This window comes from Mastacembelus armatus, chromosome 6 (genome assembly GCF_900324485.2).
Source record: "Mastacembelus armatus chromosome 6, fMasArm1.2, whole genome shotgun sequence".
NCBI classification, from domain to species: Eukaryota; Metazoa; Chordata; class Actinopteri; order Synbranchiformes; family Mastacembelidae; genus Mastacembelus; species Mastacembelus armatus.
In genome coordinates, this window is record NC_046638.1 from 1763565 (window position 1) to 2032662 (window position 269098).

The following is a 269098-nucleotide window of genomic DNA, read 5'->3' on the forward strand; positions in this document are numbered from 1 at the left end:
GGCACACAATTAGAAATGTGCTCTGAGCAACAACAGCCGGGCTGTGATCTGCTTCTGTTGACTGTCAGAGCAGATACATTATGGATGCTGCCTCAAAGTCTTGGTCAAAAGGCCCTTTGATGGTGGCAACTGGGAGGGCGGGCCTTCGGATCCTTTCCTCCAATCACAGTTCTCCTCGTAGTTTTCTTTAACCCTTCACCCTGATGGCTGTCAGACGGGTTAACCACAAGTTAATGTTCTCGCCACATCAGGAGGTTTAATAGATGTTTACTCCAAGCGTGATGTGGATCCATCCAGTGGTGAGTGGACTGACGAAGACTATAGAGCCACTGATGAAGCCGGGTTATAACGTGTGTGGTGATTTTCCACAAAAAGAAAAAGCATCTGCTTTTTGTTGGTGTCAGTGCTGATGCATTTCAGTTTGTACGACACTGACTTTAAAGTCACAAATCACCTAAAAACTGCAGAAAACATGGCTCATATTTTTTGTCCTAGTTGGTGATTCTTTTTTTTTCTTGTTTGCTCGTATCAACTTGTTTGTTTCTGCAGAGACGCTGTGGAAATAACAGATTCTCAGCTGGAGCATAAACCTTGAAACTGTCACATACCAGGACCTTCAGAACCAGGACGTAGTTTCTCTTCTCGTCCTTCCTTGATGTGCGACACTTCAGGCTGCAGAGTTTCAGTTTGTTATGTGCAGGAACAGACTGGATGTGAAAAGTTTGCAGCTGAAGTCTGGAGGGAGTCTTTAGAGTGAATCAGATCACCGAGGCCCTGACAGTCGGCCTCCATTAAGACTCTTCACCTGAGGGCACGATGAGCTGGTTCGCAGCAGAACAGTGTCACACTGCAGAGGACGGTTAGTGTCAGGGTGGATGGCACAAAGAACTTGTGATATTTCTCTCTTTTTTTTTTTTTAGTCTGTTAGGAGCAGAAAGGATAAGAACACGTTTCCAACAGAGAAGATATCAGCCCAGACTTCGTCTGAAGCTGCTGAAACCTCCACACAAAGAGATGTGTTTTAATCTGACACACCAGAGAACACGTTGAATTGACTGGTCTGGTGTAAATGACCCTGAAAATCCAGCAAAGACCACGTTCCGGTCTCTACATGCAGTGGCATTTGTGCTAAAAAGGCCAAACAAGCAGGGAAGCGGCTCAGAGTTTGGGTGGGATCCTGGGACTGTAGCTGTCAGCTCTCTGCTGTAATGATGCTCATGATGCTCGTAACCTTTTATATTTGGAATGTTTTATGCATGTTTTAGTGTTTAGACATCCCAGCAGCAGAAAGTGATCTGAATCCACGCAGTCCTGAAGGAGCGGTTTGGTTACTGTGGAAGCCTGGCTCCTTTCCACCAATCGGGGGCGGCGATCCCAGCCCTCCCAGGACGTCTGTCTCATCCCAGAAAACAGTCCTGGGAGCAGTTGGGAGAAGGTCAGTGAGCAGCTTGTTCAGCAGCGGAGCCTCAGTGTACCCGTCGCCCCATTGTTTCTGAATGAATGGGGCTGTCTAATTACTGGAGCAGCGACTGGGGCCGCCAGCCTCGTTTACAAAAGACTCAAACACGCAACTTTAGTGCCAGAGAGCAAATCAACGCCAATCGGGTGATTAGAGAAGAATGTGGTCTCCTCTGGGTGATTCTGTGGTGAACACAATAAGACAAGGACATTTATGTTATAAACATATTATTCAAAGTTCATTTCTAATTAAAAAAATTATATTTTCTTAACTGAAGCTAAAGATGTTTTAAGATAAGGTCCATAGGTCTGAAGTACAGGAGGATTAGAGTAAGACAGATATTAGAGGCTGAACATTTAATGTGGGAAATGTCACGTTAAAACATTAAATCTTTCATTGAATTAATAATCCCAACAAAATAAAAACGTGACGCCATCATCATCATATCAGGCTACACAATAAAACCTTAACACTGCATTAAACTACATTCAAGTCAACACGACAAGTGCTAACATGCTCCGTGGCATGTTTCCTAAACCGTGACGTCAGACGTTGGACGCATGTTAAGATGCTTATTGTGCGACTCTCGTGCAAAGATCCTAAATGTTAAACACAGACTGCTGCTCATCAATTTCAGCCAGCTCGTCTGGAAACACATTTTAAACCGATCTTTACTAAAACAAGCAAATACTGAAGCCACCAGGCCCAGGGGGTTTTCAGGTTCAGTGTGTGGGTGTCAAGACAGATTTGACTTGATGCAGTGAAAGTTCACAAGCCCACACTGGCTCCTCATACCATTAACGACGAGTATGAGCGCAGCTAAAACGGCTCCAGCACAAACATGTGTTCACTTGTACAGAAACCACTTGAGGAGCAGCAGCAGTTGTTGTTCACTTTCTCACCTGTGAACACAGACGCACTCTGACCCTGTTGGTGCATTTAAGACCGTATACCGGTTCAGACCAGAACCCCTCGGTGACAGTGCCTGTCTGAATAAACGGGCCTTGACGCGCTGTGTGTGGTACTGTTCACCGAGAGGCAGACTGCTGCTGTCGTCATGACAACGGGAGGCGAGGACAATGCCGTGCTGTGTCCTCCCCAGCTGGGCAGCGGTGATGATGATGATGATGATGATGATGATGACGAAACGGTGGCGAGAGACAAAACAGCTGAGAGACGTGCCGACCGTGACTCAGCAAATAATCTGGTATGGCAGTTGGTTCTGATGTTCTTTTGAGATCGAAGCAAATAAAACTCAGGTGTTCCCTGTGTCGACTTGTTCAGTCGACGGTTGGACCGACTGTAAGTCTGAGTGCGTGAGGACACGTCGGGTCTGGACTGGACAGACAGCAGCAGCTGTGTCGTCCTGATGGATGATGATAATCAGCTTCTCTCAGCTACTTACTGCAACTTCCCGTTAGGACTGTAGTCACACTGATGAAAGGCCTCGGGTAGTTTTGTGCTGCATATTTGAAAGTAGTTCATTGACTAGTGAAATCAGATGTAACAAACAGAGCACAGCTCCATTTAAATGATTAGCACTAATACTGGACTTAGTAACAGATGATGGGCAGCTATTGTTACCAGTTTGTTAAGATTTCTCCAACATTAAATTATAGACCCAGACGAACTGACTGTGATGAAACGTGCTGCACGAATCTGTCGACTGTGTGCACATGTGTTTTTAAAAACAACAAAACGGATTTCAAACATCTTTTTTAATTCAAGCTCACATGGCTAAAAAAAAAAAAAAAAAAAAAAAAAAAAAAAAACAGCAACTCCGGAGCCGAGCGAGCGGCAAAATACTCAACACACAACCGGAAACTGATTCACAAGAGCGTCAGCAAACACAACACAGCATCAACAGCCACTTTCAATGCATTTCTGAAAATCCCAACTAAATCACTGACACAAAGAAGGAAAACAACCAAGACCGTCCAAAACAACAAATCTACAGATGCTGCTAGAAGCTGTGGCTGAGGATCAGTTCGCAACCCAGGGAACAAATTAAGGTGAAACTGTCGTGTGGCCTCGGATTTTCCTTAACACTGAAACAATGTTTGACTGGTATAACTGAGTTGCTAACATGTTTTAGGGCACAGCCGGTCGGCTGAACATGCACGAATATGCTGTTTGTCTGCAATAAAGCTTCTTAAGAAGGGATAAAATAAAATAAGATAAGAAGTGAATATGTATTTGGGCTTAAATGGAACAACTGCTGAGAAGTGAAACAGTAAAAACAAGTAATCTCCATTTTCTGAGAAACTCAAAGTGCAGATTCTGTAAAAAAATACTTGAGTTAATTACAAAAAAGCTAATCAAGTAGATGATTTTAACTAATGTGGTGAGTGAGAGTAGGATACAGCAAAACCTCAGGCAAGTATAGTGTGTGCTCAGTCTTTGTTTACAAGACAGGAACCTAAAGGAAAACTAGAGAGAAAACTGACCAAACATCACAACACTTTTCTGTTTCTTACAGGATCATGAGTCTGACGGTAAAACACAAGAAAACAACTATAAAAGGGGAAAAAACGCTGCATGTTCATTAGGACTAACGTAACAACTGATGAATCATTTCTCTGGTTGTGATTCTAACTGAAATTATAATGAGCTTTCGTGGTTTCGGTGGGTTTCTGTGGAGCATCTACACACACAGCCCCCAGAAAACAGAAAAGTGTGCAGTGTAAAAATATGCATTTGCAAAGTGCTTGCAGTGCAGACAAGGGGTCGGCCATGCTGCCAGCTTTTCTTGCAAAAGAAAAAAAAGAAAAGCCCAAAGAGCCTAAAAGGACGTTTTTCCCTCCTTCTTTCTAATATACATGTTTCATTGATGTTTTACGCAGAACAGAGAACAGTGAGTTTTATTTTTTTTTTAGGTTCCTCATGGGCCGAACCAGAGAACATGTGAATAATGTGGCCATAATGTTTTTGAGTCATGGACCAGGTGAATAACTTTCACTGAGGTGACTGGTTCCTCTAACGCCCCCATAGATCGCTCACATATAAATTCTGTAAACAGTGAATGGACAGACAGTGACAGATTTATTGTGTCCATCAATAAAAACAAATGTGATCAATAATTTGGGTCAGTTCCCCTCGAGTTAAAACGGAACAGTAGCCTGAGATGTCAACGCGTCCATCAGCTCCTGATCGGCAGAATGACCCCGAACGGGCTTAACCTCGATGACATTTGACCTCAGCAGCGTGTCCCCACGGCAGTGTAGGAGGTGGAGGTGGGCGTCTCCCTGTGGATGGTGCTGAACGGGGACAGCTCCAGCTCGGTGGTGCACTCGTTGTCGACGTCGCTGGTGGCGGCGGTGGCGGGCGATCGGGGTGGGCCGCACTCGTCGCAGCAGCAGCAGCAGCAGTCCAGGAAGGCTCTGGTGAACGGCCTGCACAGGCAGAACAGCAGCACCGGTGTCACGGCAGACTTGCAGAAGAGCAGCAGCTGACTGACCAGCTGCAGGATGTCCAGGGTTCTCCTGGGAACACCTGCCGCCATGTACACGGTGACGATGTTGCAGATGTTCTCCGGGATGATGCAGAAGCCGTAGAGGATGGCCAGTGCCACCACAGCGCAGTTCATCTGGCTCTCCAGCTGAATTTGCTTCTTGCTGCCGCGAACACAGGCCCGTTCCGCGTGGCGGATCTTGCGAGCCGTGGCCAGCGAGCTGCAGATGGTGAACAGGGTGGGCAGGCAGAAGTAGCAGCCGAAGTACCACCAGAGCCGTGCGCTGTCGTAAGTGAGTCCTAGGATGTACAGTGTGTCCGGGAGCTGGGTGGAGATGCGCACCACGCAGCGCTCACACGGCGTCACATCGGGCGGGTCGCCGTCCTCCGTGACCAGCTGTCGGATCAGCAGCTCAGGAAGCGCCAGCAGCAAAGCGCCCACCCAGATGACGGCGAGTTTGGCTGTGGTGGACGCCCAGTTCTCAATCATCTCATAGTACATCTGCACATTAGTGGCGGCACGGAAACGATCGATGCACAGAGCGCACAGCGTGAAGGTCGTGACCCCGAGAGACGCCACCTGCAGAGAAACGAGAAAAGTCAGGTTATATTTCTCAAAGTCGATTCTGATACTGAGTAATTCGACTTTTCATTTAAACTGAACAGTTTCTAACTCGTGTTTGGACTTTTGCTCTAAACCCATAAAAAAAACAGCAGAAATAAACTCTGGGTCTGATTTTGGAGACTGTGAACTCACTGAACTGTGGATGTTCAATATCTACCTGCTGCTTGGACAGATATGTCCTGGTTGCTATGACTAAGTCGATATAATTGAGTCACTAGACAATAAACGGGGACAACGTTGACAAATCCAGTTGATTCTGGAGATTGAATTTCATGAGAAGGAACTGAAATGAATGTGTCATAACTTTGCTTTAACCCAAATCCTGACCCCAACATGACCTCTGGGAGTCAGAACCAACCAGACAGTTTCCAGGTGGACACACACACACACACACACACACACACACACACACACACACACACTCCTCATCCGTCTACAGTGTGTCATTATGTCACAAACCACATCTGTTTTGCCTCAGCAGCTGTAAACACTTCACACTGTATGAAGAACAGGCCCAGTGTCACTTGTTTTCTGCAGCTCTGTCCTCTCCTGAAAACCTTAGATTGTCTGCACTGAAATGAACAACTGGTCTCACTACGTCTCCACTTCGGTGACATTAAACCGCTGCAGGGGGAAAAGGGGGCAACACCACAATGCACCCTGGTGAAAAGAGCTCAGAGGATGGAAAAGACCGTAAAGACACAATGGACAGAGGAGAACTTGGTTTGTCTCCTCAGTGTTTTGTCTCCGTTTGTGCCACATGCTCCATAATTACAGCTTGGATGTTTACAAGGTGACAGCTGATGGTTCAGCTCTTTTCTATATGTGGACTCAGTCACAAACACTTACTGGAGCTGAGGAAAACCCCAGAACAAAAGTAGAATTTAAAAGAGACCAAAATCTGTACAAACTGTGAAATTAAACCGAAAGTCTTAACAATTTTAATCTAATCTCAGTCTTTGTCCTATTTAAACTGATGAAAACTGATCAGAGGGGGGTCTTCGCTGTTAATCTCAGTCTGAGAAACTCCTCACTAATCCTGATCTTCACTCCGATTGGACAGCGGCTTGTCACATGTTCAGCAGGTGTGGTCCTGTTTTCCTGCAGATTAAAGAGTCTTCAATTGGAAGACATGGACCTGATTTAAACCCCAGTCACAGTGTAATTAGAGTCATTTGTCAGGACTCATTTAAAACCGTTCAACCTGCCTTGTCTTGTGCAGAACTTACCCCTGAAACTCCTGAGGGTGCTAATGCTAATGCTAATGCTGCTCATCATTTCAGAGAGCATGTGTTTCTTAAACAAGTGGGGCAGACAACAAATATTGTTGCTGTGGGCTGAAGGTTAAGAAGGTTGGACACAAACAAGCAAATTCATTTACTGTGACTGACTGATTGACTGACTGTGACTGACTGACTGAGACTGACTGACTGAGACTGACTGACACTGACTGACTGACTGATTGTGACTGACTGTGCCCACAAAAATCGCTGTTATTTCAGTCGTGTGTTTTTGATGTGTCATATTTTGGTTTGTGGCTTTGAGTGTTTCTGTTTTATGTCTGTCTGCAAACCAAGTTTCTCATTAGGGCCAATAAACTGTCTGAACTAAACTGACCAGGTGGGGTCAAAGTTCACCGTGGCTCATCATACCTGCACACCACATACACAGTAATGAGGAGGAGCTGGTTTTTCACAATCATGTAAACACGTCATTAGTCGTTTTTACCTGCAGCTCCAGATAATGTCTTTATTTGTTTATGCAAAATCTGTGCACAGGGGAAGAAAGTTTTAGTGTTAATGTGTCGTCTGAAGTCCTTTATCAGCAGCACCCCCCCTCCCCTCCTCACCTCCAGGTACGGGATGATCCTGCAGGAGAACTCCCCCAGCAGCCAGTTCCTGGTGAGCTCGTGAAAAACCACCAGGGGCAGGCAGAAGAAGATGACGATGAAATCCCACAGCGCGAGGTTTGCCAGCAGCGAGTTGGAGATGCTCCTCATGTAGTAGTTGTGACACACGATGCACATGACGGACACGTTCCCGATGATGCCCACGCTGAAGATGACGGCGGCGGTGATCATGACCGCGTACGCTCCGTACGACTCTGCGGTGACCGGGTAGAACGGGTTCCTCATCTGCCTGCGTCTGGGCCGCGTGTTCACCGGGATGAACGGCGTGGTGTCGGGATAGTCCGGCAGAGAGTACTCCTCCTCAAAGTCGGTGGTGTTGAGTCCGAAGGGGGATCCGTCCTCTTGCTCCTGAGCCAGAGCCGCAGGCGAAGCCTCCCACACGGCTCCGTTCTGCAGAGGCTCGCTCCGCCTAGTCCTGCCAGGTTTTCGGCTCCGTCTTTGCCGCCGGTTGTGTTCAGTCCTTCTGGGGATGCAGATGCGTCCATGCTCGGTTTGTTTGCTCACCTCTCCCACATTGCACGCACCTTTACGCAGCTGCACGAGCCCCCTTCTATCCGTGCGTAAAGCTCCCACTTCTGGTATAGGTTGGATGCGCTGCGCTGCATAGTGCGCGTCGCTTTTACGCGCAGCGCGCCGGGACACTTGTGCGCTGAGTATGTGAGAGGATGACCCGTTAACAGTATCCAGCCGTGAGGCGTGCGCCTTCACACCGCGCGTCCCCTCACTGTCCTCCTGGCTGACTGTGCGCCATATCCGGCTCTGCGCATTCCTGTCAGCGGCGGTGGACTCATAATGAGGACTGAAAGTGGTCTTTGTTTTCTGCCACTGGAGTTGACTCGCGACGGCCTCGCTCCACAGCCACAAACACAGTAACCTCGAGAACGGGAGCAGCATCGTATGGTTCTGTCTAACCCCTGAGATAGAACGCTGTGATCCAAGATGATAGAACCATACCTGGTTTCTGATAATCAATAGAAAAGGTCCCAGTTTCAACTTTAAACAGAAAAAAAAAAAAAAAAAAAATGTCGTCACTTCATCGTTTGTCCGCGCGAACAGCTTTCATAAAGTCTTTGGTCGTATAAACAGGTGGACCTGTCGGGTTCGAGTGCGTCCCGGAGCGGCTCCAGTTTGGAGGCATCACCAGAGAAGCCACACGACAGAGCGGAAAAAGGTTCTCTAACTGGACTGGAAAGAGTTAACTAACCGTTCAGATCCTTAAGGTGGAGGTAAGGGCGGGGGGACAGGATCCGAGTCCAAGCAGGTCCACCTCCGTGCCGGAATGTTTCTGCACACACAGCCGCTCCGGAGCGCTCGGAGTCCGGGGTGGGAAGAGATGCGACCGGAAGAGACGTCGAGCTTCGTCTGAGAGGAGCAGCGGGAGGAGGAAGGGGGGCAGGCATCTGTCAAACCCACTCTGATCCCATAATCAACTGCGCAAATGACGCACTGAGCCTCTGGGATTATTCACCGAATCGCGTTCGAGTTGCAGTTTTTTGTTATTGTAAAAAAAAAAAAAGGTTTTCAAGAAGTTTGGATCAGCGTCGTTTCCGTTTATTTATTACTAGAGAAAATAAAAGACAGGAACTTTCTTTGAGTGTATCAGAGTTTTAATCAACGTTTTGATGCAATAAACTACTTATCACAGTCTGATCTCAGCCTGAGGTGAACTATTATTCAGTAAAACTGTAGTAAAACTGTAGTGATTTTATTCGTGTAGTTTACCTGTTAAAATTCATGAATTACTTTTTTCATCAAATGGTAAAAATTTCCAGTTGCTGGTCAAAAAAGATCAGAAATATTATGTAATACACGTTTTCTGTCATGTTCTGAATCTAAATCTGGTTTTTTACAGATTGTGCGCCATCTAGTGCAAAGTCTGCAAATCAGTCCCTGCTCTGCTGCTTAATTTATCTGATCTGCATCATTTACACCAACCAAGAGTTAATTAGTTAAATAAATAAAATAGTTGTTATAATTGTTGCAATAGTTATATTATATAAATAGAAATGTGTGTGTGTGTGTGTCTGTGTCTTACTGTAGTTTCCGGACACCTGTAGCTCTGCTCCCTCATGGCTGGTGGCCCTTCAGTACCTGGACTAGATCAGCATTTACCGCTCATGATGTGAGCCCACCTTTGGGACCACAGGGGCTGCACTTCTGCAGGGTCCAGCATCAGTTCTCTGGGGGCAGAAGGAAGCAGGTAAAAGATGAAGAGACAAACAAAAAGGTTGTTTTGCTTTGAGCACACACTGAAAATATAAAGATATACAAACAAATAAGTACAGTGAGAATATACAAACAACAAAAGGATAAATATACTGTTTTGTGTACTTACTACTTGTGTCCCCCTTTGCTATTTTGTCATCATATCAGTAAAGGATCAAGTCTTCATAGTCGGTGCTTCTGTCAGTTGACCAGCAGGTGGCAGATCAACACCACAGATCATTACTGAAAGGTTTGTCAGTTTTCTACTCATGAGCTAAATGCTAAAGCTGACATGCTAACAGAGCCGAGTTGTTAATGTGGCTTAAAATGGTTCTGGTCCATCAAGCAACATGTCTTAGATTCTGTTCAGGGTCACAGATGAGAGAGGGTCTTGTACGGGTTCTAGTTTCCAGCTGAAAATATATCAATGATCTCGTTCAAATGTTGTCTTTTATTTAGAAAAACTCAAAATGACAGGAAGGAAACACAAACACATCAATCAGCAGATTTACACATATGTACAGTTTTGTTTTCTTTAACAATAAATAGAAATAAAAAGCACAAAACATTAAAAATGACCTAAAAAAAAAAACAGGCACAGTTTCTTCCTTAACATTCCTGATGACCTTTGACCTGCAGGCGGTTCAGGCAGGCTCGGGGTCAGGTCGCGTGGAGGAGGGTGTGGTGATGGTCGTATGGCAGATCTGGTAGCAGGTCTGGATCTGTCCCTGATCGTCCTCGGCTTGGTATGTCGTCAGACACAAGTCGAGCCACGGACGCCCACCTGAACACACGAGAGTCACACACAGACACTGTGCTGGTTCTATTTCACCTCCACATTAATCAGAAGTCTTCACAGACGACAGTAAAACTAAACGTAGTCTTACACTCGGTGTAACTGAGCGCTGTGTGCATCCCGGACGTCCTCAGAAAACATGATTTGATTCTGTTGATATTTTAAATTGTTTACATCCATGTGTAGGAACATGCCTTGACCTTTCTGCCACCGACTGTCGACCAGCAGGACCGTGTGAAACCTGTGGGTGGATGTGAACTGCACCACCCAGTGTCGTGAATACGAGCACAATGGGGACCTGCTCTTCAGTTCTGCTGGGACCGGAAACTCTACAGGGCTCCTTTACATGCTCAGGATTTTAAGTGTTGGCAGAAACTTTGGACGGTTACAAAAGAAACCCTCCTCTTCTAAGTTCAGCAAACACCAACTGAGAAAATTATTGTGTGTGTGTGTGTGTGTGTGTTAAAGACAGACATACCTGTGCTGCCCTCTGCTGGACAGAGAGACTCCACCGTGTGACAGATGCTGCTCTGAGCCTCCTGGTCGGCTGCCACGTCCTCCGCCGACACGTTGAAGAATAACTCCTGATGGAAGACACAAAACAGAGTTGAACAACTGTCTCTCCTTACATCACCTATTTCTCCCTTTATGCTGACTCTATGTTTTTTCACGGCAGGCCTCTTACCATAATTGATGATTCATTTATTTATTTAAGCTGCAGTTTTTCCATCGATTTCTTCACTGAACGTGAAGGTGCTCAGTGCTGACAGTAGGAAGGAGGTGACAGCACCTCGAAAATATAAACTATCCCATCCAGTTGACTAAACTAATATCAACTGGTAACAGGTGGGAATAAGGTGGATGTTTTTAAACACATATAAAACTCTGTGTAATCGCATCACAATTTCATAATTGATTACCCTGCTGATTGTTTTCTCTATGAATTCATTGTTTTGTCTTATAATGTCCTGGAGTTCAAACTGATTTTTCCATAAACCCACAGTTTTGTCAAATTCAAGAGACCAAAAGTCTAAAAAAAAAAACAAACGAATCTTCCATTAAATTAAACAAATATCAGCAAATCCTTCAAATTCAGAAGCTCAAAGTAAAGATAGTTAGGTCTGATCATTTCAGAAGCTTTGTGTCAGCACTGCAGTAACAAATGTGGTGTTCTTTAAATTTACTGGGAAAAACTTTGAAAAACATAAAAAGACAAACTGCCTGTGTAGCAAAAATCCCAACACACCGACTCCAAATGTTTCTGGTTTGGGGAAAAGTTCAGCCAGACAGAAACAATAACCACAGATTTCCCTTAGTGCTCGTGATCTAATATCATCTGATCCACAGTGAGCGGGATTTTAAACGTGACGTGAAACTCACAGCGTCTCTCCACAGGAAGACGTCCAGCGTGTCGGTGGCGTCCTGCAGCTTCAGCTTCATCAGCAGCACAAACTGCAGCAGCTGGACGCCGAGAGCTGCAGATCAAAATGTGAGGTTTACTTCACAGGAACTGTTTGGGATCTGGGACTTATCTTTTTGTTCAGGATGTGGATAAACAAACATTCACAGTGACATCCATGAACGTCATCTCTCCTACACACGGCCCCCACATCAGCAAACCAACATGCTGGACCTCATCTGATCCAGACTCATTTATTCTGCAAACTATGTGCTTCCAGTGACCATTAGGCTCCTTTTCATGTTGTTTTAAAGAATTCATCTCGCTGCTTTGAGCTCGACTTCATTCACTATCCTGCACAGTGTCTGATCCTTCACTGAGACACAGATGGTCCCTGTGCCAAGTCAGAAGCGTTTACCATCTGTTTTTCAGAATAAGGCTGAGTAAACACTGGAACCTTTTATAACCTTGTTGCTGTTAACTCTTCACTGGAAATCACACATCCAGTCACTTTTGTTGCAGTGCTCACAGGTCAACCGTTGTATTTTCAGCGTAGTCAACCCAACGAGTTTGTTTTTAATGATACATGAGGTCAAATCCCCTCCACTTCAACTTAATAACACAATGGATGTACTCAGCTTGGCTGTACACAGTAAAAACTGTTTCCTCTGACAGTCCAGAGATGCAAACCAAACTCCTGCTCACCTTCTGCAATGACCTTCTCATCGATCACCTGGACTCCCTCAGCAGACACCTCGGTCAGTGCGGCCTCAGAGCACTGCTTGCACCTAGAAAACACAGAGGAACGCGTCAGATGGTGAGACTGATACAAAATGTGCAGGTACGCTTTAATGGCTCATTAAAATCTCTGCAGCCACCATCTCTGCTTCATTACTGCGCCTTTATTTTGAAATATAACCTACTCATCCTGACAACTCTGCACCATAGTTCAGCCAGAAAACATCCTGATGTTCTTAACTACAGCAATCGCTCCATGAGGACTATATATATTGGTGGTCTGGAGGGTTTCATTGTCCCACATCTTCTCTTTGTGGTTAGACTGTTTTTATTAACTACCGTCTCAGGAGTGAACCTTCAGACTCAGCACAAACAACAGATCGTTTAAGTGCTGAGAAAAATGGAAACTTGAAACTCAGAGATTTCATGACTGAGCAGAAGAATCGATGATCTTCTGCTGATGAAAACATTGATAATGATGAAGCTCTAACTGCATGATGGGATATGTGAGTGGGGCGGGCTCGTCTCTGACCCGTAGTATCTCTTCCTGCCCCTGAACAGAAAAGGTGCTGACAGGTCGAGCAGAGCCAGGTGACCTCCTGACGGCCGCACAGGAACGATGTTCTGGTAGCCGTCCGCCAACCGACACGTTTCCTCCAGAGTGGCACCTACAACAAAACAAAACTGTTGTCGCCGTTATCTTTTCTTAAATAATGAAAGATTCTTGCTCGATCATTTCCTGTTTTTAAAAGTTTGTCCAGGCTGTTACCCATTAGGAAGATCAGCTCCTTGGATTTTCCCTCAGACATAAGCTGGGTAGACAGGTGAACATGCAGAGTTCGGTCCGGGGTTCCAAGGGAGTCTCTGGGAACACTGACCTGCCCAGACAGTGCCCACTGTGGGGGGGTGCAGGGTCCAGAGTACCTGGACGCCTCAGAGAACAGTTCCGCCACCAGCTCATCGTCTGGGACATCCTGCCTGAGGAGAGTCAAAAATCAAACATCAGACTTCTTGTTTCTAACAGTTCACACAGACACCGACAGGCAAATATTTACAGCTATAGTTTTTAAAAGTAGGAGCAGAGTTCAAATAAATGCAGCTTTAATAGCTTCATGTTAAATTTAAAATAAATGTCAAACTCATATTCATCTTTTCTGCAACATCAGTTTCATCTCTGACGAACCTGACAGGAAATAAGAGAAAGTAAAACTGCACAGACTTAACGATTCATTTCTTGTAGATCTTAAATTCCTGAAACATCATTCAAACTCAAATCACTTTCAAAGTGTCACATTTTCTAAATCCTATGCACCTTCAGCCGAGTCAAACTCAACCGCAGAAACTAAATATCTACATCTGTAAACTTGGAAAGAAAAAGAATCTTGAACAACAAAACGAGAAAACTCAGAAAACCCCTGGTGTCATCTCGTTTGGCTGAGCGGAGCTGCAGCAGCAGATCAGTAAATTCAAACAGACGCATGTGCCTACATAGTTTCACACTTGCTGCAGTAGAGTTTCAGAGCCTGGTGGAGTCTGAGGGGCTCGTAGGATCTCAGCTGGACTCTGACGTGGTGATCTCGACCTGGCTCGGACCGCTTCAGTTCGGACAGTGTCACCGGCTGAATGTTGTGACTGCAGCTTCTCTCTGAACACAGACAACACACATTTGAATCACGCATCCTGCAACCAGCATTTACACAACCAAAACAACTGGTTATCTTTAAAGTCTTTATGGCGTCTCATGCGCTTGTGGTTTAACTGTCAAACTGCAGGTTTAGTTTCCTTGCATGTCGACCTGGACAGACGGAGAGAAAACATTCACATATCCAACAAATGCTGGAATCAGCTGAGGGAGAACTCCACAACATTTACAGTAAATGGCTAAGACACAAATACTATAGGATGAAAACAAATCACTACCTCTGATCCTGGTTTCTGACTGAATGAATAAATAAATAAATGTTCTGTCTGTGAGAGGTGCTGGTGGGTTTAAAGACATATTTCCCAAAGAGAAAACAAGTGACGCTTGATCACACTGGACCTGCTGAGCAGCTGCAGTGTGTTGGGTTTCATACCTGTGCTGCACGTCACTGTGTCACCATCTGAAACACAAGAGGAACCATCAAGGATTGAAGCAGAGTGCAGGAACAGACAAATCATTAAGCAATAAGTAGCAGAGAAACAAACTCCAGCTGCCAGACGAGGAAAAAAACGCCTCATGAGAAGGTTTAAACGAGCTGCGGTCCTCAGCTCACGAGTCCTGGTTCTCTTGTTGATTTAACATACAAGCTTAAATAAATCAACAACTTAATTAAAAAAAGATTTTCATGCTCGTTCCGCAGATGCTCTGATTATTTCGTCCATGCAGCCACCAGGCCTGCAGGTCTGAACTCAGAGCTGTTTTCATGCTGAAGAGTTCTTTTAAAGCTGCAGCTGTTGGTCTGGAAGTGTGGAAACATTCAGGTCACAGTCAAACTTCGAACTTTTTTTTTTACCTCCAGTGAAGCGTGGGCTTTTAGAAGGCCCTGCTAATGGAGGCAGCCCCCTGCAGCTTCACTCCCTCCATCCTTCCATCCATCCATCCATCATTCACTCATCCATCTGTTTGTTACTGAGAAGACTGGTCTGTCTGAGCAGTCAGGAAGTTCATATCTTTGCTGCTGGCAACATGTTTTATTTCACCAAACCCTGCACTCTCATTCTTTCTTTGCAGAAAATATTTCAAATATCCTCCTCAGTCCTGCGTAAGTAAACGCTAGATATGAGATTTACTAGCACAAGTACATTGAAGAGTACTGGCTATTACAAGAGTACTGGTAGTACATCTGGTGTACTACAAAGCACTGTTTCTGGCTAAATGCTAATGTCAGTGTAAAAAGCTAAGTCAAAGACAGTGCTACTGTACAGTCACATGCTGATGCTAAAGCAAACAGCTAACATGAAGACCAGGTCTGGACATAAAGCTCGAGACCAACTATCACATTTCAGCTTCATCTAGTACGAATCAATCGACAGTAACAAACTAAGAGTCTGCGAACATGTTATCAGTGTTTGGGGCCGTCTGGGTTTGGTTTCATCCAGCGACTCCAAGGTGAGATTTATGCTTTAACTGAAGTGAGAACTGTTTCCTGTTTTTTCACGATTCAAGACATCTGGTGAGACCACGAGCCAAACATCAGCTAACAAAAACAAAGCTACAACAAAGTACAGCTGGGGCTGATGGGAACTGGTCTCATGTGAACGTCATGGAAAATCATCTCATTGTTGTTATAATAGATATTTTCCGACTGGATTAATCAGCTGATTAGAACAACACAAAGTCCGTCCTCATACCCAGAGACTCCGGTGGAGTGCACCAGACGTCCAACATCTCCGAGTCGTTCAGCTCGGGGACTTTGTCCTCGTCCTCTTCGAAGGCCTCAATGACTCTACAGACACAAGAGGACGAAGGAAATGAGACGTATGATCTAACAAACAGTGAATTACTGCAGTAAACTACATTCCCTCTCGTTACATTAAAAAAGGAACGGACCAGCTAAGACCTTAAACCTGGATAAAATCATGGAATACTCTGCAGCACAGTATTAAATTCCCAACCTCTGTTTCTCTACACAATGTTCTTCAAACCTTCAAACTTATAATCTTTGGTGAATGGAATAAAAATAAACGTTTGAAACAGAAAAAACATTTTGTTAAACTTTAATTAAAATAATCTTTGCTTAACCTCCTATGACCTGGCGTCCACATACTGTGATAACATCATATTTTTTGTTATCTGCACTGCAAAACTTCATTTTGTGTCTTTCACAAAGGTTAAGTGTGATCCAACTGTTCCCACAGACAAAAAGGACACTCCTATTTTGGAGTAGTAGTTTTGGAGCATTACAAAAAAACAAAAACAAAAGCAATAACAAAACATAAGCACATTATTTATTGGGTACATCTAACCCCAAATAGCTAGAAGAAATCTAAAATGCAAGCCAAACCAAAGCTCGGGTCTTAGGAGGTTAAAAAATCCTTCCTGTGTCCTGCCCTCAACGCTGTAGAAATCACACACACTGCACTAATATGGTTTTGGTCTTCTCTGGTCCTATTGTGCAGCAGAACCAGACCCAGAGGTCAGTGCACAGTGCAATAACTTTATTTTTAGATTTATATATATATATTTTTTGGATCCCTTGTTTCCTGCCAGACCTCTTCAGCTCCTGCACATCGGGGCTGTTTTCTGGAAGAAGCCGGATCCCCCTGCCGTATGCCGTCCCCCCGTGCAGGTGAAAAGCCAGGTGATCCACCTCCTCTGATTGGCTGCTGGTGAGCCCGGGCACCTTACTGGATCCTGGGATCGCTCGCAGGTTGTAGATCCTCAGGAAGGCCCCAAGCTGGTGGGAAACACAAACAGGAAAATGTCAGATTAAAAAAACAAAAAAAACAACCCTAGTAGCACAAACCTCTCAAACCAAGACCCAGCTTGACTCTAAATTCTTCCAAGTGTTGCTAAGACATAAACAATATTAGAGTGGAACCCAGTGACTCAAAAGCAAAATCTCTCTGTTATAACTTTGTAATCTCCAAACCCCACCTGAGGTAAGACCCTACGATTATTAATGTTTTCTCAGACTCAAAGCTCTTTCAGAGACACAGAAGACATCGAACTTCTCACAGTGTGAAGAGGAAGACGTAACAAACAGATTAGAAAGAATTCCTGGCTAACAATTTAGAAAATAGCTGCCGAGCTCCACGTCCAGGAGACCACCATGACCATCCTGTCCAGTCCTGTTCGTGTCCCCTGATGGATGGACGTCCAACATTCACACTGCTCCATTTGGTCTCCACCGCCTCCTGAGGGAAACCTCTGGCTCTTTAGCTGCTCAATGCTCAGCTCTGTTCACCAGCCCGTCTCAGACTCTTTGCTGCTGAGCAGGTCGTGCACAGCAAATGTGCCAGACAGACAAAACACTGAAGCAAAAAGCTCAGCAGGACGAACGAGGCGAGGACAGTTCTCTGTGGGTTCTCTGGGTTATCATCAAAACCTTCAATAATATTCATGGCTTTGAGGGCAGAGGACAGACTTTGTGTTGTTCTAATCAGCTGATTGATCCAGTCGGAAAATATCCATTATAACAACAACGAGATGATTTTCCATGACGTTCACGAGACCAGTTCCCATCAGCCCCAGCTGTACTTTGTTGTACCTTGTTGTATGGAAATTGCCTAAATAAATAAATAAACCTAATCCAATTATAACTCCATATGGTTTATGGTTTATGGTCACGCTTCATCTCACTGTTCACCTGGTGCAGGGGTTCCTGTTTCCCTGCTCAGTGTAGACTCCGGTCGTTGCAGTCAGCAGAGGGCAATGTTGCACCAGGCTCACAGTCCGTGTGGTGACTGATTCCAAGGACCTGTTTTAGAGGGTTTGTCATTTCTTTTCTATCCCACAGCTCTCTGTCACGAGGAGCCTGCAGCCGACAGAAATCTGTCCTCGCTCTCATCATCAACAGACGCCTCACTGATCAAGTGTCAGACGGATTCACTCTCCAGACGCCTTTTTACTGACTCCACATGACAGCGTGTAGTCGATTTGAGCCCCAGACATGCATTTATATGACCTTTAATTATAGCTGCAGAGCAGAAGGATAATTTAAATAGAGAATACACTCTATGCTGTGGCTTCTTTAAATAAGATTTTGCCCATTAACTGAGTGAAGCTCAAAATGTTCAAAGACTGAAACTATGAAAGTCACTTTTTTATTTTTTATTTTTTTACTTTCCCCCCGTGTCCTGATCTGAGAAGAGAATATTTAATGAGCTCAAGAAAAAGTCCAAAAAATGAAAAAGAGATTTTCTGATTATTTTTGACAAAGCACTAAAATAAAAGAAAATGTGTCAACTTTGATTATTAGAAGGATCCTGAACATCATCGGCAAAAATGAACTGCGTTATTTCATTGTTTACCTGCCTGTGTATTATTTTAATGGCTGGTGGCTGCTGGTTAACTCACAGGGGCTGAAATACATTGAGTGCAGGTGATGTTTTCATCTACACAGACTATCAACACCAGTCATTTCTGTAACCTGTGAATATGACTGATCCCTAGAGGAGCCGTCTTCAGACGCGTTCAGAAACGACGCAAATCACATTTTCAGCTTGTGCTGTTTAGCATCATACAGCTCATACAGTATCTAGGCAGGCTAAGTTCACACCTGGTCTCCTGCAAAGAGTCCGTGTTGGTGTATTTTGAATTTACAGGTAAAATCTTCAGAGCAGTGAAGAGATACAAGTTTTATTATTTTTTTTTACAATAGTGACTAATGAAGAGCGTGCAGCTGATGCCACATCACCCCACGGTGAAACCACTGAATCTGCAGCTCTGCTACTTTTAGCATTTTGGTTTGCTCACTGCTGTGTTTTCAGAAAAAAAGGCTCTAAAAACCCAATAAGCTCTAAACCCACAGTACACTATCCTGATCAGCACCAAACAGCAGGCAGGTGGAGAGTCACGTGGAGACAGGAGCTAAATAACAGAATATTCCTCTGACTGTTCATCTGAATGCTGGATGTGTGTTCGTCAGGTGACTCCAAGTGAATAATAACGTGGGTCTCTAGATGCCGGACGTGTGAATAAGCACGTGTTGTGTTCGTAACTTCTTTGCACTGATGTCGAGTCTGTTATTTCAGGTTAACTGCAGGTTGATTGTCTCAATCTTGAATGAATTGTGGTTTTGGTGAAGTTAGATTTAATTCCCACAGAATGAGAAGCAGCGCTCTCCACCTCCTTTTTCCTCGGGTGTATGCTTTCATTTCAGAAAGTACATGGAGAAACAGGCCATTTGAATAGGAATCATTATTAAGATCACAGAAGTCCCTCAGAAGCAGGAAGCAAACAATAAGAGTATTTTTATTTGCAGAATCCCAGACTCTGCCTGGGTTTCATTTCATCCCCAGAGACCTGGATGTTTAGAAGAATGAGACAGAAGAAAACAACCATAAGTACTCTGGAGTCTGCCTGTGTTTTCTTAGAGCTACACGCGGGTTTAGCAGAATTTACCACAGTTTGTGTTTGGAAACAGCCAGACACAGAACTGAGAGAGTGACTAATGCTGGGAGACTGTGAGAAAGCAGCAGTCGGCTCTGAGCCGGTCTGGGCAAACCTCCCGGTTGTATTCACACATTAAATCCTCAGTAGCGGCCCTGAGAGGCCAGGTGTGATTATAACAGCAGCACAAAGTTTAAACCAGAACATGACTCATCTGACCACAGGACCAAGGTCAGTGCACCCTAAAGTACAGTACCTTACTGCAGATGTTTCTTTTTCCATCCTGGTTCACATCAGTCTGGATTAAACCCCTCTGTTTGTTTTTTTTGTAAGAGACAAAATAGACTCCCAGGAGTCCCTGTGGAGACGATATGAGGGTCCCAGGTGTCACCTGCATCAAGGTCATGACCCTGGTGCATTGGTCTCCAAGCAAAAGTGCAGTTTATATGACAAGTGGTTGATCCTCTTCAGATGACTTCCCTTCTCCATTCACAAGATGGTTGTACCGGAAAATTCTTTTACTCTGATTCTAGACGGTAACTTAGTCTCAGAGGTCCACAGGGACCAGAACAGACTTCCATGAGTCCATATAGAGAAGCAGGTCCATAATGAAACAGTTTCCCCAGTGTGGAAAAACTTGCCACGATTGAAGCAATCAACCGACTAGAGATTGGCAGCATAATGGGAAAGACATTTTCCTACTCAGCCAAAAAAAAAAAAAAAAACTACCAAACCTGCAGGTGAAAAACTGACAGAGAGAAAGATCAGAAAAAAAAAAAAAAACAGAAGTAAAAAGACAAATTGTCACTTTTGGATTCTACTTTGGTTTGACTCGGGCTGGGGGCTGAACCTCAGAACATGAAATGTCTGGATACATTTAATGGATAAATCTTGTTTGCTTATGCTTCGACAGAAATTCACTGATCTAAAACTACATTTTCTAATTTTTTATTTATACAAAGTTGATCTATGTTTGTTTATGTTTAGACAGTAATTACTATTTTCATTGGGGTAAGAACGTTTGCTTCGTGGGTCTTTGCAGTTTCAGTCTCATGTAAGAATTATATTATATAATAGACAATTTTGTATTATTTTTACTCTCATTTTCACTCAGATGTAAGAGTGTTCTTGAATGCATCAACCAGCATCAGTGAAAAGTGCTCCTATTGCTTAAAGTAGGCTACTGAGCAGAGGTTTTATTCGGCATCAATAACATCGATCAGGTATCAAACTGGAACCAGTTGTAATTGACTGGACCCAGAGAGCTGGAAACCTTAAAGATGTAACATAAAGGCCTTAGGAGTATTTCATCACAACATAGCAAACGCACAAAGTACAGGACAGTGTGATGTCTGCATTGCTTATTTTCTCTACTTTGTGTGTGTGTGGTTGAAAGAGTTTAAAGTCTTCATTAGACACCAGGATTATCAGAGTGTTTCCTTTTTAAAGGAAATAAAAGCTCAGGAGAAAAGAGGAAATCGCCCCATGGTGCCGTCATTACTGCAACAGTTGGCATAGCAACCAGGAGCAGGAGGATCGGCGGCGTCGTTACAGGTTTGTGATCGGCTTTTCCTGCTCTTCGACCAGTCAGATCATTCGGCCGAGACAACACTTGGTATAATAGGCACGTTATCACCATCAGGATGTGCACAGGGGGCGTTCGGGGGCCGTAGGACACACTGGCCCACGGCTCAAAGAGCGATGGCCTGTCTTCACGCAGCTTCCCCTGCAAACAAACCATTTTCTTTTTAAAGAGGCTGAGGGAACAGAGTGGAGCAGCCTGTGGCGGCTTCTGTAAGTACTTGATCTGTATGAAAACTAAACACTCCACTGTCCGCCCACCGCCCGACAGCCAAGATGCCGCTGCCGCTGTCTCATGGTATTAGTGCTGCTTGGCTGCTCAGTAAAAAAAAAAGATCCCTTAAAATTCAAAAGATTGCTCTGGGCTTCCACAGCTTCTCGTCGAGACGAGGCTCAATAAAACAGCCAAAAAAAAACTTGTGCGTTCATTTCACTCAGGCTCCTTCATGGAGCAGCAGGCTTCAAAAGCCAGACAGACACAGCCCGACCCGACAGCTGCTTATGCTGCAACTCGACGAGGAACATGCGACCGACTGAATTACACCATTTCAGATTAAATACCTCAACAGCACCTTAAGTAAAACAATCAGACTATTTTCATCCACTGATCTGACAATTTTTCAGCCAATAAATAAGATTACAGGCTGCCAGGAAACCGATTAGAAGAAGTGTCAACAAATCCCTTCACATCTCAATTTACATCACATAAACAAACAGGCTCCCAAAACCTGATGTTTTTCCTCATTCCACCAAACAACTTTTTAATCAAACTGAACATGACTGCTCCAAGCAGCCACTACCACTTCGGGTCGATTTAAAAAGGTTGTTAGTTTGAGCTAAATAATCCCAAACACAGACGACTAGATGAACAATGAAGAAAACTGAAGACAAAAACATTAAAGACTTCAGATAAATTTCCAGATTACTTTACTACTCCCCAGAAGATGAACCCTTTAAATTTATGAGATTTACTACACTCACCAGAGACTGTAAAGGCAGCAGCAGCGTGAAGCAGGGGATTTAATAAAGCTTCTCTTTAAGAACATCTATATGTTTCCTTTGTTGATGCATTTGGCTCTCAAGGCTCTATTAAAGCCTGAGCTGCAAAATTGATTTTTGACGTTGCAACATTAAAAAGCTGAAGTTTCAAGTCAACAAACTGTACACATGAATAAACACATGCTGCTTTGACACTGTTTTCATATGAATGTACACAAATGTTTTTCAGTTTTAAATCATCTAACCATCCTGCATTACTTGCACGACGTATACTAAGTATAATGATCAGTGTTATTCTGATCCTGAGGTTTTTTTGCACTAACAATACTTGCACATCACCTGTACCGTTCGGTGCTATTGTTGCTATTATGTAAAGTTTCTTATCTGCTTATCAAACACAGTTTTTTCTTATTATTAGTTGAAATGTGCAGAAAAAACAACAAACAAACAAAAAAACAAACTCGTCGCTTAGATCGTGTTTAAAAGTCCATGCTGGAATAAACCGGTAAACACTGGTTTCTGCTGCTGGGCACCTTACTGCTGGAATAAACTGCAAAGCATCTCAGAGACATTAAAGTAAAGACAGTAAATTGTGATGAATGGCCTTATTTCTTTTTCTGGTAAATGTGTATTTTGTTCTCTCTTTAAAAAAAACATTTTGATCTCATTTAGACTTTGATTAAATAAAGCCCAGCTAACTAATTAGGAAGAAAATCCCTTCGACACCAAGACAAATCTGTTTGAGCAGAAGGATCCGCTCTGACGTCTGTTTGTTTATCGGTACTCAACAGGACTGAACTACTAAATAAACCACTCGTTTATTAACTTTATTCTCCGGGAGACTCTTCAAATAGGTTCAAGCTCTCTGCTCAGGAATAATCAAAGAACACAAAGGTTGAGGTGGTGCCCGAGGCCACCAGGGAAGTCCAGACCACCACAACGTTAAAACCCCCAGCGGGAGAAGTTATTACTCAAACTGGGAGCAGTTTTACTCGACACGAATGTGAAATTTGTTTTTCTGATCAAAAGGCTTGATAAAGAGCCAGAAGACTATCAGACAAACTGACGATGAACATGATGGAAAATAAAAGCTTTTTAATCTCTGCTGCTTGGATTGGACATCACACCCCCTCACACAGGGAAAAATCTGTCCACAGTTGTAGTATATAAATAAATCATCTGTACAGGAGATGAAGCTCAGATGAGAGCTGTGTAATGAAGCGTCAGTGTGAATGTGGATCTGAACCCGGGGTTGTTTAAACGATGCCCTGCTGCCTTCTCAAGCGCCGGGAGAAGCAGCATTTCTGCTGCGGTCCGTGGGTTTTGGGGGGAAGTTTGAGGCCGCAGGCCGACATGAAGTCTCATTTTCCACAGAGCTGTGCTCACTAAACAGGAAACAGCGTGGGAGTAAAAAGAGCGCTGCATTATCTCGTGACCCCCCCAAAAACATTTAATGACATGGAAATGTACACCCGGCCAACCGTGAGTGCTAAAAATGAGATAATGAGCGGAAGCTGTCGGAGCCGAACACGATGACAGTGTGAATAACAATCAATGGCTCAAACTCTCCGCACAATATTTCAGGATGCGGCAATTAAAGAAAACAAAAGCAGGAGCAATGAAACATAATGGCTGAACTCAAAACATCCCTCGTCAGGACACGCAGACCAAGGTTTCAGTCAATACACTGTGACACTGGTAACAGGGAAATGATATCTAATCACCAAATTAAAACCTTGTTAATAAGTTTAACTTTTGGGAGGATTAATCATTAGACATGAACGTTTTTAACATTAACTGCTGATATGATATTTATGCTACATGTTATTGACTGGGTGCCTTTATCTGTTTATTGTATATAGTGAAGTTTCTGTGTAAAAGTAAATGTAAGAGCTGCTGGACAATCTCCATCTTTATCTTAATGCCATTTAATCTCAATATTTTAAAACAAAGCAACAGTCTGCAGGATCTACTGTACACACACAGACCAGCACCAGCTCAAAAGTGAGCAAACGCACATATACAAGTACATTAATAATTTATACATCAGTGAAAAAATATGGCCTTAGAAACTATAGCCTGTAGACAAATTGTTCTTTGCTATAATGACTTTCTTGTCTACGTCACATCCATTGTGATGCCAATTACAGCCGTCTTCACAGTGTGCGGCCTCATGACTCTGTCTGAAGCCCCTGCAGAAATTGATTACACCCCTCAGGACTCATGCGGTGCCTGGGTATGTTACAAGTCTGTGGAAATGTGGACATTTAAATTCAGCCAACATGCAGTTAATCATTAATTATTACTTATGTAGGTGAAACTAGAACCGTAAGACAGCAGATGTTGCTGGACCGACGAGGGCTCAGAAGATTTCACAGCAAGTTCTAAGATGAGAGCGATGTGGTCGGTGCTAAGAAGATGTGAGGAAGGAGAGGCTGTTTCCACATCACATCTGTTCCTGTGATGTCGGAGGAGAACATGAGTCTATTTCGGGTTTTCGGGTCAAACTGTTCTTCGCTATGTCTCCTAAAGAAATAGTCAAGTTCAGCAGAAGTTCACAGATATTCTTGAAACCTCCACATTAACTCTGACAACTGCAGTGAGAATCTGAAACAACAGAAATGACAAGACAAAACGGGGGAGGACTGCGCCTAAAGGCCGGTGCAGGTACAGCGGGAAGAGAAAATGAGGCGAACGGAGAAGTAACCTGGTAAACACCTGGAGATTCTGCTGAGACAGGAAGGAGGACAGCAGGAGGCAGAGCATGGAAGATAAATGGATCAATAAAGAAGGGCAGAGTCAGGAGGAAAATAAGAGATGAACGAAAGGATATGAAGAGACAGGAGGAGTTAGAGAGACGCACTGTGGTGCGAATAATGAGCGAGGCAGGAAACGGGCGAGAGGAAACACCACGACTTCATCAGAGTTCAGCTTAAAAGCCGAAAAACAGACTCAGATCTTTTCACAGCTTTAAAGTGCTGACGGGGACGATACAGTATCTGTGAAATATGTGTTTATTAGCGTGTCGAGTGTAAAGAGTGGCTGAGTCAGGCTGGCGAACACGGAGCAAACCCCTCCAGCTCCTTGAGGTTTCAGACTGTATCTATTGTCTCTGTTAGCGTGCTGATGTTGGCGTACAACTCAAAGCACCACTATAAAATACAATACTGTGCAAAAGTTTTAGGTGGTAAAAATACACAGGGGAAGCTTTTAATATAAATGACATAAGTAGTTTTTTATTTATCAATGAACTTCATACAAAACCTAAATCTAACCAGTATCTGCAGAAACCCCCTTCTCTCTGTAGATTCAAGCTGTCCCAGTGTTTCTGTCTCTTCATGTGATCCCAGACTGACACAGTACCAAGATCTGGGCTTTTCTGGGTCAGACCATCTACTGCAGGACTTCTTGCCTCTGAAAACAGTTCTCTATTGGGTTCTTCACGGGCCTGTTGTCCTGCATAAAGAACCCGGGATCACTCAGACACCTGATGGTGTGATAAGAAGTGTCTAAAACATCTGCACAGTACTGCACATTCATAATATTTAAAATAAGCCTGTTTCTATCAGATCATATAAAATGTATGTTTCCAGTGATCCAAGGGAACAAAAGTAAATCAGCAGCCATTTTTCCTGCAGACCAAGGTTTTACTATACAAGCAGCAACATGTTTATCAGACTGAAATGTGCAAAAGAGTCACATAAAAGCCACGACAGACTCAAACTGTGTACATGGAGACTAAGAGCACTCAGTGCACTCTAACCTACATGCTCCTCATCTCCTCCTACAAGTTTATGAGTGTTTCTGTTGACGAGGGTTGTGTAGGAGTGACAGACTTTACAGCTGAACACAACATTTTGCTGCTTCCTCTTTTTTTTTTTTTTTTTTTTTTTAAATAAGTGCCATTCAAATGAATCTTTTATTATATGTGTGTGTGTGTTTCTGAAGGGATCATTGATGGAGGCAGCAACACACACACACACACACACACACACACACACACACTAACTGCAGCACACCTCCTCGCTCTCTTGTTCTCAGCTCCTCTCTTCATTATAATGGGCTCCGGTCTCTCCTAATGGCCTTCTTCTCACAGAAACGCCTCAGTCGATTTCGCACAATATCACCGATGATTCACCTGAGGAGACTGGTAATTGGGGGAAATATTCCTGTTCAAACACTTCTTTAGAAAAGCTCTGGTGTGTGTGTGTGTGTGAGAGGTGAATTGACAGATGGGTGTTAAGAGACACCTGTCAAAAAAATCCAATCAAAGGGGCATTTTACCCATGATCCACCATTCTGAGCTTTACTTTGAGGCTTTAAGTGTTTTAAATGGACTGTTAGATGAGGGTTTATGTGGCCGTGCAGACCCTGCTGTCAGCCTAATGTGTTCATGCGGCTCCGCTAACAGACCTAAAGTGAAAAGATGCGCTGATCCCACGCCCACTGACATTGGATGTGTGTATTACAGCCATGGGTTTGTTCTACGCACATGCACTGTGCGATAAACATACACAAAGAAATTCTGGCACCGCTGGAAACATGACACGAACAAGCTGATTTGTATTATCTGGACTCCCGCAGACAGACGGACGCAAAAGGCTTAATACAAGAACAGAAGACACGAGTCAGATTAAACCCCTTTCGTACGTCCATCATGTGTCTAACGACAGATCATCATAAAGGCTTTTTAGCAAACCAGTTTGCATGTTGGCTAAAAGATGTTGGTGGATCTGGACTTATTTAGGAAAGTACCCTCACTACACTGCTCACTTTAATGCACAACACTGGATTCATGCATCTGCTGTGTTTTCAGTCAGACACCTGAAAAGGCAGAAAATGTGTTTATACATGAAATTCCCGCTAAACGTGACTATTCTATTAAGGAGCAATAACAGAATCTAAAATTAATTTAATTACACCTCAGCTGAGAGTTTTCACACACCTGACAGTCTCTCCTCCTTATTTTCACTTCTGTCATATGGTGCCTGTGCCAGAGTCACGTCTCACAAATACTCAGACAATCGTAATCACAGAACAAGAAATGGAGCCTGTTTGTTTATACTCTGGTCTAAAACCTGATTCTCTCTCCAAACAGCTTGACCCTAAACAGAATATTCCCATAGCCCAACTGTAGAGTGCAGACTCCAAAAACCTGATCGTTACTGGGACACCCAAACAAACTACTCTAGAAATCCTTCTCTAAACTGGTGGTGTCCCCCTGGAAATCACTGTCAGTCCATGTATCAGTCCCGACATTAATCAGGACACTCCAGTGCTGAGAGGATGGGGGCGGTTTGAGTCGGTGTGTTTTGGGTCAGGTGAAAATTCTTTTATTAATTCGATGAAAATGTTCTTGTATATTTGTGAAATCAGTTATTTCCTCGTTCCTGTCATTAATTGTGTGATGACCCTTAATGTTACGGACTTCGGTCTGTGCTGACGTTCACTAGACAACATGCAGACGAGGTCGGTGAAGTCGTGCTGCTGCCTCGCCCTCCGTCTTGCCTGTAATGTCATTTAGCAGAAACTAATGAAATGAAAATGCAATTTTCTCCATTGCTCGGTGTTTCGTTTGCAGCCTGTCAACACAGAGGGTCGGCCTGGTTTCTGGTGGATTCTGACTTGGTGTAGAAATATTCTTTTCCCAAGGATCCGTGTCCAGAGATGTAAATGTTTAACACACTACCGTACAACAAACCCTCTTCCAGCTCTGAGTATTTTGCTTCATCTACAACATTTCGCTGAATTAAATTTAAACCAGTGACCCCCCCACCCCCTCGGATGATCTCCCTTCATTACTTTGAATGTTATTTCATGTCAAATCATGTGTTGACAAAGTGTGTTTAGCCGTTCACACTCCACAACAGTACGACAGACCCCGCTCGGCCTCACGCACTCGACGCTTAAATGACTCCCCGACAACAACAACTGACGGATGATAACTTCATACTGCGATAATTAGGTAAATGAATGAGAAGAAATTAACTTTACTTTGGCAAATGACTGCTAAATGAAGCAAATATTAATGAAGAGTAATCAGAGTAATTTCAGTCATATTCTATCACCATTAAAAGTGTAAACTCACGAGTTTTGCACAGGAAGAAAAAGCTCCTGTCTCTTCTAAACAACTTCAAAACATTGAACTTAGGACCCCGCTCTCACATACAAAGAAAGTAAATAGATACTACAGTAAATACTCCAAGAGATTCCTTTTCTTTCTGTTGGCTGAGCTAAAATTGGACAGAAATACAAACGTCTTGCTCACCAGGTTCAGTTAAGAGGTGGTGAGTTCAAAATGAGGCTTTTCTATTCACATTTGGCTGCAAAGATTTGTTGCTTTTCTCTTTCACGTAATTTTGATCGAAGATCTTTGGGGAAGGTATCAGCTATTGATCTGACAGAGTAAATAAATCTGAAGACATCACCACAGAATCAGGCCCCATGTGAAGGCTGTTTCTGATATGATATAGTCATAAAATAGAAAAAGAGACAACAGAACAAAAATAATTCCTAGTAGTAGCCCAGAAATACATATATATGTCCTGGCCTAGAGAAAACGGTGAAAAAGGACATCTTATTCCCAAAAGCTCCTGCTGCTGTGGCCTCAGGATCACAAAGTTATGTCGCAGAGAACATCTGGTAGTTCTGCATCGAACCCGACGATCTGACAAACTGAAACATCTGAAAACATTAACTGAGAGCTGAGCACCAAACCTCCAGCGCTCAAACATCTGAGGTCTCAAAGCTTTCAAGATCTGAGGCTGTTCTAAACCTTCAGTAGTTAAAAATCAAGGTTAAAATAAAAGGCAAGTTCTTGTACAAGCAAACGCAGAAGAGAAACCTCTGAGTAAAAGTGCCACAGACGTGCTGTGATCACAGGAGTTGTGTGGCCCTCGAGACGACACTGCCATAAAGGAATTAGCAGAAAAAGTAAAGAAAGGAGAGAAAGTCGCTGGATCTCAGAGGTCAATGTCAACACATTTATCTTGCTGAGTGTGAAGGTGGCTGCGTGGGATTAGCTCTTCAGCAGGAGGCCAAGTGGTTTCCATAGCTATGATTCAGTCATAACTGTAGTTAGAACAGTTATTTGTGATTATTACGGGGTTGGACACACAAAGAGGACAAACAAGCTCCTGGTGTCCCACCATCTTTTTCCGTAGAGGTCCACACACTGTTTACCAATCTAAAATACAGGAGGGACACACCAAGCAGAATAGAGAGACGAGTGAGAAGGTATTTATGGCTGCGATGACAAGAACTCTTTAGACATAACACACTATAATTTTTAAAAAGTGTTTTTCATACTGGAGGGAATATTTATAAACATGGTTATTTACTGAATTCATGAATGTTAGAGAGTCATTCTGTCTTTTCTGAAGTACAAAGAAGGAAATGACATTGGAAAGCAACGAAAAGACAAAAGGATCAGGATTTTAAACTGGGATCGTCTTAAAAAAAAAAAAAAGTACACATTTGCTGTTAAGAATAACTCCAGCCTTCATGTCACCTGGTGGAGCAAATGTTGATTGTTTTTCACTTAATATTTTTAATTGGACATTAATTGGACACAAGACCTCTCTCTGCTATGGATTAAACAAGCAAACTCTGGTGCAGGTTGTTTCAGTGTGTGAAAGCTAATGGACCAGCTGTAAAACTGTAGTTTTAGCATCAACGCACAAGCTCAACTAATATCTGTAATTATATCTGTTAACTGCAAACTCTTCAGGAAGCAACAGTGCGTATATAAATATATACATCTTTATATAGAACAGTGTGCTGGTACCCTACTCTGTGCATAAAACGTAGTGAATCAACGATCCTACGGCACCAGTGTGAATTTAAACCAAACCAAAACTAAAAACAAAGACTGTATTAATTCCCATTGGTCTGGACCAAACTACAGGTGTGAAAGCGCCGAGCCTCCAGGAGGAGTTTCGGTCTGTGGCTAATTATGTGCCCTAAGCAGAAGCTCCTCAGGTTTTTCAGGCACGTATGTGACACATTCTGCTCCAGACACATGCAGCACACACCAGTATAGAATCACAGTTAGTCACTTCAGCAAGTGCTCGCAAGGTGCAAACATTTCTTCCACAGAAATGTTGGAACTGGATCAAGTCACACCACAAAAATATCTACAGCGTTGCACTGAATCACATGTCTAATGATTTTATAATGTCGTTGGAGTCACTGTGGGAAACGTGTTTCTAATTTTCTCTCATTGCCATATAAGTACATGAGGGTGGCAGAACATTAGAAACACTTAGACCTGTATTCATAATTTAAAATCAGGGTGAGAGTAAAAACTGAGCATGATAGTAAATGGATCATTAAAGTAAATTTAACGGCTGTACAGGTGTTCCTAATAAAATGGACAACTAAATTTAATATGTAAAATTAGTATTGTAGTGTTGTTTAAATCTGTCAATTATTCTTATGAAGCCAGAAAAAGATCCTTCATATTTCCCAGAAGTAAAATTTAACATCTTCAAATCTCATTTAGGTCAAAACCCAAAGATAAATCTGATCTGAATCATTGGAACATAATCAATAACGTGCAGTTAATGGCCTAAAATACATAAAAGTAATAATATTGGTAAGTAGAGGGGGAAAAAAACTGGACTTTCTGCCAATAAAACAGAAAGGGTCCCATGAATGATCAGCAATCACTCCTTTAAATCTGTGTGGACTTTAAATACATCTGCTCTAAAGCTCAAGAAATGTTATTTTAACCTGGGTCACTGTGACCTAAAGCCAGCGGGGCCTCATGTGCTCAGCAGAGGCAAAAAAACAAAAAACTGGTTTAACAGCAGAGCAGCTACACTGTGTGTGTGTGTGTTGGAAACAGCAGCTCCTGTGTGTAGTTTGTCCTGTAATTCAATGTGACTGCAACTGACACGATGTAATGTATGTCTGAGACCTGAATCAAGATGGATGAGCTTCCCTGTTACAGACACACACACACACACACACACACACACACACACACACACACACACACACACACACACACACACACACACACACACACACACACACACACACACACACACACACACACACACACACCAGACAGAGAGAAATCATTCTTGGGTGGATTTGTCTGGTGTTACATTAAATCTAGGAGAATCAGAATGAACCTGAATCACGGCAGACACAGCGACTCCTCTGTCGGACCATCACACAATGCTGGACGGCTGTCTCCGACCTAATGTGGTCCGGAGTTCGCCGAACCTGAACCTAAAGGTACAGCCCACGATTCCAATTCATTACAAATTCAGCCAAATTTAGCAAAACTTTTCTTCTGTTCCTCCTGCCGTCTCTCCAGTGTGGCAAGTGCAGCCAATCAGCACTGCTCTTGTTTGTGCACAAAAGAAGTCGGGGTAGAAAGACTAGACATCAATGCACAGAAATAGCTGGAAATAAATACGTCAGCTAAACAAAAGGAGGAAAAAAAAGAACCAAAAAGGCACAGATGAGAATAAACTTTAGCTGAGATGCTCAAACATCAGTAAAGTGTGCTCATCTGTACAAGACAGTGTGTAGGGTATGATGCTTATTCAAATTTCAAGCTAATATTTTGGTGACACTGTGCAAGAATCTTATAAACACACCCAGGGGCAGCTATAAAGCCCTCACACACGGCTTTTCTGGGTAATTTTGTCTCACTTGGAGCAGAAAAATGACTCGACTCCAATCAGACCCAACTACAGCACAAATTTAACAGCTCCCACAGCTGCACATTGTTGAGCTCGCTTACTTCATAATGATATGCAATTTTCAGCTGCTAGCTGGAGAATAAAAAAATGACATGGGACTCAGACTGCCTTCTTGATAGCGGATAGATGACGACTGATGCCAAGTGTTCAAAAGTAAAGGAACAGTGCACCAGATTAAAAAGGTGAGAGCTGTGACTCACCCAGATCACAGGACTTAGTGATGCCTTTCGCTTTGTTTACATTGTCACTTTATAAATGGCCTCAGTGAAGCCACCGTGTTCCCAGACATTAACTTAGTACAGTGCCGGTATTATTGATAGAAATGATTGAGAGTCATGACAGGTACTGAGTGACAGCAACACTAAATGTAAACTAAAACCATGAGATTTAAAAACAGCTGTGATGAGTGTCAGAGAAACAAAGACGAAAGACGAGAGAAAGATGGAGTCGGGCAAACCAAGGTCTCCGAGCGCAGCCTTATTAAAAACTCACAGTAATTATTGTGTGGAGCGCGATCCGAGGTCAGCCAGAGCTGCGGAGAACAAACTAGTTTTGTTTTGTAGAACAAGAGAGTGAAATGAATGTTTAATATAAAGAAGGAGAAGAACGGCTCTTCACCGAACAGTGAGGGGGCACAAGGTCGAGGAAACCTGCATGGAGGCTTCTCTGTCACAATACAGAACTGAGGTTTGACTTAAGGACTTAATTAGGATTTAAGGATTTAATTAAAAATGGTTTGTTTTCTATCCTTTATATGTGCAATCATGTCTGTTCACTAGTAACATTTGCTGTAATTTCAATAGGCCGGAGGTGCAGGGTTTCAGTACTGATACCAAAAAGATATTTTTTCATACGTTTCTTTGAGAAATACGAAAGGGGAAATAAAATACTATTTAATTAAAAAGACACGAGAATCCAAAGAGATGTTAAATATTATCTTAAAGCACACATAGGAAACTAAATCAAATACTCAACAGTGCCAAACTGCAAAAACTATGATATAAATCAGAAACTATCTGAACACAGAATGAGACCAACAACATCATCGATATGAGAAACAACCTCATGAACGTTTATCCTCAGGGGACACTGGTACCACCATGTCCCCACAGAGTCAGCAGCAGAAATGTGAGACCACAAATGAGCAGATGATGGCAACTTTAGCTTCCAGACACTGTATTTGGGTAAATCGATCTCAGTATTTTGTTTTGTGAGTGAGCGCTGACCTTCAGCTGCCTGGCGAACTCCACGTGGTTGTCATAGACGAGGACGTTGGCAATGAGGTTCTCTTTCGCACTGGACAAGGAAGATGGTCCCTCTGTGACGTTTGGCTCAACTATGACCTTCAGCAGACTGCGAGGACACCTGGTCCCATCCCACACCTGAAACAGAAAACATGACAGACAGTAAGAGTCAGAGTTTTGTCAGGGAAATATGGCAGTCCATTCATCATCTGGCTATTCAACTCAACTGTGCAGCGTCACAAAGCCTGAACGGCTGAATAACATCATCAGTGACAGCAAAAAGGGTTTAGCAACATTTCACAACCATAAGAATCCTCCAGAGTCGCGTCTCCGTGTTTCATATATACAGTCCAGGCTCCGTGCTTCAGTACACTCAATCTGAAATAAATAATCCGTACTACAATAAATGAGAGTCTCTGCTTTAATTTGAGTAGGGTCGGGTCAGTATTGAAATAACTGTGTGGGGAGAAATTGCACATTTAACACACAGTGTCCAGACTACAGTGGTTCAGTTGAACATCCGTCTGATAAAGGTTTGTCAGGCAGCTGTGTGTCCTTTTAAACGTGTGGCTCAGACGTCAGTTTAGACTTTAGACGTGGGTTGACTGTCGATTATCAAAGTAAAGAAGCAACTGTGCCAGTGAAGAAGTTAACGAGTTACGGGAAAGAAACAGGAGTCTATCCACAGTTGGGAACATTAAAACAAAAAAAGCAGGTCGACGCAGGCACAGTTAAAAACAAGTACGGAGAAACCAGAGGAACAGCTCATAACCTAAATCACACCACTTCCACTGTCACACATGGTGGTGGTTCTGTGACGGCCCCCACAGGAACCAGCACCCTGACACTGATGGATGATTTCACTGCAAGATGGGAGCAACAGGATGAATGCAGAGCGATATAGTGTGCTCAGAATCAGACATAAAAATCAGACATCATTTTAGCATTCAGCAGAACAACAACCCTAAACATAAGAGCTTTCAGTCCATAACTGTCTGAATCTGATGATCAGTGAAAGAAACACACATCACCAATGTGTTGACATGGAGGTTGAAAATTAGAGAGACCAGAAACTCAAAACTAATAAATCCAAAATATGTAAGCTGACAGATCCCACCAGAAGACAGGAAAAAGAAAAATAAGTTTTTTTATTTATGTAGTGTAGGCAATTGATAAAAACACATGGAAGAAACACTGTTTACTGCCGCACATAAAAATGATTTTCATAATTGATTAATGTGCCGTTTATTTTCTTGGTGAATTATTTAGTCCAAAACCCACAACATTTGGTTTATAACATTAAACAGAAAGAAATAAATCGACAATTAGTCTCACTGAAGAAGCTGAAACCAAAACACCGGTTTCTGTTTGACATAGATGATTCACTGATTTACTCTTAACTATCTGAACGGTCGCTCATCATTTTCTGTCAGTTGACTAATGCATTCATTGTTTAAGCTCCAGCACTGTTCAGTCAGTGAAAACAGGTTGCAGCGTTTGATCCACAGCTTCTGCAGAAGTCTGTCCTGCCTAATCCGTCACAGTCACATTATTTAAGGAACATTTGGCTGTTGCACGGTGATGCAGTTGTGAGCAACGTTCAACAAACCCGTAGCTGAACATGATCTCAGGTGACAACAAAAATCTGTTCATCAAAAAACGTCCGCTCCTGCATGTGTTGAGTAACAACAACTCAGAGCTGCTTTAGAAATGGAACCGGCAGCAGACCGGCATTCGCTGCCAAACCCTGTTGAAATTTATCTCCTCTATCAGCCTCGCTGGCAGGAGACCAGCCGTCACTTACAGCCTCATTTCTGCTCTGAAAACTGAGACGGCAGGTGAAACCGCTCAGGAGGACTCAGATAAAATATATGAGACCCCCTCCTACTCAGGCCAAGACAATGTGAAGTGGATTTACGACAAGACAGATGTAGACTGAACAGCTCAATAACACCAGAAGGAAAAAAACAAAAAAACTTCAAGCTTCAGTTTCAAAATCAAAGCAGGTTAAAGAGTTAAGTTTAAAACATGGTGCAGCTTCCTGGCAAGACAACAAGTCGCATCAACATTGACAACAACAAAAAAAAAAAAACAGTGACTGTGGGTAATAAACCAAGACAGTAAGAACAACAACAGTAAACAGCCTCCAGTGAAGCTTCCTGGTCACTGCAGTGTGAACACAGGGATTTTCAGATCTGTTGTTTATCAGCAGGAAACACCAGAAAGGAAACCTACTGTTGTTATCGTCAGCCTGTGACTGCAACAACTATCAAAGTGATGGTCCTGTGTTAATTGCTGGTAATTTTTTCCCTCCTCACAGTGTTTCCCATAACACCTCACTCATCTTTGGTGCTGGGGCTTAAACGAGGTGACGTTGAGGTGTAGCAGTTATTATTTAGTCTATTTTCAATGTGAAAATTTCATTTTCTCACTCCACTCTCTGACCCGTTAGCCTCTAAAGCCCATGTCAGCAGAAAATAAACCCATTAGTCACTGCTGCGTTTTGCATTTGTACCTGTGAGAGCAGCTTTCCTTCAGATTTCTTACCCTCAGCAAGGTGCAGGTAGAGTCGACGGGAGCTTTGGCAAGCAGCTGGCAGGTCAGGTTGAAGTAGGTTTTGGGCTGCACAGCAGACAGAGGTGTTGTGGGAACCAGAGGGAGGAGACCCTGGTTCGCTGCCCACAATCGAAGTTCCTCCACGGCCCGTTGGTCGTCCTGGTCGAAGTGGTAGGTGCGGCTGGAAGTCCGCGGCTCCATGGCTCCGCCTACTGCCCCGTCAAATGCCATCACAGAGAAACCAAAGGTGTTGACCAGCATGATGGTATCTTTGAAGAACTGTGCCTGTGTAGGGAGACAGGACGTCATTTATTCCTTCCATATCCTCTGTTCAAAAACAACACAGTTTTAATTCAACACCATGAGAAGGGATTAGTGAAAGAGACAGTAATCCAGGCTGGACCTTGAATCTGTGCATGCGGACGATGTCTCCAATTTGAAAGATCTTGGGATGACTGTCCACTTTGTCACAGAAGATGGTGCAGCTGATCTTCTGGTTGGACTGATCCGTGATCTTCAGGCTGGAGCAGAAATCTGTGGAAAGAAAACATCTAGTGTTCAGGACGTAAAACTAATCCAAGCACTAACAAAAAGGATAAAGAACAGCTCTGTCACTAAGCACGCATACACATACTGCTAAAAAAAAAACCACTGTCAGGACGCTGTCACACTTTAAAGTCTTGCTTCTTTCTAACCCTGATGTGCAAAATAAAATTTAAAGCACGCTTAAAAACAACACAGCATTTTTGTTTAGATCACTGGAATTTGTGGACCTGAAATGCATTTTATGAATTATCTGCACGGCTAACTTATCAGCCAAAATGGTCTCATCCTACAGTAGATATAGCAGTGTAAACATAAACGTTGTTCAGTAAGCAACAATAAATAGCAGCAGAGAAAATATATGTTTGAGTGTCTGCATTGCAAAGAGCATTTACATGTAAGTAATCTAATTTAAATGATGCTTATTGATGTCATTGAAGTAAATAAACTCGACGTCTGTGTTGTTCCCACATAAATACCAATACAATCATTTTTAATTAGCCAAAGTGATACTGCCTTTGGAAAATTATGAGTTTTCAAATCCATCATTTGTGCACACGTGTGTGTGTGTGTGACAGTGTGAGTGTGAATCTTGGCGTGTGTGTTTCTCCAGTGTCTGATCAGATGGATTTTTCTAATATTCCTTGTTTACTTCTAAAAGACGCCTGAAGGATCCACAAAGATGATGACAAAGTCTGGACAGTTTCCAGCTGAGACGCTGCTTTCTCTTTATTATCCCTCAGAAACACTTCATCATCCTGCGGCTGCAGGTCAGGTGTTTGCTGCCTTATCATTTCCATCGCTCTTTTTTTCTGACACTGTCGTTCGAGCGCTAGCCTCTAACCGCTGCTCCTCAGATCTAACCCGCTCCCTGTCTCCTTCACGATATTACCATCTGTGGTGTGTTAACAGGGAGACGGAGTAAATGACTAAACAGGAGGTTCGGTGGTTTAGATTAGCACAGCTTCCAGTGTGTGTGGATGATGAGTACTTTAAACCTCTTAAAGCCCAACGAACAGCCTGTGCAGGCGCAGACAACATTATTATACCATCAACTGCCATCCAGCTCCTCTTTACACCTTTCTGAGTGCGTTATAAGAGTAATCGGAGACATTTCCATCTAAACAAAAACTCTGCTGCAGTGTGCATCTGCTCTCGCTCAGCATGGAACCAGCTTTTATCGCTTCATGAAAAGATTCCCCTCTTCTTTTGTTTGTCAGTTCGTTCCTGTCTCAGTGGAGGTGAAGGGGTTTATGTTTCCAGGCTCGGTTTACCAATAAGTACCCATCCTTCTTACGTTTTTTTAAAAAGTCTCCAAAAAAAAAAAAAAAAAAAAAAGATGTCAAACAGCTGCTGAGCATCTGTGGTGCTGAAAAGGCCCAAACTTTTCTTTCTGCTTCACTCCAGTAGCTGCTCTTACTCGTTCTCCTCAAAAGTAAATAGTGGGCAAATACTAAATAATACAAATACTAAATACATTTGAACAAACTACAAAAAAAGTGTAATTACTCTAATCAAATTTAGATTTTATTTTAATAACACTATAATAAACTTTTGTCACAATGATTTGATGTTAATTAAATTCAGTAATAATCTCAAGTCATTTTCTAATTTAATTTTAAGTGAAAATTTGATAAAGCTTATGACTATAGTGTATACTTACTATAATACTACAACTAATTATAATAATTACAATAATTTCCCATTAAACATGAATTTGATCTAAACAGCCGCTCTGGAAAATCTGTAACAACTGTCCATGTGATTAAACAGGGGAGTCAACTTAGTTTGTCTTAATTTACTTAACTTGTCTGCTCAAGTTGAGTTGGTTTTAAATTTTCTGAAACCTACTGTACGTTTTAGTAATTTTGTGCAGAAAAAATTGAAGCAGCTTGATCAATGACAATCAGCAGAAGTTAGCATGCTAACACGCTAAGACAGGCACATTACACCTCTCAAATATCCACATTTAAGCAGTGTCATTGTCAGCATGACAGGAAGAATAGTGTCACAGAGCTGCTACCAAGGCTGTAGACTCTTCCTCCACTTTAAAGACACATCACGTCACATTGTTTTGTCCATCACTTGGACCGGGATTCAGACCGACCTGTTCCCCGGCTCCTGAACGGCTGTTTGAAGAAGACCACCACCCCGTACACGTTGACCACAGATCCAACCTTCAGGTCGTTCAGTCGGACATAAGTATATTTTGTAGTTTTGGTGCTTCTGGAAACCTGAGGAGAAACAAACAAGAGGCCCAAATAGCCTGGATTAGGACACGTTATCACACTAATGTTAGCGTGCAATACATTTATTCTGCAGACCCTCAAATGTGTGATAAGACATTGTGGACTCCAGTGACACACGTCTCACAGATATTTTCAGACCCTGGACCAGCTTCTATACAGCTGTAAAAACCTGTGAGCTGAAGAAATTTGACACGTTTGATGATACCGAGGACCAGGCGAAGTATAAGGAGGCGTTTTATTGGCTACTCCACTAAGGAATTTATAGTAACTAATGCATTTTCTGCTATATTCACTCACGCGTGACTGCAAAGTCATTCCCCCTGCAGAATACAACCTCATTTATCAGTATTTACAAGCACATTATAACAGTTCAGGATTTGGTTACAAGACTAGCCCTGTATGATGAACTGTAGCAGTCAAAGGACCAGTGTTCTTCACAATCCTGGAAAAACTAGTCATGAAATCTGCAGCATAAAGGTTAGAGATGGCCACCAGTGTCGTTGGTGGTAGCTGACGTCAGACACGCAATCGTAGCTTTATACATGTGTGTAACCTGTGCTAACATGCTAATGGACCAGCAGCCTCCAGCTCTCATCACCTCTGCAGATACACACTGGGACGAAGGCAAACTGAGGACAGAGCACGTTGTAAACAATGAATCACTAATAATGCTTTCTGCAAGTGACAGATTTTTCAGTCTTGGCATTTAACTAAAGTGTAATTTCTTTTAAATGTTAAAAGCTTAAGAAACAACTGGTTAAAGCCACTGAGTGTGCAAATGTTTCTGAACTTCCTCCCCCTCATCTAATGTTTCCTCAGTCGGCTGTGATTTGCACACAGTAATCAAGATCTGACAAAATAAGCACATGCTAATCAAAGAGAAAACCTGAGAGAAGAGGCCTATTGAACATTTCTTCTGCAGAACACATCAAACTCCAAGCTACAACCAGTCAAACCTTTATATATTGATCAGAGACTTTGGAAAATCATTAGTCTCATTTATTAAGAATAATAAATGTCTGTATCTGTTTATTTATGTTTTGGAAATGTTTAGCTCCTCTTTTATTGTTGTACCTCTAACAGTGGGACCAGATGATTTCTGCAGCGTCTTCTGCCTGTTCATTCTCCTGCTTTAGATATTTTAGCAGCTTTACATTCACTGGGGAGCAGAAATGTGATATTTATTTTTTAAAAGCCGTCTGCCCCTTTTCATCAGTCAGAATATGGGGCTGTTGAAAAAGTGGACTGTTTGGATCCAACTCAGAAAGTGGAAGCTAGTTAGCGCAGCTTGCTAATAAACAGGTAAAGCTCAGGAAATACCAGCAAAGACTGAAATTAGTTCATTAATCAGCTTGAAGTTCAATCCGTTCTGCCTCTACTTGCACTGTACAAGGGGCAGGTTCAAAGTGATGGATTATTCATGAAAGCAAGCAGTTACTAAAAGCTGTCACTTCAGACACTGCCTGCTCTTCCCCGTGTCGTCACCAGTATCACAGCTGAGGTGACTCTGGGACAGCCGGCCGCTGACATGAAGCATCCTGACAGATACAAGACCTGCACAACACACCAGCAGCCTCCTCAGCTAACCAGGCCTTGGACTCTGACCTCAGTGGAGAGCACGGTGCTCCTCTTCATGGCTGGCAGGGATGTGGGGTCGGGAGGAGGCGGCGGTGGGCGGGACACCTGAAGGACAAAGACAGACATAAGACGGTACGGTTCTGTGGAGACACACTGCAGACAGCACTGCTGCTGAAGGGAAAGAGAAAACCAAATGACACTCCACATGCTCAGACTGAATTACAGGATTTCAGAATTTGACCCCCATAGAGTCCTGGTCTCAACACCAGGCCCACCTGCTAAAAGTCAGTCAATGCATTAGCTGATTAGACCCAGAGTTGACGCACATTTTTGTCAGCCGACTCAGTGTCATTGTAAAATGAACAATGCAGGAGCAATAGCTGTTCATGATGAAGGGCAGGGCGACTTCTGAGCTTCACCAGGACACACGCTTTTCATCTGATGTTTTCACATCACAGGTAATGAAGAAAGACATTAAAGGTCAGCGTTACAGGTTAAATAGATTAGATGCGTCTCCACACACAGACTGGACATAAAGTTTCCAAAATTACACAAGTGAAATGTGGATATGAGTGAATAATATTAAATGAGAGTGTCAGCTGAAAATGTGTATTATTAATGTGAAATCCATCAGCAGGGAAACACAGACACATCTCCAGGTGGTGGCGTTTTTACTTCTGTCTGACAGTGACGCAGTGTGACACAGCCGAAGATGAGTCATGCCCAATTTAGAGCTCGCACAGAAGATTTCATGCCTGAAAACACTATCACAGCCTGCAGAATGACTCCACACACAGACACAGATAATGAAGCTGCGATGCATCAGTTCAGACAGAGAAGATGAGCAGTAAGTGTCCCAGACCCTCAGAGAATCAGCAAAACTACCTGATAAACCCCAAGTCAGTGTTACAGCCTGCACATCTATTATCAAGATTACATTGCCAACCTGATGGGAATCATACTGTAGTAAAGCACTTACTCCTCACAATTGCACATCGATAGTACTATACATAAGTTAATGTGCAGTACTTTGGGGCAGGTTGGGTCACTTCCCAGCTATGGCACTGACTTTGAGACCCCAAACAAACTGCACCAGAATCCATTTGAAAGCAGACCCTCCCCCTTTCAATTAGCCCTGGTCACACCAACTCGAATGAACCCCGCTAAACAGGCAGAGTTAGTTTTAACAAGGAGTAATGAAAGTCCTTACATAAACGCAGGCGTCTCCTGACAGCAGCAGGTTACAGCGGTGCAGCTTGTCCTTACGAAATGTGGGAGATTTGCCCACAGTGAAGCCAGAGGCCACCACCACATCCTGCACAGAGATAAACAACAACAAGCAGAGAAATCAGGGATTAAAACTGAGAGCAGGGAGAGAAACATCCATCCTTTTACCCAGAGGGAGGACAGACTGAAGCGGCACATGTTGCATCCATGAAGACTTTAAGTGAGACATCACAACAAGCTGTCATGATGATAAGCTGGTGTGAAAAGTAGAGATTGTCTTTTGTTCGGTGTGTCAGCTGCCCCCGAGACGACTTTAAAGCCTTCGCTCAGAGCCGACAAAGGGGCAGCAGATAGTCTGAATAATCACGTTACAGAGACATACGGCCCGACAAGACCTCTGTGATCTACAGCTGAGCGTGGCGGCTCAGGCTGTGATGACTCCCTGCCTTCATTGAGCTTTACAGGGCTTTGGGTTCCATCAAGACGTTGCTGTGGGGAAACCAAAAACACTGTGAGATGCTACTGACGAGGATTATCCCTGATTTGTTTCCCGTCCCAGACGCAGCTGCTGTTCTGTAAACAGCATCACAGGTACTGCTGTGTACAGATGTGACAGTATCACAGTGGACTGGGAGCAGACTGAAAGTAAACTGTCAGACCAAGCCGGAGCGACGGCAATTCAGAGACACTTTGTCAAGTTAAACAGAGCTGCAGGACACAAACTGTCAACAAAGGAGCCCTGACACATGAAAGATCCAGTTAACTGAGCTTAGGATCTTTAAAACCATAATAGCTGTTTTTGTTTTAAGGAAATTATAAAAAGTACATACGTATTGACAAATAACATCACCTGCTTATTTACGTGGTAGTTACAGCAAAGACATGATTTATGTGTTCACTTCCTGAGTCTAAGTCCAGTGTTGTCTCTGCCTGTGTCTGGTCTCCACCGCCTCCTGAGGGAAACCTCTTTAGCTGCTAAATGTTCCACTATGGTCGCCAGCTCGTCTCCAACTGTCTCCGCTGTTTGCTGCTGAGCCAGCAGGGGTTAGTGCAGTTTAGAGTGTTTTCACTGACAAAAGAACTAACATGCGTCCACAAACAATGACATGAGAGCAGGAAGACTGACTGCAACTATTAAAAACACAGCCAAAGCTCTATAAAGCTGATTGGAGCCATAGGATCAATGGATAATTCTCTGTGCGCTCGTAACTACGCACCATTTTCACATTGTCATCTGATACGACGTTACTGTCAAATAAAATATGAGTCACAGCTGCTGTAAATGAAATTTTTAAGATCACAGATCATCTGCAGCTATGAAAAACATGGGGAGCTGAACTTCTTAGCCACTTTCAATACCTGCTTACACACAGACCAGAGTATTTTCATACTCAAGAGCAATTTTGTCTGTAGTCTGTAGCTCTCATGTTTGTTGTTGGCAGACAAATGTCAGATAAGTAGACTCCGCTGTTGAATAATTTACTAAAAATGATCCCAAGCTAGTGTTTACCCATTTTTTTGTATGATAACTGCTCCCTTTAACTCACTGCCAGAAAGCTCTGCAGGGAGATCAGGGAAAACTTCCATTTTTTCTGCATTCTGTTTCATGCTGTGTTTAGGTTTAAAGGGAGTTTGGCTTGGGGTATTTATTTTTTTTGGTTAGTTATTTAGTATTGCACTGATAGGTTTGCTGTTTTGGCGAGGGCCGCCCCTGCAGTTAAACCTGAGCTTTATATCTGACAATAAACTGACTTCTCATATTATTTATTTAATTTTTTTGCTGCTCTCCTGTGTCCCAGTGGATGAACGCGTAATAGTGAGGCTGACAGAGGCAAAAATACAACTACTCCACTGGATTACATGCATGTGTTGTTTCTTGTGAATCCCTTGTGTGCAGACAGTTTGAGTCCAGGAAAGAAACAGCAGACTCTATCACTACTTCATGTACGTATAATGGCTATTGCAGGAAAATACTTGTATAAAAAGCAGTGAAAATAGGATGTGATTTCATTGAAAGCACTGTGTAACTTACAAAAGATAATGAAAAATTCTGGGTCTCACTGTTGCAGTTTCCTCCATTGTTAGCCATTTCTACATGTCTGCAAAAAGTGGTTTCAATAATCTGCATTTGCTTTTCAGGAGCACAGGATATTCAATTCCATCACAGTCATAACCCTGCTCAGTGCACGTCTGCATACACACCATATGTACATTTATTTATCCTATCCTATTGATGAATTTCACACTCAACAAACTCATTACCTTATTCAAATCACACATTTTATCGTCTATAATAATTTCCACAGACATCCCTTCCAAATAATAAGTTTAGTTTTTAATAAAAATAACATAATGCAATCTCCTCAGCGTCATATGAATAAAAAGGCTTTAAACCTGCTCTTATTCAACACTCATACTCAAATTACACAGCTCCTGTGTGAAAAATTGACTTTTTCTATTCACATTTATTTATTAACTAATTAAAAAAAAAATCTTAAACACGATAAAAAAAAAAAACAAAAAACAAAATCATATTTTCCAAGCAGAGTGATGAGTTTGGTGCAAAATACCCACAGCCAAGGTGCAGGTGCAATACACATTGTACACAGTGCAAGTTCAACAATAACAGTAAAAGGGCAGATGATTAAACAAAGAAAAACAAAATAGAAAAAAAAAAAAAAAAAAAAAACATTCACCGTTATATTTAAGGTGGAGTGTTTCTGAAGGAAACCAATCTGAGTCAAATTAGAGGACATCACCACAAAAAGATGTTTGTTTGGTGCTTTTTTTTTTCTGTCCAAACTGAGAACTTGCCAATCCTAGGAAATGCAGTTGTCACAATAATTGTTATATACACTGATTGTGATAATGATTTGATCCCATCATTTCTCTCTTGTCGGAATAAATCTATTCTTTCTGCTCATGTGTGACCCACGTGGGGGGGAACATAAACACAGACGCACCAAAACCAAACTGGTCTTGCTCAAACTAGAGTTTGAAAAAGTGGAGCCACTTCGCACATGTCAGAAATTCTGAAGCTGTAAACACACACGTGATCAAATCAGCTCCATGTGAACAGTTAAGGTGGAACCTCTGATCAGAATGACTTCAGTCAGACTGATGAAATATTGTTCATGTAACTGCAACTTATGATTTTCAGTCTTGGAAAATGTACAAAAACATGTTCTGTCCTTAAATTTCTCTTCAGTTTATCTAAAGAAGTGAAAAGATGAAGAAACATGCCACAGTTTCTAAAAACAAACAAACAGCAGGACACAGAAGATACACCGTGAAACCTGAATTAGAACATTTATTTCTGGGGTGTTGGTTTAGTGTCAGTTCAGCCTCAACACTGCACTGTGGGTGGAATTACCTGTCCTTGGATGTGTTGCCTGGTACATTCAGCATAATGAACATTTCCCCTGCACCAATTCTATCAGTACAGCCACACTGTCATGTCTTATTTATCACGCTGCACAAAACATTTTTGCTATTTTAACAGTTCTGTTTGCAACAGCCACTGATGAAATCCAGCGCTCAAATTAAAGCCTCCCGGGAACTGGAGGGATTACACTAACACATTTCATTCACAAATTACTTTCAGTCGCATCCATTTTGGTGGTTTTGTACTGAAGTTAAATTGTTGTCATTCCACATTCATACTTGCTTCAAATGTTTTAAGAATACAATGTAAGGTAGGGATGACGCACTGAGCGGCAGGAAGGCTTGTTCTGTTTCTGTGACCATAGTTTAACAGCAGAAAAACACCTGACATCACTATTATTGTAGAATTACTGCTAATATAAATGTATAATGTACATTACACTGAGTTTATCAAGACAACGGGTTAACATGTAGCTTTAGTTTGTAATACGAGAACAGAAATAGAATCAGGTCAGAAAAAAGGAAAGCTGCTTCCTAAAATCGAATCGACTCTGGTCTCTCTGCAAAGCATTATGGGACATGCAAATAAAGCTGGGAGTAATCTCAGAAAGTGATGATTGTGTGAACAAGCACAGCAGCAGCTTTTACTACCACGTAGGTGACGCAGATGAGAAAGAAAAGAACAAGGAAAATAACTCAAACTGTAAATTAATCCCACACACATGCACACAAATATCATCATTCGTTTTCAGTTTGTCAACAGCATCCGTGCATACGCACTAAATATATATTGATATGATTCTTGTATCAGGTCTGAATGTCTCCCAAAGATGCAGTTTACAAACAAATTACCATCTGCACTAGTTCTTTCACTACAGTATCAGTGCTGCTTTTAATGCAGTGGATATTCATATTATAGTGTAAAAATGTAACTATCACATTTTTTTATGTAAATATCACATAAACACATAATAAAAAAAACAGTATTGGCTGTGAGATCATATATGTGTTGGCCTAAAAGTCTAAACTCTGCCCTGATGGTACTTTAAAATTATATTTTGACTGAGGGAACCTACCCCTTGATTGACAGCTGAGCTGAAGTCAGTGGCCAGTGGACCCAACAGAACGATGTTGATGGATGTGTCCTCAGACGAGGCGTTCGGTGGGGAGTCGTGTTCTGGAAAACAAAAGCAAATCTTGTTTTTTAAACTTGAATGGGTCAACATGAAGATTCAACATTCAAATCAGTGATGATGAATTTGTTGTTCATGTTATTTTTGGCAAAAATGCAAACTCTCTAGTTTTTTTTTCCTCAGCCATTAGAAACTACAGATTTTGTTTATCTTGTTAATTAATCAAATAAGTTTGGGTCTTTGTTGGGCTATTTCATCACCCCGGGCATTGGGGAACTGTGATGGGTATTTTTCATGTTCCTCTAATATTTTACAGACTGTCTTATTTAGGTTCAAGTTTCCGACACAGTCCTGAAGCAGCTCCAGTTGTATCTCCACGACAGAACTGTTGCTTCTCTCTTGGCAACTACTGTCGTGTACAAACATGATGACTGGAGTTCCTCAAAACCTAATCCTGGGACATCTATTATTTAAATTTTATAAGCTTCCATTATACCAGATTTTATAAAATAATAAAATCACCAATCGTAGGTGTGCAGGCATTATCCAAAAGAACTGTTGATAATTAATGTCCATCAGAAAAGAAAACTTGTACTGTAAAATATGTGACTTGTCACATTTTTGTCAAGTCCATACACTTTCTGTGTGGTAATGGTGGAAATAAAAAGTGACAGAAAGCCCTCATATTATCAATTGTTGTTACAATTTAAAAAAAATAAATATGTACACATCAAAGTTGCAATGACTGACAGCAAAAACACTGTTTGGATCCGCTAATGATGGAAAATTGTGTGTTGTGTTCTGACAGAGACAAAACACACGACTTGAGGTTTTCTTAAATGCCTGGACAAAAGTAGAAACAGCAGCATCAGTCAAGTTAATGTGATCATTGCTTAAATCTGTCTGCACAGAATCTTTAACAACTACAGACGGAACAACAAAAAGAAACACTGGTAAATAAGTCACAAACTAAACACAAAATCCCAGAATGCACCAGCGGATCAAATACTGTGCTAAAACTGAAACAGTCTAAAACACAACAACACAAGAAAGGAGGACCTGCTCATCCTGCAGCCAAGGACACAGGCCGGGTGTCAGAAATTTAAAATGAATAAAAGGAAGGATGTCACCGCCACAATAAGAGCTTGTGCTCTCTGTGGCTCTCTAATCAGGCTGCTGAGAGATAGAAAAGCTGCAGATTGGACAACGTTATGACACACTGGCTTCCGTCTGCTTCTGCAGTCCTTCCCAGCTTTTTAGCCTCTTTAGCCTGCTAGGTTTGTTTTTAATTTCACACTTATAACCTGGTTCAGTCTGAGCGGTTTCAGCAGAAGCATGGAGCTTTTAATCAGCAAACACGCTTTGATAAAGCCACTGAGCACAGTTTGTTTTACACACGACTTATCGACAGCAAAACACTTTCAAAGTGCTGACCTTTGACAGAGCAGAGAGCCAGAGTATTTAAAACAGTAGAGACTTTCATATTAGATATCACACTTTACGAGTTTTATATGACACTATCTGGACTGGTTAACGCAAATAAAAACAGGTTTGTTTTTTTTTTTTTTATTAGAATTAGGTGATTTCCCACTGTGACTGACTGTCCCTGACTCCCTGCAGTAATACACGTGTCTAACAGCACCGAACCCAGTTTCACATCAGCTGTCAGTCTGGACCACGCTCAGGTCCAGACTGACAGCTGATAAACACAGGGAGCCGAAACACATGTTCGGTGATGTTACCTTGGATGACAGCTTTCAGGATGTAGTTGCCAGGCTGTAACGACACCAGCGGGCCTTTATGAATCACTCTCCCCTGCAAAAATAAAAGCCCATCAATTATGTCAATATGTGCAAAGCAAACTATTTACAACCTATCACCAGGACGGCATTATTATAAACATTAATATACTACATGAATCATCTTGCTGGCATATCTATTCAGTATGTGGGTACATTTTTCTCTATGCAAATTCGAATTCTTTTACAAATAAATTCCTAGTTGACTCTCGCAGAAACATCCATAACTAAAATAACTTTAAGTCCCTGATTTTTGTGTCGGTGACAGTGTAAGCAGCGCTCTGACAGTGTGGCATTTATCTTGAAAGATTCCCTTTGCTCGTCTGTATTAAATTTCCGTGCCACGCTGAAAACATGGCACACAGGTGGGACGTTAATTTAACTGAAGCAAAGTGAGTTGTTGGTATTTTTAGTAGAAAATGAATCTCAGGTGCTGGGAGAACTTCACATTTAGGGTTCATAAATACAGAAAGCAGTCTTAGTGTGGGGAGCAGCAGGGAGCGGATCCGTAAATTTATAGATAAGAATTTCACGCTCCAAACCTAAAGCAAACCCTACTCAGCGGCTTAAAGGCCTATTTTCTGTTAAAACCTCTGACAGCAGCATTTTGAATGAGCTGTAACTGATTTACAGACTTTTTGAGAAGATCTGTATAGGAATAGGGCTATTCAGTAGATGAGCATACTTAGAATAAAAGCTTCTCTGTAGCCCTGGGAGGGAATAAAAGCATAGCCTTGGAAATTCTGTTTAATTGTAAAGAGGATGTTCTTTAAACGTGGCTGGAAATTTCAATCAGAGCCGACGGTAACATCCACACTTCATTTCGGATCCGAAGAGTACAGTGCAGTAACAGAAAAAAGAAAAGACCGCTCTAAACACACCTCGACTGTTTTGTTGGAGTACTCATTGTTCATTTTGATGAGGGAGATGGGAATCCTGGACAGGTGTGCTGGTCCCAGCGTGCTTGGCCCTGCCCTCTTCGTCAGCACAACGACCGGCATGGCGACTTGGGGACATAGGAGATATTATTATTCATCACGTAACAAGTTCAGAACCAAAAATCAAGGAGACAGAAGAGTACTATCCAATTATTCTCTGTGGATGTGTTGATACTGTGTGTGTGTGTGTGTGTCACATGTTGTTATATTGTGTTATTATGGCTAGCATAGTTTTTCTTGGTTTTTTTCAACTTGGACTACAGGTTTGCCCAGGTGTGACGCATTCCCAGGCTCCAACATCCAAGGTAAATGAAACACAGCAGAAGACACAGGACACACAACTGCTGGCAGACGCTGATCTAACCCAGGATCTCTGGTTTACAGTTTAGTGTAACTTTACTCAGGCTCATTACCAGGATAAAACCTCTGACAGGAGACACCAGATCCATGTCGACAGCACAGCGGGAGGGTTAAAGTCTTTAAGGCTTTTCAGAGTGAAACCCAGGACCGTGTTGGCCATGTTCCCAGCAGGTAGCACGTTGCTTCCTGTCAGAGCTCATTAGTTTGATTGCAGGCAGACTTGACTGGTGAGTCCCTCTGTGGTACCTTGCTGACCGAGAACGGCGGCGCAGGAAAAGCCTGCAAGGCAGACGAGCTGCTCATTCGACCGCACAGTCACCCGCTCAGCCAGGCAGAAACCCCAGTCAGAAAAAAACTAGAATCAAATGAACCTTCTGGTTCAGACCCGAGGGAAGGAGCCAGGGGCCTCAATTAGAGCAGGATGAGTGATTCATTCAGCTCAGACTCACTCAGTCAGCCTGTCTGCTCCCCTAAACACCACAAACCTCTGAGGCTGCAGGTTTACAGACTCACCTATACCCAAAGTCCACCAGCCAGGACACTGGAGTCTCAGCTCAGAGAGGTTTCAACTGCTGAAACACCAAAATGAGTTACTTTGGTGTCCGTGATTTATGCAGATAAAAGCATAACAATGGTTATGCTGAAAGCACTTTGCAATAAAAGGGGACCCCAAGGGTCAGACCTTAAGTCTGATTTTGTCCACGTTTACTCAACAACAGTGATAGTCATGTCACGATAACCATCACCCAAATATATAGAAGGCCAAAATCCAAACTGCTGCTTCTAGCAGTAACGTTAGCTCAGAGCCCAATAGAAACCTGTTTGACTTTTCTTTTATTGGATAAAAGCTCAAATAGAAGCAGGGAGACAGTCGGTTCTGTCAGATTTTCTGACAAAAGAAATAAAGTTAGAAAAGTAGGAAAACTGGGTTTCAACAAACTAATGTAAATGTTTAACTCTGGGAGTAAAACCCCAGGATGAAGAATCAATTCTTCTAAAACAGAGCTGCCTTGGCTTCATGCACAATGCAAGGGGGAAAGTGGGAAGAGCTATAAAAACTTTATGTACCAGTAATGACATGGCAAAGCTTTGAATGGTAAGATGGTAAATAAGTGATTGTTTCTAACAACCTTTGGACTTACATTGGATTCAGTTCTAAACCGAATATCACCCTGTGGAGTTTCCATCAAGTGGTACTCACTATAACATACTGTGTAGATCATTGTTTGGACCTGCAGAACCTCATCTGTGCAGGCAGCGAGCTGAACGTTTTTTTTTTTTTTGTTAGTTCACTAAAGGGATGGAGCAGACTAGGCTGATACTCAGAGCCCCCCACTCCACAGAGCAGCAGCTTATCAGAGACCACCAGTCGGCTGTAAGCGGTTGGCTGATCCCTGCAGTGGGACAGCAGCTGATCCCTGCCACATGTCGGCCGGACCACCCCTGTTCCTCCAAGTGTCACTGAAATCCAGCAGTCAGCTGCTCTGGGACCCTCATTAACTCACAGGGTAAGTCGAGTGCATCCCAGACCCATTGTTCGTGAGGAACCGAAAGGCTGAGAGGGACACAGCAGAAGATCTCCAAACAGCAGCCCAGTACAGCAGTCAGGACCGCACACCAGACACCACTGAGGAGGTGAGGACAAGCGATGGCTGCACAGACTGAAATGCTACTGAGCTGTTTGTGTCAGCGTGACCTGCTGAAGCATCACTGAGCTAAACACAGCACCGCAGCCAGAGCAGTCACACCTAACACTGCATTCATTTGTCAGTTTTATTTAAGAATACTGCCACACACTGCAGAAAGACCCAGCCCATTAAACGATCAGTCAAATAGAGGAAAATTAACCAACACTTCCTTAAAAGCTGCAAGACAATTGAGACTTCAACCAACTATAGCCCACACTTTTAAAACAATCTATGAAATGTTCAGGCTATTAAATCATTGCAAAGTGAAAGTCTTTAGGTTTGGACTGAACAAGACACCTTTAACATCTTTTCACAGCCGTCTAATGTTTTAGAAACCAAACAGTGAATTAAATGAGAATCAGCAGGTGAATCAGGAATGAAAGTAACTGTTACACTCCTTCAGTATTCATTAAAACATTTATATTGCACAACATATTGCATGTGCTGTTTTCTTCTCTACCAGCCTAAAATATCTTAGCTGTGTGATGTACTGGCCAGGTTTCCATCCAACTGTATCACGAAAAAAGTGATTTGGGTTCCCGTCCAATTTTAACCATGTGGATAAACACAACGGAAACACGGCATTTATGTGTGTTTGACATATTAAGTCAGTTATGTGTCATCAGTCAGCAGATTCACAGGGTAACCAGAGTTAATGTACTGTACCCTGACTCCCACCATCCACCGAGAGACACGCCGAGCTCTAAGCTCACGTTTAATTGAGGTTTCACAATCTCCAATTTTCCAAAGTACACATTAATTATGCACACACACAGCTCAGTGGTGGCTGCAACCTAAAGGTTCATTTTCTACAACATAAAACCTCCAGCTGCCACAGGCACATGCTCCAGCAGTTTCTCCCATTGAAAAATAAAAAAAAGAAGTCACACAGCTCAGCAGGTGATTTCAGGGTTTTTTTTTGTTTTTTTTTTTATCAGGTCAGGAGCAGCTTGCGAGTGCAGAGCGGAGGCAACGTGTCGAGGGAGGGCAGGTCTGTGGCACTCAAAGAAGCCCATTTATTAAAAACCATTTAAAAAAAAAGAGGTGCAGGCTCTCTGTGGACGAGAACAGAAAGAACAGACAGACCCGGATGCAATTTAAATACTCTCACATCTGCACTACACCTGCTAAAGAAAAAAAATAAATAAATACAAGGATATTTTATTTTATTTATTATTTATTTATTTTTATATTTATTTTTTAAAAAGCCAAAGGTTTGCTGCTTCAGAGTGAAATGTGGAAGCTGAAAGATGCTGCACTAGGCGACAAACCTGCAGCTCTTAAGCCTTTCAGCTCCTAGTTTTTAAAGGAACATTTGTGTTTTTCTGTTTCAGCACATCCAGGAGCTACAGAGCCAGATCATCAGGAGTAGATGGAAAACAAACCCGGAGCTTAAAACAGACTCAATACTGGACACAGATTCATCCTGTGGGCAAAAACAATAAAAAAGAAAGAAGAAAAAAAATCTTCTGAAGGTTGAAATTTGATGTGTTATATATGCACATCACAGTGACGGAAAGTTTTGCATGAGCAGATATTAGCTTATTACACATATTCTGAAATGCGCTCACACCCAGGTGGCAGTTTGTTTTGTACACCTGGCTGAGTGATGCAGTCTAATGCACAGTTTCAGCTGCTCAGAGAGGTGCAAATCAACTGCATGATCATCACGGCAAATGGTATTTAGGATGCAGTGAATTGTATTAAATGACAGGTGTCCCTTATTTTGTTTACCTCAGTTATGTCACAGAGGCTAAATAAACACAATTCAACAGCAGCACAAACTACAGCCTCCAAGCCAAGGTGAAGATTATCCCCCTGATGGAGAAGGATTTACTGGAGAAGACTGGCTTAGCATGACTTAACTGACCACAGACTTTATGTTGGTGGATCAGTAACTGAGAACTGAACCTCAAGTCTTGAATGGAGACTAGAATAAACTAATTTTTCCTTTTCATGTTGTTTTATCTGATTATTTCAGGAAAGCTAAAGGAGGCACAGCGACACACTGTCTGTGCAGTGGAGATACGTTTTCATCCAGGCATCCTCACAAATCATCTGTCTTATCTCGTGACCCCCAGGTGCAAAACACAGATCTAAGAGGTTTATTTCCACACAGACTGGAGGCGTTTCCGCCACAGTGGGAATCAAACAAAACCTCCCAGACACCAGAAAGAAACCTTTCACCAGCAGCAGCTGATAAGAAGCAGCTGATACAGATTCAACAATACAAACATCTCTGCTGCACAGGGAGGAACAGGACTGCAGTTAGTGTTTCATTACACCTACAGAATAAACAACACGCTGATGACTTGAGCTATTTTGACGTTTGGGTCAGTGGGTCACCAGAATCATTACAGCACAACATCAGGAGAATAATTATTTATGAAAGACCAAAACGATGGTCGAATATGAATTTGAAGCTACTGGACAGTCTAAGGCTCCTTTCTACAGACACCACTGTGCAGCAGACTTCAACACACGGGTAAATCAAGATGAGACGGTCACGGTGTATAGTCAGGTGATCAATTGACGGTGCCACAAATATTACAGACTACATGCTGGACCCAGACCATGCCTGAAAATGAAGGCTGGAAAACATGGCGGTGGCACCTCAGCTCATCTTCATTCCTTTCTGAAACAAGCACATGGTCGTTTTTCAACTCGAAAAATAAGTAAAACAAAGTGAAATAAGAAGTTAAAAAGTTGAGCTTCACTATTCTCTTCAAAAATTAACAAGTTAGTATAACTTAACAAGCTAACAAATGTTTTCATTACAAACTAATCCTCCAGTTACTTTCCTGATTAACTGATAAATCAGTTTCTACACAAAATGCCAAGAAATGGTACAAACATCCACCTCAGGTTTTCTCAGCATCAGATGTAGTTTTGACCAAAACAAAGATATTCAGAAGAGACAGTGATATAAACAAGGAGCTGACTGACTGTTTGTTGCAGGCTGTTACTGTCTGCTGTCGACGTAGGCCTGTCTACTGATGGTCAAACTCATCTTTCAGCTGCTCAGAATTTATCTGCTCTAAATAATTGCTGCAAAGCAAAAGTACGATATACCATGTGTAAAAAAAATCTGTTTGAATGTGGGAAAATTGAAGTCAACTGATGTGTCTGTTTCTTCAGGGCTTTTTTGCAGAATGTGAGGTGTACTTTTACTGGCAATCATTTCTGGCACAATGAACAAAAAATATAACACTTCAACAGGCTTAATTGGTACTTTCATCCTCGTTCTGCGGCACCCTTCAGCGGCAGAAAAACATCTGCAGAGTTTAAACCTTAAAAATGCAAGTCACCGTGAGATAACTCTGACACAACAGCTTCATACGTGTTGAGGTTACACCGATTTTGTCCCGTTTTTATAGGTTTTTTCATGACAGTTAAAAATATGAGTTAACTAAAAGACTTAGGACGAGATGCTCACTGCAGGCCCAACAGTGACTGGCTTTATTGTTTTAATCAAGATGGTTCGAAGTTTTAATGAGCTCCTATAGAAATCTCACCTCGCTGACAAAAAACTAAATCTCCCAATTTTGACAGAGCCACTCGGGACCAAAGCTATCAGGTAAGATGACAGAATCTGCAGGTATGTAATTACTGCATCACAGCAGATGACAGCTTAATAATATCATTTAAATAATCAGAGGTATTTGTAGGTGTAAAAAAAACCAAACAAAGATGTAAGGTAACAAGAAAATTGTGTTTTGTTAGAGAAATGACAGCCCATTATAGTAAGAAAGTAGATAAAGGCTGAAAACAAATTTCAGGAATGAATTTAACACACATCATAATTAATTACCTCTTGTAAATTCTCCAAAAAGGCAGCAAGGGCAGTCACTTGGAAAGGGTAAAAATCATTGAGGAGTGGTGCATTTACTTGCAGTCGCTTGATAAATTCATAATAATGCACTTTTCCATAGCAGAGGTTTCACAATAAAAGCCTGCCAAGAAAAGGCTGTGTCCTTTAGGCCTTTATTGTGAAACCTGCAGAAATGGCGTTTGTCCATATCTCGTGCAGGTATAAATGTGATTTACAGCTACAGAGAGTATCAAATCACTTTCCTTGCAGATGTCTGAAGATGTTTAGACGATATAGATGCCAGTAATTCAAAGAAGAGCATGGAAACAACTAAGCCATATGCTGCTGTTTTATTCAGGCAACTCTGCCAAATGTCCACAAACTGTAAATCAGTGCGTTAGCACTTAAGTGTCTTTGAGCCTTTTAGCAACAATCAGCATCAATTAAAATTACAGCAGACCAGAAAACATAATCTTTTACTAAACATGTATTTTAAAGAGGTGTCTGTCTCTAAAACAAGCCCAGTTCTTGCTGTTGAAGCAAATAAAGCCATTGTGTTGGGTGGGCTGCTTCAAGCGCTGATGGTCGCCTAAATCGTTTTTATATTACACACATATTTTGTTGCTTTACAAATGATCAGTAACTCAATGTCTCTGATCTCCTCGCTGTAGAAGCTGTCATGTTTTGTTTTCTAAGACTTCTGTGTCAAAACTCAAAAATCACACAGCAGTAGATGTGAACTAATCTATCCTGTCAAATTACAGCCAATCAGGAGGGAGAGAGGCGGAGGGGAAAACAAACATGTCAGACAGAGTGACGGCCGTGTCGAGGCGCTGCCTTGCGGGGTGTTTCCCCCTTCTCTGACAAACAGCCACTGTTTGTCAAAATCACAAACTGTCCTCGCTGTGCATTCAGCCAGCACCAGAGCATCTGCCGAGAACAAACCTTACTTGCTCCACATTTACATAATTTTTTTGTCTCTTTCGCTTTTTGTGGGGATGAGAAAGAACTAGAGAGGCCAGGAGTAACAAAAAAAGAAAAAGAAAACCAGCTCTGAGAGCAGATCTGCACAGGGTTGCCCCCAATCTAAGTGAGCTGTGCCGTGTTATCGCATGAAGAATCAACAGCACTTCATCTACCACATCACGACGACTTCCTGTTGTGTCCGCCTCATTCTGCCTTATACCAAAATCAGCAGATCTTCATGTATCGCTACACAGCCATCAACATGTTTCGCTATTTCAGGATCTTTGACTGCTTTCTGTGTAAAACTGACAGAACATATTGTGCAGGTATGGCAGTCTCATTCTGTTCTTAGCCTCTTCAGCAGACAGTCACTCAGAGTCTGGATTCTCTTCTTTTACTCCAAGCAACAATTTTTCAGGTGAAAAGCATGGCAGGTGATCTCTAATGCAGTAGCCACTGAGGCAAAGAGAAGAAACACCAGGGTGCCACAGCCAGATGAAAGTCCAGTGTCCTCACCCCCTCATACAGCTGTCCAGCAGGAGGTCGCTGGGGTCACGCACTGTGATCCATCCCACAGCGAGCGGCCGCCGCTTCAAAAGCGCGAGGGAGCGCTGGTCTTTTAACTCTCCCAGGCAGGTGGAGACAGGATGAGTGAGCTCCTCGGGGCTCATAAATATTCATCTGCAGCTCCACGCAGGAGACGCGGTGAAGAGGAGAATGCTGGAGCCGAACGATCGCTCGACTGAGACAAAGGTTGATTAGTAACATAAGGCGACTCTTCACTACAGCATCTCACTGCCCTTTAGTACAGAGCTTCCTAAGGAAAGAGGTTTGCAACGGTGCTGAGCTGTAGCCGTACTTTAACTTTTTCCAGTCTTTGTGATGTGTTGCAGTGAATGTGAACGTAGCTTCGCACATTAATATCAGTATAGTTCATAAAATTGTAAGTTTCACCTATTTCTTTTCCTGCCTCTTTTCATTAAGCCTCATTTCAGATTCATCGGTTTATCCATCCAAACAAGTCTCAGTCACGCGACATCTGGTTAAAGTAGGAACACTGAGTTCATTAGAGACCAGTACAGTATAGAAATGCTCGTGTTCAATTTATGGCTCAGGAAACACTAAAATCCCTGTCCATGCATAAAACTAGACATATCTTAGCAATAAGGCAACTGCACTATCTACAGTAACTTACAGGCTGAGTACAACAGCTTGCATTAATAGGCTGTTACGTTATATTTTATTTACCTCAGTGATTATGTCAGCTCCATTCTCGCAGTAATGCTGCAGATATTATTATTTATTCAACAAAACCAAAAAGCTTCCTGTAATAAGCCACTTAACAAGGCAGAAAAAGTATATTGTGATTCTCCAGAGGACATAATATTTGGACTCTAGCTGAAAATGAAATTGCAGCCACAGCTTTGAAGCTGCTGGACTCATCCTGGACTCAGCTGTTTTGCTTCACTACTGTCAGTCTGTGTGCACAAAAGCACTTAGGTTAACAAGGCTACAATAAAAGCACAATGTCAGAGCAGATCATTTAAATAATTAATGGAGTTACTGTTGATGTGCATATGCATAAATTTCACGGAGTGCCGCTCCCAACGTGCCCCTTCCTTAGGATTGATCCTGTTGCTGTTTGATGGTCACATAGATTTCTTAAAGTCGAAGAAAAGGAGTTATTTTCTTCATTTGTTTGGGCAGGGTCAGAAAATGTACGAAAGCGGATGTTGCAACCAGAAATGTGAGAGTTGCAACAGCTGAGGTCCAGCAGGTTATTGTTTGGATGTCAGGAGTTAGAGCTCAGCTCCAGAGGGCTCTGGAAGAGTCTTACAGGGGCTGATACACAGGCAGTTTATCAAAAATGAAAGCCGGAACCAGTAAATCAAATGAATGTAAGCAAAACTCTGGAGTCTGTTATCAAAGACTGAGGAATTCTGTATTTTTAGGTATCCTACACTTCCCATAATGCTGCATGTGAAGGGTTTTTGTTAGACCCTCCCTCCTGATGAAAATCCATGTGAAAGTTCTGCAACTTAAGTTTTTCATGCAGGTTTTCTGGTTTAAACTAAAACAGTTTTCCAACTTGGCGTCATTCCTTCGTTGGATTAACCAGACAGCACCACAATAAAACATCAGCAGTAAAACAACAGCAAACCTGTTTCCTGACACAGTTACAGACTATATGCAGAAAAGAAGTGAAAAATAAATAAATAAATAGGCCCATCATCGCTAAAACTGCTGCATCTAACAGTGATGATGCTCTGAGCTCCCAATTCCTGCATTACCTGCAGTAATAACAAACAGGTCAGGGGTCAGAGGTCACAGGTCCTAACACTAAACACTGAATCACTGTATACAGCATATCCCTCTAAAAACTACAGGTGCGTTTGCAAAACGTCTCACCGGTAACTTTGCTTCAGAAACCTGTCGGCTAACGTTACTGCTGGAGCTAACGCTAGCTGTTAGCAGGCTAGCCCGCTAGCCAACATTAGCAAACACCACCGAGTAGCTTGACGAGCCTCTTTTTTAACTACCTAAATAATCAGAAACACTTATATCTACACGTCAAACTCGCTGTACACAATGTTCAAGTGTGTTAAGGCAGAAAGAAAACTGTATGAATGTATAGCGTGAGAGATTATTCTGTTCATTCCTATAATACAGCGTTAAGCCAAATTCCATTCCAAAAATCTTCAATTTAAAATTTTATCAATTTTCTGAAACCGTACACAAAAGACAGAAGAAAACATACAACTTTTTATCAACATGCAGACTTTCTTGGCGAATTCGGCAGCCAACAAACACATAATGCCCCACATAATTTAAATAATATTTCAACTTTCCCTGCGTTGCAAGCGGCAGAAATTAGCATGATTTTTGCAGCTAGCTAAAGTGTCAGAACCAACAAATACATATTTAAATTCGCGAAATTATTTAGATGAGAATCCCGTGTTGCACCAGGATTAAGCCGAACTTTAGCGTGGATTGTACAGATTTGTATAATGTCTAAACCCATGTCCTGTGTAGCCCATGGTTGTGCAAAAACCTAATACAAACCAAAACATTACGGTTTTTAGGTTGAAGTTAGCCAGAAGTGTCAGTGTTACTTCCACAAACAAATAAACAGTATAAATACAGTGTAAAGACCAAGTGTAACATGTCTACACTTATCAGTCACAAAACACAAAACATTTGACGCAATAAATGAAAATAAACTCACGACTGCAGCTTCGACTGCCTTCCCTCGCTTGGTTTCGAACTATGCGCATGCGTGTTAGGAAGCCCGTCAGAGCAGAGCGACTGGCTGCATTAAAATGAATGGGGATAATAAAATAATACATAAAACAATATCAAACTAAAAATGGAAATCTTAAAATTAGAAATGACAATTTTTAAATAGAAACTTGATATTGTAACAAATCCCCAAATGATAATACAATGAAAACATTTCTTATCTCATGACTACACTGAAGGCGGCCTCACCACGGGCCCACTCAGCTTTGTGTGACAGCAGTTTGTGTTGTGGCTGTCAGTGAGGAGCTGGAGTTGCAGAGAGGAGGTGCGATGCTGGCGTTAGGCTGGTCAATCTGCCAGCCTTCAGACTCCAACAGCGGCCATTGGAAGTGACAGCAGACGACTGAGGCCTTCACACTCTGTGACTCTGTCCCCCTGGTGTGTTTGGAGTCATTTCTGCAGTGTTTCCTCCTGTCAGAAGTCAAAATAATCTTAAAAGATGAAGCACAGATGCCGCTGGCATCAGAAACTTGTGCTGGGAGGGTCTTTGTTCTTTTTAGCACCACTGAGTGTCTGTGTCATTTTGCTGTCTTCATATGACAGTGATCACCTGGATATTTTCAGTGACATCAAGAGAATAAATACAGTATTTGTTTGCCACATTGCTGATAAAAATCATAATAGGCTTTTCTCAGCCATGACCCTAGCATCCAAAGTCAGTATTAGTGGAATATAAATATTACAAATACTGTTATTTTTAAATGAACTGACACTAAAGGTCCTGTGTGTTAAAACAAACATATCCTCTCTGGGAAATTACAGTTTCTACATTAACTGAGTACAACCGTTTTCGTCATTGAACAACCGTCACCATTATTTTGTGTTTCATGCTCACAGTAAAGTCACACTGTGAATATGGTTGGATTTATGAAGCAAACCTAAAAGCTGTCTGTACTAATCACCTTACACGCCAGAACAAAATAATTGTGGCTCTCCAGAGGAACAACATTTGGACTGATGCTTAAAATAGAGTAAAAGTGTGATGAAAGATTTGATGGTGCTGGACTCATCCTGATCCCAGCGTGTTTTCACTGCAGATTACCTGTTTGCTATGCAGGTTAATCAGTCTACCGCACATACAGAAGATTTAAATAATTCATAAAGTTACAGGTGCTGTAATTTGGATGCAGCTCCTTTCTCAATTGTATTGATCCTGCTGCTGTTTGTAGACCACAGGGATTTAATAGAGTCAAAGAAAAGGAGTCACAGAGTTATATTAGTTTGGTGCAAGCTTGTATCCCAGCATACATTTCACATCAACCAGCAGCGATGGTGCCTTGTTGTAATAATCAATACTACAGTCATTATTTTGCCACTAGATTTGATTTTAATTAACTGTTGCAACATGTGGTTGTTTACCAAAACACCACCTAGTTGAACATTAGCACTTCTAGTCTGGTGAGACCAGACATGCAGCATCACAGTTTTAAGTAAAACATATCATTTCTATTTCCAAAACTGGGAACATCTTTTCTCAAGGTAATGCTGAAAAATCAGTCCATGGATTTTTTAGTTATAGGGTAGACTGATGTGACTGGTTAGCATCAGGATGTCCCAGTAAATCCCTAAAAGCTTCCAGGAAATCAAAGATGTCTCAGCGAAGGTTTAAAGCCCTGCTAACAGATTTACAAAGACCCAATAGCACCATATTATTCCTTTAGAACGCTTCATTTCCAGATTCCCTTCCAAAAAAAAAAGCTTCCAAAGTTAAAAAACAAAATAAATCCTACAACACCCAGGATGCATTGCACCCAAAGTTTGACTTTATCATGTTCTATACTCAGAAATGCCTTCCGTCTTTGCCCTAGCCTGTGGCGCATGTTGCTTGTGATCATAGAAAAATGACACTGCACAGGAGGAAAAGCCAGGAGTTCACCAAACTCACTAGAAATCATCCTCTGATGAGAGAACGAACAGTCAGAGTGAACTTCGTGTCAAACTGTCAAGTGGTTATTGAAATGTGTTTCTGCAGCTCAGTCTGGATTAATCAGCATCATTATGGTCTGGGCAGAAACAACAACTTCCCTCCTGTCAAACAGCCGCTCTGCTCTGAGCTATCACCTGTGTCACATCCATGCTACATTATAGATGGAAAACTCAGAAGCCTTTACAACCAGATTACTGACTGTTTCATTAAATTGAAAAATGCCAAACACTCACAGAGCCAGTGATAGAGAGCATAATTCTGCTGCTGTATTAGCAGGAGGCTCATTACTCAGCACTAATGAGTTTCTCCTGCAGAGACACATCACAGCAGCAGGCCTGAGGTTCTGTTCCTGCTTTATGTTTCTAATCAACTTTCCTCTTCTGTGAAGAATATCCCCAATAAACTACATACATGAAGCTGTCTTCCAGATGGAAAACAACAACTTCCTTATTGTCCTATTTGGCCCCGGTGCAGCCAAGGAGTGGGGGGTCATTAGCTGGTCTTGATGGATACTGCTGACGCTGACATCAGGAATCTGACCCCAGCTGTCCACCGGATGAGGTTTTCTTGCATCTTCACCAGGGTTTTAAGTGTAAGCTACTGATAGGAGCTTCCTGTGCCGCTCCTGGGCTAAGTGTCGGCCATAACTTTGGGTTTAGCCCCTGTCACCACACTCTGTTGTTTTCCAACAAAACTCAGGAACTGGGCCTGGTTCTCAAGGAGCTGTTGCATTTATTTTAAGTGTAGATCCTAATGTCCTGGGTGCAGCCACAGCATCTCTTTAAACTCTGTGCTATGATGCACGTCTCTGGTCAAAAAGCACCAGGGAGACAGTCTTTACTATCACATCTAAACAATTCTGCTTTAATTAACTGTAATCTAATCTCTCTTAATCTAATCTCTCATAATCAGAAAGATGAGAAGGCAGAGGATTTTTGTCAACAATCATAAATAATCTTATGAAAATAACCAGGAGGTCAGAGTCGGGCTGAGAGGGTGTGGGAGTCAGCCGGCAGCAACAGACAGATAACACAAAAACATGACCATAAATCCTGACGCCAACCTCCCAGAAGCCTCGGGGCCCAGTCAGAGGAGGAGGAAGAGGAAGATGGCGGGGAGGTGATTTACTCGTCCTGTCCGACCCCTCGGATGAGTGCCATCATCTCTGTGAGGTTCGGGTCGCACCCCGAGGAGGACCGGTGTTATATGGCGTCGCTGCAGACAGAGCACCGAGGGCACAGCCCCCTGTGATCCATACTAAAACAAAACCTGAGCCGTTTGCTCTGTGGCCACAGCTGTTCATTAAACTGACATCAGCCCAGCATAAAAACAACACAGTCCACATTCATGCCAACAAGTTCTCGCTGAAGGACTGGACTTAGCCCAAACATACCCCTTGATAACTCCAAAATCCATACAGAGGTACAGTCTGATCAAATGATCCTGATGATGTGAGTTAGGATTATTCCACATTAGGAGACTAATTGAGACTCAGCAGGTGATAATCAGAAATATTTCTGCCCCTTTTGGAGCAGTAAAACCACTATCCAAAGAAAAAAAAAGTGTAATGTTTTAATTTTAAACCCTGAAGCCCGAGGCAATTTTTGGAGTTTCCGCCTCAAAAACCATAACCAGAATTCAATCAGTAACAGCTCTCCAACTGAGGAGTTACATTTGGGAGAATGTTGAAATCCAATAAGCCTCTCTGTCTCCAGCACCAAGCCAGTGAGGTCTAAAAAACTAAAAACTAAAACAAAAAAAGAAAAATCAAATTCTAACTTCCACCTAATCAAAAGTCTAAATTAGAGAGTGTAAAACAATTATCGCAACAAGGTGAAGAGAGACACGTGTGAAAGAGGTGTCAGGAGTGTTACTGAAAATACGTGCACGTGCACCAGGACCTCACGGAGCACGGGAACCATCAGCCGGGCCTCACCGAAACCTTCAAATTAAACGACACCTCTCAGCATCCATCAGGTCGCAGTTAAATGACAGGTACAGCCTGGTGCCTGGACTGGAAATGGTTAATCAGTTTTATTATCAGCCTTGTGTTGCACCCTCAACCACTTGTCAGGTTCCCATATGAACTTTCTATTTCTACTGGCTATTAACAAGTAATTTACTTAAGTAGTTTTTAATGTACTGTGGTCAGAGACAAAACCCACAGTTAATCTGACGCTTCAGTATCGTCTGAATGAATCCAGCCATGTGGGTATTTTCCTAAATGAGTTACAGTCTTTTTAGTAGAGATTGTGTTTTTTTCCTTTAACTGTGTTTCTTTGTCGAGTTGCAGCGGAGGGGATATTCACAGAAAGGTAAAAGTTAAAAGACTCTCTTTGGAAGACATCCACTTGATTTGTCGGCTGTCCGCACCTCTAACGAACTTCTTATTTATTATTTTTTGCTCAGAACAACAACCGTGGGTTTGGTTCTCCATCACCTACAGTGGAAGTGCTGATATTTTTTTTGTGGCCTGGTTCTGATGAAAAGTTGTGTCAGAGTCTAGTTCTCAGTCACGACTGACATCCATCAGTGGAACGAGCCTCAAGTGGAGGTAATTGATCACAGCATTAATACATAAGTTAACAGTGAAATTGCAAATAACATTTTTACGGAGTTAATTGCCACGGGCTGAGAGAAAGAGACTGCAGCGGTGGATCATTTCCTTGATCAATGATAATGTGAAGCAGCACGTCGGGAGTCGGATAACAGCACAACAATGAGGAATGAAGGTGTAGATAATTACAGACACGAGGAGCCGGAGAAGCTCTCATATCTAATCAGGCCGACAGGAACACCAACACAGGGTGCTGAAAAGTTTGGGGAATTAACACACACACACGGAAATCCAAAGCACTAAAACCACATCCATCAATAACCTGCCCAATTAATTATGTGATGTGCAGAAAATGAATTCATATTTCAAAATACGACTTTCCTGCTCTGTCAAATAGGTTAATTTAGACATTTAACATAAATAAATTATGTAACATGATACATAAGTCACTCACTTGGCTTTGGTGAATGTGGTAAAATCCAAATATTTCATGAGGAACATAATGAAGCCTTTGGCTGCAGCTCGTCACAGTCAACACTGTGTAGAAACTACATTTATACGCAACTAACACGCAACAGCAAATATGATTTGCAGGATAAACAATTGTGCTGAGGTTATCAATCCATCATCTAGACCCCCTTAGTCCTAACCAGGGTCCCAGGGATCTGCTGGAGCCTATCCCAGCTCTCTCTGGGTGAAAGGCAGGGGTCCACCCTGGACAGGTCACCAGTCCATCACAGGGCCACATAGAGACAAACAACCTCACACACTCACACTCACTCCTATGGGCAATTTAGAGTCACCAATCAACCTGACATACATGTTTTTGGACTGTGGGAGGAAACCAGAGTACCTGGAGAAAACCCACACAAGCACAGGGAGAACATGCGGACTCCACACAGAAAGGTCCCTGATGGGTTTCAAACCAGGAACCTTCTTGCTGTGAGGCCACAATGCTAACTACTAATCCACCGTGCTGCCCTGAGAGACACATTCATTTCCAAATATCATCAGTCCAGTGACCCCTGAAACATCTCACTGACCAAAAAAAAAAGCAATTTAACCTTATGATGGCACCAAAGTGGCTGCCAACCCAAAATCTGTGCGGCCGAGATATCCTGACATTTAGTTAATGTCATGGGTCAAGTTCCCAAAACACTGCACCCTGTGTGAATAAATGACATTTGGGAGAATTTTGAAATGCAGTAAATCACCAGGACATAGCGAGAGTTAATAAAACTCAAAAACGGAATCACCCTAATCCTGAAGAGTCAGTCACCTCTGTAGCTACTGAACCTGTAAAAACTCTGGAGTAAATTTGATTAGCACTGAGTCGCAGTGTAAAGCAGACCAGAGCCACACGCTGCAATCCAGTTTAACCAGAACGTAAACTGAGTAATCTTTGGAAAGACAGGTGTGCCACGTTCTGCACTTTCCTCAAAATGACGGCAGCAGATACAGCCTGGTGCTGGTGTTCAGTCTTAATCCATATTATATTATCTCAGGTTGAGAAACCCTAAGTTTACTGCTGTGTTAAAGCAAAAAAAACAAGCTCAGACTGTGGTGGAAAGGTAAACGTTAGACAGCTTGTGTAAGTAAGGATGGGAACTTTGACTGTTCATGTGTAATAGCATTTTAAAATCGGGTCCTGACCCTAATTATCTTCGTTACCAAACAGTGGATCAGCAAGTTAGGACGTTTCTGCCATTTGGCCCCAGGGATCTAACCAGGATTCAGATGCTCAGAGTCTGGACACCAGTTTCTTTTCAGAGTTGGGCAGTTTTAATGTGAAAAAATCTCCATATTACAGTTTTAATTAGTGTAATAACAGTTTGCTGATAATGTCTGAGGAGCCGCAGCAGCTGAGGCTACTGTTGCTGCCTGCTTCTCATAATGACACAAACAGACGGGGCTTGTTTGGGCAGCTCCATCATCAGCACCAATATAGAAGCTGCAATATTAGTTCAGTCGTTTAATTAAAGTGTGTGTGTGCGACAGCGACGCTCCTCTCTGTCTGATTAGACTCCGATGTGACGCGTTATTTGTCTGAAAGCTTTTGTTAGTTTGATGTGAAAGATGAAAGCTGCTCACCTCATACAGGATCTCAGTTATCATGCTGCAGCAGCGGAGCTGTGCTAAGAGAGACAAATGGCTCATTACTGCAGTTGTTCTGGTGTTAACGTTTGATTAAAGACACTTTACAGGCTGCTCTGCAGGACAGTGGCTTCAATTTACGAAGTGGTTTGACTGAATGAACCAGTTAGACTGAAATAATCCCAGTTGCTGGTTTTTCAACCACAACTTTAAGTAACTAAGGAACAAAAACACTCAAATCAGTTGTTTGGCATTTTATAATCAGGTAACAGGTCTATCCCCTCAGAGAACAAAACCCCTCTGCAGATGGAAACTATAGTGACACATTTTGTATATGTCTTTAAAAAAAAAAAAAAAGAGTGCCCCCCAGATATTTAACAGCCCAGCCGTGTCTCAGAGCACTGTCCACTGATCCAGTGAGCTGCTTTTCTGCAGCGTTGACTCTGGGAACTAAAACTTTTTCTGGAGCCAAACAACAGGCAAATCTTCAGAAGCCTAAAAGCCCCAGGGGTGCTCCTTAATTTGAAAACCATCATCCAACAGGTCTTTCCCATTAAACAGCAAAATAACTGTCACACTTAGAAAAAAAATTTGCTATTTGGCAAATATTTGAACAAAACAAACCAATGACATGACCAACAGTAGTTTCTTGGTTGTTGCTTCTCTTATTCTTCTCATCCGTTTGGGTTTTGGGTCGTCAGTCGGACAAAACAAACGATTTTAAGATGTCAGAGTTTTGTTATTGGCATTTTTCAGTGTCTTCTTAAACAAATCATTATAAAACACAGATTTCTGACCTGCTACAATATGGGTTAAGGTTTAGTTGAGATTAGACATAAAAATAACAGAAATGAAATGTGCCATTCTGCAGGATGACGACTTTTAATTTTGCTACTTCAAGTAGATTTGGATTCTGATACTTTTGTACTTTTACTGCAGTAATATTTTCCGCACTGTGGGATTTCTACTGGTACTGCAGTAAAGGATTTCAGTACTTCTTACTCTGCTGCCTGTGATGACACGTGGCAGGATTTGTCCAAGTCCAGACTTTAATCTCTCCAAATAATTTACTTTCCAAGAACGTTGACTCTTCAGCTTTCATTGATTTTTGCATTTATACCTCAGTTGATGGTCTCTAACTCCGCTGTGGGTTCACAAACTTAAATATTCTGCCCATAACTTTTAAAAGACAACTCAAGAGTTTCAGCCTGCACAGTAGCAGCGTTAAGTTCGGGGTAAAGAAAGTGAAATTGCAGTCTGTTGGCTGTTTTACCTCCTTGCAGCATTAAATCACATTCAAGTTTTTATCAGTTGCTGTAAAAAAAAGGGGGGAAAGATTTTCTCAAGCCTGGAGAGAGTTGTGAAAAAAGCCCAAAGTCAGCAGCAGAGAAAACTCTTCTCTAACCTGCAGAGACGGTTTATCAGCCTCACACAGACGCTCATGTCTGATCCGATTCCTTCACAGGCTTGATTAGCCTTTTACATCTGCCCTTCGGTCTACTGTAAACCCATTGTTTGCCTTTACAGCGACCCAGACTCATTGGCATTAATCTTTCAGGTTGCCTAAAAACTTTAAATGGGAGCGAGCCACGCCAGTCCTTAATTCCAACATGCTACATAATTGATGCTGTTGGAATATGATGCACTGCAGAGAGTCAGTGGCTTCTCCACAGGAGGAGATTTACATTCGCTTACCCACTGATCTACATTTCCCATCAGGCCCACAGAGCACCTGCCAAATTCTTTTACACAGAAAGGCGATCGTGCTAATTCACTGTTCGAGTGCTGCAGTCTGACTGATGAAGTGCTTTTCAACACCAATCAGCTCACACAACACGAGCTGTTGACTTTGTGCCCAGAACCTCTTGGTTAGTGTAGGAACTACAGACAACACTTACCGGACGAAATACACTGGAAATGTGCTGCTTTAACCAGAAACACATTTTTTCAAGGCAAATTTGAAAAATTATAACATGAAGGAACCAAAACCCCCAAAGCTTCTCTCTCCTACAACTTTTACACTTGAAATTAAAAAGTGAAAACAGCATTTGACATCCTGTTTCTCTATTTCTGTCAAAGCTGTGTCGCCTTTCCTTCTCCTTTACGGTACAGTTCATACAGCAGCTTATTGCTACTCATGGTTTTAATAGGAGCTGACCGCTAGAAGCTTCTTCACTCTAAGATAAATCTGAATCCATGAAAGTCAAATCACCTGCAGCTTTAAAGCCAAACACTGATGATAATACAGGGTTTTCAACGGACAGGCCTGGGTCGGGAATTCTGGATTCCCCTCCGTTCACCCTGTTTATTCCTGCTAACATTTTACTTCTACTGCAAATGGCTGCTACGTTCCTCACTACTTTACATGTGAAATGACAACATGCTACTACTCATTTCAATATATGTCTGATTATGTGCAGCAGCTGCTTCTACCACTATGTAGATTATGCTGGATGTTTACAAAGAGGGCTCAGGATATCTAATGCAATCATCCAGAAATGTCCTGGGATAAATAATGTCTGGAAGGCTTATGTTCAGTTTGTTTGTGACCTATGGATTAACTCCATGCTGCACAAATTTGACCCCGTCAGGGCACTTTCACTGACCCCGACTCTTTTGTTTCATTCCATCATTGCTGCATTTCCTTTTAAAGGTTTGCAGAAAATGAAACTGCTCCTTCTGAACAGCATCTCAAGCTGTTCGGTAAAAGCATCTGGACATCTCTACATGACATTATTAAAAAACTACATCGTCTATTTAAGCATCTGCTTCCTTTGTATGTTTTGTTTTGGAGGAAAGAGTGATTTGGGGTTTCTGCTTTGCTACCTGCAGGCTCGTGCTTTTTTTTGTCTGGAAATCCATCTGAGGATGCGAACGTGAAATGCTTCGGGGAGTATCAACAGGCTCTGAACTGAGACACAAACTCTTAAAGTGCTTCCATCACTCCAGGAAAAAACAGGATTTCACAGCTTTCTGCAGTGAATCCTGCCATCTGAGACTGAAAATGGCTTTCTGCTGTGAAAATACCTGTAACAGAAACAATAAAAAGGGATGATGATGATGATAGTGCACCTGCTTTAATGCTGATGACAATCCTGATTAAAAACCATATACAGACAACAGGGCTCTCAGATAAAAATGAATTCGCACCATGTTCCAGTATAGATGTTAATAATCTATCATCTTAACTCCAATCTGACTCATTTCTGGCTGCAGTTCCTCATCAGCACATCCAAAAAAAAGATAAAATCTGCTTTATGTTTTTAGGTTTAAGGGAAATTTACTTTATGATCAGTTGAACTAACCGTGTCTCCTGGAAATGACGTTTATTTAGCACCAAACTGTTTGCCCAGTTATGTGGTGATGACATGTAACGGCTGGAAGGATTATGTTCAGTTGTCTTCCATAAATGAAGCTCTGTGCTTATTACCGGCAGCAGACTGAGACACCAGAGTTTAGTTTGGGAAAACATCGTGTTCTGGGTTAAAAGTTACTTAACATATTGTGTCTAAAGTCACTATGGACTTTGTCCTTATAAATGAGACCAGGATCTGCTGTGAACATCAAAATATAACCATAAAAACAGACACTGTACAGGAAGATCAGAAACGTTTCCCTGATAAACACATTGAAAACTTAAATACGCTAATTTAGAACAGTTCCTCATTATATTAACAGAAAATCTCTGTAAACGAATGTTCGTTTACAGAGATTTAAAAGCCGATCACAGCGTGAAGCTGATCCTCACTACAGGTTGACATTCACAGACAGCAGTTCTCATGATGCTGTCAGGTCTGCACTCAGACCCGCCTGGACTGTTAATTCCCTGATGCTCCTCATCAGCATTCAGATGGAGCTGGGCTCATTGATAGGGCTTTGACTGACTGGTTTTTTTAGGCTGTTATAATATTGAAGTATTATTACACTGAGGCCTCCAGCAGTTGGTAATTATTCCAGAAGCTTCAGCAACACACCCTCACTTAACCTCAGAGCGGCTCAGGGCCGGGGTAAGATCACGGGTGTGGATCAGGTTCATGCGCTCAGTCGTCGGCCTTTTCTGACTCGCGGTGACAGAAACTGCAACAAGTCCTTCAACCCAAACCACAATAAATGTCGCTTATGTCTTAGAATACAACCCAAAGCACTGGACCAGAGGCCAGACCACCTGAATGCTGGGTCAAGGTTTGTCGTCTTTTCCCTGCTGTTTAGTGTTTTATTCAACCAAAACACCAGTTTGCAACAGGGAGGTTGGTTGTGTCTTTAACATTTAACTAGTTACACAGTTTTTACTGTCTTTTTACATCATATTGCTCTTGTCCTTCCCAAATAAAGCATTTAAAACCTGCACATCATTATTCCTGCACACGGTGCACAGCCCACATACATGGCCTGATGCCTTTAAATGCAGGCAGCGTGTTCAGATATTGACTTTTTGCCTCTGAGATGAATTGAAGGACAAAACTGAAGGACTCCAGAATTTCCATTTTTAACAGGCACAGACAAATGCGGAGTTTAACACTCACGCACACATGCACGGCGTAAACACTCACACTCTAAGCCACCCACAGACAATTACAGTATAATTACAGAGCTCATTATTTGTCTCTGCAGGAGGCTCGGGTGATTTCTCCGTTAAATCAACATTTTCAAATTAGCAGCTGGAGCAGGAGAAAGGAAAAACCTGCAGACTATTCATCCACAGTTCAGTCAGTCAGCAGCACCAGAAGCAGGACAAATCCAGGTGGAGGGTCAGGGACCACACCTGTACGGAGGACTGTATGGAGTATGTAAATGCGGTATATTTTTGGTGTTGACCTCTAGTAGCACTATGCTTTTATGGGTATTTTGATTTTTTGTTTATTTGTTCGCAAGAAAACCCCACAGGGCTCCGTCAACTGACCTGGTCCCGTGATAATTACCACAAGCAGTAGCGGGAGCTGTCACTTAAATGTGAGCTTGTTTGGGGGCTGCTGGTTTAAATGACCTTTTTCTAGTTCAAACATTGGTGCACACCCTCGAAATACTTTCATCCCCCTCATTAAAGACAAACACACACGCGGAGCTTTTATTCCGCATCGTCCCAGCTGATTCACACGTCTGATTAGAGGCTCAGTGACCTTAAGGAGCTGCAGGACTTTCACTGTCCTCTCATGTCTTTTTTGAAACAGAACTATTTCCCTCACGTCAGTCGCAGGCAGTGTAATTATTTTGACACTCCAAATTGAATTTCCGACTTTTGTCTGGCTCCAGCTTTTTCCTCCATCAGAGGACTTATTGAAGTGTCACTCTGAGTGGCGACACTTCCCATTTATTTTTCCATTATTCCTGCTGATAAACATTTTCATGTCTCGGTTTTGTTGCGGTGACATTAAAGTGACACTTGAAAGTCACAGAAAGACAAGGAAACGCTGCACCGACCATTTCACACATCAACAGCTTCTTCAAATGTGACTCAGATTCAGCTAATTTCAGCAGAGATGATGCAAAAACGTTAACAGGCTCCAGAAATATAATAATATTCAGGGTCCAGCTGGCAGTACATTAGTTTTCCTCTTCCTGCCATCCTGAGGAGGGAATTTTCAAAATAAATGTTCCATTAAGGAGATATTAAGGCGTTAAAAGAAGGTTTGGGACGTGTTTCTTAGACAAGACATAATAATTCATCTTTATGATGCTGAAAACTGCCTGTGGTTAGAGCCTTGGGTGCTGATCAGGTTGGCTGATTATTTGGGTGGTTGAGGTTGTTTAACTGATTAGTTGGATTTTTTGCTTTATTGGTTGTTTAGTTAGCGAGTCGGCTGCTGGACCAGTCGGTCGGTGGGTTGTTTTGCTTGTTGGTTGCTGCCTCACAGCTGGTGAGGAGGTGGTGCAGAACTAACAGCACCATGTGGCCGAAATTAGGTGGAACATGTGATAATTAAATCAGGAAGTATGAAAGCTAATGAAAAGCCTAACTGCACCGTGTCACGTTTCAATAAAGAAACAGGAAACTGAGGACAGGGCTCCAAAAACAAGACTTTGAGTGAACAATCACAGATTTCAATAAGATACTTGTGTTTTAGAGACAACCCTTTGGGATCAAGTCATAAAGTAAAACATGAACTTATCAACTTACTTTGCCTCTGGGTGGTGATACACCTGGTTCTTCTCTCTGTCTCTGTCCCCTCCCTCTGACAATCACATACAAACACATTGTAATCAACTAGAAAATCCTCTTTAATGAAATAAGTGAAGCAAACAAACACAGTCGGCCTATTTATGAGTTAAATAAATACCAGGAGATGAGGAGAAATTCCATTTACTAACATATGAACACACTGCTTATGTAATGTTAGTACGTCACTACACAACACCTCAAAATATCATAGTCAGCTTCAATAAATGTGGGCAAACAGGGGGTTTAAGGCAAAAGTAACTACACGCTCCTGACCATCTGTCCACATACTCACCTGGTTCATCTTCCTCTGTCTCCATCCTCCTCTCTTTGTGTTGTCATCCAAAAAGCAAAGGTAACAGCCAAACAGAGAATTCATCATTGCTGCTCAATGCACGAGGCTGTCTTACTGTCTCACCTGAACCTGTCTGTCTTCTGGTAAAAAATAAACCTATGTCCAAATTCCAAAAGAATTTGCAAATGGGTCTCGGGTTGTTTTTACAATATTTTATCGTATTGATGAAAACTCACCATCAGTTGCAAAAGCAACACTGTGCTCATCAGATAACCTGCAGTATGTCTACACTGGGGGCTGATCAGGTAAGTGAAGACAGGTGTGGTGGGTGTGGCAGTCAGGGTGGGAGGTGGGAGCTCAGGGCAGAGCTACTGGGAAAGTCAGAATCAGGACACATCAGAGCTGCAGTTTAGGTCACATTGTTCAGGACCTGTTTATTTAGCACTTTCCTTTTATTTAATTAAAACCACAGCCTCAAAAGAAAACTAGTTTCACTGTATATTTGTATTCTCATTTGGTTAACAGAAACCACTGGGGACAGATGTTAATCTAAACCACCTACATAACATCTGGAAGAATGTGAGTTTCCCTCAGTGGCACCACACATGCAAATATGTTCCTAAATGTGCAGCCGGGTGATCTTCATTCCTGACGGCAGCCGGAGGCTTTACTACAGCTCTGAACCTGAACTTCCGAAGTGTAAACCATCGACAATTTGCTGTGTGGTTCCCTCCAGTCAATGCTCGGTGCAGTGATATTTGGTTGTGCTGCAGTCAGTGATGGTTGTCAGGGTTAATAAAGCAGATTAGATAAATGCTGTGAGCTCGGAGAGGAGGATTTGTTCTGACTTACTACTGCTTCTGACACAATTGCATTTGATTTTTATGCACGCAGACAAGACGATGGGGTTCAGCTGCTCCATCTCAGCGTAAAGCGACGTCTGAAGACAACACGTCGAATGACAGCGGGAGACGACTGATGAGTAACAGCTGAGCTGAAGGCCCCATGCAGCTCGGCCTCATCTGCACTGACAGATTCAGGACAGCAACATCGCAATCTGCATCAGCAAGAGACGGGACAGAACAATAACAACAACTGCACGTGTTGTCGTGGGACGGCAGGGTCCAGGTTGTGAATAAGCACATTGCATAATCTGAATTTGCCAAGTAAAATAAATGTAGAGGCGCTCCTGCTGCTGACACAGTGCAGGCTACAGGCACCAAAAACTCTGCTAATAGTCATTCACGAACAGAGCAACCCAACTTTTCTTTATCAGCCTGAGGATTCATGTCGTAATAGAGCTGAAACAGTTCATTCATTCATTAACAGAAACTCAATCTGCAGCAAATCTCAGAGACGTGTCCTGGTTTCTAGATTTCCATGTATATTCCATGTGATTCTAATATTTGGTATTTGACATTATGAATGGATGGGTATTTTCAGAAAGCATCTTAACACATTCTTCTTTACATTTGCATTTTCTTAACTTGTAAGATTTGCATGTGGCTGTTTTACACATTGGCCACATATTTGTGCTTTTCTGCAACATTTTGTTCTTGGTTGTTTGCTGATTTATTTTCAGAAATCTCTCTCTCTTTCTGCTCGCTGCTCTGTATTTGCATTTAAAGACATTTCGCTCTACTGACATTTAGGAAAGAAGACTTGGGTATATTAGGCTCGAGTATATTTAGCAGTCCTGACATGGGCCTGTGTACAGAACAATCCACTGAACGACTGCATTTTTGGTGTGAACAGGTTGATCCTCCACTGGATTTCTGCACAGTCACAAAAGCATTTCTTTGCTGAATCTGTATAGGTGTTGCTCATCACACTTATCTGTCTGCAGCATGTGTTTTTTCCGGCACCCACCTCATTCTGAATGCATTACACCGAAAACATTCATCCCCTGTCAAACAGTACACCTGTACGCCCAGATACACTTCACCGATTCTTTTCTATCCCCCTCTGTCCTATTTACATTCCCTGCACTGCTCGTCTGCTGAGGAGGGAGAACAAGCGGCCGCATGGCCTGCAGCCCAGAATTATTTTAGCGTTTCTGTCGGCAAAAATAAAAAGAAAGTAAAAAAACGCAAGATCACTTTGGAGGAATGTTAAGCTGTAAAACAAGAGCCACACATCAGTGTCATCACTGTGGAGCTCTTGCAGTCAACCTGAGGACTGTTTCCCATGTGCAACATCAGCAGTCCCAACCCAACGCCTCATTTTAGGTTAAACATGAGCCTGTACGAACCAGATTTCCATCCAAATTTGGTCATTTTTATGGCATTTCCAGAATATGGGCAAAAATAATCCTAAACTTAATATATGTGGATCGACCACTTCAAATATTAGATAAACTGTTGTCAGGTGCCATCACACTGCTGCAGAAGAAGACAGAAGAAGGTGATGAGGTGGTGTGAGGGGGATTTCAGCAGAAACACTGGACACTGGACATTTGTTTGTTTCACATATTCATTTTGTTAATGTAACAGTGTCCTCTGTCACATGCACTTTGTTAAAACATCATTTTAACACCATGTCTTAAATCTAATTACATGACATGAATGCAGCATAAATCTCATGGATGCTTCTGATGTAAAACTGTGTTTTGCACATCAAATCTGTCCTCAGCAAAGTTTTTTTTTAACGTTCCACAATGAGTTTGACCTCGGAGGAACAAATTATCTTCAGTTCTATCTGCAGCGTCTCCAGAAGACTTGCAGGAAGCCTCGGCTCAAAGCTCACTGAGTCTAAATCAATAACAACGCTAATGTGGAATAGAAATGAAAAGTGAGTGCCCTTGTAGTGTTATGAGAAAGGTTATCTTAATCAGAGACAGTCGAGGTGGTTGTCGAGAGGCTGAGGGTGCCAGTGAGTTCAGGATAAACGTGACAAACAACACTGAGTTTCAAAGTTTAACCTCTGTCATCTTTATCGCCCCCGTTTCTTCATCCTTGTCTTTCTCTACAGGAGAAATGTTGATGCTAATCTCTCAACTGTGTCATGTTTTTGTGGTCTGACATCTCAAACTTTCAGTTTACGTGTTGATGTCACTTTTTTATTCTACATTGTACTTTTTTTTTTTTTCATTTTGGCTTAACTTCCATACTCAAACATCAGGTTTGTTGTTTAAAGTCAAGCTTGTCAGCCGCAAACTCTCGTTTACTGTGTCATGTCTGGTACCAGCCGCTTCGGCTGAAATCACCAGCTCATCCTTTCAGCTCAGACTCTGCAGCTTCAGCTACAGAGAGTTTCTGATAATGACATCTGCAGACAGATGGTGGGATGGCAAGGAAGAGGAAAAGACCGAACCCACAGGTATTAGCACTGATGTCGCCATTGGCTTCTGCTTCCCACAATCCTCAGGGTGTATTTGTGCATAAACATGCGGTGTCGGAGCGACGCCTTAATGAAGAAAAATAAAGCGTTTTCTCTGCAGTCAGTTATCTAAATAATGTGGTGTGTGTCATAGCTGTGTGTGTGTGTGTGTGTGTGTGTGTGTGTGTGTGTGTGTGACAGTACAGCTTGTGGATCATTAGTTTCACCACGTCCAGAATGGGTCATCTGTGCCTGCAGGGGCCCCATGGGGCCACCGCTAAATATATCCTCCACCCAGGAGGGAGATGATGAGAGTGTGTGTGTGTGTTTCATATATTTTTAATTACAATTATGTGACGTGTTGGTTTTACAATAAATCACCTGCTGTGCATCATAAAGAATAAAATTACATCTCATCATGTGGAAAAAGCTTCTTTAATTGTTAGTAAACAAGACTCAGAGTCTGCAGCCATGTTAGCGGCTTTAGGGAGGCACAACGATCACCATGTTACTTTAGCATGTTAGCATGTTAGCTTTCTAATGTTTTCCAACACAAAGTACAGCTGAGGCTGATGGGAATGTAAATTAGTTTGTGGGTAATAAGTGATGAAGCAAAGGACTGGACAAATTAGATATTAGACTTGGTAATGGTGCTGGATGTCAGTGGATCAGAGGTGTGATTACAGCTGACCCTGAGGGGAACATTATTTTTTTGATTCGCACACATCAGCCTCAGTGTGTGTTTACATGCAGTCTGGTGTCCTGGGTATGATCTGGTTCTTATCCAGGTTCATCCACTGTCTGTCAGTCAGTGAACCTTTAATAGCAGGACATACACGCCTGTATTGGAGCAGTTTGTGTTACTGAAACTGAAGCTGACAACAGGAACATAGTCAGCACTGACATTATCATTATTGTTTTTATATTATTGCCAGTTTGTCTAAACACAGATAGAGGTAAATATCATTCTCATCTTGTTTATTTTGGTGAACAGCAACAGTAAACTATAAAAACAACAATCTAATTCAAAACAATAATTAGCCATCCATCCATCCATCCATCCATCATCTGTACCCCCTTAGTCCTAACCAGGGTCCCAGGGACCTGCTGGAGCCTATCCCAGCTCTCTTTGGGTGAAAGGCAGGGGTCCACCCTGGACAGGTCCCCAGTCCATCACAGGGCCACATAGAGACCAACAACCTCACACACTCACACTCACTCCTATGGGCAATTTAGAGTCACCAATCAACCTGACATACATGTTTTTGGACTGTGGGAGGAAACCAGAGGACCTGGTTCATTTTGAGATGAACTGAGATGAGTGAAATCATGACTTAATCAGGGATTAGCCTGTTACGAGTGGCAGTGTTGGTGTTTTAGCACAGACTGAAATATGTTTGACAAAACTTTATTAATTTATTGTTGTCTTTGCTTTTTAATTTAAGCCTTTCAGTTTCAATATATGGATTATAATCCGATCAATAGGAAAATCTAAATATTGGCCCTGGAAACATTGGAATAAATAGATTCTTTCTGCTCATGTCTGCCTCACGGAGAACGAACTGTCACCATGATCTCAGGTTTGATCTGGACTGCATGTTTCCCTGGACTGGAACTGTTATGACGAGCAGCACTGCACAGATACACTTGACTTAATGCTAATCCATTAAACCGCTGCATTGTCTGCAGGCTAATGTATATGCATGAGTTTCCATTTGAGAAAAAAATCAGTTTGTTAATGTGTTTATAAATAGTCGTCACAGATGCCAGTGAGATGCAAACACCAGATTCCACATGCTAATCATCCATCTGATTTACATGTTAATATCACACAGTGAATGATCTGTGACCGGCTTTATCTGAATATGAATATGTTCCATCTGCAAAAATAAAACAGCCACATTTGAGCGTGTGAGTGCACACATTCTCCAACATGTGTGGAAGCATTATGCTCAGAAAATGTCAGGCATAATGCGTTTTCTAAATTAAAAAAGAAAAGAAAATGTGGAGTGTGACAGCAGTGGAGTTTAGCGAGCTGATGGTGAGCCATAAACAGACAAGCTGCCATTTCAGCCATGACTGAAGTTTTCTCTGTATAACTGCGAGAGGATTTGTAGTTTCTGGACAGTTTAAAGAGCAGAACAGGATTTCTCTCCCTGCTTTACATATCCTGCAGTTTCATCACAGATGGCGTTTCTGGGTTCAGGTAAAAAAATGTATATTCTTCCCCGCGGTTGGCTCAGATAATAAATCAGGAGTATGAAAAGCAAAGCTCAGCACTTTCATTTCTCTGGGATTCACTTTCCCAGCTCTAAATCTTCTCAATTAAACAGTGAAAACTCAGAGACAGATAAACAACCACAGCTTTGGGCAATTTAGTGTCACCAATCAACCTGACCTGCATGGGTTTGGACTCAGCGAGGAGAAACCTGATGCAGACACTGAGACAACATGCAGACTCCCTACAGAAAGACCCTTGTTGCTGTGAGGCAACAGAGCTGCATAATTTCATTGTAGAAAAAAAATCACATGGGCGTAAGAAGCACAATAAACAGCTTCTCTCCCAGACGTTTTTGCAGAAACCTGGTCGTTGCGTCGTGTGTCTGAAAGACAATCCAAGATGGTTCACTTTTCTTTCTGTCCATCAGAGCAATTGAAGGCTTTGTTCAGAGTGTAATGACTGAAAATGGCAGCAATTGTGGAGCTCACATTTTTAGGATGACACTGAAGAAGATCTGGCAGAAGACAAAGGAATCAGGACCAGAATATATTGGGCAGCTGATGAGGGATGTGGAAACAGGTGTGCTGTGCAAAAAGAAAGTGAGGGGAGATCCTGAGACTGGAAGAGTTCATGGGAAAGTTCGGGAAACAACAAGGCCTAGACAGGCTGGGAATACTGACAGAACTGAATAATTTTATTGGCTGGGACATTTAAATGTGTGAAAAACAGCTGAGGTTCAGGGACATGTTCATTTGTAGAGCCATATAATGCATTAAAGCATGGAAAATGATAAACAGCAAAACTCAGGTGGGTGACTCAGTTGTCTCCACTGAGATTGCTTATGCTGAGCTTTGCTTTCCCTTCTATGTTATGCTGCATGTGGTATATTCTGAGTGTGATGCCTGGTAAAGATCCATTAACTAGTATAAACTCAGCCCTGACAGTGTGCAGAAATTCCTCTTATGCCCCAGTCAGTTCAAATTCAAAATGTGCACAAACACCCGTCTCTCTTGTTCTGCATCCACCTGCAGCCAATTAAAACCCAAGAAAGACTGATAGAAGATGTAACAACAACCCCACCACCACCACCACCACCACCACACATAGACACACACAGACACAGACACATACCCAAGAGGATAAAAATAAACTTTCTTCATGCGTCAGAATCAGTCAGAGCTGGGGAGTTGTGAAATCAGCTGACGACCTGATGGGAAGGTGCCTGTGAACGTGGGACAGAAAGGCGGCACGTTACATTATTAACATAAAAGCAGATGAGACTAGATTTATGTGTATTTATACTGAGGATCCCTTGGGATTCCTGTTTTCAGCTGTTTGAAATGGATTTAAAGGAATATTGCACTTTTTTTCCAATCCCATGATTCCATATTCTGATCATGGTTCCCCAGAGAAGCCACATTGAATTATTACTGTAATTATTATACTCATGAATAAAACAGTCATAGAAAAATGAGAACATTAGCAGCTGTAGCAGCAAAAAAAAAATCCTGCTATAAGACGGGATTCTCGATGGGCTGAGTCTTAAGATCCACTTCACCATGGTCCCTGGGGCTGGAATGTGTTCTCAGAGGCCCCTCTTCACATCTATTGTCTTCTCAGGTTACGTTACCTAAAAAACAACCAGTAGAGCTGATTGACAGAGAATTAACAGCAGCAATTGAAATGTTCTTATTTAAATGACTAAATTCACTAGGACAGAACCGGATTCTCGAATTCTCTGCTTCATAATAAAGCCAAAATGCCAAAGCACGGTACTGAACGTCCACCACAGAGGTATTTAAATCAGCAAAGTCAGGGCAGAAACGAAACTAAAGAAGAATTTGACTGAACAAAGCAGTTTCTCTCTGTGCGTCTCTGCCTCCAGTCAGTGTTAATTACATTAAATATAAGTGTTTAACATTTCTGGCATTTCAGTAAAACACAGATAAAAACTTTTTTTTTGGTGACTGAAGCCTGAATTGATCTGCAGTGCTTCATGCCCTCCTGGTCTCTGGAGCAACATGCATCATTACATTAAAACAATGATTTACTCAGAGCGAAATTGGCCCCGGGGCCATCTACTGCAGCTGGATCAAAGTGCTTGGTAATGAGAAAAACCTACGGTGTTTCTGTCAGAAAGCCAATTAAGCTGATGGTGCAGGATTACCCGGCGGGGTCAGACTGGTTTACTGGAGATAAGCTGCAGAGAGGGAGAAGCTGAACCTGCTGGAATCCCTGTTATCAGAAGAGAGGAGACTCTGACTGCACTGGGGTTTGTTATAGGCAGGTTCTGAGGATGCACGTGCTGCAGGACATGTGCTCTGATATCATGAAAGCTTATATTATACGAAGATTTTCAGTGTTGACAAATAAATCAACTTGCTGGAAACCAGTGTTGTGCTGTGTGACACAGAGGATGGAGGCCCCATGTAGCTCTGAAGTCATGCAGAGAATTTAATGTGTTACCAGCTGTAACCCAAAAGCTGCAGGTTGTGAGAAATGACCTGCACGGATGGGGGGACAGGTCCGCTCCTCTTCCAAAATCCCTTTTTGTCTCCAGATGTCATCAGTTTGATTTCCTCACTAAAGTCCAGACGAGAGAACAGAGGAGTTGATCAAACCGGAGATTTGACCCACAGCAGATTCACCACAGTGAGTGAGACTTGACTCCTGCCTCAGCCTGAACTCGGTGTCCTCACTGGGAGCTGAGGTCCTGCTTTAATGCACAATACATTCATCAAAACACATAATCCAACCGAAACCCTCAAACATCGAGAGACAAGGTGTAACAGTTAGTGCAAATGTTTGCAGTCGGGTTTTTTTTTTGTCTTGTTTCCTCGTCTTTACAACTGTAGCTGAATGGTCTGTTTTCTTATTTACATTTTGGACACCTTGGTGAGCCGAATTTCATTTTCCTTTTGTTGATTGTTTTGGCAGTGTCCACCCTGGAGCTGATTACTTCCTGGCAGTGGCTTCATACAGTAAATACAAGCATGTGCCAAAGCGCTCGGCTGATTCCTCCTCTGTGGGAACACATTCAGACCGGTCTGCCACTTTTCTGTTTCAGATGGATCCCCCTCACACTGAGCGCGACACTGCACACAACCTGTGCTGCTGATTATTGCTAATTAGTGCAACAAAAAAAAAGTCACACTTTTAGTGTTACACATCTGTTGTTAGCTTCCAACAATGTAAAAAATCCAACTTTTGAGAAAATATTTGATGTTTATGAATGAAATCTTAGACTTTAATATCATTTTTTGAGAAAATTGAATTCAATGTTTTATTTTTTTAAACCTGCACATGTCCAGGCTACAGCTCTAAAGCTGAAATCACATTATGTCTCATTAAATTTGTCCATAACCAAAATGCAAAAAGGAAAATCACAGTTTCACGAGGAGCTTCTTTATGTTTGCTAGTTTTTTGGCTGGAACAAGTAACTTTCTTGACTCTGCAAAGCGTCTGGCAACTGCTTCCAGCCAAGAAACACACAAAAATACAAACTTGCAAAAGTCTCAGTAGAAAACAGTTGTTTTTTTTGTTTTTTCTACTGAATATGTTGTGATATGCAGGACAAAAAAAAACCTTTTAAACCATTTCAACCTCCATGAAACCTTTTTGTGCTCGAGTAAAACAGGTCCCTGAACATGCACAGGTCCCAGAAGATCTTTGACTTATGTAACGACAGAAACAAAGTCCTGCTTTAAAAAGTGACTTAAGCAAAAGTACAAAAGTATCAGCATCAATTTGTACTTAAATTAAGGTACCAAAATTAAAAGTACTCATTATGTAGTATTTCAGAATAATAGATTTTTAAGATCATAATCATTGATGCAGTAACTGTGTACTGTGGCTTTAATTTGAAGTATTTTACTGTTTATATTTATTCGTCACTATAGTTTGTATTCTGAGAAGCCTCATTTATTCTAACAGTAATATACGACACGTGTCTGAGAAATACAGCCTACAAGGATATTATCATTATTTAACAATATTTCTTGATTTGTAATTTTCCTTTTCCAGGTTTTATCAGAAGAAATTACAAAATTGTCAGAACGGTAGATAAAGATAAAATCGAACTGCAGCACCACCAGAGTTTGTTTTTTTTTGTTAAACTGTTAAACCGCTGAGCCTCAGGTACAAAAACACCGGAATCAAAAGCTGTAGAGACGATTCAGACGCGCTGCTTCATCTTCAGTATTTTCTTCAGCGAGGAGATGAAGGTTCTTGGCCGTGAACGCGAGAGACGAGCGCAGAGTCGGGGGAAATAAAAGCAGGATGCCCAGAGGCTTCGTCGCTCAGACTCTACCTGTCCTCCTCCTCTTCTTCTTCTCTGCTGCGAGATGCAGAAATATTCATTACATGCATGAAGAGCTGTCTCTGGCAGCTTGTATCGATCGGTCTCTCCTGTTCCACAGCACTTATTGATCCCTTCAGCTGTTTTTTTTAAAGTCTGTAATGACGCGCACGCTGTGCTGAGTTTCCTGCCAGAGCTGAGTTAAAGGTCAAATCCAGTAAGGATGGAGTTTCAGCTCCTTTCCTGCCCTGCAGCTTGTACATGCTTCCATGTGTTGTGTATATGTTGGAGGTTAAACTTCAGTGGGTTAGGCTGAAACAGACCCATCATGGCACCGAGTTGTGAAACATTCCTTTATTATAAATAGATCATTTGTATAAAAACAGGCATGCTTCAAGTCAACCATGGCATTTACACATTTCACAACCAAGAGCTACAGTTCATTTAGCCAAAAACAGTGACGGACTCATGTCAAAATGCAGGTCGACGAACGGACGACATGAGACAGGAATCAGAAATTTTCACAACCACAAGTTTTTTTGTTTTTTTTTCCTTTTTAAACGAACAATTAGAATAACAACAAATATCATTGGTCCCCATACTTTCTTTTTTGAATTTCCTTTTGGATTGTTGTTTTATTTTATCTCCTTGTCTTTCAGGATATGATGCTCCTGCCTCTCGGATGGTTTTTAGTTCAGGTTTTTGGCAGCGATCAGGCCCCGATCCCTGCTGTCTGTAAACAGAAAAACACCACAGATGTGTTGGTTCAATCTTTCAGTCTTCTGATCCTTCAGATTGTTCACAGCACCTCAGCTCCGTCTCCTCTGAGTGTGACAGAAACCTGCACGATAATTGCACATCCAGGACGTTGCAGCTTCACATGGCGTGGTTGGTGTAGCTGACGTATGTGGTTTTTGTCGAGGGCACTGAGGAGAGAAAAGAAAACAGGCTTATGAAGTGACAACTTGTTTTACCTTCAGTGCCCTGCAGGTAAACCTGAGCTCAGGTGACTGAACATCACAACAATCAACAGACCGTTTAGCGCCACCCTCAGGACAATGTGTGTTTTATTTTTACCTTCGTTGGTCTCAGGGAGGTGGACGGCAAACGGGCAGACAGGGGACCTGCAACAAGTGTTGGCAACTGGACTTGAACCAGCGACCTGGTACATGATGCACCGAGCCGACACCACTCAGCTACCAGAGCAAACTCCTTATCATCGTTCTAACATCATAAAGGGAAGACGACGGACAGAAAAACCAAACTCTCCTTATACAAATTTCTTACAAACCGGTTGATGCTTGATGTTCAGCCGTTTGGCTCTTGGACCTTGGATTTTTAATGGATGTCGGGCAATTTCAGAGAATTTGACCGACTGGCTGCAGTTTGATCCACAGCTGTCAAAACATCTGTCAGAAATAATGAGTGTTCTCATTTCCAGGGCGTCATACGTCAACGCTCTGAGTCCGATATGTCAGCAGGTATTTCTGCATATCAGTGAAACAGAAACAACAGGTGCTTGTCAAATAGTTCAGCCGATGTTCAGCCTGTGACTTTCCCACATTGTTTTGTCCACGTTGTCTTTGTGCACGTAGCCCAGACTTTGTTTTTCAGATTATGGACTCTTGCTCCCTCGATGTGTGTGTGGTGCTTCCTGCTCCGTGGTGCATCTTAGGGATCGTTGCTCCACCTGACCTCACCTGTGGCGGCTCTGGCCCCTCAGCTCTACATCCCACAGCCTGGACCTTGTGTCTGGGTCTTGTCCATCTTGCTTTGTCATGACACAAGCAGCAATCTGTTACTGTGCAGCAGACACGTTTACGAGTGAGTAGATTTTGTGATTTATCTTCAGTAATAACATAAATGTATCTTTGGTACTGGAGCCAAACTCTAGTGGAGCCAACAACATAAGTTTGTCTGAGGTTGAGGGGACGTACAGTAAAAGGATTTTCCTCAGCAGACCATCAATATTTAAACATAAAGGCAAAACGTCCAGCAGCGATGAGGAGTCTCACACCCAACAGGATCATCGAGGAGGTCTGGCCTGGTGTGAGGCAGAGAAAGTCGCAGCTGAGAGCTGCTGTTTGTTAGATAAACACATCAGTCAGCACTTCTCTGATGAGGAAACAATCCGACGTCTTCCACTTTTCTGCTGACGGGCAGAAGCAGCTTTGAAGTGCAACTCTGAGCGGTAAACACTTTGGCTCCATCAGATCTGGTCCCAGGTGACGCTGAAACAAGTCAACTTCCATTCAGATAATCTTCATTACTGCAGAAAGTCTTCCCCTCCAAACTCACTGGCTCCCTCTGCTCCGACAATAATCAGGATGTATTTACTAAAAACTCACTTCTTCTTCTTCACTTTCTGCCTGAACGTAAATGTGTCTGCTGCAATTTAAAGACGTCCCACATCCAGATAAATGTCCTCCTGTTTTCTCAGGCTCCAGAACGGACAGAGGCAATGATGCAGAAAATGAGTAAACAACAATACGACCTGTTCTAATTATTTCAGCTGCCTCAGGCCCCTGCAGGGAGCTGAAGGTTGGTCAGCACTAGTCTCTTATTTATTATTTCACAAATGAAATGCAGCCTGTCCCTGGGTTTATGCTCATGTTTCTAAGATCAAGTCAAACATCAAGTCATATCATATCTCGGGCTGGACAACGCAAGCGACTCACCGCTGGCCTCCACGCCCTCGCACAGCTCAGTCTTCACCTCCCCGTTGGGCCGCTCGGCCGCCAGCTGCGACAGCTTACTGGTCATGGTGGCGGCGGTGACGATGGCCTTGAAGCTGCGTTTGCGTTTGGGGACGTTCTGCTCGGGATGGAAGATGATGATGTAGACCTTCGGCATGTAGAGCATGCCCAGAGACACGGAGGCGCTGAGGCTGAGGGAGACAGTCAGCGTGGCCGTCTGGATGTACATCTGAGAGAAATCGGAAAGACACAACCATCAGACAACCATACATCACCACAATGTCTTTAACGTCTCAGATCCTCACAGTAATTCTTCTTCTGTCTCCCAATATCAGTTTTGGTGCTTTTCACGTTCTCATTTTGCTTTTGGTTACACACATTTAACACAGAGATGCAACAAAACAAAGATGCTTTGTTTTCTTAATTGCTTTATTGCTGAAACACTGTGCGATATCTAGGCCAAAGGCAGATTTGATGTGCGGTGGATACACGCTTGAGATTTCATTTACCATGACATCTGCCCCAGTCACTGGCCATAACCGTCTCACGGTGTCACAACCGGAACAAGTTACCATGTGAAACTGGCATTCGGCCCACTGGCACAGGTCGGTCTGCTTTTAATTTCATAAATGAATTACTCGTTCTCCACCGTCCAAAGGTTGTTCCTTCATGTTCGTAATTCAAGCTGTGTGTTCACTTCTTCTTGCCCTCAAAATAACTGAATCACTCATTCATGTCCTGAAATGTCTGAATGTTAATCAACAAATTAGAGCGCCTGGCAGGTGCCCCTGAAGGAAAAACCACTAAAGGGGCACTGGAATTACCAAGTTATGGTGTTGAATTAGTGATTTGTGCTCTGCAGTTAGTGAGCTGTGTGCACAAATGAACAGAAAACAACCTCCATTTATCCACACTGGAAACGGTTCAAGTTTTGAACCAGATCTCAGTCCAAGACGTGTAAAACCACATCCACTATGGAAATCTGTCAGATTATATATTCTAAACATTATTGATATATACATAACATCGTCCATACACAAAATCTGTTGTTAATCCAGTCATTTCTGTTTATTTTACACTTGGCTAAACTCTGCTATAATTCACAAAGAGCAATGTGCAGCTGCTAGTCTGCTGCCCACACTGTGGCTGCTACAGGAACCTGATGGCAACTCAGGAGCACACATTAATTATTCATGTGCACAAACAAACAAAATCCCTGACACTTGCTGGTCCCTGTGCCAAAAGAATCAATTTGTTCCCATTAAATATTCTCGAAACAACCTAATTACTTGTTTGTTGACTCTCACCGACGATGACAAATGTAGTTTCAGGCCCTCAGGTGTCTTCTCACAAAGATAGACGTCTCCTCACCACAGTCATGTGCCCAGTGTTTTTCACGTCACCACAGGCAGGTAAACCTGATGATGACTAATTATTTCCATAATCTTTTATTAAATCAACAGATGGTTGACTCAGCTCGTTTGGCTTCCTGGAATCGATCTGAAGACTTGCGTTTGTGGCTGATCATTTTGTCTGTTCAGGCATTAAAGCAGCCATCTGTCTCACGTTTTCCTCTGTCGGTGGATCAGTTTTACAGGTTTCATGGTTTTCTCCGTCACTGTGGAGCTACTGCTAATTAAAGGCAACACTTGTTGCAGATTTTCACATCAAACGTTTACTGAGAAAGACAGATTTTTGCCACTGGGCTGCCGTAACAATTAATGTGAAAGATCTGGGCAGAAAGTCTTGAGACAGAAATGTAAAAAAAAAAATGTGCACAATAAATCAAATAAACTGTCATGAATCCCAGACTCTTAGAGACTCTTTAGAAAGAGCTGAGCTCCTACAGTGGCCACTTCACCTTGTCGACTGCGAGTCGTATAAATCAGGTGCCATCAGTCGTGGCCTCACTGCTGGAGCTTTACCATGTGAGCAGCTGGACGATCATTAACTCCAGATAATCTCCGTCTTTAAACACGATCGGCAACAAAACAGAAAAACACGCGGGACTCACTCCTCGTCTCACTTTGACAGATGACCCTGAACGCGTCATTAGGCTCGGTGCTGCGTTTACGACCCAGTATGAGGTTATTGATCCTCTGTGTTGTTATCTTTGTCTGCAGCGTGAACTGTGAGTCGTTACGAACAGACAGAGCCATTTAAAGTCCTGATCCACAGCAGCATAACCACAAGCATCATCAGCACCATCACACCGTGACGCTGATTAACAGCAAACATGTTCAGGAGGAAACACGAGGTCACCTGGAGGGTGTTTGTTATCAGAAAGATCGTGGATTTAGATGAAATCATACGGAGTCTGCAGTGACTTGTAGACGTTATATAACCACGAGCACAATCTTTCCATAAGCTCCACCACCTCCTCCATCTGACATGCACCAGGCAGCGATTTCAACAAAAAACAAAAACACTACAATAAAAGTCAGTTCTAAAAGAGTTTTGAGCCGAATCACCCTAAAAAAATGTAACTCAGCAAAGCAGATGACTCTGCAGGCTGATTTTTATAGCCGTGAACTGAACCTGCATTTGTCACCTGGTGTCACCTGGGCAGCAGGAACCAGCGACAACAACAGATCTTTCCAAACACCTGTACCCTCCACTACAGCTGCCAACAGACAGACAACCAGAGGAAGTGTTTAGCAGTAAGGTTAGTAAAGTAATAACACTTGAAAAGTCCCAGATAATCAAACACTGAAGCTTATCTGAACAGAGTTTCCAATAATGAGTCCAATTCCCCACATAGAGCAGGCAGAGCTAATAATAAAAACGTTGATACACTTGTCTGAGTCACCTTCGTTCTTATGACGCCCTCAGAGCGATGAGCTTAATGAGCAGCTGTGAGTGACTGAACTCAGCACTGATTCAAAGCATCGGCAGCTATGACTTCATCTTTCGTTCGCAGTTATCGTTCTTCTATAATGATGTCAAAAGTAAAGAGATGGTGCACTTTGTAGTGGAAATGCCAAAACATTGTCACAGATGAGAAACGACAACATGGACAGTAAGACCTGCAGCATGTAGCAGCTTACATTTACAAATAGTCCAGATGTTTCCAGAAGAATCCAACATAGGACATGGTGCATGTTCTACAGTAGATAGAAAACACACTTACAGCCAATGTCTGCTCAAACTGTTTGCACTTTGGTGGTTTTAATGAGAGCACGCTGCACGCCATCTGGTCTTTACTTTGGATCTGTATTTTCTGAAGTGTGAGTATTAGCAGGGTGAAATTGCTTCTTCTGTTTCATGGTGAAGTGACATGTTTATACATGAGAACAAAGTCAGGAACTAAAGAAACGCAGCACGTCAGTTATCAGAAAATATATTTACACTGTCTGCATTCACAAGTAAATTTCATCCTGTGCTCGGTGAACAGCAGCTCATCATCTGGAACAGAAACCAGGCACAGCCCTGCAACCTCTCGAGGTTGACCTGCAGCAGCATCCTGAGACAGGTGGAACAGGAACAAATCCTATCACACAGCACCACAACCACCAGGGGAGAACCCTTGACAACTTATTCTACAGGTTTCATCATCTACAGCAAGAGGGTTTAGAAGATTTAAGAACGTCCTCCTGACGGGAACTTCGTGGTTCTATCACCCGACTTCCTCCTTCGCTCGTCATCACTAAAGGTCACCTGACACCTGTTAAAGTGGAGAGTCATTTTTACAGGACAGTCTCCATCCAGTGCATATTTTGGATGAAAGGCAGCTGTGACTTGGGGCATTAAAGTGCTGTTTGTTTTCTCTGTGTTGATGCTGAGAAAACTGGTTTTGGACTGAAAACCAACCACCTGCTGCAGCAGGAACAAACGTTCGACCTGTGTTTCTGGTTTCCACCCTGCAGCATCTGTCACGAAACACCTGCGCACACGCTCCCATCACATTACGCCACCTACCGCCACCTCTGATCAGCGGCCACCCATGTCACCATGGCAACTGCCTCCGACTGTCACACTGACAGCGGGAAACCCGTGGCAGGGCGCCGCTTGGTCTCCGGGACCGACAGGAAGGAAGAAAACATGGCAACAGATGGCGAGTTTCCTCCCAAGAGCTCAAACCAACAGCACAGCGGTGATTCCAGCGATGCATCGAGGAACCATTATGAAAATGTATGACAGACAGTGAAGCATGAAGTCATTTGTGGGCCTGAGAGGAAAAAACAAGCTCTGAAGTGATTTATGTGGCGTCTCCGACACAAGCTGCTAATGCAGAACCACCGAACGCTGCAGCGCGAAGGTCAGCGTGTAGTTGTGTCACCCTGACTCCCACAGCAGGGAACACGCTGGTCCAGTTTCAGACGATGTGATGGATGAAACATCATGTGTTCACCTTCCATCGTGCAGATCAGGGCGAAAAGAGACAAAGTCTGTGTGTTCTTCAATTACAGGAAATTCACTTTGACTAAACTTTTTTACTTTCACTAATGAGACCTCACAGGTCTGCACGCACTGACTGGGAGCTGGAAAATAAAGTCAACCTGTGCACACCGTAAACAGAAAGTTTACTAATATTTCCTCATTAACATGACGGAAATATTCAAGACACTTTGGAACTAACACACATGAGCCGAGGCCTTTTGACTTCACAGCTCAGTTCGCTCAACTCATTAAATTCAGTTTATACTGAGACTAAACCGCCATATTACAGACTTCCCAGCATGCATTGTTTGGAGTTTAAGTCATGATGGAAACTCACTGTGTGTATTTATTCCAAAGCCACTGGGAGCAGCTGAACATGTTTTTGTACTGACTCTGGTACCAAGAGGCTCCAACAGGAGCAGGTCACACAACTGGTGTTTAAAAACTACAAAATAAAAGTTCAACGAATTAACAGATGTAATCACATAAATGAGACAAAAGCCTGTTTATTAACCTGACATGGATAAATGAACATAAACTAAGACAGATTACATTTGGTCGTATTAAAAGAATGAGTTGCACTTTGTTTGTGCAGCAGAAACTGGGTCAGAAACCAAATGGAAAACAAGCAGATATGATATTTTTAATAAAGCTGTGACTAACACATCCTGAGGATATAAATATCTCTGCTGTCATTTGTGAACATACACTGTTAGTAACTGAGAATGTGGATCTTATATTCTGCCCTGAAGGTCAGTGCACATTGTTTGATCCCTCCAACTTTAAAATATCCTGAAGGGGGAGGTTCAAGGTGCAGATGAGGGTGGGGGAGATTGATGCAGGTCTGAGTCCTGAGGTTTTGCACCTCTGAGTTTCTGTGGCCTGGGTGAGTCCTCCTGCCTAATCCAAGCAGAATTGGTTTAAGGCTTAAGACACTGCAAGTCTGATCTGACACATCTGACCCTGAGTAAAGCAGGGTAGCAAATATTTGATATGAATGTCAGAGGCTGCAGGACAGAAAAGACCAGGTGGATGAACCAGGCTGGATCATAAAAGATGAGAACACCCAGTTGTTTTCTGACCAAGACAGTCTTTGCCAAAGGGACAGTTGCAATAAATAAAGTCTTGCAGCTTTAATATAAAAAATGTAACAACACAGCTGATTTATCTTTCAGCCCAACAACATAGTTGAGGGCGCAGCAGGTTTTGGGTAGTGCCCCGTACAGTCAACACCCCTTCCTGCTGCCTCCTGAGATTCTGACCATGAAAGTCACAAACAGACTTGGTGAGTAGGAAAAACCTCAGTAGTCCACGAGGAGAACACGACCACAGCTGATTCAAGTGTTGCTGCATCATTGACACAGGGTGAGAAAGTCCAAGTCACAACCTTTTCCTAAAGCAAACCGGGTCATGTTTGCACATAAAGCAGAAACCTTGTGTGTTTGTAACCATGAAAACAAAGAAGCCTGATCTCAGCCCCCACATGCACAAATAACACAGAAACACCATGTGATATTACAGCAAACACCAGTTTCATTCATCATGACACCTGCCCAGATCCCCAGCTGCACGCCGCACACTGTTTGCTCTACATATTGCACAATATCTCCAAAGTGTGGTATTTGTACATGTTGGAGTGACGGAGCAGGGACGTCCTGAGCCATAACTGCGTTCAGAAGAAGCAATAACAAGCCACTGAATGTTCGAGGAAATATCAGCACCAGCAACACAAACGCTTGTTTGTCCACATGGAGCATAATGTTGTTGGTACAGATGACACGCAAAGACAGACTTAAATGGGCCACTCTACCTCTGGACTCATAAACACTGGACCTGTTTATTTATCACTGTTTTTACAGAGAGATCATGTTCCTATAATTTTCTTAGCTCCTTACGTACATACTGAAGTATTCACACCCGACTCCTCTGTGTCTCTGCAGCAAACAGGTGATACCTTCTCTCCACGTGGCCTGAAGCGACCTTTTCCCTCGCACAAAAGAGAAAAGGCTTCTTAAACGACAGCTATGGATGGAGGGCAATAACACTGTGCTTGGTATTGACTTTCTCTCCACCAGTCTGAGGCTCATGGAGAAGATAAGCAGCAGAGCAAAGCTAATCGCTGCTTAGACTTTTTTTTTTTTTTATTTAAAGAGAAGCAAATTAAACTGGCGCCAATGAAAAGGCATCGACAGCAGGTCTTTATGTTGTTCGTTTGTCACCTGAAAACAAACAAAAAACCCCCTCTGTGGTTCAGGGGGCGACAAAGCTGGAGCTGGTATAAAAATTATTAGAGAATTATGGGAGATTAGAGAAATTAGGCTTTCACTATAAAATGATTTGTATGTCCAGTAAAGTCTATTTTCTGCTGTACAAAACACCAAGTCCTTAATTATGTGTTTGTTCTTACTTTTAGTTTAGTTTTTTTTTGGTCTTTGGAAATTCATGGACGGAGAACAGAACTAATTTAAACCTTAAAGATTATTACTAAGTCAGGCTAATAGGTTTTAAATGTAATTCTATATTTAAGTTTTCATTTGATTTTAAACTTTTTAGTTGATTTTAGCTGTTTAAAGTTGATGAAATCAAATCCCAATATCTTCTGTGTATTTTCCAAAACCGTCATTATGCCACAGTAACTGTCTCTCTGTATAGCAGCAGCAGATTATGTCTATTGGAGGCCAAATATGAGGCTTTCAGAGGAAACCCACGTATGTATTTATATATATATATATTACATATACGTACTATGTATGTATGTGAGCTGCAGAGGCAGGTCCAGGATCAGCGTAGCTTAGCGCAAACACGGGATGCAGAGGGACCCTGCTAGTCCAGATCCACCAAAATCCTCCTTCCAATCCACGGCTGTTTTATCTCTGTGCTCTCTACACCTGATGTTGTGCGGCTTTTAAAGCGGCACCTGCAGATATGAACATACTCGACACTGAGCAGTGGAGGCTATTTCTGTGTGATTTTCTTCCTCCCAGATAAATCCTGGCAGCGTGAAGTGGTTTAGACGAGGATAATGATACTAACAATATCATATTAATGTGATAAAGCCGCCTATCAGCTGAGGTCAGAGCAGCTGGACTCCAGGGACGAGCCGCTGTGGCTGAATGCTGCATGTTAATCTTCTCTGGCTAAATATCAAAGCTTGCTTCATTACGTATGGAGGCAGCGTGACTCGCTCCCACAGGCCCCGACGCCTCTCTATCTACCTGCCTGTGAATGTGAACGCCTCCTCAGGCAGCCGGTGCTGCATTCAGGGTCCCGCTCCTCTGATGTGCTTATTAGTCACTCTCCGGCTCCTCTCGGTCTCTGTTGGCCTCGGCTGCTGCTGCTACTGTAAATGTCAGCAAGTGACAGTAACCACAGCATGGCCTGAAAGGTCCACATTTTGGATCAAATCTAATTATCCTTGGGTGTATTTCGGACTGGGTCTGGCTCTCCTCGGGTCCCAGATTATGTCTGACACACCAGTACCAGAGTCCAGCTCTGCCTCGGACAGTTTTCCAACGAAGAGTTTAGGCTGAGGTGGAGGAACTGTCAAAGTTTTCTCCACTGATTCTCACCAGCACCTTCACCAGCTTCTTCTCAGACATGTTCTGCAACAGAAGCAGCTATAAACCGTCTTTAGCGTGAAAATGGTCAGTAAACGCTGCAGGACCAAAGTCTGACGATGAGCAAACGCACAGTCAATCAAAGTGTGTTTGAACGCATCATAGATGGATTGATTTTTAGAGTTAATTTCAGACCAGACACTGAATTTCCCCCCACAGACATTCAGCTTCATACAGTTTGTGGCAAGACTCCCACAAGAGTGTGCAGAGTTCATTTTCTTAAATGTGACGACAGAAACCATAATAATCTATAACCATAATAAGCCATAATCAGGAAGGACAGTGCCACGAGCTGCCTCCTCCCCAGCATCGCCAACATGAGAACTATTTGCAGCTGCAGTAACAGCAGGGCCGAACTCTATCATCAGGATAAGTGCACTGACTGTGCACATTAAAGTGTGTGTACAGATGTTGGGGGAGTAGGACTGCACATGTGAAAAAGCTGTCTAAAGCCTTTTGTTTCTCCTGAGGGGCTGCATGAGGTTTGATCACCTTGAGTCTGAACACTACCAGAATCAAACTGGAAGAATCTGCACTTACTCTGCTACAGAGCAGAGACTCCCACGACAGTTTAACTGCAACTAGCAGGACACGCCTGAGTCTCTCTGACTTGCATTGTGGGTAATACAGGCATCACAAAGAGACAATATGACTGTGATTCTATAATGTTTATTGTTATGCATTAACGTACATGGTGAACGTCCATCTTCATCTGCACAGTCACTGCAAACCCCCAGTATTTGTATTTAGCAGGTATAGGTGTGGTTCTCTGGTCCACTGTGTAGTAAATGAGACATACAAAGGTTAACAACTGGGTCTATGGCAATCAATAACCTCTTTAATACCAATAACAACTCAATCAGCGAAGGGTCAGAATAAGGCAGCAGCAAGGACACGGCCTGGGGGTGAAATCATTAAATCTGCATTTATTTCGCCTTGATGTGATAAAAGGGAAGAAGTGCTGGACTCGACACGAGTCTCCAGTTACCCTTTGACCCTCAGGTCACATCTAAATTGGTTTTTCTTTAAATTGACGTCGTTTAGTAAACTCTCCTCAGAGTCTAGAAAGCAGCAATGCAAAGAAGCAGAAGAGTCTGAGCAGAGTCCACGCTGACAAAATGACTTTCAGCTTCGCCTGCTGTGTGTCAGAGAAACGACGCTGATGAAACTCCTGGAAATTATTTCTCTGCAAAGTAGAAATATAAAAACTTTTCTGTTGATAAATAAAAAAAAGAAATGTGGGGGTGTTTGGCAGAAAAGGAGAGTTCTGGCTACTGGGAGGACAATAAAAATATTACTGAATGAAGTAAAACCTTCAGGATTATAGGAGGGTTTGCATGAATGTGACATTTTGGTTATTTTGACAAAATAACAATAAAAAAAAGGAGTAAGACCCCATTTCACTTTAACTCTGCATCTGGATTCATTGGATCCCTTCATTTTTTCCTTCACGCTGCAGCTGTTAATCGTAGATGAAAAACCCGAGTGGTTTCAGGACATACTGGAGCCGTAAACGTCCCTGAGGGGGTTGATTTTTTACTATATTACTATATTTAATGACGACTCTTTTATGACACTTTATTATCTCAAATTTAACTTTATTCGACTTAAGCTGCTCTGTGTCATGTCTCCATCATCATCTCTCACTTTTCAATCTCAGTTTTTAGTATTTCATTGATCATATAAATGTGGACAGCTGTCATTTCAGGAGCAAACATCTGGATTTATAGCTGGTTGGCTGCTTCACAATCAGAACGCCTGCCTTTGCCTGTTCCTCTGGACGTCAGCGACACGGTGTTTACAGGTGAAATTAATCCCAACATATATCTGCTCCCCTCCACCTGATGGTGCCCAGGTCTAGCTTGTCCATGTAAAGGGCCCTGAGCTTCAGACTGGAGGTTACAGCAAATGAAAAGGCCAAAACTGGCAGGTATTCACCTGCGCTGAACTCGCACTAAATGAATCGTCCGTCCTCTCACCTTCTGTGTGTTTACAGCCCTGACTGCAGTCTCCGTCCACACTGGTGACATTTAGCTCCTACATGACTTCAGATTTCTTGTAAAGAAAATGAGCAAAACCCACCGACTGTTTGTGGTGTTATGTTTTCTGTTTCATCCATACACATATTCTTCTCCTTTAAAAACAGGATACACACATGTTGCTGGGATTTCTGGTTGGTGTCTGGACAGGTGGAGGAGATGTGACGAGACATTTTAAAAACGTCCCTGTTTCGGTTGCTTTCTGTTTGGCCTTACTTTACGTCCAGGCGTTTATTGGTTTTACCTGATCTGCTTTTATTGAATGTCGCCCATCACATACTTCTCAGTGAACAGGAAGAGAAGACACAGTAGTGTAAAGTGAATAATGAAGAATAAGGCCTGGGGTGTTGGTTGCGTTTCAGTCACAGATAATATCGTGGCTGCTCTACGGCTTTAAAACAAACAGTCTGTCTGCTGTGTGATATAAAACACATTAATCATTGTCCGTATGATGGGACAACATACCTGTCGCTTTCTTTCTGTTTCTGCCTGTTGTTTCTCAGGTTTGTTGCAGAAACAGCGGCTGTGTCTCTGAAGGGACTGTGATATAATCTTCATCTGAGCGTTCGGCCTGAATCTGCTGTGTCAGTCATTTCTCTGGGTAAAAATAAGTCGAGGTAAAACTGAAACCGCTGTCTGGCTTTTGTAGTTCTTACAGATCGCAGTATCAGAGGAGACCTGAAAATGTTTGAACTTAAAATATATTCCTGTGATTCCCAAAGACTCTGCTTCATAAACTTACAGGGACAACTGGAAGAAGAAAGTGAGATTAGATATAACCGGAATAACTGGACTTCGTGGTGAGAGGTCTGTCAGAGACCGAGCTGAAAAACACACAGACCAAAAAAAAAAACCCGACAGCTGTTAGCCAGTGTTGAGCCAATATGCCACAAACAGAAAAAAGCCCTTCATGTACAGCTCTAAGGAGCTCCACTGTGGAGGAGTCCCTAGAACTGGGTCCCTAGACCTCTTTGGTCCAAAAGCGCCCAGTCCGTTTATCTGTTCCTGGTTAGCTTAAAGCTAACGGTTACCTCAACCTGAATGTTTTCTGATGTTTCCAACGTCAAGAATGAGCTGACGTGACTAAATACGAGAAGTCACCTACATAGAAAGACTGAACATTTCTAACAGACTCCCTGTGGTCTGTACGAAGTGTCACAGCGATCCATCTGATGTTTGGTGAGACTTCACCAAAATACAGAAACGTCAACATCATGTTGGTGCCACAGGAAAAACCTCATCAGTATCTGTGCAAACCCTTCAAGATGATTCTTCCAGCAGCTGTTGAGATATTTCAGTCTGCAGACCAACCCTACAGACACACAGACCTAATGACACATATCTAAAATATCACAAACACAGAACCTTCTTTCAAACCCTGATCCACAATTATGATAGATCTAAGGGCAATGCGTTACTGTTAATAATTCAACTAAAAATCACTGGAGTGTTCCTAATTTAGGTTTCTTCTGTGAAACAGCTCAGATGCAACATCTCCAGTATCTGAACAGTAGCAGCAGAAACAGACTGATCGACTATTTTTAGCAGAAATCTCCACCTGTCCTCCAGTTCTCCCCACAGACATGATAATGAGCAAAACCCTCCATCTGGCAGCTCGCTCACAGCAAACTCAACCCAAAAACTGTTATCTGAATGTGCTAAATTTAATTCTGCTCTAATTAGTTTTGTGTCGAGAGGCTGCAGAACAGACTGGGCTGAGCCTGTGATCAGAAAATAATCAATCATCAATCAGTCTGCCAACACAGAGGGTTTCCAGACTCTTGAAACAAATAATCTCAACGTCAGTCTTTAACATGTAGAAAGATTAAAATTTACACTTTTAAGTTTTTATTTATTGATCATTAGCAGCTAGCTGTTAGCAGCTCCTATTATTGATCATTACTGATAGTCCTTTTTAACAAATGGTAGTATTTCCAATTAGTTAACTGCCTCACTGTGTTACTGATTAGATATCAGGAGCTGCTGTCATAATAAAATCAAGGACCCATTGTTTTGTCACTGTTTTCACTGGAAACTTAAAGATCAACCAACTAGACGGATTAGAAAGCAAAGACTGACCATCACTGTGAACTTCACCATCACCGACCACAGGACTTTACCACGGTCCCTTCAGAGTGTGTGTATGTGAACATATATAACCATGCTGCTGTGTGTGTGTGTGTGTTTCCATTTACAAACTCTGCTGGACGGCTGACTTAACATTAATCATTCGGCTGCATTATTTATCAGAGAGGCAGACTTACCCGCTCTGCCGACTGTGCTGTGCCGAAGAAGATGGGGATGAAGGCGAGCCAGATGATGCAGGTGGTGTACATAGTAAATCCAATGGGTTTGGCCTCGTTGAATGTTTCTGGCACGCCACGTGTCTTGATGGCGTAAACAGTGCACGTGACCATCAGGAGGATGCTGTATCCCAGCGAGCAGATGAGCGACAGGTCAGAGATGTCACACTTGAGGACGCCTCGAGCGTTCTGGGGATCCTGAGTGCGCTGCTCTCCGTAGTCCACGAAGGTGTGTGGTGGGTCGGCGGAAAACCACACAAGGACGCCCAGAAGCTGAACTGAGATGAGCGAGAAGGTGATGACCAATTGGGAGGCAGGTGAGATGAACCGTGGCGCTGTCACTGCCTTCTTGCCCTGCTCAAAGATGCGGTGGATGCGATTGGTCTTTGTGAGGAGCGCGGCATAGCTGAAGCACATGCCGAGGCCCAGGAAGATGCGGCGGAAGGAGCAGACGACAACATCAGGCGCAGCAATCATGGGGAAGGTGATAATGTAACACAGGAAGATGCCTGTCAGCAGCACATAGCTCATCTCCCGCCCTGACGCACGCACAATGGGAGTGTCGTTGTAGCGGACAAAGGTGACGATGACAAAGGTGGTGGCGATGATGCCCAGGACAGAGATGAAGACGGGCACCAGCGCCCAGGGTGAGTGCCACTCCAGCTTGATGATGGGGATGAACTGGCAGCCGGTGCGGTTCTGGTTGGGTCGTTTCTCGTAGGGGCAGAGATCACAGGTGAACTCGCTGGCCTGGAAGTGGTATCCCTCACATCGCTCGCAGTGCCAGCAGCACGGGACACCCTTCACCACCTTCTTTCTCTCGCCAGTCCGGCAAGGCATGCTGCACACTGAGAGCGGCAGGGCGGAGTCCCTGGTGGTCCACTGCAAGGTCTCCATCTGAGGGGAGGGTGGAGGAACGAGGCTGGTCAGCATTCACAAAATTTACCTTCAAACTGAGCAACTGAGCAAGCAGCATCATCATATGATGAGAGGTTAAGTTTAAATGAAGGTGCAAGGTGTAACGTTCTTCAGGTAACTGCACTTCAACAAATGATTTTGTCTTTGAGGGATAAAAACATGCATCATGTCAACAGGTGAAACTTATTCGCTTGTTCCTACACCCACTAAACATTGAGTTGAGATAGCTTTGTCTAATTCCTGTTTTCAAGATAAAGAATGTCAATTTGTCAGCTTCATATAGATCTTAAGGTCAGGCAGGTTCGTGGTCCTTACGTTTATATGCAGCTGATTGGTCCAGTGTCCGATGACCTTATATTCTGCTGTCGACCTGTTGTTGATCTGATACTGGAAGATGTCGTAGCGTCCGGGAGCATCGCCGTTCTCGTTAAAGCTGACCGGAGTCCCTGCACTTCCTGTACAAACACAAAGCAGAAAAACAAATCTGGGATCAGATCTCTGTTGGAGATACGTCCTTCATCTTCGAACCCTCACTAATTTATTTTTTTGTCTCTTGTTTATGTCACTTAAATTGCACAAAAACCAGTTTGCATGTCAAAGGGCGACGCACGAGTGCTGAGACGAAGCAGCCTATTTGACTAGTGTCTTAAAGTCTGACCCGTCCACCCACTACACTAACGTCACCTGATTCTGGTTTCTTCCTCTGGTTTTTCAGTGGAGGTGATGATGTGATTCTCAGCTTTGACTCATCACACTCTCACTTTGTAAACCAGAACAACTATACAACTGCCTTGCTGACATGTTGATGAAATCCCTCCTGCAGAGTTCAAGTCACCTGCAGTCTGGCACTGCTCACAGTCAGCCAGCAGCTTCACAGGAAAACACCTGTGAAGCTGAAACTGAATTTGTCCCAGACTCTGATGTAAATCCTGTTCTACCATACTTCTAGTGTATCATATCTAAGAAACTAAAACATTTTATTCCCTGGAGTGAATGATGACGATTTAATGTACAAATTCATGATCAAAAACCTCTAAATCCTTTGAGGGTTGTCATTTGTTTTTGGATTTGATTTGTTGTGACAGATTTTCATTCACAAATCATTTTCAACACTTGAAAAAGGTAAAGTAGTATTAAGTATAAGAAAAAATTCATCTGCTTCATTATTCAGATCAGAAGATTTACAATCCAAAATGCTGGAGTTTCAGGTTCAGTGTTGCTGTGTATCGTCTTGTTATTGTACAGAAATGCTGTATTCTCGCCAGGGGGCAAATTTAACACTGAGGACGGCGGTCTTGAACTTGAAACAGATTAATGTGGACCTGCTGAAGCCGAGAGGAAAAGCAGCAGATTGAAGCTAAAAAGCACAACAACGAAAAATACATCCATAATGAAGTGAGTGGGCACCGGTTTGATGCTGTGCTGCCCTGATTTCCTTCTTCACCATGAATAACAGCATCACAAATCAACATGGAGCTGATTCACTGCAGCTCGCCTCAGGACGTAAAACCCCCTCCCTTCCACCACCACCCCCCCATCTCATCGTCTTCATCCCCCACTTAAATTCACTTCAGAGGATCTCTTGATACAGAATTAACGTCCTTGATGCACATTATTTCCAAACAAGGCAATCGTCATAACTCTGTGGTGACACTTGCTGCAGCACTGTCATTAAACACAACACAATAACACACAAACAATCTGCTTTCAGATTACAGCAGACGTTACCAGGCATCAGCCTAAGAAAAAAAGACAAATAACAAAATTAACCCAAATTCAGTCAGTAACAGCTCCACAACTGTGAAGCCAAAATGAAAAACCTTGGGCTTTTTTGAGAAGAAACAAAGCCGAAGCCAAAAACCCTCAGCAAAAATTCGGATGTTTACTTCCACATAATGAATCAGAGCATGAAAAAAAGATTCTACATGAAGTGGAGGAAACATTTATTTCTAGCAAATGTCCTTAAATCAGCAGTAAATCTGAAAGATGCTCCTTGTTAGTGCAGAGCTTTCCTCATCAGTTGGTGGAGACCAAACCAGAGCTAAATGAGAGTAAATATCGGATTTCAGGTGGAATCAAATACAAAACAATGACTGTGTTGCTCTGGATGATATGTTAAATGTTGTGTTCTCAACTTGTTGTGATCCCAACGAGTGGCCAAACCAACCAAGTAATGCAGCTTCGATTTACATGTGTTTAGTCTGGGTACATTTCCCACAGGTCTCTTCCTGCAGGTCCTAAGTTGATCCAGGTCTTCGGAAACCATTTTACAAGACAACATTAAAGCTGTGAGATGAAGGCAGCTGAGAGAAGCCCAGAGCATTGTAATTTTGTCAGTTTCATGTTTTCTTTCTAGCTCAGGTCCATCTCAGACTATTGTTTCAGACTCACTTTGCCGCCAGTGATGTCACAGCTGAGGTTGTCAGCGAATCAGAGCAGAAAGAGACCTGATACTCCATGAATCCACCTTTGGACCTGAGTGGATGTGACAACAGCAGCTTCTCTTCACTGCACACAGGAGGCATGTGTCACTGTGACAAACAACAGGGCGAAGGCTCTGAGCTTTATTGAACCGGTCTCCTGTAAATGTAGTTTCTGGGGGCCTCGGCGGGCGGCGTGCAGCCCGATACCACAGCCATTATCTGTGTGACAATGGCTCTGAACTGACATTCGTGTCCTCATCTGCAGCTTTACATTTATTCACATTCCTTCATGACTCATTTAACAGGTTAGCTGCTCTGCTGATTTCAAACTCTGAGTTTTGCTCATTTCTGATTTCACACCTAATTACCTTGATGTTTTTGTCCATCACTCCCTTCAGATGTCTACATCTCACATGCACAGTTAAAGTCTTTTTTCATCCCGACTTGCAACCAAACTGAAGAAAAGTCGACACCTGCGCTCGCAAAATTGCTGAAATCATGTTTTGAGAACAGGCACATAGAACTTTAAGCTGTGGGAGCCAAAGGGAAACCGACTGTGACACGATCGACCTGCTGCACATTTGCATTTCAACACTGGCTGTTAAAAAGTTACCAGTAAGAATCTGGGAGCTATTCCAGCACTGTTTTATCCATGTATGTACAACTGTGGGTCAGCATTTCGTGCAGCTTCTCCAAACTGGAGAATTAAGGGTTAAATGTAAAAACTAAAGTGAGGATGAAAATTAACAGGTTGTTGATAACCTGGTTAGCTGTGTGGATGAACTATGCAAACAAAACAAAAACTACAACCGTGTGAGCGTGTAATCCAACTCTGCAGCTAGCTTCTTAGTCATGCTAAAAATCTACCTGTGGTTTCATGAGACCATTTTAATGTAGAAGAATGAGAATATAATGTTTCCAAAATGCTGAACTATTCCTTTAATCCTCAGCCAAGCTCTTTGTGTCTGTTTGCTCTCCTTGCTTTGTTCAGCAGTTTATAAAAAGCTGCATATCTGAAGTGAAGTCACAGCAGGAGACGAGCTCTTCACAGTCATCACCTGCTCACCTGTGTTACCCCCCCCCCCACCTGATGTAACTGGAAAAGGCTTGTCTTGCTGCAGCTGCACTAGATCAGTGATGCTGCATCCTGCTTAAAATTGCCAACAAGCTTTTATCGCCTCTTAGTAAGCAGCCGCTGCCCAAATCAATCAGCGAGGGCCCTCCCTGACGTTTCCCCTCCTCCCTGCTCCCCCTCACCCTGCTGCTTTATAAAGGACCTTACAGGAAAGGCCTCCTGCAGACGGTATTAGCACACTGAGCGCTAACGTTAGCACAAGCAAAAGATAAGTAAGTACACAGGAGAGCTCATGGCTGAGTTAGCAATTAGCCCCCATGGCCGCTGTCAGCACACAGCCTCGGATTCACTACATTTCATACATGGAATTCTGGGTAATCCCACTGCCCCACGTTTAGAGAAGTGAGGCAGAAAAAACAGAAGTGGCTTGAGTGTGTGTGTGTGTGTGTGTGTGTGTGTTGTTAGGCCTTAACAGGCTCAATCAGCCACAAACTACACATGAGCCACAAGCTGCTGAGGCAGGATTCAGTGATGCTGCACGCTGTGACCTGGGCAGGGATGGTCCTGATAGCAGGTTCCATCCTGGACTCACGTGTCCAGTTTCCTTCAGCTCTGCAGCCAAAATCCCTCCTCAGATCTTTCATTCACAGTCTTACCTTAGTCTCTAGTCTTTCTACAGGCATCAGAAAACCAAAAAACCGAGTGTTGTTGTGTATAAATATGTGATGACTCAACAGCTTAAACACTACAAAGTCAACTAAAATGCAGGATTTGTCAGAGGGTACAGGAGCCAAAGGGGAACAACAAGCCCTTTGTTTAATATTTATCTACTGTTCAACATGTTGACATAAGAACTAATGTTATTTTGAGCAGTGCCCACCAGTGTTATATCATATTCTGTGACCTGCAGCAACGCAACAAGTTCACCTTCAGCTAACGCTAAGTACGCTGCTTAGCTGACAGTTGGTGGATGATAAAGTACAATTAATATTTTCTCTGCAGCTGCAGCTCAGTCGCCCAGTGAGGAGCAAAATGAAAAAATAAAAGCCCTACAAGCTTTAAACAAAGCACCGTGTCTGTGGTTTAGGCTCAACAGTCAATGTAGTTTTTATTAGAGTCTGTGTCACGTTTGTCTGACAATTGGTCCATAACAACCAGCTGTGTTAGTAACATCTCACTATAGGATGCAGTAAAACTATTAACTGTACAAATGCAGTTTGTTTTACATTCATTGATGTTTGTGGCACCAAGTAGCTCTGACAGAGTTAAAGCAGATTTAATTTTCACAGCGACTGATTATTTAATCAAGATCTGCTGCTAAAACTGGAAGGATTTTAAAAATCAGGAGTTTGTACTTAGTAAAAATGTCCTGAAAACCAAAAGCAAGCCCCGTATTTCCTGAACCTCCGTCATCCTGAATTCCCACGTCCCGGTTTTAGAAAGATGATTGATAAAGTTTCCTATTTCTGTCCTCATTCGCTCACAGGAGGAGGCACCGAATGGTTCAGTGTTTAACAACCACAACGTGCAGCCCTGAACTCTTCTTTAACTAAGCACAGATTTACTGTTTCATCCCTGCAGGTGAATTCACTACTGATTCAATGTTTAATGTCTCCCCCCCTCCTGCAGAAATAACATCTCGCAGCTCTTCACTTCTATCAGGCCTGGCACAGAGAGACGAATCCCTGAGAGCTCAACACATCAGCTGCAAAATCTGCTCATCATCTCCTCTCTCTGTTTCCTTTATTGTCCTGCGTCAGTCTGTGCTGGGGGGTGGAGGGGCAGGTAAAGGGATGTAAGGGAAGCTCTCCAGTCTGACGTGTGATAACTTACCCGGAGGATCTAACGATACCAGAGAGGAGAGGAAAGAATGACTATAGTTTGCTTTATGGTTCATAGTAAGTTATTTTACATTTTCTATTTTATTTTGAGAGAATTAACACGTTACATCTTGTGCATTTAGCTGTTGCTGGGCAGAGGGTCCCATTCAGACAATACCATCAAAGAGGGGAGGTCTTGGTTGTGGCTGCTGGAAATCCCATACGCCCTCATTCACAATCACAGATCAATGAAGAAGGGCCATTGCAGTGAGGGGACACAGCTCCCAAGAGACACACACACAGACACACACACACACACACACACACACACACACACACACAATAGATCTATATAAACCACATTTTTGTAACCGATGTGTTCCCGCTTTGCTCGGCAGATCAACAGTTCATCAGCTGTCTGTGCAGTGGGACACTGTCCATGGGGACGCAAGTCAACAAAAAGCATTTCCCACAATGCACCAGTGGTTCACTGAGGCAGGTTCAGGGTCACATATCACAGCAGGACACATGGGACAACATGCAAAACAACAGCCTGCAGCTGAAGGGACCAAGGCCAAAGCCAGGAAAATTAGAGAAAGGTTTATTCGTCACTACTCTAACTGCATTGCATTGTGGGTAATGCAGGTGCCATTATTCGACAATGTGTAGACAATATGTAATTTTGGTACCTCAGGTTTTTTTGTGTTTTGATATTATTATCACTTACTCGTTTTAAAACTGACACCTGAAAAGAAAAAAATCCATTCTGTGTTATTCTATAGTTGTGATTTTTAAACAATAATTCATGGGAAGAAACTGTAAAAAGTGCTGTGCTTCACTGACAGTAACTTAACTTGACTAGTACAATGTGAAAATAAAAATAGAACCGTAAAGTCAAATGTGAATGAACTACTAAACTGAAGAGATATACTGATGTTAAAAACAGGGGTGAGCATGACAGACCCACTGTTTTACTGAATTTAATTTATTTTAGCTGGGGACCTTTTCTTTGTGTGGGAGAGAACAAACGGAGCAAAATATTTCATGCACAGTTACACTATTTCTTCTGTATAGAGACTGTATAAAAACTGCAATGATTCTCATGTGGGAAACTGTTTTCTACTGAGACAAAGTGGAACAAATAACTCAAGAGAAAGCAAATAGTCCTTTACAAAGTTTGTTCCTGTTAAGTCCCAGCAGACTGTTTGTCTTTAGTTTTTTAGTATCGCCTCCAGCCATTTGTTATGAATTATTCACCAAGTTTAATTTTATTAGTAGATTTATGTGGCAGTTCGGGTTCATGTTATGTGAACATGTTTTGTATTAAATAGTCCCTGTGAAGATTAGCAAACATTTTCACCTTGAAAAAGAATAGAAAAGGTGACATTCAGCTTCGGCTTTCAACAGGAAAAAAAAGGAAAACTGTGCTTGGAACATGTAATTTTATTGTCTGCTTTAAAAGAGAGAAATTTCGCCTCGCTGAGTCATGAAAGCGAAGTCAGCCTTGCCAATTAATGCCAGCATTCAGACACAAGATAGGAAGAAAGGTATCAAGGTTTTTGTGAAACTACTGCACAGTCTCAAGCCAACCAGGGAAGGTTCAACTCAGACTCAATGCAAGAGGGAACATTTTTGATTTAATGCACTTTTTCTCTGCTATTCAGTCTTTAAACGTCCTGTTTACTGCTTCAATGTGAAAGTGCTGCTGCGTGAGGAATCTGCTACTTGTGCTCACCTTCAAATACCTGGTCGGTTTCATAACATAATATAATACAGAGTGTACAGACCTGCCATAGTTTTAATATCAGACTGATGTTCAACAGTTGAACTTTGACCTCTTTGCACGTAGCAGCATGAATCAGATCGGCTCTCAGGAGTTAATGCTAATTAGCACATCAGCTAACGGCTAAAGGTGAGGAAAGCTGCCACGTGAATGTTTGCACAATCATACACGTGTAGAACAGACTCATCAAACCTGAGCCATATTTAACAGCTCCCTGAAATGGTTATAGAGAGAGAGATCGATAGATCAATTGATAGATTGATGGGTAGGTTCCCTCAGGAAATCAGATTTCCAGCAGTAATGCAGCACATTAATACAGTAGAATAACATGCAGTTACACATGTACAACGTTTCAGCATCAGCTTCACTTACAAAGTTAAGACAATTACACAGTGACTTCAAAATGACACAGGCAGCATTAAATATACAATCTGAAGCCTTTGTTTAGTTTAGACTGAGACCGTGGAAACATCTGTACTAGACATAATAAGCTGGAATAATCCTATAAAACTCACCAGACAATCCTGAGCCTACACTCATTTTTACATGATTATATAAAACCCAGAGAGACAAACATTTTCTCCGACACGTGACAATGAAGCTGTAAATTTAATATTGGGAAGATTTAATAATCCACAGCTGTGCATGTGAAGGTTTGTGATTATTAAAGAGATCATCACACTGCAGCAGCTCCCAGTGAGACTAATGAATCTGGAAACAGGCAGAAACAAAACCTGGGATCATAGTTGGTGCTTAATAATGAGTGGAGGATTCCCTAATGACGGTGTCAGCGTTCACGCTCTCTGCTGACAAAGACCTGAGCCCGCCAGGAGGTCGGCCAGGACGAGAAGAGCTTGGACCGCGACAATGAGGAAGAGGATGAAGAGGAATGAGGGAAGAGTTAAGAAAGGCAGTGAAAAGTTATCGTGTCCACAGCTGGAGAACAGCTGTGCTGACAGAAACAATGATTTTTATCATCTTCTTTTTCTTCCTTAATCACCTCATCTACTGCCATAGTTTCCTCCTGTGCTCGCTCATCATGTCCCAGTATTTTCTACCTCCCGCTCCACATCCTTCAGACACAGAAAAACCCTGTGACTCACCGATCACTTCATCGTTATTGGTCGATTCATTATTGGGAATCTGGAATTTCGCTATTTGGAAAATGTCAACAGATATTTATTGTTGGAAACTGTGGAGATGCTGGAAATGTGTTGGGACTCTGAGGAACAGTTCATACTAAGTTTCTCCTCCAGTTTGAAGGATTTGGTGCTGGATCAATAAACTTTTTTTTTTTTTTAAATATTATTTTACAACATTTTGTTTTTCAGCCACACACTGACAGCTGAAGCTCTGCAGACCAAACATGGTCTGTGTGGGCCACTGAGCAGCTAATCGCTTAGCTGGTTCCTGCTTTTTGTGCATTTTTATCATTAGACCTTTACTAGAATTCTCTCTACATATGTGGTCGGCTAGAGAACAGCACACCTGCTGGGACTACATGGAACCATGAAAGCAACAGATGTCTCACATTTTCCTGGGAATAACTGGAACATTCACTGGAACATTATCTACGATCTGAAAACATCAGATTTTCACTCAGGCAGAGAAACAAATAGTCTCGTGATTAAATTGTGGATGTTTCTCCACATTCAGCACCAGAGCTGAGCAGAACATCAGAGCAGCATCAGGGAGAAGAGACATGAGGAAAGAACCAGTCCATGCATATCACTGCCCTGCTCTTCTTTTTACGGCACGTCTCGACTGCCAATACAGTTTAGTGTAGTTTATAGGGCTCAGTGACAAAATCCTCTAACACTTCACCTGATAACATGAGGTTTAGACCGAACTGTTAAATCCTCTTACATACAGAAAAGTTGGTGAGAGAAATATATTTAATTTATACTTTAATTCCTGGTTTTGTGTGTATGTGCTGGAAATGAAAATGCCCATAAGGAGGACGCAGTGCTGCTGTTCTGACGTGACCTGGGTCTGTGCATCAGAGCAATGCTGCAGTTTGTAATCCCTGTGTGTTTTTGTGTAAACACAGTTATGGTACATCACTAGAATAATAGACTTCTGCATTTCCAGACACAGCACAGCAGTTAAAGTGATGCATTTTCCAGGAAATTATGGACGTCTTAAAATGCATATAAAAGAGATAAACTGTCAGTTTCCATAAGTGATTTAAGGCAGCGGCTCTTACCGTTGAAGCCGACGGTGCGGATGTGGGCCAGCAGCTCTTTGCCATCGATGTTGGCCATACGTGGACACAGGCCGGGGTAACCTGTGCAGAGCTCGCGGTGCATGCGGTGGAGAGCGTGGGCCATGGCGTACACAGCGTCCATCACAAACTGCACCTTCCCCTCCTGCTCGTAGGTGGAATCACGACCCACTTTCTCCAGACCTGGAACAGAAGCAGGTGCCAGGATTATGTCAACTGTTGTCGTCTAAATCAAGCCTGAGCTTTGAATGTCAACATCTATCTGCTGATGAGGATCATGTGATACAAAGCTCTCGCCTGTCAGTAGAAATGTGCATGTTAGTCTATATTTTGGGTTTATGGTGGATTTGTTTATTGACTTAATTGTTTGGATGTGATACAAAAAAAAAACAGTTCTAAGAAACTTTTCTAATTTTTCCTCCTTCTGTCTCTGTGCATTTCCTTTTTGGACTCAAAGGTTCTGGTGTTTGTCCTTGCCGCCAGGCAGAAATGAACTCACAAAGGATTATGGGAATAAGAAATTAGACACATTTGCTGTAACTATAACCCACTAGAATTAAAAAACGCATTTGGCTCCATTACATCCGCTATGATTAAATCACAGATTGGGGAAGACATCGTAATCTTTAATTTGAAAATTCTGTAAAGTCTTCCAAAAATTTTCAGTGATTAATTACCGTTATTACAGCGGCGATCACGCCGCCGGACAGAGAGCAAAGAGGGACGAGGAAGGAAAGGTGGAGGAAACAAACTGCTGGACCCTCCATCAACAGACAGGGCTTCTCTGAATTAATAGGAGCTTAGAAATGAAATCCAATTTAATTTTAATAGCAGGCAGGCGGTGGGATCTGTCTGAGGGGAGACATTTGCTCAGGCAGTAAAGACTGATTATACATCTGTACAGCTTTAATGAATGGGCCACGAACGGCGTGCGGAGAACCGGGGATGTCAAACAGCCAAGGCGGGGAGGAGATATACGGCCGGGCCGCAGATGATCACTGCTCACTAGAGATGATGAGAGTGTCTGCAATGTTTAAAGTACACATGTTCGATCCTGGAATTTCAAATGGTGCCTGAATGCAGAACTTACATTTACAAGAAGTTCGTTTACGCCCAGTGTGACTGGAAACCAGAGAGGTTTTCCACAGCCGCTTTGAAGGATAACATTTAAAGAGCAGAATAAGCAAAACCTCTGAATACAGCAGAAAGGATAATCTTTTATTATATTGTGTTTTTCTACCCTGTCGTGTTCTGAGTGCAGATTGGTTCATCTGGTTCCCCCTCAGCCTTATGGAGGTCTATGGATATAGTTTCAGCTCATTCTTTAGTGTCCAGACATCAATTTATTTGTTTTGCTCTCAAAAAGAAAAGAGAAAGGCCACTGCCCAGTACCTGCTCAGCAGCAAACAGCAATTAAAAAAGAAAAAAGAAATAAATGTTCAGTCAGTTCCACGATGGTCTCAATCAGTTTTTCCTGAAAACAGATGGAACCCAGGGGCCATAGAGCTGTTCAAATCAATATGGTTCATCCTCTGGGGACCATGGTTCTTTCTTCAGGCTGCTCACTGAGTCAGGACCAGAAGACAAAACAACTCGAGGTAACTTTTTTTTATAGAAACAGCTGCTTCACTTGCACAAAATCCTGTTTCATTTGTCACTTTAATGATTCTGTTGACTGAAACAAAAAAACCTCTCGAATCCTGGTCGTCCCCAGAAACGTCATCACTGCTGAGCAAAAGTGAGCAGCATGCTTGGCCAGGTGGCGACCGACCACAGCATCATTTGCCTGCTCTCTAACAAGCTCCGACACTTCATGATGACGACGATGATGATGATGAAACCCAAATGTCGACAGACAGCACGCTCGACAGACTGCTTCGTGATTACACATCATCTGCAGGTACAATTGAATTCATTCCCAACAGGACAAACATGTTTCTGTCATCGTTCTGTGTCAATTAGATAAACAGCAAACTAATTAAGGAGATTACTGGTGATGGGATGAGTTTAGGGGGAAATCTGCCAAAGCCTAGCTGTGGTGTCTTACACTCCCAGATACGTTTACAGTAATGGAGTCTTTCATTGGCTCTGTTTTTGATCAGTCTGTCTGATTCTTCAGCAGAGAATTAACGTTTTCTCAGTGGGCCATAAAAACCATGAATGTGATGTCAGAACTAAAAACCTTTCTTACTTTATAATAAATGTAGAACATTATACATTTATTATATAATATATTGTTATTCATTCTGCTTGTTATGTTTAGAAAATCCAACGATAAAGAACCTTTGTGACATTTTAGACCAATGTTAGACCTGGTTTAAGTCCTGACTTCAGACCCACAAGTGCCAAACCCTGACTAGAAAATAATAGAGGAGAAGACAAGTGAGTCTAAGATAAGACCATCAAGTCCAGATAGAAGTCCTAGACCAATAGTTCCTGATTTCAGTCAAGAAAAAGTGAAGACGTGGTTACAGATCGAGTCTTGAAACCAGTAAGTCCCAAATAAAGACCAACAGATTAGCAAGTTCAAAATTAAGCAAGTTAAGAACCAGGTCAAAAATAGTCACAAGATAAGTCAAGACCACATCTAGATCCATCAGATGTCAGTTTTTAAAGGTTAAAGACCCGATTCAATTAGTTTGTTTTCTGATCTTTGTAGTTCCACATCTGAACACTCCACACTGTAGTAATGACATCACCCAGAAGCAAAACAACAAACAAACAAACAAACAAACAAATAAATAAATAAGTAAATAAATAAATAAATAAATAAATCATGCTGCAAAACAATTCTGAAGGCTGTACAGCTGCTTCACCCCTCATACACAGGCAGCTTCTCGCCTTCAGAGATCATCGACGCTTTCAGACCGAAGACAGAAAGACGCCCAGTCTCTGTCGACATCAACGCTGACACTCCTAACCAAACAAGCTGCAACACAAAGGAAAAAAAAAACATATATTCAAGAAAACACAAAGAGGCATTCAAATGCAAATCTGCCTTTCTATATCCACTCTGTGTGTTTCAAGAGCTCCAGCACAGAGGAAACAGAAGGAAGGGACTATGTTGTAAAAAGGTGAGAACACAATGAGGCTCTTAACTCAGCAGGCACGTCATTAAACAAAGCAGAAAAGCAAACTCAAATATTCATGTTCGCTGGTGAAGATGTGCTGGTGGAGTCTCCAGGTGCAGGAGTGATAAACAAGGTTTCCCCTGAATACAAGAAACTTCTCGTCCTCCACAATTTTTAATACTCGACTCCCTCTGCCCTGGGAACACAGAACGCAGAACAGATCTCCAGCTGCGACTGGCTGTCCCATGTAAATCAGGTGTTCAAAGACTAAACATGTCTCCAGCGTCCAAACGGGCCTCTGTGTCGGCTGCAGAACACTAATTATAGATCCCAATCAATGAAAGGTTGACGTAGGATCGATCGACTGGAGTCTGCAGAGATCAGGGATGGCTCTGGGCCACAAAGATTCAGATTTTGACCTTCAGTGAGGAAGAAGAGCTTGTTTCTGACCTGAGGACCTGAGATCTGAGGTTTTCAGGTTTCAAGGCGATTTTTTTTCCTCTTCACTTCATTTCCTATGGAACAACAATTGAATCTGTTAATGAAGATTTTATTAAAATACTTAAGCCCACACTTTAAGGGGCAATCAATAGATAAACCACAGGATAGTGATACATCAAGATGTTAAACTGATTATGTGCATAGTTTTAGACCAGGGGTCTCCAACCCTGGTCCTCGAGCGCTACTCTCCTGCTTGTTTTCCAGATATCCCTGCCCTTCCAGTTTCTGATTGGCTGAACACACCTGATCCAGGTAACCAGCAGTGTTATCCCTGAGCGCCGGCTGATTGAACATTGCCTTCAGACCTCAAGGTCTCATGGATATTTAATCAGCATAATTAATTACAATTAATAAGCAGGAACAGAGGCCTCTGGAGGGATCATGGTGAGACGCTCCTGTGGCTGCTTCTTCTCTGCTGGAGGGTTTAAGGCATCACAGCTGCAGATACTATGAAAATACCAGCTGCTTTAAAACCCACTAGACCTACTACTGAATGTGTGTGTGTGTGTGTGTGTGTGTGTGTGTGTGTAGGGGGGTCCAGTCCAGTAAAACATACATTCATTCACTCTGAGCCTAACATGCTTCAAAGATTTTCACTCTCATACAAAAAAATCCTCATCCTAATCAACATTTTAATCTAATTTCTATAATAATTTAATAAAGTCACAGCAAATGCAAATTGCTCACTGACAACACTTTCTGTTCTGCTCTTTTTGTTGTGAAGCAGTGTAAATATTAAACTCAGGTGAGACCCTGTGGACCAGGAGGTGATTTCACGACTCTCAGACAGAGTCAGGCTTGTTGTTTCCAGCCTTTATTCAGAGCTAAGCTAACCAGCTGCTGCCTGGAGCTTCACATTCAACAGAGATATAAAACCCAAATCTGTCCAACATCAAACATTTCCTTTAGTTTCATTTGAACTGAGGCAGATCAGGGTCCACTCTGAAACTTCATAAATCCCTGAAGAGAAACTCAGGATTTGTTTATTTTTTCCAGATTCATTTATTTGTTCTTGTGAATTTCTGTAGTGATTTACATGTGTTGTTGAAAATGTAACCTCATCCACTAAAACAACCTGCAGTATGAAACAAACACACACCTGCAGCCTCAGCTTTGGCACACACACACACACACACACAGGTGGAGGCTTACCTTAGCTGCTGGCTCAGCTGTTTTTCTGTCTGTGTGATGACTCTGCTGCAGCTCCAAAACTCAATCTGCAGCCTCTAACACAATCAGCAGAGAGCTGCGTCCTGACAGCAGCACGCCCATCAAAGCCGTCCGGCGAGTCCGGGTAAAGACTCGCAGCATTATCAGAGCAGCAGCTGGAAAACAGCAGCTATTCTCAGAGCGCTGACACTGTTGTTCTGCTCTTTCACTCCCGTCTGCAGCTGGAGGGAGGCTGACACTCACCTGTGTTTACCCAACACCTTCCGCAAATCCAGTTTTGCGTGTCGGACATGTTTGTAAAGGATTTGGCTGTCAGTGGCCCTTTGTCCTTTGGAGAAAGTCATCCTGAATCAGGCAGGATTACACGCTGCTGCAGGGACTCTGCAGTCAGCACACACAGACTCAAGCAGATGAGAGCTGGACGTGATCAGAAAAGAATTCAGCTCAGATCAGATTCAAAAACCTTTGTCAAACCTACGTCGGTATATATCTGCTTTCTGCTGAGCCCTGAATCTATTGTGACTTTAAACAAGGTGCAAGAAGGAGAGGAAGCAACTTTTGAATGTGCAGACACATTATTCTCCCTTGGCCCATTGTAAACATTTCAACTTGTCTTTTTAAATTTGAGTGAAAAAGTTCTGAATGTGGTGCAGGCAGTTTACAGCCCTCATGTGACTCCAAGTGACTCAGACCTGATGTTTCCAGTGTGAACAAACCAAACCAGATGTCCTCAGATCAGATCTGGTTCCACTTGCATATGTGGTCACAGATCCAGTTTATATCCAGTCAGATCAGAATGTGCAATTTAACTGTCGCACAAGGTCAAATTGACGTTGTTGTTGTTCTGGCTCACATTTCGGTTTAATCTGTGCAGTTTAGGAGCTCGACGGTGTTCACACCAGAGCTGGATACATGTCAAGAAGTGTATTCGTTTAAATGTGGACTTTGAACTGGGACAGTACTGGAGCTGTGTTTTACAAGCACAGATGAGATCAGACCCATTTCCATACTAAAGGTGCAAAGTCCATTTGTTTCTTGCATCATTTGCACGAATCTGACTGTGGGTCTGTTTTCGTACTTGGTGTTTATTCCACTGATGCTGCTGTTATACATTCTCACTGCAGTCAGTTATTTCCCTCCAGCCTCCCTGTCCGTCCTGTCTCAGTATAGTTAGGAGGTAGATTTATAAACCTCAGGATAAGTGCACATTGGTTGCTTCAACATAAAATATTTTGAACTTGTGTGGAAGTGCCTTTGCATCAACATGGACAAAAAGTTTTCCAGGTAAGTTTGTATGCAGGAAACTGAGCCTCCAATAATAGGCAGTAAGAAAGAGTAAGTGTTGTCTGTCAAGGCTGTTTTTAATGATTTTTAAAGTTTAAAGTCCATCTGCAAATATGCCACCTGGAGCTGAGGTACATCTGCTGGTGGTTAATGTAATTTAATTAACGTGGTTAATTTAAGTTTCTGTCGTAAATGCTTGGGAGAAAGCCACAGCACCATTATTATTTCAGACTTCAAAAATCTTCTTTTTAAATAACAGGTCCTTAAAACTAGAAAACCCTCTGGTCTGTGGCAGAAGGTCAGACTAGGAACCACTGGCTTCTCACAGCTCTCATTTGACACTGATGAAAAATCCCCTGTATGCGACAAATACCGGTTCATATTCATCGTTCCACTCAACACGACTGAATGGATACTGGATTAATTACAGAGGCCTGACGCCTCGTGTTGTGAGGTCCAGAGCTAAGGCTGCAAAATAATGATCCAGCGTGTGCATCAGCAGTCGGCGCCGGACACAAATCCAGCTCATGAATATAGATGGAGGAGAGGTCAAGTGTCGGAGTGCTCCGAAGAGACAACAGACGCTGTCACCCGTCCAACATGGACGTGCGATGAAATAACACACAGATGATCTCTCAGCTTCATGAGTAAAAACCAGGATGATGTCTTTTTTTTCTTAGGCTGTTTCACCTGCTCTCAAACCTGGCTCCGAACATCTCGACAAACTATATTAAAACTATGCTCATTATATTCTTCTTATTCTGTTCTATTCAAAAGAATCGAAAAAACATCTGGGAAAAACTGTGAATGAATCTGGACAAAGACAAAACACTGTCTCCCAAAACCTTCATCATCAACACACCTCATCCCTTCCACCAGGCCGATTTATCGGTTTCTCAGTTTCTGTTAGCAAACAATGAAACACTAAGAGTAAAAAGCATAATGTGCATAATGTGCACCACCTACAGTGATTTCCAAGTTCACACAGAGATGAGCGCCTGTTTGTACGTAGTTCAATAAAGATGAATGTTGCACAGACTCTCCAATTATTTTAAATCAGCTTTGCACACAGTTCAACAGCCATAAGTCAGTGAACACATCACTGCTGCTTTCAGAAACCTTATTAAAACTAAAAATGACCGTCTCTCTTCTCTCCTGACCTGGTCTCCGTCACACGGTTAGATTACGGCTTCTGCTTTGTTTCCACGTTCACACACTGCTCGTCCATCCGTGATAAAACGCGACAGCGCTGATATCAATTTTTCATTTGAAACTGGCTCCGGTTTAAAATGCTCTGGATCTTTCAGTCTAACAAAGTAAACAAATGCTGATTCACCAGGTTAGTTTTGCTGGCTGCTCCTCCATCACTGTCAGGAATAATTTATCTGCACTGCTGCTGAAGGTGCTGCAGCATAGTTCTGCAGAAATATTACACAAAACTTTTTAGAGGAGGACAAACACCAGACCAGAGCTCTGACACCCGTCCAGCAGCTACAACAAAACGTGCCCAGGTTTATGTCTGATGCCTGATCGTGCAGCCGACAGAAGAAAATATCTGAAAATATCTGAGCTCCTGCAGAGAAAAGAGATGAAGTGATGGAAGGAAGAGAAGTGCACCAGGTGCTGTGACGACAAACATAATTATTCTCATTAGTCGGAACAGCGAGCGAAACAACACACGTCTGTCTGATTTTTGCATATTTTCCATTTTCAGTGAAATAAATTTGGAGACAAATGTGCAGGGACTGCAGAAGAAGCAAAAGTTGGTGTATGAGAAGCTACTGAGGTGTCGTGATGGACCGTAACAAAGCAGATTTACTTACGTACCAATCAGAGCTACTTTACTTTACTTTAGTGTTTCTACAGCTGTATTGTAGATTTTACATAAAGAGACACAGTTGATGGTTTGACGTTTTCAGGCTTCGTTCATCAACTGGTTGTTCGGAGCCTTTGACCATCAGGACGTCCAACAATCCTTAAATCTTTGAAAGATTCCAACAAAAACATCATATCAGCCACAGACCAGTTTGGTTTTGGTGCCTCCAATGTTTCTGTCCCCCCCCAGAAACTCGTCCCATCACCTAATGTTCCCCCCACGTGGGTCAGACATGAGCAGAAAGACTCTATTTATTCCAACAAGTGTCTCCATAGCCAATATTCACATGATGCAGTGTGTTATTATTATTATTATATACTATTATCTGTTCTAATCTGTTATGTTATTCCCAGTATTGGTGGCATATCAGGCCCCATGTACAATTGTTTACTTCTATTGGACTATTTCTGCATTATTGAACTATTTGTTGTTGTTTATTTAGGTCATGGATCTGTGTTTGACTCTCACACTGAGCTCAGACCAGCAGCTGCAGAAGCTCCACACGGTGGAAATGCAGCATAGAAAGAAACTGACTCTATGCTCTGAAATGACTCTAAGGCGCCGCTGCACAGCTCACTCAGGAACAAAGACCTGTTCACCGTTTTGTGGTCTGGGAGCTTTTGACTACAGGGCGAGAGCAAAGTGAAAGCCGAGGAACACATCAGATTTCCATGATGTGATTTTGGTTGTAGCTTCAGGCAGAGGATTATAGTGTGTGTGTGTGTGTGTGTGTGTGTTTGTTTGGGTGTAGAAGAAAGAGTTTTTGAAGAGTATATGATTAACTTTCTCACCAAGTCAAATCAGGTTATTTTATAGCCTGAGACCACAAATCAGCTTAAAAAGACTTTAAAGGCCAAAGAAACAGTTTCTTTGACCCACAGAGGGAAACAAGGTAAGATAAGGAAGAAAGGAGGTGGAGAAGGAAATGACAGTGAAGGAAAGGGGGAGGAAAGGATTCTCTTTTTTGCAGATGATGAACCTGTTTTCACTTGTGTTTAATCCATCCATCCATCCATCATCTATACCCCGTTATCCCTAACCAGGGTCACAGGGATCAGCTGGAGCCTATCCCAGCTCTCTTTGGGTGAATGGCAGGGGTACACCCCGGACAGGTCACCAGTCCATCACAGGGCCACCTGTGTTTCATACCTGTACATTTCTTGGGGCTGCCGGGCCTCTTGCCGTGCATCCCCAACTTACAGCCGAAGTTTTCCTCCCAGAACTCAGCGAACCAGACGTTCCTGCGGTTGTTGGAAAGTGAGCGGCTCTTGAAGTAGCGGTCGAACGCTGCCAAAAGAGCAAAACATGTTTTTAAAATGTCGATCTACAGAAAAAAAAAAAAATGTGGCTGCTCTTTGTTCTTTCTGCTGTCTCACCATCTACAGACGCTCTCTTGGGGAGGATGGTGATGGCACCCTCGGCCACCCGCTCCTGCTGGACCACCGGAGAGATCTTAGAGCCCCAGCTGTCAGAGCCAACCCACAGGAAGTGACCCGTCAGGTTGTTTCGCTTCGCCGCATCCAGGATTCGCCTTTCAGGGTCACAAAGAGCACAGAGTCAGTCCCCACTCAAATACACCTGAAGAAAAACTACATGGAACATTTTCTTTTTATCAAACAAGTCTAAGGAGGACATTTACTGAATCTGTAGCAAAACACCACCATCAATGTTGTGACACAGCAGTTTTAAAATTTTGCAGCATAGTTACCAACATTGATGATATATATGAGCACAGCTGCAGCAGTGTTGGTGTGAATACAACACTGTCACGCACGTGAAGAAGAAAGTGTGAAGTTACTGCTAGTGAACTTTAATACTGGTTGGAGAAATCAGGGAACAGATTTGTGAACTGCATCGTCTTCTGCAGCCAAATCAGCTGCTAAATGCTACTGTTAGCATGCTAACACGGTTAACATAGTAATGTTTAGCAACTGTTATGTTTAGTTTAGGGTGTTAGCATGCTATCATCAACTAACACATGATCGTGAATTATTATATGTTAAGATAATAATACTGTATTGATCCAAGGGGGAAATTCACAAACTGTATATATGATGTAATTAAAATGAGCTGCAACATTAACAATGTTTGAATGAAAAATATAATACACATTATTATGAATGAAGCTGGAAGATACCAACTGAGTTTGTATGCTCCCACTCCACCCTGATATGAGATGGTATCATCCAGCTGATTGACCAAACACACCTAAACCAGGTAATCAGCAGTGGGCAGTGCAGGACTAGTGCTGCCCACCCCTGCCTTTTGTGTTCCTGAGTTCTGCTGCTCTAAAAGTAACTTAGAGTTATTTTTGCACTATGTCTTAGATAAGTCCTTGTTAATTAGTGTCATATGTTTGTCTCCCCAGCATTTCTAAAGTCAAGCTTGTGCTGGTGTGTGTCTGTACCGGATGTCGTCCTCGTTGGCGAACATGATAATGCCGCGGGCGTTGGGCGTCTCCAGGAGACGGAGGACGATCTTGTCGAACTCGCCGGGTCTTGGCTCCCGAGGAACCTTCAGAGACTGAGCGATGCACACCCCACCTGAGAGAGAGGGAGAGGACGGGAGGATGTTTCAGACCTTTGAGATGGTAGCTATGACAGACTGATCGATCAATAGCAATAAATTTTTTACGATCAACAACAACCTGTGTTTACAATCAGTCTGAGCCTGTCTTCTGGGGAATAAAAATGTGTATTTCCATTCCACCTCCTGACTCGTAATCTTGTCTGACACACATGCACACACAACGAGGTCTATTTGCAGAATTTGAAATAAGGAACCAGATCCAGAACCAGGTTCCTGTGTTCTTGAGATCCCGACAAGGTTCGAAGTTTGAATTTGCTGGTATGAAGGAGAAAAAAGGTTTTCACTCATGATATTTTTCTTTATTACAGTTTATTCATGTCCCTTAATCTGATGACTGGCTGTTCGCTCCTCATCTCCCTTCAGGTTCAGCAATAAAAGCTGGTGATTCCTCTTCATTTCCTCCTCATCAGAAACTCTCTGTTTCTTCCTCGTTGAAGACTCTGGGCTGGAAAACACACTTTAACTTTGTTCGTGCAGCATTGTCCCCTGGGACGAACAAAGAGCAGTGGAGAAGCTCTGAAAATGAACTTGGCACCTCTGACATGAAGTGAAGTACAGTAGAAAAGAACCAAACCTCACACTGTAAGCTGTTTTGGCTTAATTAGAGCAGATCTTTTTATTCCTCCCGGGTCACAAAGATGGAGCGACTTGCTGGCCAAATCTCCAAGGAGAAAGAAACTAGAGTCAAAGCTGAACTGTTTAAACCGCAAGTTTAAGGAAGTGGAACCAGAGAGTGTTTCACGTTACAGCAGCAAAGAGATACAACGGTAGAAATACTGTATATCTGTATATATGAAGACATCACTGAGATTAGATGAGAGATATTTACACAAAACCATGCAGGCAGTGTTGCTTCTGGTAAACTGAAGGTGTAACTTCATGTGATAGTAAAAGGTCTTTGCTATCAAACTATAACTAAGTTACCTACTGCAGAGATAAGTGTTTATTAATTAAGTTTAACCCAATCTGTGGGCACCTTGAGCCTAATTAACTTCAAAAAATATTTCCAAATAGCTTTGTAGAAAGAGTATGTCCTCTGGAAATGCAGACAGTATTTACTGTAGTTGAGTAATTGCCTCTGATTTCTGGTATAATTCAAAGAGACTGTTAGTCAGACTGCAGCATGAGAGCTGAACATGCCATCATGTGAGATTTGTCTGTGGCAGATAATTTAGTGGTGAATAAGGTTTACGACAGTAAAGGAACGGTGTTTTCCGATAAACGTGTTTTCCAGGTGAATGAAGTGTGAAGCAGCGGTGTCGTAAAGATCCTGTGTAAAATTACAGAAATGTGGTGAAGGTTTTATCTGTCGAGGAAAGAGGAGCAGTTTGAGCTCAGGACTGATCTCAGAGTCTGGAGGGCGAACGCTGGAGATAAAAACGTTTAAGAGCCTGCTGCCGTTATCATCACCACACGGTCCACGGTGAGCAGAGAGGGCGTCTGCAGTCACACACGGCTTCATTCAGACACTTTCAGAGTCAAAGCTAAACCCTTTCTTGCATTTCACGGGTCCATCAGGCCAACAGATCGGAGCTGCTCCTCCTTAGTGACGGTTTGGGATCACGTTTGATGTACCGAAGGTGTGAAAGTCCAGCGGCTGTGAGTGTGACGGCAGCAGAATCACATCACATCTGACAGAGAACAGCTCTGACTCTTCATTCAACTGATTTCCTGAGACCTGAAGGATGATTGAAAAACACAAAGAAAACAAAATAAAAGCCCGAGAGGTGAATACACATGTGTGTTTTTTCTGTGTGTGGGTGAGTTTAACACCACTGAAAAGCAGCTGCAGGCCTTGGGCCACGTACAAAAACAATTTTCCTATTCTTATCCAAAAACATCTGATGCGGTTTTTTGTTCATATGAGTGTTTTACGTCAGAAGCACAAAAGCCTCTGAGCTGCACGTGCTCATCATAAATTGCTCATTACAGGCTGATGAATAGCATCTGCTCATGAAGAAGTGCACGTTTGTGTGATTTGATCATTAGCATAAGTGATGCCCTCAAACTGCTGTAAACCGCAACCTGCTCTGCTCCATCTGTGGGTCCTGCTGCTGAGTGGCAGCACATACAACAGGCTGTAAACAGGGTCAGCCACAGGATTTAAAAATATTAGGACAATTTCCTGGAACCTGAGATGGACCTCCCACATAGACCACATCTGGAAGAAGGCCCAACAGAGACTGTAGTTCCTGCGGCGGCTCAGGACGTTTAACCTGCCACATGAGCTGCTGGTCACCTTCATACAGTCTGTCCTGTCCAGTCTGATCCATTACTGGTTTGGCCTCTAAACAGACTGCAGACAGGAGCAGACTGCAGAGGCTGCAGAGAGGATCATCAGGGCCGATGGACACTGGACATCTGATCTTATACAGTGTTTAATTTGCAGGTTATTGGCTAATTGAACATGTCTTCTGTGTGACCTCACTGACTAAACTTTGAACTGTTGGTCCAGATAAGAGTCGAAGTTTTAGCCTGAATACACTCGGTCACTGTGCTGCTGCAGCTCCTTCTATGCAAATATAAGATTCAGTGTGCAGGGTGTGAGATCTTGTTCACTTCAGTGTGAACTGTTGCTATTTAAAACTGACACGCTGAGATGAAGACGCTAACACTTGGAAACACGAGGTATTCATCTCAAGCCGTAATGAAGCCTCAGGGAGACTTTGGAGGCGAGTCACTGAACACTTATTTAACTGCAATGAAAATTGGCTGAGGATGTTTTAGTTCCACGAAAGCTGATTTCAGTGTTTCAGTCTTTGGATTCAGTCTGGACCAAAGTGATGGACAAACCCACAAACTGCTGTAGCAGCATTTTACAGCGACAGCGTGTTTACATCATCTCTCTGTCTGTGTTGCCTTGTTTGTAAAGACGCTACAGACCTGGACCAAACCTAAATTCAAAGGTGAACATTTAGTGAAGCTACGATTTGCACAGGAACAAGTCCGGTAACAAAACGTCTGTTGGAACCACGAGTTCTGGAGAAGAACTACGTTCATTTATTTTTCTGCAGACAAAAAAATGAGTCTTTCCCAACACTTAGACAGGTTTGGTGTGACAGCACATTTGTGTGTGAGCCAGATCTCAGCTGCTGACTTGGAGAATACCATGTTATTATTACTGGTACCACCACCAAAATAACACCCAGAGCTTATTTACAATTTCTATGTTTCTTTTTGCATCTTTCTTCTCTAAGTGTATTTTTCTTCATTGGTGAAGGACAGTATATGGACAGTATAGTCATCATACATGATTGACAGCTAATGTGTATATTTCTGCTCAGTCAACAGGCTGAAAACCTTTAGTGCAATGCAGATTTTGCAATGGATGCACATTTTGGTGGCAAAATTTAATTCACCATGACGACGAACCCCAACCCTTTATTCTAATTCCAGGTAAATACCAAAAGCAGCTATACTTCCATACTGTCAGAGACACTCAGCTTCATGTTCTGGGTGCTGCTGCGTTTTTAGGGTTTTTCCATCGAGTTGTGGCCCTTAGTTTCACATCAGCCCTTCAAAATAATGGTCTTAAATGACTCTGTCTTGTGCTCAGTGTGTAATTTAATAACAATAGCAATGGATTTATAAGAATGTGGAGACATTTCGCATCTCAGTGAAGATGAACTATGTTGAGCCCCTGCTGACCTTCAATCTCCTGAATCTCATTTAATTCAGTGATGCTCTGAGCTGATTTTATCAGCAAACCAACTATCTACCCACTGTAATAAGAGGAGAAGGTTTCTGATTAGAATACACACACACACACACACATACACAGCACTTTCAGATTTCTATCTCAGATTTTCCTTCTCTTTCTGTCTTCTCTGTTACTGATATCAAGCTCGTTCTGTCTTTTTTTCCACATTAAACTTGGTGCAGTTAAGAAACAGCGCTCCCTACAGACAGAAAGTAAGGAGCAACATGAATTTCACTCCATCCCGTATCAGTTTTACGGGGTGTGTTTTAGGGTTATATTACCGTCGGTGAAATCAGCACAGGATTAAACTGAATGTCCGGTCTAAGCCAGGAACAGGATGCCTGCTGTTAACAGACCTTACTGTTCTGAACAGTGGAAATCTCTTGCAGCAGACAACACACTCCTCGGCTCATTAGATCCGTTGGACCTGTAGGAAAGCAGCCGACGCTGCAGCCTGGCAGCAAATCTGTGCACTGAGAGTTTAGCACTCATTACAACAGTCCGGTTCGCTGACAGGGTCTGCATCTCCTGAACCATTTTACTGTTTTTCTCTTTCTAGCTGTCACAGGAATCAAACCAGATTTGCTTACAGACATGGTTGGATTACTGGCCTCTAAAGGTCAGGGGCCCTTAGACCAGATACCCCAGGAGAGACTATTAACCTTTTTGTTGAAAAGTCAATGAAATTACTACATAAAAACCATAAACTGAGTAAAAGATTTGATGAAAAACTACACACAAAGACAAAAAATAAGTAAAACAGACTCAAAATGAGTAAAATGTGCCATAAAACGCCTGAAACCAGATAAACAGCAACCACATTTATTAGACGTCTGAAAAAAAAAAGTTCTATCCTTAAAAAGGGCAACTCTGAACTTTATTATTATAATTATTATTATATTGTGTATTCTTAAGTGCACAGTTAAATATTCCAGCGCGGTACATTATTAGTTTATCACCCAACTGTGCATGATAAGTCTTACGGTCTGCTTTTGGAAGCTGGATTCTTATTTCAGGCTTTAATGACAAACTCAAGTCCATAATCCAAAAACAGAAGGTGCAGATGGACAAAGAGCTGCTGGTCATGAGGCGGCTACACGATGCTCACATGACGTACACATGTTTTTGGGTCTGACAGCTGATAGTCAAGAGGAAACGTGAGCTACTAATGGCTATGCTATGCTTTATCTCAGGCTTTGCTGCTCTTAGTTCACTTACAAAGCACAAAGATATGATCATATTAAAATAACAAAAACAACAGTCTCATCTGTGAAACTGCAGGAGGCCAAACAGAGAGAAAACTGGGAAGGTCTCTGAAGCCTGGTGAGAAAACCACTGCAGATAAATGTGGAAATGATTTAAAAAAAAATGGACACACATGATTTTAATGAGATCAAACATCAGCTGAGACTTTTCCTATAGTGGGAAACATCAGCGGCTGACATCCCTCCTGCTGTGCTCAAAGCCATTAAATTAACTTAGGGTGACAAAGTGGGAAATTATCAGTTAACAGACTCTGCATGAAATGTTGTCATGTACAATTCACAGTCCACACACAGACACACAGGAATGAAGGAGATAAGGAAATCCCTGCTGCTCCTACCAGGCTGAGGGTTTAATTTAAGCTCTGCAGCGAACATCTCTGCTCTGAGCCGCTGGGTCGGACTGAAGGAGTTAACGCTACAGATACACTTATTATAAAAATTGAAAATCAATCCTGTACCAAATGAATAGCAACGCAAGATCCCAAAACTCTGCTGAACCCCGTTCTGAATATTTTGCTGAATCAGTTTCTCTTTTTTTTAGTTTTAGCTGATATCTGGGATATCTTTCTCTTCAGCCACACTGATTTAAAGAAACTCTGAGCTAAAAATCCTGCAAATCAGAAAAGACTGAAAACAAAGAGGCCACGGCCTGTGAACGGTTTCACCGCCCATTTAATGCAGCACTTCCTGTGTGTCTTTCAAATTAAATGTCTACAGAGAGACAGAGGAATTACATCCTTTAAGCTTTTTAATTTGAAGCAGCTGCAGGAAGTGTTGGGTTTTGAAGAAAGAGCAGGATGTTAGAATTCATGAATGACAACAGACACTATGAATAAATGCAGGGATACATCCTTGTTATGAAAATGTTGGACCTGCACTTAGAGAAGATGAGTAAATATCAAGAAAGAACTGAAGTGGTACCAACAGCAAATTAAACAGGAAACAATGACAGGGCTTTCTTACTAATTATAATATTATAAAACAGGAACGCGGGAAACAAAGGTCTGTCTCGAATAAAAGCCTGTTGAAACACAAACCCAGATGTTTCTGTACCTGAGGTCAATGAAACAACTGGATTCATTTTCAAAAACCTGCAAAACCTCAAATAATGTGTCTGGATTTGTCATTCACACACTAACACACGTGCTGATGCAGCGAAGTTTTAATGATGTGGAATCAAGTGTTTTTATGGGCGCCATGGGCCCAAAGAGAAGGAATAATACAATTTCACTTTGTGTTTTAATTCAGCTGAGGAAATTCTCACAAGGGGAGCCACTAAAGTCAAAGATGGACCACATAAACACGCATGGGGACATTCAAGAGCATGCCGTCCAAAGGAATTATGGGCAGCAAGTGAGATATCATTAAAGCTAGCCCCTGGCACAACCTTCGCACTGACCTTTTAATTAGCAGTTCACCATGGCAGTGAGTGTTTATAAGCCCCTCTAGTCCAAACCCTGAGTCGGGGTGACAGATAGAAACGGGACGTATGCGCCCACTCGCCTCTTTCATTCCTCGCCTTTGAGCCGCTGAACGCCGGCCCATGAAAGGTTTCCTGGGTAACACATGCACAGCCTTGAGCTGAAAGCCAAAGGAAACAAGAGAAGCAGTGTGTCCACAAAGCTCTCAGCCCACCTGAGAGCAAAAACCTCCCTGCGGCTTCAAAGCGTCTTTCTGCCACGTTTGAGATCCGCTTCCCTCAAGTCAGTGGAAAACGTCCATTCACATAAAACCAACAGTGATTTCAGTTTCACACATCTGGATCAGCACTGGAAAATAAGGTCAGTGCAAAAACTGAATGCAAAGTACTGTTCATATCTTTTGTTCATCATCAGGAAAGATAAGTGCAGCAAGTTTCCATGATAAACTACCAAAACAAAAGCCTCTGAAATTTAGACCAACAGTATATTTAACAGTATATCCACTGTTTTTATAGGTTAGTATAAGTTTTTAACATTAAGAAAGTATTAATATGTACAATTAAATTAAATATGAACAGTTCTTTATAAGATACTAAAGTTCTGTTATTTTCCTGGGGCCTCAGGTGACAGAATATTACTATATTGCTATTATTTTACAGTTTTTAAAAACAGTTTTTGAACAGACTTTCATTTATTAAATAAATTACAGTGGAATTGCAACTCAGTAAAAAACCTCCGCCAGTTACAACTTGGGTTACTTGCAAATGTTGAAAGCTAAACTTAAAAACTTTGATATAATTTAGATAATTTAAAGGCTCCAAAGCATTTTAGTCTCACAGTCCATCACTTGTGCAGATTGGACAGTTATCAGTTATCTGTAAGAGCCAAAGGTAAATCTGTCGATAGGAAGCTGTTCATACACATTATCTTCACATGTACAGGTACTGTGCTTCTCTAAGGTGCTGCAAAGTCCCAGGACAAACTGTGGGAGAACTGCTGCTGGCTTAAGGGCAAAGGGAAGTGCTGCAGATACTCATTAGATTTAGGTTTGGTTCCATTTACTGCAATTTCTATGAAGTTCATTGAGAAAAGAAAAAAAAACAACTATTTGTGTAATTTATATTAAAAGCCTCCCCTGTGTATTTGTGTATTTTTACTGCCTAAATCTTTTGCACAGGTCTGTATATCTGAGAGTGATTAAAGTTGAACTTTCCAAATATTAATATCAGACATTTAACTAAAAACAAGTCTTGGCATCTGTTTAACAATATTAATCACTACAAAGTAAGGCAGCAACTTTTTTTTCCCCCCATAGAAATAAACTTTCCTTCAGTTTCCGGTTCCACCTAAAAACTTTAATGAGCTAATTTAGAGCATCATTATATGACTAGTGAAGCAAATGAGGAGGTGAGCAGGATGGTGATGGTCCATATGTCTGCCGGCGTTTGTTTTGTCTCGCAGCCTGCCTCAACATCTGCGTTTAACCCGCTGACAAACAGGAGGAAATGGGACGAATACAGAACCTCATCAGACTCAGAACCCGTCCCTGGCATAATGTGCCACGGTGATGCAATATCCAAGAAAAACAAACACACAAAACTCAATGATGCAGACAGTTTGCAGAGGGAGATTCACCCTATTATTCTGGATAATGTTCATTTCAGGTCCCTGTCAACTGAGAGCAATTCTGATCACAAGCAAAATAAGCACATTCTTGACTTGATCTTTTCAAATACACATTTCATAAACTGACGTGTGACTCTTTCTTTTGTTATTTGGTGCAGAAAATGAGGTAGAAAATAGGACTTTTAATGCCTTGAAGATTTCCAGCCAAACTGCTGTGCGTCAGTTGTTGTCTCAGTGAACAACATCCTCTGTATGAGCTACATGCTGAGCTGTTTGGAAACTCTTCCAAAAACAGTGAAAAAAGCAGAAATCCCAGCGGGACTCCAGCCTGGACACCATGGGGACTAGAACCTTCCTCGACGATCAGCAGCATCTAGAAAAAAGGAAATCCACTGCTCGTCCATTACAGCTTGTCTCTCTGGGGTTAAACAAACTACAATAGACAGGACATTGGGATGCACCAGGTGCAATGCATCCTGGGTGTTATAGGATTTTTCACCTTGGCAGCTTCTGGGAATAAAAAAAAAAAATTGTTCTGGTTTCTGGTTCTGTCTTTTGTAGTTCCCAGAGGCTTTTCACTTTGAAGCCTGCAGGTTTTCCGCAGTATCACCTCCATTTCAGATTTTCAGCATTTCAGCATCAGGATCAGGTGGAGCTGCTCTGTCCTCTCACTGTGGGAACAGGTGAGGAAATCCACCACAACAGCTCACCTCCGTAACTCAGTTCAGACCTGTGCGATACCTCTCAAGGTTGTTCTGTGTGTCCATAAATCTCAGAAGGAAAAGCTGTCCACTGATGGAGCAAGACCATTTACTTTGATCGAGACGTTGCTGAATGAAGGATCCATCCATTATCACCCAATCACCTGTTGGGTGGATTGAGCCTGAGGTGCAATTAGCACAGGTGGTGACATGACACCCACACACTGTACCACAGTAGCTAGCATGTGCCGCATTTGCCTCAAAGGATGCTGGGAAATAGGACAGTGGTCACTATATAGTAGCTTTACACACACTGAGGCCTTTAATCCTCAGCATGTTTGTGTGAGCGCTCACACAGAATAAAATGGGCTTTGATGCACGTTTTACGCCGCTGGCGTTTCTTGGCCTCCATTACTTATGAAGTGGGATATAAGAGCGTATCCTGCAAAGTAAATAGAGTCTCACAAGATAAAGGTTCACAAAACATTAATCATGAAACATTAGCGATGTAATGGTGCTAAAGCCATTTGTCCTATAAAGCGTCCATGAGTCACTTTTAATTGATTACACAGGGGTAATAAGCTAGCTTAGCACAAAGACTGGAAGCAGAGGGAAAGTGTTAGCCTAGCTCCACCAGAACAGAAAACTAAAACGTCAAGTCCATCTTACCTGCTGTACATCTTTTATCACCTTAAAACAGTCTTTATATATAGTTTGTTGACTTACACAAACTTGAACTTACACTCAATAAATATAAAATGAACCAGGTGTCTGTCTGACACCTGACAGGTTTTTTATTTAGAGGAACCACATGTTCACAGAGAGAGTGTGGGTTTTGTGTGTGAAACTGCACAGAGCTGTTGACAAAGACGCAGAGAAAGAAACCTTTGTTGAAATTTGTGTTTCAGTGCGTCCTCGTCGTTGTTAATGAGCTCGGGATAATTAGAGCGCTCTGGGTTTCCTGCAGCTGATGATGTATTCAGCAAAGGCAGCTTGTGTCAAACCTCCTGCCTCACTCTGAGGACCCTGATACAGAACCAAAGAAAAGGCCTCACAATGGGATCCTTGTTTCACATTTGTTTCTGTAACTGTGCGCCACAAAAAGGCCACAGATTGTTCTGGATTATAATTATCTGATATTGAAATGCCTCTGGGAGCCGCTGTGAAAGTTTGAGCTTCCTAGGAAAACTAGGAACCAAGAAACGGCACATTTAAGCTCCTGTGACAGCCGGCACAGTCCAGAAAACTGATTAATTACTGATATTAAGCTGTAATTTGAGGCTGCTTATAGCTAATTTGAATCGGCAGCGTCTGATCTCTTCACTTTCTTATCATCAGCACATTTCTACTATCTTGACATGTAGTACATTAAACATAAGTTTTTCATTACCTGTAATGGAATAAATCTCTTAAATTTGTGAAAACAAAGGTCAGTGCAGCTGCTGAACTCCTGAGCTAAACCTCCCATGACGAGCATCTCTCTCCTGCTCCTCTCCTCGCCAGCTTTGACCGGCGGCCCCTAATGGACACCAAACATTTTATTTGTCTGATGAAAGGTGAGCTGCTGACTACAGACGACTTAGTTTGCTCTGACAACTTGTTTTCCATGTAGGAAGTGTGGAGGAATCCACTTTCCATGAAATATTCACCTACTGTGCAGACTGCATGCAGAGCAGGAAGACACGACTCTCCAGGAAACATGAAAAGAAATGAGAGATGACAAGAACATTTAGAAAAGTTGGATCAATGGACGACCAGCAGCAGGAGGAAAAAAATTGAGGTGAGGCAGAAAGCATTTATGTATTATGAGAGGGAAAAAAGAGAAAGAGTTTAGCGGATGAAAGGTAGAGAAGGAGAGAGAGAAGAGGTTGAGGAGCCGAGGAAGAAGAGAAAGAAAAGCAGATTATCTCCTGCAGGCTTTCACGCTTCTCAAGAAGTAAAAAGACACGTTTTTTTCCCCCCACAGTGACTGATCCGACAGAACGTCAGCGAAAATACAATCCATCACTTTCTCCATTTGATCTGCTGTGCACAAACACAAACACACACAGAGCAGTGTTGTGTTTGAGGAAGAATATCTGCTGCTGAGCTAAGAAGAACACAGCTGTTCCCTGAGACACGTCCTCTTTATTAAAACATTAAACGTTCAGTCTGAGTGGGGCAGGTGAATCACGTCGTCAGCTGTTGTCATGTCTGTTGTTTTGACAGACGACTGAACATCGGGGGGCGGGACGAGTTCCCGGGGGGACAGAAACATGGAGGCACCAAAACCAAACTGGTCTGTGGCTGATATGAGCCTTTCAAAGATTTAAGGATTGTTGAACGTCCTGATGGTCCAAAGGCTCCGAACAACCAGTAGATGAACGAAGCCAGAATCAACTGAACCATCGACCCCATCAGACTAACTCCTTCTTCTTCTGCTGTATTTCCTGCAGATTAAACACCTCACAGCAGGTGGATCCACTTTGGTTGAAAGACACATTTTTGTTAAACTTTGTTATCAGCATCAGAAATAAAAAGGCCTGTGTGGAAACTGTCTGCGTTTGCAGGGAAAACTGTTATTTTACAGGATGAAGGTTGTGGAGTCAGTGACATTTTCAAAGTTAATTTCTTCATTGTTCAGTGGTTTTTGTGTTTCCAGGTCAGAGATTCTTGAACTTGTCACGGAGCTCGTCGCGTCATAAAGCAGCTGTGACGATCACAAACCGTCGTCAACTAATGACACTCCAAAGACAAACAAACAAAGAGCAGCTCTGTGGAAACAAGCTGCGGTAACAGCCGACAGATGCTTTTCAAATCGACATCTGTGTGCAGGTTTTGGAGACAAATGTATAATTAACATCTGTGGAGCTGCATTCGGCGTCGGAGGCGACAGGCTTGGTCTCAGTCAGAGAGGAGTTCAAAGAGGAGTCAGCCCCAAGTTCCCCGCTGACACAGTTGGGAGGTCCCACTTCTCCTCGTAGGGAAGCTCTCGGTCTTCGGGCTGTGCGGCGGCAACACGATGACAACGTGCAGCTTTTTTGTTCTCACACATCAAACAGTCAGACCTGCTCTCCCTCCTTCGCCGAGCGTCTGGTGGCATCTTCAACAAAACTGATTAAACTTTTATTGAGCTGAAATGTGGCTGTGCTGAATCATCAGCAATATTAATCAATAGGGATTTGATTTCATAGGAAATTAATAAAAAATAGATCAAAAATACATAAAAAATATCTCATACATAATGTAGTTTAAAAAGTTTTTAAAAACAGCTGCTCACTGTTGATTGTAATCACAAACAGATTTTGTTTTCTAAGATAAAAACAGAACATGGTATTATCTCTCTTCAGAGATTCCTTTGGGGCATAACATTCATTTATATTTGTCAAATCATTTCCTTGAAATCCTAAAACAAGAAAAACAGAAAGAAATATTAGCTGTTACGTTTGAGCCTGTGGCATCTGCTGTGTGCAGCAGTTCTGCAGCCACCCAGAGTCAGAAACAGTAAAATGGGTGTCACCATTTTACACATGGGTGACACAATGGTGACACAATGGTGTCACCCATGTGGGGTGAGCACGGAAGAGGTGAGTCAGCTGAGTGTGGAGGAGGATGAGACTCTCTGGAGATCAGGCATGGTTTCAGGAGTGGATGAGTGAATGGGTCTACCAGGCAAAGGGCCTATGTGAGAAAGACACAGAAAACATCCACGAGATGATCAACACCTGCAGGGAGATGCAAGATGACTAGAAACAGATGCAAAATGGCCACCAAGACACAAAATATTGTTGAAGATGTGCAAAATAACTACACAAAAAATGCAGACAAAGTGTGTGTCTTTTTCAGTATGGGTGTATCAGTAGGAGGATGGGTGGTCGTAATCTACCCATGAGTCCAGGCCTCTGAGAAAAGACCCTGCAGCTGATGGGAGAGAGAGTTCAAAGACTTCAAAGGCAACTGGACAAGAATAGATATTTAATCTTTGGTTAATAGGATTACCAAGCTGAGGAAATTATTATTTAAAGACATCCTGGTATTTTCTGCTTAGTGCTAATTCAGAGCGAAGGGAAAGGTTCAGTCGAGGAACTTGCACTCTGTTCTGCAGGGATATTAATGTATAATATGCTCCTTTAATCTGCGACTGTCCCCGACAACGAGGTCACCGACTCTGCTCTCTGGGAAACTCTGCTGGCACGGCTCGGCCCGGTGAAGAGCGCCATCTCTGAGTCAACCCACCTGAGCTGGTGCCAGGAACTGAGCTGTCACACGGTTCTGGTCCAGATGTCGCTAACTGATTATGAGCTGGACGCATCAGCGGCAACACAGGAGGAGCAGCGGTGCCATGAGCCGCTGCTTTTCAACAGGAGAATGAAAAGAAGTGAGCAGGAACAGAAGAGCGCTCTCCTGAACACCATCAGCACATTGTAGACGATGACTGCGTTTGAATGGAAACTCATTAACTAAAACACACTAAATCAAATTGAGCAGCTGGGGTTTGATGCAGTGTTTTGCTCGGATGTCTGGACAGAGACAGATGAACATACTTCAAATTTCCAAATTAAACATCCAACAACACCTTTTCACAGTCGGCTGTGTACCCACAGGTGAGTCATCCTCAAACAGGGAGAGTGGAGGCACAATAACCCTCACCCTCCCTCTGTCAGGATCAGATGGGAGACAAAATATTTGAACATTTTTTTTATAATTTCACTTTGTATAAGACACATGCTGCCATACAATTTCACCAAACTACAAGATATTTTCATCATAACCTGGATAATTTCATAATAAAGTTGACAAAGATGCTCAGCTACAGCTGCCAGTAGCATCAGACGAAGAATGTCTGCGTCTCTGTTTTCACTGAAACATGGCAGCAACAACAACAGAGCCAGACATACATTAATCCACTGCTGATTACCTGCAGGCAGGTAATCACAGCTGTCCAGTAAGACTCATGGTGCTGGACAGTGTGTTTATGTGGAGAAGGAAAACTACTGAGTGGGACAGGAAGTGTGACCAGTGAGATGATGTTGACGTAAAAAGATGTAAGAATTAGTGAAATTTTCCTTTAAAGTTAACTCTTTTTCATCTCACACACACACACACACACACACACACACACACACACACACACACACACTGTCTGACCCTCTTAGAGCTGAGTGTGAAATCACTCATCAAGGTGAAGCTATTTTCCCAGCAGCCCACTGGACCAGCTGGTGACAGGCTCACTCCACCTGTCAGCTGTCAGGGAGCTCCGCCCCCTGCAGGTTAACACGCACCTTAACCTGTCGATGGGCTCTGCTGCTACCACAGAGTTTTAATCCATCTGTCCCCCAGCCGCTCAGCACATAGCAGGGACATCTGCAGCCGTTGCCGTGGTAACGGGTGGCAGTGATGTTTTGTTGCAGCCATTAGTGCAGTTCTCTGTGGGCCTCAGTTTACACACATCAGTAACATCTGGTAACATCTCAGCAGCTGGATCAGCGGGTATGGACAGATCCCCCAGAGATGCACCTTTCATTCACCGCCGCCTCCTCAGCCAGACCTTCCTCAACTGCTGCCTCTTTTTTCCCTCTTCACACCTCCTCCTTCTCCTGTCTTCTTCCTCCTCTAGCCACCCAGGTTAACCAATCACAGCCACTGCTGTCTCCATGTGATAACTCTGTGGCAGCTGCAGCAGTTTTCCATCCACCCATTACCTAACCTCCGTGTGTTTGGACTGTGGAACGCACAAAGGTTGGGATTCAAACCCACAAACTTCTTGCTGTGAGGAGACAATGTGACACCACTGCACCACCATGCTGATCAATGTTAACAGGCATCATCACACATGTGGTCTCCAGCTTCCAAGGACACCCCCAGAATCAATTATGAAACACAGGAGAGACACTAAACCTGGACACACACACACACACACACAGCACAAATGTAACAGCCTCTGTGTCCACTCCAGCTCCAGAGGGATAAACGGAGACAGTTAAACACTAATGAGGCTGATGAGGATCATTATTACTGTGACACAATGAGGAGGTTAAATACATGTTAAAAAAAAAAGAGTCAACCTTATTGTTGTGTGGAGATAAAGTGAAAGATAATTTCATTAAACCAACTGTATATTCAATTATGAAGCGCTTTCCCTAAATCTACCCATTAGAAGATAATCAGCTATCGGCCCTAATCAATAGATCTCCTGTGATTATGGCGACGGTTTGCTCCATGCAGCCTGTGGTGCCTGCAGTGGCAGAGGCTTCATGCCGCCACAGATCACTCCTGTTGACATAATGCATACTCAGGCTGCTAATGAAGCCATTTCCATGTGCAGCAGTGTGCAGAGACAACAGCATCGGGAACAGAGATGAAAGCTCATTGATCCCACAGAGGAGCACCAGCTGCTCTCTGCACAGCATCGCGTTATTAATCTGAGGCTTTTAAACGCCTCGATCGCAGCCATTCTTCATGATTACTGCTGCTGTTTACACACACATTAGAGCAGTGTCGCAGGCCCAGGTAAATATGTAGGTACTATGGCAGAAAGGTTATTAAACAGGTTTCCAGATACTGCGTCGGGCAGGAAGAATGAAATTTCCCTATATTTTAGTTATGCTTGTTCTTGTTAATACTTAAACACCGTAAATTGAAGTAGCTGCAGAGAAACTATTTTTCTGTGGTGACAAACTGATTCAGCAGAGTTGCTGTTTGGAAGAGGAAACATGAGCTGCAACATGAAGCTCATTAGGGCTGAGGCACATAATCAATACACTGATACATCCTGAAGCTCACACTGAAACTAATCCATACACAGCAACTGTTCTGCTCTCTGCAAGGGCTCCACAAGATTCTTTACTTACAAAAACAGCACATTTCACAAGTGGGACATTATTTCACATTGCATGTATTAAAATTCACTGAGGTACATGTGGTCTGATACAGAGCTCCAGAAAGGTCACGGTGGGGTAGAAGATGCCAAATCTGCAGCACAAAATATTACACTGCAAGAACAAATTAGTTATGACACTTCGTGATCTCCATAAATTATCACTTATATTATCATTTAAGGCAAGATGGGAAGGTCACCAGCTGCCAATCGCAGCCCCAGCTGAGCCACTAAACCTGAACTAACAAATGCACACACCACTTAGCTCCAACAGACACTACCGCTGATGAATTTCAACGACTTTTACTTTCTAATTCCATGTCAGAGCTCGTCTAGGTGCAGAAACGTTTTAATCAGCGAGGCCCAGCTTCTGCTATAATTACATCAAGAGTCAATTACACAACCTCTCCTCCTGTTCGCACATAACGCACCCCGAGCAGGAGAAACAACTGTTCATCCGGCCCACGCTCAGTCATGCTACAGCTGATACTTCACCACCTTCTGACACCAGATGATCTTTGTCAAGTATCTCACGGTGAAGCTAAAGGGTACCCATGACCATGCTACCAGGAGCAAGACGCAATGAACAGCTCGGCTTCACGCACAAAGAAGATGCTGATATGTTGGGGCTCAAAAATGACATGGTTCTTGGTTAGGTTGTTACCCTGGAAGAGCTCACAAAGGTCCCAGAGGTTCCCTTTAGCTAAAGGTTTTTGGTTCAGTATTTGACATCCTGGGAGTAAGAACAGCCTGGGGATGGATTTGCTTCAGCCAGTTGGATTTTCAAAATAAAACAAAGTCCGTCTCATTTTAAGTTCTAGAGAACACATCCAGGTTTCCTACCTGACTCTCTAGAGATCTGGACAAAGGCCTCGACGCCACTCTCTCCATAGTTTCCCTCAGAGGCGAGCGTGGACACGTAGTTCCAGCCCAGTGCCGTGACGATGTCCAGCATGGCCTGGGCCTGGTAGGAGTCCGGAGGAACCACGCGGGAGAAGAAGTCGTAGCGCGTGTTGTCGCTCAGCTCCGGAGCAGTCGAGGCGTAGCTGATCTGAGGAATCTGTGGAGACACGAGATAAACTGTCAACCCAGCTGTCAACCTGCGGCACTTTAAACCACTTAGATAAGTCTCAACCATCATGGTCCAACCAACAGCAACAACAGAGCTAAATAAACCACGCTGATGTATCGGGTGATGTATTAGCTTCTGGCAGACCTCAGTATTAGTGTACATTTAAAACTGCATTTAAAACTGCAGTACAATATGTCAAATTACTGTGTAGGCTTACGAGATTTAGCCTCAATAAATACAATAAAAACAGATTTTAAGTTTTTTTGAGTATGACAAGGCTCATTTTAACAGCAGCATCAAGTAAATCGAAATGTTTCCTGAGAACATTCTGTAGATAAATTCAATAAAAACATACATTGAATGTTTAAGTGGAACTAGCAGAATATATTTTTCTTCCATTAAGTATGTCCTGATACATGTTTGTAGAAAATACATGTATGTACAATGCAAAGAAGGAAGAAGGACCATTTTGAAGCAGCACTTCTTAGATTTTTTTTGTTGTTTAAAGTACCTCAAAATACTCGAGGGACACAGGAAAGTAGAGACAGCATTTGGACTTTTAAATGTTGTTTTCTCCTCCTCCCAAACAACCCACAGTATATTTGTTGATACTTAAACAAATCGGTTTGAACCTTCAATCCTGACCTTCGCCACCCCTCTGGTGTTCAGTCTCTTGTCAGAGTCAAGTTAGCGAGCTGTGCTGTGAGAATTAGGGAGGCGGATCAGGCCATAGATCCTGCAGCAGACAGGCCGACAGGCCCGGCAGCGCTGGATAATGGTCCTTTAGAGAAGGATTGAAGGGCTGATTGATTTCACTTCAATCAGAGGTCGAGGTGTTGGGCCAAGCGCCGCCTCATCAGGATTCACAGAGAAGAATGGAGACGGACGGCCCCCGGGCCTGACAGCAATACAAATGTCACTCGGTCCAACTCGCTCAGTGACAGGCACCAAATTAAAGGCCTGTACTGTAAATACAGACCTGTCTGAGATCCGACACTATCTGAGGTCCAACACGTCAGACAAGAGCTGCAGTTTATTTTCAAACATGTCCGAGCACCTGACGCTTTACTGAAGTTAAAGTTTCCTCAAATGTTGATGTGATTACTGGAGGTACTGGATATTTTTCATTCAACATAACACCAAAATGGGGGAAAAACCCGAGTCCAAGAGGCTGGGAAAATAGTTTCAGCTAAAGGACAGGATAAACATCTCAAACATCATGTTAGCCTTCAAATATGAAAATGAAAAACCTTGTGTGTACAGGCAGAAACACTAAACATAAACTTATGTTTAATTTCCACATCTGACAAACTCTTTTCCAAAAGATGAAAAATGCTCAGAGGGACAACTCATAAGTTAGTTCTTAAATGTCAAAATTACAACAAATCAAGAAGATAAAGAGGTAAATAACTACATAATTATCATTTGATTGTGGCAGTCAACGCATATAAGAAGAGAACATGAAATCTCTTAGAAAACCTGGCAAACCAACTTGACTGAAGTGTAACCTCTTTTTTTGGAGGCAGATTCTCCTCAGAACAGGAGGGTGATAAAATCAGGATAAAAAAAATAACTGTAGTCAATCCAAACCTGTGAGAGCATCAATCTCTAACCCTCCATCATCTGGCACATATAAAGTTTGAATGTGACTGATCACGTCTCAAATCATGGAGGTGACTGAAGAAGATACCATCTCAGGTGAGGGTGTAGTGGAGGAAGACGACGTGAACTGGTATCTTTCAGCTTCCATTTGGTATCGACTGGTTGCCCACCCCTGCCCAGACCCCAGACCTTAACCTTAACCATCACAGCTAAATCACTAACCTTAACCATAAAAACCAAGTGTTAACTCTCAAACAGGAGCCTGAAAACAGTGAGGACTGGCGAAAATGTCCTCGCACCGACAGAATTATGGTCCTCACAAAGATAGAAGTACAAACACACACACACACACGTTTCAGGCTGAAGGCTGTGTTATCTGCAGCTGCATGAGAATATACCAGGGATCCTCCATGGGCTTTAATGATGCACTGTGGTCCGAATAAACAGCAGCTTCAGTTATCGATGTTCAGCTGATGCGGTTCCATTAAAACACATCAGCTCCTCTTCTCCTGCCTTTAAAGGACCACTATGCCCTTTAATGATAATTGTATGTTAGTGCTGACCTTCTCTGAGCCACATCGCATTGTTCTGTGTATGCCACACATATACTGACCCTGTGCTTTGAGCATGTGGAGGGAACATGCTCATCCCTATTAGTCAGGCATGGAAAGCCTCTGCCAAGAGGCATCCAGGTGTCATCCTGATGAGGTGCTGAATATCCTGCTTCCTCTAGTCAACACAGAGAAACTCATTCACGTTCTATCCATGTGTCCAGGCTCCTGAGTCACTGAGGGCTTCAGGCTGCTTCGGATAATCTCAATGTAAACACATCTCAAGTTTAAGAGGCTGCGAGTTTTCATGTTACAAGTTTATTCAGTTTCGAGAGGTATTTGTGAGACGGGCTCAGATAAAAACGTCGGTTTATGAGCGTGAATGGACAAATAGTGTAGCTGATCTGATTTTAATATCTTCTAAATGAGATCTAATGCCAGACCTGAGTTCATATTTCAGTATGTTTTGCTCCTCAACTGGATATTTCCATCATGTTTTCCCACATTGTTTTCATCACAACAAACATTTTGACTCGAATTTGGCTGAGTGAGATGTCTGGGTAATCATTTTTAAAAGAAGTAATAAAATATGTATAAAAGTGATGTTTCTGAAATAAGCAGCTCACTCCAGCCACGCAGAATTCGAAATGTGTAATTGGACAAATTGCAGAGACTCTTAGAGAAAACTAACTTGTATCCCGCTGGCTGGTTGTGGAGGAGTCCCTGCCCCGACTGGAGGACTGCAATTTTAATTAGCAGCCTAATTGGAAGCCCCGCTGATCAGCTCACTCACATCTCCATCCTCACAGTCGTGCTATCAGCAACTTTTATTTTTCCTGCTGCAGCACCATGCAAGGCTTTTATTTTGAAAGAAGGGTGGACACTCCAAAGTGTTGTCAGACCATTCAGTGGAGATTTTCATAGCTCATCACTGCCAGAAATGCAGTTCAGGAGGTTGTTATCATTGATTAATATGCGCTTGCAGTATTTCAGTGGTCTTTGGAAAAGGAACGAAGAAACAAGGCAACAACAGCAACAACAACAACGACAGCAGTGTCCTTTATTGTCATTATTATCATATGACTATTATCATATCATTAGAGTTTTTCTACAAGAAGAATTTCATCTTGTAGAACAGCACAGATCTGAAGTGGCCTTATGCACTGGCAGGTTTCATCTTGTTTAAAAAAAGGACTGTCTTCCTAAACAGGAAGCGTGTAATGCTGGAGATTGTTTGCTGTCCCAGTGGTCTGGACCTGCACATGGCACCCTGGCAGTGATCATTACCCTCAACACCACATCTTTACTTTAGCCTGGTGAGCCGCCACGCACTGTATCAGACCCAGTCTCCCGCTGAGGACAGATTTATATCTGTCGACGTCTTTACATCAGAGGATGCGTTTGCTGTTTTCCACTGTCCCAGGGTGTTTTCTGCGACAGTGATTGATGCTCGTCATCCTGCGACAGCCTCGAGCTTTCTGCCCGACTGCACGACGGAAGAAGGAATCAATCTGAGGTGACAGCCCACGTCCATCATCTTCCATCACTCCTTGCTTGGATTTTCTTAGGTAAACTAAAACGGTGTTTACTGTCATCTGTGCCTTTCCTGCACAAAAAAACAGCTCTGCCCCAACATAACTGCTGTCTCTGCTGATTCTCTCAACGTTTCTGTCTCACAGTGATCAAATTGAATTCAGGGTGTAGTCAGAATGACTCACTGCCCCAGTGAGAAGCCTCTACTGGAATAACTGAGCAATTTAATGCCTAAATACATTCCCAATTTCTGCCTCACGTCTGTATATTTCTCTACAGAGGAACTTGATCTTTTGTCACAACTGGTCCAAAGGAAAATGAGACATTAGGGGGTAAAAACATTTTATCATCACAGTTTTAATTATGTCACTGTGAAATTCTCTCCCAGTCCAGAGAAGTCCTGACCTGTTGATGCTGATGTGCAGGATCCAAAACCAGTGCACACTTTCCCTGCAGATACCAAGGTCATGGCAGCTCTGGAGTCTGTCCTATAGCTCTTCAGATTGATTTATGCAAACTGTGCCTTTACTGTATGTGTTTCAATTATTCATTTAAGATTGCCAGTGGAAAGCTGTGACATACTATTACTGCTTATTTCTCAGCAGTGGGTGACATTTCCCCCGACCTGTAAAGACACTTAAATTAACGGGAAGTGTAGCTGGAGGGGAACTGGGAAGTAGAGAAACCTCACTATGTAACACCATCACTGCCTGTGATCTCATCTACGTTTTCATTTTAGCATACAGAACTACTGGTTTAAAGTTTCATGCCTTCTTATTAAGCCCACAGACCACACACCCAATACCTGTTTGTCATACAGTCAAACTAGAGCGAGCTGTGTGCTGACTGAGCCAGCCGCATCATTTCTGCCTGTTCTCTTGATTAATACATAATTCATCCAAGCAGAGGAGGAATAACACAAACACTGCATTTTTTTCTTTGATTCCAATGTGATTCAATTGGTTTAAAATTCAAAATACATTTATAAGATCGTACCTTCCCTTTAGTACAAGTTAAACACATCTCTCTGTTTAAAGGATCCTAAAGAAAACAGCACCGTCCAGGAAGTAATGGCACAATCCGATGTCACAGGTCTGTGGAAACTACAAACCTTCAGCACCTGCTTTTGTGACCAGGCTTTCCACTGGAAACTGCCCTTCATCCAGCAGCTGAGCTCAGCCAGAGAAGAGGAGTCAGAAGCTGCTTCTGTGACAGCAGGTTCTCTGATGTGAAGCTCGACAACAGCGTAACGCAGCCTGACATCCACCTGGGTCACATGTGGCTCATAGTGTTCAGTCTTTTGATGCTTAGAGGAGGAAACAGGGTCAACCGAAGTTCAGCGTGTGATTAGAAGAGAACAGAAATGAGAACAGATCCTCCGTCAGCATCAGAGGGGAAAATAAACTGCAGCTGAGCTGAGGAACTTCATGCGTCAGACAACAGAAACTCCTGAGCATCTGCAGTCGAATCATACGGACACTGCACCAGTAACTACACAGACCCAGAATACTTGTCCTGCATTTAAAGTGTTACTGCAGTAAAAGTCCAAAAGTACCATCATCCAAAAGTACTTGGAGTATCCAAAGTAAAAGTACTCATTGTGCAGAATGGCCCATCTCACATGAATGGATCTGATATTATTGGATTCTAATTATTGATGGACTATTGTGTTGATCACTTCAATGTTGGAGCAGGTAAAGGTGGAGCTAATGTCCGCCCAGTCCCCTGAGGACACCGTGCGAGGTGTCCATCACAGCCAGCTGGTCCTGACGCCAGCCCTCACCCGGTGTCAGCCCCGAGGAGCCGCCAGAAGAAAAACCAAATGAGGCAACGAATGTCAGCATCCAGGCCGCCCACGGGGCAAACAAACAAACACCGACACCAGACACTGAGCTGTCCTCAGCGTTAAGGTTAGACTCTGCCCTGATCCTGCTAAAGACAGCAAGAATTTATCTCATCTCTGCCCTGAGGGGATTATGTAAAGTGCTCAGCTTTAAGAACGGTCCTTCAGTTCAGAAACACTTGGCTCAGTGGAGTTTGGAGAGGAGCTGCTGCATTATGGATACGCCGTCAGACATGGAAGGATGTATGTGGGTGTTTCTCGCCCTCTGACAGCGTGGAGCAGGAGTCACTGAGCAGACTCAGCGTCTTCCACATGTGAGCAGCTGTTTTTCAGGTTGTCGTCTCTGTGTTCAGTCTGATTGGATCTTATAAAGGAGACATTTAGTTCTCTCATCATATTCAAATTAGAATCGAAACAAACAAGGGGAAACCAGAGCCCAAGGAGACATAAAAGGATCAGACTATAATTAGATACTGCACAAACTGCAGGACCTGCAATCAGGACCAGCATGGCAGGAGAGACACAAACTGCTGGAACCAGGTGGAGACAAATGAATCATATTTTGTACCAGCACAAACCTGCTGTATAGAGTCAGGTATAAAAAGTCTGGACAGATGAGCCTCAGCATCATGGAGCCAGTATGAAGAGACAGAGACCCTGAGACCACCTGGATCCACAGAACTGAGGCAGCTTCAAGATGCTGCGACAACCTGGACAAAGTGTGTGCAGGCGTCTAAGGAGAAATGCTGCTGGTTTACAGGCAGACAATGGCATGAAAGGCCTTATTTACTTTTCCTGCCCAGAACCAAAAAAAATAAAAAAAATCAGAGAAATCATCCAGTACTTCAGACACAACACACACACATTCAACTGACACAGAGATAAATCCACATCCTTCTTTCAGAATCATTTCAACTTCTCCTGTGACTTTAGAAGCCAGTTAGTTCATGTGACACTGTGCTGTTTAAAACCTCCAGATATCCCTAAACCACTCAGTGTATGTTCTTAGCCACAGTGTGATTTATACACTGATATAAATCACACTGTGAATATAATCTCGAGGACTGTAAGACCTTAGGTTTAATACTCATTCTGCAACTAAGAGTGAACCCACGGAAACTGGGTCAGAAATGTGTCCTCCAAGATTTCACCAGGCGCCGTCCCACAGCTCAGATTCTGGCTGCAGGCGTTTTATTTCTCACATTCCCACTGTAAAGGTCTTCTCTTGTCTTATTAACTAAATAATACATGTCTATTTTTCTGTTCTGACATTTTTTAAAAATCAATTTGAGTTTCTCAAACCTGCAGGAAACACTGGAAGCTGTGCTGTCACGAAGAAACTCTTGAGGGAAATAGGAAATAATTTTCTACGCTGACAGATTATCGGACTTTCCAATCGCAGTAAATTAAGATAATGATTAAAGTGGAGATTCTTTCGCTCCGTCAGTCACTTTTCTCTCACAGCAGGTTGAGTTGATGGGGAATAACCAACAGAGACCGTGTCTCTCTGTCAGCAGCTGACAGCAGAGATGCTCCAGCAGCCTATTCTGCATTGTAAGTGTATTTTTACACATTTACTTGGGCTGTCCCAGTTTAGCATCCAAGCCTCAAACTCTCACTGACCCACTTGCAGTTCTAAGGCCTGAAACCCTTGCAGATTCTTTCACAGTCTAAGAAGTACTTTAAGCTTCAAACTCCTTATTACAGATCCAGGAGCTTTCTGTGGAGCAGTGTCTGAGTCCACCTGCTGAGTCTGAGTCCAGTTTTCCCTCAGTTTGAGCTCTGGGTTTGGTCTCCACCACCTCCTGAGGGAAACTTCTGGCTCTTTAGCTGCTAAATGCTCCACTATGTTCTCCAGCTGGTCTCTGACTGTGTCTGTCTGCTGTTTGCTGCTGAGCAGGTAGAGGACTGTGGCTTTTTACTGCTGCAGCTCTGGAAACGACAACGAGGGAAGTGACAGTGAACGAAAAACAGTAAAGTCCCAGTCCAGATACTCAACAATGAGCTGAGGGAACCTGCAGACTCAGCTGAAAAGTCTCTACTGCAACAAGAGACGTCTTTCACATTAGACAGTTATTTCACAGGGATTCAATGACTGATCTTTCTGAACTTTTCATGAATTGATTTGTGTTCCTGGTGTGAACAGACAATCACAGTTGTGTTGGGAAAAGCAATAAAGAATTTCTCCTGCAGAGAGGAAGGATTACAACCGAGCTGACTCAACACGGACGTACAAACAGGATCTATAGTGATGAAACAAACCGGAGCTCTGCAGACCACAACCAGCCTCAGTCAGTTTGTGCTTTCACCGTTTATCACAGACTGTTTCCAGACCAGAACCACATGTTCCTGATGCTTCCCTTCTTTGACAGGCTGATGCACCAACCTTCAGCAGGTCTAATTGGAAAGCTCATCAAGCTCATCACACAGCTCGTGCATGATCGTCAGCCTAAATGAGAAGTTGGTTTTTCCGTTCACCTTGACACGAGCTGGGAATGTTGACAACAATTATCTTCATCACTGCTGCTCATTAGCTCCACCCTTTGCATCAGCTCCAACTATTTTAATTTACAGCATCAGCCTGTAAAAAGCAGCTGCCTGTCTGCCCGTTCCCTCCCTCTCTCCCTCCCGCCTCGTGAAACCCATCCATCCTGCTGAGGGAAACCTCGCTCTGACAGCTCGGATCACTTCTCTGCCTAAACAGACACCATCCGACCCGTGTTACACTTTAGTTGGCTCCACTTTAGGCCTGTTTTAGTCTGTTTTAGTCAGTCAGTCAGTCTGCTGATTCTCTGTCTTCGTCTAAACAAAACACACTCTCATTTTTAGTGACGCCATAAACAACTATGACAGAATTCGTTAAGACCAAAGTGTTTTCCAAACCAAAGGTTCAGCTACAGGCCTCCTCTTTAGCTCTTTGGTACCATGTTTGAAGAAAAGCAGAAAACCCTGTTTAAAAAAAAACAAAAAAAAAAAAAAAACCCTCATATTTGCCAACAGATCCACAGGTTTAAAGATTCATCCGTCACCAAACTACTACACCACGGTTTAGATTATCATGTTAAAAAGTCATAGACTGGGGACGTGACCTTCTTTGCATTGGCCTCTGCAGCTCCTTACTGAATGAACTCACACTGCACTGCAGCAAAACTTAAGCCAGGTTCAAATGTGTTTGTTTTTTATTTATTGATTTATTTATTTTTGCTGGAGCCATTCAAATGAAATGCACACAGCACTGCTGGCAGCCTGAGCACTGTCTGAACCTACAGTCCAGCGTTAAATCCCCCTGTATTACAGTGATAACGTACAGTTTGGGCAGAAACCGCTTCAGAGAGCTTGATTCAACTCTGTGGTGATCACAGGTGAGGATGCTGTCATTAATCTGTCTGTCAAACCTGAGCTCTACCTCTTCATTCGCTGCTGAGACGTGATGAGGGTTTTAGTTTCCTGTAGCTCGATATCTCCAGCGGAGATGGACGACTTGATCTCAGGAGAAAACAGGCAGCTCCTCTGAGAGCTCGGCTCAGTGCTGCTAATTACTGGCCATTCTTTAAATAACAATGGGTTCCAGCCGCAAGGCATATTTAATTGTTGGGTTTTTGGGAAGGCTGCTGAGGCGAGAGCACAGGCTCATTATGTGAGGGCGAGTGCTGAATCTCAGCAGGTTTGGAGGATTTACTGACAGGAGAAGAAAAGAAGAAAAATTAGCACCTTTTAAAGAGAAACAAGGAAATGTTAAATGCAGCTCCCTCACATTTTTAAGAGACATTGCAGGAGAAGTTTTTTTCTTTTTTGGATGCAACGCAGTTTGGAAAAGTTAAACTTCAGAACAGACTAGCTAAAACTCATCCTGATTTTATCTCCCAGTAAACACTCAGAGTGATATTATGGTCTCACAGAACAGACTTTAAATTCACAGCCCGTCCATCTGTTAGACGAATTCTCCGGCGTCCTGCAGCCGGTCTCCATCTGACCTCACATCCCACCCTCTCGCCTCCTGGGAAGCAGTTTAACGGAATTTGTGGGATATTTTCATGTCCAGCTGATATTCTTTGGTCAGCTTGGTGGTTTTCTAAAGCAGGTTTTTCTCACCGCAGGAGTTCTTTGAAGTGAGCTCTTAAACCTCCATCGCTTTGTAATTATCAGGGAGGCGTTCGATGTCCAAACAGCAGGTGACACTGCCCTGCAGGAGATCCAGCTGGATGAAAGCGGATGGAGTGGAAGAGATAAGAGGATTCAGAAGGTAAACAAGTCGGTCCCGTTTATCATACGGTGGGATCTGATCTACAGAAGTGTCGAGTCTGGCCTTTGAAGTCTTTCTGAAACTCATGAGGAATCAGAGAAGCTCCACCAGCTGAACTGGACTTTCACAGGACCAGGTAGCAGAGGCCTCACCCAGGCTGGAGTGACTCCTGCAGGCGAGTGTTTACAGGGAAAACGCATTCAGGAGCTCCAGATGTTTTCCTGCTGCAGATGTGGGCACAATGTCTTTTATACGGTGTCTGTTTTTTGTGATGGGGACCTGAACTCAATTTGGTGACGTCTGCTCTAACTGTCCAGTGATTTGTCTGCACTTCAATATCTTAGATCCCCAATATTTTAAAAACTTTCTATGACGGTTTCTGAAGGTTTTATCCAGATAACATTTAACTCCTGCGTTAAACACTGTCCCACAATAAAATGGGGATTAAAGCCATGTACCTGCTCTACTTTGAAACGTAACTTTAATTCAGACATTCAGAATTAAAGTGACAATGAAACATCTGGTGGCAAAAATGATGATGGTGATTAGTAATTAAATGATATGTTTTAGGTCTTTATGACAGTAAAATATCAAATACTTTAATCAAGACAAACTACTCTTAAGAAACAGTTTCGTAAAAACAGCTGCAAATCTTGCCAGTCGCTATATTTTCTGAATTCTGAGGAAATGTAAATCCATTAAAACAAGAAACTATGATCAGTTAAAACAACAAAAACTGAAATCACAAGTCTCTCCAGAAGAACCGGACACCGAACAAACGTCGTGTTTTCAGCCTCTGTTTGTTTCTCCACGGTGAACCAGGTTTTCTGAAGTGTGGCAGAAAGTGAAAAACAAAAAGTTGGAGAAATGCTACTCGTCTGCCGAGGTTTTTTATTTCAACCTTTAACATTCTTCTCGTGCTTTTCAGGTGTAAAAGGACTTTATTAATAGAGCTGTTTTACATTCCCACTCAGCCAACCTGTGCGACCGCACACTGTGTTGGTTTTGAAAGATGTCGGAGTTGAACACGACTCGCAGTTTCACACGTCCTATAGAATCAACATAACGAAGCTGAAGTGGAATATTTTTCAGGAAAAAGCTGCCAAGTGGCTGCGAATGTTTTCAGTGACTCATAAAAACCGACTCTGGTCAGAGTTCAGCACCAAACAGCTTTCTGCAAACGCCGCTTAAATAACTGCACGGTCGATCTGCACAATATTAAACTTTAAAAGTTCCCTGCAAAGAATCTCTATTTAAATCAGCATCATACATATACAATGATATGTCATTGTCAGTGTTTCCACTGCCTGCAAACGGCCAAACAATCTGCAAGTTTTTAAAAAAAGTATGAAATGATCAGAGCTTGAGGTAAAAACGCTCAGATAAAAAAAACATCTCTCACACTAGGATCAGTCTCTGATAGTCAGGTCTCTGAGGTTTGAGAAGATTTAGGGTAAATCAATCTGTCCGGTCTCTGGCTTTAATTTATTGTTGGCTTTTCAAATCTTTAATCCAAACCACCATCATTAAATATTTATGAAGAGTTCTGAGTGCCTGAAAACGGCCATATTCAAGTTTCCCTTGATATAAACTGATATTAATGAAATGCACTTTTCATTTTGCTGATGTTACATTTTATTTCTACATCTTGTGCTTCATATGTTGTTTTCAGATCTCACTGTCAATTTCAGAAACTTTCAGAAAGTAGATTTAAACCTCACTAAAAAAAAAAAAAAGTCAATATTTACTTATGAAACACCTGATAACTGACCCATGTTTAATCCACGTGGATTCTCTCCTGCAGCTTGTGTGTCTGACTAAAACCCATTTGTCACAGGAACATTAATACCTGATGCATAAACCTGATCTGAGTCAGTCTGCAGGTTTGGCTGTTTTTATTTTAAAAATCACAGAGAACAAACTGAAATGCCACCACTCTCTGTATTTGGTGTGTGGGAGGAAAAACAGCGAGGTGTCCTCATCGAGCAGTGGATGCATGAACCTGGTTCTTGTCATCTGGCTGCTGACGTGCACATTTCTCAGCACAGCTCAGTCAAACTCGAGCCTGAACACACAGACATGATACTGTGACGTCACATTAATCCATGGCTTCACTGCAAACAGGAGCTCACGCAATGCACTTCCTCAGTGTCTCCCAAAGCATTGTGGGCACTGTAGTTTCAACCTTTTGAGCATATTTATGAAACTGATGAGTATTTCCAAAAATGTTGTTCTTTATAACGTGCAGGAGGATTTAGGTTGTGTTAGCGGTTAACTCTGGACAGAAGCATTTGTCTCATGTTACTCTGTGATGTGTTTGTGAGAATAAGTAGGATGGACAGAAAGTGAAGAGCTGATATGTTCAGTCTGGGACGGCGACAGTGTGACAACAGGCAGCAGGTTTTCTGCTGAGAATCGCCCAGAGGGTGGGGGGGTCAGTGTTAATGAACCAATCAGGAGCAGGAAGCTGTCAGGACCAATGAGCATCGGAGCTTGGTGAGAGCTGCAGAGGATTATGGGACAGGGAACAGAGATGGCCTGCGATCAACCATGTGATCTCATCACCGAGACGCGGCTAAAGTTTTGGGTGATCAACTTAATATCAAACATTATTTCCTGCTTTGTTTTCAAAGAAACACTCAGCTTTAGTTAAAATATGGAAACTACTGAAGCGTTCCCTGAAAACCTAAAGCCTGATGGTCTGTGAGGTCTGAGTGTGTTTTAGTTTCCACATTGTTCTGCTAATCATTTACCAGTTTGTCTAACAGGTGAGAGAAAATGCTATTCACAGTTTCCCTGTTTTCTCAGCTCCTCCCCACTGAGAAGATGTAGAAGTACTTTTAAGATTTCAGACCCGTCACAGATGAACTAATCATTTCAGCTCCAGTTTGTTTTATTACCACATGAAAACAGTTAATGGGCAACATATTTTTTGCTGACTCAGCCTGTTTCCACCTGTGGAGGACCAAAGCAGCAGTTTCCCTCACTTGTGTCTTTTCCTTATGTCCTGGTTTAACCCATGTAAGATGCAAGGAAGACAATCAAGGACAGAGGAGCTGGGAATCATGGGACATCTGCCTCCGATGACGTCAGCACAGCTGGAGCTGCAGCAGCTTGTTATGACCTTCACCTGCTACACGTTGTTCAATAAAAGGTAATGATACAAAAGTGAACAGAGACTGGTGAGACGCTGTGACTGAGTGACTGGATGAAACAAACTGAACGTTAAGTGCAGGTATGTCCATGTTTAACAGCCACATCTTGTATAAATGTCATTGCTCTATGTTTTTGATGCTTGTCCGAATTGCTGTAAAAACAATAAAGACGTGCACTTCACTTCAGAGGGATGGAGCATTTAGACGTCATGCAGTTTTCCATGAAGGATTCGCTCCTGAACCCTCAGCCATGGCTCCTCCAAGGAGCCTCCTTGCTCCTCAGAGCAGAAAAAGGAGCTTTGGGGTGGCGTTCATCATGGTGGACCAGGACAACTTCCGGGTCGACCCAGGACTGATCACAAAAGGGAACTGGGATTCAAGGTCAATGAGCATCACATCCTGAGGGACATGGGCGAGTCGCAACCTCCCACAGCTTAACCCCAAAATGTCACAGTGACACTCTCCCGCCACAGAGCCACGTGAAGAGACGATCCGAGGAGCCGGTTGACGATAATCTGGGAGAACAGCGTTAGCGACGACAAGCTATGACATCATCATCCCGAGGCTCGGACAGAATCGACGCCACACGTTTCATTTTGACCCGGCGTCATGCGACCATCTGCAGCCCGTAGCCCAAAACATCAGGATGCATGAGTGTGTGACAACTCAGCCCAGTGCACACAGGGGGCCGAGCAACTGGTGCTGCATCCAGGACCAAAGAAATCCAGATCAGATTAAACCTCAAACTGGAGACAGGTTCAGCACAGGACGAGCACGAAAGCAAACAGATCTGAATCTGTAGGTGGGACATAAAGGAACTCACCTCATGAGTCTGAGTCAGAAATAAGAGCCAGGAAAATGTCAGCGATAACTGGGAAACATCCACATCCACAATCCCTTGGAATCTGGAATCAAAACTTTAGAACATCCAGAAAAGATGAGTCGAGCTGTTTTAAGACTTTTGGAACAAGTAGAGTCTCAGGTCCACATCTCTGGTGATGAGAGATGTCGGAGAGAATCTAAAGCTGCTGGAAATAAGCTGCTTCTCAGGGATATTGCACCTCCTTTTCGGTGCTAATGGGACTTTGATGAAGCCATTTAAGGAAAGAGGAAAACAACAACAAAAAGAGAATGTGGAGAATCGCAAGTTGAGAGAACAGTTTGAAGAAAGAAAACAGGAGAACCAGGTGATTAACCTGTCACTGAAGGACTCCTCCAGGTAATAGCCTCCTCCTCACAGGAAGAAAACCATTTAGCTGAACACCGGAGACCCAGCGGGGCGAGCGGTGATTTGTTGGCTGCTCGGCAAATGCTGCTAAAGGTTTTGTCTCTGTTGTTGAATTACACTGACTTCTCTCTCCCTGAAGCATTTTAAATAAAATGGAGTCAGACACACTGAGGTCACTTTAACCAACCACAGACAGCAGAACACGTGAAGACACGTGAGATGAGATATCAAAGTTAGTCATGCCCAAAGGGATATTCAGGTAGACTTATACGTAATCAGTCAGTCAGTAGTCGTCACCCTAAGGTGCTGTAGAGCCTGATGACAGTGGGGGTGAAGGATCTCCTGCTGCTTCTCTGCTCCATCAGGATGTTGTGAAGGGGACGGTCAGTGATTTCCAGGATGGACTCTACCTTTGTCTGTGAGCATCTCTCCACCACAGCCTCCAGTGAGTCCAGCCTCATTCCAGTCACTGAACCAGCTTTTCAGCACCAGTTTGTCCAGCTGCCTTGTATCCTGCTGCTTTATGCTGCCTCCCCAGCAGACTGGCTGCCATAGTTTGGTGAAACATGTGCAGCATCTTCCTGCAGACGCCCGAGAACCTGAGCCGCCTTAGGAGGAGAAGTTTTTTATATTGTTCATCTGTGTTCAGTGACCTGTCCAACGTACTGTCCAGGTGCACACCTAGACAGTTCTAGGCTGGGACCACTTTGATGTCCAATGCTGACTGGATAAAGGGGGAGCTTAGACCTTCAAAGATCCACTACCATCTCCTTGGTCTTAGAGGTTTTCAGCAGGAGGCAGTTTTTCCATTCCTGGTATATGTGACAGAGCCATGCTGAGGGGTCTACAAAGCCCACACTGACCAATATCCCACCTCCTCAACACACTGCTTTTTATTTTACTTTGATAGTCATGAATCCTCAAAGCCTTATTATAGGATTGGATTATTATTGTGTTTGGATCAATATGTGAGCAGCACTTTAATGCAGCTCACTCTAGAGCTAACTCTAACCACTTCATATCCTGTTTTCATTTATAATACAAAACATATAAATATATAATGTAAAGAATATGACGGATTTTATCGAGCTTTCTTAATAAATGTAATAAATATCAGCAGTTGCAGGTGGAGGATTCAGTTGCGATCAATAATCGAGAACTAACAGTGAACATGTTTGATAAGTGATCAATAATGTACTGGTTTGAAACTTTGATTAAAAACATCAGGCAACTTCTCCAGTGTGAGGATGAATCTCTAATGCTTGGACAAAATTAGACATTCAAAGAGGTTACCATGAATTCTAGGACGTGCATAGACGACGATTAATCACTTAATCAAAAACAACAATCAATTCCAAATAATATAGATCCTGCTTGTACTCAGCAACAACTGACAGCAGTGAAAGCAGAACATAAAGCGTCTCCCGCGGCACTTTGGGCTGCTGACACCCTCAGACGTGACGGCCGAGCACAGAGGAACAGACGAGTGTGGGAGTGTGGAAGAAACAAATGAAACATGAAGCGTGTACAGAGACAGAAGAAGAAGATGGCTCCTCCACTTATGAGCGAGTCTCCTGCGACGACAGCAAATCCTTCTGCTGCGACCGACTCATTCGGGCACAAAAACATCCACGGCCCAATAAATGTCAGGTTGCCGTCCTCGCTCATCAGCGGCGCTTCATGCTGTGACTCAACACGCCGCACGGCACCGACGCGTTTCACGACATGTCAGAGGGAACAGGCAGGATGGGGACAAGCCCTCGGGCCGGCCCGAAATGTCGTGGACAGCAAAGAACTTTAAAAATGCTGCTCCCCCGGCAGCCTCTGAGCAAGGCAGCACACCTACATCCTGCACAAGGAGGAAAAAAATCAGATTAAGGCTGCAGAACCATGAGTTTTACACTTCAGGGTGTTTTCACAAACATGCCCAGTCTGCTCTTCAGGTCAGATACTGAGTCATATTCAAATCTCCAGAGTGACTCAAAGTGTCCGTGATGCTTTGAGTGAAAATCTGAGAAAAACTCAGACTGGACGAAAGAGGTGGGACCGACAGACAGACATCAACAGCCCTCTGGCCGTACTGGTGGTGATGTTAAACTAATCTGACCTCGATCACATCAGCAGAATATGTGAGCCTGAAACAATACACTCAACAAAACCAAAGCAATTTCCTGCATTTATAAAGACTATTTTAAATAACCAATTAACATCAATGAACTCTTATGCTCTCTCACTATATATTTATAGTAATGCACTAACCTCACATTATGTTTCTATGATATTTGACTGATAGGCCTATGATAATGTATTGATTGATGAAAAAGTAAACCCGCCCTTCGTTGATCAATGAGCCAATCTGTTGTCTTCCTCAGACAATATGATAACTACACTGTGGATCCATAAATCAACACTTGTGCCGTATATGCAGTATCTGCAGAACGTCCTGAATAGTTGAGAGGATGCAAATTTTAGGTTAGTTTTCCATCTCTCTCCGCTGCACCTGCCCACATGCAAAACACATAAATATGCTGTAACTCAGTGCATCCAAACCCGTCAGGCTCAATCAGCCTCATTCAACAGTAAAGGAAACAACTGAGTCTTTCGTATATTAAGTTTATCTACTTTATCCAAGTGTAGGAAAAGCTTGTAAACAACAGAGGAGAAAAACTTCTGTTCAACGTTTCATATCACACAGTATTTACAGTATATTCAGATTGTGCAGGCACAGGAGATTAATCACATTCCACTGTGAGACTGAATAACATTCATCATGCTAACGTGCTCAAAGTGACAAAGCTAAAGTGCTAATGCTAATCAGGCTGCTGCTGTTTTATCATGTTAACATTTGAAGCTACATGTAAAGTTAAAGGTGTCACCAAAGTTATTGCACGTCATGAATGTCCAGATGTCACTGTAATCGTCTAATATGTGTTGAGATATATCAGCAGCAGATGTGCAAACCAACAGCCCTGAGACACCAAGGCTGCTCCCATGGGTGAAAAGATGGAAAACCATGTGAAATATGAACAAACGGCACATAAAAACACCCGGAATTGTCCTTTAATAAACTGACTAAGCTGCGTGGCATTATCTGCCCTTTCTCCTGCAGCACAGACACTCGGTGACAGACAGAATCGACTGAATCTCCACTGACTGACACGCACACAGACAGATACGTCTGGGAGACCGAGGCAGACGCTTGGCGCTGATGAATGAGCTGCAGGAGCTTTGACTTTCTCAAGGACAAGAGGCAAAACATGTTCGACTCCCACTGGGGAGGAAGAGGAGGAGAAAGACGAGGAGACGTGGAAGAGGAGGCTCAGTGTTTCTAGATGCAGACGACACATTTAAATTACTCCACAGGTCTGAACCAATTCTGTATCACACTGTTCATATTGGCATGAAAATGAGTTTCTGTATGTTCAGAAGAAGAAACAAAATCAGGAGACTCAACAACAATACAACAGCTATAACGGACATTTTTATAATAATGCTTTTAAATATGGAAAAATGTGACAGTGTATGTGAAAGGAAGTCACTAATGATGACCCTTCCCTGAAATATCAGCTGAATCTGCAGTTCACTAGGTTTTGTTATCAAATATTATGCTTCATACTGAAGTTCCCATTGATGAAATGAACACAGGTGTATCTTAAGTGCAGATTTTTACCATCCACACCTTCCAGCAAACAGTGAGCTGCTGCGTAAAGGGCTCTAAAATGAATCTCATATGAAAGTATTACTGTGATTACAAAGCTGTAGTTTAGATAAAGCCCATATTTGAGTTTCTGCTAATTGTTTAGTGTCTGAACTTCACTCTTTTGACTCTCATAGTGTGGTTTTCAGAATAAAAGCTGTAATAAGCTGCAGACAGACACAGTTAGACATGAGCTTGTGAACACTGAGCAGCTGCAAAAACTCCTTTTCACTGCCCACAAGTCAAAAACAAAATCTGTTACTGCAGGTTTAAAAATAGCAAAATAATATCACTCGGCTGTGAGGAAGTAAATTAGGATTAAAACAATGTTCAATGAATCGATCACAGCACCTGGGGTCAAAGGGCACAGGGTTAAAACACCTCTGGGCACAGTGTTTGAACTCGATACGTCAGGTTGACTGTGAAGCAGCAGGTCAACATCTTCCACCCAGGGCGGCTCTGACTCAGCACAGGGTTTCTCCTCCTCCAGCGTGTCCTGAACCAAATCCAAAATAACAACCAGAGGAGACGTCAGAATTACTCCTGACGCGTAAGCAGGCACCCGTAGGGTTCCCAAACACAGATCCACCAATCAGGAGCTCAGAAGGCTCCGTCCATCTGTTAGTGACGCCTCGATAGACTGCAGCCGACCAGGCGGCGCAGAGACCTCGGTCTGTGGGGAACCACCACAGCCCTGAGGAATAAACAGCAGAGGGTGAAGCGGGGTGGTGTTGTTGTCCCAGAGAGACGAGACAAAATCTGTGATGTTTCCAGCCGAGGACAGAGAGAGAAGATCTGATCTAAGGAGGCTACAGCATTACAGACGACATAAACACCATATGATACCATTCATCCTTAAGTTCTTCCCCCACAGCAGCTGGACACTCATTTCTCACAGGCTGTACTTCCTAAGTCCAGTGTTCAAGTCATCGGTGAGAACTATGATGAAAAATATTTACTGATGAGCTTTGTGTCCGGGCTGAAACAAGACAACAAGACTACATGTCACAGAAACAGGAACTGTGAGGAACAGCACTGCATTTCCCACCAGCAAATAAATAATGATGTAAAAGACAAACGGCATCATCCCTGTTTTAATGTAAATATTCAGTGACATGCATCAGTGGGATCACACGCTGTGGACGCCCAGAAACACCAGTTTGTCAAAGGCTGATTTAGCTGCTCCACCTGTCGCACTACTGCCAATAGGAAACCTCATGCAATCAGAAGTATTCTCCTTCCTCGTGAGGTTGCCTGATCAGAAAGAAACCGATTCATGAGACCGATTTACCTGCAAAGCACTGAAAATGAAACAAGCAGCAACAAAACCAGCACAGCAATGAGATCGGACCAACTCTGACAGTCGACCATCTAAATCTTCCTCCATCAGTATTTTAGTGAGAGTCCATTATTTTCCTAGGACGCTTTCAAAGTCCAGGTGATGTTTGTTTAGCACTTTAGTTTTATTTTATTTCAGTATTGTAAAGATCGTACACTTAGAGTTTAATTATGTTCTGGGTTCCTTATTAAACCATGTCAGCAACATTTTTGCACAATACAATCAAATATTACTGTGTAATCTACAGAAGAAAACACTAATGAGACAGTTTGTACGGTGTTCAGGAAGAAAACGGATAATTACAAACTGGGTGGGTTTCAAAGAGAGAAAGACAAAATTAGCATAAAGCACAAAAAGCTTTATTAACACAATAAAACATCGGGGACGATGGCGTCAGACAGCTTAATGAGGTTGTTATCATCAGTCTCTCTAATGAATCGCTGCTACAATTCCCCTCGATTAAATTCCATTATCCAGTCTCTCCATTTCCCCCCTCACACAGGAACCACATTTGTTACCAAACAGGTAATCGAGACAAATCAGCCGACACCTCCAGCTTCGACCTGAGGTCACTGTATCGTTACTGAGGCTGTGATTGGCTGAATACAGGCCTGCACTAACACCACCTGCTGCTGATTTCCAGGTTTAAGTCAGGAGGGTCAAATCCCTCCATCGCCCCAGTCCAGAGACCACAAAGAAGGGTCAGCAGAAATACACAAACCCAAAATAGTGTTTTCAGCCATTTTGTAAGAAGGAACAACCTGCAAAGATTGTTGGTAGATGGACAGATCGAGGCCAGGCAAGGAAGAGGAAGACCAAGAACAAGTTCAGGAGCTGCACAGGCCTACACTGCACCGAGGCTATCAGGAGGGCAGATAATAGAAGCGACTGGAGGACCATGACATCCAAGCCTCTTTGAGGATGGAACCCTGATTGACTGATAAGAGCCAGAGCATAAACACGTCTGTTTGGTTCTTAAACTGAGCTGTCGTTTTTTTTTGTTTTTTAAACACACTGTGAGTGATCAGGAGGAATTTCTCAATACCAGCCTGCAGACTACAGTCATGTAGTATTTCCTACTGCATACACAGTAGTATATCTGTTGATTATCTAGTGTTTCTAGAACTTTTCATGGTCTCTGGAGGACGAATCCCAGTGATTTTAGTTTTGACCTTCTCTTGTTTCCTTCTGGCCACAGAACATGTGTTTATTTCCTCAGATGATCCATCTGTCGGGTGTCAGCACTGAGCAGTGTGATATTAGCAGGCAGCTCCTCAGAGAATGAAAACCAGCCTCACGTTCGCACATGTTCAGACTGGGCAAAGATCTGCTGCCTGAAAATTGAAGTGTTTCTGTGGAGCCCTGAAGCCTCAGACAAACACCGCAGCTCTCAGTGCCTGTCCTATTTTTAAATCCTTCCTCTGATTGACTGTTAATGATGAAGAACAAATAACTGACAGTCATTAATGGAAAAACGAATGCATGTGCCAAATAAAGTGTGAGTAATACAGCAGAAAATAATACTTGTCCTGACGCATAATTTTCACATTCATTTACACATTGGCTGTTGACACACCCAATCTGGCCAGGTCAGACACTGAGTGAAGACTTGTCTCTGTGTGGGAGACACTGTTAAACAGAAAATGACCAGTCTGACCCTTTAAGAGGCATCTACATTAGGTAACAAACCTAAAAACACAAAGTACAACAAAGCAGTACTGACAATTTTAGCCCTTTGGTACCTCTGGAGAGACACATGCCACAATCTGCAGCCTTCACCAAATGGCAGCATGAGGTTGGATTTTAATGATGTATACAGTCTGGGCCACTGAGGTGGAAAGGGTTAATTATCCCCTTACTCTAAAAGACCTTGTTTTAATTATTATCAGGTGGCAAAATGTTGAGGTTTAAAGGTGATAAATTAAAATGGCTCCCATTGGGAGATAACGTCCCTGGTTTGAGTGCAGCAGAGGCATTTTTCCTCAGTCACCTGTGATGAAGGTGGAAAATAAGGGGCTGCTCTCTGCAGCTGCTGCTTGTTGAACAGTCATTGATTTTTGGCTTCTTATATGAACGGAGGCTGAATGCTCAGCTTTCCTTCTGCCTCTGGAAAGATGCAGGAAGGTTCCCTGTTTTCATTCAGCCCTCTGTTATTTTCTCACCTCTTTTTGTGTGTGTGTGTGTGTGTGTGTGTGTGTGTGTGTGTGTGTGTGTGTGTGTGTGTGTGTGTGCGTGCGTGCGTGTGCGTGTTTGGCCGAGCCTGCAGCGAGCTCATAAACAGAACCTCAGTGGTTCTGTCTCCACCACGCAGAGATGGAAATATAAAATACAGCAGCGGGAGCGAGCGCCTGTCGCAGCGGAGCGTCCTCCTGAACACCAGGCCCAGCTCAGACTGTGTGTCACACTGTGTGAAATGGATGTGCAAATATTATGCAAATGAACTGGGAGCATATCACAGTTTCAGATGGAGGATCTCACCTCTGACACCCGCAGTGAATCTTCTGAAGAGGCAGCTGAGTGTTTTATTAACAGCAAGACTCGTCAGGATCAAGACAGAACACATGCTGATGAGCTTTCTATTCTTAGATCTGAGCCAACAATGTGAAGCTTTTCCTGAGGCCGGTGGTGAATATGAATTCTTTAAAATCCAAAAGGGTTCATCCTCTGGGGAGCAGGCCGATTGTCACGATTATATTTAACACTGCTTGGATGGCAATCCAATAAATACACATAAGCACCTGCATCATATGTGTATGACTGCATTCCTGTACAAACAAGATAAACACGTGGTTAAAACACACAGGCTCATGTCGTCCTCAGGATGAACCTCAATACCTTCTCCTCCGTCGTCACAGCGATGTGACATTTGGTTTGATTTATGATCAAATACCTGCACGATTAATATATTTCCCATTAGCCTCAGTTATACTTTGTGTTTAGTGCTAATTACCAAATATTAGAGCTGCTAGCACTTCTGTACACGCCGCCCTCCCGAGTGAGGCCGATTGGGTTTGTTTCGATGTTTCCCCAGCTGAACTGAATCACACAGATCCTGAATCTTATCTAGTTATCACTGCAATTACTAGATGATATTATCAACCATAACCTCATTAAATGTGCTGCTGCTGCTGCTGTGAATGCAATTTTCAGGCTGTCACATTCTCCCATATTTCTCCTGCTTTGGTTTTTGAAAAAGTTTATTCTAAGTATTAGGTCACAGCAGCTAATGTCACCTTTACTCATGTTTAACTGGCCACGAGTGCAACTGTGTGAACATCACTTTTACACGTAACATAAACCTGATGAAGCCCGAGGTGACACACACTTATGATTTAACACGTATGAATAAATGAACCGCACTGACACGAGCTTCACAGTGTGTGAAAATATTCTGTTGTATCTCCCTTAGCTGAAATTTAACGTCACGCTGGTTGACTGTATATCACTGCATCAATAAAAGGTATATAAGAGCATGACTTGCTGCATTACAAGCACTTTGCTAAGCATATTTTGCTAATAATATTTTTATTTCATCGCCATTTCAGATTTTTTTCATTCATTTCTTTGCCTTAAAGCATCAAAACAGCCCCTGAAAAGCTGGTCTTTGCTGCAGTGACGTACAGACGTGCTCCAGCTGTCATGATCTGATTCCTTTACTCTCCCAGGGAGCGATGAGTTCAGATCTGTTCTCATTCCACTGCCTGAATCTGGAATATTTTAATATAATAAAAGTGGAGCTTAAACGTGTCCCCTTAACTGAGAACATGTTGCCAACCAAACCCAGCTGCAGTCGGGACCCCGACAGGCCACAGAGGCTGTGAAGGTTGTGACAGCGCTGGTGAGCAGCGGCAGCAGCAGCAGCGTGAGGAAAACCTCTGCATCAGCACAGTCTGGCGTTCCCCACCTCCTCACGCTCCTCACCCCCCAGAGGCATCCCAGCTAATTTTAGATAAGTGATGCTGGGCCTTTCTGTCTTCATTAAAGCTGGCCGGGCTCTAACGCATGCACATGAATCATACAGCTCATCACAAATTTAGCACAGTGGAATTCATTTGCTGCTGTGCGCAGCAATGCGCCGCCTCCGGATACAGTTTGTCTGCACGCTCTGCACACACTGGATTAGACAAGGCAACAGCTGGGATCCACGTTTTATGTCAACGCACCACAAGGAACAGCCGTCTGAACGTGTTATCGGCGTGGGAGGGAGGGGAAAGCTAATGAAAACCTGAAAAATGAGTGTTTTTCCACCACTAAGTGACAGTTTTACAGTTCTGAGTTTGTCTTATCAGTTTCCTTGTCTACTTTACTTTCATACTGCCAATCAGGTCCAAACCCACAATGGACTCAGGACCAAACCATACAGAGGAAAACAAAAAAGACATTATATCTTTAGGATACTATTTGTCCTGTATATTCCTGGACACAGTGGTGGGTACATACATTTATGTTATGATCAACTTTGCTTCTGAAACCTTCCTAAATCACACATTAGCTGTCTGTTTGTTGGACAATTCTTAAAACTACATTACCCATGAGCCTCTGCTGCCATTACCATGGAGAAGAATCAGAGTCAGAGCACAAATCACTACAGTTGTGAATACAAAACACATTGATCACACCTGGTAAACTAAATGCACTCTATCTTCCTGGACTGGATGTTTCATGCCAAAATGCACCTTGGGAGTTGTAGTTTTTTATGCACATAGGAGCAATATTTTAAATGTAGTTAACATTTTGCACTGAGAATTTAACCACAAGAACGTGCTTCAAATGTCACATGATATATTTATGAGAAAAATCTAATTTAGGGCCCGGTGTTAGAAATAATGTGTCTTAAACCAACACTAGGTTACAACCTAATTATGTTTTACCATACTATAATTTTAGCAACTGAATCTAGTAAAATTGTAGTGCAGTTTAAAGAGCATACTGATTAATACAATAAAGTTCCTTTCATGTTTTCCCAGGCTGAGCAGTCGCGTCACCATTCATACTGATGTGACTCCAGCTGGTTCAAGCCACCACCATCAGTTCAGCACAAACTGGGCTGATGTTAAAAAGGTTAACGGAGCTCAGCAGCCACTTATTTACCGCAGTTATCACATCATGGCTGTTTCTGTGGCGTCCTCGGCCTTTTAATAAGCTGTTAACAAGGAGCTAATGTAGTGTGTGTTATGGCGAAGCGATGAGGAACCGCACTGCTCAAAGCTACTGATTCAATCAGGGACAATAATGATTTATTACAATCAGTCCAGTCTGGGCATTTAGTGTGTTTTTGAACAGATCTAATCAGTGTACAAGCTTCACTGTGGGTGAGACATCACTTTAAAACAAAGTCCTGTTTAGCTCCAGCGAGTGGAAACGGTTCAACCTGAGATTATATTAATGTTTTCAAACTTTCACCAGGTCTTTGTATTTTACGCTATACTTAATAGGATGTGATTTTAAAAAAGCCTTAGTATTTAAAGACTTTAAAGATGCAGACTCTTCCAACAAAACTAGACCATACGCATGAACAGCAGTGGAGAAATCACTCTCAGCTGGAATAAACTGAGTTTAGCTTTGAGAAAATACATCATGCCTCCAACACTTCTTCTCTTCCCCTTTACAGCCTAAAACCCAAAGACCAGATTTATTGTCCCTTGTTCCTTTTATTTAAATGGATATGAAAACCTTTGGACCTCTCTGGTCCAACTACAGGAAAATCAGACAAAATATTTTTCTAGGCTGTTTATCTGAAACAGCTGTTTCTCTGATAGTTTGTCATTCAATCCAGATGTTGAGTTTAGACGCCAAATGATCTAGAACAGCAGCAAACACATCAACCCAATCATAAAAACATCAAGATACTACAAACAGTAGAAATGCCACCTGAGAACAAGTTCTTACCTTGAACAGTCGCAGGATGTTGGCCACCATGATCGACACGGAGCTGGCCGACGCCCCAATGACGCCCACAACTTTATCGGGCTTGGCGAAGATGGGCGGCTCTCCATTAGCACAGCGAACATCTGAGCCATCCCTCTCAATCAGGGCCTGGACGAAGGTGAGTGACTGCTCCAGGGCGTAGGTGTCGCGTGAACACGTGTCCAGGATGCGTGCCCCGAGTGTCACGTTTGGCAGCAGCTCTGGGTCCTTGTTGATGAGGTCAATGGCGAACAGCATGGCCTCGAGCCTGTGGATGCCCTTCTCCTTCTTCAGCTCACCACAGGGCATGCCCCTCTCACCACGGGCGTGCACGGGGAACAAGCCACCCAGGATGATGTCGCCATCCAGCCGGATGGAGTGGGCATACTCCTGCTGAGGCTGCTGGGAGTCCACAGCTGGTTTCTGGGAGGCAGAGCCCAACAGCCAGCAGCTCTCAAACATCAGCAGAGAGAGGAAGGACCGGCCAGAGACGATCGGAGGCTTCGAAGGCCTCGCCATGATGTGGTGAGTGGAGCTGCAGGGAACGGGAACTGTGATAGGATCGCAAGGTCAACAGGCAGGTGGCTGTAGCAGCAGACGGGAGCAGTGACGAGGAAGGGACAAGCCAGACCATCGAGGCCCCCGTCACCCAGGGCAGGGTCGACCACGGCGGGTGCTCCCACCTACGAACACTGACCCAGAGGTTTTCCCCGGGTAAAGGTTCTTGTCTCGGACATCCCTGTGTGAGGCAGCGGAGGAGGTGAAGCTTCACAACAGCTTCACATTCTTCCAGAAAGCTGTTGGAGAATCAGACAGAGGAAGAAACAATCAATATATAATCAATAATCAAACCTCTGAAACAAAGTCACATGTCTGGGTCATTCATCAGTACTGTTGTAATTCATCCTCCAACCACCAGGGGCAGCACTTGAGCGTTTTGCTGGTTTCTTTTCCATTTATATTTACTTAGCCCAGGCTTTGTTACTTTACAGAGTTCAAATAATTTACATTAGCAATTGTTTTCTCAATCACCAAGTTTATAAATTACTGAGAAATACCTGCCACCTGCCTAGAAAACATGACTTATAAATGAATTCATTTTGAAGGTAGTTGACGATTTCCTATTGACAGACTAATCAATTAAGAAGATGGTTTCAGGTCTATTGACAGCCACCCTATGGGGTCTTTCTCCCTGCTTTAAAAGTGTTTAAAGGTGGTGAGCTTTGAGAAGACAAGCTTTTGTAAACACAATAATAAAATCATAAACAGCACTGACTCAGTTTTTGCTTCAGCAGTGACAGTATTTCCCAGAAAAATCCCCATTTTTGTGTCAGTTGCATCAAAGCGGTGAAACATTTTCAGCTGCTTTAAAGTGACTCAGAGCTTCAGAAAGCTTCATCTTCTGCATCACCAGTAGGATTGTTAGTGCTTTACCGGTTTGTGTTTCCTGGCTTCATGTTTCAATCCTTCACCAAACAAAAAGCTCACATGACCTAAAAGATGGCCTCTTGTAGTCCACATGCAGGAAGTGGAACAGACCAAGTTACAGGAGGGGGTGCACCACCTTGAATCCTGGTTACAGTTGATTGTTTTAGACTTTTAGGGACGAGTCTTTGTTTGCAAGTTTCATTTCAGTGACAGACATTTTTATTTATTCATTTAGTCAGATGTGCATCTGTGTTAGCCTCTCTATATGTATATAAACCTTCTTCATGCATCACTGTGGTAGTTTAGTTATGTTCAGCCCTTATTGCTGCTTGTTTAAAGACTGTGTGGAAATTATTCCCATTCAATAAAGAAGCAAATGAGACACAGAGTGGTGAATCTCATTGACAAATATGTGTTTGAGTCATGACATGTCGCTGGAACATCTCTGTCCACATACTTTTGGCCATGTACTCTATTTTAAAGGAGTCAGTAATGTTGGTTAAAATGTGAGTTTCTTTCTGTCTGAAGGTTTTGTTGTATATTACTGTAAAAGCTTAAAGTAAATCAAGTCGCTCTGCTCTTATCAGGATGGTTCCACTCATTTTTCTTTTCTTCTTCTGCCTCCTCCTCTTTGTTTTTCTTTGGTTTTACATTTTTGCGCCATAAATGCACCAGCCCCAGTGTCTCACATCGTAAAAACGATTTCTCAAACTCTTCAACAGAGGCAGCCGCATAGATCTGCGTGCACGTGCGTTTTTACACGCAAACACATCACGCACGATTAAACACTTGCGCGCACGCACGTTTTCATCTCTCCATTCTCCAACGAAAAGCCGGGGGCGCACACACTCGCCAATAATAACAATAATCATAATAATAATGGATGCGCGTGCACGTAGGCTTCGGGTCCACAAACACAAATTTACACGCACGAGCACAAATAGGCTTGTTTCACAGTTATGGCCTATGCGTGGCGCACATACAGGGACGCATATGGCAAAGGCATCACCAAGACGCGCACACGCACATACTGACCCTTTCACGAGCACACGCACACGTTTGGCTTCTGAAACACACTTCGTGACACACACACACGCACCGACGAATCGGCACGAGCTCAAGTTGCATTCCCTCAGAATCAGCGGAAATCATAAAACTGCGAAACTGATCTGGAACCAGCTGAAACACAACCCTAGTGCCTGTGAACCGATGCACACTGACTGATCGATCGATCGATCGATTGAGTGACTTTACTAGTGGGTTTATAAGACGTTCATGTGGAGGCTGTCTCAGTGAAGATCATGTCACAGAGCGTCACTGATCAATAAGCTGAACCCAGACTTTGTTAATTGATATTTTTTCAATCTGTTAAATCAGTTCGATACTAAATATCGTGCTGCGTTCAGGTACCTTTCTCTCCGCAGCGGGCGCAGGTGTTTCCTCCCTCAGTGTCACAGGTCAGCCAGATGTTTTATGTTTCCAGCAGTTTGTCACATCACAAAAAATGAGTCTAGATCAGCAGGTAAAATAAAATTCAAGAGAATCCAAATGCACTTTTGTCTGTTGCTGCAGTTACAAAGCTGGTCGTGGTCCTGGTCCTGAGAGACGCGGTGAATTCCTCCGGAGCCCGGGTCCCCCTGTCGTCCTGCACACAGCGCTCAGATCAGACTGCTGAGCACAGGATAGACATGTTCACATCAGGTTTGGTCCAGAAGACCGAAATCACGGACGCGCGTTTGGTTCCTCGGGGCTTTCTGAAGTGCGCGGTGCTGCGCGGCGCGGCGCGGCGGGGCTGTCCTGCGTCACAGGAAACACGGCAGGCTCCAGGATCATCACACCAGCTGAGTTCAAGCTGATGGGACTCCGAGGAGCCCATGAAGTTCCCCGGTCACAGAGCCGGTCTCCTGTCTCAACAGGGACATCATGATCCTGGTCCTGATGGAGCGGGAGAACTACATCCTCACAGGCACATGGAACCGGAGAGGAGGGACGTGAGTGTGGTTCGTGCAGGAACACATGAAGTTCAGGAGCTTCATCACGGAGCTAGAGTGAAGCTGCTGGGGGGGAGCAGTAGAGATGGAGGCAGGACGCCCCCCAGCGGACAAACAGCACAACTGCACCCAGTCAAGAACAGACCGCTGCGAGTGGCTCAGACCAGACCAGACCATGCTGTTCAGTGAAAAAACATCAGTGCACAAATAAGTAAAATTCAAAATCCTACCTAAGTAAAAGTACAGAACATCTCGTTTGTGTTTTTGTGATTGTTTTATAAATCATCCATGTCTGTCTTATTTCATCTTGGACCTCAGCAGAGTGATTTCTGGGCCCTGCTAGCAGAGAAGAAGTGAGAAGAGGAAAATGAGGAACAAGATGTAAACAGGTCAATCCATCTTGTGTCAAAGGTTCCTCCACACAAGATTAAAGGTTGAAGTTCACCTCCAGTCACTCATAAAGATGTTTCACTGACACGTTTCAGGAAGGATATCCCTAACTGACAATGAGATGCAGTCAAATGATAAATCTGCTCTCAGTGGTCAGTTTATTAGGGACACCACGATAAAAGAAAGTCTAGTCTTCTTTCATCAAGGTGATAATGTTCAGGTTCTGTTAGAACTGTTGCAGAGAAACGTTCTTTCAACTGTAAGATCAGTTTGGAGGATGTGTTCATCACTGCATAATCGTGACAAATGTTTCTAATATTTTGTCCACCCATTTATATCAGTGACAGTAAATAACAGAAAGAGCTGGTTGTGTGATACTGAATCCTCAGGAAAATAACAGTTACAGTCACAGGGTAACAGACAAGAGTTAACAGACACCAGTATATATCCCAGTATGTCCCAGTATGTGCCAGTATGTCCAGGTATGTCCCAGTATGTCTCAGTATGTCCAGTATGTCCAGGTATGTCCCAGTATGTCTCAGTATGTCCAGTATGTGCCAGTATATCCCAGTATGTGCCAGTATGTCCAGGTATGTCCCAGTATGTCCCAGTATGTCTCAGTATGTCCAGTATGTGCCAGTATGTCTCAGTATGTGCCAGTATGTGCCAGTATGTCCCAGTATGTGCCAGTATGTCCAGGTATGTCCCAGTATGTCCAAGTATGTCCCAGTATGTCCAGGTATGTCCCAGTATGTCTCAGTATGTCCAGTATATGCCAATATGTCCCCGTATGTCTCAGTATGTGCCAATATGTTCCGGTATGTCCCAGTATGTCTCAGTATGTCTCAGTACGTGGTAGTATGTCTCAGTATGCCCCAGTATGTCCAAGTATGTCCCAGTATGTCTCAGTATGTGCCAATATGTTCCGGTATGTCCCAGTATGTCTCAGGATGTCTCAGTACGTGGTAGTATGTCTCAGTATGCCCCAGTATGTCCAAGTATGTCCCAGTATGTCTCAGTATGTGCCAATATGTTCCGGTATGTCCCAGTATGTCTCAGGATGTCTCAGTATGTCTCAGTACGTGGTAGTATGTCCCAGTATGTCCAAGTATGTCCAGTATGTCCCAGTATGTCCAAGTATGTCCCAGTATGTCCAAGTATGTCCCAGTATGTCTCAGTATGTGCCAATATGTTCCGGTATGTCTCAGTATGTCTCAGTACGTGGTAGTATGTCTCAGTATGCCCCAGTATGTCCAAGTATGTCTCAGTATGTCCAGTATGTCCCAGTATGTGCCAGTATGTCCAAGTATGTCCCAGTATGTCTCAGTATGTTCCAGTATGTCCAGGTATGTCCCAGTATGTCTCAGTACTGGGACATGTCTCAGTATGTGCCAGTATGTCCCAGTATGTCCCAGTATGTGCCAGTATGTGCCAGTATGTGCCAGTATGTGCCAGTATGTGCCAGTATGTGCCAGCATGTCCCAGTATGTCCCAGTATGTGCCAGTTACTACATATTGTAGTGGTATGAAGTAAAGATACAGCAGAGCTGGTGGATAAATTCTTTATCTAGACAAACTGGTGCTTGTAGATGATTAACCAGCTCAGATCTAACAGAACATTCTGCGTTCTCTCTCAGCAGCTTGATAATCATTAGACCTCGCTTTGGTTACAGCTTAGAAAACGAGGCTGCTCCAGGGTTTGTGCCGCCGTACAGATTCGCCTTCAAAAAGACCAGCATCTTCCTCCAGGCGTCTTCCTGAGCACGAGCATGTGCCGCCGTCTCTCCGCCCCACAGAGCCATTACTGCGAAAACAAAAGGCAACACAACTCAGGTCCTGATTTCTGCACTAAAGTTCATTCAGGGAGTTTCTGGCTCTGCGTACACTTTCCCAGTCTGAAGGTGAACCCACCAGTCTCATGTGACTTCACTGATCTGAAGCTGCTGGCTCGGGCATGTGGCGCGTATGGAGGTTCGATCAGGTGACCGGCGTTGGGATAGGACAGGACAGTCAGCAGGTGGCTGTTCCCCGCCCGCTCCATCATCTCCTTCATCTGGAAAACAGAAAGTTCAGAGCATCATATTTGTCAGAGTGTTTGAGAATTCAGCACTTTGTCAGACTTGAGATCTTGAGATATGAGAAAAAAAATAGTAAAGACCAAGAAAATCACACAGGACGTCATCACGTCCATGAACTCACGTCCATTGCAGACTCGTGGGCAGGCCAGTTCTGATCGTCCTCACCTACAACCAGCAGCAGAGGACACTGGATTCTTGCAACCTGCTCGGAGACAAACAGCAGCAGCTCTTTGCATGTCTTCACCTGCTGCAGCTTTGAATCTTCATACAGGAGGAAAACTGACAGAAAACCAGCTCATGATACTCACATCCACTTTGAGCGTGGGGTCGGTGGGGATGGGCAGCAGCAGATCTCGGAAGATCACTTCGTTCTGCTCGGTGGATCGACACTTCTCAGCATTTCTGATTGGACAGAAAAAATAAACAAAGTCCTTCAACTTCCCAGATTCTGATCGATGACATTACTCAGGATTTGATTATCGATCACGTGTACAAACCCCTTATGACTTCATTTGTTTCGTATGAACTTAGTCCACATGTGTTTTCAACTTACTCTTTAAAGAAAAGTATCATTTCATCCAGAGATGCATCAACTGGCTGCACATGACTTCCATTAATAGACACTGCACAACTGAGCTGGGTCACAAACACACACGTTAAATATTCAGAGGGTCACACAGAATCAGCTGAGGAATAAATACAATCAGAAATATTTTTAGTGGATGAGCAGTTTCCTGTAAGTGACACAGAACAGAAAAACCTGTTAAAACCTTACGCCACCGTCAACACATCATCGCTGTGGAGATTAAATTCACTTAATGCCAATGGTTGTTAATCCACATGTTTATTTGTGTTATGCTTCAACTTCAGAGACACAGACACCACAATGACCTACAAACAGTTTTATAAAACTGAGATCAGCCCAAACCTTTGATCGATAATTCAAGTGTCCTACCTTGATAACTTGGGAGTAAGCAGCTGTTTTGAAGACGATACTGCCGCCGAGGGAAAGGCCCAACATGGCGATCCTGCTGTCGAGGATCTGAGGATGCTGCTGCAGGACTCTGTAGGCCGTCTGCACGAACACATGAGACAAAACAGCTTAAACACAGAGACCAGGCTCTGAACAAACTGAGATTTGAAAATTGTCACTGTTCTTTGTTCTGATTTAACCTCAAACAATTATTTCATGAAACCATTTGTGAACTGTAGAGAGGATTTTTTATATGGAGTCTGTTGTGGCAAAAATCTTGTTGGGGGCTTTGCTCAGAATAAGGACTCATGAACACCCCTGTGTAGAAATCAAACACACTGTTCGAGTTCGGGGTTGTTGACTGGGTCGTCAAACAGCTCTGGTGTACGACAGCAGGTTGTAAAAGTTTTGACTGTGTTCAGCAGAAATATGCACTGACCGTTACATTCTTCACACGGACGTAAACACCAGTCCAGTTTCGTTTACCTCGAAGTACTGGTCGTCCACCATCCTGCCCGTTTTCATGGTGATTTTAGGTGTCAGGTAGTCTAGAGCCAGGGAGGCAATGCCGTGGGAGGCCAGCAGCGCCGCACGGTACTCCAGCAACTTCCCTCCACCCCCCCACAGGTCCAGGAGGCCAGGGAAAGGTCCAGGTCCTTCAGACAAGTCAAAGACATCAAAACGTCCCGAAAATTTCCCTGTTAGTTTGTGTTTGTAGAGTTTCTGCAACTCTGTGACCACTTGTGTTTCCTTCCTGCCAGCAGCAACTAACATGAAGCAGCATTAGACTGAGCCAGATGGCTCCAGTTTATCTGGCATTTTCAAAATTGGCTGATTTCATGATCTAATCTCATTGGTCCATTTACAGATGTGGATCATAGCAGGAGGAACTCTGTGAGATTTTGATCTTAAATTTCTGACAACACTTGAATTTTGGAGCAGGCTGTTTTTGGATTGCACAACTTCAAATCAGCTGCTCATTGAACTTAGGCCCAAAGTTGTACGGAGGCTTTATGGTAAACTTGGTTCATCTAGAAGATTCATGTTTATCTAAGAAACTGCAAGACATAAAGAAAATACAACTATAGTAACATCCAGGTCACTGGTCATGGTCCACCCAAAGAACATCTCTCAGTGCCTTTGCATGTTTTTGCACTGGCTGCCTGCTGCAGATCACATCCAGTTCCAGGACTCCGGTCTGATCTGCACCCACAGAACATCTCTGACCCTCCCCTGGTCCTACCTGAGGGCAGGAAGAGGGTCGCGCTGAGTCCGTCCTCTGTGATCGGGATCCTGTGGACACCGGGTGCTATGTACCAGCGCTCTACCATCTCACTGGCCAGTGGCACCTGATCCATGAAGCCCTCAGTCTGGTGACCCTGGTACACTGAGATCGTGACCTCCATGGGAGTCTGGACATTCATCTTCCTCATCCTGAGGGACAGTGGGAGAGTCAGCACATGCTGAGAACTGATTCAATATTGACTGATTCTTGTCTGCTTGACCTACCTGAGTCCAGGTTTACTGCCTGGAACTGGTCTGAGGCTCCACAGGAGACCCATCGGTTCAACCCCAGAATATGTCCCACCCAGACTGAGATCTTCTGCAACTGTAAAGGAAAAAATATCAAAAACTATTTTACATCTTGATGTTTATTCTTTCCATCCATTTCCCATATTTACTTTTAAAATGTTTCTCTAGAAACATTTCTAATTTCCCTCTCTAAGTACTGAACCACGTACCGTTCACAGTCCCGCTGGTGTTGGCATTGTAGTGAGCGAACGCCTCCCAGCTGTGTCCGTCCTCACACCGGTGGAAGGCACGGACGGTCAGCTGGGAACCAGGGAGGACGTTCTGGACCAGGACAACGAACTTCTCATCCATGAGTCCTCTGGTCGGCTGGACCCACAGGTTCACACAAGACTTCACGTCCATCCTGAACTGAGCAGAGAGATAAAATAAATATGTGAAAACAAGAGCAAAGTTAAACCAAAACAAAAGTTTCACCTTTTTTGTTTTTACTGAATTAAGTAGTAATTTGGGCCGATATGTCAGTGATTATATCAGTAATTACAATACGATATTTATGTATCTTTAAATTAGATAGAGAAGATTGAAGCCAAAACACTCCCATGAGTCAGTCTTCTCAGCTGCAGGAATTTCAGGGTTGTGTTATAACAGGTAAATAGTTTACTTGCCTTTTTGAGGTTGAGCTTCTGTCTAACGCCAGTGAACCAGTATTTCCAGCTACAGTTTACTAAAATAAAACTAACACTGAATACTAATCAGCAACAGAGGAAGCATTCCTACACTTTGAAGTAAAAGTACAGGGTTTCAACACAGAGAAACAGAAGTTTTTGTCATGATTCCCCTTTGGGACTTCCTGCCAGAGGACTCTTGTTTTGTAATGACTTCCTGTTTTCCCCCCATTCGGGTCTCTGGCAGCTTGGTGTAATTATGTTCATGAGTTTCACCTGTCCCCGTTATGTTCACCTGTGTTTCGATTACCACTTGTGTTCCCCTATTTATACCTCCCTTGTTCCTGTGTTCCTCGCTGGATCATTGCGTGCATGGCACTGAATGTTCTGAACTGAGTGAGTAACTTGTAGAAGTGTGTTTGTCTTGGATCTGCCCTTGCCTGCTTGCCCGCCGTGTGGCGGAGAATTTTCCCCGCCTGAGTCTGGGAATAAAGCGTGTCGTTGTCTGCACTTGGGTCCTCACCTTTCCTCCTTCTCACCACACCACCCGCAACCCGTGACAGTTTTTCTGCTAATTTAGTATTAATCAGAAGGAATTGGAGACATTTGCGACATTATTGATTATGTTCCAATAAATTCCAAGTGTGGCTGAATATAGAGTATAAAATACAGTAGTTTAGTTTCTATTTTAGTCTACACCTTTTCTATTAGTTAGGAGTTAGAACATGTTGAGGCAAAGACCGTGAGATGAGATCTTTGAGTTTTATTTCTCACACTCAGTTGCTTCCACTCATAGACAATGCAAATAACCTTCCCTTACTGCCATATTCTACTACAAATATTATTCCACTAGCACATCAACGAGGGAGCCAGTGTTAGATATTGAGAAACTTTGCCTTTTGTTTTCTTGAATTTACAGGTAGGTCATAGACACTGTACCCACACCAATGGACCATCATCAAACCAGGGGACCACATCAAAGACCTCAGAAGGAAACACAGGAGGTCCAGATAGAGTGTACTGCCTTGTTGTAATACTGCATACTATTTCTTTTAGCAGAAATCCACAGTTAAAGCAGAATCATTTTGAATAGCAGGGTTAAAGACAAAAACAATGTATTAGAATTCTGATAAACTACTCACTGCACAACCAGTGTGAGGAGCTGATGTCTTCAGGTTTGTCGTCTGAGGCTTGATTTTGATTTGTTAAACTCCCGACAGCGTCTGCACACAAACACGTGTCATTCAAACTGTCCAACAGCAAATAAACCGAGTTTTATTAAACCAGTCTCCACCCACAGAATCACCACTGTGTCTGCACCACCAGAGGACACTGTCGGGCCACTGACATTCCAGATAGAAACTTGGACTTCACTACATCCATTTTCTAAACCCCCTTATTCCTAACCAGGGTCCCAGGGACCTGCTGGAGCCTATCCCAGCTCTCTTTGGGTGAAAGGCAGGGGTCCACCCTGGACAGGTCCCCAGTCCATCACAGGGCCACATAGAGACCAACAACCTCACACACTCACACTCACTCCTATGGGCAATTTAGAGTCACCAATCAACCTGACATACATGTTTTTGGACTGTGGGAGGAAACCAGAGGACCTGGAGAAAACCCACACAAGCACAGGGAGAACATGCAGACTCCACACAGAAAGGCCCCTGATGGGTTTCAAACCAGGAACCTTCTTGCTGTGAGGCAACAGTGCTAACCACTAAACCACCATACAGTCTCTTCGTTGAAGCCTCCTGGCTCTGTTAGTGAAAGAATTATTTTGATAGGTCTTATAGTTTTTCTGTAGTCGTCCATTTTGTGAGGTGAAGTTTTCTCAGCTTTTGCTGTTTCATTCTTCCCTTTCTTTCTTTAACACATATATTTAAATCCTTTAGTTCTTTTTTCCTTCACTACCCTGTTTTCTTTCTTTAGCAATTGAAAGCCAGTTTATTTCTACTTCTTCATATCATTCTCTTCCCACCCTTTCCACCAATTTTGAATAGTTTTTAAATCTAAACAAGTTAAGCTTCCAACTCCAGATTTACATTTCAAATATCAAAAACTATTTTCCACACCGGTGGAAGGCACGGACGGTCAGCTGGAAACCAGAGAGGACCTTCTGGACCAGGACAACGAACTTCTCATCCATGAGTCCATGAGTGATCATGTGCTAAATATTATAATGTCATTAAAACAAAGAAATTCCAGCCAAGCTGCAGGAATATTCTGATCATAACAAGAAACGTTCGTTCAGCTTCTTTCTGAAGACTCATAAACCATCAGGGAGCCAGTTCTTACGGTTCGACAATGAGGACACCTGGTGCGGGGACACGCACAAACGCTGCTCCTGATCAATTGCGCAGATTTTCAGTCTGTGACAGTCATCAGGACGCGCACGGCCGGGAACAACGCAGGTCACGACTTCACGCAAGTCCCTGCGCTTCTGGCAACAGACCTGGTTCAGCAAAAACCGCGAGATCAGCCCGGTTCTCGCGTGTCCTTGTACTAATACATACCTGCAGCACAAGATGCGCGAAAAGGGACAAAATAAAGAAAGAAAGCGGCTTTTGGGTGAGATGGTGGAGAGATGTGAGCCTGCGACATCTTCAGGGGGACCCGGAGTTTATTTGTCCTGTCGTGGTTTGTCTTCAGTTTAATCATTTAGAGCCACCAATTAACCGGGGAACATGGAAACTACACACACAGAGGACCCAGGGTCGAAGGGGATTCGAACCCGGGACCTTCTTGCTGTTCTATCCACCTGATCAGTCTGTCTGAAGGTCTTGGATAGAACATGGTCACGTGACAAATGTTTAAGGTTAGCCCAGTGTTAAAACTGCAAATCTGACAGTTTTAGTTCAGTCATTCAAAGTGACATTTATTACAGAAAAATAATTTCACTGTTGGATTAAAATACGTCTTTCAAATTCCACTTGGCCACTTTTCCATCACCCTGTCACCTTTAAATGAAAAGTGATATAAATGTAAAAGAATCCACATTAAACCTAAAACATAAAGAGGATTTATTAACCAGAAGAGTAAGTCAGGTTCATCGATCACTGTTCAATATGTCTGGACAGGTGATAGTTGCCTGAACACGTTTCTGTCCTGATTCATCTGCACAACATGTATCTACATTTCCTATGGATTAATCATTGTGGTCCTTCATCAGTCAAATGCTCCAGCTCCTGCTGCGCTCTGACCATCTCCTGCCTTTCTGTGTTTGTGTCATTGTGAAGTAAATATCAGAGTTTTGGATTGTCAACACAGCCGGACGACCGGACATTGTTGATACAGCCACAAGGTCCTATAGTCAGCCAGATAGAAACCAGGAAACTAGGCCTAAGAAAAGCACAGAAAAGAAACAAAGGCCTGAGTAACACAAAACCTCTTTTATATCCAGAACCGGCACACCCCCAAATGACTCCTCCCACCAAGTGACTTTCTCAGTCAGCACCTTGGTTACAGGTTTGAAAGCGAGGCTGCTCCAGGGTTTGTGCCGCCGTACAGATTCGCCTTCAAAAAGACCAGCATCTTCCTCCAGGCGTCTTCCTGAGCACGAGCATGTGCCGCCGTCTCTCCGCCCCACAGAGCCATTACTGCGAAAACAAAAGGCAACACAACTCAGGTCCTGATTTCTGCACTAAAGTTCATTCAGGGAGTTTCTGGCTCTGCGTACACTTTCCCAGTCTGAAGGTGAACCCACCTTTGATACCTGTGCTCACTGATCTGAAGCTGCTGGCTCGGGCATGTGGCGCGTATGGAGGTTCGATCAGGTGACCGGCGTTGGGATAGGACAGGACAGTCAGCAGGTGGCTGTTCCCCGCCCGCTCCATCATCTCCTTCATCTGGAAAACAGAAAGTTCAGAGCATCATATTTGTCAGAGTGTTTGAGAATTCAGCACTTTGTCAGACTTGAGATCTTGAGATATGAGAAAAAAAATAGTAAAGACAAAGAAAATCACACAGGACGTCATCACGTCCATGAACTCACGTCCATTGCAGACTCGAGGGCAGGCCAGTTCTGATCGTCCTCACCTACAACCAGCAGCAGAGGACACTGGATTCTTCCAACCTGCTTGGAGACAAACAGCAGCAGCTCTTTGCATGTCTTCACCTGCTGCAGCTTTGAACTGTCATGCATCACTTTCCATCACCTCAGGAATCATATAGTCTGTGGACTTTACTCATAGATCCAGTGCTCAGTTTTTTTTTTTCACCACAAATCAAGGTGCATTAATACAAATTCGTCCATCTTGGTGTTAGGTCTCCAAAAATGTGATTCTACAGATGCAAACACAAGAACAACTGACACACAACTGCTTTGATTTAAAAAGAATTAAACTCACCTCACCTTTCTCCACTTTTAAACCCATTTAACTGTAATCCTGAACCTGCAGAAGCTAAGAAAAGACACCTGAGACATCCTGGTTCATGGTGGTACTCACGTCCACTTTGAGTGTGGGGTCTGTGGGAATGGGCTGCAGCAGATCTCGCCAGATCACCTCGTCCTGTTCGCTGAATCGCGTTTTCACAGCATTTCTGATTTGACAGAATAAAAAAAAAAAAAAAAAAAAAAAACAAGATTTACATAATTTTCCTAAATTTTGACCAAGATAGACCGAGCTCAGACGTGACCAATCCAGGGCTGGTATTGGTCAAATATCTCAGAATTACTCACAGTTTTAATTACAGTTTTACACTGAAGTGCCCCTTTGAAGCGAGTGTGTTATATGCTCAGCAACAACACGGACAAGAGAACATAACACACTCATTAAATGACTAAATACACTAAATAAATGAAGATGTACTTTTGGATCCATAACCACTTGGGTGCTGATGCTGTCATCATGTTTTGTTGATTCACATAAGGCTTCAGTGACCTCAACAAGCCAAAGCAACAATTTGAATAATGCAGCTTGTTTTTCTGATTTCACACTGCATGGTGGGAAAATGTGGAAATCTGCATATTATTTTTGCTGATCAAACTAACACTAACAGGGATATAAATATAAGGTTTGCGCTCAGGATCGCAGCACTGACGTCAACGGTCCGACCAACGGCGGCTGAGCTGTTGAACAGAAATCCTACCTGACAGCAGACGAACTTACTCAGCAAAGAAAACCATTACTTGTTCCAGAGATCCATCGACAGGCTGCACATGGCTCCCACTGATACACACTGCACACCTGGGCTGGGAGACACACACACGCTTTAAATAGACAGAGGTTCATCCCAGATCTGCAGGAACATGAACATGATTTCATGGGACAAGCAGGTTCTAATAAGAGACACAGGACAGAGAAACACAACAAAATAATAAAGCAGCTTCAAATAATCTTTTTCTGTTCGCGTCTCCTTCTACAGTTTGGGCCTGAAATGGCTGAGAAGCTGGGGATGGAGCTGAGTGTCTCCTGCAAGGAAACTTAAAAGACAGCTTGGTGTGTCTTTCTCTTTACTCACTGATAGATTTATGCTATGACTTTTATTTTGATAACTTTTATACTTTTTATTCAATTGTTCGATGAATAAAACTTTCAACTTCCTTCTGTTTCTCAGCCGTTGGACTGGTCAAACGTTGGGTTAGAAACATAAATAAAACTTTGAACTGTTTGACTTTAGGTCAGTTTCTTCATGTCATTTGATTTTCACCTGCTACAGACTGTTTATCCAAACAATTTGCAGTTCCAGCCATGAAAACAGTTTAGTGCCACCCAGCTTATCAACCTTCTCCTCTAAGTCTTGGCAGGAAAACAAATACACAGATTTTCCAAATGTCAAATTTAGGATGATGGAAATAAGTTGTCTCACCTTAAGAACCTGGGAGTAAGCAGCCATTCTCAGAGTGACACTGGTGCCGAAGGAAAGGCCCAACATGGCGATCCTGCTGCCGAGGATCTGAGGATGCTGCTGCAGGACTCTGTAGGCCGTCTGCACGAACACACGTGACAAAACAAACAGTTACAGCTGAAACAGGTTAAGACTGTGGCGATGGAGACAAAAGGTTTGTTTGTATTTTAGTCTGTGTTAATGTCACGACCTTCTGATGGCTGAACAAAACCCAAATCTGATTGGTCTAATTGACCACAGATTTCCATAAACCGACTCTGATCATGTCTTGGCAGCAGGACCATCAGTGTGAATCCAGCTGCTGTAATGAGGCTGTGCTGTCATGTTCCTGACCAATCTGACTGTTTAGTCACACATCTGTCCTGCTGCCCGTCCTGAGGCTCATGTTGACTTTTCTGGCATCTCATCAGTTTTTTCGTCACTAATAATTTCGTCACCTAATTCGAGGCTTCGCCGTTTGACAGTTGAGTGTTTTGTACAGAAAAGGCCCCCAAAGGCAAATTCCTAACACTGTGGTTAATCTGCAGTCCAAATATAAAACACATAAAACACATGTAAACTGATGTTACCTAAGGACTAAACCAACTGAACCTAATGTGTCTCTGTCCGACAGCGTGAAGGTGAATGAACCTCTGCACCAGTGTTTATGGGTTTATTGACACTGGTCACTGACACACCTGTTGTTTATAGACTTAAAGGTTAGATGTGTAATATTTAGAGAGTGTAATCACCAGAAAATATTAACCATAAAAGTTTGATGTAGTTGGTTTAATTTCTGTCAAGTACAAGTAATTAATAAGATGATAATGTGTCAGAGCTAAGTGATGACAAACGTGGGGATGTGGTGCTCTCTAGTGACAAACACAGGAAGGTTTTTACAAAAAGTTGTTTTGGGATTCACCAGGTTTACCTCAAAGTACTGGTTGTCCACCATCTTTCCTTTTTCCATGGTGATTTTAGGTGTCAGGTAGTCGAGAGCCAGGGAGGCGATGCCGTGGGAGGCCAGCAGCGCCGCACGGTACTCCACCAACTTCCCTCCACCCCCCCACAGGTCCAGGAGGCCGGGGAAAGGTCCAGGTCCTTCAGACAAGTCAAAGACACCAAAACAGTCAGTTTACACGACAATGACTTTGGATGTTTTTGCACTGGCTGCCTGCTGCAGATCACATCCAGTTCCAGGACTCCGGTCTGATCTGCACCCAAAGAACATCTCTGACCCTCTCTTGGTCCTACCTGAGGGCAGGAAGAGGGTCGCGCTGAGTCCGCCTTCTGTGATCGGGATCCTGCGGACACCGGGTGCCATGTACCAGCGCTCTACCATCACACCGGCCAGTGGCTCCTGATCCATGAAGCCCTCAGTCTGGTGACCCTGGTACACTGAGATCGTGACCTCCATGGGAGTCTGGACATTCATCTTCCTCATCCTGAGGGACAGTGGGAGAGTCAGCACTGATGCTGAGAACTGATTCAATATTGACTGATTCTTGTCTGCTTGACCTACCTGAGTCCAGGTTTACTGCCTGGAACTGGTCTGAGGCTCCACAGGAGACCCATCGGTTCAACCCCAGAATATGTCCCACCCAGACTGAGATCTTCTGCAACTGTAAAGGAAAAAATATCAAAAACTATTTTACATCTTGATGTTTATTCTTTCCATCCATTTCCCATATTTACTTTTAAAATGTTTCTAGAGAAACATTTCTAATTTCCCTCTCTAAGTACTGAACCACGTACCGTTCACAGTCCCGCTGGTGTTGGCATTGTAGTGAGCGAACGCCTCCCAGCTGTGTCCGTCCTCACACCGGTGGAAGGCACGGACGGTCAGCTGGGAACCAGGGAGGACGTTCTGGACCAGGACAACGAACTTCTCATCCATGAGTCCTCTGGTCGGCTGGACCCACAGGTTCACACAAGACTTCACGTCCATCCTGAACTGAGCAGAGAGATAAAATAACCAGACGTGTCAAAACGTGCAGAAAAACAGCATCAATCCTAAAACCACGTAGAAACGAAACAATCAGCACATTCAGTCTAACTCTGTTAGGTATTGACCCGCAAAGTTTAAGCATTAACAGGTTTTTATGTCATAGACAAGAGTCAAACGTTTTTACAGACAGACATCACAGTGAACTTTACACACACACACACACTTTAAACACTTACTGCTGTTAAATGAACAATTTAATGAAACACTGAGTCCATGTGCAGACCCACAGTTGAAGTGTATAAATGTGTGTAAAGGTCCACTCAGTAACACTGTTGAACGAAGGTGTGCACACTTTAACTGACCAGGTATTTAATCTAGTTAATGGTTATTTTCACATTTAGCCATGTGAATAAACATGTAGAGACTAACAGCAGTGACCTCAGACACTCCTTATTATGGCTGTTGGTCACATTTGCTCTACTGAACCATTTAGCAAGAACTGCAGAACCCCATTCAATATTTGAAGATGTTTTAAAAACATCTTTTTCATTAGTTTCCTCGCAGTAACCTCAGAAGAAGTCGGAGAGTTAGCTAGGCTGCTTCCACTGGAGAACAACGGCTTAGAAATATTTTAGTTATCTTCACATAACATGTGGATATAAGCCACAAAAACTCACATATGTCCAAACTGCGAGGTGTCGCTTAAAATGGATGTTATGTGAATGGAGTTCTTACTGTGCGGGCAGACTGACGGGTTTAGCTTCGTCCGGAATTGTGTCGTCCGTCTGCTCACCCCGCTGTTAAAAGACTTTATAAAGACCGTGTGTAAATATCCACAGGTATGACAACTGTGAACTTTCATCCAGGCAACTCCCAGGAAACACGACCCCGTGTGGACACTAGAGAAACCGTGGAACCGGTTTCAGGGTACGGGAGCTGGTTGAAGACAAACATTGCGGGTTGCGACCCAAATATTTTCAAACTGTCAACAAAAACTTTGGATTTTACTGACTGTTATGTTACAGAAAACCATATTATCACTTTATGAATTATGATGCTTTATTATTAAGTATAAATTAACTTAAAGATATTGTCACTAGCCCCTTCAGGTTATAAACATGGGCTAACTAGTTCTGCTATGGCCTTTATCTGCACATCAGCTAATAGATTATATATATTAATTTATTATTGAGCTGTGTTTTTGCTCTAATCCTGATGTTTTATAGACTACACAGCACTGGACTGTAAAGATAAATTATGATGAGATATTTTTCTTACTACTGGTTAGTGCTGTCTGTGTACCTAAATCCTGAAATGTCTGGTTCCTCTGAGGCATAAAGTTCATCTGATTAAAATCTATAATCACAACCACGTCAATAAAACCATCAAATGCAGATTAAACAGTAAAAATCATATGTAAAAACTACGTCCTCCTGTTTTAGTCTTTTCCCTGTTTGTGATTCTCAGGAAAACGTAGTCACAGTTTTCCAGCTACTGTGATTCACTGTGATGAAGGTAGTTTGGCTCAGGTGAGTCACCTGATAATCATGGGAGTTGTAGTTACGTGGTTTGGCCACTAGGGACACTGAGTGAGTCTGAGTCTGAGTCTGAGTCTGAGTCTGAGTCTGAGTGTCACATACAGGAAAGAATAAAGACACTTTCAGTGCAGGAAAATGAAAGAAGCAGGAAAATCAGTTGTGGTGTGTTTATTTGATTCTTCTGTAAAACATGTTGACACATTATTTCTCCACATCCATCATCACATGGAAAATAAACCTGAAGACATCAAAGTATTTTGCATTAATCGTCATCAGCCACCACCTTTTCAAAATAAAACTCAGAGAAGGAAGAGGTTAAATTTGGGGGTTTTCTTGTGCCCTGTTCCCCATCAGACCTCTTTCAGCAGGAGGCCATAAGGACGGATGGCTCTTTCTACCAGCTCTTCCTCTTTTTCATCTGATGCATCTCTGGGGACAGGAACCAGCCAGTACTTGTCGTAAAGACATTTCTCTCTGTGCTCAGGGTTGATACGATTCTGCAGAATCACTTTGTACGTCTTGCCCGTCTTCTGGGAGGTGAATGATTTGGCAAATACGTTGACGTCAGAGAGGTCTGGGGTGGAATAAACCCCATGACCAAACGCTGCTCGTAGGCCCGGCTGTTCAATACAAACATGAATTAGAGTTTAACTAATCAGCACCAACCCAATCATTTACATTTTACGTCTCAATAGAAGAAGATTGAACCACATTTTCTTGTTTTTTCAAAGTTTTAGCTTTGTTTGTTCCTGTCCTGACCTTTTCCCCATCAGACCTCTTTCAGCAGGAGGCCATAAGGACGGATGGCTCTTTCTACCAGCTCCTCCTCTTTTTCATCTGATGCGTCTCTGGGGACACGAACCAGCCAGTACTTGTCGTAAAGACATTTCTCTCTGTGCTCAGGGTTGATACGATTCTGCAGAATCACATTGTACGTCTTGCCCGTCTTCTGGGACTTGAACGATTTGGCATACCAGCCAGCCACAGAGAGGTCTGGGGTGGAATAAACCCCATGACCATACGCTGCTCGTTGGCCCGGCTGTTAAATACAAACATGAATTAGAGTTTAACTAATCAGCACCAACCCAATCATTTACATTTTACACGTCTCACTGGAGGAAACTTTTAGAGGAAACACATTTTCTTGTTTCTTGTTGAAAACAATACACTTAACATCAGTGTCCTAATAATTCAAATGAGACTGAACCTCGTAGCGCCTTTTGATGATTCCTTCAGCTCCTCCCTGTGAGGTCCCATGGTAGGACACAGGCCACTCTCCTTCCACAGACTGGGTGCTACGGTTTGTGTTTCCCAACCAGGTGTTTTCACCATATTGATCCAGGACCTGGAATAAATCATAAAAGTCTTAAGAATCATAACATCAAACCTGAGTTATATAATATGACTGGGACTTAGCAAATGTAACTGCAGCATCTGGATGATGAGAAAAGTTCAATTAAAGCTAATTCACCTTGAGGCCCAGACGGTACCACCCACATGGACGTTCATACGTCTCTCCACCTCTGGAATATGTCTGAGAGTCTTTCACATTGGTGAAATCAAAGTGGTACATGGGGTCAAAGAACTCATCTTCATCAATGATGTAAAGCTTCCCAGGTAGTTCTTCATATATGTCTTTCTCTAAAAGAAAACTGGACGCTGTTTGCCGTAATTTATAGTTGAAAGGCCTATGAAACTTGAAGGGCATATGAAACTTCTTTTTCCTACGCGGTTGTACATGGTCCTTTGCCTGCCCTCCACTCTGGATACCTTGGAAGACTGGTCCTGACTTCAAACTGTGTAAACAGAACAACAGATGCAGTGATGTCGAACATGTTAGTTTCTTCATGTCACTCTGCACATATGAGATGATATAAGCACCTTTCTGCTGTGAAACTTTGAGTCTGGGTCAAGGATCAGGGACATAAAAGTCAAACTTTACCATGTTCAGAAATAATATTCAACATACATGTTAAAAATAACATTAGCAGTAAATTACCATGATGCTTCTCCAGTCAGGACTGTATGGACCAAGGTCCTGATGTTCAGCTGCTCTGGTTCACCATAATTCCAAGCTCCCTTTACACCAGCTTGTTGTTCAGCAGCCTGTTTCTGAACAGACGTTACTGTGGCATTGCAGAGTGCGCTCAAAGCTTCTAGTGCAACATCTCTGTCGACCATCTTGATGCTGTTTGTCTCACAGCTCTGGTGTTCTGCTTCCTTCTTCTTCCTTGATGTGGATTTAATGGCCACGGCAGAACTTGAATCATATTGATGGCTCCTCCTCAGAACGGGGGGTTGAGACTCAGAGGGACTCTCCAAGTGAAAGAGAAACAGAAAAGGCTTAAGAATGACTCTAGTTCTCAGTTGCACAAGGACTTTTGCTACTTCAAGCAGATTTTAATGTGGATCATTTTGTACTTTTATTGCAATAACGTTTTCAATGCAGGTCTTTAACTTTAGTATTTCTCCTTTTACTGCAGTAAAGGACATGAGGACTTCTTCCTCCTCTGGATGGTTTTATATTGAACGTCGCTTTGCAGGTCAGTGAAGTTTAGGAAATACAGTTCCAGAGTCTGTGTAGAGCTCTAATGCTGATGTTCAACAGGCGTCTGGGATTTAAAGGTGCAGTGTGTAAAATGTCAAAGATTCAGCAACATCTGGTGCTGAGTTTATGTTGAACATTTGGAGTGACACACTAACTGTTTATCCACAGCACCTTTCTGTCAGCAAGAAGTGGTGCACAAATACACGCAGTATTTAAAGGGTATTATAAGATGTATTGTAGATAGTGTGTACAATAAATACACAGAGTGCACAGAGTGTAGCTCCAGGTCACCAGGGCTGCTGCCACATGACTGCAGCTATGATTCATTAGGAGGAAAAAAAAAAACACATTCATTGTTTTCATGACTTCGCTGCTTTGGCCTCAGTGATATTTTTACTGCATTGGTGGAAGTTTCACAATGGGGTCATTTACAGGAGCAGCTGTACACGTTCCTCTTTGCTTGACCGACTGTGTATCCTGGAACTGAGAAGCTCTTATGCAGAACACAAGTGACCTCATGCTTCCTGCTGCAGTAGAGGAGATTGCTTACTGATGGTGATGGCTCACAGGCAGAGGTTTATGATGAATCTTCCACCAAGAAACTCACATTCCTCAAGTATATATCATTTTAAAACACTTCCAACTACCCATATCTCCCCTTGTGTAAGAGTTCTACATTTACACTGCAAACACTACGTCCTCCTGTTTGAGTCGTGTATCCAGCTGTTTTAGGGAATGACTGAGCCATTCTGAGAAAATGAACATCACAGACCCAGCCTGCAGGTTAGATGGAGAATTTAACACTGACCTGCCGTAGTGCATGACAGAGTCATAGTCATAGGGAGTCCCCTGGTTCAGAGTGTCGATCTTCCTAAAGTTGTGTTCCTGACCTGCAGGAGTGGAAGAAGTTCACTTAAATAAAGAGCAGTATCACAGGGGAGATGCATAAGTTTCCATTATGAAGAATGTCCAGTTCACAGTGTGTTACATTGGATATGTATTATTAATATATGTAAATAACCTTTTTAATAAGGTCAAAGTGCAGATAAATTACCTGTTATTGTAAATTTCACAACATATTTCTCATATTTGAGCTTAGAAAAATCTTGTAATATGATTTTAGAAACCCCTAAGGTGGACTATACCATTTCTTAGTTGAACGTCATACCTGCCTCACTCCCATCATTGCAGTGGCTCCACTATGAAAACCACTGCAGGTAATGGAAGGAGCCAGTTGTCTAATGAACTTTACTTTAACTTCAGATCCACAAGCTACAAAACCAAAGTACAGAAGCTTGTTTCTTTTTTTGGTGGCAGCTGGAAACTGTATTATGAAATACAGACCACAGATGAACTCTGAATCCACATCATAGTTTCACATTTTCTACTTTTAGCTAAGGTGACCTGATTCTGCATCATCCTCAGTGAGTCTTGGCCCAGGAGCTGGAGGTTTTGATGCTGTGGACTGTGTCAGAAATGGACAGGAAAGAATAAATCTGTCTGCTGTACGTCTGACACAAGCCTTGATGTTGATAGAAAATAAAATATGATCCCATTTGATACATTCCCTGAAAACATGAAGGAGATAAACTGAAAATATCCTCCATCTGTTCTGGACTTTACAGATGATGTTGGACCTAAAGGATCAAATTCTGGTAATAAAAAGCCTTTTCCCTGTTTGTGATTCTCAGGAAAATGTGGTCACAGTTTTCCAGCTACTGTGATTCACTGTGATGAAGGTAGTTTGGCTCAGGTGAGTCACCTGATAATTATCTGAGTTGTAGTTACGTGGTTTGGCCACTAGGGACACTGAGTGAGTCTGAGTCTGAGTCTGAGTCTGAGTGTCACATACAGGAAAGAATAAAGACACTTTCAGTGCAGGAAAATGAAAGAAGCAGGAAAATCAGTTGTGGTGTGTTTATTTGATTCTTCTGTAAAACATGTTGACACATTATTTCTCCACATCCATCATCACATGGAAAATAAACCTGAACACATCAAAGTATTTTGCATTAATCGTCATCAGCCACCACCTTTTCAAAATAAAACTCAGAGAAGGAAGAGGTTAAATTTGGGGGTTTTCTTGTGCCCTGTTCCCCATCAGACCTCTTTCAGCAGGAGGCCATAAGGACGGATGGCTCTTTCTACCAGCTCCTCCTCTTTTTCATCTGATGCGTCTCTGGGGACAGGAACCAGCCAGTACTTGTCGTAAAGACATTTCTCTCTGTGCTCAGGGTTGATACGATTCTGCAGAATCACTTTGTACGTCTTGCCCGTCTTCTGGGAGGTGAATGATTTGGCAAATACGTTGACGTCAGAGAGGTCTGGGGTGGAATAAACCCCATGACCAAACGCTGCTCGTAGGCCCGGCTGTTCAATACAAACATGAATTAGAGTTTAACTAATCAGCACCAACCCAATCATTTACATTTTACGTCTCAATAGAAGAAGATTGAACCACATTTTCTTGTTTTTTCAAAGTTTTAGCTTTGTTTGTTCCTGTCCTGACCTTTTCCCCATCAGACCTCTTTCAGCAGGAGGCCATAAGGACGGATGGCTCTTTCTACCAGCTCCTCCTCTTTTTCATCTGATGCGTCTCTGGGGACACGAACCAGCCAGTACTTGTCGTAAAGACATTTCTCTCTGTGCTCAGGGTTGATACGATTCTGCAGAATCACATTGTACGTCTTGCCCGTCTTCTGGGACTTGAACGATTTGGCATACCAGCCAGCCACAGAGAGGTCTGGGGTGGAATAAACCCCATGACCATACGCTGCTCGTTGGCCCGGCTGTTAAATACAAACATGAATTAGAGTTTAATTAATCAGCACCAACCCAATCATTTACATTTTACACGTCTCACTGGAGGAAACTTTTAGAGGAAACACATTTTCTTGTTTTTTCAATTCTCCAGTTCTTGACACTTTCCTTTGTGGTGGTTCATAAAAACTAGAACTGGCCTGGGGTCAGTCAGGACATGCTCTGTTTACTCACTTTAAATCTACAACTGCACTGTCACTTTAAAAGCCAGGTTTTCTATTTATTCCAGTCCATCTGAAAACAATACACTTAACATCAGTGTCCTAATAATTCAAATGAGACTGAACCTTGTAGTGGCCTTTGATGATTCCTTCAGCTCCTCCCTGTGAGGTCCCATGGTAGGACACAGGCCACTCTCCTTCCACAGACTGGGTGCTACGGTTTGTGTTTCCCAACCAGGTGTTTTCACCATATTGATCCAGGACCTGGAATAAATCATAAAAGTCTTAAGAATCATAACATCAAACCTGAGTTATATAATATGACTGGGACTTAGCAAATGTAACTGCAGCATCTGGATGATGAGAAAAGTTCAATTAAAGCCAATTCACCTTGAGGCCCAGACGGTACCACCCACATGGACGTTCATACGTCTCTCCACCTCTGGAATATATCTGAGAGTCTATCACATTGGTGAAATCATGATCATATCTGGGCTCAAAGAATTCATCTTCATCAATGACGTAAAGCTTTCCTGTTTCATCAACAGCTGTGTCTATGGACAGTTGCAAAAGGCAAATGGGGCTTGGGAATGGATAGTGCTCTCTCTCTGGCCGCACACGACGTTTTTTCCTACGCGGTTGTACATGGTCCTTTGCCTGCCCTCCACTCTGGATACCTTGGAAGACTGGTCCTGACGTCAAACTGTGTAAACAGAACAACAGATGCAGTGATGTCGAACATGTTAGTTTCTTCATGTCACTCTGCACATATGAGATGATATAAGCACCTTTCTGCTGTGAAGCTTTGAGTCTGGGTCAAGGATCAGGGACATAAAAGTCAAACTTCACCATGTTCAGAAATAATATTCAACATACATGTTAAAAATAACATTAGCAGTAAATTACCTGGATGCTTCTCCAACCAGGACTGTATGGACCAAGGTCCTGATGTCCAGCTGCTCTGGTTCACCATAATTCCAAGCTCCCTTTACACCAGCTTGTTGTTCAGCAGCCTGTTTCTGAACAGACGTTACTGTGGCATTGCAGAGTGCGCTCAAAGCTTCTAGTGCAACATCTCTGTCGACCATCTTGATGCTGTTTGTCTCACAGCTCTGGTGTTCTGCTTCCTTCTTCTTCCTTGATGTGGATTTAATGGCCACGGCAGAACTTGAATCATATTGATGGCTCCTCCTCAGAACGGGGGGTTGAGACTCAGAGGGACTCTCCAAGTGAAAGAGAAACAGAAAAGGCTTAAGAATGACTCTAGTTCTCAGTTGCACAAGGACTTTTGCTACTTCAAGCAGATTTTAATGTGGATCATTTTGTACTTTTATTGCAATAACGTTTTCAATGCAGGTCTTTAACTTTAGTATTTCTCCTTTTACTGCAGTAAAGGACATGAGGACTTCTTCCTCCTCTGGATGGTTTTATATTGAACGTCGCTTTGCAGGTCAGTGAAGTTTAGGAAATACAGTTCCAGAGTCTGTGTAGAGCTCTAATGCTGATGTTCAACAGGCGTCTGGGATTTAAAGGTGCAGTGTGTAAAATGTCAAAGATTCAGCAACATCTGGTGCTGAGTTTATGTTGAACATTTGGAGTGACACACTAACTGTTTATCCACAGCACCTTTCTGTCAGCAAGAAGTGGTGCACAAATACACGCAGTATTTAAAGGGTATTATAAGATGTATTGTAGATAGTGTGTACAATAAATACACAGAGTGCACAGAGTGTAGCTCCAGGTCACCAGGGCTGCTGCCACATGACTGCAGCTATGATTCATTAGGAGGAAAAAAAAAAACACATTCATTGTTTTCATGACTTCGCTGCTTTGGCCTCAGTGATATTTTTACTGCATTGGTGGAAGTTTCACAATGGGATCATTTACAGGAGCAGCTGTACACGTTCCTCTTTGCTTGACCGACTGTGTATCCTGGAACTGAGAAGCTCTTATGCAGAACACAAGTGACCTCATGCTTCCTGCTGCAGTAGAGGAGATTGCTTACTGATGGTGATGGCTCACAGGCAGAGGTTTATGATGAATCTTCCACCAAGAAACTCACATTCCTCAAGTATATATCATTTTAAAACACTTCCAACTACCCATATCTCCCCTTGTGTAAGAGTTCTACATTTACACTGCAAACACTACGTCCTCCTGTTTGAGTCGTGTATCCAGCTGTTTTAGGGAATGACTGAGCCATTCTGAGAAAATGAACATCACAGACCCAGCCTGCAGGTTAGATGGAGAATTTAACACTGACCTGCCGTAGTGCATGACAGAGTCATAGTCATAGGGAGTCCCCTGGTTCAGAGTGTCGATCTTCCTAAAGTTGTGTTCCTGACCTGCAGGAGTGGAAGAAGTTCACTTAAATAAAGAGCAGTATCACAGTGGAAATGCATAAGTTTCCATTATGAAGAATGTCCAGTTCACAGTGTGTTACATTGGATATGTATTATTAATATATGTAAATAACCTTTTTAATAAGGTCAAAGTGCAGATAAATTACCTGTTATTGTAAATTTCACAACATATTTCTCATATTTGAGCTTAGAAAAATCTTGTAATATGATTTTAGAAACCCCTAAGGTGGACTATACCATTTCTTAGTTGAACGTCATACCTGCCTCACTCCCATCATTGCAGTGGCTCCACTATGAAAACCACTGCAGGTAATGGAAGGAGCCAGTTGTCTAATGAACTTTACTTTAACTTCAGATCCACAAGCTACAAAACCAAAGTACAGAAGCTTGTTTCTTTTTTTGGTGGCAGCTGGAAACTGTATTATGAAATACAGACCACAGATGAACTCTGAATCCACATCATAGTTTCACATTTTCTACTTTTAGCTAAGGTGACCTGATTCTGCATCATCCTCAGTGAGTCTTGGCCCAGGAGCTGGAGGTTTTGATGCTGTGGACTGTGTCAGAAATGGACAGGAAAGAATAAATCTGTCTGCTGTACGTCTGACACAAGCCTTGATGTTGATAGAAAATAAAATATGATCCCATTTGATACATTCCCTGAAAACATGAAGGAGATAAACTGAAAATATCCTCCATCTGTTCTGGACTTTACAGATGATGTTGGACCTAAAGGATCAAATTCTGGTAATAAAAAGCCTTTTCCCTGTTTGTGATTCTCAGGAAAATGTGGTCACAGTTTTCCAGCTACTGTGATTCACTGTGATGAAGGTAGTTTGGCTCAGGTGAGTCACCTGATAATTATCTGAGTTGTAGTTACGTGGTTTGGCCACTAGGGACACTGAGTGAGTCTGAGTCTGAGTCTGAGTCTGAGTCTGAGTCTGAGTCTGAGTCTGAGTCTGAGTGTCACATACAGGAAAGAATAAAGACACTTTCAGTGCAGGAAAATGAAAGAAGCAGGAAAATCAGTTGTGGTGTGTTTATTTGATTCTTCTGTAAAACATGTTGACACATTATTTCTCCACATCCATCATCACATGGAAAATAAACCTGAAGACATCAAAGTATTTTGCATTAATCATCATCAGCCACCACCTTTTCAAAATAAAACTCAGAGAAGGAAGAGGTTAAATTTGGGGGTTTTCTTGTGCCCTGTTCCCCATCAGACCTCTTTCAGCAGGAGGCCATAAGGACGGATGGCTCTTTCTACCAGCTCCTCCTCTTTTTCATCTGATGCATCTCTGGGGACAGGAACCAGCCAGTACTTGTCGTAAAGACATTTCTCTCTGTGCTCAGGGTTGATACGATTCTGCAGAATCACTTTGTACGTCTTGCCCGTCTTCTGGGAGGTGAATGATTTGGCAAATACGTTGACGTCAGAGAGGTCTGGGGTGGAATAAACTCCATGACCAAACGCTGCTCGTAGGCCCGGCTGTTCAATACAAACATGAATTAGAGTTTAACTAATCAGCACCAACCCAATCATTTACATTTTACGTCTCAATAGAAGAAGATTGAACCACATTTTCTTGTTTTTTCAATTCTCCAGTTCTTGACACTTTCCTTTGTGGTGGTTCATAAAAACTAGAACTGGCCTGGGGTCAGTCAGGACATGCTCTGTTTACTCACTTTAAATCTACAACTGCACTGTCACTTTAAAAGCCAGGTTTTCTATTTATTCCAGTCCATCTGAAAACAATACACTTAACATCAGTGTCCTAATAATTCAAATGAGACTGAACCTCGTAGCGCCTTTTGATGATTCCTTCAGCTCCTCCCTGTGAGGTCCCATGGTAGGACACAGGCCACTCTCCTGCCACAGACTGGGTGCTACGGTTTGTGTTTCCCAACCAGGTGTTTTCACCATATTGATCCAGGACCTGGAATAAATCATAAAAGTCTTAAGAATCATAACATCAAACCTGAGTTATATAATATGACTGGGACTTAGCAAATGTAACTGCAGCATCTGGATGATGAGAAAAGTTCAATTAAAGCCAATTCACCTTGAGGCCCAGACGGTACCACCCACATGGACGTTCATACGTCTCTCCACCTCTGGAATATGTCTGAGAGTCTTTCACATTGGTGAAATCAAAGTGGTACATGGGGTCAAAGAACTCATCTTCATCAATGATGTAAAGCTTCCCAGGTAGTTCTTCATATATGTCTTTCTCTAAAAGAAAACTGGACGCTGTTTGCCGTAATTTATAGTTGAAAGGCCTATGAAACTTGAAGGGCATATGAAACTTCTTTTTCCTACGCGGTTGTACATGGTCCTTTGCCTGCCCTCCACTCTGGATACCTTGGAAGACTGGTCCTGACTTCAAACTGTGTAAACAGAACAACAGATGCAGTGATGTCGAACATGTTAGTTTCTTCATGTCACTCTGCACATATGAGATGATATAAGCACCTTTCTGCTGTGAAACTTTGAGTCTGGGTCAAGGATCAGGGACATAAAAGTCAAACTTTACCATGTTCAGAAATAATATTCAACATACATGTTAAAAATAACATTAGCAGTAAATTACCATGATGCTTCTCCAGTCAGGACTGTATGGACCAAGGTCCTGATGTTCAGCTGCTCTGGTTCACCATAATTCCAAGCTCCCTTTACACCAGCTTGTTGTTCAGCAGCCTGTTTCTGAACAGACGTTACTGTGGCATTGCAGAGTGCGCTCAAAGCTTCTAGTGCAACATCTCTGTCGACCATCTTGATGCTGTTTGTCTCACAGTTCTGGTGTTCTGCTTCCTTCTTCTTCCTTGATGTGGATTTAATGGCCACGGCAGAACTTGAATCATATTGATGGCTCCTCCTCAGAACGGGGGGTTGAGACTCAGAGGGACTCTCCAAGTGAAGGAGAAACAGAAAAAAAAAACATTAAATGTGGGGCTCACAGACGTGTTGATTCCCAGAATTAAGAATATCCACAGCAAATGGGACAAATGACTTTTTAAAAACCACCTTAGGTGCCAATGGGACCCTGTAGCGCTTCCCAGGACATCAAACTGACTGTGGAGAGGATGAGAACAATACTTTTGGCTTTACTCAGTATCCTCTCTCTGTACAGCTTGTTCAATTGTTTTTGGGGCTTCCCAACAATCTTAGAGGCCACTGAATTTATTCTGTACAGCTTTTTTTTGACTTGCAGGTCAGGTGGTCATACCATGCAAGAAAGTGAAATGTTAGAACACTCTCAATAATTAATTTGTAGACCACCACCAGAATGTCTAAGTCTGCCAAGCTTCCTCAGGAGATACAGCCGCTGAGAGCAATTTTTGAATACATACTCAGGTATACAGGCCGGCCAGCTCGGGAGTCAAACCAGCGTCACCTGCGTATATGGACGGGCACGTTACCGCTACGTCACCCTTGTTTTGGCTACATTTATTTGAAGCTGGCTTGTGTTACTTTGGAGAGCCTTGGTGTGGTCTACACAGACCCCCCCGGCCGAAGGCTTGTTTTGATGCCATATCGTCACCGTATTTAAATAATTTGAAATATGTATCATTTAACTTATATTCATTAGTGGAGAGACTAAACAGTACAGACGATAAAACACAACCCTGTGGGCGCCGTGACTTCCTCATAAGTGTTGCCCCTGGCATACATCCTCTGTGGAAACCCAGTTCCAGGAGAGGAACTATGATCCTCAGAATTAACCCCGAGTTAATGTTGAGTCTCTTCAAGAGGATGTGTGTTTTCATAGAATTAAAACCCTTGCATATGACTTCAAATGTGTAAGGTGTTTAGTAACTGTCTTAAATAGAGTCAGCAGTGTGTCATAAGTGCCTCTTTTGCTTTCGTAGGCAAATTGTAGTGGGTATCACATGGTGAGAGGTCCTGACCTACTGTGGAGGTCAGGTGGTTGGCTAAAACTCGCTCCACAGTTTTACACAGTACAGAGGTAACTGAAATAGGCCTAAAGTCATTGAGCATATTCGCACCAAGTTATTTTGGCAATGGTCTGATTATTGTGAACTTCCAAGACTTGGGCACCTTGTTTGCGTCTACGAGGAGTTGAAACAGTCTTGTAAGGACCTCTTTTAGTTGGTAAGCACAGTCTTTCAGAAGCCGGGCCTTTTGGCCATCTGGGTCTGTGGCCTTATGTGGCTGAACCTTGAGAAGGCTTTCCAGAGCCTCATTATCATTTATCATAATTGATGACACTGGTGGTAGATTGCTGCAGAGCTCAATGCGGTACTGTCATCTGTGGTATCAAATCTACAATAAAAATTGTTCAACTCATTGATAAAACTCATACCATTTCCAGAAATTTCCATTCCCACTGTCAGGTTTCGGAGGGGTTATTAAAATTAGGACCAATGATTCACCCACTCTGGTACTCAGGTTCAAACGGAAACTTTATTCAAAACAGAAATCAAGGAAAACTAGAACATGAAAACAGGAAACTAGGGGACATGTGCACATAACCAAAGGGACAAGACAACATGAGTGAAAGGGGACAAGACATGAGGGTCTGGGTCACACACACATTTGGGGACACATCAGACTACAAAGGAACAAGTCTGAAAGGCACGAAGGTCTGGGTCACTCACGCATTTGGGGACACACCAGATTATGAGGGAAAACATGAACACGGGGAACAAGGCATGAAGGTCTGGGTCACACACACACACACACTAGGGGACACACAGACCACAGAGAAACAGAGACATGAAACAGGGGACTAAACAGGAACACAGGACATGGTGAGTGAACCGGGAAAACACATACACAAAGAACAAACAGCTACTTAACTTAGTTTAATTGAAACGGGGCAGTCCAAGAACAAAAATCCAAAAGAGGAAAAGCAAAGTGAGCTTGAAGCGAGGTAACAAAAACAAGGTAAGATCAGGTAGACAAAGCAGTGGTCAAAACGAGGCATCCAGTCAGGGCTGTACTCAGAGGGCTGTACTCAGAGGGCTGCAGTCAGATAACCTGGCATCTGGCTGTGGCTGAGGAGGGGTATATAACTTCAAAGAACAAAGCAAGACACAGGTGAAAGAAATCAAATAATCAGGTCAAAGTAACGGGAACAAGACAGAACAAAACCAAATCCTAAATGATCCTTCAAAATAAAAGCACAAAACAGGAAAATCAAAATACAGATCCTGACATCAACTGTCAACTCTGCTTTTTTTCCCTACCCATTAGCATATTTAACCCAACCCATGACTGACAAACATTACCAGTTACTTTCTATTTTATTTTTATAGTCACTTTTGGCCTTACTAATTTTCCCCTTTAATTCCTTCCTTTTTTCCTCTAACTGTTCTGTATCACCAGAAAGAAAAGCTGCCCTTCTTTCAATGAGGCAGCTTTTAAGTTCTTCTGACATCCAGGATTTGTTAAGGAATGTTTTCACAATTTTCATAATTCTGTGAGGCCATGAACTCACCTGTGTGCTCTAACAGCAGGGTTAGAAAGAAGAATGGTGGCACCCCAGGACCTCATGTAGCATCAGCAAACATACAGCTCAGTAACAGGTTTCAACCACTGTCTGAACTAAATCTGATAGAGCAAGAAATGTCTGCTGTGCCTGAAAACCACAAAAAGCAGTAACTTTAAAAACAGGAGCCATGGAGCCAGTCAGAGAAACAGAGACAAAGAATCTGTGACAAATGTGAAGGACAGAGATATCTTTCTGCTTGGAGACGGTGCTATCAGTGACATAAACAACAGCAGAATTATTACATGCAGCTACCCAAGTGCCATGGTCACTGATATAGCAGCTCTCCTCCCCCAGATCATCTCAAAACACCATGGAGTCAAACAGCTGATCATCCTGCATGTGGGTGCAGTGGACACCAGAAAGGGAGAATCAGAGGTTTTAAAACAGGACGTCTCTAAATTATTAGAGCAACTTGACAAACTGAAAATCCAGTCATTTGTCAGTGGACCTCTCCCAAACATCGACAGGAGGATTAATAAATTCAGCCGGCTGCTTGCATTGAACACATGGCTGTCCAAGGCCTGTGAGATAAGAGGAGTGCACTTCATTGATAACCTCAACCTGTTTTGGCAACGCGGCGACCTGTTCAAGGGAAAGGGCCCATATCTGAGCAGGAGTGGAGTGAGACGGCTAACGGATAACCTCCTCCACTCTCTGAGACACCACACTGGGTCTGGATGGCCGTCTGAACAGCCAAAGGCTCCTCTGAGAGAAGAGAGGAGTGAAGTAAACACTCACACCACACCAGCAACGGACCCCTCATCAGCCAAGGATCCCCCCTCAACAACACCTTCAATGGTGCCCCCTCCACTGCCCTGGGCCCCCCCCAGCTGCATCCGCATCCTCTGCAGACTCATCACTGACCATCCCATCCCCGGCTTCACCAATGGGATTTCCAAATCATTTGGAAACCTTGGTGAAATCAAGAATCAAAGAGAAAGTGTCATCAGTCACCTCGAGTCTCTGTCTCTAAAATTTAAAAATCAAGTTAGAAATCTAGGGGTAATCATGGACTCAGACTTGAATTTCAACAGCCACATTAAATCAATAACATCATCAGCATTTTACCATCTCAAAAACATTGCCAGAATCAAAGGCAGCATGTCTAAACCAGACTTGGAGAGACTCATCCATGCTTTTATCTCTAGCAGGTTAGATTACTGTAATGGCCTGTTCACGGGGCTCTCAAAAAGAGCTGTAAGGCAGCTGCAGTACATTCAGAACGCTGATGTTCAGGTCCTGACTAGAACCAGGAAGTACAACCACATTACTCCTGTTCTCAGATATCTGCACTGGCTTCCTGTCTCTCAGAGAATAGACTTCAAAACAGCACTGCTTGTGTATAAGTATAAGTCTCTTCATGGCTCAGCACCACGTTACATCTCTGACATGCTGATGTCATATGAACCATCTCGGACTCTGAGACCATCAGGGACAGGCCTTCTGCTCGTGCACAGAGTCAATACTAAACAGGGAGAAGCAGCGTTTCAATTATATGCAGCTAAAACCTGGAATAGTCTCCTGATGATGTTAGACAAGCCTCATCTCTGGCAATGTTTAAGTCCAAGCTAAAAACCTTTCTTTTTAGTGTGGCATATAACATATGACCAGACTAGCCCTGACAGTGTTTTATCCAAACCGATCTATCTGCACTCAGTTTCTTCTAATATTAATTTTTAACTTTTTATTATTATTTATTTTTTCTTTTTTAAAACTGTCTTGTCACTACTTTTGTCCAGTTGGGGGAGACAATCAGACTCACGGTCAGTACTCTAAGTTGATTAGGTTGGGAACCTTCGATTTAAAGCCAATTGGGTCAGGGACTCAGGGGTTAGGAACCCAGGTGCTTTAGTGTTATCCTTAGAATACGGGTCTAAACAGCTGTAGACTTAAATAAGGGGTTTGGAACCTCCAGCTGTAGTCTACTCGATCCTAGACGTAAGAGTCCGGGACTCAGGAATGTCTCCGCAGATTGTTGAGGTACTTTTAGTCCATCAGGGATGGGACAAACTGAAAGCAGGGGACCCACAAATATGGGTCAGCGTGGTCCGATAGTCGACATCATAAGGGGCAAATATGGTGACAAAGCGATGTCATGCCTGTTTATTTTTTATTCTTGCTTATGTATTTTTAACCTGTCTTTTATTTCTGTAAAGCACTTTGAATTACTCTGTGTATGAATTGTGCTGTATAAATAAACTTGCCTTGCCTTTCAGGAGCCGCGTTGGTTTGATGAATAATTCTGACCAACAGCAAATATTTCCCCAGTTCATTTCTGCTAAAAACTGTATTTTCTAGTGTCCAGGGAGCAGAGAGCAAACTACTCTCACTGATACAGGATTGTTTCAGAGTCCTCTGGACCAACACACACACAAACACTGCAATGTCAGAACTGCAGCGAGTCCATGGACCAAGACCACGGACCCACCACAACCTCCCAAATCACTAGAAGTCAAACCTTGTTTGACAGCACAAACTGATGGGAATGAGCAATGAGGCTACAAAGAGACTTTGAGCTTCAGGACCAGAAACTTGCAGAAACTGTTGTTCTCCAGTTCGATCAGGTTGCTGCTGTGCTCCGACTGCTCCTCACTCAGCGCTCCAGGATCTGTGCTCTCTGATTGGTCAGGCTGTGACTAAATGGTCTGACACTTGACATTTAACTAAACATTTTGAGAAATCTGTTATTTAAAAATTTCCCTCAGACACCAGTAGAATAGTATAAATTATTACTGTTGTGTCTTTCTCTGTGCTACATGCATCTAGATAATGCTGATGTCAAGGTGGACTTTACTTTTTGACTGATCCTTCTTATTTGTTCCTACAAACCAGCATGTACAGTGTATTTGTATCTATGAGAGTGACAGGACGTCTTTTATTCTGAAAAACGTTCACATGCTTCAGATTGAAAACAAGTAACTGGAGCTGTGGCGAAAAGGAAGAGATGAGTCTGGGAAGATCTGCAGGACAAACACTTCAGGAGACAGCATGGCCAGCAGCTGAGAAACTAAAGAAAATTAAAGAGTATCTGTTTCCTTATAGGTCAGAGGAGCTTTCCTATTGGTCAGCAGCAGCAGCATAAAGCATCTCACCTGCAGCTGCTCTCTCTACTGGTCCAGGTGGAGTCGGGGGCCAGAGCAGGGTCAGAGGTGGAGAGCAGCTTGGTGGGCCGGGTCTGGTTGGTTGGCGAGGGGATGGTGGATGCCATTCTCCTCACTGGTGGGGGGAAGGGCAGAGGGGCGCAGAGCCTTCAACTGCAGCAGCTTGCAGTTACCAGCAGGGGGGGTCAGATGACCAGCAAGGAGAGGAGAGGTGATGCTCACAGGCAGAAGTTTATGATGAATCTCCCTCCAAGAAACACAAGTTCTGTAAGTACATAACATTTTAAAACACTTTCAACTACCTATATCTCCCCTCGTGTAAGGGTTATACATTTGTTTATCCTTTTCTCCATGTTTTATTATGTTTATCTTTTCTGTTGTGCTATGAAATATTCATAAACAGGTTTTAGAATCTATGATACTGTTTCCATTTCCATTCCATGTTAATAAGCCATGTTTGTGACATACATTCTCAATAAAATGTAAAAAGAAAAATAATTCTCTAGTTAGCTGCTTGCTAATCTGCCTGCAGACCAGCTTTGAGAGAAACAACTCAAACTGTGTTTTATCCTTCATCCCTTCTTTCCAGATGTTGCATGATAACAGAGATAAATGTCTTCGGCATTTCTCAACTCAAACCATCCTTCTTTATTTCAGCAGTTTGTCTTCAGACACAGTACGCTCTCATGATGAACAACCTGCACCTCCCAGCAGACTCCCGGATGCTACGATGCTAACAATGCTAATAACAACTCAATGTGCAAAAAGCATATGGAGACGAGTTAAGAGGTCAAAGATCAGCCGTCTGTGGCCCAGTGACAAATGTTTGGGGACACGCCTCCACAGCTGTCCAGTCGTGTTTCCACCACTTCAGGGGACATTACGATGACTTACTTTGATTTCCTAGAGCTTTAAGCTAACCTTAACCCTAATAACCTACAGCTAACCTAAACCCTAACCTTAAACCAAGCCATCACTTTAAAAGTTGATGATTGTTGATGATGATGTTTTGGGGTCTTGTTTTTTTTTTGTTGTCAAAAACATGTCAAGTCCGAGCAAGATGAATAATAGCAGAGTCTGGTTAAAGGGAAGCAGACAGAAACACTCCGCTGCTTTAAAATATATTCATACATTTAATATTCATGGGAGTCACACATCATTGTCTGCTAATTTAGATGGGGGCGAAGGAGGAGGAGGTTGGGGCGTCTCACCCATGACAGACACACAAAGAAGGCGACCGGTGTCAGAATAAGGACCGAGGATGTCTGTGTTTTCATCTCAAAGAGTGAAACAAGAGTTAAAAAATAAAATTAGAGGTGGAACCATAAATTAAAACTTTAAGACATTTGATATTTGTTAAATATTAGTAGAAAAATCTAGTTTAAATTCTATTGCTGTTCTTCATTTTCCAAATTGTCCATCAGCTCTTGATTAATTCGCCTGTTTCCAAGCCACTGGTTGTCTTAAGAAATGATGACGAACTGAATCCATCACTTTCAGCAGAAACCAAAAGTTAAAGACTAGTGTTTAAGGAGACTGATTCCTTCAGTATGCAGCCTGTTAAACAGGCCCACAGTGGTCTGAAAACCTGGTTACAGCTGCAAATCTATTCAGAATGACAGAAATTAAAAAACAAAGCTTTGTCAACACATGGCATCAAATAGTGATGTTCCTAAATTAGCTGAGGACACGGACTGAAATTAAAGGTTTTGGTTTAGGCAGTGAAACTACACATGGAGCTTCACTGTGGACTCAAACACCTCGTCTCTGGGACAGTCTGATGTTTGCCGTCACCATAAATGCACAACTGGAGCTGTTGTTCTGTTCATCAAATACTGACATGAGTGACTTCACACTGTTTTATGTTAAAAACCCTGTTCAATGTACAGAGCGTGAATGTTTGACGCCCTGGGAATAAGAACAGTTTTTAAAAAACACCATGTTTGGGTGAGTTGTTAAACTCTTGCAGCAGCCTGCAGACACACTCCAACACCTGCAGGTCCCTCCTTGGTTCACTTTTTAAAAAAAAAACGATCAGGGGATTTCTGATGCAATAGAACATAATTTATAACATGACCACTTCGCTTCACTCCACAGTATAGAAATAGGATTTGTCCACCGATTACATTTATGGACTGAACTCCTATTGGTGGGCAGTGTCTGATGTCTCCTGATGAATGAGGGTATTTATTTATAGTTAAATACACAGAGATAAGAACGTTACCTCTTGTCAAAGTATAGAGGTTTTAAATAGACACCCAGAGTGAGACAGAGTTTCACCAAGTATAAAAGTATAAGAAACTGTGAACTGTCTTTGTGAAATTACACAGGAAGGTTTGGTTTCTTTGCTTGGCATTGTGACAGGACAGTGTGTGTGTGTGTGTATGTGTGAGAGAGTGTGTTTTTAGACTGACCTACTTCCTCTGAAGTGCTGGCTGGATGTAAACACAGCGATGATAAAGCTCGTGTCACTTGGCTGACCTCACCCTGCAGTCAAAATGAAAACACATTCTCCTGCTGTCAGCTGGTCTGAATGTTTGCATTCTTGTGTTTGTGTTTTGAAGCTGCTTTCTGCAAAGTCTTTGTCCTGAAATGAACAACAATACCTGCAGGAAGATTCAGCTTCTGAAAGCAACACAGCTTTGGTTTATTCCAACTTCAGCATGGACAGATTACTGATCAGTCCTACCAGGTGTGACGTAAATAGTAATATTTCTTCATTACTGAGCTTATTTAACAGGAACACAATGATCACAAAGACACAAAATGACCACACAGAGACATTTAAAGGGCCTTTGTGTCTCTTACTGAGCGGCGGCTTTTACCAGTCCGTGCCTGAACGAGTTTTCTCTTATTGTGTCCATGGACTTTACTTCACTTGCATGTTGTCATGACTCTCTCTCTTAATATGACAACAAACTGGCCTCCATACACACTTACTTAGAAATAAATATCAAAGTAACAGCATTTTCACACCAAACACGAGAGGACACCAATGCAAAGCACAAAACAAAGAGCAGACTTTGCCACAGTGGAAACAATCACAATGTTGTTTATTTCACTAGTGGGGAAACTCATGGAGGAAACACAAAGAGGAACAGTGGCCATGGTGTTTAGGTTTGTTCAAAGGACGGTGTGCAGAGCAGCCAGCAGACTCTCACATCATGTGGTCCAACACTCGTAACCAGATTAACGTCCACATATAGACGCTCATCCATCACCCAGTCAGAGCTCTGGTTCTCTGGCTTCACTCCCAGACTGGAGGCTGGAGGTTACAGAGGGCGTTGGCCTGAGTGCTGCGTCCCGGCCTGACCCCGGTGTCTCTCTTTATTCTGGGGCAGCTTCAGCTGCCTGCAGTGCCTGGCTCTGCCTACCGTTAACATCCATCATCATCATCATCGCTATTTTTACAAGGGACCTGAGTCCATCGTGTCATCACAGTCATGACACACATACATTAAAGATATTTAAAATGTCACTAGGTCAAATTAAATATAAGGAACTAACTTCAAATCACACCTGCACTAGATCCATCTCTGGAAATAAACTATCATTTGTACCACCAAAGTATTCGATAAATATGTTTTGCATTATCACACTTGGGTGTCCCTTTTTTCCTTATATGTCCATATTTATATCAAAAAGTAAAAAGTAGAGTCACACCTTGATATGTTTGGTCCCTTACCCACAAGTTTCCTCCTGGGTGCTTTTTGGGAACGGTCTCATGGCCCACTTCATGATGTTTACTGAAATAAGTATGTTGAAAATACTTGTCCACATGCACAAAGATGTTGACAACGAATGAAACCGTTACTGCACCATGAGAGTATTTGGCAGCCGCAGCAGAAACGTCCATACAGATCCACTTCTGGGGAAACCCTTCATCTGCCGCCGGGGCTTCCAGGTCTTACCGCTGATGGCGTACTCCAGCGTCATGCTCCTGTTGAGAGTGAACACAGAGTCGCCCCTAACCACAGCCGTGAACAGAGAACCTCTGCTGTTGGCAAAGTGTCCGGGCAGGGACGACCACTGGTCCGAGCTCAGGTTGTAACAGTCCATCAGGCATCTCAGGAAGTCGTCTGAAGGCCCGTTCCTCATGACGTACAGGTTGTCTCTGTGGCCGACCATACAGTGGCCATAGCTCTGGTGCCTGATCAGCGTGGTAAGAAGCTGCCACTCATCTTTCCCTGAGACATACTCATAGATCTGTGTGGTCTCCATCGGCCTCCATAAACACACAAACACCCTGCCCATGGCCTTGGTGCATGCTATTCCTGCCGCTGGTTGAGGCAAGTGAGCAGCAAACCTCCACCTCCCAGTCTTCACGTCATATATTTCCACAGATGACATCACTGTTCGCTCATATTCTCCTCCGAAAGCATAAAGTCGACCGTCTCCACCCACGAGGCTGAGATTGTATCGCAGCTGTGCTGGACTGGCGATCCTGCTCCAGCTGTTGGTTTCCATGCTGTAGCAGAAAGAAGAGTCCACAACTTGTTTATGAACTCCACGAACTCCTCCAACGACATAGATCTTGTTGTCTAAAACGGTCACTCCAGCCATGGAGGTGCTGGCCTCCAGTGGAAGATCTGTCAATACTTTCCAAGTGTTATTAATTTCATCCAGGTAGCAGACCGTCCTGGAGGCGGCGTGTACAGTTTCATCCACACCACAGGTCACATGGGCCCCCACAGCCACAAAAACACTCTGGGACAGAGACTCCAGGTAAGAGACCAGCTCTGACGGTAAAGTTTTCCTGACCTCCACCTCCAGGTCAGTGTACGTGTCTCGGATAAACAGTGCAGCAGCATGATAAAGGTCCATGAGGCCAAAGGTCGCAGAGGTGTGATACATCAGCAAGCAGTTGTCAGAGTCAATGAGGTCAATGAGATGCTTTGTGAGTGCCGCCACCTGCAGGAAGGCAGCACATTCGATGGCTTCAACAATGCTGTCTGCATCCAGGAGGGGCATCTCACCTCGTAAAACCGCCAAGGTGATAAGGAAGCCTCGTGCACGCAGAGATTTGAGGTGGATTTCTTCCTGCCAACACTCCTTCATCCCTGAACGGTAAAGAGCTTGGAAGTAGTCACAGCTCTGAATCAGTAACTTCTTCTCCTCAGAGAAGTGCGTGTCGCCCACCACGACTCTTAATTTAGCAGGGACGAGATCAGAAGCACAACATGGCCGATGCCTCTCACTCTCTGCGCTGTCACAGCTGCTGCTGCCTTCAGACTCACTGCTCTGCCCTGACATTATGACTTTCTGACAGGAAGAAAACCCACACAAAAGCTGTAAGCGGGTCCAAAAGTCCTGAAGAGGAGCTGTGGCAACATGAAGCTGCTTCACTCTTCAGGCAGGATCAGCTCATTCACAGCTTTCAAAATAGAAGCAGCTAAACATAGAAGAGAGCAAATGACCTGAGTCACATTCATGTTGTGAACAGGAGAGCAACCATTGAATATGTAGTTATCTGTCGCCACAAAGCAAAACATATTGATCATATTTTCTGACTTACCTAAATGTGGCGTATGGGTAAAACTGATAATACCAAAAAAGTACACACACACACACACACACACACACACACACACACACACACACACACACACACACACACACACACACACACACACACACACACACACACACACACACACACACACACACACACACACACACACACACACACACACAACCAGATCGAAGAAGGCCGGTTAGGGGACAGCGCGTCCAGGCTTTCCTCGATGCGCGGTAAGGGAAAGGCATCCTTCCTTGTCTTACTATTAAGAAGGATGGTAGTCTATGCAAAAGCGCATTCTACCATCCTTCTTACGGACCAGGACGATGGGAGAAGCATAAGGACTGCTACTTTCCCTAATCACCTGCGCATCAAGGAGCTGGTTTATACAGTATGGGCTTTAACAGCCTCATATTCTGATGGAGGTATGCGCCGGTAGCACTGCCGAATAGGCACGTCCTCAAGCAGAGGAATCTCGTGAGTGACCAAATTGGTAAACCCCAGGTCACCCTCGTGCACAGCAAAAACATTGCTATACCTCTGCAACAGAGCCCTCACCTCGGCCTGTTCATCGCCATTCAATGCAGACAAGTCCACTGCCTCCACCCTATCCTGTACCGGCCCACCAGCTGTCTGCAACGACACCATGGCCGAGATGGTACTAATCTCTGTGACCCCTGCTGAAAAACTCACCACCTCCACCCTAATCAATGCTCCAAGATTGGTCCAAGGGTAGAGAAGGGCATCGGTCGTCCCCACATTAATCACCGGGATACGGACCCCACCCTTACCCACCTGCACAAGACGGGGAAACCAGCAGGCCCGCTGGCAAACCTGACTGAGGGGGCTCAAAAAGGACCACATGGCCAGTAAACTGTTCAGAACAAGTGCTGGCCACCAACTTCATCATGCCACCAGGTATCCGCATCGCTCGTGGACCCCGTTAAAATTACTCGTTTCTGAGCAGTCGCCTGATGGCATTTCTGTAAGGCCTCAACAACTGGGCCCGGCACCTGTGCAACAACAGGTGAGTCAAACAGACAGGGGCCATAGGCGCCAAAAAGCTCCTTATAGCACCGACAGATGACATTCATCCCCAAAATACCCGGCACTGAGGGACCAGTGCCAGGTGGATCTCTTACGACCAGTGTCCCACAATGTGGGATCTCCGTATCACAAAGCACCACATCTAACTCCAAATACCCCACATATGGGATTTCGAGCCCATTGGCTGCCCGCAACTGCAACCAATGGCAGGAATGGAGACGGTCAGGGCCCCAAGGTTCAAACTGTTCCCTAAAGAAATTTTCGGTAATGGTGGACACCATGGACCCGGTATCCACCAAACAAGGGACACGGACCCTGCCCATATCCACCTCAATGGTTGGGCACGACGCCATTAACCCCACAGCATCCCGTACCAGTGAGCCTAGAGTCTCCCGTTCTGAATTTTGGCTCCCCAGTTCAGAGGGCATCAGTTTCCCGAATGGGTAGCAACGTTAGCTGGTCCGGCCACCGAATTGGCCCGTACACGGGAGGAAACTTGTTCCCCACTGGCATAATGGCCGGGCTGGTTGCACCGGCGACAGATAACACTACTACTACGCGGTGGTCTACCATTCGGCCTTAAAGCCTGCAGAGAGGCTGCGTTCCCGATGAGGACCAGGGAGTCCCTCCCGCTACCATCTAAGGGCCTCAGCACGTACTTGGAGCAAAGTTGCAGTTGGATGGTCCCGAATAAATCCCTTTAGGTCTCTTCGAAGAGCACTGTCAATGACATGCTCAGTAAATTGATCACGGAGTACCGCAGCATTAGGAACACCATCCGTGCACACTGCTTAACCTGTTCCATTAAAGCCAGCGAGAACTCCTGTAGAGTTTCTTCTCCTTCTTGCCATCTGGAAAAAAATGCCTGTTGTAAGGTCACATATGGCTGAACACAGCCATAAAGTTCTCTTAGAATCACCAAAATCTGATCTGGGTTTTCTCGCTCTTCCACCGAGCGAAACTGTATTTCATTCTTTGCCTCACCTTCCAGGTGGTCAAACATAAAGAAAGCCTGGTCCACAGCAGAAAGATGTCGAGCCCGGATGTGTGCCTGTACTTCCTCAATCCATTCACCCAAAGCTAAACCTGACTTGCCATTAAATAAGGGGCATTTACGCTCCAGCGACATAACCAGCACATGTTCAGCAGCGGGAGTATGGGCGCCCAAGGAATGGGCTTGACTAATAGAGGTACCTGTAGCCTGGGAGACCCCACCAGAGCCTGCCTAAAATAAAATAACTATAACAAAACCAAAAACAAACAAGGCTCACGTCTCCACTTTATTGTCCAATCCTGCCAAGGACGCCAAGATGTGGCGTGTGGGTAAAATTAATAATACCAAAAAAGTATACATATTGTCATGACCCGGCAGTCGCAGTTGACGGCCAGGTGCATTATGGGTGTTGTTAAATGTTAGTTGTCGGTTAACACCGTGTTTATGTTCGACTATAGCTCTAGCTCCCTACTAGCTCCCTGCTAGCTAGGGATGGACACAAAAGAGAGAGACGTGATGCCCTAAGTACCAAACAGAAACTAGTTTTATTTTAATACAGTTATTTAAAACACAGTGGGCCTCTGGAATAAAATAAAACTAATGCTAAAATAACCCAAAACAATAATGCCTCAAAATATAGCGAGAGCAAGGATGATTAATAATCAAACACACCCGCACCAATAGGACACAGGGCACACAACGCAACAAACCATGCAAATAGGAAGAAAAGTTTAAAAAAAAAAAAAATCAACAAGAAAACAAAACAAAACCAACCAAACATTTAAATCACACCCACCAAACGAAAAAAACAAATCCGTATAAAAATAAAACAAACAACCACAAGCCCCTTTCCGTCGGGGGGAAAAGAGCTCTCCTTTGACGGAGGACTCCCGAGCACCCCGCCACAGCACACCGTGGAGCGGACCAAAAAAACCCAACCACGGCGTTCACAGTTCACAGAGTCCGATGGGCCGATTCTGTGGACAGTTACAGAGGGAACCAATGCCAAACAAAGCAACGGCCCCTTTTCCCAAACTGCAGCCTTCACTCCGGACTGCATTAAAGGCAACGCGCTCGCAGACAGCAAAAGGAGGAGAAAACGCCCACAGAGATCAGCGGCCAGTGTCCGCCGCCGCGCAGGATCTAAAACAAACAACCTTTTTTTTTAAGATCAGCCTTGGCATGAGGCCTAAAACTCCCAGCAGAACAATGGACCAACTTACCCCACGGGAGAAGTCCCAAAACTCACCGCGCCAGCCAAACTGGCACACCGAGACACACAAACGTGCTCCAAACAGGAAAAAATGGCCGAATACCAGACGCCACTACCGCTACACCTGTGCGAGCAGACCACCCCCTGAGCTCTATAATCTAGTTAACACCACCCACCAATCACATCGCAGGTACGGTGAACACCTACATGCCACATAAAGTCCCCTAACCATGATAGATCTGCACTGCAGGGAAATGTGATTCTCCCCCCCAACAGAAGAGAACTTAGTCTGTGCTGCTCAAACCAGTGGAAAACAACACTTCTACAGTTGATAATCCACAGACTTCACTCTGGGAATTTTATGTTTCGGGGGAATATCAGCTACTTCCTGACAGACTCTCAAAAATCAATCAAATCTTATTTTCCCCAGTGCTCACTATGAATGGATAAAAACAGGGACTTCAGCTGAAAATGCTATTCGTTAATAACAGAGCTGAATAAGTTTTAGGATATATGAATAAAGTTATCTCAATAAACATGTCATCATTAGAAACTAAGACAATAACGTAGGAAAAGTCTGACTGTCCTCTGACCGAGCAGAGATGTTCAGACAGATCTGGACCCGGTGCAGTGGAACAACTGTGCTGTATATGTCACGATGGTGCTGTGATGTGAGCTCAGATCAGTCTGAGGATGTTTGTCTCCAGAGAACAACAGCAGCTCTTTAAATGTCTTTAAATCTGTTTTGTGTTTGCTCCATCTCTTCACGCTCAGCGCAGTGGCGGAGGAGGGGCTGACCTACATTTGGGTTCAGCAGGGTGGATATAACATAGCTGGTCATGTGACTCCACCTCCTCCTCAGCCAAAACAATCCCACCGGCTCCAGCGGTTTGAGAAGAGAGAGAGCATTGTGGGAATGTTGAGCTGCTGCTTTGCTTCTGGAGACTAGATGAGGAAACATTAAAATTGAACCATTATTAAAACTGACTGTAGACAAATGCACATTGCAGCAGGGCGCTGCATACACCAGGCACAAATACAACACACACATAAAAAGGAGGTAAAGTTTTAGTAGCATCATTAAACACATCGATGACTGAAGGTTAACTGCCCAAATCTCATTACTGTCAGTTGTCATGTTATTTTAGTGCCTGTACTGTATGTGTCAGTTGTGGAACTAAACCAGGTGATTTTCAGTTGCTCAGGCTTTTGTGGTTCAGAGATGTTGAATCAGTGGGATGACTCAGAAGTCACTCAGCATTAATTCGCTCCCTCGGTGTGTCCTCCTGCTGAGACTCTGGACCAGTTCCTCAACTAAACTCTCTCAATTTGAAATGCAAATGATCGTCTTTGTGTTGCAAAAATAAATCCACATTCATGCTGCTTCATTAGTCAGATGGAACTCATTCATTCGAGTCTTACATAACCTGATGTCAGGCTGCAAACTGGAGACCACATCTTTACTGTTTGCTGCACTCTCAGACACAGCAGGCATCTGGTTTCAGAAAATGAAGCTCTACAAATCAGTCAGAGATGAGCTGTGAACACAGCGGAGCAGAGTGCCAGATGTTTCCTTCAAGAAGTGGAAAAGACCAAAAACAAAGCTGAAAGAGGGTAAATACTTCACGGAGATTCATCAGGTGGACACATGACTAAATAAAGGATCATGTTGCTCCATAACAGCTGACTGAACAAATAATCAAATATTTCCTAACATGTACTTTTACTTAATTAAAATATCCACATATGTCTTCTACTTCTGCTGGAGAGCAATAACACTTAGCTGCCACAATGAGCTAAACTCATGACATTTACATCAGTATGTTCAGTGATGCTGGTCCAGTTTCAAACTGATTGCAAACATTTATGTAATAGTCTCCTGTTTAATATGGTAATTAAAAACACTCATGCGAGATATAAAAATACTCAAAAATGACTTTTCAGCTAAATTATTGTCATATAAGAGGAAATAGATGAATAATTAACATAGAGGCACAGAACCAGGGTTGGGACATGTTAGAAGATTCATTTCATTATGACTTTAATATTCATAATAGTTTGTTTTTATTGTTTTATTGCTATTATTGTTAAATATTTATATTAACCGATTATTGAGAAGGCATGAGCCGCAGCACTGCCGCAGTAAACCCTCTCAGAATCCTTGCGCTGGTCCTACTACTGTGCGTGAAACTAGTCCGCATGTTTTAGGTTTCTGTAGTTCTGCTTTTCCTGTCAAGGAGTTTAAATTCACCATGAACGCATAGGTCTTGGCGTACCAGCATTTATCCAGGTGTGAATATGTGGGTCTGAAGCGGCGGGTTGTGTGTTGTTATTTTATGCTCAGCGGCGGCCAGGCGGAAGGATCTATATGGTCTTTGTAAACGGTGGCGGCGGAGGCGCCGTTGTTTCTCGTGTTTGAACCTCAATGGATTTTAAATCTGTTTTTGTCTTTTTTCGCCCGTGAGGAGAAACCAAGACTCTGCTGTTTGACTGGATTTATTACGACAGTATTTCCGACGTGTGTCGCTTTTTGTTGGGAGAGGTCACGAACAGTATGCTGCTCACCAAACTGGGCTCCTTCTCCCACAGCACGGACCTGCCGGCGAAGCTGCAGCAAGGTACCGGTGTTAACGTCAGCAGGCCGGCCGGTGTCACACCGGACCCGGTGACCTCATTACTTATTTCCCCTTATAGACCAAGTCCTCTCTGGGCCACCGGACCGGGGCCCTAACCCGAACCTGACCTGCCAAAACCCGACGTTTGTAACTAGGTCATAGAATCGGACGGGTCATATATTTTTGCCGTAACACGTGTAACGTTACCGCCAATTTAACATGAAGACAGAAACTCACCGCCATTTTCATAACATGCACAGATTTGTTTGCTAAAATATTTAATAAATCTTTGGACAACTCGCCTGTATTAACATTAATGTAGCCGATAGCACCTAAACCATCATCTCTTTATATCTAAGAGTCTGTGGTCGATTACAGTTTAATATTTCCACTGAAAACATTATTGTCATTAAATCCAAACATTTTGCGCCGTTGATCGGTTGGTGGATTTATATGTCACCGTGTGACCTTTAAACAAAGCAGTCTGGGGCCATTTTGAAAGCCAAAATATGTAACGCTTGTTAAAAACTGCCATTAAAACACAATTTGTTTATTTTTACTGTAATGATAAAGTGAGGCAGTAAAAACAAGGAGGGCGGTCTTTTTAATGGGTTACACATTTTGGCGCAACGTTTTAAACGTGCAAATAACCTAAAATAATCTTGTTTTTTCGCCTTTTCTGTAGCCAAACAGGAGAAGCAGCCGTTTGACAAGCTGTACCGGCTGGGCTCGGTACTCGGCAGCGGAGGGTTCGGCACCGTGTACTCGGCTGTGCGTCTGGCCGACGGGCTGCCGGTAAGTGTGGGGAGCTGCTTTGTTTTGTCCCGACACATGGCCGCGGCTCCAGGCGCCAAGCCGCGCGCGGGAAACAGCAGCGTTTCCGGCCAGAGCCTTCAAATTAAAAGCTGATAGTAAAAGTTCATTCTTGATCCTGAAAGACAAAAACAATTTCATCTCCAGGTTCGTTTAGGAGCTCTCAGTTGGATTGCATACCCTCAGCATGCCCTGCTCATGTGCAGGTGTTTAAAGTTACATTATTCTGAATCCATTAATTATAAAAAATAATTGTGTCAACCTTAAAGCTTAAGTCTGTTTTCCTTCTTCCCTGACAAAAGAGTGGGTATGGAAAACATTGTCAGTTTTATAGTATTGTTTAGTTTTATAGTATTTTATAGCTTCTCAGTCAGCTGATACATATTTTTGAACTATAATTAATAATTCATTAAAAGAGACATTAGATTATTGCATCCTAAAATAACTGATTTAGCTTCTATTTTAATGCACTGAATATGTAATGGTTGTACAGCACTTACTCCACAAATGCATCTCCCATATTTCATTGTTTCAAATGTTCTGATATTTATCAATCAACTGTTGTGTTGCCTTGAATTACAATAACTAAAACTGCCAATTTAGTTTTGAACTGACTAAACCAAAGCAGATTATCACATTACCTCTGTACTCAACAATACGGGCTGCCAATAACCACGGGGAGACTTTGTGCTTTTATTTTTTAAGGCCTTGCTCTTTCCTTTTACTTTGTCTTTTATTGTTAGCTGTGTTAGCTTGGCACAGCACAGCTCTGCCTGGCATGTGGTCTTTGTTTTCACAAAGAAAGCAGTAATCTGTTAAGTAGTACTTTTGTCTTAATGAAACAATCTGGCTTTTTAATCTTTGGGAGTTGGAAGCAGTGACATATTTCATTATAATTTTATGGAATTACCTCAAACAGGTGAGAAAATCCTGTTTATTTAAAAATTAGAAAATTACTCAGACTGATCCAGTAAATTAATGGCTTCGAGTTACTGTAACAGCAAATTATTGTTTATTCTGTTTCTGTACAGAAACAATTTACTGCTTTATATTTAATTGTACAGAGGCTGTATGTTAATTCAGTTATTGTTTCCATGCAGGTGGCGGTGAAGCATGTATGCAGGGACAGAGTGACTGAGTGGAGCTCTGTGGTAAGATTTATTTGTGTTTGTATATGGTACTTAATCACCTTTCTTGCTGTCGCCCATTCCTACACTACTAAGTGTTTTATAGCAGCAAGTCATTTGTTTTCATTATTGATATGCAGATAATTGGTGGAATAATACATGTTATAAGGTGAGGTTTTCAGTTGTGCATTTTCTAAAATGAATATTGGTTCATCAGAGTAGATATGGGTTAATTTCTGTTGATGGTCAGTGTGTTGATACATGCTCTTGTTGCTCTTTTCTCAGTGTGGCACAGTGGTTCCTCTGGAGATCATGCTGCTGAAGAAGGTGGGTGGAGCGTTTGGCGGCGTTGTGCGGCTGTTGGACTGGTGGGAGCGGGTGGATGGGTGGCTGATGGTGATGGAGCGCCCTGAGCCAGCACAGGACCTGTTTGATTACATCACTGAACGTGGGGCACTGGACGAGGCAGTGGCACGGGGCTTCTTCCTGCAGGTTCTGGAGGCAGTGCGTCACTGCTACACCTGCGGAGTCGTCCATCGAGACATCAAGGACGAGAACCTGCTGGTGGACCTGAGGACTGGACAGATCAAACTCATCGACTTTGGCTCAGGAGCTCTCCTCAAAGACACCACCTACACCGACTTTGATGGTGAGCAAGCAACATCTTGGTTGTGTCAGGAATTATTTTCAAGAAACACCTGCTGCTTCCCTTGTGCCCAACATCCTTTGACCACATGATCTTCCTGCTGTTGTTGATCCATCGCTGCCATTCTGTCTTGGTCTGGTCATTGTTTTATTCAGTTGAATCCACAAAAGTCTCTTTCCTCTCTCCAGGTACGCGGGTGTACAGTCCCCCAGAGTGGATCCGGTTCCATCGGTACAATGGCCGCTCAGCCACTGTCTGGTCGCTTGGCGTGCTGCTGTACGACATGGTGTGTGGGGACATCCCCTTCGAACAGGATGAGGAGATTCTGAGAGGACGGATCTGCTTCAGACGCAATGTCTCCACGGGTACGTCCAAATGTGACGAGTCTGCTTCCATCATAGGATCAGGTTTTAGAGTGAATTCCACACAATCTTCATTTTACCTTTCATGAACGTGTGTGAACTCTAGAGACGTGAAACGTACAGCACACAGTTTGTTAAATGACGTAGTGTCTTTCCTGTTGTTGTTGATCTCATGTTTCTGTTACAGAGTGCCAGCAGCTGATTGGCTGGTGTCTGAGCCAACAGCCGTCTGACCGGCCAACCCTGGAGCAGATCCTCCTCCACCCTTGGGTGATGGGCAGCGATGGACAGCAGACAGACAACAGTAGCATCACACTCCACACTATCACTGCTGACTCCTCCTCACCGTCCTCCTCACCGTCGTCCTCCAGCCAGCAGAGCCCCTGATTGGTCAGGGCTACCTGTAGGCTTAGACTTGACTGACAGCTGTCCTGTGGTGGTATTTGAGATTCCTTGTGATCATGCTGTTGTTGCTCCAAAGGCGGGTTGGTCACAGACTCCAAAGCACCTCCTGCTGTTCAGATGTGGAACAGCCATCTTGTTTTCCTGTTTCAGAGTGCCTTGAAAGCTGCTTTGGGCAGAGAAATGCCCGAGATGGTCTGGAGGGTTCTTCAGAGGTTCATTTAGTTAGGACAAAAAAAAGTTCTTACCCAAAGAATCCTCACTGTTGAAATTAAAAGTCCCAGTCAGGTTACATTTTTCTTAAATACATCTTAACTTATGCCGATAGCTTAGACAGTGCTAGATGTTGGGCTGCGTCAGTGCAACAAAACAACGGTCAGTAGGGCTGCAACTAACTTGCATTTTAATGTTAAGCCAGTTACTTTGCCCATTAATTGTTTTGTCTGGAAAATATCTGAAATATGTCCGCTCCATTTCTCTAACCCAGACATTCAGTTTAAGTCACTACATCGAAGAGTTTGCTAATCAGTCTGTTGTTTCAGCCTCCGTTGGTCATATCAAGCTTAGTTTAGCATAAAGACTGAAAACGGAGGAACATTTAGCTTGGTTTGGTCCAAAAACATCATCCACCAAACAGCATTGTGAAAGTTATTTTTGTTGGTTTAATCCAAAAAAAAAGACCAAAGTGTAAATATGATAATTTGTAGTTTCACAGGGAGTCGTGTGCCAGACTGTTACTTGGCTCTCAGCAGTTAAAATACAAGAAACACACAGTCGACAGTTCACAGCTCTACAGATTCTGGTTTGGGACAACAGGACTTACTCTCTGTCCTGATAAGAAAAACATGACAGTTTGACTTTACACTAGTGCATATAAATGTTTTCTCTTGTTCTTCAGTGTTTAGTTCAGGCCAAAATGAACGGAAAAGAGGAAAACCTTCGTCTTTCTGCACCCGAGGTTTAACATTTTGGTTTTGTTTGTTTTTTCACTTTCCTCCTTCAAGGAGATGTGTTTCTGAGTTCTCATCTGTTTTTTCCAACATGTTCTCTGTCAAGTGTCCAGTTGTAAAATGCACAGTCAATGCAAATATAGTTTTGTATTTGGAATATATGTATTTGTTTTTTGTACATACAGTATATATGTACAGTTGTATTTATTTTGTTCTTCATCCCGTATTTATTTATTTTAATAGACTTTTTTGTATTATTTTTTACATATGAGCTGAAAACGAGATTAAAGCCAGATTTAGGTTTAAGTTTTCTTACGTCAGCTTTAAGAATTTAAACCTTTCTCAGATTCGTGTTATATTTGTTAGTTTTTGATGTTTTGATTATACAATTATGACAAAAGTATTTTTTTCATGGAAATTTTTCAAATAAAACCATTAGTATATAAACAGATTTTCTGAGTGATATACTGTTCTCTGTACTATATATATATACACACACACATATACACACATACACACACACTTGATTAATGCTAAACCTTAAAATCAATTCTGCACTTTTTACATGAATGAACACCTTCAATAACCACATTCTAAGTCGAAATATTAAATCATATTTGAGATGGTTAATATTTTCCTGTGATAATGAATTTGCACGGTGAAGCTTCATGTGTCTGCAGCGCCACCGTGTGGCACAACGGAAACCTATGGCTATTTGTTTGTTTTTAAAGCATTTATTCTTTTGACATTTTACAGTGTTTGGTTAGTCTAGAAAGACTTACAGAAGAGTTATAAAATTGGTCATGATTAAAGTATTTTTAAAAACAATTTTTAAACGTAAGTTTGCGTGATGGCGCTATTTTGAACAGGCGCTTGGGCGACGTCTATCGACAGGGGTCCTTCCATCGTCAACACCAGAACAACGTGTGAGCGGTGAGTAAAAAATCTGAATTTAGCTCATAAAATCCGTTAAAACGCAATTTGATGTTATTATATTGTCTGTATAGTTCAGTATAAGTAAGCATATATCTAACACAGGTTCATAACCTTAACCTGACATAAGACAATAAGCTCAAACACCCAAATTAAAATTTACTTAATGTGCATCGACGCCAAACTACCTTTAAAAAGCCTATTAGGGAAGATTAATCTATCTCCGCCACGCTCATAGCGTTAAAGAAATTGCAACTAAATACATTTTTATATTTAATAAGATGTGCTCCTCAATTCGGCTAACATACAATAAACCAAACATCTTTCATGTTTGTAAATTTAGGATAACGTTTTCTGATAACTGTCGATGATAGTTGATGCTATAAAAAGTGCTAAATACATTAATAAAGGTTGGATTCATTTTGTTTTTGTGATAGGTAATCACAGTAGTAGTATTAGTAAATATTTAAAACAATGATAAGGTGAAATCCTTTATATCATAAAATGCCATCATAACATACCAGTAATACCAGTAAGAGAAGAGTACCAGTATAAATGAGGCAAGTGTGGAACTGGTTCTTTCCATCACAGGGGTCAAGGGTCAGGATGGGTCGCTCCTCCAAAGACAAGCGGGACATTTACTACCGTCTGGCCAAGGAGGAGGGCTGGAGAGCGAGGAGTGCCTTCAAGCTGCTGCAGCTCGACCACGAGTTCAACCTGTTCACAGGTGCACTGGTCTCTGCCCTGTTTTTTGTTTTGTTTTTTAAATAAATATATTAATTTGTCAGTGATGCATTTTTTTCACTCTTTCAGGTGTAAACAGAGCAGTGGATCTGTGTGCAGCTCCTGGAAGCTGGAGTCAGGTCCTCAGTCGAAAACTCAGGTTTTCTGTTTTTTTTGTCTGTTTTATATACTCAGAGACAGAAATCTGTGTTACCACAATTTAACTGATATTTTTTAAATGAAACAATTTTTTTATTTTTCACTTAAAGGCCACTGAAATTTAAAAAAAAAAAAAAAAAAAAAAAAAAAAAGGACATGGAAGATCACCTGCCTTATTCTTTAAAGAAATGTTTTGCTGTGATTTGTAACTCCACATTTCAGACTTTTTGTTGTTTTGTGCAATCAGAGGGCAGGAGAAGGGTGAGAAGAACGAGGGTGTGAAGATTGTGGCAGTGGACCTGCAGGCCATGGCTCCTCTACCAGGAGTCACTCAGATTCAGGGAGACATCACCAAGGTGAGGACATAATGAATAAACCTTTTCCACTGAGGGAGCCTTTATTTCCACTCTTCTCTGCTCATACAGGAGCTTACATTGGGAAGAACAATGTTTAGGCACAGTTCAGGATGTGACACTGCATCCAATCCAAGCTTCCAGTAGATCTTGAGCAGGTTCTGTGGATTCCTGAGGTTCTAGTTATGTCATTAAAGACTCCAGTGGTCAGTGAGGGGGTTATTTGGGTCCCTGCAGATGTTCTGCTAGGCTCTGGTCTTAGGGTCACTGAAGATGATCTGTTGGTCCTTGAGGAGCTTTTTTTCCAGTTTCCTGATGAGTGTCTAGGTATCACTGAAAAGATTTCAGTGGTCCATGAAGAGGTTTTATGGCTTTTAAGGAATTTCTATGGGTTACTAAAGACACTGTAGTTACTCCTAACGAATTCTAGTGGGTTTTTTTGAGACTTTCTCTGGGTCCTTAATTAAGGTTTTTTGTTCTTTGGATGCTCAAAACCACGATTAAAATTTGTATTGAAAAACAAATGTCATTCTGGACAGCAATACAAAAAATGAACATATACATGAAATTGTATAATAAAGTGGAAACATTGCTCACCCCATGTCGTCATCTTCCCGTCAGGTGTCGACAGCTCAGGAGATAATCCGTCACTTTGAGGGTCAGCCGGCTGACCTGGTGGTGTGTGATGGAGCTCCAGACGGTGAGATGCCAACCCCCTCTACTGTCCTCAACTGCTCCTCTATCTGCTGTATCTCCCTGCTGCTTGCATTCAGCTGTCACAACTTAGTTTCTTCTTTTGTTTTCAGTTACCGGACTCCATGATGTGGATGAGTACATCCAGGCTCAGCTCCTATTGGCTGTGAGTACCTTATGTTTACCTATGCCAGTCTGTGATTTCATGCTGACAGACTCATCTTTCAGGCGCTGAACATCACCACTCATGTCCTGAAACCTGGAGGAACGTTCGTTGCCAAAGTGAGTCCGATTTTATTCATCCGATTTATTAATATTACAGTTTATCTGCAACATCTACAGGTTCATGCCGTTGTGTGTCAGATCACACCGTATTAACGCCTTGTCAACCCAAATGTCTCAGATCTTCAGAGGTAAAGATGTGACGCTGCTGTACTCTCAGCTGAAGATCTTCTTCAGTGGTGTGACATGTGCCAAGCCTCGTAGCAGCAGGAACTCCAGCATTGGTGAGTGAGAAGACCATTCCCACCTCAAGCTCACATAGTTATTGTTTATACAGCTGAGACTTCTGCACAGTTGCAGTAATTAGTCACTGTTGTATATAGGATTTAAAGTAAAATCAGAGACATGCAGAATGTGTGATGGAGGTCTGACCACAGAGCATGTTGTGCTTCTAGATTAAGCTGCCTATCAAGCCGATTGAGCCAGCCCCTGCAGTTAATCCAGAACCTAAACGGCCACGTCACACTGCTGAGTGTCTTTCATAGTGAATTTGTCTGGTGTAACAACAAATTTTTAGTAAGGCCAGTGGAGCTTGATACATACAGCTACATGACTGAGGGACATGCCTGTGGCATTCAGATGAAACCATCTGCCTCGACCGGTTGGGGTGAGTGGATAGAGGAGAGAGAACAGAACAGCAACAATAAACAGACACTGCAGGTTGGTGGGACCAGTAACTGCACATCAGCGATATATAGGTCCAGGACCAGGGACACCTGCAGAAGGTACAGAGAGAGAGGGGGAGAGAGCACAAAGTTAGTGACATTCACTGGTGGAATATACACATGAGGAGCAGCTCTAAGTGTGTTAGGTCAGTGCTACACAATGATGTTGCCTGTCAGTAATAGACCAATACCAACCCAACATGGTCAAATTCACCTGTCCTGACAGAAATCTTAACTTGATTAAATCAGGTTAATTTTGTCAAATTCATTCAAATCTGAATCCATAATGTATGCATGACCTCTTTTAAGAAACAAATTGTTTCTGTTTGTGTGCAGAGGCCTTTGTGGTGTGTCAGAATTACTCTCCTCCTGAAGGTTACGTTCCCAATATGTCCAACCCTCTGCTGGATCATTCCTATGGTAACTATGATCCCTTTTCTACATATGGCCTGCATCTGGATATATGGTTCTCCTCTGTCTGTTCTTAGCCAAGGTTCTGATCTCTGTCTTTCAGACGTTGACTTTAACCAGTTAGAGGGTCCAAACAGGGTTATTGTTCCTTTTCTGGCATGTGGTGACCTCAGCGCCTTTGACTCAGACAGAACTTACCCTCTGCAGGTGAGCAGACACATCTTCATAGTCATGATTTATTTATTACAAGATGTCTGCATTGGTTATTTGTATTATTTTAATGCCTATTATTTCAGTTTCACTTCAGCTGTACCTGTTGTGGTTATTACAATTCATTTTCATTATGCAACTAAAGCCCTTTTTTTTTAACCTTAGATTCTTTAAATTTATACTCTGATAAGGATGTGATTTAAATATTTTGTTAATTGATGGTTTTTGAAATTAAGGTGTTTTTCAATCCCAGACTTGGTGTAAACTTTGTTTTCTTTCAGTTGGAAGCCGGTAAGCAATACCAGTACACCCCCCCTACACAGCCACCCATCTGCCCCCCCTACCAGCAGGCCTGCCACCTGCGCAAAAACAACCTGCTGTCCAGAGAAGATGCTCCATCTGTTTGTCCCAACCAAGACAAGCCAGAGCTGGCTGAGTCGACCTGATCCATCTTGGTGCTATCCTTAAGGAGACCGTCTGGCATTCTGAGAATTTCTCTTTTTTCTGTCAGATAAGATGGACATCAGTTTTATTTCTCTGCATCCAGTACAGAGGTCTACAACATGTTTGGCCTATTTCTATAGATGTTTTTCTGGTGGGGGAGAATGATTTCATTGTAATGTGTGAATTGCATAGTTTTCTGACAGATACTTCAACTACCAGGCTGGAATTGTAATGTTATATTTTAAAAATAAAGCACATTTCTTTGAGTCAAACCAGAACAAGAATCAAGAATGATTTTATAATATGTTTTTGGCTGTAAACTGTTTACAAAAACAGGGTCCTGCTCACTGTCCATCACAAGTACTTAATGAGTACTTTTTATTTTGGTACTTTAAGGATATTGTGATGTTTAACTACTTGTTGCTTAATATTTTTACACAGGTGTAGAACTATATAATAGTACTTTACACTTTAACATATATTACTGGATTATATTTATTGATGCATTAATGTATTAAGCACTTTTAAGGCTGGAGTTGACAGCAAAGCTAATTTGATCCGTCTCATGCTCATCGTTAGTATATCTGCTGGGTAGCTGGTGAATTTCCAACTGGTAATCAATGGTGTCCAATGACTTACTGTATTTTTTTAAATTCTGAAAAGTAACTAATGTTAACCAAATAAATAGGGTAATAGTGGAATAAAAATATTTCACATTGTGAAGTGTAATAAAGCTTGGAGAAATTGGAAATATACAAGTACACAGTACAGTACTACTAAGTACTATTTGAGTAAATGTACTTAGTTACTTTCCAGCATGTTTTACTCCTGACCGTAGTACTTTACGTTATTAGCCTATAGTTATTTACCGTTTTATAAAACAAACAAAAACAAACAACGCGACTTCCCGGTTTCTGTTTGTACGCGATGACGTCACGACGCAAAGACTCACACCGTACCGCATTGTTTTTGGGGGAAGAGAAGCTCGGGCAGCCCCTGAGCTCCAGCACCTGGTCGATCCGTGGTCACCTTCAGCAAACGGTATCACCTGGAACCAGCTCCGTCGCCCTGGATACCGGTCGCTCTCTCTCAGGTTTCACTCGGGTCAGCGCGAGCCGCGGCCGCCGTCGGATGAGCGGACTGAATGTGGATTTAACTGCCACTTCGCTCCGCAGGCCGCACCGCCATTGCTGCTGTTTTTATAAGCTGAATTCGTGAATATACCGCGGTAAGTTCAGCCTCACGCTGCCCTCACATATTTAATATCCTCTTCCTCTGGTCTGGACAGGTTTAAACCCCAACCCGACCCGCGCTGCTTTAAGGAGCAGCCAACTTTTTCAATCGAGGCAGTTTCTTGTTGTGTTGGTCGCCATGTTTCCTGCCTCCTGCTAACTAGCAGGCTAACGTTAGCCCGGCTGTCCCGGACCGTTTAAAGGGCGACGGTGGAGGCCACTTTCCGGTGGGGCACAGCACACGCACGGTCTCTCTTTTAAAAAGCCCGCGTTTGGTAGATACATTTAAAGCAGATTCGCTTTATTTCACAGATCAACGCTGTGGTTTGGTCAAGAGGAGCTAACGTTAGCCGCGGCTAAGAGAACCCGTTTCAGTTAAGGGAGAAACGGATCCAGCTATACCCAACAACAAGCAGCTCTCGGCGGCTTCAGCCAGGCTCGCTGAGCCGAGCGGAGGCTCGCTGCCATGGGTGCAGGGGTGTATCACACTGTTGGTGCATTTCTTTCATTCATCCAGTGATGGTGACCACGGTCAGTGTGTGTCAGCTGCCAGCTGACCTTCATGGCCTGCGAGGCTGCAGCTGCGGTTCATATCTGCAGATAGCAATTATTTTCTTTTAATCTGTTAGTCCCACAGTTAATCTGACGGATTCAATATAAAACAAACTGCAAAACTGTTTTAAACCCCAAAGCACCGAGGTGTTTAGACTGACCAAATAAGAAGTGACTGATTATTCAACTATACAAATTAATTTCCTGACAATCAGTTTATGAGCTCTATTGTGGTTGCATGCTGTTTGGAGAGTTTTGTGTGTATACAGGGTAGAACGTTTTATTTGCCAATGGTGTTAAAACTCAAACACAGTGCATGTACCAGGATAAAGATAAACATATATATGGTTGAAGTGATATGTCATCAAATAGTTGAACAGCACAAAAATTTGTTTTGGTTGTTGTTGAAGTTAAGTGACTACCAGACAAAACTAGTCTGTTCGGTATGTCAACCTGGTCCCTGGTGGTCATTTTCACTAATTCTTATTTCCTGTGTTTACCCTTCCCTTGTTTAAATAACGATAATTCATCTGTGTTTATGACATGTGTCAATCACTATAAAGCTGTAAACTTTTTTTGCGACAGATTTTTACGCCTGAAGACAATTAACGTAGACCTGTGATTAACGTCACCCAACATTTCACCTCAACAAACGAAGACTTTTATATTCAATATAAACACGTTTGCACCACCACATTAATGTGCATAAGTTTCTCATTGATTTAATTAGACAACTGGTGATTTTACCTTAGTGTCTCACGTTTCTTCACGTTTAAGGACGTACCGCCCTTCCTCTGCAGCCCCAACGTGTCTTCTCTTCAGGCGTTAACAAATGAAATTTACCGTCTATTTCTGCGCCATGACACTTCGTACTTTAGCATTAAATCATCGTCTCAGTCTGTAAGACGAAACGCTTCAAATATTCACGGTTGTCCGCTTCTCTCCGCTGTGCCACGCTCACGAACTGCCACTTCCGCCGTTTTTCAACTGTTGTCACACGTCACAGTGACGTGGGCAACTAACGCCGCGTCGCACAGCTGCTTGAGGACGCTAATGGACTGATGAATTGGTCGTCAGCGATTTTTATTGATTATTTCCTGTGGGCTAGGATAATTACATTCACATGACATTAGCAAGTAATTTGATAAATTTTTAATAATGTCAGTCATTTGGTGTTTCCACTCTCCGAGGCTATAAGATAATAAGATCAACTTTTAGTTCCCTAAGGGAAATTCAGGATGTTGATTTCTTCTGAATTATTTCATCTATATTCAGGTTGGGATGTCAAACTCCAATAGTTTTTTTTTTTAATGTTACTTTTCTATTTTTTAATCCGCAACTAAAATCTATTGAAATATATCAGGAGACTCTTCACTTTACACTGTCATGTTTACTTCTTTTACACAGATGTATTTAGTAGTTTAAATAAAACAATGTGTTGTGATATCCAATCTAAGGTACTGGAAATTTAGTTGTCAGTACCAATGTATTTTCATGGCGCATATATGAAATATTTTCAGCCCAATGCAGTCAGGACATTTGAATAACCAGCGTCAGCGAAAACCGACTGTAGCATTAGTAAGGCATGTAGAGGGCTCAGAGAAATCCTTAACTGCTTCTAAATTACAGTTATTGGCAACTGTGAGCGTAGGTCACTAATAGTTGCAGGCAATCTATCGCGCACACCTCCCAAATCTCAGTTACACATTGCGCAGACCTACATATCCTGCACACTTAATGAAAAAATTAACTTGCTCACCAGCTTCCATTTACCGTCTTCTGTATTTTTTATACTTTGTTGTGGCAGCGCCCCCTAATGTTAATTGTCGCGCAAGTATAAACGCAATAGCTGCACAACTGTCTTCAAATGACACACATATTTGCGTGTATGTGCAATGATGCATAAGTCTAAATCAGGGTTAAAAGGGAGTATAAAACACTGACTAACCTGACCTACTGACTAACCTGACCTACTCACACAAATGTAAAGATGCATGTTTTATTTCTCTGCTTTTGTATGATTGACGCCTGAAGAGATGCTGACTTCCTTGTTTAAAAACACTAAATGCCCAGCATTGTTCCTGAAAGACAGCACTGAGGGTTATGACTTCTAATCATTACTCTGTGGAGATGTTGCTTCACAGGCTGTGTCATTGACACTGTTTCATGTGTTTGCTTTTCAGTGTCTTAACGGCTTCGACATGAAGAAGAAAGGTCGAAATCACCGTCCCTCAGTGTTGAAGAGGGAGGTGTCACCCATCAAGCCGTCCCCCAACCGAGAGACACTGACGTACGCGCAGGCTCAGCGCATGGTGGAGTTGGAGGTGGACGGCCGCGTGCACCGACTCAGCATCTACGACAAGCTAGACATCATCACCGATGATGACCCAACAGCTCAGGAGATTATGGAGTGTAACAGCAACAAGGAGAACAACGAGAAGCCCCAGCAGGTTCTGGTGCGTTCTGTGCGCCTCAAAAACAACCAGCAGAAGAAGAACGCAGCACTCATCACCTCACATGGCAGCAGTGGTGGCACCCACAGCAGTACGAATGGCCTGTTGGAGCCAAAGGTTAGAACGGTTGAATACAATCTGCCGGTGGTGCCAAAGAGGCCAGCTGCGTATTACAAATACACAGAGAGGACAGCGGAAGAGCTGGATGAGGAGGTGGAGTATGACATGGATGAGGAAGACTACGCCTGGCTGGAGCTCATCAACGAGAAGAGGAAGAGCGAGGGCATTAGCCAGGTGTCGCACAACCTGTTTGAGTTCCTCATGGACCGCTTTGAGAAGGAATCTTACTTAGCTACACAGGGTCAGAGTGACCTGCAGTCACTGGTGGATGAAGACGCGGTTTGTTGCATCTGCATGGATGGAGACGGAGCCGACAGTAATGTCATCCTCTTCTGCGACTCCTGCAACATCGCCGTGCACCAGGAGTGCTACGGCGTGCCGTACATCCCCGAGGGCCAGTGGTTGTGCCGCCACTGCCTGCAGTGTCCGACCCGACCTGCGGAATGTGTCTTCTGTCCCAACCGTGGGGGAGCCCTAAAGAAGACAGATGATGATCGCTGGGGCCATGTGGCATGTGCTCTGTGGGTTCCCGAGGTCGGCTTCTCCGACACAGTTTTCATTGAGCCCATTGATGGCATACGCAACATCCCACCAGCACGCTGGAAGCTCACCTGCTACCTGTGTAAAGAGAAGGGTGCAGGAGCATGCATCCAGTGTGATAAAATCAACTGTTACACCGCTTTCCATGTCAGCTGCGCCCAGAAAGCCGGTCTCTACATGAAGATGGAGCCTGTCAAAGAGGTAACAGCGTCCGGTGCAACCACCTTCTCTGTGAAAAAGACTGCTTACTGCTGCAGCCACACGCCCAAAGGCTGCGACCGCCGGCCTCTCAACATCTACGAGGAGCCGCACCCAAAAAATGGAGCCTGCCACAAAAGGGCCGACAAGAGAGGGAAGGCCCGGGCCAAGGGCTGGCAGAAGAAGAAGAGTAAGAGAGCAGAGCCTGAACCAGAACCAGAACCTGAGATCGCCACCAACTCTGGGCCCAGTATCACTGCTTCAAGGTACTCACAGAGTACACCTGTCATGTTATTGTTTATCATTATAAATATAAAGCAATACTCAGATGTCACTCATTTTAACTTGAGCTTCTTAGATTCATCTGAATGTCGACAAAACACAGTGGAAGCCTTGAAACAGAAAATACTGAATGGACAAAAACCTCTTTCTTAAATCATGAACAGAAGATTTAAGTCCTGGTCCAGGATTACTACAGTAAAGTTTGTATTAGTGGTCTCAGTTCTTAGTCACTGAGACCTGAGTGTTGAGTGAAATAAATGATGAATAAATAATGAACCTCTCCTTTGGTTTCCCTGTGGGTCAGTTTTGACACCATCCTGAACCAGGTGGCGGTTCAGAGGAAGCGTCCGTTTGTCGAACGGGTGCTGAGCTACTGGGTGTTGAAGAGACAGTCGAGGAACAACGTACCGCTGATCCGTCGGCTGCAGGCTAACCCTCAGCCGCCCAAAGCCAAGCAGATGGTCAGTGCTGCTGGCACACCAGCTTCAGATAATGAAGCATTGGTCCTTTGAGTAGTTCTTGCCACTGACCTGAAGGTTCTGTTTTCTCCAGGACCGTGTGGAGACAAACCAGGCATTGAAGGAGCAGCTGAAGGAGTGGCACCGTCTCCGCCACGACCTGGAGCGAGCTCGCCTACTGCTGGAGCTCATCAGGAAGAGAGAGAAGCTGAAGAGGGAAGAGGTGGGTTATCTATGGATAACGACACCTGGTTTGGATACATGGTTGATTGTTCTGCCAAACAGAAACAACAAACAACTTTATCATAAATTTGTCTGTATTCTGCCTTCAGATGAAGCTACAGCAGTCGGTGCTGGAGTTTCAGCTGACCCCCTTTAACATCCTGCTGAGAGCTGTGCTCAGTCAGCTGCAGGAGAAGGACCAGTACAACATCTTCGCTCAGCCCGTCAGCATCAAGGAGGTCTGCAACCAGCTGAAGCTTTTCTTCTTCTTCAGAAAAAACTTCCCAAATACAAGCAAATGAGTAACTCTTCCTCTGATAGTGACTAGACTAGATTAACTAGACAGTGACAGGTCCATGTATGAGTTTCCTGAGCTATCAACTCCTGTATATCACAGTCTGTGTCAGTAAATCAACCAGAGAGAAACCTTGTTTGTGTTAACAGTGAAGTCCTGTAACTCTTTTTAGTCTATCTGAACCTTATGACTCATTTCCTGGATCCCCTGCAGGTTCCTGACTACCTGGACCACATTAAGAATCCCATGGACTTCTCTACCATGAGGAGACGCATCGATGCTCATGGCTACAGAAGTCTGGAAGAGTTTGAGGCCGATTTCGACCTCATCATCGCCAACTGCATGACTTACAATGCCAAGGACACGTTCTTCTACAAGGCAGCTCAGCGGATGCAGGACCATGGAGGAGCCATCCTTCGCAGGGCACGCAGAGAGGCTGAGAAGATCGGCTTTGACTTCCCCAGTGGGTTGCATTTGCCTGAAACCCCACAACTGGAGCCGCCGCCTCCCTTCTCCTGGGAGGATGGTAAGTGAATTCATCAGTAAGAAACCTTATTGTGCCAGTAACCTTATCCACCTTATCGTGTCAGTTTACAATCAGGAGTCAACTTGAAAGCTAAAAGCCTAAAATATCTCCAGAGAATAGAGGTGTTTGGTTGTGCTGAAAATTCCAGGTGCAATCACTTTAAACAGCTTAATATGTCTAAAAATATAAGTAGTGTACATGTCAACTACTGCATGCACCTCAAGTTGAAACGCCTAAAGAGATTGTGTTCATTGCTGAAAGCAGCTACATTTATTTGAAATCGCTGCAGTGGTGATATGATGCGACTGTCTTGCAGTGGATCGTTTGCTAAGCCCCGCCTACCGTCAGCTGACCCCTCTGGAGGATCAGCTGAAAGAGCTGCTGGAGAAGCTGGACCTGAGCACGGCCATGAAGCATAGCCCGTCCCGCAGCAAGAGGCTCAAACTGCTCAAGAAGACCATCATGGAGGTCCGCAACGAGATAAGTCTAAAGAAGTCCCTCCCAACACCCCCACCTGCTTCCCCGCAGCCCAGCCCAGTCCCCGCTGAGACAGAGAAGAACCCCTTGCCTGAACCTCCAGCAGAACCCTGCATGCCACAGGGGGAGAAGTCTTTACCTCCAACAACGTTAGAGCTGTTAACCTCACCGTCACAGCTCGACACATCACCCAGCGACTCAGAGCCACCCCCTCTGAAGTCCGTCAAACCAAGCGTGGACCAGACTCCTATGGAGATTGACGGTGACATGTCTACCTCAGTACACTCGACCACCCCCAACGGGCTTATCCCAGACACACCACTCCTTAATGGCGACCTCCAAACCGAAGCTTCCAGCACCTGTAACCGACGAACCAACGTCCTCTTCCGCAAGTCCAAGAGTGCCAGCCCACAGAAACTCCCTAAAACCCAAGAGGCATCAGGGGCATCACTGCCGCCCCTTGGCGCCAAAACCTTCCTGTCAGTGGTGATCCCTCGATTGGAGACCCTCCTCCTGCCGAAGAAGAGAACCCGTAGCAGCAGTGCAGATGGCGAGGAGGAAGATGAGGAGACGCCGATAAAACGCCTTGGGACAGGTACAGACAGAGAAAGGTTTTCATATTTTGATTCTAAATGAAATCACAGGGGAAACGTGAACTCCACTAGTTTCACTTAACTGTATGTTCCCTGTTTTCCTTGTTAAGGAATGTCAAACGGTTTTGTGGTGGACAAGGAGGAAGTCTTGCCATCGCCTCGCATGCTGGAGCCTCGCCGCCGCTGTGCATCTGAGTCGAGCATCTCGTCCAGTGGAAGCATCCTCTGCGGCACAAGGTTAGTTCAGGGGAAACATCCGTCCACCTAAGGTATTACTTTGACCATCATTTCTATAATGTGATAATTTCTTCTTCTGTTTTTATAACCCAGTTATATTTCAAGTCATTTGTTGGGTCAAAACATTGACGGTCCCAGACATGAGAGATTGTGGATTTTCAGTCACATGTTTAATGTTTTTTAGGGGGTACTGGATTGTTGATCAAAAACACAACACGTTCAGTGTCGCCACCTTGTGGTCGGAAGGTTGGAACAAGCATGATTTGCTGTTTTGGATGTTTAATAAAATAAATGATTTCTGATTGACTCTAGAGAATAACTGGCAGGTTAATTGGTAATGAAGTAATGTTTACCTGCAGCTTCGGTCTAAACGTAGACTATTTTAAAGCTTCTCCTCAGCTGGCGTGGATAAAAACATTTTCCTTCTTCTCTCATCTCTTTTAGTACTGTCATTGTGTCTAAAAGTGGGAAAGGGCGGCCGGCGGCGGCTCGACGGAGCACCGTGGACGACAAAAGCACTCTGCTGACCTGCATCGAGAACGGAGAGTTCGCCAAAGCTGCCAAGATCTCTTCAGGTGAGCAGAGCAGTGTCTGGTCACCCAGCAACGAGTTTTATCTGGTGGATGTGCATGAAACGCATGGTGGAGCTTTGGTTGATCTGTTTTCTGACGACATTTACTAAACCAGTAAAAAAGTCCCTCTCTGTGAGAACACTAATACTTTTCATGTTCATGCATTGTTTTTTGTATTTCTCCCTGACATCACCTTCTCTGCTGCTGCACCTGTGTGACAGAGCAGTGAGGTGAATGTTATTTTGAGTCCTCCCACATCCTCACACGGTGGAGTTTACTGCGCTGGTTCTCAGACTGAGCTTCTGGACGAAGGCAGCAGGGACTCAAAGCTGCAGCATTAAACTATAAAGGAAACCATCAAGGAACACTGACAGGAAACCTGTGATGACAAGGAGGAAGTGAAGTCTGTTATTTTCTCTCTGGGTTCAGTGAATTTAAGACCTTTACCGGGGCACTAGACTAACAGTTCTTACTAAAAAACACTTTTAGTCGCATTAGATTTGACAGACATCAATAGCAGAACGTAGAAGAAAGAAAGAAAACATGAGATCGATTTTAAACACAACTCATCACAAATCTCTTATCAAAAGGGTGGAAGTGGGATAAAGCAGTGAAGCCTCAGAGAGCTCAGCCTACACTTTGCTGAAGACTAAAAACTGATCAGGTCACTGTTCAGGTCAGATCACACATACATTACATGGTGATACTGGACCAGCAACTGTGCAGCGTTGCTGCGGAGAGGCGCCTCTTCTCTTACAAATGATCTTTGATGAGTGCAGATTTTGTCTGCAGAGAACTTGAACCCGACAGTAGACACATGTCATTCTGTTCTGTCATCAGTCTTCTCCCGTTCGTTAGTGTCGGCCGATCTCACATGCTGCCAGCGACGTTTGCCGACTGCTTCTACGCTGGCAAGAGAACAAGGTCCAGTAGAGTACGGTAAAGAAAGGGCTGACATTTGATTGGCCAGTTTTTGGTCAAATAAAAAAAAATTACTGGATCTGTGCTGATTCAGAGGTTTAAGATCAGCTTGGGACAAATTGACCTCCCCATTGTAGTCTCATCATAAAAACCCTTTATCTGAATCTTTGGGAATCTTCTCAGCAGTTTTTTAAAGGTAATCTTTAAAAAACGTGTTCAGCTCCTCTCCAGTGTGTATGGCTGTGTGTTCAGACTGCTTGTGCTCTCTGTCTGTTGCAGTGAATCCTTCATAACTTGCTTGTCGTTGTTCCTGTAGAGGTGTGGAAGCCCACCGCTGCTTCTCCATTTGTTCTGGAGCCTCTTAAACTAGTTTGGGCTAAATGTAGTGGATATCCCTCCTTCCCTGCCCTGGTGAGTGAGTGATAGTCCCCTCTGTGTCTCATTACCCATCTGCCCCTCTGCCATTGTGTGTGACGTAGCTCGTGATTTGTGCTCACAGCCATGCGAGCGCTTCAGGCTGGCCAGCCGTGGACTGATTGGTGTGTGTGGAGTCGGCCGCTTCGCTCAGAGCGTTTTCGGCTTTGACTCGACCTTGCATGCTTGTGTTTCTGAGTGCAGGCTTCTTCTGTGCGCCGGCCACCACCAGGATGCACACCAGACTGTTATTGTGGTGAGGCCGCCTCACGCAGTCTCCACGTCTTTGTGTCTTTTTTGGTCTACTCAGATCGTGGACCCCAGAGCGCGGAAGACAGTGTGTCAGCGCAGCGGGGCGGAGCTTCCCCAGCCTCCGCGGGACGTTCTCAGAACCGGAGAGCGGATGCAGTTCAGGTCCGCAGAGAAACTCTTCCTCGTCCACTTCTTCGACAGCAAGCGCAGCTGGTGAGAAACTCTTAGCAATGAGCAACAGCAGATTTGAAAACAGAAAAGATTTTAAAAATTAATTATTAGCAAAGAAACAGGCGAGCTGCACTTCCTGCTCACTCTGACCTAAGTCTCCTCTCTCCTCAGGCAATGGCTTCCTAGATCCAAGATGGCGCCTTTCGGCACCAACCAGACACTCGACAGAATCAAGCTGTTGGAGGCCCGGTCCTCCTACATCCGAAAAGCTGTACGGCTCGCCTTCGACCGAGCCATGAACCACCTGAACCGTGTCGGTGACGAGCTGGAGCCGAGCCCCGGCCACTCCGTCACGGACTGAACCCCCAGCTAACTCCACCACCTCTGAAATCCTCCCATCATCCATTTCTCCTTTTTGCCCTTTCAGCTTTGTTTTGAAAACCACCGTCACTCCGGAGACACTTAGTTTCTGCCTCGTACACACAACACGCACAACACACACACACACACACACACACACACACACACACACACCTGTCATGTTTACTGTTTCCTTCAAACTGGAACCGGATCGTTTTCACACTTCCCTGCACACCCCCTATGCAATGAAAACGACTCAGTTAGCCGGTGCAAAACATTGAAAGAAAAAAAAAAAAAAAATCCAACTTTGGCTGTGAGGACCGAAAAAAATCACGGGTCTAAACCTGTTGAATGTGTGAGAGTTTGACCTCCGACCTCCTCAAATGTGCTGCAAGACTGCTGCAACAATCCCACTGCCATGAAAACGGAAAACGTCCATCAGTGTGTGTGCGACGGCAGCAGCTCCTGTAAATATCCCGTACAAGGCCTGACACTAATTTATTCACACCCTCGGTCTGTTTTGGTACACGGTGTTTAGATATTTATACCGTCAGAGGTGATGAACCACGTCGGCACTGGCCGTGTCGGCGTTTCTGCTGGTGCTATCTCCACAGAGAGAAAAAACACAAACATGCATACTGTACTGAACATTTTAATTTCAGCTCCTTTTTTACGGTTTTGTAAGTTATTGAGTTCTCAAGCTTCAAGTTCTCTCGTCTTTGGCATTAATTTTTTTGTGTGAATGTTTTTACTGGACTGCATCTTCTTTTTTTTTGTTTGTACATATTTATATAAAATCTATATAGATGCTCTCAGTGTAAAATGCCTGAAGTGCACCATTCACACCAAAACCAAAAAAAATCTGCTGCCCACAAATTTCCACTAATGTTTGTTGTTTTTTTGTTTTGTTTTGTTTATTACAGTTTTGCAGGTTTTTGGCCTTTTTGTGTTGCTGTGATGAGTTCAGGTCTTCTGTAACGTCACAGAATCGTCTTTTCCACCTGAACTGAACTACAGTCAGCTGTAGGAGAGAAGAGAATGTGCCTGTACTAATTTATTGTAAAGCAGAAAATGTATATGCATTACTTTATAGAGAGAGTATTGTAAGAAAATACTATGGGCACACTAGGAGCCACATGTAGAGGCCCCTCCTCTTCTTCTGTTTGTCTTTTTTTATTTTTCATTTTCCATTAATAGCATTAAATGTGTGAGGTGAGGTGGTAGTGTGTTTTATTCTGGCAGGTTAGCATTGGGTAGACTTTTTTTTTTTTTGTTTGGATGTGGATGTTGTGTGTAAATAGATTTGGTACTTTAGCTGATTCTCTGGGAAAAACCACAGTTATAGCCAACAGGAGTGGAAACCAGCCGACAGCAGGCCGGTGGGATTTTTATACTAAAACACTGAAAAATTAAAAATATGTTATTGAATCACTGAATTAACTTGTCCTGGTTTTTATTAGTCGTTCATGTTATGTGTGTTTTGCATTCTCTAGACCATGTAGTCCAGATCAGACTGGGGGGAGGGGGCTGGTCTGTCTCAGGGCTGAGACAGACAAACACCTACAGGCAATTTAAATAAACTGACTTTTAAAATTAGTTTCCTAAACACAAGTAGTAACACACTAAACACAACAGCAATACGTTCAAATACTGCAACTTTCCCTCATGTCATTAACTGACCACAGGGTGGTGCTGTTGTTCTGCCTCTGAAACAGCTGATGTTACAGTAATAAAATAAAAACACTGCAGTCTCCTCACATTTAAATCAGGATAACAGTAAGATGGTTTGGTATAAAACCAGGCTGAGTAATATGCTTCATACTACAGACTTCACGATTTATTTTTTGGCTCCGATCAAAACACAAAGAGCCTCCACGTGAAATCAGATCTCTGCAAAATGAGTGGGATCTGACACTGGGTCCCCCCTTCACACCACAACTTCAGCCCGTTTTTAGTCTTCAGTTTCTGTTTGCAGTGTATGGATGTACGGAGGACTCTGACTGGTTGGAGCGGTTGCCGCCCTGGTGGCCCCTCAGACACCTGCTAATTCCCATAATGCTCCAAAAACACAACAATAAAGTGTTTTTTTCTGTGACTGGACATAATGACCTTGTGGTGATGACGTCTAGAGAATCGAAATGTTTCTGATGTGTGTTCAAACTCATATTCTGATGCAAATTGCAGACATTTGTACAAACCTCAGTCTCCTCCAGGAGCTGCCAGTCACGGAGTAAGAACAATGGACCTCAGCTCGCAGCAAACTGCAAGTCCAAACCTGAATAAGCTGCAGAAAAACAGATGGATAAGTGATTATTAGTTGTGCCGTGTTTACATTCATACTCTGCTGTTATTCCCGCTGAGGTGGAACCTGATCAATAAGATAATTTCCTCCTCTGAGGAACATTTACACAACGTTCGTTCTGTCAGAATCAGTAGCTGTTGATGTACCAGCACAGGCCCTGATCTCACAGTCCTGAATATTCTCCACAGTCCTGCATCTCCTGAATATTTGTTGATATTTGATGATGACTCATCATTAGCTTCTAATTAGCAGCAGATATTTTGACCACACAGACTCTCTCTGGGTCTCTGGGGGTTAAAATGTCTCTGAAGTTGGAGATAATTAACCACGCAGGCTTGTAATTAACAGTGTCCGGCTCATAAATAAACACATTTCCTCTGCACACATACCATTAATGCTGCCCGAGTCTCTGCAAAGAAAAACAACCACAGAACCAGCCCACAGGCATGTTCCGCTTTTTTTAATTAACATTTGTATTTTTTTATTTTTCTGCACTTTCACCTGCAACCAAACCTCCCGCGAGTGTCCACACAGGGCGAGAAGACCACAGCTTTCACATATTTTAATGAATAAATGTTATAATCGAGAAACTATTTCTTTTTCAGTATTTTCTGGTTTAGTTTTCGTGGGCAGGCCACAAGTTGACCCACCATCCTGACCTCAGTCGGAAACAGGCTGAACAGAAGCTGAAACATTTCATTTTTAAAGCTGCAATGTTTCAGTATTTCCTGTAAACCTGAGTGTAAGTTTTGTAAAACGAGAAAGAGCCACACGCTCTTCTCTAAACGCGTTTGCATTATTGCACATAAACAATTTGCCAGTGGCTGAAAGTTGCCGATTAAAGATCGAGGACAAATTAATGTGTTTCAGGAGTTTCTAAATGTTAATGTTACCATGCAATAACAATTTCATGCATTTAGCTGCCAGGTTTGTGTTTAAATGCCATCTGAGCCTATAAAGTCATTAGAGTGCTATTAATGTTAATATTGAATCTTACAGACCAGGAAATACGATAAAACTGCAAACGGTTTGACACGAGCAGCCGGTTTCTGCAGATTGTGAGTGAGTTAGTTCCCACAAAATCCTTAGATTCCCGTGCAAAGTGCAAAATACTTTGTTTGGCAAAATGTGAAATATTATATTTCTCACATTACTGCTGTAAAAAAAACTCATTGTGGTTACAAACAAGGACACTGTTTCCACCTGGAACACAGGGGACGTCAAAATCTCATCACTTTTATTGTTTCAGGTAGATTTTCTTACCCTCTGATCACTGTCTCCCTAATCTGGATTACAGACCATGTGCAGTTTTTTCGCCCTGGGTTTCGTCTCTCAGGCTTCAATCAGGCTGCTGTGCCTCGTTGGCCTCACCTGCAGACACGACACAGGCCAAACAAATATTCTGCTAAATACATTTTCTCTGGGTAAAAACTGTTGATCTCCATTTCTCTTTAGAGTCACATCTGATGTTAAAACAATTCTGAATGGAAAATAATGTTAAGTTACACACATAAAACAGAGTCGAAACAAGTATGACTAGACAAATGTCACCGGAGTCTGTGGCCCTTGGTCTTATAAAGCAGAGGGGCCTTTTATATGTTTGTGTGCAGGGGCCCGTTGTCTCCTAATCGGCCCATGAGGCATCACCCTGCTGTGACAGGACCACGAGCATCAGTCAGAAAACCAGACACGTTTCCAGGTAAAGATAAAATCTGAATTTGGATTTTTCTCAGCTGGGACTAGATGGGGATTAAGTCGAGTGTGTGTTTGTCAGTGTGGAGGAGGATTTTCAGGGCAGATTAGGTCTGAAACATCATGTCTGCAGAGGTAATAAGAGGCTGCTTCACCCTCTGGTGAGGGCTTTATTGTCCAGGTAAACCTGGATAACCAAAAGGAGAATGCAGGGTGGAGCTTCTGGAAAAGAAAACATGTTGGAAACGGTTTAAAGGTTGACGTCTTCAGTAGGAACCAAAGTTCTGGGCTGTGAAGGCTGCAGACAAACAATTGTTCCTGCTGAGAGAGAGCTGTGTGAACGCCTCAGCTGCTGCCGCCTCCGTCCTCGTTAAGGTTAATGCGTGACGGCGGTGGCTTGTCACCTTTGAAATTTTAATGCTATTAGCAGCACAGCTCTGTGCTGAAACACCATAATGGAGGAGTAATTACACAGCAGTCACTCCTTTGTAATGAAGGAAAATCAGTGATCTCAGGCTGCACTCAGCTGCCGTTAATCGATCGGAGGAAACAAAAAGGTCTCGGTGTGAAAGCGGGAACGTCGGCTGCAGTGACGCCGCTAAAACATTTAGTGTTTGTATTGTGCAGCTCACACAGAGCTGGGGACAGCAGGTGAGCAAAACACAAAGCACAAGTCTAGTCCAGGTTTTGACTTGCACTGAATGACATGATGACAGATCATTTTTTATACACCGGCTTTACATCCACCAAAGGACACACGTTACCGTGACTGTATATTCTTAAATCACAAAAGAAGCATTTATCCGGTGCTGTCTTTTTTAATAACTAAACGCTGTTTGCATGAGTCAGTAAATGTGATTTAACGCAAAACACCAGAATTGGCATCTGCTGGCTTCCATATGTGACACAGAGCTTTTGATTAAAAAAGACAAAAATGTCTCTGAAATAAGTTGAACGTGAGAAAACTAGTCAGCATCCACACTCCTCTGTTCCATATTTAATGCAGCACACATGTTTCCATGTGACACTTTCAATAATACAACGTTTCCTCCAGTCTTGGTGCTTGTTGATGTAGGATATTGGATTTTATCCTGCTGGAGGAGCCGTGAGCTGCAGCTGACACAGATAATATTAATGCTAATCTTCTGATTTTGTTGTTTCCTGCACAGACTCAAGATGCAGCAATGCAAACTCTAATAAATACCTGAGTCTCCTCCACGTTTCGCAGTGAGGAAGCTGCACTCTGTGTCTACGACCAAAGTCTCTGGTATTTGTAAAAAGGTGTTTTTCCCAGAAACATTTGTTTGCTTGTCGAAATACATTTCAGCAAACTGTCAGTTTATGTTTTCCCTTTTAAACTGGGTTCTTCCTGAGTGACTGGGCAGTGTTGGACCTTCAGATGGGACTTTTTCTTGGTTCCTTTCCACCATCTGGACTCTTCGTCTGACTGTGTCCACAGAGTTTGGCAGCACTCCTTCAACTTTCTGCAGATATTAGAACTGGAGCTTCAGGCTGCTTGGAGATGGATGATTAGCCTTTATCTTGACCAGACTTGGTCTAAGTGTTCTTTAATAGTTGGTTGGAAGATGTTAACTGAGGTCTGGAGCCAATCCCAGCATGCACTGGGTCAGAGGCAGGTCCACTCTGGGCTGACACACACTCACAGACTCCACACAGAAAGGCCCCGGGTTAGGACAGGGATTCAAACCTTCTTACTGTGAGGATACAGTGCAACACCACTGTTCCCCCTGGGACCAATTATATTAAGTAAATAAATCTCTACATTAAACCTTAGTCGTAGTGGATTAAGTGGATTAATCAATTAGTCAATAAGCAAAATAATCAGCAGCTCTTTGATGATCAGCGACTGGTCCCCACATTAGGAGCGTTAAAGTGCAGAATCTGATTCCTAAAGTAGTGCTGAGGATGCAGGACCACCATCGCCAAAAAACCGCTCCACCTCCAGACATCTGCCGATTCTTTGGCAGCAAAAACTTCCTGAAACTTCAATCTTGAAACCTGCAGCCTGTGTGTGTGTGTGTGTGTGTGTGTGTGTGCGTGTGCGTGTGTGTGTGTGTGTGTTGCATTTCCCTCCATTTAGTCTTTTTTTTTTTTTTTAAATGGAGCCGTAACAAGCAGCAAGAGAAGCAGTTTCAGGCTTCAGTAGAAACACTCTCTCACCTTTTAGCCACAGTGAGCGCGAGCCTGATTGACAACGCATTAATTAACCAATCAAGGAGCGCGGGCCGAGCAGACACCTGTGTGGTCACTCAGTGCAATTACCTTCTGCCCGCTCCCATGCTTCCTGTTCAGCCAATCTGTCGGCCGTGGAAAGCCTAATGACCCGTTAATAAGACAAGCACTCCGGAGTCCATCTTAATGAAAATCAGCCGACCCCTCCCTCCTGGCTCTCCTCTCCAAGCTGCCCTGACGTGACCACTGATCATGACGCCAATCCTCGACCTCCTGCCACCTCGGCCCACCGAGGAGTCACGCGGCGTCTGTGAATATTAAAAAGAGGAGATGATTTTCTGAAGAGAGAGGAGACGTTGGACTTAATTCTGTCCTCTGAAAGAGAAATGAGTCGGCGGAGGGCGGCGGCCTCTCAGCACAAAATGAAAACCCTCTTTGATATTTCCTCTCTCGATCCTCAGGTCATTATCGGACGTGATTGGATGAAGCTGCCAGGTGTACCTGTCTGCGGACGGCTTCACACCAGGGAAACCTCGCAGCTTCAAAATGCCAAAATCTGGACTGATGGAAATAAGTTAAACCTCCTTCAGCCTGGAAAGTCTAATTTCTTCAGGGGAGCGTGCTTTGGACCATCTTTCACCCACACCTCAGTAATAATTACTGCAAAATTTGGGTTTTTCAGTGAACTTGCTGACCCTCCTGTAATTCAGACCCTGTCTGGAGCAACATCCCAGTATTTTAAAGTGGATCTCTGAGTGTTTTTTAATTGGGAAGAGCTGCTGGTTCTTCTCAGTTACTTTTTAAATCAGCTCAGTTTGAAAATGGAGGAAGCCAAAAACAGTTTTTGCATGTCTCTTTGGGAACTGAAGCAATGAGAATAAAACAAAAAACAGAAGCAAACCTTTTGTACCGTCGGCTACAAGTGCCCCGTGTTTGTTCAGCCAATGTTTGTTTACATCTTGGCAAATTAGTAGAATTAAAAGTGAGACGAATACACCGTTAGCTCTCCCTGTCCGCAAGCTGCTCATAGATGCACAGATTGCTGTCACTGGACAACTTTGGTACTAAAACAGTCTAAAAATGTGATAATTCTCCAGCAGGTTCTGCAGGGATGTGGTTTCTAACTGGGTTGATGAACGTTTATCAGAGATAGATTCTTCATCAACAAGTCGACGTCTCACAGAATGACGACACTGTGCTCCAAACACCTGGAGCATCATGGGAATCCGATCTTGGGTATTACAGCAGGTCACACACAGAGTGAGCAGCTCCAGTCACGGGTCGTACAACCTCATATTACATCCTGCGTGATACTGGACCGTGTGTGTTGCAGGGAAAGTGACAGTATATTTTGCAAAGGTATGAATATTTTATACAGTGAACTCATTAGACGCTCGGCCTCTCGGGAGCTCAGAGGAGAGTTTGTTTTGTTCCACATTATTTGCGTGATGAATTATACATCTCTGGGATTCAACAATATGAAAACAACACTGCTACAATTAGCAGGAGGAGGGTGGAGGGCTATATTTACACTGCACGCATCAAAAAGCTGCCTGGCCCACTTTACTGTCCACGGCTCCCTTCCTGCCTCTGAAGGACACTTCAGATCTGCTTTGGAAACAATAATAATGAGGATGACGACAATAATAAACAATGTCTGGGGTGACGCCTCCATCACTTTATATTTACCTCAACTTTTCATTTGCACTGTCACATTTTCCAAAACAACTTTTCTCTCGTGTTACTTCTTTCTGTTAGGAAAGAAGAATTTATTGATTATTAAATCAGAAGAAGAACCACACCAGCGCTGACTGGACTGAAGTGACACATGCAGGTACTTGTTCCTGCTGCAGCCCAGCAGCTAATCAGATTCCCAGCCTGCAAACCCACATCAGCACAGCACTTCTCTCTGGTGAGCTTTGGTGTGGGGGCTCATTCAACAAGCTGTGACGCAGGTGACGACGTGTGTGTGTTTGTGTGTGTGTGTGTGTGTGTGTGTTTGGAAGATAGATAAGGCGGAGACTTTAGCTGGAAGGCTAATGTGAGCTGCTGTTCAGTGTGTGGTTGCCGCTTCATGGAAATATGATACCAAGGACGAGGCTGGTGACCAAAACAACAAGTCCAGCCTGAATCATCTCACTGCTTCGTGCTACAGATGCTCTTGAACAGCTTTAACAGAATAAACACCACGCTGTTACACTGCTTCATGCTGCGTTATGAAAACTGTGGATATTATAGTTTGTCTCTGTTAAAGCCCCACAGACTATTATCAGCACTGACTTTCCCACTGAGTGTGTCCACACACACACGGGTCCGTGTGTTTCGCTTCACCGACTTGTTGTGTTTTATATCACAACCTCCTGACTTTGGCCTGAAGTTCTCTGACAAATTTACACCATCTGGGACAGAGTCTGATCAGAGGTTGTCGGACTGATGGATTTGCAGGGCCGGAGTTTTCAGAAAAGGAAATACAACAGAGACGTGCTGAGAGTCAAGGTCATGGAGACATAAAGCAGGTGAGGAAATAATCGACTGTAGGATCTGGTCAAATATACACATCTAAAAATCCAAATCACCCATGGAAGCTGCTCTGGGATGGGTTTAACCTCTAAAGCTCTGTGAGCCCAGTGAGATCTGACCAACCTAAATGACTTCAGTGTTTCTGGAAACAGATTTCTCTGCATCCATACACTGCTGTTAGTCTAATTAGTTCATAATGGTTCCATTTTCTGTACATGTTAGAGAAATAAACATTTTCAATAACAAGACAGGAAGTTTGATGAACAGAACAGACTGAGAGCTGCAAGACAGAGAGACCAGGATGAAGTTCCAGGTCCAGAGTGTTGGAGAATTAAAAGAGATCCAACAAGCACAGCCAGACCCGAGCCACACAGACCTGAGGAAAATTAGATCCTGCTCTAAAAGTTATCGAGTCAAACAGAACACAATCAGCAGCAGCAGCATGAAGATCCATCAATCAATTAGATCAATGAACAAACAGCCATGGTGGGTAACAGCAGCAATAAAGTCCCACTTCATTTCCAGTACCAACAATAAATCACAGACAAAAGACAATGAATGTTCAAACCTGTTTAATCTGAGAATCGAACTCAGACCTCAGCGGAACAGACCCAGGAACAGCTGTGAACTTCCCACTTCTCAGAACCGCGGTTCATTTGTGTCTATCCACGGAGCCGAGACCCGCTGCAGTAACACTGGACCTGACCGGATTAGACTGAGCAGAATTTAGAGTCGGGTCTTATCGGCCTGTGCAACTGTTTACAGACAAACCACCATGATGTTTGTCGTCGGTGAGAAAACTGTAGGAAATGAAGCTCTTTGATTGGGAACAAGTCTGTGTAGACATGAAATAAAGTCTGAGTCAGATAAATACCTGAAGTAAAGCCTGAGCTGAAGAGACTGTTTCCACTAGTTTTTCTTTTTTACTGGCGGACTGCACCTTTAACACTGTGATGGGGGGGTTGTCTATAACTGTGGGGTCGTCTCCAATCTCCACCAGCTCTATTAGAGAGCTGACAGGGCTGTGAATGGGCTGGAGGCCCCGCGGCCTCGGAGCAATCACCACGGCCATTTCACACCCTGCTGATCCCCTCATCTGCTGCAGAGATGAGAGAGGGGCTCCGAGGGCCCCAGTGGCCCCTGATGAAGTCCTGACCTCGTGCTCCAGAACCCATGGGATTAAAAAAATAGTCCTCCTACTCAGAGTGAAGACGGCTGCACAAGGTAGTCGACGGACAAATTGGAAAGTTTTATCCCGAGATGAGAAACGTGACTTCATAAAAAAGTGACGGTGAAGTTAGACTTTCTGAGATGAGCAGGGACATATAATAAGACTTTAAATAGTCCCTGCTCGACCTCAGAGAAACACTGGAAGAAGGACTAAAGTATTACCCTGTTTAGCATGAAAGGCTGGACGGCTGACAAATGAAATCATAGATTTGATTCTTACTAATTTGGATTGTGAGTTAAAGATTACATGTAGTTAAAGAAACAGGCTGCAGCCGGTGCTCACCGTGTAAACAAGGTGCTACATTTCCCCTGGAAAGAAGCAGATTTATCCTGCTGTTTATCAGGTAATTGTGCTTCTCCAGCTTTTCCTCCGTTATAAATGGAAATTTGCATAAAATGGACCCTTCCTCAACCTTCCCTCCAACCCCAGTTCTCCCCTTTGCCCCGACATCTTCTCCTCACTCTTTGTTTTGCAGCCTGATTCAGAGCAGTATGAGGGAAACAACAGTCAGTCACTATATCCATGGATTTCTCCTATCTGCTGTTGACATCTGCAAAGCCCACAGAGAGCAGAGAGGAGGAGGTGTCTTTCTGTCCTGGTGGGGGGGGTCAGTATGTTGGATGACGGGGAGGACAGCATTAGTGGCAGCCTGTGAATGTGGATGCCGAGTTAATGAAACTCTGGTGTGGGTTCGTGATAACCATCAGGGCGTCTCGCTGTGTGCAGAAACACCAACAGTGGAGGAAAAACACACAATTACGCCTGTAAATGACAATCTGCTGCCTGACAAAACCAGAAATGAGCTGGCAGAAGAAAGAAGAAGAAATGTCACATTCAGGGGCCGGTGCCGTCCGACTCATGTAATGATCTCCAATCAGAGGCCACTAAATGGTCAATTTTCCTCCCCGGGCCTTAATGTGTGATACTCATCAGCCTCTCTGCCTCAAATAGAAGCTGATGTGCGGGGTGCCTGCCTGTTTCTGGGGAATCTGAGATTTTCAATTACCTCGCCTCAGTGGCAGCCAATCTTAATAACTTCTTTCTTAATTCGTGTTCACGTCGGCGTCCAGGCGTTGCATCCAGGCGTTCCCTCTCACAATGGGCCGGTGAATACGAGACTGGCACCACTTAGCTCCACCAGTGCCACCCCCGCCCCTCTCTGCTAACAGCCAGGCCCATGTGGAATAAAGGTCAAGTAATCAGGCATCTGGAAGGACAGCTCATTTGTCATCCCTTGATAAATGCGTCAGTGGCTAATCTGCAGAGCAGGACCCTGCCGCGCCGCCCCGAACAGAAAGGTTAACCGATTCAAAACAGGACGGGATGGAGGATGATGGCACAGCAAGTAGCAGCAGTGGGGAAGAAAGAATGAAACTTCATTTTGATTCAGTTGTTCGGTAGCTATTTGTGGATGGGCGGACTGTGGGAAGGCTGTGACAATAACCTCCACCCTGCCGCTAAATGACAGCAGACTGCAGCGAACATTAACCGTGACAAGACATTACCACCATTACCCGCCGACATCCAGCGCTCTGCCTTCCAACAGGTCCCTCCCATCTGCCGAAAGTCAACTCGACGAGACTGAGGAAAGTAGTTTCTCTGCTCGAGCACTCCAGCAGACATTCAGACTCTTTTAGCTCCGAGACGTCTCCATCAAAACCAAAACAGAACAACTACACTGGACGATTCTATAAAACCCAGATCACATTCAGTGACTGTACTGTTGTAAATAAAGACTAATGTTTATGAAAGAGTGAACTCCTGTCTCCTGTCTCCTGTATGAAAGTCAAACTATGACCACCCCAGCTGGGCCCTTACTTTCACCCAGGATGCTGAAAGAGTCTCTCCTGTCGGTCTGTGTTTCCCTATTTCGCATCTTAAATTTGATGCTGTTTTGCATATCGTGGCCATTTTGCACAAACATTTTTGGTTCTTGGTTGTAGCTTTGCTTCTCTGACTGGTTGTCCTGTGCCTCTTTGTTGTGTTTGTGTTTGTTTTGTGTTGTTGCATCTTAAAGCTTGTCCCTGTTTTGCAGCTCTGTATTTGCAGCACATTGTGACAATATTGTGATAATCTACCACTGGGGCTTTACACACAGAAAGTTGGAAATGTTGATATATTTTGTTTTGGTGTTTGTTACGTATAAAGTTTCAGTGATTAAACAAAACACCGACGGTGGATTTAAAGCAGCCACCTCCATCGCATCATGTCTGAACTGAGCACGCTCTGACGCCATTTGGCCACTTTCTGCAAACTTTATCAAGTGTTTCCAGAGGAGCCGAGAGTCAGCGAGGGTATTTTTATCTCTGAACTGAATTATCTCCAAGCCCCTCACCTCGATGATTTATGAGACAAGACTTGCATCATCAGTGGGCACGCGGGGACCTATTTCCTGGAGAAACACCAGCCGTTTTATCCCCATTACAATCACACCTCAGCTCACAGTGGCATAATTAAATTAGTCTTAATTCCATCCCAAAAAAAAATGTTTTGCCTGTGAAGATCTGATTAGCTCTTCTCATGGATCCCTGCGAGAAGGAGTCACTTACTAGATTGAACAACCTAAACCTCCAAACTAGTTGGATCTTGAGTTTACATTTGTTGACACATACTGATCCCAGTGTCATGAATCCAATTACAGCCTGAAAAAAATAGATATTTTTAAGCTTTAAGGGTTTGAAAAGTGAATTTGTGAAAGTGTGTCAGTCGCTCCACCATTTGAAATGTCAACTATCAACAGCTATTGGATGTTTCCTCTTCCATCGTGAGCTCAAACATTTTCCTGCTTGGATAAACTTCTGATTGACTTGTGAACTTTCTTCACGGACAAACCAGTGAACGACACTCTTGCTCAGATGCGACGGCCTCGCCCCAGCTCCAAACCACAGAAGAAACACACATCCAGACCTTTGACACCTCATCCATCTTCCCCCCATCAGCAGATGAGGTCGATGGGTGCTGATATCACCAAATCACTCAAGTCGCCCCCGAGGGTCTTAATAAGCAGTCGCAGTGATGGAAACAGCAGGTGAGACGTCAATAGATGGATAAGACCACGGAGAGCGAGAGCTGGAAGGTACAGGAGCTGCACAGGGTCAGATTAGACAGATACCACACTGGTAAACACTGTCCCTCAAAAATATCACGTTAGCACCTTAGCATGGTGGGGTTAGCATTTAGCTCAAAGCAATGCTGTGCTGAAGTACGGCCTTCTACTCTCAGTGCTTCCCCATGACACCCAGCCCCTGCACACGTCTGCTGTTAACTGTGCTCTCAGGTTTAATCTGCATCAGTCTGGACATCAGGTTCTGCAAACGCACGTCCCCTCTGACCAGAATCACAGGTTTCATTTTCACTGAGCTGCAGGCTCGGAGCTGTCGCTGCACACACACTTCACTTTATGATGAAACAATCTTTAAACAGGTCAGAGAGGTGCTTTCAATCCCAATGTACTTGAGTCTTTTCTGTCCAAACCGCTGCAGGCTGAGTGGCATCGATCGGAGACACTCGCATCATAAAAAGTGAAGCCACAAGTTACAATAAAGATTTGGTTGCCAGCAAAGGTGCTTTCAGAACCAGGTGATCCATCACAGCAGGATCCAAGGTGGGCGGGGCTAACCTCCTCACCTGCACAGTAGGTAGGGTCTGTTTGTGTTAAAAGCTGTCAATCACGTGCAGCAGTCAGCCAAGTGACTCATCGATCAGCTGATTCATAAACACGGCAGGAAAATATTCGTCTGCGCCGCATTTGCATGATGGAATGAACATCGAGTATCTGTCAGCCTCCACACACACACGCTCATTAGCATATTTCACACCTTTAATTAGCTCTGACAAGAATGGCTACTGAGCTTGCAAAAAATAAATCTTTGTACAAGGTTATTGGCTGTGTGTGTGTTACAAACTGCAGCCTAAGCAGGTAACATGTAAAGCAGCTGATTCAAAGAGAAAATGAACAGTGGGTCAACCTGAGCCCTGATGATGGTTTGTAAAAACCTAGAAAACAGAAGGAAGAAGAAATAAAAAGTAAATAATCAGTAAATAAAGAAGAAATATAAATATTTGTTTCTTTATTGAACCTTCACCCATCAGATAATTTTCTCCTGTTTCCTTATATTTATTTCATTTATCAGGACTTCATTAGGGGTTCTGCCCAAAAACAGGCCAGGATCCTCACAAAGTCTCTGCCTCATCCAAATGTTTACCACCGTGTCACAACAACATCCAGCTGCCTTCACTTCCTGCGTGACAGACAGCTGCGTCGTGATTTAAGAGCTGGAGCACAGAAATCCATCCCAGCAGCCAAAAATGGGGCTGTCGACGGAGCTGAGACAGCCTGATAACTGAGAACCCCCCCCCCCCTCTGCCATCCCCAGCACCATAATATGACTTGGCACCTATGGGTGACATATGACGGCACAACGGGGCGCCAAAAGCGTGATCTCCGTCGCCTTCACGCCATCCCAGCTGTGAGGTGAGGGAGGAAGGCAGCGTGGCTGGTTATTTACAGATGGTACAGTCAGGTTGGTTCTAAAACCAGGTCTCAATCAGACAGACCTTTCAAGATCTGAGGACAAACTGTTGTCGCTTAATTAAAAATGTCCACAATTTCCATAAGTGACACAGCGTCTCTGCCATCACTCTGGAAAAATGTCTTCACCTAAAGTGTCCAAACTTCTAAAATTGTCTGATCTTTAAAAAAAAAGGCTCCATTTTACAATATTTTGACTTACTAAACTTTCCAAAATTATATTTATGTAAATGTCATCTTTTCATTAGAGACGCTGTCACAAAAACAAGTGTCCACACAAACTTGTCAGACCTGATCACTGCTCAGACTGAACGGGTTTAAAAAAAAGTCTCGTTTTTAAACGTTTTCATTTCATCATTATGGGATATTGAGTCTAGACTGATGAGGCAAAATGAATTAAAACTAAACAAACAAAAAGTCTGAAAACTTTTTGAAGCTGCTGTAAATGATCATGTCTGACAGCCGCTATGAGACAAAACTACAGTTTAATGTAAAAGATCATTGATCCTAAAACACATGGTTAAGGAACGTGTGGTGGTACAGTTACTGATCTCTGACATTTCTTTGCATTGCTTGTTCTAGAAACTGTAACTTTCCCTGTGTAAATGTTCTAAATCTTTGTTTTATTCTTTTTAAAATTTAAGGTTCGTTCTCACTTAAGTTCACTTTCTTCCTCTCAATCTGAAGTTATAAAAAAAAAAAACCTTCGTCCGACCTCGAGGTTAGACCACAATCTCCCAGAGACGCCGCCTGTCACTGAATCGAGAGGCGACCGCTGTCATCTTTTCGATATTCAATCGGTGATCTGCTCGCTTTATCTGCTTTCATTTTTTTCCCCCTGTAATGAAATGAAGTGCAAACAGGGCCAGCCGTCCTCCATGCATCACTGAGGCCGCTGACGAGGGGATAATCAAATTGCTCATTTTCAATTTTTCATTTCTTTCATCATTTGAGAAAGCGCTGTCAGCTGCTTGGCCTCAGACTGACCTTCACTGATTATTATTTGTGCAACACTCTCTCTGTCAATTCTCCGTCTTTCACCTCATCCCTCCTCCTCCTCCTCCGTTCATCATCTCCCGTCAGCCGCCTGTCAGACGTTCATCTGGACCCCCTAAACTGGAGAGTGAAGAACCACCACTCTTCATTACTTCACATATCATATTGTAATATAAGGTCCCAGTGTGATTCACACTGAGCCACCGTGTTTATTTTCACTCATGATACTTTGTGATAAGTTTGGCCTCAGCCTGGGGCCGATGTTACGCCGACTGTCCTGTAGCTGAGACTGTAAAGCCTCAGTGTTTTTTATTATTATTATTATTATTATTATTATTATTAGCAGAAATATTGTTTTCATAAACGTGTTGTCATTAGTGTGTATTGCCAGAAAATACCACCTGTTGCATTTTCTTAATCAGGCCGCCATGTTGAGCCACCATGTTTCTACAGTGGCCCAGACAGGACAAACCAAACACCAACACCAGACAAGGGAATCAGCCACCGTACCGCCTGCTCACAAGGTTGCTGTCTGCAGTCATACCACTAGATGGATGCCACTAAATCTTTTACACATCTAAATCTTTCAGCACTTTCTGCATGCAAAACATTTACTGAAGGAAAAGACATAAGATCATTTTTACTTCAGCTTGTGCAGCACAGCCCCCAGTCAGGATGGGGTTAATGAGCATCACAGAGCAGTGACACAATATGTGGTGAGGTCTCTACCAGCTTTCAGCTCAGCACACTGTTCATTACTGTAGTTTCTATTGGCGTTAGTGTCATATTCATCTGGTTCCTCAATCACAATGAAAATGACCGATGTGTGTTTAGAGGAAGTTAGATTCCTTTGTGTTGTATTGATTATTACACAAAACAGCAGAAATTTGTTTTGTTACTGTGCCGAGTGAAATAAAACCAGCACAGTGTCTTCACTCGACCCCAAACAAACTGGCTGAAAAGCTTTGTAGAAGGGATTCAAAGGGATGTGGATTCAGATTTGGTGCAGTGCTATCAAACCCATCTGTCGTCTGTGGGCTGTCTGCAGATATCAGGAAACAAACAGCACAAACAGTGTGCAGGTCAGTGCTGGAAGGATTATTAAACTACAGATAGCAGCCTCCAAATCCACAATGTCCTGGCTTTTCTTTTACATAGTGACACATCGTCCATCTTCATAAACCGTCTATGATAAATAATAAAGTTTTTTTGGTCAGCCCTAATTATACATCGACAAAAACAATGACATCCATCCATCCATCATCTGTACCCCTTTAGTCCTAACCAGGGTCCCAGGGATCAGCTGGAGCCTATCCCAGCTCTCTCTGGGTGAAAGGCAGGGGTCCACCCTGGACAGGTCCCCAGTCCATCACAGGGCCACATAGAGACAAACAACCTCACACACTCACACTCACTCCTATGGGCAATTTAGAGTCACCAATCAACCTGACATACATGTTTTTGGACTGTGGGAGGAAACCAGAGTACCTGGAGAAAACCCGCACAAGCACAGGGAGAACATGCAGACTGCACACAGAAAGGCCCCTGATGGGTTTCAGACCCGGAACCTTCTTGATGTGAGGCAACAGTGCTAACCACTAATTCACCATGCTGCCCTACAATGATAAAAATGATTCATTGAAATAGTCAGACTGCACAGAGACCCACTGTACAATAAAGACACAATTAGCCTGTAAAGACATGGACTTTTGATAAAGCTAAAGAAAAGGATCCATACACCCTAACATGCTGTTGACCTCTGACCTCCAGCTTCCAGCTGAGTACTAATCTGTTCCAGTGATGAAGTGACGCGTCCGTCATCCTGTATGAAGCCTAACGTCCTGTCGGTCTGTGTCAGGGCTGTTTCAGGACGAATCTTTCTCATCTTATGTCACATTTTAAGGTCGGAGTCTGCGGCCCCGAACACCGACTCTCAGATAAATGCTTTTATAACCTCCGCCCCCTCCACCATCATCCTCTGTGTCCACAGCCACTGGTGATTGAGCGGGGCGACCGCAGAGGTCAGGGGCCAAGTGATGGAGGGATACGGTCCATCACCTCCAGCCGTGTGAGCGGGACAGGATGAAGCCAGAGATCAGAGCCAAACTCCCAGCGGAGACAAATCTATTAGAGGCAGGAGGAGGTTACACTTCTCTCCTCCGTCACTAAACTCCGGCTCAGTGGCAGCTGCACGTCGTAGGAAGTCAATGGTTGGTTTTTGGTTTTTAATTTGTTAACACTTGGGCACTACAACAGCACGATGCACAGCCAAACAGCAAGATGCTCACAAACAACATTTACACATTTTTATGAACACGTTCAACAACAATACATCCAGCCACTTAAATTATACACCACATTTAACCCGCACTGCACATCCCTGTGCACGGAGTACAAGAGTGTGCACAGATATGTCCCTGTGTATGCGTTGGGCCATTTTTGTATTGGTTTTATGTCTTTGCAGTCATTTTGTGTCTTTTGTTGTAGTTTTGTGTTTGTCGTTTTGTGATTTTTGCAGACATTTTGTGTCTTTTGTGTAGTTTGTGATCATATTAATTATCTTTTTTGCTGCTTCGTGATATTTGTAGTTGCTTTATGTCTCTATATGATCATTTTATGACTTTTAGCTGTCGTTCTGCTTTGTGATGGTTTGAAAACAGAGAATGTCCATGTAGGAAAAAGAAACAGGCCCTCACTGCAATGGGACATTACACACAGAAACACAGCGCCACCCTTCATAACCACCTTCAGGACTCCAGCTATGAAAATCGCTGATGTTCGACTAAGTGAAGCCAAACAACCGAAAGAGAACCAGACTAAGTGGAACTCGCTTCGTGACACAGATCCCTGATGTCTTCCTGTCGTCGTCCTCCCTCATTGCTCCAGTTTTAAATCCTCCTCCATGTTTCCGCCTCTTTTTCTCCGCTGCTGCCTAAAATGCCTCACTGCCGTTATAAATATATGAATCAAAGCTAATACATTAATATCCAGCAGGCTTGTCTGAAACAGTTTGTGGCGTAATTCATCTTCTGAGCTGATGATTGGGTTATATAAGTAAATATGGGAGCAATCCATCGCCGGCGACCTTGTTAGTCGCCCCAGAGGTCACTGCTAATTGGTGGAAATGAGCGAGTACAATCAGGAGATTGGCCGACTGCAGGCGTCGACAAAATGGTTTCCTGCCCTGACGGTCAAAAGTTAAGAACATCTCAACAGATTACAGACTAAGAATGTAGATGCATTAGTCCATTAGTAGCTTTTCTTCTTTATAGTTCATGTTTTCATTATAGCCATGATGAAAAAGTCGTGATGGTGCATAAAGGAAAGAACCAGATCAGCAGCAGAGCTCCAGGTTCAACCAAAGCCAATGTTCAAAACAAAAAAAATTAGAAGGTTTTCACCCAAATCCTCAAGAAATTACAAAACACGTGTCAGCACAGAGGAGAAACTGCACAGATGTTTCACTTAGGCCTTATTCAGTGTGTAACAATCCTCCAGTTTCATGGTTGAGTCCTTTTAATTTTCCACAACACAGTGTCTGAGCAGGTGCACCCAGTGTAATGAGAGGCATCCTCAGCCCTGCCTCCTCACAAGATTCAATCCCACAACCACCACAAAACAAAGCCAGTCGCTCGCAAAACTACAAACAGAGAAGAAGACGCCTGAAACAAGCAGACAAATAATGAGGGTCTGAAATATAATCGCTCACTGGAAAACTACAGCGGCACATCTGGGAAACATCTGGTGTCATAAAACAAACATCAGTACTGAGTGACACAGTACAAAGTCCTCATTAAAATGAGGAGACATGACATTTAATGTGAAACGCTGTGGTCTTTCCAGATCACCACACGTCACCCTCTGAGCACGGCTGGTTATGTGGGATTGAATCTGAAAACCTTCACTTGAAACCATCATGACGTTGCAGGAGCGAGCTGGTCAAGCTAACAGGCTTCACTGAAAAACTTCACGAACTTTATGCAGACTTGAAGACGCCCCGCAGAGCAGCCAAAGTCAAAATTCAGCCAGGAGCCCGTGAAAACACGTTTGGAACCAGAGCGACTGAGCCGACTGATCGTATTTTGCATTGAGGATGAAAGATGCTGAACCTCGTGCAGACTGTGAAGGATTCACAGAATAACCTTCATACAGGTGAGTACAGCAGTAAACTGTGCAGTATGTGCTGAAGCTGCTGTCAGCTTTATATTTACTGTTGTTTTTTTGTTTAATTGTCTGTCTGGTCAGCTCATGTCAGACTAAACACAGGAACTGTTGTATATCTACGGAATTAATTGTACACAAATGTCTCTCTATAGAAAATTTGATTTGATATTTTATATGTTTATAGTCCCTTTATAGCCTTAAAGATGTTTTTAATATGAAGATAAATCTATAACATCATTATTTCCACTCTTTTAAAACATAATGCAGAAACATTCTGACCTACTTCCATCACAGGACACTGTTACACAAGTAATTTTACATGAGAAAACTAAAAGTTAAAGTACTTTAAACTGAGCACAATATTCAATTACAGGTTTGATCTCAGCCAAATGTGCAGCATTAATTGTTGGAACAATCCCAGTAAGATATTTAAGTGTATTAGAGGAAAGGTGACCTTAAGGAACCTGGACACGTCTGCAAACCAAATAAAGTTTGTCTAAAAGGTTGAGCTGAGTTTTATTTATTTATTCATTTAGTTTGAAATGCATGGAAACCAAAATTAGGCTTAATGCATTCAGACGGTGACGGTTTATTTTCCTGCAGGTGTGACATGCTGCTGCTATATTCAAAGACACACTTAGTATTCATGAGTTCGCCCCCCTCCCCACTGCAGGAGGGGAGGTAATGGTTTATTCAATCACTCTCCCAGACTGTCTGCCATGTTATGACAACCTATTAAACACCAAATTAAATGCATTATTTGCCCCGGAGGACGGTAGATGTTTTGCAGAATGGTTTCATTCTGAAAAGCTGTTTGTTCACCTTTTTCTTCCTGCCGTCAGAGCGGCGGCGGAGCCACCGGTGCCACCGTTTCAAACCGAGATAAATGGCCCCTCAGCACGGATGTAGACAGGGTGACTCGGACAACCCAGAATGCCACGGTGCCGGTGTGTGAAGGGCCGACTGATTGACTGTGAAAAATTAAATGTCACTGACTGTAACTGAGTGTTTGTGGGCGATGACGCTGCGCTCCAGCTGCTGGTCAGCTGACAGGCATCTGGGGATACTGCTGTGAAATCATGTAAACACTTCTGCTACGATTAGAGCAACATCCATCCACAGGCAAAATAAACCACGTCCAGCTCATCACGTCATGCTATTAAACAATCAGCGCAGGTCGAGACACATCACCTGTGACTGATAGAGACCACAACCACAACTACAAGGAGAGAAACTACAGGGACAACATCTGGTCACAGCTGTGCCAAGTGACCTCAGTGCTGAGGGTGTTAGGGAAAACAGTTGTTATAAGAAAGGCCCTGGGTTTAAAGGACACGGGTCTTTGGTGGCCCTAAGGTGCAAACCACATTTCACGACACTGAATTGACTTGAGTCACAAACAGCTGTTATTCCTATATTTTCTGTGGTTTTGAAACGTTGTCGCGTCTTGCACCTTGGGGCCACTGTAAAGGTCAAATTCCTCATTTAAATTAGGAAACATGACATTTATTGTGAAAATCCAATCATTTTCCTGATTGTAGAGTCTTTTAGGAAACTCTAACCTGAGGCAGAGCACAAAGTGTGTCCAGCTGATGATTATCAAACCAACTTTAAGCTGCGAGATGATGTTCTCCTTAGTATGCACTACCAGTTCTACTCAACTTTTGCATATGGTGGAATTTTGTCTCAATTTTTCAGAAATGAATGAAACAATAACAAACAAACATTTAGAGATCAACCCTTATAAAGTGATCTATTTTTAAATGCATGTAGAAATGCAACCCAGTAAGTTACACTTTCATATCATGTATTCGACATGTCCCAGTTTCCTACTGCAAAACCACTACAATGCAGACTTTGCTATAGACCTACACACACAACTTCCTGTGTCCCACGTACGTCATCACGTTATGAGCATGAATGTAAAAATGAAAACATATGCCCTGATGGATTTGTTCTATGGAAGGTCATAAAGCGTAAAAAATCACCACACAATAATTTGGTTTAAACTTGAAATTTCTGACTGGTTGAGCAGAGTCTGTGGGGTCACTCATCCTCACTAGTGACTGTGCAACAACTTAATCACAAATTACTGACCTGTCACTCCAGTCGGGGACACGCCCTTCGTCCTGCGCTGGAGGGAGGCGGGTGATTCGTGTCAGCAAACCTGGACGGACAGAGCACCGGTCCATGTCCACCACAACCCCACCCACATCCCGCCATGACACCAACATCCATCACCTCTGGGTGCAGGTCGACATCAATCAGCAGCGCCATGGCAACAAGGCTGGTCCCGCCCTCCTGGGTGTCAGGTGGTGCTCCCCCCGTGGGACATATTGACCTGTCGTGTGAATATGGAACAGGGACCCTGAGGACACGTTTCCACCACAGACTCTGATGCAGTTTGACATTTAGATGGACACAAAATGTGAGAAAATATGTGGAACAGACAAAAGTTTTCTCTGTAAATCGTTTCAAACTTGTGATTAAACTTTGTTTCCATAGGTGGTTTGATATTTTAGGAGCTTTGATAATGTAAAACTAAAGAACAAAAGAAAAAAAATGTCTTAATTTACATTAAATGGAAAACTGGATGAGTCCAGCAAGATGCAAAACAATCAGTCACCCACATCATCAATAAATCAATCAGTAGCTTAGTGATGGAGAACAGACTGCGGCCTCTTCGCTCTTAATGCTGCAGGTTTATGTAACAATAATTCAGGTTTTATTGATCCCACACACAAATCAGACCATCCTACTGTATATCTGCAGGTCTGTGGATCAATACTAATTCCAGCACAAACGCAGCAGTGTGGGTAAACAGGTCATCGCTTCGGTCAAATTCTCCATGTGTCCAAATTTCCTTTTTTCTGCTGAGGAAGGTTTGAGTCTTCATGGAGTCCAGGTTGGAATTCATCTTTTTCTAATTGTTTTTGGAAGAGTTTCCAAAGAAACTCTGCTCCTACAGAGGAAAGCACCACACTGCTGACACACAGGGCCTCAAAGCTCTGTGGTTGTATAGGAAGTGATTTCCTGTCAGGATTCAGAACATTAATATATTTGTGACCCTTTATTTTAAAGGAACCAGCAGAAGTCCTTGTCTGACATTGCTACACTGAACCGCTGTAGTTTAGAGAGCTCAGACAGCCTCCCTCCCTCCCTCAGCTCCACAAGTTTCCAGTGTTAAATCAAAGTGGAAAATTAATGACAGTCGACAGCGTACCTGAGCTCCCCATCCACTACCTGCTGGATGTTTTAAAGGAAAAAAAAAAAGGAAAGAACTTTATTTAGGTCAGAGCGTCCCCTCTGGTACCCGAGGATCTTCCTGCTGCTGTTTCTGGAACAGATTGTGTGGGGATTTCAACAGGATGCCTCCGTGGCAATAGAGATTAGGCAATTAACCTCGATGTCACTGTAATTATTAAGACACTTTAGCAAAAAATGAATTAATTTCCCAAAAGGTGCCAGAAGAAAAGGATGTAGCGCGGCTCGGCCACAGTGAAACAGAGAGCGGTACGATGCCGATGGGTAATTAGAAGAAATTAACAGTGAAAGATAAAACCCAGAATTTATCTTTTGAACACTGACGCTGTGTGAAGTCAGGTGAAGCCGTCGTCGTTCCCCCTGAGGCTGGACAGAACTGCGGTGCGTTCACAGTCTGTGAAAATATCCCTTTCATGTAGGCGGAGGTGGACGTGGGGATGATTACAGGTGAGACCGTACAATGCAGACTATGAACCATGAGCTCTCTCAGCAGGTGTAAACACACAAATCCATTTTTATCTGCTTCACTTTCCTGCTGATCATTATTTAAATCACTGGCACGAATCAATACTTTAGTAAAATCATCATCAGACCCTCGGCATGTTGAATTCACATTTTGAGAGAGAGCCCTTTTCTATTTTCTTCAGCTATGAACATATCGATAAAGACAAATGTTGGTGATGCAGCGTCCATAACGAGGAACACAAAGAGTTTTACAATTACATCCATAAAGCTGAGTGTGAACACATAATAAGACTGTATATATATATATACAGAGCCACACTGTGCATTAATGAAATTCAGGTAATGATCTAAAAACCAGTATGTGTATGCATCTTAGTTTTACTCACTTACTCACTTCACTCATCAAACAATGACTAACAGCATTCAAAAAAACTCTCTGCTGAAAAATGTAAGAAATTAACGAAAAGTGCAGCTAAATATTTAATCTAAAATAATCAAAACTGTGTTTCAAGGGTTTGAGGCTGCAGGAAAAGCAGCAGGGGTCCAACACTGTGGTGGGAGAGCTACGGGGGTTTAGATCATTTGCCTTATTGAAGTGAATAATGATTAATGACTACAAGCCCAGGGCTGCTCCATCGACCTCAGACTGTACAATCAATAACAATGGCCACAATAAACATTTAAAAGAAAATCAAATACCTTCAGCAACCACACATCTCGTGTCTGATCAAAGCTGCGTTTGTTTGACCTGTAACACACAGAACGTCTCACCTGTGCAGCTGCACTAATCAGCAGCGTTTGCAGGTGAGGCAGCCAGAGCAGGAGACGGGGGCAGGGCTGCGTTCAAGAGCCATCACTCTATCACAGCTCTATGAAACCTAAACACACAGAGCTGGGCACGTACTGCATGGATCGAGTCCAGTTCTGGTCGAATCAGGCTGAATTTCTGGCAGATCAATTGTTATTTGATATGCGGTTTGAGGGAGATCATGGCACCCGACTCATCAATAATCTGGCTCGGAGTTGAGAAAGTTTTTGTTGATCGATTGGATTTTTGGCACATCAGAAACTTTGGTCGGCTGTTTTGCAGTCTAAGCAGGTCGACTGCTTGATTTCCCACCGGAGGGCCGTCCTAAGATTTGTTATGATCTACGGTGTGTTTTATTACAGAAGTGGATTTCACATATTGTGGCTAAAACTTGATATCAAACTGATCCTCTGCAGAAATGACACCATATTGTCTTAATCCTCAGGCCATCTGCACCTATTCTTTTGTAGAACAACACAGACTAATGCTGCATTTCTCTGTTCCTGTCAACACTGAGGCTGCAGCAGCACAGTTTGAAGAACCTTTATTGGGGTTCTGTCAGAAATCAAGGTACAAGATTAATAACAACACAAACAGGGTTTTCTCAGCTCAGCTCAAACACAGTCCCTCCTGTGGGTTTTGGGCTCTTTTGCTGCTACGGTACCACCGTGGGTAGTAACTCGGACTGACATGCTAACAGCCTGTTTTAGTGCAGGTAAAAACGGTTTAACCCGTCTGTTTTCAGAGACTGGGTCATGACCCACATACGAGTTGCAGGAGATTTTGTTTGGGTCATCAAATAAATTGTGGTTGAGGTGGTGTGTCACATTTTACAAAGTTTGGAAAACACTGGTTTTGTGCTCAGAGTATCTCTCTCTTACTACAGCTCCAAACTCACTGCAGCAACATGTGGAACAATCGAGGACCTGACAGACCTCCCCAGCTCTGATTGCTCTGGGTCTTTGCGGTCAGTTAAAGTTTGAGGACCTCTAATAACAGAGTCCAGACCTGCCATCTTCTCCTTTGCCCTGCAGGTTCTAATGTCAGGAATCCTCTGATTTTAGTCACCTGCATTTTTTTCCCTGCTGTGAAACACTCAGATGTGAATATTCACATTTCTACACTTCGCTGCTCAAGAAAACTGATATTTAAAGCACTTAAATAAAATCACTTTCACCTCTAAGTGGAGCAGTGGACAGTCTCTGTTGAAGCGGCGAGCAAATAATTAAAGATTTAAAGTTCATTGGCTCTGAGAGTCTGCGGTGGCGTTAATATTAACATCCTGTACGTCCCTGCTGCTGCTCTCTGCTTGATGGACACGTCTGAACATGTGGGAGGATGGAGGAGCCTCCACCCACATCGCCAGTACTTTAATGATTGATATTCACATCCAGCCGCTCTTGCCGGCTCCGTAATTACATCTGAGCATGGCGGGGATTAATGAAATCAGTGTCATCTTCGCAGCACGGAGGGGTCAGAGGTCAAATAAGAACCAGAGGGAGGTGTGTTGGTGAGTGGGAGGAGTGTGAGGACCTGTACGCTGTGGGATATCGTATTTTAATTAGTGTGTGCTAATGTGTGACAATGTGAGTGTTTCCATTTCACACATTAATTCTGTTTACGGAGACGAGCAGGTTGACAGGAAGGTCTGAACATCTTCATCTGTTTCGCTACAGGAGTTTTTTTTCTTTCAGGTGTGGGAAATAAAAACCTGCCTAAACCTAAAAAAAGTCAAACCACAGCAGAGGGACGTTCAACATGATTTATATTGTTAAACATAAAACAGTTTAAAATTAGAGAGATGCAGTGAAATATATGCAGAAGAGGAAAAAAAGGCTGACATGGAGTCATAAAACCTAAAATAATACACACTGGGTGGTTCACAGCCGAGATGAAAAGTCTGCACCTCCAACTCTGAGAACTCTGAGGTTCGCTGCTGGAAAACCACGTATTGCTCCCTCTGGGTTGGTAGCGAGTTGCTGCCACAAGTGAAGAGATGAAATATGTCTGGGTCTTTGTCACGAGATGAAATGGACTGGGTGGACTGGCTTGTTCTGGACCACTGTGGTAAAGAGGGAGCTCGTATCCAAAGCTTTCCATTTACCAGATCCAGAACAAGAATGTGGATACAAGCAGCAGAAATGAGGTTCCTCTACAGGCTGGTTCTACATCCAGAGTTATTTGCATCACATGGAATCAGTTAACGTGGTACATGCATCTCATCGGGATGTCTCCCTTTGAAGGTTATTCCTGCACATCCACCTGGAATGATATCCGGGTGTAGCTGGATTGGGAACGCTATGGGATCCTCCAGGTGGAGCTGGAAAACACAGGTGAGGAAAGTGATGTCTGGACTTATCGACTTATTCTGCTGCTGCTGTGACCAGAACCAGCAGACAGACAATACACAAACTGACCCCCCCACAGTGGCCACGTGCTCCCTCATGAGTGATGTGCTGGGCTTCTCTGCAGAGTATCCTTTAGGTGATTTTATTGGGATTTGGCACTATACAAAATTAAACTTCATATAGCAGAGATCAGATTGAACATGGCTGAATTCGAGTGTCCTGTTCAGCATTGGAGAGAGCGAACGAATCTCTGGTAATCCCTTCATTTAGTTGGATTTTCCAATTAAAAAAATTAAACTTCCTTTCTGAAAAGAAATCAGATGTGTACTTATTCATAATTAAATGATATTCTTCTGCACTCAAGTCATTATTTTTAAAAATATATGAGTTTTTGTGACAACATTATGACAAGATTATTAAATTTTCATATGTTTTTCTAAGTATTTTGACTGTAATCTCGTGGCCCAAATTGTCGTAGAACAAAGGAAGGAAAAAAAAATAAAACTGGGCCAAATGAAACAAATTAAAATTGAGGATATGTTCACGATTTCTGGTTTGAGTTTATATTCTCACGCTGTTTTTTCCGTCTTATATACGAGTCGGGCTGTGAACCATCACTGTCTCAGATTCTGTATCTTTATTCAGCAGGTAAAGATTGTTCCTCCTCTCCTTTGTTGATCCTGGTGACTGGAGCGCTGACTGATGGTGCTGCTCATTAAATGCTGCTGTGCTAATGAGGACGCGCCGGCATTCGTCTTAAAAAACACTAATTACAGCCGCTCGTTAAGCCTCAGTGAAGATCTGTGTGTGACATTAAATTTCATCATCTTCTCTTAAACACAGTCGGCAAAATATTTTGGTGTTTTATTTCTGGACAGTTTGACCTGGAAAAGATCAGGGTCACTTGTGAAAAGGCTTTATATCAATAAAACAACAGTCTTTGATGGAACTGACCTCAGTTTGTTGGGGTTTCACAGCATCATTTAACCATGTCCTCATAAATAAAGCGTCCTCACAACCCATAGGTCCTTGCAAACTCAACATTTCACAGCAGGTCCACACGGCTTCTGTTCCCTGCAACCAAAACATTTTTCACAAAGCAACGTGTCCTCATGAAACTGATGACGAAGCCACCTGGATGGGTAGTGAAACGTTTCGGCCTTAAGACTGAAAGTCCAGTTTGCCGTGACTCAACCTTTAGATAACTTCACGTTCACAACGACACGTTCTCCAAAACATCTCTGGAAACTCACAGGCCCTCTCTTTTTCTTCCCAGCATGTCCTCAAAACCAGTGACCACAGATCTTCACACACCCAGTTTGTTGTTGCACCTAAGACACTATCACAGCCAAATATGCCACCAAACTAAAATGTCGTCATCACAGCCAATGATGTCTTGAGTTTGAGTAACCAGAAAATTCAAAAGTATCACTTGAAAACATGTCCTCAGTCCTAAAATGTCCTTCCAAGAGAATTCCTGTCACCAACATGTCCTCGGTAACAAACATGTCCCCACAGTACACATGTTCTTGCAAGCACCATGTCCTCATAATCAAAACCAGCTGTCACAAGCATAGACAGACATTTAGTTGTGTTCTCAAATGAAGAAAGACATCTGACCCAGTGATTTGGGGCTTTAGCTCTTACTAACTGGGGAAATGATGTTAATTAAATCCACAGTCTCTGGTCGATGTGAGTGTTTGAACAGAAAAACTTATAAACAGACCATGTTGAAATGTGATTTGTGCAGTGGGGACGTGCCCTCACAACCTACATGTAAATGTTATTGTGCTGGTAAATTTGAGTCCTCACGATCACAGATAAATGCACCTCCAGTAATGAAATGTTTTCCTTGGCTTCAGATCCCATCTGGAAGAGGATCATCTCATCCCAGGAAAACTGCTGAATGCTGTGTTTCTGGTGAAAAAACATCGATCACACAGCTGCCTCATCGCTGCAGAGCCGCTGTGAGGAGGTGAACACATCTCCATCACTTTTCCTCCAGCTGCCGTCGGAAACAAACCACACAGGAGGAAATGAAGACGTCTCATCTGCAGCTCGATCTGCTTCTGGCCTTTAAAGCCAGTGGCTAAAACACACAAACAGCAGCTCAGAAAAGGCCACAGAGTTTTACAGCCGACTGTTCAACGCCCTGTGAGCCCGATCGTCATCTAAGATTTTTTAAGTCGTCTGGATTGTGGCAGCTGTGAGGAGGAAAACCCTGACAGATCCATTTTTCTCATCATTACCATTTAAGCAACACTGAGAATTAATTTACTCTGCCTGATAATGCAGCTCACTGAAGTGTGTGTGTGTGTGTGTGTGTGTGTGTTATGTTGTCCTGGAGGGTTTAATACATTAAATACAGGAGTTTTCAGCTCTGCCTAGTAAAATGTGAATCTCAAAGTTGTGGCTGTCAAAGTGAGTCGGCCCAAAGCTGCAGCACAAACACAGTCGTCTTCTCCTGATTACATGGACGAGTCAAATTTTAGTATTTAACCATTTAACTTGAGGAAATTTCCATCAATTTCATTACTGCATGTGTGAAACCTCTGAGGCCCCAGTGTCTCCAACTTAACTGTCTGTGGTGCATCATGGGTAACGTAGGCACCAGGTTAATTTGACAAGAAGAAAATGAAAGAATTATAACATCTCTGTGTAAACTTGGATTTTTAAACTCTACATTATGTGTCACATTTTAAACACATAGCGATTGTTACCACAAGGCAGTTTTGTGTGTTTGTTGGCTCACACACACACACACACACACACACACACACACACACACACACCTCCCTCTACATTCATGTTTATCAAAATCCAGCCTTTACTGTGACTAAGCAGAGCCTGTAACAGTTCTGCCAGATGTTTGTGTTTTGTTTAATTGAATGTCAGACCTTTCACCTGCAGTTGGTTAAATATCTAGAACGAGCCACAAACACCTGCAGAAAAGCAGGACCTCATTAAAAAAACTGTAAATGATGTTTCCTACCTGTCAGACAGGTGAGATGTGACACACAACTTTAAGTGTAAAATCATTTGAGCGTCACCGTTGTCCTCAGGAAGAGTCAATGAATTTTCCTTGTGATCCTGTGGCCCCTCAGAAAAGAATACAAACCTGTGGCCGCGCCCTAAGATGGCTGCCAGCGAGCTTCCTGCAGGAGCACTTGACCGACTTATTCTTATTTATAAAGCTGTTTGATTTTCGTGGTTATTCCACACTGTCTGACTGAGCAGATTAATATTTCCCTGTCAGGACAAATCTTTACTTCATCATTTGGTCCTGTTAGCAGACTGCTTCCAGCCACTCATTTACACTCTCATTTTTCTCTTTTTCCTGTGAGTGGTTATCAGAGATGGGTACATTTATTATAACGGGGGTTATGTTTCCTGGAAGCCATTTCTCGGGGAGTGGTTAGTTCCTGTTGATGAATGTTAGCTAATCGCAGGTGTCAGACACAGTGTTCTCTATCATTTATCACATCTTTAAAGGACGTCCCTCTGGGAATATTAACCAGACCGCTGCCACCGCTCCACTCTTTAAGAAAGTCTTTAGTAACATTACAGCAGCTCTGTCCTGACATTATATCAGGAGGTGGAGGGAGAGGACTGAAGGTTAGAGACAAACAGAGACATTTCTCTGTATTGTTTGTTTTAGAAAACACAGATGAACTAACTCACAGGCTGAGTTAGTTTTTCACTGACCAGTTTGTTTATTTAGCTCCAGGTCTCCATCTGCTTCTAAAGTCTCTTAAGATCTTTGCAAATTACCATTAGACAGATTTTTCCATTGAAAAATAATTGCACCACAGCAGTTTTTTTTAATTAGCAGGGTATTAACTATGGCTACAGAACCAAACTAAGCTCATGTGATTCTCACCGAGTGCCGCTAAAGACCTCTTTAGTGCCTACGTCATGGTCAAAGGCACACTGACTGACTGACCTCGGGCTACATCACCTACAGAAAAAGTCCTCTCACTGTGCTATTAGCGCCACAATCAAACGCTAATAGCACTAGCATGAAGTTTATCGCATCAGCTGCCACTGACAGCCACAAAAAAACTAAAGAAAACTCGAAGTTCTATCCAAGGTCCAGGGTCTGGTATCTTCAGGGTCTGTGACTATGACTTCCAAAGTCTCAATAAGTCAACACTTAAGTCAAAGGTACTTAGTCATCAAAAAAGCACAATGTAGGCTATTCCTTGTATAAGTTATTTTATGATGTAACTGCTAAACACTCTTTAAGCAGGAAGTATGATTGCAGCTTTTAAACAATCAACCTCTTTTTGAAATGACATTTTAAACATATTTATCTTCTGCTTTGTCAAGGGACTAATGTACAGGCTTTTACTTTGAAAATATCTCCTTAAATGAACTGCTTTCACACAGAATATATGTGCACTAACCATAGTTTGTCAGTGCTGAGATACTAAATAAAGAAAAAGAAGTAATAACCCACGACTCGCAGCTCTGTGGGCCATCACTGTCACAGTATTTAAAACTCATTGCATCCAACATTTACTTTTATTTTTCAACAATTTTAGCCTTTTCCTGCCATTACAGCTGCAGCTCCTCTCTCTGTTTGGGGCGGGACGTAAGTGACATCCCCCAATGAGAAAACTTATCTACTCTTCTAACCAATAGGAGGCAAAAACAAAATAAAATCAGATTGACAGGCAGATTAACTAACAAATACAGTTGGTGTATATGAAACAGGGAATACTGGCGAATAATGACAAAGTTTAAGAGCGAGCCAACTAGTCAGTGAGCTAGACTGATACGCTGGTATTTATCTTCAATTATCTCAGTTCAGTTTTTTATTTAGTTGAATTCTAAGATCAGAGATTTTTGGTAAAACTCCATTGAGACCTCGGTCTAAGAAATGAAAGTGAACTCAGTGTTTTACATAGTATGTATGACTCTTTTCTAATAAAATTATTTTTTCTCATAATATTCCAATTTTATTCTCAAAGTCTACTTTTCTACCTCACTGTGCTCCCAGTAATACACTGCTGTAAAAATAGAGATAATTAGTAAAGAACCAGTTGAGTTTAGACACCGAACTGTCCTGGTCCTGCAGAAGCAGCAGCTTCATCAATCTCCGATCTCTGAGGAGAAACCTCTCAGCGTTTGGCTCTTGTTCAGGATCTCTCTGTTCTCCAGCTGTCCCTAAGACTTACTATCCCCTGGAATTTTCCAACCTGGGTTCATCATCACTGCTGCTCCTCAGGGATGAGCCCAAAGACATTGAACTCACGCTGAGTTTGAAGCTCTTGCTGTGTTAAGTTTTAATTGTCTTCTCATTTTCTGACTCAGTCAAAGAGTTTTAAAGGTTCTAAGGTAAATGTTGCACGATGATGAGACAAGCAGCATTTGGATTTTCCAGTTTGCTTGTCAGAAAGTGACTTTTTATTACCTTCACTACATCTGTAAACTTCAGACAAACAGAAATAAAAGGATTTGGGTAATTAAGTGAAACTTTCTTGATTAAACAAACGCTATTAGCAAGCTGCCGAGGTCGTTCAGATGCCTCAACAAACTTCTTTTTGGAGCAGGGATCTGAAAGAACGGAAGTTTCTCTCCTCTTTAAACTGTGAGCTCCCAGTCCTGGCCCGGCCCGGCTCGGCTGGGCTCGGCCCGGCTCTCCTTGTCAGCTCATGATTTGTGGGTCTCACAGGAGAGGAAAGGGAGGAACTCCTCTAGGTTAAAATCTGCAAACAATGAGTCTTCTGTGGGCGTGATGGATGGTGCACATCCCAGCCCATTTGTCTGTGCTTTACAATCGCTGGTATCAATTGTTAAAGAAACTTTGCTTAACATGCAGTCCTGAGTGTTGGCCGGTCACAGCAAAGCACAGAGGAAGAGGAGGAGACCAGGGAAGAAGGAGGAGAAGATGGATGTTCACTGGACTTTAGGAGAAATTAAGAAAGCTGGTTTTTGGTGTTTTTACTCAAAATGCTGTTTTTAACGTTAGTGATAGGACTACACACCATTGATACATCACAGACAACGTGATCAACCCAGCCAAACAAATAATAGATATAATAATAGATTATTAAGTTCACACAATAGATTTATGTGAAAAAAATGGAACAGTCACTTAGCCCCACAGCTTCACAAAAGACCTTTACCAGATTATATTTCAGCTCATTGTTTAGTGTCGAGACTCTAAAAAGCCAAAATCCACAACCTGCTCAGCAGCAAACAAGACAGAGACATTAGCAGCAATATTTTCCTCAGAAGTAGGTAGGGACCAAAAACAGAGCAAAAAGAGCAGATATGGAACATCCATTGTTCAGTCATGTTGTTGGTAACTGTTTGATGGTTAAACAACATTTCATGTTTCCCTTACGTGGTACACCCTGGAGTATATTCAAGCATGTTTTGTTTTCTAACTCAGTTTTATTATTAAAGTCCCACAGTGTAAAATGGCACCTTCAATATGAGCCAAAGTCAGACGACCTGCACCGCCTCATGTTAATTTTACATCTCATCTCAGCTTATTAACTTTTGCTTTAGTGCCACTTACATTGATTTTCTTGTGCTTGCTTGCCATGCAATTTAGTTTGAAACTTTCTCCTAGCTCACATGCATAATATGAGGTGTGTGTTGTGTTTCATAAGCATATTCAGCTGGAAGCGACATATGTGTCGTGTGTGCTCAGTGTCAGAAATGATTTCAATCATTTGCTAAAACAGGAAGACTGTTGTTTTCACATGTTGTTCCAGTTCTTTTGCTGCTTCAAAAGACCCGTCACATCCATGTGCCACCATCATAACAATGAAAAGTTTACTGAGAGAAAATGAAAAGTTGTACTCTTGTTTTGAAGCTACAATTAGCCTGAATTTGCATGAAGAGTGTAAAGTAGTGTATTTTTAACATCTTTTGTAAACAGCCAATCCATTGGCTCATTGGACCAGCGATTTGCTTCATGTCCAGCCATCGTCGAGCTAATTGGACCTCCAGAGAAATAATTAGGTGACTCGATGAAAGCGACGGGGCTTTTTGGCTTCACCAACAAATGTAATTTTCCTCCCTTTTGTGCTGCAGATCATGGCACTTTGCCGCCGCCGCAGGAGATACCGTCTGTACAGGGAAAGTTTGACCAAACTATCTACTCACTGGTGACACCAAAAATTGTTTTTGTTTTTTAGCTCATTCTCATGCACGTTGTGTCCATCAGCTCAGGCAAATAGAGACCAACCTCAAAACTTCCCACAACTGTTCACTTCTTCAAGATTTGGCTCATACAACAAAATTCATTCAAGTTGTGTCTCATACTTCCTACACACCAAATTACCAAATCACTGTTCCTGAAGTAAAGTTTGAAAAATATGGGTCTTTGTGTTTTTGGTACAGATATGGGTCCTAGTTGAGCCCAAAGCCTTGAGGTAGCCAAAAACAAAAACCTTATTTTTACAGCAGCTAAAAATCTATTCAGCAGTCAACCAGAGCTTAGATAATGATTCGATTTAGCAGATGAGGCAGTTTGGTTCAGATTAGCAGTAGAAACAGTTAGATGATCTAAACAAAAGGTTTAGCCGATACACCAGTTCACGTCAACAATTCAAACCCAAGATTATCCAGTCAAGCAGTGACGACAGTGAGTCCTGTTGCAAGAAAGCAAAACCAGTGTCACTACCAACAGGACTAATAATACACAGATACCATATTGTTTGATTGTTTGGTTATTGTTTTCTTTCAAGAACAATCCATGAAGTTTTATTTATCAGTTCATGCAACGCGCATAGGGCCACACACTTTGTGCTGCAGGAACAGTCTTTATGAAACGGGCCGGATGTTTGGGCTCAGTGTCAGGCTGCAGGATGAACCTGATACCGATCGGACTCTCTGTGTTGTCTGATGAATAAAAACAGAAATATTTAAAGTGTTTAAGACTTTTGCACATTTCTATCTACAATTTACATTTTCCTGATCTCCAGGGTTTGGTAGATATGGGTCTTCTCTGCAAATGATGAGGACACTGTTCAGTCTCAGGCCTAAAAAAAGTAAAAGCACAATGATGACACAAAGTCAGTAGAAGAAAAGTTCATATTGTTTGCTTCCTGCATGTTCTTAATGTTTACTTTCCCCATGTTCATCTATTAAATCTGTTAAACTGAAGGTGTAAACAGGATCAGTAGCAAAGGGCTCTAGTTCAGCACCTTAAGGTGTTGTGGTTGTTTGATGTGGAGTTGATTTTTACAATACTATGTGCTTTAAACGTGGCTATTTTTTTAAAAATTCATATTTCCTGTGTGTAAAATACTAATTAACTAGTAACTGGAGCTGTCAAATAAATGCAGTGAAGTAAAAACTCCAATGTGGAGCAGACATAAGACATAAATCTGTACTAATAATGTACAGTAGGTAATTACATTCAACCACTGTCGGTAACTTGTTTGCAGACTGTGAAATCAGGCCCTTGGTGTTAATACAGTATATCTGTGTGTGTCGGCCCCTGCTGATGGTCTACTAATGACAAATGGATGGAACGAGCCAGAGGAGCCCTCGATGGGGAGCCAGTCGTGTGAAGTCAAGTGCAAAATTGATATTTGAGGACAGCTGATGCATTGTGGGAGCCAGGTCTGCTCGGTGTCATTGGCTCAGTGTCACCGCGATGCTACACTGACTCTGTTTTCTTCATCCTGAGATCTGTTTCTTCTCCTCGTGACCATGTGAGGGAATTGTCTTTAGAAAATAGTCTCCCAGCCGCAGGGCGGATGTCCCCACAGCACAGGCGGAGCGTTTAGACGTGTAAAATTACTCTGAATTACTGAAGTGATGCAAATTAATGTGAGCATGGAGATGACCTCCACTAGAACTTGAAATAAAGTTTGAACCAGATGGTGCCGCAGACAGTTGGAGTCACAAGTCTGGTGTTTTATCCAAATGCAGAGACAGCGAGGAGAGATAATTATCTGGCTCGTGTTTTGGGACATTTTTAAGTTCCCAAATTCTTCAGCAATTAGTTCTCAAGTAATACTTCACTTTACTGTCACCAGACATTACCACAAAGCAGCTCGGTATTCCAAGATGCAGGCAATGGTGGGCAAGATAACTTAAAGTGTATTGTTTGTGCATTATAACTGTGATTTATTGTGAAAAGCAGATTAACAGAAAATTAATATTAATTACTTAAGTGTTTAAGATATTTCAAAGAGGTTCGTTAAATAAACAGGACAAAATATGTGACACACATTTTTAATTTTAATTAACTAATCGACCCTTTTTCATCCAGGTTGTGTTGCAGGTTGTATGAAATGAACTCATTAGCTCCCTAGGTTTGCAGTACTCTGCTGAAAACTATAATAATTAGTAAAGTATTTATAAAATGTATTTGTATTAGAAAGATCTTTAGAAACTCAGTTATATTATTTATGTTTCATTAATTTATTTAACATGGAAACAAAGGTGATTAAAAATATGTTGCAAAAATTGGACAATCGTCTTAATGTAATTAGATTAAAATGTAAATTAAATATGACTGACATATAAATACTGAAGTCAAAATGTTCTAATATAAAACTTAAGCCATAGATGGAAATTAGAATATAGATTATAAGCCAAAAACATTTTTAATATGTTGTGTGTTTCGTCCATGTATTTACATCCCTAATGGTAAATCTTTGGATAAATAAATAAAAATAAATATGAAGTGTTTTTCCTCTGAAATGATCAATGACACTAAATTATACCTGGTTGTGATGGAATAAGACCAGAGTCACCATCTGGACGCTGCGTGTTCCTGTGACACCGAACAATGAAATTTCCTCTGCTGATTTATTTCACACAAAACGTTTATTTATTGCAGGAACTCACGTCTTTCTGCTCTGTGAGGATTTAAAACAGAAACCTGCACCAGACACTTTCCTCTCGGGAACAAACAGCCACCGCCTCCCTCGGCGTCCATGATGGATGGCAGAGGACACATTTCCCAGGAGGCAGAGCGTCTCACTGCAGGTTAAACAGCGCTCAATGCACAGACGTTTGATTTCTGACATTTTAGTGCAAAATCTGAACCACAAACTGCCTGTTGATGATTACAAACCCAGTGAGAAGTGCTAAAAACTATTAAATGTGAATGAATGAATAATCTGGATGAGCAACAAGATGAAGCCTTCAAAACCACATGGTCGGTGTTGATGTTTTCCACAAATGAAGCCAAGTTAAATCAGATCTTATCCTTTAGAAATAAAGGAAGAAAATGAAGAAGAGAAAAGAAGGAAGACGCCTCAGTGACGTCAAGTCTGGATGGTCTGAGGTGAAAATGAAATACGTGTTTATCCGTGATGTTTTATGGCATTTAGAGAGAAAAGTTTTGTGGAAACAGGAACTTCAATAGTGTTGGAACGTTCTGAAATGTCTTTATATTCTCTGTTCTTTGACATTTATGTAGAATTTATTCAGACTGCTTGTGTCTGCAGGGAGCTTAGTTAAAGGTTAAAGAATCTGTGTTTCATCTCAGATCATCTTCCATAGGTGGAAGGAGACTGATTTATTTCCATACGCTGCTGAGAGTAAAGGCGTAATGGCTGAAACTTCTATATGTTTGGATGTGTGATGGAGTTTAGTATTTTCTAAATGAATCCTGAGGTGATAACTCATCTGACAGTGCTCTCAGCCCGAGAGGAGGAAATCATTCCAGCTGTTTCGTCGTGTCATGTGGAGCTACATTTTCATATTTCACTGGTGTTTATCACCGCGGGGAACTGTGCTCGTCTTCAAATTGCCAGCAGGAAAAATTACTGCAGCTTTTTAAAAACTGCAGCGATGTCAAACAAGGTTTAATTTAGGAAATGAGACATGTGAAATCTCACTGCTGAATTCCACACATGATAAATGTCTCAGGGATGTAATTTAGTGTGGAGGGAAAGCTGAGGCAGGTGGCGCTCGGGGGAGACGAACGAAGCTTCCTCTGTGGCCTGCTGGGAGCCTGGTGGACAAATCACCACCCCGTCCCCGTCCATAGATGTCGAGCTGGGACCGCCACCTCGGTCCTTTTCTAACCTTCAACAAACCGCTCAGACGCCAACATTAATCATGTGCAGGCAGTGTCGTCCCAGCGTCCCCCCCTACATGCCTCACAGGGACTGACCCCCGCTGTCGCTGCCTCCATCGAGACTCGGATGGAGTCGGAAACGTTGTACCTGCCTCCATCTACTCCTCCTCTTCTCACTGAGCTCATTTCACTGTTAACTTCACCCCGTCAACCTCCTCGTCCTTCACTACTTCAGGATGTGTCTCTGTCCTCGTGACCTCACCTGTCACATGACCAGTTTGCAACAACCTGTCATATTCAGGACTCCTTGAAACCAGAAGGGACCAATCCATGTTTCCATCTTGTCAACTCATTTTGTCAGGTCCCGCCCCTTCCACCATAAGCTTCTGATTGGCTGAACACACCTGATCCAGGTAATCAGCAGTGGGCAGGACAGTGGCCTTTGAGGACCGGAGTTGGAGACAGACTGGACTGGACTCATCTTGTTTAGGCAGCACTGACAGTGATCAGCTATGAATTTCACTGTTTTACACAGGCTAATAAAAAATAAACACCCACATATCATCAGGAAATTATCATGTGAATCAATAAATAAATAAATAAATTAACACAAACAACCATGTGAATCATCAAATGAGACAAAAAAGAGACAAATGATGAGAAAGTACCAGGAAATGATCACATACTTTCCATTTGACAACAAAAGGACCAAAGTCTGCATTTTAAACGACCATCTGTTCGTTACCAACTGAACCTCCAACTGTCTGCTGACAAAGGTTATATCTAAAAAAGTTGTTTCTGGCAGGCACAAAAATATATATTTCTTTTCAAAAGCATCTAAAGCTTCTCTTTTATGAGTTCAGAGCTTTTTTAAGAAGCTGTGGCCAAACCCTCCTGCACAGACACCTTGATGCTTGATAACACAAACTCAGCTGTTTCTGACAGTCTCCGACACGTTTCACCCTGTATGTCAGACTCTCCCCGTGGGTGACGAAGGGACGGTGTATTAACAGGATTACAGCGGCAGGGAGGAGGCAGGAAGCGGACGTTTTTTGTTGTGAAGCTGCTGGTTGTTCAGGAGCTCCAGAGACCAAAACGGATTGATTCACAGTCCACTGGAGACTCCTGAAAGTCACCTTCCTCTCTGCTTCACTGATACCGAAGAGACCGAGGGACTGAAGTCCACATCTGCTCTGTCCAGTCTTTGTCTAAACAGCAGCAACATTTAGTCCAGTTCAGTCAGTTTCCATGTCATTAGGTGAGATCTGATCTGTCACAATATTTAAAATGTCCATGTTCTTGTGTCCCTGTGACCCCCCATCACCTGCAGGAGGAGCATTTAAAATTCGACCCATGTGTCCCAAGACACATTCAGTGGACGGGAGGGTTTTGAAAAGTTCACAAAGTGACAATGAAATTGAAGCTCTGGCACCAAAAATCAACGGTTTTACAGGAACATTGTGAGAGGCCGGTTTTATTTCCACAGGTGGAGACGAGGTCAAAGTCCGTGGGCGGCGCCGAGCCGTCCGACGTCCCCTCCCCGTGTCGTAATGAGAGCTGACAGGATGGAAATGGGCTCTTAGCAGAGCTGGCAGTGGGGCCGATCCTTCTCATTTAGGTGTCGGATGAGTGGTCAGAGTCTGCAGCTGCTCAGGTTCACAAAGACCAAGTGAAGGAAACGCATCAGGGTGAAGTCACAATGCACAGGGCGGAGCTAACAATTAGCCCTCAGCACCTCAACCTCAGGTCTTTAGTTTATTCGGAGGTTAGAGTTTATGCAAAATGCAGCAAAATACTTTTTTATCAATTAAAAAACCATAAGAGACAGAATCCTGACCATGGGACACTGGCCTTGGCACTTGAGGTCTTGATTCTGTTTATTCTTGTGAACGCTGAAGAACCAGAGGCTAAATGAGTAAAAATCCAAACAGGGGTCAAAACCTAAAGCGGTCTGAGGTGAGTGACAGTCCAAGGAAGCCTAATAGACCAAGACAGTCCAGAATACAGGTAAAGCCATAAGGCAGTGGTCCCCAAACCTTTCCCTACTGGGGCCTGCTGTGGGTTTAAAGATTTTCAAGCCCTTCTACAGAAATAATCAAATCATCAGCAGAAACAAATCGGGTGTAGGTTATCAATAAACAGTCTTTGTTTGAGTCAGTCACACTTCAGCCATGTGCAGAGTAAAACTGGGTCTGGTCTGAAGCTGTTCTGTGTCTCTTTACCTGGTGTCCTGGTGTTTTTCTGCTGAGCCTCTGACGCTGCTGTAGTGAAGTGACTCAGCTCGTTCCTCGAGAAGTCACCTGGCTTCTCTTCGTCTCCAGGTGGCATCAGATCTCGTTCGGTTTCATCGTATCAGACGTTGACGTTTAGAGACACAACCCACTGCGTTCTCTCTCAGCAGCTGTTCTCCCCGTGAAGCCGAGGGCCAGATCTGCCTCATCATCTGTTCTGCTCTTTGTTTTGGTTCCTGCCACACTTCAAGCTGTGGCTGCTGGTTCGTCATCTGCTTTGTTTTGCTCCCTTTCACAAACCTCTCCATGCTGGCAGATAGAAACAGAGTCAGTGAAAAGGCTAATGGGGACAGGTGAATCTAATCAGGCAGATAATGAACATGGTGAAGCTGGAACTAAATAAACAAAAGTGGAAGAAAATCCAGCAACAGGAAGTTGCCAAGAATAGTGATAACCAAATAAAATTAATGATGGTGTTCATTACAACTTACCCTGAGGGTGATTGAAAATGTTGTGACTGTCCATCCAGTGGTTAAGATGCTTCTCTCTGGATCAAAGGTCCACCATGGCTTAAAAAACCATTATGGTTATCATAAGGGCAGCACGGTGGATTAGTGGTTAGCACTGTTGCCTCACAGCAAGAAGGTTCCTGGTTTGAAACCCATCAGGGGCCTTTCTGTGTGGAGTCTGCATGTTCTCCCTGTGCTTGTGTGGGTTTTCTCCAGGTACTCTGGTTTCCTCCCACAGTCCAAAAACATGTATGTCAGGTTGATTGGTGACTCTAAATTGCCCATAGGAGTGAGTGTGAGTGTGTGAGGTTGTTTGTCTCTATGTGGCCCTGTGATGGACTGGGGACCTGTCCAGGGTGGACCCCTGCCTTTCACCCAAAGAGAGCTGGGATAGGCTCCAGCTGATCCCTGGGACCCTGGTTAGGACTAAGGGGGTACAGATGATGGATGGATGTTTATCAGGAGTTTATCAGAAAATTCAGAGCTGGTGTGGAAAATCCATCTTTGCCTTATTCTCTTGAACATCCAACACATCTGATTTCCAGAATAAGAGTCCTAGCACTTCTTTGAAAAACACTCTCAGCTTCTCACACTGGTCTTCACTGCTGAGAAAACAAGGCTGGAATATCAAATGTGAGGAGCTGAAGCAGAGCGTGAACACACACACACACACACAGAACACACCAGCCCTCTCACAACACGGGTCACATTTTAATGGCATCGTGTCAGCGAGGCTGGCGGGGTTTAATAGAGCTCTGCTGAGCTTTGCCAAGTCTGGTTTAACATTCATAGACTGGTTCTCAGGCACAGACACAGTTTACATCAGGACTCTGAGGTTCCAAATAAAAAAAAAAACTCTAATGTGTTTGTGGTGAGAAATCTAGTATAAAACGACACCACAGAACTTTTTTATCAGCATGAACATCTCAGCTGCCCTTTGCCAAATGAGCAAGATGCCATTTAAAGACTGTTCTGAACCTAAATCCTACACACACTGATTATTGTTATGGTTATTATTCCTTTTTTATTATTCCTGTCACGTCCATTTAGCTTCCCAGGAATGTGCCCGTCAAGTCTACGAGTCTGCAGGGGCCGGAAAACCCAAACACACCCAGGCAGGAACCACTGATGAATGTTGGCAGCATCATTCAGCTGCTGCTGTAAACGGACTTTAGAGCTGCAGTGATGACTTCTGTCAGCCCTTCATCATCCTGATTTATGGAAAACAGCCGATGTAGAGGAGGAGCAGGTTTCTGGTGGTTTCCTGGTCTGTGTGTAAAAACTGGGCTAATAGCGCTGAGGAGGAGAAGTAGGCCAGAATATAAAGTTAATAAATAAAACAGGATAATGTAAGAGCAGTGAAACCTCAGAGAGCTCAGCCTACATTCTGCTCAGTATTTTTAGTTCATTTGAAGCTTGAAAACTGATGCATTCAGTCGGTGAATTCAGCAGGAAAATGTCTGAAGGCTTTGGTTCGACAGGGAGACGGCGGAGTCTGTAACACGGGTCTGAACCAGCTCTAGATTAAAGACCATTTACACAAACACACACACATATTTCTATCTCTATATCCACAGTAAACCACCTCTGAACAAACATGTTAGCTATTTTTCCGCTGCTCTGTGTTATCTGAAGGTCAGGGGCCTGATTAAATTGTTTAGATATCAAATCTTTATTTCATGATTAATTATCTCATTATCTGAAGATATCAAACCACCGCTGAGATCACAGCTTCATTATGTCATTATCTCCAAACCTCGTCTCAAGATTAAATCTTAATTATCTGTTTGGAAGCAGGTTTTCTTTATTTACACGTTCCTGAAACAGTTCGTACATCACAGTTTATATCTCTCATATGTGTAGTTTCTGATGTTTGTCTCTTTTTGTTTGATTTTTTTTAATGCTTTAGGTAATTTCAGAGTTTATATTTGTGTTTACACATTAGGTACCATTTTCAAACATGTCACTTGAGTTTAATCGCTCTAACTCTCACAGCCTTCACATTTAAAATTAAATTTCCAGCTCTTTCCACTGCTGATACTTTCACTGACACACCAATAGTTTTACATGTAAACCTTAATATTTCAGTCCTGGTTGATTAGGTGACCAGTCTGGTTACCTCTGGAGCAGAAAAGGAAGTTTAATACAGCAGCAAAAACCTTGCGAGCAGCTACTTTGTCAGAAACACAGAAGAAGACCAACAGGTGAACCTGGTTTCAGTGCAGCCAAACAAACTCATGTTGTTTTAATAAATAATCGTGATTCATGCTGCACAAAGTAAGAATACACAGCCGATGCTCCTTCTTGTTCAGTTACTGTTTGTAATATTCAATCCACTGATTAAAATGTTTTGTTTTGTAGACAAATTGATGGTGACTGCGTGTGGTGAATGCTGACCACTGCAGCAAATGCACTGAGGCTTTTTCAAAATAAAAGCCAGTTGAAAGTTTTAAATAAAATCATGTTGGATCAGTCAACTCCTTGTACATGTGACGAGTTGAGTCCTTGAGGGGAACGGGGACATCTAGAGATTTACTCTGTCATCAGAAGAAAAACGTTGGAGGTGAAAGACAGATGAGTTTCTGTTTTCTGTTTAATGAAAAACACGTATCTTAATGGCAGAGCATCAAAACAGAGATGTGAGTTCATCTTCTCTGGCTGATGGAGACAAAAAAGGCAATGACCGATAGGAAAACTGCATTCTGGGATTTGGTGTACATAACTCTCAATACCTGAGGGAAAACTGGATGCCACTTTCTCATAAAGGATTTAGAAGTTGCAACTAATGACTTTATCAATATCATTTTTTAAGTAGGTTTAGTTAAAAAAAGTCGTCCACTGGTATTTGTCCTTGTCCAACATGACGAATGATTTGTCATAAATGATTAATAACACTATTAGTTACAACTTACAAATGCTTTGTGGGGTTTATGACTTATCAGAGAGTGGAATCACTCAATTTTCCGACTTAGAAACCGTAAACAAGCTTTGAACAGCAGCCGTGTTCAAACCGCTGCAGCAGGTGTTCATCCAGTTTATGATCAGCAACATGAGCATCAAATGAGGTTTTCTACAAAGACACAACATAGAAAAATGATAAATGTTGAACTTTATGCATTTGAGAATATATTTAATGCTTTCTCCACCGCCCAAACTGACCAAACACTTGGGCTTCAGGAGTGAAATGGTTTTCTTCTTCCATTAAAACCTGCCAGGGTGACAACATGTTGTCCAAACGTGGCACTGTAACATCTGATTTAATGCGTAATGTAGTCTGGTGGAGAAGAGACAGAATCATCCAGGATTACTTTGCAGTTTTTTATGATAAATAGAGGAAAAAATGTTAGAGAAAATTTTACACTGAAAATACTGGGAAAGTCATCCGTCCACTAGGAGGCGCTGTAATTTATATTAAACCATCCACATGCCAACGATTTCCAAACAAGACCTGGACCCACA

General features: G+C 43.0%; 12 protein-coding genes across 23 annotated transcripts; 3 read left to right on the plus strand and 9 right to left on the minus strand.

Annotated features, from left to right (window-relative positions):
- Positions 1-3264: 3264 nt before the first annotated feature.
- Positions 3265-8788, minus strand: gpr37a (G protein-coupled receptor 37a). The gene is made up of 2 exons (XM_026311575.2): positions 7384-8788; positions 3265-5489 (listed from the first exon to the last, which is right to left on the minus strand). Exons 1-2 carry the CDS (start codon positions 8335-8337, stop codon positions 4656-4658), a joined length of 1788 nt encoding a protein of 595 aa, XP_026167360.1. The 5' UTR covers positions 8338-8788; the 3' UTR covers positions 3265-4655.
- A 1441-nt stretch (positions 8789-10229) lies between these two features.
- pot1 (protection of telomeres 1 homolog) lies at positions 10230-58697 on the minus strand. Of its 2 annotated transcripts, XM_026312428.1 has the most exons (20): positions 58619-58697; positions 48511-48635; positions 47573-47645; positions 45774-45874; positions 41297-41401; positions 40114-40191; positions 38367-38493; positions 36120-36250; positions 35708-36001; positions 33143-33298; positions 16776-16960; positions 15915-16009; positions 14657-14683; positions 14070-14226; positions 13351-13559; positions 13114-13249; positions 12549-12631; positions 11825-11919; positions 10923-11028; positions 10230-10432 (listed from the first exon to the last, which is right to left on the minus strand). In XM_026312428.1, the coding sequence occupies exons 1-20, from the start codon at positions 58665-58667 to the stop codon at positions 10293-10295; spliced, it is 2472 nt and encodes an 823-aa protein (XP_026168213.1). In that variant the 5' UTR covers positions 58668-58697; the 3' UTR covers positions 10230-10292. The 2 variants fall into 2 exon arrangements, 1 of the variants encoding a protein (XP_026168213.1); XR_003295992.1 differs by lacking the exons at positions 10230-10432; positions 10923-11028 and having other exon boundaries at positions 13114-13265.
- A 23303-nt stretch (positions 58698-82000) lies between these two features.
- grm8b (glutamate receptor, metabotropic 8b) lies at positions 82001-162671 on the minus strand. Of its 2 annotated transcripts, XR_003295902.1 has the most exons (12): positions 161902-162671; positions 159046-159860; positions 133737-133953; positions 117143-117278; positions 116112-116266; positions 115885-116022; positions 106816-107016; positions 97824-97963; positions 96552-97487; positions 84234-84480; positions 82364-82481; positions 82001-82288 (listed from the first exon to the last, which is right to left on the minus strand). XR_003295902.1 is itself a non-coding variant. In XM_026310617.1 (11 exons), the coding sequence occupies exons 2-11, from the start codon at positions 159580-159582 to the stop codon at positions 82432-82434; spliced, it is 2757 nt and encodes a 918-aa protein (XP_026166402.1). In that variant the 5' UTR covers positions 159583-159860; positions 161902-162671; the 3' UTR covers positions 82001-82431. The 2 variants fall into 2 exon arrangements, 1 of the variants encoding a protein (XP_026166402.1); XM_026310617.1 differs by having other exon boundaries at positions 82001-82481.
- Positions 162672-162988: 317 nt separating this feature from the next.
- On the minus strand, positions 162989-169363 carry LOC113132506 (peroxisomal succinyl-coenzyme A thioesterase-like). The gene is made up of 11 exons (XM_026310620.1): positions 169264-169363; positions 167666-167864; positions 167433-167532; positions 167167-167357; positions 166410-166579; positions 165906-166025; positions 165504-165586; positions 165259-165352; positions 165072-165152; positions 164784-164925; positions 162989-164676 (listed from the first exon to the last, which is right to left on the minus strand). The coding sequence occupies exons 2-11, from the start codon at positions 167856-167858 to the stop codon at positions 164540-164542; spliced, it is 1311 nt and encodes a 436-aa protein (XP_026166405.1). The 5' UTR covers positions 167859-167864; positions 169264-169363; the 3' UTR covers positions 162989-164539.
- A 1762-nt stretch (positions 169364-171125) lies between these two features.
- On the minus strand, positions 171126-176794 carry LOC113132505 (peroxisomal succinyl-coenzyme A thioesterase-like). 2 transcript variants are annotated; one of them, XM_026310618.2, is made up of 12 exons: positions 176634-176794; positions 175706-175904; positions 175473-175572; positions 175205-175395; positions 174882-175051; positions 173933-174052; positions 173233-173315; positions 172570-172663; positions 172116-172199; positions 171828-171969; positions 171579-171720; positions 171126-171463 (listed from the first exon to the last, which is right to left on the minus strand). In XM_026310618.2, the coding sequence occupies exons 2-11, from the start codon at positions 175896-175898 to the stop codon at positions 171584-171586; spliced, it is 1314 nt and encodes a 437-aa protein (XP_026166403.1). In that variant the 5' UTR covers positions 175899-175904; positions 176634-176794; the 3' UTR covers positions 171126-171463; positions 171579-171583. The 2 variants fall into 2 exon arrangements, with proteins under 2 accessions (XP_026166403.1, XP_026166404.1); XM_026310619.2 differs by lacking the exon at positions 171126-171463 and having other exon boundaries at positions 171584-171720; positions 172116-172196.
- A 794-nt stretch (positions 176795-177588) lies between these two features.
- LOC113133583 (uncharacterized) lies at positions 177589-182212 on the minus strand. Its single transcript, XM_026312492.1, has 7 exons — positions 182091-182212; positions 180793-180874; positions 179436-179752; positions 178908-179232; positions 178644-178781; positions 178196-178475; positions 177589-178056 (listed from the first exon to the last, which is right to left on the minus strand). The coding sequence occupies exons 3-6, from the start codon at positions 179615-179617 to the stop codon at positions 178206-178208; spliced, it is 915 nt and encodes a 304-aa protein (XP_026168277.1). The 5' UTR covers positions 179618-179752; positions 180793-180874; positions 182091-182212; the 3' UTR covers positions 177589-178056; positions 178196-178205.
- LOC113133584 (uncharacterized) lies at positions 181888-184087 on the minus strand. The gene is made up of 4 exons (XM_026312493.2): positions 183872-184087; positions 183356-183668; positions 183092-183229; positions 181888-182773 (listed from the first exon to the last, which is right to left on the minus strand). The coding sequence occupies exons 1-4, from the start codon at positions 184051-184053 to the stop codon at positions 182504-182506; spliced, it is 903 nt and encodes a 300-aa protein (XP_026168278.1). The 5' UTR covers positions 184054-184087; the 3' UTR covers positions 181888-182503.
- On the minus strand, positions 184066-202840 carry LOC113133581 (uncharacterized). 6 transcript variants are annotated; one of them, XM_033325282.1, is made up of 9 exons: positions 202731-202825; positions 196367-196435; positions 193940-194195; positions 187923-188239; positions 187395-187719; positions 187131-187268; positions 186557-186820; positions 185229-185310; positions 184066-184188 (listed from the first exon to the last, which is right to left on the minus strand). In XM_033325282.1, exons 4-8 carry the CDS (start codon positions 188102-188104, stop codon positions 185275-185277), a joined length of 945 nt encoding a protein of 314 aa, XP_033181173.1. In that variant the 5' UTR covers positions 188105-188239; positions 193940-194195; positions 196367-196435; positions 202731-202825; the 3' UTR covers positions 184066-184188; positions 185229-185274. The 6 variants fall into 6 exon arrangements, with proteins under 6 accessions (XP_033181173.1, XP_033181172.1, XP_033181174.1 ...); XM_033325281.1 differs by having other exon boundaries at positions 193940-194213; XM_033325283.1 differs by having other exon boundaries at positions 193940-194191; positions 196363-196435.
- kbtbd13b (kelch repeat and BTB domain containing 13b) lies at positions 196447-199324 on the minus strand. The gene has a single exon (XM_026312487.1). It carries the CDS (start codon positions 199199-199201, stop codon positions 197759-197761), a length of 1443 nt encoding a protein of 480 aa, XP_026168272.1. The 5' UTR covers positions 199202-199324; the 3' UTR covers positions 196447-197758.
- Positions 202841-205115: 2275 nt separating the features above from the next.
- Positions 205116-209901, plus strand: LOC113133580 (serine/threonine-protein kinase pim-3-like). The gene is made up of 6 exons (XM_026312488.1): positions 205116-205338; positions 206021-206130; positions 207249-207299; positions 207561-207924; positions 208110-208286; positions 208471-209901. Exons 1-6 carry the CDS (start codon positions 205275-205277, stop codon positions 208668-208670), a joined length of 966 nt encoding a protein of 321 aa, XP_026168273.1. The 5' UTR covers positions 205116-205274; the 3' UTR covers positions 208671-209901.
- Positions 209902-210503: 602 nt separating this feature from the next.
- Positions 210504-214786, plus strand: ftsj1 (FtsJ RNA 2'-O-methyltransferase 1). Its single transcript, XM_026312491.1, has 11 exons — positions 210504-210568; positions 211160-211295; positions 211382-211451; positions 211698-211806; positions 212425-212503; positions 212610-212662; positions 212725-212778; positions 212900-213002; positions 213780-213863; positions 213958-214061; positions 214346-214786. Exons 2-11 carry the CDS (start codon positions 211175-211177, stop codon positions 214508-214510), a joined length of 942 nt encoding a protein of 313 aa, XP_026168276.1. The 5' UTR covers positions 210504-210568; positions 211160-211174; the 3' UTR covers positions 214511-214786.
- Positions 214787-215437: 651 nt separating this feature from the next.
- LOC113133573 (bromodomain-containing protein 1-like) lies at positions 215438-226819 on the plus strand. 4 transcript variants are annotated; one of them, XM_026312474.2, is made up of 12 exons: positions 215438-215736; positions 218476-219869; positions 220190-220346; positions 220438-220566; positions 220676-220804; positions 221074-221386; positions 221703-222458; positions 222567-222693; positions 223138-223268; positions 224503-224597; positions 224911-225065; positions 225195-226819. In XM_026312474.2, the coding sequence occupies exons 2-12, from the start codon at positions 218494-218496 to the stop codon at positions 225382-225384; spliced, it is 3558 nt and encodes a 1185-aa protein (XP_026168259.1). In that variant the 5' UTR covers positions 215438-215736; positions 218476-218493; the 3' UTR covers positions 225385-226819. The 4 variants fall into 4 exon arrangements, 3 of the variants coding, with proteins under 3 accessions (XP_026168259.1, XP_026168261.1, XP_026168260.1); XR_003295994.2 differs by lacking the exon at positions 225195-226819 and having other exon boundaries at positions 223487-224597; positions 224911-224944; XM_026312475.2 differs by lacking the exon at positions 224503-224597 and having other exon boundaries at positions 215439-215736; positions 225195-225349.
- Positions 226820-269098: the final 42279 nt, after the last annotated feature.

Bases quoted from the DNA above. Each gene is read 5' to 3' on its own strand.
- LOC113133583 (XM_026312492.1), bottom strand. From the start codon at position 179,617: ATGGTCGACAGAGATGTTGCACTAGAAGCTTTGAGCGCACTCTGCAAT. The intron at 179,233-179,435 runs GTAATTTACTGC...CTGTTTACACAG, and splicing joins CTGACTGGAGAAGCATCATG to TTTGAAGTCAGGACCAGTCT. The intron at 178,782-178,907 runs GTGAATTAGCTT...GATTTATTCCAG, and splicing joins GGTACCGTCTGGGCCTCAAG to GTCCTGGATCAATATGGTGA.
- LOC113133584 (XM_026312493.2), bottom strand. From the start codon at position 184,053: ATGGTCGACAGAGATGTTGCACTAGAAGCTTTGAGCGCACTCTGCAAT. The intron at 183,230-183,355 runs GTGAATTGGCTT...GATTTATTCCAG, and splicing joins GGTACCGTCTGGGCCTCAAG to GTCCTGGATCAATATGGTGA. The intron at 182,774-183,091 runs GTTCAGTCTCAT...TGTATTTAACAG, and splicing joins TCATCAAAGGCCACTACAAG to CCGGGCCAACGAGCAGCGTA.
- LOC113132506 (XM_026310620.1), bottom strand. From the start codon at position 167,858: ATGGACGTGAAGTCTTGTGTGAACCTGTGGGTCCAGCCGACCAGAGGA. The intron at 167,358-167,432 runs GTAGGTCAAGCA...ACTGTCCCTCAG, and splicing joins GGCAGTAAACCTGGACTCAG to GATGAGGAAGATGAATGTCC. The intron at 166,580-167,166 runs GTAGGACCAGGG...ACTTGTCTGAAG, and splicing joins GACCCTCTTCCTGCCCTCAG to GACCTGGACCTTTCCCTGGC.
- LOC113132505 (XM_026310618.2), bottom strand. From the start codon at position 175,898: ATGGACGTGAAGTCTTGTGTGAACCTGTGGGTCCAGCCGACCAGAGGA. The intron at 172,200-172,569 runs GTGAGTACCACC...TTTGTCTCCAAG, and splicing joins ACCCCACACTCAAAGTGGAC to CAGGTTGGAAGAATCCAGTG. The intron at 171,721-171,827 runs GTGGGTTCACCT...TTGTTTTCGCAG, and splicing joins AGTGAGCACAGGTATCAAAG to TAATGGCTCTGTGGGGCGGA.
- ftsj1 (XM_026312491.1), top strand. From the start codon at position 211,175: ATGGGTCGCTCCTCCAAAGACAAGCGGGACATTTACTACCGTCTGGCC. The intron at 211,452-211,697 runs GTTTTCTGTTTT...TTGTGCAATCAG, and splicing joins GTCCTCAGTCGAAAACTCAG to AGGGCAGGAGAAGGGTGAGA. The intron at 214,062-214,345 runs GTGAGCAGACAC...GTTTTCTTTCAG, and splicing joins ACAGAACTTACCCTCTGCAG to TTGGAAGCCGGTAAGCAATA.
- LOC113133573 (XM_026312474.2), top strand. From the start codon at position 218,494: ATGAAGAAGAAAGGTCGAAATCACCGTCCCTCAGTGTTGAAGAGGGAG. The intron at 224,598-224,910 runs GTGAGTGAGTGA...TGGTCTACTCAG, and splicing joins ATCCCTCCTTCCCTGCCCTG to ATCGTGGACCCCAGAGCGCG. The intron at 225,066-225,194 runs GTGAGAAACTCT...CTCTCTCCTCAG, and splicing joins TTCGACAGCAAGCGCAGCTG to GCAATGGCTTCCTAGATCCA.
- pot1 (XM_026312428.1), bottom strand. From the start codon at position 58,667: ATGCGCATAGTTCGAAACCAAGCGAGGGAAGGCAGTCGAAGCTGCAGT. The intron at 36,251-38,366 runs GTCGGTCTGAAT...TTCTTTCCACAG, and splicing joins GTTCAGGAGCCGGGGAACAG to ATTTCTGCTCCAGCCTGAAG. The intron at 11,029-11,824 runs GTGAGTTTCACG...GTCTTCCATCAG, and splicing joins TCTTCCTGTGGAGAGACGCT to GAGTTATTCTTCAACGTGTC.
- LOC113133580 (XM_026312488.1), top strand. From the start codon at position 205,275: ATGCTGCTCACCAAACTGGGCTCCTTCTCCCACAGCACGGACCTGCCG. The intron at 205,339-206,020 runs GTACCGGTGTTA...CCTTTTCTGTAG, and splicing joins GCCGGCGAAGCTGCAGCAAG to CCAAACAGGAGAAGCAGCCG. The intron at 207,300-207,560 runs GTAAGATTTATT...CTCTTTTCTCAG, and splicing joins TGACTGAGTGGAGCTCTGTG to TGTGGCACAGTGGTTCCTCT.
- grm8b (XM_026310617.1), bottom strand. From the start codon at position 159,582: ATGGCGAGGCCTTCGAAGCCTCCGATCGTCTCTGGCCGGTCCTTCCTC. The intron at 97,964-106,815 runs GTAAGAGCCGCT...GTGTTTGTACAG, and splicing joins CCGCACCGTCGGCTTCAACG to GAAGTGCAGGGACTCCGGTC. The intron at 82,482-84,233 runs GTGAGTCGCTTG...TTCTCTCCTCAG, and splicing joins CGAGGGCGTGGAGGCCAGCG to TGCCCTCGACAAAAACCACA.
- gpr37a (XM_026311575.2), bottom strand. From the start codon at position 8,337: ATGCTGCTCCCGTTCTCGAGGTTACTGTGTTTGTGGCTGTGGAGCGAG. The intron at 5,490-7,383 runs GTGAGGAGGGGA...GTTTCTCTGCAG, and splicing joins GGATCATCCCGTACCTGGAG to GTGGCGTCTCTCGGGGTCAC.
- LOC113133581 (XM_026312489.2), bottom strand. From the start codon at position 188,104: ATGGTCGACAGAGATGTTGCACTAGAAGCTTTGAGCGCACTCTGCAAT. The intron at 187,720-187,922 runs GTAATTTACTGC...CTGTTTACACAG, and splicing joins CTGACTGGAGAAGCATCATG to TTTGAAGTCAGGACCAGTCT. The intron at 187,269-187,394 runs GTGAATTGGCTT...GATTTATTCCAG, and splicing joins GGTACCGTCTGGGCCTCAAG to GTCCTGGATCAATATGGTGA.
- kbtbd13b (XM_026312487.1), bottom strand. From the start codon at position 199,201: ATGTCAGGGCAGAGCAGTGAGTCTGAAGGCAGCAGCAGCTGTGACAGC.